Source organism: Acomys minous (assembly GCF_964271855.1).
Source record: "Acomys minous genome assembly, chromosome: 11".
Lineage (NCBI taxonomy): Eukaryota > Metazoa > Chordata > Mammalia > Rodentia > Muridae > Acomys > Acomys minous.
In genome coordinates, this window is record NC_140492.1 from 97,590,596 (window position 1) to 97,878,953 (window position 288,358).

Below are 288,358 nucleotides of genomic sequence, written 5' to 3' on the forward strand. Positions count from 1 at the left end.
CTGTTTAAATGTAAAGTATGTAACACTAAGGCGGTTTGAAAGTGCTGATATTTTATACATCATGGTGATGTGAGAGTAATTCTCACTGGCAACTCATCTTAGGAAATAGGACCACCTTCCAAGGACATTTAGAACACTGATACAGAGTAAATTTGTATAAAAAATTATCGGGCGGGGAAGGACAATTATTCGTGTCTATTCATTACCATCTTTACAACTCGGGTTTAAAAAAAAATGTCTACCTCTCCCATTTTAAAACATTTTCAGCTTGAAATCACAGTACTTTTCTCGTGGTGGCTGTATAAGGAGAGAAAAAGCTTTATCTATCGTCCACCTCAAGAAACTAGTTTTATATGAGAAACATACCTAGAGAGGTAAACTTAATTTTCTAAATAATTTCATTCGGTTTATACAGTAGTTTCGTGCTACACCGGCGCAGCTCGGTAAACCCGGCTGGTATCAAGCGGGCAGCGGTCCGCCCACACCCATCTGCCATGTTCCAGGGAAGCTGCAACCGTTCGACGGTGGGAATAAGCGGTGTCGCCAGGCTCTCGGGGCTCGACTGTCACCCCGGGGCTACAGCGAGGGGGACAGCGGTGTGACCGGGGCACGTCACCTACTGGAAGGGCCTCGCATCTAGCCATCCGCACTCACACGGGCCGCCGCCCCGCCGCGGGCAGTGACTGATCCCCAGGCTCGGGGTGGGGGTGCCGAAGCCGGCCCGAGGGCGTGCGGGGACGTGCGGGGGCGAAGCCCGGACCCCGGGGACCCCAGCTCGGGAAACCGCTGCCTTCCGCGCGCCGCCGGGCGCAGGCCCGCAGGCCCCAGGCCGCAGTCTTCCCAGCCCCGCCGCCGTTGCCAAGGCGACCGCCGCCGAAGATTTCCCGCGCCGGGCTCCGCCCCCCGGCCAATCGGACCGGCGCTCGCCCGAGCCTAGATTCTCTTTGTTCCGCAGCCATTTCAGGCCCCGGACGGGAGGCAGCGCCGCTTCGGCAGAAGGGCCCGAGCGCCGGAGGCCTCTGGGATGGTGTGGGACCGGGTAGGTGGCGTGAGGGGTGCGTGGCCGGGGCGGAAGCGGCCGAGCGGGCTCCCACCCGCCGCCGTCCCCGCAGCCGTGCCGAGGGCACTGCGCTCGGCTGCCCGCCCTCCGGGGGACCCGGCCCGGCCGTTTGGAGCTCGCCGGCGACGGCGCGGTTCTAAGCCCAACAGCTGCGGTCCCGGGCGACCTGGGGGGACCCGGACGGACGGGGCGGGCGGCGGCCCGGGGGTGGGAGGTCGGTCGTGGGTCGGGAGGGAGGCTGCTGGGGCGAGCAGGGGCGGTGTCTGTCGGGCCGCACCTTGCGAGGGCCCGAGGTCGCCGGTCTTTGTCCCGGAGCCTCGCACACACCCCAGTCTGTGCAGCCAGCTGATCCCGTCCCTCCCCCGCCCCCCCCCGCCGCCTCCCCCCCCTCCCCGCTTTTCCGTCCGACCCCCACCCCACCCCACCCCGAGGGTCAGCTGGCCTCGCGACGAGTTTACATCATTTTACTGTTTGTAACTATGGGTCTTGCGTAGGTTTGTGGGTTTTGCACGTCCTGCCTCTGTCCTGCCCGCACACGCCACGGGGAACGGCTGCCGAGGAACAGACCCGCCACCACACAATCAAACTGGTTTTTTTAGAAAGGCTTTCTTCCTCTTAGAGATGATCTCGCGGTGTTTTAATTTTTTTTTTTCTTTCTTAAATCACGTGGGTTATGCAGGGATTGTTTACAGTTTCACTTTGTTAGGCCAGTCGCAAATCTGCTGCTGTAACTGTAGAAAGGAAGTTGGAGGCTATCCACTAATTGGGGAGATTGTACTAAGAAGCTTAGTATGCCCTGCTCTAAAACAGCGGTGGCTTCAGTGAGTACGTAAGCAGTGCCTTTCCCCCTAAAGAAAAGACGCTTCTTAAATGCAAAATATTTAGTGAAGTCAGTATTTGGAACTGATTTGTCTTCAATACTCCCGTTCAGATGTGTTCATCTTTAGGATACCAGAAGTAGCTGCTGGGTTTTTAAGTCTCCCTGTCGACATATCACTTAGGAGTGGTAAGACCCTGTACCTAATGAGGTAGTGCAGGGTTTGGTATTTTGGGACAGGTAGTGGTTTCCACTGCCCCACTACCCTGCTTCTCAGTTGTTCTTGAGAATGGCTGTCCTAGGTGAAAAACTTGGGATGGCAAAAGAAAAATACTAGTTTTAGAGGTGGCAGATTTCTTTGAACATCCTTGATACTTGTAATGTGTGAGTAAATAGTGGTTTGGCAGTAGGGCGTTTTACTTGAGTCTGTGTAAGCCTGTTGCAGTATGAACGCTTCTTTTTCCTCTACTGAAAAGGGGCCTCTGCCTTCCATTAGCCCTGTTGTGCTTCCATCGTCACCCCGTCAGGAATTACTGAATTCCTCCCAGTGAAAGACCTATAAAAATATTTTTTGTACTTCTGCCTCCATTCCTAAAAGCCTTTTTGTCGTTACATAATATGAACAGAATAGACTGTTGGCTGAAAAAATATATTATCCTAGCTGTGACTGTTCCCAGTATCAATATTTGTTATAGTCATTGTTTCATGTCTGATTTTCCTTATTTATATAATGTTAAGGTGATGTGTGCATTCAGTTTCCTTAAAAACACAATGAATTGCTTTGAGATGTGAACATTGCTATGTTTAGAGGAATTTCTTGTGTGTGTTAACCATACTGGTAACTTTTTTTGTTTGTTTAATTTTTTAGGAAAAGAAATCAGGTTATAAGGAAGCCAAATCAGGTTACACATGAAGTAAATTTAAAAGCAGTATAAATGGAAGAGGGGAATGCAGCAGTAGTGGGTGGGGTTTGGTTTTCTTTGCAGCAGGGCTGTGGTGGAACGCACCTTTAATTCCCAGCTCTTGAGACAGGGAGGCAGAAGCAGGCAGATCTCTGTGAGTTCGAGGCCAGCCTGGTCTACAGAGGGAGTTCCAGGACAGCCAGGGCTACACAGAGAAACCCTGTCACCAAAAGACAAAACAAAACAAAAAGGAAGAAAAGAATGGTATATGGGTGACAGACTTGCCTCTCTCCCAATGCCCCTACCCGCCCCACACACACTCCCCAAACTTGCAGAGAAAGCTGAACTAGAGTCTAACTGATGATGTTTTTAGAGTCATGGCGGGTGATGCCCCTTCAAAAAAAGAAGAGTTGGAGTGAAATTTCTCAGAAGATGGGGTCCTACTCGGCTAGGGTTCGTTAGTAAGGATCTGGCAGGTTAGAGAGAGCGTGAATTCACGTTGGACATATGTTTGTGAAAGTGGGTGGCTTGTGGTTAAGAAGGTAGATGCTAGGGAAGAGAGGTTCTAAAAGCAGGTTTCATTGGGTGGTCCTGAGACCCCTGTGCTCAGCAGTGTTCTTGGAAGTGCTAACAGGAGGTATAGTCAGGCTGTTACCTTTCAAGCATGTCCGTGCTCAAATGAAACATTAAAACTGGAGCTAAGGATGGAGCTTTGTCTTGGAATTTTGATTTGTTTTGGGTTTTTTGTTTTTTGTTTTGTTGTTGTTGTTATTATTGTTGTTTTTTCAGATAAGGGCTCTCAACTTGGCTGGCCTGGAACTTACCTTGTGGACCAGGCTGACCTCAAACCCATAGAGACCCAGGGCCACCACCACCAGCACCAGCACCTTCCCCACTCCAGGTGCTGGGTTAAAAGCATGCCCCACCCCATGTGGCTATCTTGGAATTTTTCTGAGATAAAAATCCATACAAGAATGATGACCACATGGTCTCTCCAAAAGACAGTCAGTGACAACGGGGCTTATTTGAAGTCAGTACTAAGAGCACACAGCTTTTGCTGTGAAGACTGTCCAGTGTGAATCCCAGGTGCCACTCTAGTGGCTTACTTTAGGACCCGAGGTAGAGCTGCCTTGTGAGGGATGGACAGTCGCAGGCGAGCCCTCTGTAATTGTCAGTGTACCCTGAAGCAAGTTACTGTGTCTCAGTTTCATGTCTGATTGTTCTGAGAACGAGACGAGCTTCTACAATGAGCACTCAGAACCAGGCCTGCGTGTAGTGAGCGCTGCACAGGTCACTGCTGTTCTCATGTTTGTCCTTATGGGGTTGGTTGTTTTAGAATCATAAGAAATAAAGTTGACATTTCAGGACTGTATAGTCATTTCTATAAGCCCTTTGGTGTTACTTATCTATCTACCTATTTATCACAGTTGAGATTTTATTACATAAGTAATTTTCTGCTTTAAAAAACTGGTATAGGCATTTTCTGAAGCTTTTTTAATTTGCTTTTTTATGACTATGTAATGTTTGTGTGACTTTCTCCTAATTAAAGAATTTCTAAAATTATAGTTATATTAAAAACACTGCAACGAGTTGGGCAGTGGTGGCACACACCTTTAATCCCAGCACTTGGGGAGCAGAGGCAGGTGGATTTCTGTGAGTTCGAGGCCAGCCTGGTCTATTAAGTGAGTCTAGGACAGTCAAGGCTACACAAGGAGACCCTGTCTTGAAAAACCAAAACAACAACAGAAAAACCCACTGCAATGACTATCTTTGTACGTAAAACACTTAACTGCATTTTAGATGTTTCCTTCTGATGCTGGGCATCATTCTGAGTTCTGGCTTCATATTGCCTGGCTGCTTTTGCTTGAGGAAGGCAAGTTTTTTTTTCATGGTGGTGGTTTGAGATCGGGATCCTCTGTGTAGCCCTGGCTATCCCTGAATGTTCTACGTAGATGAGGCTGGCTTCAAACTCACAGAGAAGGGCCTGCCTCTGTCTTCTGAGTGCTGGGATGAACGCTGTGGGCCACTATGCCGTGCGCCGGGTAGTGTTTTGGTTTTATTACTGTTGCTGATTGAACTCATGGCCTCATGCAGGCTACACATGTTGAGAAGGGACTCACTAAATTACAGAGTCTGGCCTTCAACTCACTCTAATCCAGGCAGCCCTTAAACTACTTAGCATATGCTTACAAGCCTCTGCTGTTAGGCATTTTTTTTTAATTTATTTATTTTATTTTATTTTTATTTTTTGGCGAGACAAGGTCTCTCTGTATAGCCTTGGCTGTCCTGGACTCACTTTGTAGACCAACCTGGCCTCGAACTCACAGCGATCCACCTGCCTCTGCCTCCCGAGTGCTGGGATTAAAGGTGTGTGCCACTATGCCTTCTACCGTTAGACTTGCTGGTTTGTTTGTTTTAAGACAGTGCGTCCTTTGCTCAGGTTTAGCCTCAGGGTCTAGCCTTCTGCCTCTACCATCCCAGTGCTGAGGTAATAGATGTTCACTACCATGCTAGGCTTGCCTGAGGGAGTGTAGTAATGGTCCTGCAATAAACAGAAGCAGCATAACATTAATGTAGCTACTGATGGGCGATAAAGGGGAAGAGAGACAAACAGTCATCTCCTATGTATTATCTCTCGTACATAATTCTCATCATCATAGCCCTGTGTTATACTGGGAAATTATTTCCCTTTAATTGCTAGGAAAAGGTGGATATGCATTTTGTACAAGTACTAGGTGTAGAAGGCTGACTCTAAATTTAGGTCTGTCTAGACAAAAGATATTCCTTGTACATTCCTATGTAGTACATATTTTCAAAATGTTATATATGTAATGACCTATGAACTGTAAGCCACACTGTTAAAATAGTTGATCGGGTGTGGTAGTTCATGCCTTTAGTCCCAGCACTCGGGAGGCAGAGGCAGGCGGATCACTTTTAAGTTTGAGGCCAGCCTGGTCTACAAAGTGAGTCTAGGACAGCCAAGAGTACACAGAGAAACCCTGTCTAGAAAAACCAAAAAATTAAATAAAGAAAATAAAATCGTTGAGTTGGAAGTAACAAATAGGTAAGTTACAAAATTAAACCAGACAGAGCTTAACATTCCACATTTTAGAAAATGAAAAAAAAAAAAAAGCTTTACCTGGATGAAATATACTTGGATATATATTTCTTATGCATATATTTCATGTGGATATAATATTTCATGTACATATATATATATATATGTGGATTCTAAAATGAATACAGCAAGCAAATTTGGGCTCAGCATTCTTAGTAATGCTCTCAAACAAATGGGAAAGGGGAAAACCAAAGAAACCACAAATTTGATTAAATTTGGTGACTAAGAGATGTTTAAAGGCCCATTAAGTAATTGAATTGGAAAAATACACTTGATGAAGCCCATTACTGTTGAAAGTCTTAATGGAAAAATAAGCCAAAATGACTAGAGCTGTTTAACAGGAAAAGAATAGGAGATTTTATGCTGAAAATAAGAGGAAAGAGAACCCCACATACAAGCCCTTGAGTTGCATCTTTACAGCTGACTAAAACATTAGTAAGATAGTGACATTTCATCCCCTTTGTTCTAGGTGCACAGATCACTCCCACGGGAAGTACTTACCTCAGAAAGGACACACACACGCGTTCCTTCTATCACTTTTGTCTTTACTAGCAAAAGAAATTATAAAAGAGAAATAATTGACTACAAATGCTTAGTAATAGATGGTGCCAACCAAACCGGAAAAAGTGAACAGAAGTGTACAGAGCCACTATCACTTGTGTTTCCACTAGGAGCTAATGTTTCTGGAAAACAGCTGAGCTGAGGAGACGGTTCGGTGAGTCAGGGGCCTGCCACCAAAGTGTGAGGACCTGAGCTGGGGTCCCAGAACACAGGGAGGCCTGGAATCCCTTCTCCACAGAGACAGGAGCACAGGAGACTGTCCAGGAGTCTTTGGGTTAGCTAGCCTAATGTACTCAGCCGTGAACAAGGGTGTCCTCTGAGCCTCACACAAACACCCCAGTATTTAAAAAGAAGAAAAAAATATTTAATAAGCTGTTTTTGACTAGGACATAGGAGAACACACGTTTCGAAAAGTCAATACAATAAGCTCTTAGAAGTAGGCTCTCTCAGCAGGAAAAGACTGCATTGCTCAGTTCAGGACTGCTGTGGTCTGTAGTCTGGTGAGCTATGTAAGCAGAGGAGTGCTGTGAGCACGGTTACATGCCAGTAATACCGTGTCACTGAGTAGGCAAGAGGTGGTCTTACTGTGTTCTTGGAGCACTATACAGGCCAAGGGTCTACATGGTATAGAGTCAGGTTCATACCTTTTCTTTCTTTTCTTTTCTTTTTTTTTTTTTTTTTTTGAGACAGGGTTTTTCTATGTAGCCCTAGCTGTCCTGGACTCACTTTGTAGACCAGGCTGGCCTGGAACTCACAGGGATCCACCTGCCTCTGCCTCCTGAGTGCTGGGATTACAGGTGTGCGCCACCACTGCCCAGCTTCAGCCTAGGTGTTTTCAAGTAAAGCCATTTTTGTTTGTTTGTTTGTTATAGTAGCTTCCATTTTTTAACAGGACGGTGAGTAACTGTGGAGCCTCCGGGTTCCTTGCTGCCCTTCGTTGCCTGCATATCATTCATAAAATATGTAACGTGTCTGATACAGTCTCATCCCCCACCCATCTCCCTGTTTAACCCTTTTTACCCTGTATTGTGCCCCCAGGAAGTTACTATCCATCTACCTTAAAAAAAAAAAAAAAAAAGGTTTTAGCATATTTTTATTTTTTTAAAGGGTTATTTATTTTAGTGCATGTGCGTGAGTGTTTTGCTTGCATGTATGTATGTGCACTGTGCAAGCCTGGAGCCGAGGAAATCAGAAGAGAACCCCGGATCCCCTAGAACGGGAGTTACAGATCATTGTGAGTGACCATGTGGGTGCTGAAATTGGGTCCAACAAGTGCTCTTAATCACGGAGCCATCTTTCCACCTCCCTCGTAACATAACTCTTGTTAAAATTTTTTTCTTAAAGTTTAAAGTTTTATGTATATGAGCATTTTCCCTGTATGTGTGTATGTGCACCACGTGCCAGCCTGGTACCAAGGAAGGTCAGGAAGCGCTTCCAAATCCTCTGAGACTAGAATAGCAGAAGAGTGTAAACTGCCGTGTGGGTGCTGGGAATTGAACCCGGATCCTCTGCAGGAGCAAGTACTCTTAGGTGCTGTGACAAGTCTCCAGCCCCCAATATATTCATAAATGTTCCTGTCTTTCCTTTTCCCCACCGATATCTCCTCCTACCACCCACCTACTTTCTCCCTGTTGTTTGGGGTTCTCTTTGTACCTCAGAATCCTACTTCCTGCCTCTCATGTGCCACCATGCCTGGTCCTCCTTTCTTGCCTTGCTGGGAACCTGGCTTGCTTTGTTTGTTTCGTTGGTTGGTTTTTCAAGACAGGGTTTCTCTGTGTAGTCCTGGCTGTCCTGGACTCACTTTGTAGACCAGGCTGGCCTCGAACTCACAGTGATTCGCGAGTGCTGGGATTAAAGGCGTGTGCCACCACTGGCTGGAACCTGGCTTTTTTATTGTACAGTTGTGGCTGAGTAAGTTGGTTGGGTTTTCCATAATTTTTCCTAGAAGAGAGAACAAACATCTTGAAGTCTCTTTCCTGCTTGTAGGCTGTCCATCCCCATCCTTAGCCGTGGTTAGCTCACAGAGCCCACATACCTGTTTCTAGTACCACCTGTTCTTGTAGACTGAAGTCAACAAAAGCGGAATGGCTTGTTTTAACACCCTGGAGTCTCTTCTGGAATAATTTCTTTACCTACATAAGACCAGGCAGTTTGCACTTCTGTAGTTATTACTCCATGTTGTTGTGTCCTGGCTTTGCCCCCTGCCCGCCTCTGGCCCCAGTGGACTAGCCAATGCCTAGTTCTGCCTCCCTGCCACTTGCTGTCTTGTTTTCACTCTGTTTTACATGGCGTTTGCTCAGCTTAAAATCTTTGCATCTCTTTTCTTGTTCTGTTCTTGTTTCTGTTGTTTGGTAGAACCAGGGTCCTTGTTAAATCCAGTTCTCCGTGTGGCTGTGTGGACATCATGTGCAGCCACACAGCCTCACTAGACCACAGCTCTCAGGTCCTGCCTGGTGCCTGGCGTTCCTCCTCCATTTCCTGTCTGCTACTAAATGACTATTTCATGATTTTGTTTTGTTTTGTTTTGTTTTACCACCCCCACTTCGAGCTTTGTACTCTCCTAAGAAAACTGCAGTAATGTGAAGAGAATTTCCACAGACCCTGCGGCTGCCCCAGAAACCTGCAAGCACCTGTGTTAGCATGTCTTGTCTTCCTGCCTGTGACCTTAGAGTCCCCATTCCTGTTGTCCAGTTGGGTACTAGATCTATCTTCTTTCAACTGCTTTAGAACATTGCTTTAGTTTTTTTCCTGTGTTATGTTTGTTGTTGTTTTTTGAGACAGGGTTTCTCTGTGTAATAGCCCTGGCTATTCCGGAACTCTCTTTGTAGACCAGGCTGGCCTCGAACTCCCAGAGATCCACCTGTCTCTGCCTCCCGAATGCCGGGCTACCACACCCAGGCCTGTTTTTCTCCTGGGTTAAGTAAGTCTCAAACCCTGGGACAAGTGGCTGAGGGGCCTATTTAACATTATCAGAGCAGACCTGGCCTCCAGGCTCCCAGCAGCCCTCAGTCCCAGCCTGTCCAGCCGCTCTGGTTACCTGCCCCCTTTGTCCCTTTACCCTCTTGGCTGCTACATCTGCTTCCCCTCTCTCCTCTCTTCTCCTCACATGACTCAAGGTCATGTCCACTCTGGACTCTCCCAGATGTGTCTGCCTCTGGCTATGCTCTCCTTTTTTTATCAACAATGAACTTTGTCCTCCACCATACCTAGGAGCAGTGATAGCCTGTCCTTTTTATTTTATTTTATTTATTTATTAATTTATTTATTTATTGTTTTTTGGGACAGGGTTTGCCTGTGTAGTCTTGGTTGTCCTGGACTCCCCTTTGCAGACCAGGCTGGCCTGGAATTCATACAGAGCAGCTTGCCTCTGCCTTCCCGAGTGCTGGGATTACAGGCATGCTGACCATATATAAATATCTTATCAAATCCTTTTCAGCAGAGACATTTCAGTTCTATTAAAATTCCTAGAGAATCCTCTTCAAGCCCTCGCCTCTTACTCCTCTGCAGACAAGACGCGTCTGTACTGTTAGTTAGCTTCCCTGTGCCACCTCCCCCAAGACAGGGTTTCTCTGTGTAGTCCTGGCTGTCCTGGACTCACTTTGTAGACCAGACTGTCCTCAAACTCACAGTGATCCACCTGTCTCTGCCTTCCTGAGTGCTGGTATCAAAGGTGTCTGCCACCTCACCTTACTTTTTTTCCCCATTCATCTTATAGCATATATATTGTTCTTTTTTTGGAGACACAGTTTCACCATGTAGTTCCCTAACTAGCTCAGAACTCACTGTGTAGAACAGGTTGACCCTGAACTCACAGAGATATGCCTGCCTCTGCCTCCCAACTGCTGATATTAAAAAATATATACCTTATATGTCTGACTCCTTTTGATCACATGGACTTCCCAATCCTCAGATGGGGAGAGACTACTACTATTTTTAGGTTAGTGAGTTCCCGATATTTTGTTACAGCAGCCTGTACATACTGAAACATTCCTAACTGATGCTCACAGGAAAGCAAAGCCTTACCCTGACCTGTGAAGTTCTACCTGATCTGCTCAACCAGCTCATTTTCCTTTGCCATAGGCCCTCGTTCCTACAGCCCTCTTTCCCGCCTTGCTGTCTCTACCATCTGCAGTGTCCGTAGCCTCTCAAATGCCTGGTTGGCTCCGTGACTTCGCTTCCAAGTGTTTGTTCTGATCCTACTTTCTAAGGGCTTATAAAACAGAGCGTGCAAGGCATCTGTGGCCTGTAGAGCCTGAAGTTTCTTTGTCTTCTTTGGTGTTGGCAGCAGTGCTGAGTTTTACTGTTTTCTTTTGGTATGCTGTAAAGTGCACCCAGGGTCTGGCACTCGGTCGGTAAGGTCCGTCACAGAGTCCCAGCGCTTTCTAATTCCTCTGTTCCTTGTTTGTCTCAGTCCACGAGCTCTACTTTCACTCCGTGTGCAATGACTAGGGAAGCCAGGGCACATTGCGAATGGTTTGTTAGGAGGCAGAAATCAAATGTTGTTTCCACATATTTAGATGCACAGAAAAGAGCTCTCCGCAGATGACACAAAAGCACGTCCAGAGCACTTCTGGGAAGGGAACCAGAATTACAAGACATGGTTGGATTTCATACCGTTTTCTTTTCTTAACAACAAACGGTCATATTAATTTTTCATTCCAGGCTTTTTAAATGAAGTATAAGGGGAATGATGAAATAGATACTTTAAAAAAAAAAAAGAAGAAGAAGCAGTGAGAAGGAATAGATCAGTAGGGTGGAGAGGGAGACAGGAGGACGTTGGACGCTGCCTTTCTAAAATGGCAGAGTGATCAGAAATCTGATCCAGGGAAGGAGGAGCCAGTGTGAAAATTCTGGGAGAGAGATGGCAAAAGTAAAGGCTGGTGGTGGAGACAGTTGAGCATAGCCAGGGAACCACCAGAAAGTAGATGTGACAGAAACACGGTGAGCAAGCGAGAGAGTACCGCACTTGGAGAAGCACGGGCCCAGGTGCGATAGCACCGTGCAGGCTGGGATAGGACTATACGCGCCATTCCAGGCTAATTACAGGGCTCACCAGGCCATCTTTGCGGCTTTATTTCAAGCAGCTGGCTTGTAAGGGAACAAAACAGAGGTCTAGAAATTGCTGTACAAGGTCGTGTTCTTAGAAAGCGTGGTGTCTGCACTTCCCTGAACTGAGCGGTCTGATTCAGGTCACATTTGAAGGTATATTTGGACAGCACTGCGGGTATTTTAGATGTGGACAAACAGAAAATCGAGGATGACCTTTTAATAATTTGATCTGAACAACTGGGTGAAAACCAGTGATCTTTAGTGTTAACAGGCAGGGGCTGGGGGCAGGTTTGAGTGTGTTGGAGAGGGGGATCAAGAGTTCTTTTTCAGTGCTAGTTTGGAGTGGTAGGTCTTGTAAGTAGGTTGCAAGTTCCAAGTCATCAGAGCTATAATAAGACTATCCAAAAAAACAGGAGAGCTCTCTGTTTCACCCACCTGAATATGAGACGGCCATCTAGCAGAAAAATGGATGTGTCTTATGTTGGGTATCTGCGTCTAGGATTCAGGGTCCTGTTCAGAAATTACAGACATGGAGAAAAGAAGAGGGCGTAAAATGTTTAGGGGTAGTGAGTCTTCAAAGGAGACGTACAGTGACCCATAAGGTCAAATGGAAACCATGGCCAAGGGAGAAGTGGTCTCCCTGTTCAGCGCTGTGCTGGCAGTGAGGCCAGGAAGCCCCAAGGTTTGGCAGCAAGGAACTCCGCCTCTGTGGAGAGGAGGAAGACGACTGTGAGTGGTCACCCTGGAGCGTCTCTGCAAACAGGGCCATAGAGAACCCTGAGCGGGGGCAGGAGGGGCAGTCTTTTGTGGTCCTTAGATATTGTATGAAGGACTTTTAAATGCACAGCAGAGTTTGCTGCTTATTTCAGTAGTATCCTGTGTGGGGATCAGGAGCAGGGGTGGGGAAGGGAGGGGCAGGGCAGGGGATGAGTGGTGACAGAGCCCACACAGAATCCCGGAAACCTGGCTCGGGAAACCAGACTCAGGTGTAGATCTAACTTTATCATCAGTGTGTAAGCCTTTAAAAGGTTGAAGTAGGGTGTGTGTGGCGTCTAAAGAGATGATGGCTTAGTGGTTAAGAGCACTGGCTGCTCTTCCAGAGGTCCTGAGTTCAATTCCCAGCAACCACATGGTGGCTCACAACCATCTGAAATGGAATACGATTCCTCTGGTGTGCATGAAAAACAGAGCACTGATATACATAAGTAAACCTTTTTTTTTAAAGCGGGGGGGGGGGGGAGGGTGGGGGGCGGCAAAGGGCCAATCAGACCACCCCACCAATAGCACCAATAGCAGTCAATCAAGTTGGTGTAGCTATGAGGAAACATGGAGGGCGTGGCACAGGCCTTTAATCCCAGCACTTGGGAGGCAGAGGCAGGCAGATCTGTGAGTTCAAGGCCAGCCTGGTCTACAAAGTGAGTCCAGGACAGTCAAGACTACATAGAGATCTGCCTGCCTCTGCCTCCCAAGTGCTGGGATTACAGGCATTTGCCACCGCCGCCTGGCTTGCTGCTTTCTTAAATTAAAAAAAATTTTTTTCAATGTTCTATGAACTTTTTTTTTGCCAAGTACGACGTTAGCTCTTTCAGTGTAGCATAGGCCACAATTTGTTATTTGAAGATGAGCCCATTTAGTGTCCTGTAATGCATCACTATGTAAGTTTTCTTTAGATATTTGTAGTTATTATTTTTAATCGGTTGTACTTACTGTTACAGAAGTCTTAAACCATTGTAAAATTAGAGGCTTTCTTTTCTGAGTAGTTTTTGTTTTGTTTTTGGCTTTCACATTTTAGGATTTTGTCTAGTTCTGGCCCTATTGTTTGAGTTATTTGTTGTTTTCCTTCATGGCATTTTCACATTATGTACCAGTGTCCTGAAAACTTAGAGAATTACTGGAAGACGTGCACAATGTTATTTTCTTTGAAATTCAGTAAGATTGTAGTGTTGGCTCTTAAGTTTTGAGGAGCGATGCTGCTTCTCTGTGACTTTCCTTGTGTTTCAGATTTAAGTCAGTCTGAACAGTAATCACTTCCTGTGAGGACACTGTTAAAATAGGTTCCACACAGAGTTAGAATGATTGTCACAGTGAGCTTCTGGTAAGTTCTGTTCTCTAAGGAAAAATCGTTTCTGTCCTCTGATACTTGGGGCAGCCCCTCTCTGTGGCCAGGACTCCGGAACCGTAACCAGAAAAGATATAATCCCAGCAGCTTGCAGAAGCTGAACCAGTGTTTGCTTTTTGTTTTTTCATTCCTAAAGGAGGTGCTTTATTTTATGTGTATGAGTGTTTTGCATGCATGTGTGCCTGGTGCCTGTAGAGGTCAGAAGAAGGTGCCATGCCTCAAGAACTGCACTTAGGATGCTTGTGAGGTACACGGTGGTGGAAACTAGGAATCAAAACCCAGGTCCTCTGCGAGAGCAACAGTGGACTTGTCAAATGTGATAACTTTCAATTTTTTTGCCTATATTTAGACTATATTTTATGCTTTTTTGCCTTTTAATCAGTTTTATGTTGTCTTTTAAAAATTATTTTTAATTTTCATTCTTTTTTTTTTCTGTCTGAATGTCTTACATGTGTACCATGTGCGTGCCTGGTGTTGGTGGAGGGCGGAAGAGGGCGTCGGCCTCTGCAGCTGGGCTCACACTCATGGCTGTGAGCAGCCGTTTGAGTGCTGGGACTCAAGCCCTGGTCCTTGTTCTCGGTGGCTGGCAGCTCTCCAGCTCCACTAAGGTGTCTTAACGCAGTTTCTAAATTGGTGTTTTTCTTGCATGTATATCCTCTCTGAGGAGGGAGTTGAATGCCCTGAGCTGGAGTTACAGACAGTTGTGAGCTGCCATGTGGGTGCTGGGAATTGAACCAGCCGGCTGGTCTCAGCTGCCGAGCCATCTCTCCAGCCCCGCTTAACACATTTTCAAAGTGTAATTTAAGCTCCGTGATTTAAATCACAGCTTTGAATGGCCACATTGTATTAAGAACTAGATTTCTGAGGGTGGGGTTGTTGGGTGGCCTCTGTGCCCTTGCTCCGTATGCTTCCAACAACCACACTGCGGGAAGATCAATGTTCTCATTACAAGCATTATAAACCCACAGTATTGAAAAGTTTTAAGGAGAAATAAATACTTTATGACACCAACACTTGGATAATCTGCTTTTTGTTGTTTCTATCTAGTCCTTTTCATTTAGTTACTTTTTCTTTTTTCTTTCTTTTTTGTTGTTGTTTTTGGTTTGTTTTTGAGACAGGGTTTCTCTGTGTAGCTTTGGCTGTCCTAGACTCCCTTTGTAGACCAGGCTGGCCTGGAACTCAGAGAGATCCACCTGCCTCTGCCTCCTGAGTGCTGGGATTACAGGTCTGCGCCACCAAGTCCAGCTTAATTTTCTTTTTCTGTCTGTCTCACCTTCTCCCTTCCTTCCCCTCCCACCTCTGTGTGTGTAATGCCAGAGTTTTTCTTGTGACTTTTTTTTTTTTCAAGACAGGCTTTCTCTGTGTAGCCTTGACTGTCCTGGACTCACTTTGTAGACCAGGCTGGCCTCACGCTCACAATAATCTGTCTGCCTCTGTCTCTGAGTGCTGGGATTAAAGGCATGCACCACCACGCCTGGTTTTCCTGTGATTTAAAAAAAAAAAAATGTATTTTTGCTCTAAATTAGTTTTCCAGATAAAGTTATTTAATTAATATTGCCATGAGAACATCTCAGCTCATACAACTATGGTTATGTAGACTTATGGTTATGTAGACTCTGGGTAGATGGTTGTGAGCCACCATGTGGCTGCTGGGAACTGAACTCAGGACCTCTGGAAGAGCAGTCAGTGCTCTTAACCTCTGAGCCACCTCTCCAGCCCTTCTTTTTACTTCTTAGGCACAAACACTTTTCATGTCATTACAGAAATTAGTACCTATTTGATGGCTGTGCTGTAGCTCATCAGTTATATGTTATGCTACGTACCCATAGGTTAACTGAGAGCAGGAGTAATCCTGGAGTGAAATAAACCTAAGTTAACCCTATTCTGTATTTAATACCCTCAGAATACAGACTCAGAATAATAACCACGAGGGGAGAGAGAGTAAGGATGTCTAAGGCGCATACGCATTGAGTTTATTTCTGGCAGGTCATGGTAGTTTTATCCTACCATGGCTATCATAGATTTACCACACCCCTGGCTCCCTAGGACTTTACTGGGAAGCTATTTCAGTGCTGCACAAAGATAAAGTTATTTATGTATTTCTCTTATGAGACCATCAGTTTGTAGTGATACACCGTTCTGAAGTCCTTTTCACATGTCACATAAACCCTGTGTTTGTGTACGAACTTACACATGGTGCTACCCCAGGAAATGCAGGGGTGTGAAGGATCTTGGGAAACATCATAGCAGGGAGAAGTGCCACTGTCCCACATGGCTAACATGACATAAAGCGAATGTGGTGAGGTTGCCCTTCCTCAGAATGGGCATGGGAGGTAGCCACGGAGAGGATATCCCAGTCAGTGACGTGCGTGTCTTCAGAGGGCTTTGTGATCTTAGCCATAATGGCGTATGCGCCATGCCAGCCCCGTGGAGGCGAGGGCGGGAGGAGCCCTAGCTGACCTGGCAAGTTCTAGGTCATTGAGAGTCTGTTTTTAAAAAAATATACAACAAAGGTGGATGGTTCATGAGGAATGTGTGCTGGCCTAGGTCTTCGTGTGTACTTGCAAACATGCATTACACAGACATGAAAGTCCACATACCCTCACTCACACATGCACACAAAAGGAGGGAAGAAAAGTGGATAACAAGAATTTAATAAAAGGGGTGCATGTCTTTTTGTTTTGTTTTTTGAGACAGGGTTTCTCTGTGTGGCCTTGGCTGTCCTAGATTTGGCTTATTAGACCAGGCTGGCCTCGAACTCACAGAGGTCCTCCTGCCTCTGCCTTCTGAGTGTTGCGATTATAGGCATGCGCCACTGCGCCCGGCTAAGGGTGCATGTCTTTATTGGCTGATACTGTTCTCCTACTCAGTTTCCTTTCTACCTTCTGGATTGATTCATACCCATTGTCTCTTAGAGACTTTGATGTTCACTTTGACTGGAGTGGAAGCTAAGGAAATGCATTCCCAAAATGCTGAGGATCCATCTTCATCCCAGCTCTACAGTTCCCAGAGACCTGCAAGTGTTCAGATGAAGCAGGGACATTTGGGGAAATTTGTTGCTCATATTGTTATATAATCATAGTATAGAATTACTTGATAGATATTTGAATAGTTTGATATTTGATATCTTTTTTGGCTAAGCTTCTTTCTTCTTCTCCTCCTCCTTGTTTTTTGTTTTTTGTGATTTAAAACAGTCCCCATGTAGTCTCCTAGCTTGCAATGTAGACCAGGTTGGCTTTCAACTCAGAGATCCACCTGTCTCTGCGTCCAGTGTGCTGGCATTAAAGACGCCACCACGCCCAGCTCTGGCCAGACTTTTTTCAGGCAAAGGTGAGGTCCATTGAAGTCATTCATGGATTAGAATTACAAAACAATCTGGAAGCTAGGCAGTGCACATGACCTTGTTTAGCACTTCCCCGGTTCTGCTTAGAATTTCTGATCTCTATAAGTTTGTGATGGGTGTGGCTGGCTGCCTGCCTGCCCACTTGCCTGCCTGCCAGTGGTGACCTTTTAGCTTAAGCTTTTAGAACTGGCAAAAGTCTCCCCAAAAGGCAAGTCAATAGAGCTCATCTTTTCATACTAGGATTCATCACAGGGAAGGTCAATTGTGTTTATGGGCTATGAGCTACCAGTCCTTAGGGAAGGGCCCTGGCTTTCCCTGGGGTGTTTTATCAGATGCCAGTGTACCAGGCAAGCATGGAGGTAGGTAGAGGGTTTCATTAAGCTAGATGCTCTGTTTTTAAAGTCAGAAATAAAATTCATTCTCTTAATCTGTAATTTTGATTTCTGAATCTAATTTTTTAAAAATAAAACAATTGGCTAGCTGCTCTCTAGTACTCTTCAGATTCTTCATTGTTAAGAGTTCTTCAGTCCGCCTACCTGTGATGTCATTGCTTACCTGCCATGGGGGTGTGGCCCTGCCCAGGGCTATATAAAAGGACAGTCCTAGCTCTCCCCTCTTACTTTCTCTCCTCTCTCTTTTTCTCTCATTTACTTTCTCTACACTCTATTCCTCTCTCTCTCTCTCTCTCTCTCTCTCTCTCTCTCTGAGGTACCCCTGCCCCTTTTCCTTCTGCCCGCATGCTCATTTAATAAACTCCTCTACAACATAATACCTGAAGCTTGTATCTTTAATCGTAACACTCATGGTTAAAGCAGCTGTTACTCTGTAACTACAGTTACAGTTTAGTTGATGAGCTCTGGTTCTGCGGGATAAAGGAGAGAGTCAGAGTCCCTGGCTGTTAATTAGCCTCCGCTTGTGAAAGAAGTGTCGGGAGGTTTATGACTTTTGTATTTTCTCTAGGCTTCATTATTCTTGTTACATTAAAAGGAAAGCAGGCTATCTAGCGCTGTTCATGGTTCCAAGTCGTGCTCAATGACCTTAGCCAAAGTTGGGCGAACTCTCCATGCCCTAGCTACGGTAGGTTGTGTGAGGTTTTCTGCTCTCCTCCACCCCGTTCAGGTGTGCTCCAAGTCAGTCTAAGAGCAATTAGGAGAAAATGTCTTCAGAGAATGGAAGAAAGAGGGAAAATAGTCAACAAAACCAAAAACTTTTTTTTTTCCAAACCAAGTATTTAGGTAGGGATGCAAAGTATTGGCACGTCATAAAAATGGAGTTGAATCACTGCATTACAGTGATGGACGCCTGTGCATTTTACTTTGTCAAATTAATGATGATAAGGTGTTGAATATAAATTTTTGTTTGGTTTTGTTTTTTAGTTTTCCAAGACACGGTTTCCCTGGCTGTTCTGGACTTGGTTTATAGACCAGGCTAGCCTTGAACTCACAAGAGATCTGCCTGCCTCTGCCTCCCCGAATGCTGGGATCAAAGGTGTGCACCACCACACCTGACTTATTTTTTTTTAAAGATTTATTAATTATACAATATTCTGCGCACATGTGCACCTCCTGGCCACAAGAAGGCACCAGATCTCATTACAGGTGGTTGTGAACCACCATGGGGTTGCTGGCAGTTGAACTCAGGACCTTTGGGAGAGTAAACAGTGCTCTTAACTTCTGAGCCATCTCTCTAAGCCTCCCTCCTCAAGAAAAAAGAAAAAAAAGAGCAGATTTATAGACTATATAGTATTGCTTTTTAATATTATAACTTATAGTTATGTGGTAGCATCTTTCATTTGACATTTCCTGCAGTTTCTCCAATTTTTTTTTTTTTTTAAGTTTTTTTGAGACAAGGCTTCTCTGTGTAACAGTCCTGGCTATCCTGGACTTGCTTTTGTAGACCAGGCTGGCCTTGAACTCACAGTGATCACCTGCCTCTGCCTCCTGAGTGCAGTTTGACTGTCTTTAAGGCTTTCTTGTGACATATTTTATCTCACTCTGAGGACTGTGCAGATTACCATCAACCAAATGCTGTGTTTTCTCTTATATAATATTTTGCAGGCTTATTAAATTCATATTTAATATTCACCACTTGATTTCCCTGTCTTCTGTTTGCTTCTCATATTCCTCTAACATTTTTTTCAGGTTTTCTGGTCCTAAAGTATCACCTGCCCAGGCTGTTCATGCCACTGAAATAAAATACTTTAAGCTGGGTAGATCCCTTCCTGGATTTGCTGTGTCTTCACCTGGGTATAGCATGTGGCCAAATAAGAGTGGAAGGACCAACGTTCCACCTCACCCCTTCTCAAAGGACGTTTTTTCACCTTCCAGAGACCCCACTTTTTACTGTCCTCTGGAAAATGTGTTTCAGTGTGACATGCAAACCACAGCGACATCCGTCCCTCTATTGAAATGACAGGCTGCACAGCCCATTTTTATTGAATGTTCTTTATATACACAGCTAGCGCATATATTCTTCATTCTGCTGTAGTCTGATGGTGCACACTGCTGGAGGTGACTCTGTTTGCTAACGGTTTTAACGGGGAGGGTAGTGTGACGGAGTGAACACTGGTGGCACTTTATGTCACCAGCTAATCTTTGCCTTGGCTCCATGTTACAGATACTAAACTGTTGCTCAGAAAAATAGCTGAAAGAGTAAAATCAAGATAACTGGGATTGTGCTTGACAGCTGTAAGGGGTACAGGACAGTATTCAGCCTAGACACCAAAACTGTCAAAATTGAATTCGGGGCTGAGCTGGGACGGCTCAGCAAGCAGCTAACCGCACTCGCTGCTCTCACAGAGGACCTGGCTTCAGCTCCCAGACCCACAGGGGCCTCATACGTCTATCTCCAGTTTCAGGGCATTTGACACCCTCTTATGATCTCCCTGGGCTCCAGGCACTCATGTGGTGTGTGTACAAAGGTAAAAACACTGTATACAAACAATTTAAAATGTAAACAAACAAACAAAAAAACTTTAGAAATAATTTTCCATGCTGTGTTTTTCTTCTGTGCCTGTCCTGTAGCTGAGCGGTTACTGAGCTGTGCCCCTGTTACGTGTGAAAAGTGGAAGATTAGGTAAACACCACTGCTAATTGCATTTCTAACTGCTCATTACCATTTTTACTCTAGAAACTGCTCTGACCATTTTCTAATCTAGTCCTTGAGAGTGATGTGCTCCTTTTTCTGTTTTCCTTGAAATGCTAAGATGCAGAATCAATCAATACATTGTACATGAGGGTAGTTTGGTATGTACGTGAGAAATAACAGGGCTGTTTCAGTTAGAACTTAGAGCAGTCTCACAGCGAGATGGCGTGCTTGTCATCACAGTGGTGTGCAGGCGTCGTCCCCTTGTGCTGTACAGTTGCTTTCTTATAAATCAGCTTGATTTCCTATTGACTGTACTAGCGCGGCTCACTTTATAAAGACGTACAACAGAGTCTAAAGTGCTGGGCCATTCCTTTTATTGAGTTAACAATTTATTTTATTTATTTATTTATTTATTTATTTTGGTTTTTCGAGACAGGGTTTCTCTGTGTAGCCTTGGCTATCCTGAACTCACTTTGTAGACCAGGCTGGCCTCAAACTATCAGTGATCCGCCTGCCTCTGCCTCCTGAGTGCTGGGATTAAAGGCGTGCGCCACCACGCCCGGCAAGTTAACAATTTTAGCTGTTTCCCAGGAAGGATATTTGGCTGTTTTCATCCTCCTCCTAGTGTCCCAGTTCCTTACATTCAGTAGGAGCAGCAGCTTGCCTGATGCTGCCGTGTTACTAATCACACAGCACCAGTGCTCTCCTGAAGCACAGCAATCCTGTGAGACAAGGTGTACACTAGTTCTCGTCACAGCCCCCGCCGTTCACCCATGCCAGCATTGACAGCAATGAGCTCAAAATCAAACAGTTTTTATCCTTTGTGTTTACATAATTATCTGTGAACCGAAGCAGTTTAGAGTAGTAAAAACATTGGGGCCAAAGTAAGAATACATTCATTCTAGCTCAATTCTTTGTTAATGTTTATTTTTACTTCTGTGCATGAGTGTTTTGACTGCATGTGCATATGTGCATGACGTGTGCCTTAAAGTCCAGAAGAGGGCGCTGGAGCCCCTGAAGTTAACAGTTCTGAGCCTCCATGTGGCTTCTGGCTACCAAACCCCAATCTTCAGCAAGAGCATAAGTGCTCTTGACTGCTGAGTCTCTCTCTAGCCTCCCAGCTCCCTTCACCTGAGTGGCTAAGTGACTTTTAGTGAGTTAGTTAACATCACTAAAACTAGCTCTTCAAGTGGGAGTTTTGAAAATAAAATACCAAAGCATTTAAAAATTATTAAATGCTTTATTAAAACCTCTTGGCAATGGCCAACCAATGTGCTGAAATAAAATTTATAATCATGGGGCTGGAGTGATGGCTCAAAGGTCTGCACTTCCAGAGGTCCTGAGTTCAAGTCCCGGCAAACACACACTGGATCATAACCATCTATGATGAAATTTGGTGCCCTCTTCTGGTCTGCAGGTAAATGTGCAGGCAGAACATAGCATACATAATAAAATCTTTAAAAAAAATTTTTTTATAAGCATGTTGTAATAGTTAGAGGAGACTTTAAAAGAGTTTTCCCTTAAATCCGTGTCCCAGAAATGAAAAGCACTGCAGTAAGCAGCAGCACTAATACACTTTAGACACATAGCCCCGTGATGCTGCCATGGATGTGTAGCCTACTGATGGAGGCGCTGTACTGTGCACGGGCCTGGGAGCTCACTGGTTTACTTCAGTGTGGGCACAGCAGCATAAAGGTTGGTGTGGTTTACAGGATGTCAAGGTAGCCCAGCTCATGCCTGTAATCCCAGCACTCAGGAGGCAGAGGCAGGCAGATCGCTGTGAGTTTGAGGCCAGCCTGGTCTACAAAGTAAGTCCAGGACAGTCAAGGCTACATTGAGAAACCCTGTCTCAAAAAAACAAAAAAACAAAAACAACACAAAAAAAACCCCCGAAGTCAAGGGCCATACTTTTTTGTTTGTTTGTTTGTATTTTGAGACAGGGTTTCTCTGTGTAGCCCTGGCTATGATGGAACTCGCTTTGTAGACCAGTCTGGCCTTCAACTCACAGAGATCCATCTGCCTCTGCCTCTGCCTCTGCCTCTGCCTCTGCCTCTGCCTCTGCCTCTGCCTCTCCCTCTCCCTCCCAGAGTGCTACCGAACCCAGCTCAAGGGCTATAATCTTACTTTTGTTTGTTGTACTTAAGTTTATTGGAAATCAGTACTCTTGTTCTTCCCAGATTGAGCTCTCCTGTGGTTCCCTTTCTGCTGTTGGGCTTATGTGTGACTCCTTACCCAGTCTCTGGCCCCATTAAGTGACAGAGCCTCTGGCCTGCCATTGCTGTGAAGTACAAATGACTTCTTAGCATTTACTCTCTCCGTCTGGCTCTCTTCTGTGTCTGTGTGTCTAGGTATGTCCACAAAAGTACAGGGGCCCCGGAGCCCAGGAGGCACGGGCTCCCTGAGCTGGAGTTACGCGTGCTTCTGAGCTCCTCTAACTGCAGGAATAGTGTCCACTGCTGACCAGCGCCGTTTCCAGCTCTGTAGTAAGATTACTAAGTAACTTTGAACACTTATGTTCTTTATTAGTTTGGTTTTGTTTTTCCAAGACAAGGTTTCTCTCTGTAACAGCCCTAGCTGTCCTGGAACTCACTTTGTAGACCAGGCTGGCCTCGAACTCACAGGGATGTGCCTGCCTCTGCCTCCCCGAGTGCTGGGATTACAGGCATGCACCACCACTCAAGCAAATAGAATGTTCTTAATTTTGATTTTCATCATATTCGCCAGCTAAGTCTACATTCTGCTCCTCACTTCGTGTGTGGTTTTTCAGTTGAGAAGTTGCTCGCTAAAGTAAGAAGCAGTAGTGCTGCCGGGAGCAGGTACAGTGCGTTAGTAGACGGCGCCTCATCAAGTCGCAAGTCTCTGGTGATTATAACATGTGCTTGGAGTTTGGGAACCAGTCGCGTACGTAAGTTGCTTCCAGACTCAGGGAGGTGGAGACCCACTGTGATGACTGAATTTGTTATAGAACCCAACAAGGAGTTGCTGTTCTGCAAGCGGCAAGTGTTACCAAAAGTTAGCTATAGAGAGACACCAGTCCTGTCAACCTGATGTTTTGATTAGAGGTGAAAAGGTTAAACTCTAAAAAACTGGGGCCAATGCAGTAGCTCTTTTGGCAAAGACCATAAAAACATGTTAGAGCTCCAACACCTATATTAAAAAAACAGAAACTGTCAAAAAATCAGGCATGATGGTCCATGCTAATAACCCAGCCCTGGGGAGACAGAGGGAGACAGCCTAGTCTAGTAGTAGCGAGTGCTAGGCCAGTGAGAGATCCTAACACCTGAGGAATGACACTTGAGTGAGGCTTCTGGCCTACACACACACGCACGCACACGCGCACACACACACACACACACACACACACACACACACACGTGCGCGCCTCACCCCAACCCCCACCCCAAGGAACAAGAGGGTGGCTGAGTTCTTGGTGATACATACGATAGGGAAAAAGAAGTGTAGGCGAGAGGGTTCATTGTTTACCCACTGGTTCCGTGAACACTTGTCACATGGATGGAGTGACAGGCAGGGGTAGGGTAGGGCGAGAGTGGGTTGGCCAGGCAGACCTGGGTTGCAATCCTGGCTTTTTGTTTATGCTGCCTATGACTCAGCTCCGTACAGATTTGGGGGTCATCCACTGGTGTTGAATAGCCCCTCGGCCACATGTAAGCTCAACACAGAATCTGCGTAACTGTTCCCCACGTCTGTCTACTGTAGTGCATCGATATCTGACTCATCGCACTGGGTGAGTGTTGACTAAGCTGACATCTAAGAAGTGCCTGGTTATAGATTGGGTGGAGTTTTGGGGTCAAGCCCTTATCAGTCAGTCCTAAGGTAACACACATTGCAACGTTGGTACATATGCTTTTACATTTGAGTAGCATAGTTGTCAAAGGTCTTCCTGCATGCTAAGAATATATTTATTTAACATTTCCTTGATTCATGTTCTGTTATCTCTGTTGTCTATCGTACAGCCCTTCGGCAGCAGTAAGTTCATAATGCTGGAAAATTGAAAACTTTATATATTTTTTTCAGGTGACTAATTGAACCACTTTACCCTAAGCAGACAACCAATCGTGAGGGTTTTAAGATCAGGTGTCTATTTCTCGGTGGCACAGAGCTTGCCTGGGGCGTCTGAAGCCTCAGCTTCAGCCTCTCCCCCTTCCAACACTGCTGTCTTTAGTGCCAAGCAGTCTAATTGCGCCGACTTCCTGAACCACGTGAGGTTCAAGTCTTAGTTTTGCTCCACACAAAATGCCCCACACCCACACCCCCATCTCACCCAAAGGATGTTCGTCTCTCAACTCAGAGGGAAAAACAGATGCTTTTTTTTTTTTCCCAGTGAAAAATCAAAGAGACATTTGCTATGGAAGTCTGTCTCAAGTTTCTATTCTGCAAATGATTCAGCACAATTCTTACACTTTGCTTATTAAATAAAAGTAATACATGACATGTATGTACAACAAGGGGGCTCAGTGAAAACTTAGAATGTTTTTAACTCAGTAGTGTCAAAATCTATGCCTCACTTCTGTATTTTCAGACTATACACTGATTTTCTCTTGTATGTGCTTTACAATTAGTTTCCCAGGGTGCAGATGATATTTCTGGAACATATCAGGGGCCTGGACTGTGGTTTGACACCAGAGAAGACTGGTGGGTGGTCTTTGGTTTGATATTTTTGTTTGCTTGCTTTTGGGGTTTTTCGAGACAGGGTTTCTCTGTGTAGCCTTGGCTGTCCTGGACTCACTTTGTAGACCAGGCTGGCCTCGAACTCACAGGGATCCACCTGCCTCTGCCTCCCTGAGTGCTGCGATTACAGGCGTGAGCCATTGTGCCCAGCTTGTTTGATATTTTGAGACAAGGTATTGAACCCTACTCAGTGCTGAGGTTACAGCACTGTCACTCTGGCAAGAGTGTCCTCCAGAGCCAGCTTAGTTTAGTGAGTCACAGTCTTGTCATATACTTGCTGAGTAACCACCAGCCAGTAACTTCCCTATGAGTCAGTCTGCTTATCCGTTGCATGTGATTACTGTCAATACCATGTCACAAAATTGTGACATTAGTTACCATGTATAAGCGCTCTAGAAGACTGCTTGACTCTGAAAAAAATATTAGCTGCCACTATTACTAATATAATAATATATTGGGTTTTTGTTATTTTATGTAGGGTCTTACCACACAGCCTTGGCTGTCTTTGAACTCACTATGTAGACTTCTGCCTCTGCCTCCCCTGGAGCTGGGAATAAAGACAAGCACCGCCATGCCCAGCGCATAGAGTGCAGTGTCGAAGTCTTTTCAAATGTAAGGACTAGAACCTTTGGTAGTATTTTTGTCTTCTGTAAAACGTGACTACCCTTCTGCTGACACTGGAACTCTACTTTAGATGACGTTTGGACAGTCACGTTTCCTGTGGATCCTCCTGCTGTCACTGTGGCCTGAGGGGTTTTCAACATCACTGGGAAAGTTAGCCGAACAGCATTGAAGTCTAGAGCAAAGATGGACATGTCCCTGTGCTCAGCTCTTTTTGTAGGGAGGTGATGCCTTTTAATCTGAAGTGATGATGTCTTTTGTCCCCCTTCATAGCCTGTCTGCCAGCTACTGGGTCTTAAAGGCGCCCCCACGCCCAGTCTGCCTTCCTCACATTTGTTTTGACTTTTGATTTGTTTGATCTCAGGTGAAAAGTCAGTTCTTCAAAGAAGTTTTTTCCCGACCTCCTAGCTGGGTTAGTCTTCTGTTACCTTACCTTACCTTGCTATAGCCGTTCTCCACTGAGGCAATGCTGCTGACTAGGAATGACGTCATGATTGAGGAGTACCGGATATATGTAATAGGCACACGTGTGCACGCACACACACTACATGCACGCCGTCTCTTTGCTGGGAGTGAAACTGCAGTGCTGCTGAGGGATGGTCCTGCCTTGTTTCCTTTGGAGCTCTAACACGTCGCACTTCCCTCTGGGGAGGCCTGTCACTGCGGGCAGCATCTGTCCTTGTCAGGGATGCAGCACGGCTGTGGGAGCTTCTGTTTGCCGAATAGTTACCTACTTTGTTTGTTTGTTTTTTGAGACAGGGTTTCTCTGTGTAGCCCTGGCTGTCCTAGACTCACTTTGTAGACCAAGCTGGCCTCGAATTCACACTGATCCACCTGCCACTATCTCCCAAGTGCTGGGATTAAAGGCCTGTGCCACCACGCCTGGCTAGTTATCTGGGGGAATTGCTTTGAAACAGATGATGGAAACGCTTTTCTTTCTTTCCTAGCAGAATATATTTGCCTTTTTTCCTTATCACTCCTCAGTGGACAGTGCATCCTTCTCTTTCACTAAGTGAGACCTGTATTTTACTCACCTTTGAATTTCCAGTGCTTACCAGTGATAATTGCTCAACTTTATTAACAGCAAAACAATAGTATTTAAGGAACATGTGTTGAATTGGGCTCCATGTACCACAATGTGTGCTTGGCTCCTGCAGAAGTCAGAAGAGGACCTGAAGCCCTTGGGGCTGATGGCCACAGGACTGCGAGCTGTCGTGTGGGTACTGGGATCCCAGTCTCGGTCCCCTAGAGGAGCAGCCGGGCTCAGGAAGCCAGCTGTCCAGCACTGTTTGTTAACTTTTGTTGTTCTTTTGGGGGGGTTGTTTTGTTTTGTTTTTTCTCTGTGTAGCCTTGGCTGTCCTGGACTTGCTTTGTAGACCAGGCTGGCCTTGAATTCACAGAGATCCACCTGTATCTGCCTCCCAAGTGCTGTGCCTGGCTTTGGGTTTTGTTTTGTTTGTTTGTTTGTTTTTTGTTTGTTTGTTTGTTTGTTTGAGACAAGGTCTCACTATGTAGCTCAGCCTCTCCTAAAACTCACTATGTAGACCAGGCTGACTTTGAACTCAGAGATCTGTCTGCCTCTGCCTCCTGAGCCGTGGCATCAAAGGTGTGCTACACCTGGCTTAAAAGGCTTTGCCTTCGTGTATATATACCTGTCCGTGCAGATGTGACTGTGCCTGTGGAGGCCGGTAGACACTGTCAGGCTTCCCTGGAACTGGGGTCATGTGCTTGTGAGCTGTGGGTGCTGGATTTGAACCTGGATCCTTTGGAAGAGCAGCTTGTAAACGCATGGTTTCCTCCAGAACCCCAACTCCTGAAGTAACAACTCTGAGGCTTAAATATATGTAAAACAGCCTAGGCCAATACAGCTAGGCCTGCTCCCTGGCCTGCTCATAACTAATTCCCCACTCATTCATTCCTTTGCCGCTCGGCTGGCTACCTCTGCTCAGTGTCCGAGTCCCAGGGCGAATCTGTCACCTCTGACTGTGTCCCAGAGTTCCTCTGTCTCTCTGCAACTCTCACTTCCTAATTTCCGGCCTTAGCTAACAGGCCATTAGCGTTTTATTGACAGGTGATGCTTCTATACAGACACAAGAGATTTCTTCTACAGCAGCTGGTGCTCTTAACTGCTGAGCCATCTTGTTTAACTCTGTGTGTAGCTTTGACTGTCCTGGAACTCTCTCTGTAGACCAGGCTGGCCCTGAATTCCCAGAGATTCGCCTGGCTCTGCCTCTGCACCGCTGCTGCCACACCCAGCTCCTTGGTTAATGCTTAAAACTACTTTTCTTTCTTTTTTTTTTTCCTTTTTCTTTTTTTTCTTTTTTGAGATAGGGTTTCTCTGTGTAGCCTTAACTGTCCTGGACTTGGTTTGTTGACCAGGCTAGCCTCGAACTCACAGAGATCCACTAGTGCCTCCTGAGTGGATTTAAAGGCATGAGCCACCATGCCCAGCAACAAAAATGTTCTTTAAATAAATGCTTTCTACCTCATATAAAGGCGCCATGCTTTGTCATTTTGTCTAATTGACTCTGAAATGGTTCTGTCTACTCTGAGCTACGGCTTTTCCTCATTTGAATCACTATTAAACTGTGGTAAGTGCTGGAGACGACAGCGGCAAATGGTTGTGCAAATGGAGGATGCACTTAATGCTGCTGAAGAGTACATTAAAAATGGTCAAAGTGGTAAACTTTACATACTTATAATTACAGCATTATGCTTTGTTACCTTATGGCAAGTCCTAGCTATCGTAGCCAAAGATGGCTTTGGACTTAATCCTCTTGACTTATCCAACACCATGCCTTGCTTTTCCACAGTTTTTAATCCCAGGATTTGGGAGGCAGAGGCAGGTGGATCGCTGTCAGTTTGAGGCCAGCCTGGTCCTCAAAGCGAGTCCAGGACAGCCAAGGTTACACAGAGAAACCTTGTCTGGAAAAACAAAGGAAAAAAAGAAAGAAAGAAAAAGAGAAAGAAACAGTAGTTCAGAGTGACAATTGCCAATCAAATATATTTGTGTTTGATTTTTTTGAGACAAGGTTTCTCTGTGTGTCCCTGGGTGTCCTAGGCTGGCCTGGAACTCAGAGATCTGCCTACATATCTCTCCTGGCTCAATCAAATATTTTTTGAGAACCTTTTGTTACAGTTAACTTTAATAAAGTATCAAGGAGCACTTATTAGCGTTGTCTGATCAAGGTAGATTTAAATTTAGATCTAGTGATCAAATTATATTTAGTCCTGGAACTTAATCTGTAGACTAGGGTGGCCTGAAACTCACCTCTCAGCTCGAGTTATTCTTTTTTAAAAAATATTTATTTATTTAATGTATATTAGTGCTCCATCTGCATGTACACCTGCATGCAGAGGAGGGCATCAAATCCTCTCATAGATGGTTATGAGCCATCATGTGGTTGCTGTGAATTGAACTCAGGACCTCTGGAAAATATTCTTTAAAAAAAGAAAAAAAGATTGATGTATTAGGTATACAGTGCTCTGCCTGCATGTACACCTGCAGGCCAGAAGAGGGCATCATATCACATTACAGATGGTTGTGAACCACCATGTGGGTGCTGGGAATTGAACTCAGGACCTCTGGAAGAGCAGTCACTGCTCTTAACCTCTGAGACATCTCTCCAGCCCCTGGAAAATACTCTTTTTTGTTGTTGTTTTGTTTTTTGAGACAGGGTTTCTCTGTGTAGCCTAGGCTGTCCTGGACTCAATTTGTAGACCAGGCTGGCCTCGAACTCAAAGCAATCCTTCTGCCTCTGCCTCCTGAGTGCTGGGATTAAAGGCGTGTACCACCATGTCTTGCTTGGAAAATATTCTAGAAAAAATAGAGCAGGGTATAACGGAGCATATCTTTGATCTCATCACTCAGGCAATCTTTGAGTTTGAGGCTAGCATGGTTTGTAGTGAGACCTTGTCTAGAAATCCATATATATATTCCTTTTGTGGTTTGCTTTATTTTGTTTTTCGAGACAGGGTTTCTCTGTGTAGCCCTCAATGTTCTGGACACTTTGTAGACCAGACTGGCCTTAACTCACAGCGGTAGGCCTCCCTCTGCCTCCCGCGGGCTGGGATTAAAGGTGTGCAGCACCACATCTGGCTAGATAGATAGATAAATAAATGCTGTCTGTTTGGCTTCAGGTCTGGAGAAGGAAGTGTGATATATTCTGATGATATATTGCGTCTTTTGGCAGCCGCCTTTAGAATGAGTGTGATGACCGTGCTGTCTGACTGGGCACTGTTCGCCCTGCTTTAGTTTCTATGTCCAAGAGCCCTCAGGGCAGGGGTGGGCTAGTCCAGCAGGGGTGGCCGCCTTGGCCTGGGCTGATAGCCGTGAGATATAGATATATGAAAGGTTGTAGAGTTAATATAAGTATAGTGTCGAGTGTTATCTAACAAAGAAAAACTGTATGCATTAGCTATTTTTCATTGCTGTTAAAGGATTTTTTTGAAAGCAGCACTGTAAAGGAGCATAGTTGATTTTAGCTCACAGTTTGGGGTGGATACAGGCTGTTATGGCAGGAAAGCTGCCCAACACGGTGTCTTGTGGCTTCCTAGTCCTAGAAATGTGTGGCTGGGACTTGTCTCTTCCTCACATCTCAAAGGAACAGGAAGCAGAGACCAGACACAAGTCAATAGAGGTGTAAAACCTCAAGGCCCACTCCAGGGATCTGTGTCCTCCATGAGGTGCCGGTAGTGCCACTGCCTAAACATGAAGGGTCACACACATGGGCCTGTGCAGGCCGTTTTATAGGCTAGCCACAATACTCTATGTCTATGTAATTTCAGTTAGAAAGCAGTGTAAAAATATGTCACATTTAATATAACCTCAGAGATAAGCTTGGTGGTAGAAGTGGATCAACTTTACTTGTATAACCATGTTGTTTTAGTATAATGTAGTTCTTGCAATTTAAAAAAAAACTTGTGAAATTAGACCAAGACAGGAATAATGTACTGTAAGATAGAAACCCACCCAGGAGCGTCTCCATCTTGGACTGGGCGTGGTCAGACAGCGCGCTCACCTGCCACAGCCCTTCCGGTTATGCGCTTCTACCCTGTGCAGTTTTGTGACTCTGCCAATCAAAGGTTTAAAAATTACAGCACAGCACCAGAATACTGTATGTTTTAAACTATGTAGTATATAAAGCCAGGGAAGAAATGAGAATTCTCACGGTTATATAATACTAATACTCTATGTAAGTCATTACGGTACCAATAGATACCAGGAAAACTGGAATAAAAACATTACTGTAGCAATATTTGTTATAAGAGTAGCAGTAATGTCCAGATGAGTTGTGGGTTTGGTGTGGCTGTTGGGTGGTTATTTGTTTGTTTGTGAGAACAGTTGGCTGTGTTTGCCCTGTGTAGGGAGACAATAGAAGACGTTAAAGCACAGTCATGTTACAGATATGAAGCAGAAGACAGTGAAGAAGAGGAGGTGAAAACATTTCTTTTAATCGAGAGGACAAGGTCAACTGGAGGATTGTAATAAGATCGGGGAGAATTAACCTGCTAGGAAGGGCTTTTACTAATTAAAACTGTTAAACCATTATATAGTGGTAGAGTCGATTAAAAAAATCTTCTCCTTCACCAAGCCTCTCATAGGTTTGGTTATTAAAAATAATTCACAGTTAATACTCGAGTTTTATTAGTTTTGTTCAAGAATTTGGTTTTAATGAAACTGCCATTAATATAGTCGCCTCACTTTGGTTTAGCAGATACAACCCACACTTGAGTTCCCTGTCCCCCCGGATTCCATTACCCTTTGCAGTAATGTGCCCAACGCTGCGTGGTTTGGTGAGGACAAATAATGTACTTCTAATACACCTTCCTAGGTTTTAGAACCAGATGGGGGAGGGGAAGAGATACACTAACAGAATTAAACACCACCACATAAATTGCATGATTTTTCTTGTTTTTCATTCCACAGTACTTTGTGGAAGGCAGTTATTTCATGATGGGATTTATTTCACTTACTGAGTTCATAAGTTGAAGTTTTATGAAAGGATAATTTTTTTCCATTTAAGTTCTACAAAGGTTGCACTTAATGCTTTTGAGGTGTGGTTATGATTGCAACGCGCCCCTTTAATATTTTATTTGAACGACTAATATAGCTTGTATATTAAATTGAGGTGCAAGTGTTTTTATTTTCACTATTGTGCTGTCAAGGGAGTTACCAGTTTCCCCCCATCCCTGAGGTCGCTGTCGTTATTCCACCACGCTAATTTAAAATAATGACCTGAATCTGATTTCTACCCGGGCTTCTCAACGGCTTGCTTTTGAGTAGTCTTGTGTGTAAGGAGCCTGCCTGCAGGAGCTGGGTTGGTCTGCGAGTGCTCCGTGGCACTAGGACCCAGGGGGCTCCCGTGAGCGGATCTTGGGGCCAGATTGCAAATTCGCGGTGACTCAGTCTGGTCGGCTCCTGGCGCTCGGGGCGGCCGCGGCGGCACAGGCTCGGCGGACGTTGGCGCGGAGCTGCGGAGCGGTCCGACCGGGCTTCGGGTCCGATCCTGGGTTGGGGCCGCGGCCGGGGCCGGGGCCGGGGCTGGGGCTGGGCGGCGGCGGGCGGGTGCGCGGCCGCGCGGCGGGCCTGTGCGCGGGACTAACATCTGCTCGTCTCTTCCTGTGTCTGGCTTTATTTGCAGCAAACCAAGATGGAGTATGAGTGGAAACCTGACGAGCAAGGGCTTCAGCAGATCCTGCAGCTGCTCAAGGAGTCCCAGTCCCCAGACACCACCATCCAGAGGACCGTGCAACAAGTATCCTTGCCGGCCCGGGCCTCGCGCCGCCGCCCGCCTCCCAGCCCGGCCGCGGCCCCCGCCCGGCCTCGCGCACGCGGCCGCAGCCCGCCAGGCCCGCCGCCTCCGCCGCCGCCGCGTGGGGCTCGGCTGCCGCTTCCGGGCCGCCGCCGCCGGGGAGGCCGCACGTGCCGGGCCGCCACGTCCTCGCCGCCGAGCGGGAGCGGCGGGGCCAACACAATACAATGCTCGGCGGGGCGGGGGCGGCGGGCCTAGGAGCGGGGCTGAGCGGAGGGAAGCGGCGGGGCGCCGCCGGGGGTGGAGCCGGCGCGGGGTTTGAACCGGCGGGAGGGCCCGGGGCTCTCTCCCGCCGCGCCAAAGGCCGGCGCCTCGGTGGAGCTCACGGCACCACCTGTTGCCGGCTCCCCTGGCGCTCCGGTAAGGTCTGCGTGCTAAAGCGTTGGCCCAAGGCCGGGCCACAGTTACCCAAGGGAGGCTGGTTAGCGGTCCTCTCGCCTCAGTGGGAGAGAATGGAATTTGCAGGGAGCCGGAATGGAAAGCTGCAGGCTCCAGAAGAACGCAGGGAACGAACGCACAGATCGCAGCCAGTTAGCCTTGTTAAGTCCAAGCAAGTTAATTCTTTAAGAACTTAGGTCTGCTGTGTTCACAGCAAACTCTCTTGTTAATGTTTCCAGTAAGCAGCAAGGGAATTCAGTAAATCAGCTCCTAGCATTTGAGCTGCTTTCATCTTAAAACACCACTTACTAGAGGCTTTCATTTTAAAACACCCTTTCTAGAGGCTTTCAGAGAAGTACTGCATTGCTGTAACCTCAGCTCTCCAATAGGTGACTGAATATGACACTGCCCTCTCTAAAAGTGGGGTCACTTAGATCTACTTGGATTGTTTAAAAAGCCATTTTGTTTGAATACCTTTGATACTAAGGAGAACAGTAGTTTTACATATAGGGTAGCTTTTTATCTGAACTGTGCCGTAGATCAGTTTTGTTGTTGTTGTTTTGTTTGGTTTTTGGTTTTGTGCTGTCATAGTTCTGTGGGTGGTAGAATTTGAAAAGTGTAGGTATTATTTTACAAAATAGTTTTTAAAATTAGCCAAGTCTTGAATTGCATTGTACTTTCTATAGCACTAAATAGTTTAATTTCTTGTTTTAAGTACCTATTGTATATATCAAGTATGATGCTTGGACCAGCCCAGTAGTCAGTGTCCAGTTTACTGTGGGTATTAAGAGCATATTATGTTCTCTGAGAAAGAACAAATTAATCAAGCATGACTGTGCTACCCCAGTAATCACAGCACTCGGGCACCTGGAAGGGTTAGTGATGGCCTGTTATTTTGTATTTCCTTAGCATAGAGCAAATTTGTTCTATATAGGCTTGAGCCCTTTTTGAAAGACTGATGCAGATTGTGTGCATTGTATGGGAGTATGCTTTGTCAGAAAATAATGTTTATTAACATCAGCATGCTAAAACTAATATTTGTTGAGCTTTTCTTTGAAAAAGTAGTTACATTTTGAAGTTCTACTAAAGTATATTTTGCTAGAATTTACATTCTGACCCTAGGTATTTTGAGGGCATTTCCAGTATGTAAAAAGCTTATTTAGTGTGCCTAGTGTATTTAATAATTTAGATTTCTTTAGTAAAAACATTATAATCTCTGTGCAGGTAAAATACACTTGACAAGCATATTACAGATTGAGAATCAAGCCTTGAAAGATTGACAGCATCATGTCCCTGTCACCACCAGTTTGTGTCCTCACCCGTCATGTCTTGGGATGATGGGGTGAGGATTGATTTGACTGACACTATATCTGGGAAAGAATTGGTGTGGGTGGAGTCACAGGCATCAATGGCATCTTGTCCTTTTTAAATTCTAAAGAATGAATGAGCCAAAGGAGAACATCTTGCTAATTTCCCCTTGAGCTTGAAAAGCTTGAATTTATTTCTTAGGCTGCTTTTATTTTTTTGTCATTTGTACAGAATTTTTAAAGCTCTTTTTTTTTTTTTAATGCATTGCTTAATTCAGCATACAGACGCTTAGTTTTTTGAGACAGGATTTCCCTATGTAGCCTTGGTTGACCTGGACTCGCTTTGTAGACCAGGCTGGCCTCAAACTCACAGCGATCCACCTGCCTCTGCCTCCCCAGTGCTGGGATTAAAGGCGTGCGCCACCACGCCTGGCTCATCTCTTATGTCTTAATAAAGACACTTGATGCAATAGTTCAGCCAGAAAGAACTGGAAGTTTTTAACAAGTACTAACTAGTGAGTTGTAAATAACATCAGGTTTGATTTAATAAGCAAATATTATTTTTAGATTATGCAGAGAAGTTTCCTTAACTACTGTTTGTTCTAGAAACTGGAACAGCTTAATCAATATCCAGACTTCAACAACTACTTGATTTTTGTTCTTACAAAACTAAAATCTGAAGGTAAGTAGAGGTTGTGCGGATAATTAACTAAAATGTCGTTAGCACTATTAAGGTCTGCTAGTTTCCGAGGGTTCCATTTTGCCGTCTGAAGGATGAGTGTCAGCTGTGCTGCCAAGGTTGCTGCCGCTGCCATGCTTGAGTGGGTGAGAGTAACAAGTGTTCTCCTGCTGACTGGATGCTAATAGAGGTTCCCCAGTTATGTGAACAGGACAAATGTGTTTTACAGCCCGGTGTTTTGCTTCAGTGTTAGTACATGAGTATAGTAAAGACTGACCTTTAAAACAGTGTACAGATTGAACGCAAGGTTTAGTGTATTTATTGTAGAAAGGAACATGAAAAGTGCTATAGCCGAAATGAAAATGCTCACACCATCAGATAACTGTTGTCTCTGCACTTTATTCTAGCATGACTATGTACTATTTCAAAGTCATTAACAACTGATGGAGTCCTTAACTATTATAGTTCTGTTTTAAATTACTCCTTCAGTACTACAACACTAACCAGTCTGTGTTTACAAATGACATGGTCTGTGCTGGTTTTAATACTTGTCGTAGGTCCTTCTGGACTTCACTTCACACATTACTTATTCGTTAGCACTGCTTCTTTGTCAGACAATTTGCAGGTCATGGAAAATAAATACCAAAAAAACCCAAATAATGATGCTTGCCCTCACTGAGCTCACAGCACTTGAACGTTGTTAAATGTCTCTTCCCAGAGCTTCAGACACTGACACGCACTGGCAGTTTTCTGGCCTCTGTGTAAGAGTGCTAGCTTTTGTTTGGCCATGGATGGTTTCGAAGCCATAGTAAGAACACTGCTTGGAGTTGTGGAGTAGCTCCGGGTGGACTCTGACACTAAGGCACCTGTCCTGTCTGGCTTTTTTCAGCTGGAAAATGCCTGCTAGACACTCAGATGCTGTAAGGTCTCAGCTCCCGCCCCTAGCGCGTTACAGAAGTAAAGATTTGCGTGTGTGCGCGCGCGCGTGCGCGCAGACACACACTCTAGCAGTTGCTTTGACTTGTTCTCAGATGATTTCCTAGTGCATTCCTAGTGAATTTGTGATTAGTAAAAAAATTTAAAACTGAAACAAGGCTTTAAGCCAGTAATTCTTTAGTATATCTTTTAAAATGTGGTTATTATTCTGCTTTGCTGAATGCTTAGGATTATACTGTCTTTCTTAGTATAGAAAAACCTTATAGACCAGTAATCACTTGGCTGGGGGTGGAGCTCACTTTTAGAGTAGCACATGAAACCTGAGCACTGCAAAGCCCCCTACACACACACTTTTTTTTTTTTTTTTTTTTTTTTTTGTCATGAGGAGAGGGTGGAGGTAAGAGTTTTTCTGTGTAGTCCTGCCTGTCCTAGAACTCACTCTGTAGACCAGGCTGGCCTCAAACTCAGATCTGCCTGCCTCTGCCTCCTGAGGACTAGGATTAAAGGTGAGTGCCACCAGGCCTAGGTGTGTGTGTGTGTGTGTGTTTTAAGTTCTCATATATTACACCCCGACTACAGTTTCCCTCCTACCACTCCTCTTAGAAGAGCAGGCCTCCCAGGGACATCAAACACAGTGTAACAAGCTATGATAAGACCAGGCGCACACCATTACATCAAGGCTGGACAAGGCAACCCAGTAGGAGGAAAAGAGTCCCACAAGTAGGCAAAAGAGTCAGTGACAGCCCCCATTCCCACTGTCAGAATTTCCACAAGAACACCAAGTACTCATCATAACATAATTGCAGAGGGCCTAGGGCAGACCCCTGCAGGCTCCCTGCTCTGTGAGTTCCCATGAGTCCATTCTCCTCATGTGTTCTTGACTGTTCTGGTCCCTCCAGTCCTTCCCTCCTCTGCAGGACTCCCCAAGCTCCCAGGCTTGGCATGTAAAGATACTTTAAAATAATAATAATAATAATAATAATAATAATAATTCAAATAGAGATTGCTAACCCCCCCCCTCCCACATAGACCTGTTAAATTATAAACTACAAGATAATCACGTTTACTTGACCTAAAGTCTATTTTGTTTATTTTTTAGGCACTCTTCAAAGGATATAGTGGGAATTTTATGTTTGTGTAAAACCTTTATTTCTTCTTATGCCAGTGATAAACTTATTTCTCTTCAGCCCAGAAAAGTGCCATATCAAGCCAGCTCTTACAGTCAGCATTATGGCCACCCACAATAGAGAATGTACATGACTTTGTCTTTTAATGAAAATGCTTGCCAGGCACTTGGCACTCAGGAGGCAGAGGCAGGTGGGTTGCAGTGAGTTCAAGGCCAGCCTGGTCTACAAAGCGAGTCCAGAACAGCCAAGATAGCATAAAGAAAACCTGTCCTGAAACATGGAGTAAGAGCCCCCAGTGGGTGCTGGGAAACCAGCCCAGGTCCTTTTAAAAGAGCAGCAAGTGCTCTTAAGTGTTGTGCCATCTATCTAACTATCTTGTTTGTTTATTTGCTTATTTATTTATTTTGGAGGCCGGGTCTCACTGTGTAGCTCTGGCTGCCCTTGAACTCAGAAGAGATGCCTCTGCCTCCCAAGTGGTGCCATTACAGGTGTGCATTTCCCTGACCTGAGTAGGACTTTTAGGTTCTGAAGAAGCCTCAGATGAGCTGGTCTGTTCCTTTACAGATGAGCAGTCATGGTCTCCTGTGCTGTAAAGCCTTATTATAATAGGTGCAAAACAGCTTATTGGTCGCTTTTTAATGGAGTTTGGACACAGAAAATGTACTTTAAATTGTTTGCCTTGTGCTGCAGTTTATTAAAACTCTCCACTATGTAATATTAAGTTTAAAAAATTTTCTATGAATAAATGCATACCACTTAAAATAATTATTACTAAATTATTTAGCTAACAGGATGTTTTCTTGAGAAAGTTAGGTACTCATTCACCTATTTCATAGCAACTTTATTTTGAGATAGGATTTGACTATAGATCTATAGAAAGCCTTCTTAAAGGGCTGTTTGTTTGTTTTTGATCCCTCTGCCAACAGATAGGGTTTCTCTAACTGTCTGGACCTCATTCTGTAGACCCTGTAGACCAGGCTGGCCTCCAACTCAGACCATCCTGCCTCTGCCACCTCAGTCTAGGATTAAAAGAGTGTGCCACCACCCCCACCTCCCAGCCCTTTCATGGAGTTTTGAACTTAAGATTTAGTTTAATGCTTTATTTTGAGCCACTCTTTGAAACACATTCTTTTGTGGGTGTGGGTGTGTCAAGACAAGGTTTCTCTGTGTAGCCTTGCCTGTCCTGGACAGAGATCCACCTGCCTCTCTGCCTCCCCAGTACTTGGACTACAGGTGTGCCTGTGCCCTGCCCCTGCCCCCCCACCCCCCATTGAAATGCATTCTAGTTAGAGATGGAAAAGTGATTTTAGATGTTGCCGTGAATGCTCTTAGCCTACATTGCTGTGGTGACGTGAATAGGGTGTTTGTGCTGAGAAACTCTTCTTTTTTTTCCCCCTCTTGGAGGTTATGCCAGTAGTATGCACATGCTAACTAGAACGCGCCCAAGTAATTACCTGTTGATGTGGTGGGTCAGGCAGTTGGATCACAGTGACATTTAATTCCTCGGTTTTTACACTTTTTCTTAGTTGTGTTTTTTTTGTCTTGCCTGTCAGTGTATTCTGTGTGGGGGTGGCATGGAGATCCCTTCAGTGGGTCCCATGGAGGTGCAGGTGGTTGTGAGCCACCCAGTTTGGGTGCTGGGAACCAAACTTGGGCCTTCTGTCTTCTAATAGTCGCAGCTGCTTCTCCCCACTCAGGTCTCCGGCCCCTCGTGGTGGCTCCTGCGGCCTGTTGGGAGGAGGGCTGTACCTAGAGTGATGCAGAACGTGCTTTGGGAGCTAGATGTGCCAAATGGGGCGTTGGCTTTTCACTTAGTGGACCTGTGTAACTTTGCTTTGAGACAGGTCTCTCTGTAGCCCTGGCTCTACTATCTAGACCAAGCTGACCTACCCACATCTGGCTGATAACCTCAGATAATTTAAAAGTCTGAAATTGTAACTAGATAAAACAAAGCCATCCACAGGAAATAAAGGTACGTGTTAGCACGGTAGACCTGTGTTACATCTTTTTGACTCAGGTTCTAATTTTTCTTTCTTCTTACGGGTTTTTGTTTTGTTTTGTTTTTGAAATAGGGTTTCTCTGTGTAGCCTTGGCTGTCCTGGACTCACTTTGTAGACCAGGCTGGCCTCATTCACAGAGATCTGCCTGCCTTGCCTCCCTGGGTGCTCTGATCACAGACATGTGCCACCACGCCTGGCTAGGTTCTAATTTCTTAACGTGTATATTGGGTTATTACCTACCTTGACAGGGTGTGAGGATTAAATGCAATATTTGTGTTAGTGTTAGTGCATAACAGGCATTTAGATGACGCCATCTAATGACTCTGGTGCCATTAGCGCTAGCAGTGAACTAAGTGTCTTCCAGAAGACAGCCTTGAAGAACTTCAAAGTCAATTTCCTTTTAGTGCTTTAGGAGGGTTTTGCTGTACTGCCCTCTCCCCAAGTGAAAAGCATAGCAGCCATGCTGTATGAGAAGTAGCCCCGTGTACTTGCTTGGGTTTTGGTTTTCTTACCTGGAAGAACTGTTTGGATTCTCAGGAGCAGTTCTCTTTCACGGATACACTTAGCGTTGTATAAAAATATTTTAGATGGCCCTGGTCTGAATGGCTGCAGCTACTGTCTATGACCAATAGAGCTGACTTTTGATACTTTGTGATTTTTTTTTTTTTAAATCAACTGTAGCAAAAAGAAATTGGAATGTTGGAATCATCTCTTGAACATAAATTGTTTTAAAATTACTCTTGTTGGATCCAGGTGATAGTGGAACTACCCAGAGGTAGAAGCAGGTGGATCTCTGAATTCGAGGCCAGCCTCGTCTACCTAGTGAGTTCCAGACAGCCAGGGTTACATAGAGAAACCCTGTCTCAAAAGGCAAACAACCAAAGGGACTATTGTTAGTAGATTTTGAAGCAGAATTACTTTCAAACTCACTGCTATTGCTGCTTTTTTACAGATGAGCCCACAAGATCATTGAGTGGTCTGATCTTGAAGAATAATGTGAAAGCTCATTTTCAGAACTTCCCAAACGGTGTGACAGACTTTATCAAAAGTGAATGTCTAAATAACATTGGTGACTCCTCGCCTCTGATCAGAGCCACTGTTGGTAAGTTATGTTGCAGGAACTTTGCGTATCCTTTTGTAATCCTTTTGTAATTTTTAGAAATGAGATGCTATTTTCCTGAGTTTTTGTTTATCCATTTTAAGTTGTGATGGACAACATCGCCCTTTAAATCCTTATTTATAGCATTTGCAGTTACAGTAAAAGCTTCATAGTCCAGTGAAGCCAAGCTCCCTGGTTGCTAATTAATCAGATGGTTGCAACCGGGTCTTGAGGCTTGACATTAGGATCCCTGCCTTTCCTGTGAGAGCCTGTGCGTCTGTCTGTAATGCCTTGACATTAGGATCCCTGCCTTTCCTATGAGAGCCTGTGTGTCTGTCTGTAATGCCTTGCATCATTGTTGGTGTCAACTCTTACAGGTACAGAAAGTCTTATTTCATACCATCAATCTTTTTTATTTGGTTGTTGAGACAGGGTATCTCTATGTAGCTTTGGCTATCCTGGACTCACTTTGTAGACCAGGCTGGCCTCGAACTCGCAGAGATCCTCCTGTCTTTGCCTTCCAGTGCTAGGATTATAGGTGTGCGCCACCATGCGTGGCCGTAGCATCAATAGGATTCTTAATCTGTGTACTATCTACCTCTTCCAGTACTAGCCTTCTTTATATCTGCTTCAACGGCAGGGTTTGGTTTCTTTGTTTAAGTCTTTTCAGTGTACAGCTTGTTTTCAGGGATTGAAAGTTTACTTTCAAACTTACGGCTGGAGAGATGGTTCAGAGATTAAGAGCGCCACCTGCTCTTCCAGAGGACCTGAGTTCAATTCCCAGAAACCACAGGGTGGCTCACAACCATCTATAATAAGATCTGATGCCCTCTTCTGGCGAGCAGGTGTACATGCAGGCAGAAGACTATACACATACTAAATAAATAAATATTTTTTTTTAAAAAAAAGAAAGTTTATGTAATAGTGAATTAAAAATAATTACCGTAGCTGGCATAAGTCACTTTGGGAGCACACAGCTGGAGTATATGTCAGCAGCTCACCACAGAAGCAGGCAGTTGTATTCAGACAACCCACCACTATCAGTGTGCCATGGCTTTAAGAAGCTATCTTTTACCAAGACCTGGAAAGCTATATCTAACAGGTTGCTTAAATGAATCAGCGTCTTATTAATTGTTGCTTGTTCAGGGAGTTTTATACAGTGTTTCTTTTAGGTTGAGAAGTACTGTTTGTGTCTCTGAGACTCTGGCTCTCCTCGGCATTTCCATAGGAAAGAGTGCTGTTATGCAGAGTGCCGTTATGCTCACTTGAGGTTTGAGGACTGTGGTACAGACTCAGACTCCACAGATTATTCTCGTGTGCTTATGTATCCTCTTAAAGGTATCTCCACCTATTGGCAGTGGTAAAAAGAATAGAGTATGGAAACAATTTTCTATTTAAAACCACCAACAACAACAAAACCACATAGATGTAAAATGAAAAGAAAAAGAATAGTTTCCTCAGATAAAAAGTCAGTTCAACTGAAAGGAAAGGAATGAGTGAGATACAGAAATTAAATGAGATTGTTGGCTCCCTAAGCTCAAGTTGTATTATAAACCTGCCTCTCAGGCCGGGCGTGGTGGCGCAGGCCTTTAATCCCAGCACTTGGGAGGCAGAGGCAGGCGGATCGCTGTGAGTTCGAGGCCAGCCTGGTCTACAAAGTGAGTCCAGGACAGCCAAGGCTGCACAGAGAGACTCTGTCTCGAAAAACTAAAAAAATAAATAAATAAATAAATAAATAAACAAACAAACAAACCAGCCTGCCTCTCCTGTATAGTCCAAACTATACTACATAGTGTCTTAACTGTGGAAAGTTGGAGGGACTGTGAGAAAGGACTCAGTGTTCCCTTTCTGTGAGTGGAGACTGGGTCTCCTTGGCCAACAGTCTGTGAAAGTGTTTGGGAGCTGGGTTTATTTTAGGGTTGTTCCCTGTGGTTCTAGGAATTGAACCTACGGCCTCAGGCACAGTAAGCACACATTGTCCTGAGCCTTATCAAGCTTGGAACTAATTAAATATTCTCTTCTGGGTTTTGTTTTGTTTTTTGTTTTTTTCAAAATAGAAATGCTGTTGGTAGCTATAACTTAACATTTCTTGATATCATTTCATAAAGTCTGTATGGTTCTTGGGTTTTAAGTCTTGTTTTTATTATGTACTCTGGTATTCTGGTTGTGAGAGGTCACTAATGTGTTTCAGTATGACCAACAGTTTTTAATTTATCTTCAGATGTAAGTGCAGTATGTTTCTAAGTGCTGTCTGGAATATGATAAAAATAATTATGAATTCAAAGGTGGATAGAATAGCTAAAACAATTTGGCATATGTTAAAGACTGTAGCTGACATTGTAGTGAGTGCATTTAATTTAGTTCATCCTATTTCTTCACTTTTATATACAAATTAAATATCCTTTGAGGTCTTGGGATGTTTATATATGTTTTGCCAGTTGGGCAACTTTTACCAGAATTCACGTTGCTGTAAAATCTGAATGTTCTGAGACGGTCTCACTGTTGTATCTCTGGATGGCCTGAAACTCACTATGTAAACCAGGCTGGTATGGAACCCAGGAGATTTCCTTGCTTCTGCCCCAAGTGCTGGAATTAAGGATATGGGCCTGTCTACCTGGCTATTAATCTCTGGTAATTTAAGTCTGAAATATTAACTACAGAAAGCTACCCACTTTATTGGCCAGTTAAATTATTTGCTTAGTGTTGTTAATTGAAAATAGAAGACCAGTTTCACTCTAAGACAATAAAACAAAAGCTTAAAAATAAACAGATTTGCTGCTGCTCAGGGTGCTGAGGAGGAGAGGCAGTGCAGTGCTCAGCCCAGACACCCTCTCTGAGAGGTCAGGAAACGCCACAGGAGAGCAGGCAGGAAGAATGCAAGCAAGCGCTGGAGGCTAGTGGGTTTGTAGGAAGAAAAGGGGTGTTAAGAATGAGAGACAAAGGAGGGTGAAGGTGAAAATAACTAGAGTGTATGAAATTGTCAAAGGACAACTTTAATAATAATATATAAAAAAGGTAAAAGTAAAGCCTTTAAGATCCCGTCATTCCCCCGTATTCTCGTGTTTTGGTGCAGAGTGCAGAAGGGAACCGTGTGAGGGGAGCGATGACTGGACACATGCAGGGTTGCAGTAGTTATTTCCTAAATTAGTTGACGAGAGAAAAGATCTAACGCGTTTTTATATTTATGTGTTGTAGAGTGGGTTATCTGAAAGGCATTTCTCAGACTTGAAGACCAGCTCTTCCTTCACACACCAACCCTCACCGAAAGTTGTTGAGACGCATATAATGATATAGCACATTGTTAGAGCATAGGACTTGTATCTAGACCAGCATTTACAACCTCAACTTTTGACATTTTAGGTTAGTTTGGTTTTTTTTTTTTTTTTTTTTTTTTGGTTTTTTTGTTTTGTTTTGTTTTTGTTTGTTTGTTTTTTGTGGTTCTTCTATGCACTGTAGGGTATTAGTCAGCATCTCCAGCTTCCCTTAGGATGCTGTAGCTGCTACATTTGCTGTTGTGCCAATCAAATGTGCCACATTGCCAAATGAATGAGCTTCCTACAGGCAAGGACCACTTGCTAATTTTAGCTTTCTTATCATTCACCATAATGCTTGTACCAGACTAAGAACTTAGTAAATATTTTAATTAAAGTAAACTTGTAACTTCAGGTTTTAATTTTTGTTTGTTTACTTGTGTTTGGTATTTGGTTTTTCGAGACAGGGTTTCTGTGTGTAGACGTGGCTGTCCTGGAACTCACTCTGTAGACCAGGCTGGCCTGGAACTCAGAGACCCACCCGCCTCTGCTCCCAGAGTGCTGGGATTAAAGGTGTGTGCCACCATGCCCGGCTAGGTTTTAAAATTTTAAGATTTATTTTGAGATGGGATCTTGCTTTCTATTCATTCCCCTGGGCTGTAGCTACAGGCATGTGCCCTGTGCACCCACGTTTCATTGAATCGTCCTCTTTCTGTTTCTCATAAAGTATGTTGTGAATCTTGTCAAAAATGTTTATTTGTACAGGGTGAGGAGGTCCCCTCAGTCATAGTCATAGGAGAGGGGAGTAAAGGGAAAATGGGAGGGAGGGAGGAATGGGAGGATACAAAGGAAGGGATAACAATTGAGATATAATATAAATAAATTAATAAAATATATTAAAAATATTTATTTGGAAGGTGCTTCATTTTAATCGTGTACTAAATCATTGGATAAATTTGTTGCTTGTCTTATAAAATAATACATGGCTTGTTTGTAATTTTACTATTCCAATAACACACCTGTGGAAAAGTTTCATAGAACTAACCTTATTAGGGCCAAAGTATTATTTTAAATTGTATACAGTGCTCTGCCTACATGCACACCTGCAGGCCAGAAGAGGGAATCAGGTCTCATTGTAGATGGTTGTGAGCCACCATGTGGTTGCTGGGAATTGAACTCAGGACCTCTGGAAGAGCCCCAGTGCTCTTAACTGCTGAGCCGTCTCTCTGACCACCTTAGGATTTTAATAAGCATTAGCAAACACAATTATGCTTCTCATGTTTGTTCCTTTTGGTTTTGTGCGATAAGATCTGGAGCAGTCCAGGCTGACGACTGCCTGATCTCCTCCTTCCTGGAGTTAGCCACATGTAACAACACTACAGCCAGCTCTCATAGCTCCAAACACTGAAGACTCTGTCTCCTCATTCTTTCAACTCTTCTTAGTACTAGGAGGCTTTTTCAGGAGGGGATGGGATTATGGGGCTACGTAAATTTAGGGTTTGTCAATCTGTCAACCTTCTTTCATGTTTCTCTAACAAAAGAAATGTCATTCAAATTGTGGGTTGTCTGTTTTTGTACAGTAGGTTTTTGTTGAAGTTTTGTTTGGGTTTTGTTCTTGGTTGGCTTCTTTGAAGACAGTTTTTCTGTGTGGTTCTGGAAGACTTTTAGAGCGGGCTCTCCTCAAACACAGATGTTCTGCTGCTGCCCAAAGTGCTGGAGTTAAATAAAGGTGTGCACACGGAGCCTGGCTCAGCTGGGAGTGCTCGTCTTCCTGCTTACGATTTCCAAGTCTGGGATTACAGTTTCGGTAACCACAGAGTCCCAGCGTTCTTTTATATTTTAACTTTAGGAAATAGTAATGACACAAAAAACAAGACCTTGGTACCCAATTGACTCTTGCCTAAAGGCTAGTAAGAGTGATATCTTTAAAAGGCTTTCAAGTGCATCTGGGTTTTGTTGTTTTGTTTTGTTTTCTACTTGGTTTCCCTTTTCTTGAAAAGTAAATCTTTTATTTGTTTCTTTGTTTGAAACAGGTAGGGTCTCATTATGTAGTTCTGGCTGATCTAGAACTCACTTTGTAGACTGATGGCCTCTAACTCAGAGAGATCTGCCTCCTGAGTGCTGGGGTTAGAGACCTGCATCAGTAACTGCACTGGGTGAAAAGTTCATCTTTGCAGATAGTTTTGCTTATTGCTGGGAACAATCTTGTTAAAACAAAAGGTGGAAAGTTAAAGAAAGCTTGTCTTCACACTGTAGTTTGTTTGGCAGTAACTGGATCTCTGTTAGATGCTAGAAAGTTTTGTGTGAGATTTCCTGAGTTTTCAGAATAGCCCTACGGAAGAAAATATTTTTCTATTTTACCACTTAGATTATACATTTACCTACTGTCAAAGTTTATATCTTCATGGTATGAAAAGATCCCTAGCTACCAATTACTATGCAACTAATAATACATGTATTAAGTTGGAGGAAGATGTTAACACAAAACTTCTTTAGTCTTATGTATTGAATGGTGCACAGCACAGTTTAGCCAGTCTAATCAGAAGGAGGTGGTCTGTTGCAGGATTATATAGCCCTCTACGTGAGGGGGCCCTTAGGCAGCATGTGGGCATCCTGCAGAAAGCCCTTGCTTTCCCCTCCTGCGGTCCTTGGCTGTAATTCACATATAAGTTGGAAGGCTATTCTTAGCTTCTTTTGTTTGGTTGGTTTTGTTTTTCTGAAACTGGGTTTCTTTATGTAGCTCTGGCTATCCTGAAACTCACTCTGTGGACCAGGCGTGCCCTCATAACTCAAGAGATATGCCTGCCTCTGCCTCCGCCTCCCAAGTGCTGGGATTAAAGGTGTGCACCATCACCACCACCACCTGGGTTAAATTTAGCTTCTTGATGGATCTTTGATTTGAAGTTTATAGATTTATAAGCTTATCGCCCAATGGTAAGAGCTTTTTGTATTTTCTTTCTGTTCATTTTTCAGTCGTTTTCATGAAATTTTGGTTAACTTTAATTAGAAGTATCTTTGATAATTGTAGACAAGCAAATTGTAGGTGTTTTGTACAAATGTTTGGTGAAGTTTTAAAAAATCAGAGGAATCATTGACCAACAAGATGAGAAACATTTGATTTGTGCTGTGGTTCCCACCCACCACCTCCAGTGCTAGAGAAATGCTGGCTGAGATTGTAGTTTGGATCTCTTGCTATATTGTGAAGTGTGTGTTGTGCACGTACCTCACGCCGTGCAGTAAGCTCCAAATGTGCGTTGTTCTTCTAGGTATTTTAATTACAACCATAGCCTCCAAGGGAGAACTGCAGAATTGGCCTGATCTCTTACCAAAACTCTGTAGTCTGCTGGATTCTGAGGACTACAACACCTGTGAGGTAAAGCTTTCGCTTCTTTGTCTTCTCATAGCATATGCTAGCCTTTGGGGAAATGCTTTTGAGGCAGACAGCTTCAGAACCCAGAAGCCTAAAGCTACCCTTGTGTTTTATATTTGTTACCTTTTACTGATTTTCTGGACATGAAATGACAAAATTCTCCTCACTGTGCTTCCTGTAAAGAAGTACTTTGTCTTTAACGTTACTCTTAAATGCTCCGTGCATGTGATTAACAGCTGATTCTACTACATTTAATCAGTTTTTATTTTATGGGTGGGAATGTTTTTGCCTGCATCTATATGTGTGTACTGCATGTGTGCCTAGTGCTCTCAAGGTCAGAAGAGACCATCAAATTCACCTAAAACTGGGGCTAGCGGTAGTTTTGAATTACTGTGTGGGTGCTGGGACCAAGCCTGGCTCATCTGCAGGAGTAACAAGCACTCCTGCCTTTCCAGTGAGCCATCTCTCCAGCCCCTAGTTGGTGTCTCACATACTTAAAAGTAAACTGAAATGTATCAAAGCACCAGACTGTAAATTGTTTCTAGCTTCTCTGAATTAATGACATACAATAAAAGGGACAAGCATTTTTAATCATACATTAATTCTGATCTCTTGATTTTGGGTTTTGGATTTTTGTTGTTGTTATTGTTGTTTTGGTGTGGATTGCTTCTCCCTCCCTCCCCATCCCCTTTCTTTTTTGCCGCTGATAAAATCTATAAAATGTTACTTTTGTTTTGTTTTGTTTTGGTTTTGTTTTTGGGTTTTTTGTTTGGTTTGGTTTTTGTTTGTTTGAGACAGGGTTTTAGTATGTAGCCTTGGCTGGCTGGACTTGCTTTGTAGCCCATACTGGCCTAGAGCTCAAAAGTAGTCCTCCTGCCTCTTCCTCCCCAAGTGCTGGGATTACAGGCAAGTTGCACCATGCCCAGCTCAACTATTATGTTTAGAGTGTTTGGATTTTTTGTATTTTGGTTTTGTTTGGTTTGGTTTTTTGAGACAAGATTTCCCTGTGTAGCCTTGACTGTCCTGGACTCGCTTTGGAGACCAGGCTGACCTCAAACTCACAGCAATCCACCTGCCTCTGCCTCCCAAGTACTGGGATTAAAGGCGTGTGCCACCACGCCCAGCTGGATATTTTTGATTTTAAAGACAGTCTCATGTCCTTGAACTCTTCTGGTCCACTAACTACCTCCCCATGCTGGGATTACAGACGTGGGCCACCATGCCCAGTCAGAGTAAAGTTTCTCCATGTTGATAAGCAGTAGCATATTTGATTTACTAACTAACAGAATCTGTCTTATCTTTCTATTCATTTCATTTATTCATTCATGTATTTATTTATTTTGGAGATAGGGTCTCACAATGTAGCTCTGGGTAGCCTACAGCTCCTAGAGATCTGACTACTTTTACTTCTGAGTGATGTTTGTTTATAGTGGAAATGTGGGGTTTTTTTGTTTGTTTGTTTTTGTTTTTTGTTGTTGTTGTTGTTTCTTTGGCTTGTTTTTGTCTTCTTGTCTTTTTAAACGTTTATTCTTCTGCCAGGCAGTGGTGGTGTGCACCTTTAATCCCAGCGCTTGGGAGGCAGAAGCAGGCGGATCTCTGGGTTTGGGGCCAGTGTGGTCTACAGAGTGAGTTTCAGGCCACCAGGGGTATACAGAGAAACCCTGTCTTGCAAAACCAAAACAAAAAACAAAAAACAAAAACATAATAAGGCCTTCCTTATTATTATTTGGTAGCCAGTTAGTTGGAATTTTATTGCCAGAACAATAAACAAATGAACATTTGACTTTAGTCATTGGCTTTTAGAAATACAACTTGGCGGGACCTGGTGGTACACACCTTGAATCCCAGCACTTGGAGGCAGAGGCAGGTGGATCTCTGTGAGTTCGAGGCCAGCCTGGTCTACAAAGCAAGTCTAGAACAACCAAGGATACACAGAAACCCTGTCTCAAAAAACCAAAAAGAAAAGAGAAGAAATACTTGTTTGCAAAAACCTTAACATTTAACAAGTTATGTATCTCAAAATGAATCCATGTTACAGTGGTTACATAGATTTCTATGAAAAGGTAGTTTTGAATTTGTTTAGATAATTTTATTGTGTTCTTAAAATTGATAAGAACATTTCAGTGGAATTAGGTATTGGGATTAGAAGATACTTATAACTAACCAAAATATTTTCCAATTTTATCTTATTTAATGCTACAATTTAAGTGTATCATTAGGATGATATTTTGATACTCTGGATTAATTTGTTTTTAACTAACTACATCTAAATGAGTAAATTTAGTATTCCATACCTTTTGGGTTTTGCATTGCATTTGTTCCTTTGAGATGCAGTCTTGCTGTGTTGACTAGAGTGGTCTCAGCCTCCCAAGTCCTGCGGTGACAGACGATGTGCTCTCACCTGACCGTCGTGCCCGTTTTCAGTGACTGCTAATATTGTAAATCTGTCTTTCACAGGGAGCATTCGGTGCCCTGCAGAAGATCTGTGAAGATTCTGCAGAGATTCTAGATAGTGATGTTTTAGATCGCCCTCTCAACATCATGATTCCCAAGTTTTTACAGTTCTTCAAGCACAGTAGTCCCAAAATAAGGTGTGTGTCAAACATTACACTGTTTTGTTTAAGAGCAAGATTACTTTGGGGAAAGTGGTTTGTTAATCCGTTTTGTCACATCCAGGTACCTTCCTCAGTACCTGAAATTACCATCTTCCAGGCCTACCCTCGTCCATTCAGGTGACAAGGGTATATGATGCCCTTTGACATTTTACACAAGGTAGCTTCTTCCCTGCCGAGCCTGTTGCTAGGTTCCGTTCTGTCCTCCTCTTTTGCTTTTCCTTATTCTGTGATAGGTAAACACAATTATAATGAAAACATGTTTTCGTTGAGTTTTTAACTGTTGATACTCTAAAGCCTTTACATCTGATTTAAACATATAGGCACCAAAGCTTTTTAGCAGTCCCTGAAATGACGTAGCACGTTTATGTGGAAGCTCCTCAAGTCTAGACTAACTTGAGAAAGGAAGACGTATCTTGACTACGCCTGTTGCCGCCATTTCCCTAGCAAGTGATGACTACAGCGTGCTAGTGCAAGTGCGTGACTGTTGCCGCCATTTTCCCAGCAAGTGATGACTACAGCGTGCTAGTGCAAGTGCGTGACCCTGTAGTGTGTCTCGTACTTCCCTGAGCTGCTGTTCTGCTTGTTGCCTTTTGCTGTGGATGTGGTTGGTTGATATTTTTTTTTCCTATTTTGTTATTAAGGAAGCCTTTTCCGCTAATTGTCAGTTCCGTTGATATTTTCGTTGTCAGTGCTTCGTATATTTCCATAGAATAACAGATGTATTGACATATAAACAGGAATCATTGGCTAGAAGTGATCCGATCCCTCAGTTATAAATGAATGTGAGTGCAGGCTATAGCTGTTAGTTGGGCCTCGGTATTTTATCCCATGGACTTGTTTCAACCCTGACGAGAGAGCTGACCTGAATTGATTTCTTGGCTTCTCTTTCATACCTGCCTCTCCCCTTCTCTAGTCCCCTTTGGGCTTTCATGTGTTTAACGTGTGTGTGTGTGTGTGTGTGTGTGTGTGTGTGTGTGTGTGTGTGTGTATGTGTAAACTTATATCTAGGTTCTACAGATCAGAGAAAGCGTGGTAGTGCCTTTCTGGATAAGGCCTACTTCACTCACGGATCTCCAGCTGTCTCCATTTCTGAAATGTCATAAGCTCATTGCTCACAGCTCTGTGAATAAAATTCCATTTTGTAATGTTCAGGACCAGAGTCAAGTTCCTAGGACCTAAACTATGGCTCACAACCACCTCTTAGGATGTGACAACTTAACTGTTGTGGTGACACATGCTAATTGCCAGCACTAGGGAGGCAGAGGCAGGTGGATTGCTGTGTGTTCGAGGCCAGCCTGGTCTACATAGTCCAGCACGGCCAGGCTAAGGCAGGAAACCCTGTCTCGGAAATAAAAAAAAAGAAGCAAGCAGCAGCCAAGAATGGCCTTCCAACTTACATGGGAATTACAGCCAAGGACCTGCCTGAAAAACAAACAAACAAACAAAAAAGCTGTGTCAACTCCGAGGGCCCTTGCGGTCATCTGCACATAACCACACACAGACACAGACACATGGTTTAAAAATAACTGGGGTAGAGAGACGGCTAAGGGACTCAGTGCTGTTGCTCAGGAGAGGACCAGGTTTGCTTCCCAGCACCCACATAGCTGCTCAGCGCTATGCTTCAGATGCTTTGATGCCCTCTTCTGACCTGCAGACCTGCACACACATAGTACAGATGTACCTGCAGGCAAAGTACCACATGCCTAAGACAGAAATAAAACTTTAAATCTTTAAAAAATACACAATTCTACCAGAAGTTTTATGCTACAATAGAAAAGGAAGAATTAGAGGGCGTTAAAACAAAATAAAACAAACTGCCTGATGGAAATATAAACTAATACATGGAAGGCAGTAAAATATGAAAGTAAAAATACTAAATACAAAAGGAAAAAGGAAAGACAATAGTGGTACACTGGTGTGGAGTCTGGCATGCCAGGAGTGTGCAGGCTGTGAGAAGTCAGTTGTGCTTGAGGGCTCTTGACTCAAACCTGGAGTTTTGAGGCTAGGATCCTCTGATGACAGAGCATGCGTTGTTGTCTCTGGGTATGCACTGTATCTGGATGTCTGAGTCCTTTGGGCAGATGTCAAGGGTAACGTGGTAGGCTCATTTTTAGCTTTTTGGTCATTTTCCCAACTGTTTCAATAGTGCTGTACCAGTTTGCAGTCCATCTAGAGTGAATGAGGGTTCTCTCTCCCCACATTGCCCTGTCATCTGTTGTAGGGATTTTTGTTGATCTTTGCCATTCTGACTGGGTAAGATGAAATCTCAATGTTGTTTGATTTACATTTTCTATTTGTTTTTTGTTTTTGCTTTTTTCCCGAGACAGGGCTTCTCTGTGTTATCTTGGCTGTCCTGAACTCATTTTGTTTTTTGTTGGTTTTTGGGGGGTTCTTGGGTTGTTTGGGGGGGTGGGTTGAGACAGGGTTTCTCTGTGCATCCTTTGCTGTCCTAGACTCACTTTGTAGACTAGACTGACTTTGAACTCACAGTGATCAGCCTGCCTCTGATCTTCTTCTTCTTCTTCTTCTTCTTCTTCTTCTTCTCCTCCTCCTCCTCCTCCTCCTCCTCCTCCTCCTCCTCCTTCTTTTTTCTTTTTTCTTTTTCTTTTCGAGACAGGGTTTCTCTGTGTAATAGCCCTGGCTGTCCTGGACTTGCTTTGTAGACCAGGCTGGCCTTGATCTCACAGCGATTTCTCCTGAGTGCTGGGATTAAAGGCGTGGGCCACCATACCCAGCTCCTAAAAGGGAGCTTTTAGTTGGGGGTTTACTTATAGTTTCAGAAGTTTAGTTCTTACCATCATGGCCAGAGGAAGCAAGGCAGCATGCAGGCAGGTAGTGGAGCAGCCGCTGAGAGAGCTATGTCCTGGTGCGTAAGCAGAGAGAGAGGAACTAAGTTAGGCATGGACTTTTGAAACCTCAAAGCCTGCCCCTCAGTGTCCTCCCTTAAGGCCACACTGCACTCCTAAAGCTTCCTTCACAGAGCTCCACCCCCTGATGACCAAGCATCAGCTAGAAGAGCTTATGGAGACCGTTCTCAGTACAAAGCACCAGGTTAGCACATTCATTACGGCACTAGAGTGATGGTGCAAGCCTTTTATCCCGGCTCTTGGGAGGCCTAGGCAAGTAGATCTCTAGAGTTTGATGCTGACTAGGGCTGCATACTGAGATCTTGTCTTACAAAAAGAAAAAAGAATAATAAAACTCCACACCTTTAATCCCAGCACTCAGGGAGGCGGAGGCAGGCAGATCTCTGTGAGTTGGAGGACAGCCTGGTCTACACAGAGAAACCCTGTCTCAGGGGGAAAAAAGGGAAAACAAAAGTGTGGATTGAAAGAAAGACTAAATATTATTTGGTGTAAACTATGCAAACATTCCAAAATGGAAATTGGAATTGAAATCTGCTTTGCTTAAGTTTGTTTTGCACTTAATAATAATCAGATGCTTCTAAAGCAACCGCTTTTATTTTTTCTTTAATTTAAAAATATTTTGTTCTATGGCAAAGAAACTTCATTTTAAAAAATAATTATTTGGGTAAGTGCCGTTTACCTAATATCAAGCAGATCTTATTCAAAAATTCAAAGTATATTAGCTATATGCCAAAAGTATTTTTCTGTTGTATTTTTATTGCAGGTGTTGCTTCAGCTTTGATTTGTGCTTACTGCATCATTGATAGTCTTTGTTGATACACAGATTATTCTGACTTACACTTTTTTAAAAGATTATTATTTATACAGTATTTTGCCCTACATGTACACCTGCACACTAGAAGAGGGTACCAGGTCTCATATAGATGGTTGTGAGCCACCACGTGGTTGCTGGGAATGGAACTCAGGATCTTTGGGAAAACAGTCAGTGCCCTTAACCTCTGAGCCACCTCTCTAGCACCCTGACTTATACTCTTAATGGATACATACACCATATTTCTAGAGCTGCACGTGGAAGTTCTTGACTGTGATGAGCATATGTTAATGTGTACATTTGGCTTCTAGGTCTCACGCTGTTGCATGTGTCAATCAGTTCATCATCAGTCGGACACAAGCACTGATGCTGCACATTGATTCTTTCATTGAGGTAAGACTCATCCCTGTCCATGAGAACTACCCTGTAGCGAGTAATTTATAATACAGAAATAGTTATTACTGTTGAAGTATTAAAATTGGATACAGGACAACTAATTTTTTCCTAGCCAAAAATAAAAGTATTCTTTATGTGACAGAAGGTTGGCGACGTGCTATAGATAACTGGTTATAGAGTGAATACATATGGTTCTGCCCACTAACTTGACTACTTAGAAGAAATCTCCCTTAGTACACCATTCAATTTTTACATGAAAATTGATTTTCCTTGTTCATGAGTAATAATTGAAGAAAGCAAACACAAAACATTTAGTAAGATTGAACAAAGGTGACTCATAACAATCCAAAGATACACTTTAAAAGAATAGCTTCTTTGTCTTTTGTTATTGTTGTTTTTGTTTTATCAAGACAGGTTTTTCTGTGTAGCCTTGGCTGACCTAGACACGTTGTAGACTAGGCTGGCCTCGAACTCACAGTGATCCACCTGCCTCTGCCTCCTGAGTGCTGGGATTAAAGGCGTGCACCACCACGCCACTTCTGAACAGTTGAGGTTGCTATGCACTGTGCATTGCATAAAATGGCCTCCGTCCCCAAGCTTATTTCAGCACTGCTCCCCCCAGCTCCCCCTCCCCCCGTGCTTCCTACACCTGGTTACGTGGCTATGTTTTTATTTTGTTTTGTTTTTAGTAAAAAACCTGCTTTAGAAGCAGTGGTGGTGCATGCCTTTAATCCCAGCACTCAGGAGGCAGAGGCAGGCAGACCACTGTGAGTTCAAGGCCACCTTGGTCTACAGAGTGAGTCCAGGAAGGCCAGGACTTCACAGAGAAACCATGTCCCAAAATAATAAAAGAAAAAAAGAAGGAAAGAAGGAAGGAAGGAAAAAAGAAGCTCACTTTAGAAATAGACCAGTGTCAAAGTTTGGCTCCCAAGTCCAGACTGTGTCCCAGGCTTTGTCCATCATTCAGTAAATTTCCATCAGCCTGAGTCTGGTGTGTGGTCAGTATTCAGCAATTTCTGAACCTATAACAACAGCTTCTTTCTGATCTCTCTCTCTGTAGACCAGGATGGCCTTGAACTCGGATCCGCCTGGCTCTGCACCACCGTGCCCTGCTGTGTATAAGACTTTGTAAGCAGCAGCACATGTGCAGATTACAGGACTTTTCGTTCTCTCCCACCCTGTTGAGACAGTCTTGGTTCTGCTACTGTGCTGCGGACTCCAGGCTTCCTGGCCATTCTCCTGGCATTGCCTCCCAGTTCATCACTGTAGGACTGCTGGGGTTAAAAATGACTTCTCTGTTTTATCATTATTTGTTTGTATGGCAATTCTGGGGTCGAAGGGAATGCTCATTCATTTTGGTTTGGTTTTTTGAAACAAAATCTCGGGCGTCCCATTCTGGCCTTGAGTGTTAGGCCTTTTGCGGTCACCTGTCACGTGCTCTGTGTCAAGCTTCCAATTCAGTCTTTCTATACCTTGTTACCTTAGCTTTTCTATTAGGTAGAAACCTTTTTAATACGTTGGAAAATTTAAACTAGGGGGGAATGTGTTTCTTCTACAACAGAACCTCTTTGCACTGGCTGGGGATGAGGAAGCAGAGGTGCGGAAAAACGTGTGCCGGGCACTTGTGATGCTGCTCGAAGTCCGGATGGATCGCCTGCTTCCTCATATGCATAACATAGTTGAGGTAAGCAGAGCAATGAATCCAACGCAAAATGTATACTGTGAAGATACAGTTTTCTGATATTCTATAACATGTTTTAGGGTAAGGACATAAAATAGATATGGTTGTTTTTAACATATAAACCCTTGTGGTCTTTTTTTTTTCCCTCTCTGTCTCTTGTGTGATTTAAAATACTATTGGAGCAGTTATTTAGGCATACAGAGAAGGAGCTGGGCACTGTGACCCAGCACTCAGGGAGGCAGAAGCAGGCAGATCTCTGTAAGAAAGACATTGGCCAGGCAGCGGTGGGGCAAACCTTTTATTCCAGTACTGGGATGCAGAGGCAGGCCAGCCTGGCACCAGAGCAAGTTCCATGACAGCCAGGGCTACACAGAGAAATCCTGACTGGAAAAAAAAAAAAGACATTGACCATTACAGCTTCAACAAACCATGTAGATTTTTAAAGGCCATATTTCAGTTCTTGTATAGTTAAAGTAAGTTTACTAGAGAACTTATCAATTGCACTTATTTGAGCGGTGGCCTGCGTAGGATAGCAGGAGCAGTTGTTTAGGCTGGGCTCTGTACCGCTAGAGTTGCAGACATTCTGCTGAGTGTTTTTAGCAATATGTTATCCAGAGCCTCACTTGTGCATCCAGTTTAAAATTGTGTGATGAGAGAAGATCTCTTGGGAATGGAGTTACTGTGTGTTAGACTCTGGAGAGATGGCTCAGGAGGTACCGTGCTTGTTACTCTTGAAGAGGTCAGGGTTCCATCTCCAGTGCAAAGAGACCCGCTCCCTCTTCTGCCTTCAGTGGGCACTTCACACTAAGGTACACACACTTACAGACGAGCAGGCACCCACAATACACATAAATACTAAATTAATAAGTACATTTTTTTATTTAATTTTAATTTTTTACCATTTTTAAAATTAATTTATTCATATTATATCTAAGTAAATATTTTTTAATATGTTAGAAAAAGTGCTGGTGAGGGCTAGAGAGATGGCTCAGAGGTTAAGCGCAGTGGCTGCTCTTCCAAAGGTCCTGAGTTCAATTCCTGGTAACCACATGGTGGCTCACAACCATCCATAATGAGATCTGGTGCTCTCTTCTGACCTGCAGGAGTTACATGCAGGTAGATCACTATATACATAATAAATAAATATTTTTTTTAAGAGAAAAGGTGCGAGCATCCACTTAGGTAGCATCTTCTGCCAGCAGAAGTACAGAAGTCATGTCTTTGAATCTGTTTTGTCTATGAAGTTAGTTATAATAGTTTGTATCACTAGGTGTAGCTCATACCTGGGGAACCTAACTCTGTGGTGTTACATAGTACTTGATGTAGTGGTACCCCGAAGCCTGATATTTGGCATGTTGAGCAGGCCTGTGATAGTTGCCATATTTTGCCATGCAGTGTGTTGCAGTCTAGAAAAGAGAGTATAGCGTACTACAAATGTATCGATTGACCTTGATTCCAGTCCCAGGTGTACTGGGAAATCACATGAGTAAATTCAGCTTGGTATGTCACAAGTCATGCTAAAATACCTTGTTGAAACTACAAATTATAATTAAGCTTGGTGTGGTGGTACATACATACCTGTAGTCCTAGCACTTAGGAGTCTTAAGTGTGAGGCCAGATGGGCCACAAGGTGAACTTCAGGCCAGCCTTGGATCCATGCTTAGAACTTGTCTCCAGAAGATAAAGACAAAAAAGGGGATGTGGGGGGGGGGGTGGCTTACAACCCCCCCCCCCCCAATTTTAGGTTTGTTTGTTTTCAAGACAGGATTTCTCTGTGTAGCCTTGGCTGTCCTGGACTCAGCTAGGCTGGCTTTGAACTCACAACAGTCCACCTGCCTCTGCCTCCCAAGTGCTGGGATTAAAGGTGTGCACCACCATTGCCTGGCTGCAAATTTTTTAAAGGGGGGGGGGGGTCTGTTTACAAGAGATTTTTTTTTCTATTTAAAAAATTTTCATTTTATGGAGTCTTTTTGTTTTTCTCTGATAAACATTGACATGTCAAAAAATAAAATGGTTTCCTAGTATACCCTGCACAGAAGTAGATCAGTAAGGCACACAAATGAGTACTTCATTCTTAAGCAGTGGTTCTTAAGTTCTAGCCTTGTTTTAAAGGCACATAGAGAGCTTTAAAAAAGAGGAGTGCAGGTTGGAGAGCGTGCCTTGCAGTGCACAGGAGGTCAGGACTAAGGTACTGTTCACTGTGCAGGTCAAGCTGATGAGCAATATGGATTCTCTTTACAGTACATGCTGCAGAGGACCCAAGACCAAGATGAGAACGTGGCTTTGGAGGCCTGTGAATTCTGGCTGACTTTGGCTGAACAGCCAATATGCAAAGATGTTCTTGTAAGGCATCTGCCTAAGTGAGTGTCCTGCTTATGTGCGCTGCTCGCCCTCTCACCACAGAGAGGCCTCCCAAGAAGTCACCTCATGGCTGGCCTGAATAGATTTTCAGGATTGCCTCTTTAAAAACAGCATGAGAACAGTTGGTTAGTGTTGGGGGACGGGGCAGAACAGGCGTGTGGAGGCCAGAGGACAGCGTACCCTTAAGCTCCACCTAGACAGTGTCTAGTTACTGTTTGCCTTCTGTTCTGGAACTTTCGGAGCTTTGAGGTTGGGCTGGCCCATGTTTCCTAAGCCTAGCCTGCTCCGATTCCGTGGGTTAATGGGGGCAGCAATGTAGCACTGGATATGCTCAAAGACCACAATGCCACTGTTGCTGCCATGGCTTAGTGTACTAAGGTTGTTAGGACAACTTGAAACGCTGTCAGTCCTTCCATCCTTGTCTCCTGAATTCTCTCTAGGTTGGTTCCTGTGTTAGTGCATGGCATGAAGTACTCAGATATAGACATCATCCTGCTTAAGGTGAGGAAGCTGCTCGCTGACTAGGGAGGTAGCACACAGAACACACGGTGGGTTTAATGGCAGTAAGTCATACCTGAATGGATGACGCTGGGTTCCCCTAATTTACTTTGACCAAAGCTATTTGGAGATTGTTTTATTTTTTATTTTGTCATTTGTTCTATTTAAGTCTGTGCTGTCTGGGGTTTATTTTAAATACGTTGATCGGAATTTGATTCAGGTTACTCTTACTGCACTTACCAGTCATTGAAAGGGCTGAATAACCTAGCAATTGTCATGTGCCCTATTGTCTCTTTCACGGGGACCTATTTCCTGGAGAAGAGAGTAATTCTCACTCAGGAAATACGCTCTAGAGTCCTGTACGTGACCCATATGATGTGCTGATGGTGTTCTGGTTTCTTTACTCATGTTAATGTTAGTAGCTTAAAGTGGAATAGCCACTGAAGTTTCTCTCTAAAATAACACCAGGGTGATGTGGAGGAAGATGAGACAATTCCTGACAGTGAGCAGGACATCAGGCCACGCTTTCATCGCTCAAGGACGGTGGCTCAGCAGCATGAAGAGGATGGGATTGAAGAAGAAGATGATGACGACGATGAGATTGATGATGATGATACAATTTCTGACTGGAATCTGAGTAAGTCAGATGGGTAAAAGCACAGTTGCTTACTTGGAATAATTCTTAGGAAGCTGAAGGGGGGAGGTCACAAGTTTAATATCAGCCTTTGTCAAAGAAGAAAAAATATTAATTCAGTGAGTTTTATTTGTAAATCTGTCCCGCCATCACCATGACCATTCACGTGGGATATTTTGTTACCTCCATTCCCACAAGCCGTCAGTCTCTATGTCTGTGTAAGCATTTGCTGCTTGTAAGTAGTCTTTCCTAGCCAGCTTTACTCAGCATGATGCTCTTAGTGTTCGTCCTTGTTGAGCACGTGTCCTTAGTTCTTTCCTGTATCCCATTTTTTCCTTTCATTAGTTTGTGGCTATTTGCATTATGTTTCGCATTTTGGTGTGGAGAGTAATGATCCATGAAGAATAATGTGCTGGTTTTATGTGGACATGTTTTCAGGTCTGTTGGCAAATGTCGTCAGTGTGAGGTTGCTGGGTCATGGTGCTCTGGCCACCAGCGTGCCCTCCACACTGGCTACACTGATGTACTTTCCCACCGCCAGCATCAGTGTTTGTTTCTCATGTTTATGTCTCTTGTCCTGTTGCCACTCTAATGACTGTGACTAGGGACCTGCTCTTGGATTTAAGAATCATTTATCTTGTTTGCTGGATTTTCACCTCTCTTCAGAGTCTCACTTGGTAGCCCTGGCTGGTCCAGATCTCACTGTCTAGACCAGGCTGACCTTGAAATTGTATCAGTCCGTCTGCCTCTGCTTCCTGAGTGCACATACTGCAGGCATGCACCATCACTATACCCTGCACATCACTACATTCCTGTTTTCCCAGCAAGGTTTTATACATTTGCTTTAATTGGCATTAAGAATAGGGAGGTTACAGCCAGGTGTGGTGGCTCACACCTGTAATCCCAGCACTTGGGAGACAGAGGCAGGCGGATCGCTGTGAATTCGAGGCCAGCCTGGTCTACAGAGCGAGTCCAGGACAGCCAAGGCTACACAGAGAAACCCTGTCTCAAAAGACACACACACACACAGGCAAAAAAAGAATAGGGAGGTTACAGCCAGGTGTGGTGGCTCACACCTGTAATCACAGCACTCGGAAGGCAGAGGCAGGCAAATTGCTGTGAGTTTGAGGCCAACCTGGTCTACAAAGTGAGTCCAGGCCAGCCAAGGAAGCAGAGAAGCCCTGTCTTGAAACCCAGACCCCCACCCCCACCCCAAAAGGTGGAGGGGTTCTCTATTTTGTTATATTCAAAACTTTAAAAACATATAAAGTATGTTGATTTTTTTTTTCCTTCTCTTACCACCACCCCCATCCCCACCCCGCCCCCAAACGTGGAAACTCATCACTTGTGGAACTGGCATTCTGACCTACATTCTTTTTTTTCTTTTTAAGTTTTTGTTGTTATTTGGTTTGGTGTTTTGCCTGCATATATATGTGTCCTTATATCAAGTGACTGGTGCCTGAGGAAGCCAGAAGAAGGCATCAGATCCCCTGAAACTATAGCCATAGGTGGTTGTGAGTTATCCTGTGAGTGCTGGGAATTGAACCCCAGTCCTCTGCAAGAGCAGCAAACTTTCTTAAATGTTGAGCCATTTCTCCAGCCCCTGCTCCACACCCTTGTTGAAGAGTACCAGCTTGCTTCTTACCTGGCTTGCACTGAAGCCTTGGAATTCATTACCTTGCAGGCCCACATCACACCCCCTCTAGCCATGACTACACAATGGGCATGTCTTCTGGAAAGTGGTTCTGATTTCACAAAGTAATTGGGTCTACATGTCAAAGAAGGCTGCATGCTACTACACTCAGCTTAGGATACCAGTGTGCCATTTCTTTCATTGGTTAACAGATGTCCTTAGCTCCACACTGTGGTTCCTGACAGCAAGAACCCCAGCACTTGGCGCTCCTGTTCTGCTTTTGCTCGCTAGCTGCTTTTTAAAAACCCTGATGCTCTAGCTCAGGATTCCCCCCCCCCCCCCCCCCCCCCCCCCCGTGACATTAGTGTCATTTGGGTTCAGGTAATTTCATTCTTGTGAGGATTGTCTTGTGACATTGTACCTACAAGTTAGGACAGTCAGCAGTGTCTCCATGCGCTGTTAGATGCCACTGTAACAGAAACACTGGTAAGGAAGGACTTGCTCCTTATTTTCAAAGGGTTGAGGTTTCTAATGATGCTGTCTTGTGATGTGTGTCATCCAGGAGCAAGTAATTCCTATTCTGCCTGTTTAATTTTTTATGTCTAACTTGTATAGTTTAAAATGTCTAATTTGCTTGAGCTATGCAGAAAACTTTGTGTGCTCCCCTAGGTGGGTAAGGGAATACTGAAGGTTGCATAGATAAATACCTGGGACTGACCTTCAGCAAGTGCTCACACTCCACTTACCTTTATCACCCTGCCAGAAGCTCTCTGCATGGAAAATCCTATTGACCTTTTAGGAATAAAACCAGATTTCTAAAATTGACACCAAGTTATGTACTCTGCTGCTCATCTGTGTATCTTCAGTACACAAATTTTATTTTGTTTGCCCATGTTATACAAAATCTACTGTGTGTATAATAAGTAAGGCCTTTTCTAACAGATGAAGTGTTTCTTGTAGTCAGTGTAACAACTTTTACTGTTACATGTAAAAATATGTGCTTTCTATCCCCACCCTAACCCCCCAAGTAATGACATGGAGACCTGTTATTAACAGCTTCAGGCACTACAGCTGGGTAGTTACTGACCTGTTCTAACCTGACTGTGCTGGCCTGGCCTGCTTCCCAGATACGTGGCCCGGTCCCTGCCACCTTAGTCCCTGCCACCTTAGTTTCGCCCTGGCTGCTTATCCTGCATCTGTGTCCTTAGAGCGACTCCTCCTCTCTCTGGTCCCCACCTGAGACCCCATCACTGGGATTGGAAGTCCTGCTTTATCCTCTTCTGCCCAACTATTGGCTGTTCAGCTTCAATCAGAGGGTGATGAAACCAGTTTTTACACAACATTGAGGCAGGAGATAAAAATAATGCTGAAGTCCAGATTGTAACCAGATCTCTAGGTACAGAAATCAGCATTGAATACACAATGCACAAAAATATCTCCAACACTTGTACAAAATGTTTTTCATTGACCAAAATTTGTTCCCAACTATTTGCTATATCTAGTTCACATTGAAAAAATTTATACTTTATAGAAATTTCAGCTGGTTTATAGTCCCATAGTTAATCCTTTGTAAAGAATTTTTCGTAGCCAGGCATGGTGGCACATGCCTTTAATCCCAGCACTCCGGAGACAGAGAGGCAGGTGGATCGCTGTGAGTTCGAGGCCAGCCTGGTCTACAAAGTGACTCTGGGACAGCCAAGGCTACACCAAGACCCTGTCTCAAACACCCCGCCACACACACACACACACACACACACACACACACACACACACACACAAGAATTTTTCTAGCATATTTTATATGACAATGATTTTTGTTCCTATTAACTTGGTTAACTTCTAAATAAATGATATGCTTGATTCTAAATTATCTACTACTGGAAATGTTAAATAGAACTAGCTTGGTGTTTTGTTTGTTTTGTTTTTGAGACAGGATCCCTCAATGGCCTGGAACTCAGAGCCAAGCAGGCTGGCTTTTGAGAGATCTTCCCCCTGAGTGCTTAGATTAAAAACTTGTGTCACTCTAGTTGTGGCCCTGAGTAGAACTCAGTTTTAAGTGTGATGTTTGTGTGTTTGCTTAAAGTGAGCACATTTGCCATACAATTTTAACATTAACCATGACCTTTTGGAGGCATTGGGTTGAGTAGAACATTTGGTTTTTCCACAAAGGTAGAAGAATTCTGTAGTCAAGTACAAATTAAAGTATCTTAATAAATAAAGTATCTTCAATAAATAAAATTCTATCACAAAATTTATTTCCTCAGGAAAGTGTTCTGCTGCTGCTCTTGATGTTCTTGCGAATGTGTACCGCGATGAACTCTTGCCGCACATTTTGCCCCTTTTGAAAGAATTGCTTTTCCATCATGAATGGGTTGTTAAAGAATCAGGCATCTTGGTTTTAGGAGCAATTGCTGAAGGTAAGTACAGCTTGAATTACAGAAGTTGTTGATAGATACTAACAAGGCTAGGCTGCTATAAGTATTGCTAACTGAGGAGGAAGCTGAGACTTGGCCCTGAATTCACAAAGCTACCTGGCTCGGCTTGCAATGCCAGTATGTACGTGGTAGACCAGACTGTGGCCCACACCGGTTCAAGATGACTGAACTTAGAAGCTACCCTAAGGTAAGTTGCTTCTAGGTACCACGTTCTTCTTATAAACAATCCCAGGCTTGCTTCTGATCCAGATTTCTGCTGGTGTTTTTGTTACAGTAAATAAAAAAAGAAATTTGATGTCTGAGAGCTGTTCTCAGGAAGTAGCTTTATTCCTCTGTTAAATCTAGAAACTTGATAAGAAGAGTGTCATTGTGCCCTATAAAGTTTTTGGGGTTTTGTTTGTTTGTTTTTTGTGTGGGTTTTGTTTTTTATCCTGTCTTTACTGTGAACATCTATCTCAAAGAAAACATTTTATAGGTGCTTTTAAAAACAAGCGCTTTCATGACCAAAAAAGGAGAGTGTAATCTCAACCTCCTATAAGACACTTGGGAACAATGAGCTCTGATTTGTTGTTTTTAAATAATTTGCTATCCGCTTTTCCTACGCCCTGGAAGTCTTTATGGATGCTTGTGTTCTTTCTGTATACAGTTGAGTTTAGCAGTTTTTGAAAGATACCTCTTCTCTCCTAGGTTGCATGCAGGGCATGATTCCATACCTGCCCGAGCTTATTCCTCACCTTATTCAGTGCCTCTCTGATAAAAAGGCTCTTGTGCGTTCCATCACTTGCTGGACTCTTAGCCGCTATGCACACTGGGTAGTCAGCCAGCCGCCAGATACATACCTGAAGCCATTAATGACAGAACTGCTGAAGCGTATCCTGGATAGCAACAAGCGAGTACAAGAAGCCGCTTGCAGGTGGGACAGAGTCATAAGTGTCCATTATGAAAGTGAGAGCCTGGTTTCAAACCAATAGGAGAATGTTAATAGAGTTTTATAACACAAAATGTTCCAGTTATGATGGGAAATTTAGTTTTCATTGGTTAAGTTTTAATGGGACTGATTTGTAGCTCTGGAGTATTTGCACATTACCATATTTTATCCTTTTGGGGGGCTAGGAAATATTTTTGCTAATGGTTTTGTTAAATAAAATGTGGCTATTAACTAGAGATATAAGCCTTTGCTTTCTTCCTTATTCTGTCAACTAAGTGTTGGTGGATTCTCAAAGAAATAACAAAATTCTAGATACTTCCTCAGTCTGCAGATCACTGCCATCACTTGAATACAGAATGTCCTGCAGACTTTCATTGTATCTACAATGTTGCTATGTACTTGATGAATCTGTAGCAGCTCTTTAAATTGCTTTTACCATTGACCCTTTTATGGGTTTAGGAATCAAAACACCAGATACTTACACAGGCTCGGAAAGTGCTGGGCCATTTAGCGGCCATCCCAGCGCGCTATTGACTGTGTGTTCCTGCATGTGTGCTTGACACAGGAGCTCTCATTAGCCGAGGTTTTGCCTAGTAGGCTAAATTGTCTTACTTAGCCTGCCCCGCTCTGGAGTTATAAGCAGTCACTAACACCTCTGGTTTCTCTTTTTAAGTCTGCGTTCTAGAGCTCACACTTCAGATTGCTGCATTCCCAGCACTTTCACTGTGTGAATAGTAAGCACCAAATAAATTTGTTGAATGAGTAAACACAAGGACCAGAGCCTTAATAGCTTTAGGTCTCACTACTGTAGCATATTAAGAAGGGAGGAGCCAGTTGGTGGGGAGACACACCTTTGTAAGTGGATCTTTTGAGTTCCAGGTTCAGTGGTTAAGAGCATTGCTTGCTTTTCAAAAGCACCTGATTTCGATTCCCAGCACCCACATGACAACTTACAACTGTCCTTAACTCCAGTTCCAGGGGATCTGATACCCTCACACCATTGTACATAAAATACAATTAAATAAGTTATTTGCTGGTGGTGGTGGTGCATGCCTTCATTCCCAGCACTCGGGAGACAGAGACAGGAGGATCTTTGAGTTCGTGGCCACCCTGGTCTACAGGATATGTTCCAGGACACCCAGGGCTACACAGAGAAACCCTGTCTCAAAACAAACGCGAAAGGAGGAAAACTGGGGCCAAAATGTGGTTCCATTTGTAGAATGATTGCATAATGCACAAAGTCCTGGGCTTCATCTTCATTGTCATGTTATTGGACATGGTGGTGCATGCCTGTTATGTCAGGACTCAGGGTGAGGATCAGCCCAGGTCATTGTGGGCTACAGCGCACTGAGTTCAGGGCCAGACTGCATGCAGAGTGTTCTAGGCCAACCAGAGCTACATAGTGAGACCCTGTCTTTAAAACTTTAAGGGAAAAGGCAAACTGGAGAGATGGCTTAGCGCCTAACTTCTCTCGCAGAGGTCTGGGTTCAGTTCCCGACAACACATGGCAGCTCCCCACCATCCTTAACTCCATTTTAGGAAGTTAGATGCTAACTCTGCTCTGAGACTCCTGCATGCTTCTGGTGCCACATACACAGACTCAGACATATAAAATAAATAATGTTTAAGAGAAATAAAAAATATCTAAAGCCAAAGCAAGCATGTAGAGTGAGGCATTGATGTAAAGTATATGTATGATGTAAAGTATGGTCTTCTGTGAACAGGAAACTTCATTTCCTGTGCGTTTCTTTTTTCGTTGCAGTGCCTTCGCTACGTTAGAAGAGGAGGCTTGTACAGAGCTTGTCCCGTACCTTGCTTATATACTCGATACCCTCGTCTTTGCATTCAGTAAATACCAGCATAAGAACCTGCTCATTCTGTACGATGCCATAGGGACGTTAGCAGATTCAGTGGGACATCATTTAAACAAGCCAGTAAGGACCTGAGGATGACTGCTTTGGGGACATTTTAATAAGCCGCTATAAATACAGTGTGTATTTCAAAGTAAAAAGACTGGGAAGTGTGAAGTTCGGTTGTGCGCCTTTGAGAATATAAATCTTAAGAAAGGTCGCAGTTGAAGTAAGTTTAGAAACTAGTAATAGTATACACTTTAAAGCGTCTGGAGGAAAGGGCATAAAAACAATTTTATACTCTGGGTTTCCGTGTTCACTTAGTTCCATGTGAGCACCGTTTCATTGCCATTGGCTTCAGAGCGTCTGCATCTTGACATTCTGTTTTCTCTTCAGACTGCTCCAGGCGTTAGGAGTCTGCTGTGTAGAAGTTAAGAGTGGGAATGGCAGATTGCAAATGCTAAGTAGCAGCCATGCCTGGTGGAGCACACCTTTCATCCCAGCACTCAGGGGGGCAGAGGCAGGCAGGTGGCTTTGCATTTGAGGCCAGCTTGGTCTACACAGGGAAACCCTGTTTGGAGGCGTGAGGAGAGAAGGCTAAACAGTGGTAGTAGTACAGACGCGTCTTGTGTGCAGAGGAGTAAGAGGCGAGGGCTTGAAGAGAATTCTCTAGGAATTTTAATAGAACTGAAATGTCTCTGCTGAAACGGATTTGATAACATATTTATATATGGTCAGCATGCCTGTAATCTGAGGGTGGGGGCAGCGGGGAGAGGAAAAAGAAAACCCAAGTAGTGGATTTTTGATGGAATACTTACTTACTGGTGACATATTTCCTTTCAGAAAAAAACATCAGGGTCATATGAATTTTAAAAAATGGAAATAGAGTAGAAAGAAATTGAGGGAATTGTAAAGTGAAGAATGGGTCCTAAAGTACTTTTTGTAAAAATTTAGCACACTTGCTCCACACGGGTTTCAGCCTTTATAGAGTCACATGAACTTGTATGCAGATGATAGTGACGTTCTTGTTCTTATTCCTCTAAACAGGAATACATCCAGATGCTCATGCCTCCTCTCATCCAGAAGTGGAACATGTTGAAGGATGAAGACAAGGATCTCTTCCCTTTACTTGAGGTATGCTGAGCTGGGGACGTTTGCTTATTTATTCTAACAGGATAATTTCATCACAAGCATGTTCTGGACCAAATTGTATGTATGTGATAAATGGCAATAAATTGTTTCTCAGAACAGTTTCTGTTGAAATGTTGAGTAGGCACATACCTTGCTTTTTGCAGAACTTTAAAGTTTGTTCTTTGTCAGGTTCATGTATAGACTGTGTCTTAGTCATACCTAAAACCCAGATCAGCTCCCCCACTCCTCCTGAAGCCCCCCCCCCTCTAAGTTCTTTGTTTTGTTTTAAGACAAGGTCTCACTCTGTAGCCCTGGCTGTCCTGAAATTCATTATGTAGACCAGGCTGGCCTTGAACTTCTAGAGATCCTCCCGCTTCTGTATCCCAGGTGCTGGAAGTAAAAGAGTACATCACCAGATCTAGGCTTCATTTCTGATTTTGTTTTGTTTTTAAATAATTTGTTGAGTGCAGTTACTGTTTGTATGTATGCTCAAGGGTATGGGGCCACCAGAGCTCGTGCTCCACCAGAGCACGAGCAAATTACCAGAGGCCAAACCCCTAAAGGAAAATGATTATTCTCTTGTCTAGCAGCCATCGCGTACCAACCAATAGCTGTTCAGCTAGGGGTGGCCTTCATGACCCCCTCTCCATCCAGCTTTGAATATTGACTAGCTTGATCTTGTGCCATTGTGAGATCATGAGTGAAATGGCCTTGTCAAACCCATAAGGTAGCATTCCAAGACATCCTCATCCTCGGAACACCTCTTCCATGACGTTCTCTGAGCTTGGGGGAGGGATAAATAGACACCTTATTTAGGCCAAGCATTCCAAAGTCACTTATTCCCAGCATTGGAGTGCTTCCCAGTTCAAAAAAGAAGCTTCTCTGACCAAGGTTAGAAGCATTACTAATCTCTTACTATAGGCATAAGCACTTAGAAGGCTCTTTCACAACATAGCCTCTTAGCAAAGGCAACAGTAGCACCTTCACTCCAGTAGTCTGTGACATCCTTAGCAGTGGACTTTGAGCAGGTTTATGTTACCAGTGTGAATTCTCTCCTGTGGAACAGGCCTTTGATTAAATTACAAAGTGATTGGTTACTCCATGACATGCATGCCACTACTGTACCATAGGCACAGTGGTCGGCCTGGCAGACTCCCTCCTTCACACTCCAAAGTCTGTTTCCGTGCTCATGTCATGTTTGTGTATAACATACGTATTCTGTATAGTTTAAATCATACCTAGATTATGTATGATACCTGTTGCAATATAAGTTTAATTTTTTTCTGATTGACAAAGTGACTGAGTGAAGTTTTACAAGATAAACTCACCATGATAGAGCAGGTGCAGAAATGACTAAGACTTTTTTGCTTAGTTTAAAGCATTTATACTCTCTACTGTGGTCTGAAAACTTAGTGTGTGTGCTTGATTCTTTCTAGTGCCTCTCCTCCGTTGCCACAGCCTTGCAGTCTGGCTTCCTTCCATATTGCGAACCTGTGTATCAGCGCTGTGTAAACCTAGTACAGAAGACTCTAGCACAAGCCATGGTAGATATATCTTTTTTTTTCCTAATATTTTCTCCTTCCTGACAATCATAAACTTTTTAAAGTTATACGTATGTGTACGTATTTTTTCACTGTGCAACAACAAAGACAGTGTTTTTAATTTCAGCTAAACAATGCTCAACCAGAACAATATGAAGCTCCAGATAAGGATTTTATGATTGTGGCTCTTGACTTACTCAGTGGCCTGGCTGAGGGACTGGGAGGCAGCATCGAGCAGCTGGTAGCCCGAAGTAACATCCTAACACTAATGTATCAGTGCATGCAGGTGAGATGTGTAAGAGCGAGCGGCATGTTACCTGCTTCTTTGTGTTACAATAAATTAATTTCTTCTTATTTCTTGTAGGATAAAATGCCTGAAGTTCGGCAGAGTTCTTTTGCATTACTAGGTGATCTGACTAAAGCTTGCTTTCAGCATGTCAAGCCTTGTATAGGTATGCTTTGGGTGTTAGATATTCTGTCTTAATTGTTTATTAAAAACAGTGCAATCATTAAGCCGTGTTTCCCATGTGTTGCTGTCCATAGACACAAAGGTCATGGATATTTCAAAACTTGTCTCTAAATCACTTTCTTGTAATGGGTTTCCACTGCTAAGAGGAATCCAGGGTTTTGTCCTGAGTTCACAGCTAGTTTAGTGTACTGATCCCGTGTCTGGTGTTTTTAACACATACTCTCTTCCTCGGTATTTGCCATAAACTAGCAGCAGTTAGGTCTGGTCGCTAAGCTTCGGTTCCATCCAAGGCTTTAGAGTGGAGGTGTGTGGGTTTGATGTTTGTTTGTTTGTTTGTTTGTTTGTTTTTCCTAAAGGTTTCATAGATGGCTTTGTATGCTTTTTTTTATTAAAGATAATTTGTATTTATGTTCATGTGTGTATGCCAGCATGTGTTACGTGCACTGTATGCACACACATATCCAGGGAGGCTAGAGGGCATCAGGTCTACTGTAGCTAGAGTTACAGACAGTTTGAGCCGTCTAATGTGGCTGCTGGGACCTGAGTCTTATTCCTTGTGCTTTTAGCCACAGAGCAGTCCACCTCGGCCCCGGCTTTGTACACTGCAGAAGGCATTTGGAGTCTAGTTGTCCCTCTTTGTGGTAATGACGGTCATTAGACAGACAGTAGGTCTCAGCCTGCATCAGGTCTCTGTATAGAGACATTCTGTTAGTGTTAGTGGCATTTTACGGGTAAGGTAAAAATCAATGTAATGGAGAGCTGTTGCCTGAACCTCATATGCTACCTTAGGCCTCAGGGAAATTCAGTGGCCGTTTATTACCTCATATCCGCTCCTTTATAAATATTTATTTAAATATTTTTGTTAGTTTCAAAATTGACACTATAATGTTTGTTTTATGATGAAACTGGTTTTTGCTTGGATTTCAGTTTCTATCTAGTAGATTTCCTTTAAAGTAAGAAATCTGCTGTTGACAAGTGTGCTACATAGCTTTATCATTTTGTTCTTGTTTTTTAATTTCCTAGCTGAATTCATGCCAATATTGGGAACCAATCTAAATCCAGAGTTTATTTCAGTCTGCAACAATGCTACCTGGGCGATTGGAGAGATATCAATTCAAATGGGTAAGACAATTTTCCCTTGAACTCTGTGCACTTTTATGTGCCTTAATCATTTTTATCGCTTTCTGTTTTAGTTTTTTAACATTCTAAGAGAGAGGGGGAGGGGAAGAGACTGACTAGCTTGTGTCACAGTTATAAGGGAATCAGAATGTTTCGTGATGATATTGTGACAGTTTTCTTCTTGTTCTCTCTTCCTGTGGTATGACCTAGGTATAGAGATGCAGCCTTATATTCCTATGGTGTTACACCAGCTTGTAGAGATCATTAACAGACCCAACACACCAAAGACGCTGTTAGAGAACACAGGTACCACATGACTGAAACGTTGCGGTGAAGGGAGAATGATTTACGTCTTAACTTTAAATCAAGATGCGTAGAGAAACGAAAGCAATGCCAGCTTTGAAAACCCAGCTGCTTGTTGTTGTGATGTGTGTGAGCTCTTGATTACAGTGTCTTAGTTTATGGAAACACTGGAAATTTTTTCTACTAATTATCAAGTTTACTACTCTAAAATGTATTCTTGTTAAGATATAACAATATAAGAAATAGATTGTTGTCATATGGATTTTGTATTTTAAATTTAGAAAGTAACTAGGAAAAGTAATGACTTTAAATATATATATTTACATATGGCCAAAAAGATTTTGATTAGCTAAAAACGTCATATGTATTTTGTATTTCATCACAAAATCTTTTAAAACCAGGAACTCAAGCAGTCCCTGTTGGGGTTTTTATCCAGAGGCTTGTTTCTCCTGTGCATTTATAGGAAGCATGTTGGTGTTAGAGAATGCCTTCCATACAGTAGCAGCACATGCAGGCTGGCCACTCCTTTTCCTTCCACCCTCCCCGACTGTTGCTAGTCAGGAGTTAAGCTTTGTTTTTGTCCAGGCTCATCTCCTCCTTTATATATTGAGGTAATAATTGTAGTAGTTTCTTCATAGTCAATGTGAGTCTTACCGCTATAACTGGATGCCGATTAAAATAGGGTTTCCAAATATGAAAGTTTTCAGGCATTTTATTTTGGTATTTTTAAATTACAGAGTTTCCCCTCAAGTACCTAAAGTTTGTAATGTTTATTGGTATGGAAGGAAATCTTGTAATTATGGACATTATTTGACTGATTATCTGTATGGGTACTGTTTGCTTCAATGTGAATTAGACTTTCTTTTTGAAAAGTATTAACAGTCTATTTGTAGGATGGTTTTGAAATCTTGGCAGAATTTTATCTTCTTAGAATGCAGTACCTATATATGACATTCAGAATGGAATACTTGGCTATTATAGAAATATTGTTGAGCCAAAAAAAAAAGGTTCTCTTTATTTTTAAATGTGAATGCATAACTGCAAATAAATGTTGAGTGTAATGTATACTGAAGTTTCTTGTGGGATATCAGCTGGTGGATGTCTTACACGTCCTGTAACAAATTGGCTTTGTCAGATTGTACCCCTGGCACGATCACACCTAAGGAGTATTAAAACAGTTGATAATGCCATACAAGCTGACGGGCTGAATCAGTACGAGGAACACAAGAGTCACTGTTACTTTTGCCACAAGTGGCTACGTCAATTATTGACTTCTTCATTCCTTACCAAAAAGAATGGGATTTAAGCTATTAAAATCACCATATATTTTTAACAATTTAATTACCATATCCTCAATATTTCCTGAGATCAATTCCTTAGTGTGTTATATTTGCTTTTTTTTCCAACTAGTATATCCTACACTGAACTTTTTCAATGGACCATCATCTGCTTTCTCGCATGTTTCATTGGATTGTTCATACTTGCCTGTTTAATGAGAATGTTGCATAGTTTGTGTCTTTTGAACATAGGTTTTCTTTCTCTTGCTTCATATGAATCTGCTGAATTTTAGTATTATCTGTGTAGTTTGCTTCAAGTAATCCTTAAACATTTTTCTTTACCCCCCTCAACCCCACCCTTTTTTTATAAAAGGTTAACCTGTAAGTTTTTGAGAGAACACCATTAAAGCACCTCATGGTTTGTTTTCTGTCTGTATTTTACCCGTTGTGTATAAGTGTATTTATATGTTTGCACCTTTGAATTGCAAGATGCTGTTCTGAGTTGCAGCTGTTTTAGCTCTTTGTACATTTCAGGAATTCTTAAATTTTGATGGAGAATGTTTGCCCACTTCAACTTTTTTAATCAAATAATGTACTATGCTCTTATCTATGTTGTGTTAGGCCTTTTAATAGCAAAGATTATTTTTTTTCTGTAGTCCCTATCACCTGTCATTACAGTGGACCATCTAAATTTCCCTTACTTGAATTTTATCTCATAAATGGTTAGAAATTAGTGTACTGAATTATCAAAGATTTCTCAGAATGGAATTTGATATACTAGAGCGATTTTTCAGTCTTTTCCTTCCGTGGACACCATGATACTTAATGTCTGACAATTGGTCTTGACACAAGTAACAAAGTTCCACTAGTTTGAGAAAAATTAATTTTAAAGCTACCAAATTTGGGTTAATTAACCCTAGATGATTTTTTTTTTTAATTTACACTTTGAAAAATTGAAATTTTGAATTAAATACGGCTACCAAAATTGATGCTTGAATAAACTATTCATAAATGTAATCACATTTGCTGATAATTCTTGGGGAAAGATTTCATACTTTAACATTTTGAGTAGCTTTGAATGAAGATTTGTAAACCCACTCACTTTAATCGCTCATCTTTTTACCAATACTTGACATTTGGGTGAGCAAGAAAAACATTTGATGGTTTTTGGTGTTCTCTCAATCTTTAGTTACTTTAATTCCTTTTGTTTCCTTTTTCCAAGAGTATGCCATATGTGTTGCTGCCCCTTTCATCACGGGGTGGTAATAAACAGCACTGGTGAGATCTTATGTTTATTATCATACACAAATTCTGTTGGTTTCTGTTTCTGAGTTATTTGTTGTTTTTTCTTTATTTTTTCTCCTTCCCCCTCATTTGCTCATGTCTTGGTTGGCGTTTGGTGGTGTATAACCGTGATTGCGTTACCTTAGCAATAACAATTGGTCGTCTTGGTTACGTTTGTCCTCAAGAGGTGGCCCCCATGCTACAGCAGTTTATAAGACCCTGGTGTGTATTATTCAATCTTTTTTTTTTAATTCATTTTTCTTCACTCTTTCTTTCTCTATCTCACTTTTAGATATATTTTCAGTTGGTTACAAAAATCACAATCCTTAATCATTGCCAACCATGTGACTAATCTTGTCCTATCAGGTTTGTGAGGTTTTTCAGTAGCATCGTCATGTATATTTATTTTATGTTGTGGCTAACGACTAATTGATGCATGGGATAAGATTGTCACATGCTTGCTGTGTTTAAAAGCTTGATTATACATAAAAGCATTTAAATATCCACCAGAAAAAATTATATGCATGCAAATTTTTATAAATTTAGGTTCTTGCATTACATTTCTTTTTTAGAATTAATTTGGAAACTTGGATTGCATTAAATACATGTTTAAATTTGTTATGTATAAAAATCTTATTTGCTTGTTAATGTCAGAGTTAAACATCTACACCTAAGTGTATAGTAATAGTTTATATTGTGACAGTATAGCCTGTGTTCTGCTTCTTTCAATTGATAATCTTTCAACTCAAATCATTTTTAGTAGTGTTTAATGGAATACAAGTCATAAAAAGAATTTCAAAAATTAATTTGGTAATATACCCTCTTTGGCTCAGGCTGATTAATAGTTTAAGTAAGAAAGACCAGTTGTCTATTTTTATGGATTCAGAATATTAAGACAATGTGAATTTCACTGTTAATACCATCAAGGTGAGATGGGTCAGACATACAGGAATATGAGAAGCTGAAAGTCAAGCTTTCTGAAAATGTAGCATAACCACTATCTCTATCGTGGTGCCTATTCCATTAAATACTGTCTATTAGCATTGTGTTGAATCTGCTTTTTACTTTAAATACTAAACTCAGTTCTGTAATTCAATAGGTGTACCTCTCTGAGAAACATAAGAGACAATGAAGAGAAAGATTCAGCATTCCGTGGGATTTGTACCATGATCAGTGTGAATCCCAGTGGCGTAATCCAAGTAAGGTGTTCACAGGGCATTTTTCCTCCAGTGTATTGTGTACTAACTAATACATTTTTAAAGGGAAAACCTTTTTAAGGCTTTAATTTCATTTGTGTGGACACACACATGCCGTGTCACACATGGCAAAGTCAGGGACAACCTGTAGAAGCCAGTTCTTTCTCCCTTTAACAAGTGGGTTCTAGGGACTGACCTGGGGTCTTTTTAGTTTTGTTTTGTTTTTGTTTTTCTGAGACAGAGTTTCTCTGCGTGGCCTTGGTTGTCCTGAGTAGACCCGTCTGGCCTCATTCACGGCCATTTGCTTGCCTTCGCCTCCCTGAGTGCTGAGATTAAAGGCGTGGCGGCACACCTGCTGAGTTTCTCAAGTCCTGCTTCCTTAACTAAGATAGTAATAGCAGATTGGGAGAACAACAAAAAGCAAATAAAACGTAATATTGAGTTATTCTTTGGAATTGTTTTGAAAGATTATTTACTCTATTTTACTTCCTCGGTTCATGTTATCTTTAAGCATTTTTAAAATTACAGTTACTTTTTTGTTTGTTTTTTCCAAGACAGAGTTTTTCTATGTTATTTTGGCTGTTCTAGACTTGCTCTGTAGACCAGGCTGGCCTCGAACTCACATCAATCACACCTGGGCTTATAGTTACTATTTTTAATGTGTATGAAAGTTTTGTCTGCATTTATTTCTGTGTACTTTGTTTGTGACTAGAGTTCTTGGAGGTCAGTGGTGGGTGTCAGATCCCCTGGAGCTAGAGTCCCATATGCTTACAAGCCATTTGGGTGCTGGGAATCAAACCTAGGTTCTCTGGAAGAGCACCCAGTGCTCTCATAACTGCTGAGCCCTCTCTCCAGTCCCTTTGTAGACATTTAATTATTTAATGGTAGGTTTTATATATGGGAGTTCCATCAAACATTCCAACTTCCATACAAGATAAAAACATTATGGAACCATAAATTAAATAAATACTCAGCATTTGTTTGTTTGTTGATTGATTGGTTGAGGTTTAGGGTATTTAGTTACTCCTTTCCAAGAAACTATGTTCTTGACCCTGAGACATCCCTCCAGGTTGGTTCTTTAGAAATAGGGTCTCACTCGCTTTGTGTGGTCCATGATGCCGACATGTGAATCGAGGTCCTCTGCGAAAGCAGCCAGTGCTCTTAGCTGACAAGCCATCTCTTCAGCTCTGTGTTTAAAGTCTTAACATCATGACATGAAGACTCCTAAATTGAGTAGAATGAGCCGCATGCAGAAGGCATTTTATTTGTTTACTATCTAAAGATGGTTGTTACATTTGATCTCCCTCTGCTTCAGGCTTAGTCACATGTCATGTGAAGTCAGGTGGTTTCAGGTTGTTTACAATCTCATCAGAACTGTGTTATGAATTTATCTGGTACTTTCAAGCAATTCTAATGTTAAATATTTTCTAGACTGGGTTTGACTGTGTGTGTGTGTGTGTGTGTGTGTGTGTGTGTGTGTGTGTGTGTATGTGCATGTAGAATATAGCAGAACATTAAATTCTGATACTAGAAAGATACTGAGTTCGTAGGCATGCTGAGTAGTTACTTCTCATGCATCAATGAGCCTACTTGATTTTAAACATTTTCCGTTTTAGCTAAATCTGTTGTGACAAGCTCTGAAGTTGCATGTGTTTTACTGGATTTTGTAAATATAGTAGCAACCTAAGATGCCTCTTGCTTATTACAGGATTTTATATTTTTTTGTGATGCTGTTGCATCGTGGATTAACCCAAAAGATGACCTCAGAGACATGTTCTGTAAGGTAACTGTTAAGAATTTATGACTGTTATCTCCAAGTTAAACACTTGAGTTCCTTGGGGTTTTTTGTTTGCTTGGTTGGTTAGTTGGTTGGGTTTTTTGTTTGTTTGTCTGTTTGTTTGTTTTGTTGTTGTTGTTGTTCATTTGTTTGTTTGTTTTCTTTTGATTTTTCGAGACAAGGTTTCTCTGTGTAGCCTTGGCTGTCCTGGACTCACTTTGTAGACCAGGCTCAGGCTGGCCTCGAACGCACAGTGATCCGTCTGCCTCTGCCTCCCAAGTGTTGGGATTAAAAGTGTGCGTCACCACATCACAGAGCAGCATTGACTAACTGTGTGACCTAAATTCTTAGCAAAGAGCCTGGCTTGATGGAACGGACTCTTGCCAGTATTTTCCCAATTAGTAACAGTCATTTATGTTGTCTTCCTATTGCAATAGTGGAAAATGACTTGAAGTTAAGTGAGCGAATTTAGAATGTAAATTGACAGTGCAAGTGCCCTTCACAGGGATTGACCTTGCTTCGTCAGTACTCTCTTCTGAGAAGTTATGGTCGCAGACTCAGCTGTAACAGTTGGAACTCAAATCACTTAATACTGGAATTAGTAACTTTATTTACCGTCAAGACCCCAAAGCTTGTATATTTAGTTAGAAATAACATAAACCTATATATATGTGTAGGTTTTGTGTTTGTTTGGTTTGACTTTTTTGCTTTTTTAGTTATGTTACTAAGGACATTTCCTAAATTTTAAACTCAAAACATGGAGACTATTTTGGTCAAGTCATAGGGTGTAGAGAGCTTAATTAACAAAGTTTGAGAATTACAACTTTGAAATGGATAAAAGTCATAATATCAATACTGTTTGATTTATAAAGCTATATAGATCTGAGTTTTTGTCTTTATTGATAAGTTAATAGTTTTTTACTCTTTGCAGATCCTTCATGGATTTAAAAACCAAGTTGGGGATGAAAATTGGAGGCGATTCTCTGACCAGTTTCCTCTTCCCTTAAAAGAGCGTCTTGCAGCTTTTTATGGTGTTTAATCTAATACACTTAAGCTGCAATCCCAAATTAGGGGTAAGTTGCAAGTTTTAGCAGTTTTCAGATTGAAGGACTAATACTGCAGTCAAATAGTGCTCCCACTGTGAGTTTTAGATAAACAGACCCTGGTTGGTACACTGCTTTGATTTCTATACATTATTTCGTCGTCCCCCCCTTTTTTTTTTTCCCTGTCCTCAAGAGACTTCACTCTGGGGGTGGTTCCGTTTTGAATTCTTACTCTATAATCCTATATGTGGCAAGGATAGGAGGCTTTATGTTGTGACCATTAGGAAACAAATGTAGATTCGAACTGGATTCCGGAAGTAGACACTGTTTAACATCTGTTTATTAAGCTCTTGATAGCCTCTTGCTCAGCTTGAGATCAACAGCTGTGTTCATGTGTGTCCACTGAGTTATGCTGGGGATTAAATTCATAGTAACAGAACTTCATATGTTTGCTTTGGACACAAGGCTGCCTTGCTGTTTGATCAAGTGCAGTGAACTAGTAAAAATTCTTATTTTTTTAAAAATGATTTATTTATTTATTATTATGTATACAGTGCTCTGCCTGCATGTACACCTGCAGGCCAGAAGAGGGCATTAGATCACATTATAGATGGCTGGGAGCCACCATGTGGTTGCTGGGAATTGAACTCAGGACCTCTGGAAGAGCAGTCAGTGCTCTTAACCTCTGAGCCATCTCTCCAGCCTCAAATAAAAATTCTTGAGATTTTGAACATAACTTGAGACCTACCTATCTGACTGTACCATAGGACACACTAAATGTGTAGAAATGTGTGTTATACCAAATTGAAATACGCTTTACATCATGAGTGTTGGAGAATTGTTCCATTTGGGTTTTTTGCTAGCTGCTTATTTAATCTGAACTAGAAAGATTTCATTATCCAAGTGACCTAACCTAGAAGAGAATAGACATGAATGTATAGCCTCAGACTCTGTAGGCCTCTGTGTCTTGTTGCACTTTAGTTAGGAATCCTCAGCTTCAGCATTTTGAAAAGTGATTTCCTTTCTTAGGTTATAAGAGTGCAATAGAAGGGGTGACTTTGCTCTAAAGATTCAACATTGAGCTAGTCTTTTTTTTTTTTTTTTTTTTTAAGATTTATTACTTATTACATATACAATGTTCTGCCTGCATGTGTGTCTGCATGCCTGAAGAAGGCATCAGATCTCATTATAGATGGTTGTGAGCCACCATGTGCTTGCTGGGAATTGAACTCAGGACTTCTGGAAGAGCAGTCAGTGCTCTTAACCTCTGAGCCATCTCTCCAGCCCATTATTATTATGATGATGATGATGATGTATACAGTGCTCTGCCTGCATTTATACATGCAGGCCAGAAAAGGGCACCAGGTCTCATTATAGATGGTTGTGAGCCATCATGTGGTTGCTGGGAGTTGAACTCGGGACCTTTGGGAGAACAGCCAGTGCTCTTAACCTGTGAGCCATCTCTCCAGCCCAAGCTAGTAGTCTTAAGTAGTTTGTCATTTGGTTTCATCACCAAGTAACAGTTAACTGATGATCCTGCTCTGGGATAGGTAGGAAATAATGGTTTCCTAGTTAGATTTAAAGGAGTCAGTGCCATGTGTTCTTGCTTCTTTGTGTCCATGCAGAAGCAGGAGGAGAGGGGTGGGGTGTGCTTCACTGATAGACTGATTAACCACTGTGAATTCACATGTACGTTTACAAGGGGCCAAAATTTGACATGAGTACAAAATTTGACATGAGTAGTTAATAGTGTTTTTGTAAAAGGGGCGCTGTCAGACATTGGTTTAATTAGCTCAGTACTGTGTCTGTCTTAACACTAAATTGTTAACAGTTTTTAAAGTTCTCAGCAGCAGCATGAAATTGCCTGAGACTACAGGAAATAACCAAATGAAATAGGGTTGGAAGGATAGCTAATTAAGTGCATCAAGAAAGATGGCTGTTAAATTTTATTTTGGGGCCTGGTGTGGTGGCCTATGCCTTTAATCCCAGCACTTTGGAGGCAGAGACAGGTGGATTGATGTGAGTTGGAAGCCAGTCTGGTCTGCAATGTGAGTTCAGGACAGCCAACGCTACACAGAGAAACCCTGTCTTTAAAAATTAGATATGTTGTAATCCTCTATAAGGAAAATGACTGTCTTAAATTGTGGTTTTATTTCGAAGAAAGTAAAGTGACATTATGCAGGAAATACTCGATTTGCATTGAGACACATCTGGTAAAACAGGTGAAGAGGAGTAGCATTGTGTAAGGCAGGAGGAGTTATTATTATGAAGCGTTACACTGTCTGTGCCCGGCTCGCCTTCACAGCTGATGCAGGTGACTGGTGAGACTCTCAGGAGAGCAATACATGACCTTAGGCAGTTTGTCCAATTTCTTACTTTATTAGCTAAAGATAGAATTGTTGTTTGACTGTGTTTTTTTTTCCCCCATGGGCTCTGAAAGAGAGGCAGGTATTAAAGATAAAATTGGTTTTATTTTTTTTGCAGGTCCGTCAGTCTTGGAGACTATATGGGAGCCTCTGCACCCAGGGAAAATGTTACCCTTTACAGGGGGGAAGGGTAAACCAGTAGGGAATACAGTACAATCCCAACCCTACTGGGAGGGGCGGGAGGGAGGTGTTGCCGTCACTGTATTAAGTCGATGTTGGGAAATGTTTTAACATCTGGAGCCTTGTGGGTGGATGTCTGTCTCCAATTACAACTCTGCACTGGATGTGAAGAAGCAAAGACTATCCGTCTCCTCACACAACAGTACTTTCTGAAATATTATGGGGCATTGTACCAAACAAGAACCGCCTAAGCAGTGTGCAGGGATAAGGAGGAGGAAAACCCCATGGTCCTCAGAGTGGGAAGGAAGCTACAACAGTGAGGAAGCTTTTTTTAATTAAAGGTTTTCTATCATTTTCCCACGTTAACGGGGGCCTTGTTTTGCATGCTGATGAAGAACTACACAAAACTAACAGTTAAAATCAGCTTGCCTCCCCCTAGTAGAAGCAGGTTCTTGGAAGTTACAATTTAAGGTACCCCCAAAAAGTTGGAAATAAAACAAAACAAATTTGAACAATGAAGCACCCTGTGAGATGCCAACGAGTCACTCCTTTTACCTTTGCGGGCTGGGCAGGGGGGGAGGAATAAGTGGGGTCGGGTATCAAAGTAAAGGTGACATCTAATTTTACATTAAAACGTTAGTGGGTATTATTTCATGGTTGTACTTCTTAGATTTAATTTCTAGGCCAACACGTTATCTTAAGGTGCAGTTTAAGGTTCAGGCATGCGCTCTGGCTCATAGTGATTGAAAGTGATGTAATTAGTGGGACCGAAGCATGCTTGCATCACATAGAGTGCGGTTGGTATTCATTTACCTATGTTGCGCCAGTTTGGGTTGCAGTTTACCAATTCAATATAGCCCTGCATTTAAAATTCCTTTAAGATTTTGTGGATTTTATTTTTATTAAGGATATAGATATATAAAGTACTGTAGTTTACAGCTAGGCCTTGAAATACCTTTTTAGGATCTGTTAGGAATAAGATTGATACTGTATTGTGTGTAACCTGCACAATGTGGAAAGCTGATAAACCTGTGCAAAATCTTTGCCTCTGTGCTGTCAGTGTGATGTGCTTTCTGCATGGTTATATACTATTAGTGATTTTATCAAATTTCAAATTTCATGGTAAAAGATCTGTAAAAGGCTACATAAATGTTAGTTGGCACATAAAGACAATTGTAGAAGTTGAAACATGATCGCTATATTTCAATGTTTATTCCCACTCAACATATTGCCTTCTAAGCTTTCCTGTTTTTTGTTTTTTGTTTTGTTTTTGTTTTCCTTTTTTGTTTTCGAAGCATGATCTTAAAGATAAGTTTAAGTTAATGGATGTAATGCAGGGTTCCTACACTGTATTGGCGCATGTTGGTGGCCCTTTGTGCCCTAAGTATATGCACATAGGGCACATTCAAAGCTACAGAGTGAGAGTTGGTTTGGATCCTCTTCATTTCATTTGTTTGGCTTTTCTGTTATTTTTTTCCTCTACTTACATGTATTTCTGTGAATAAATCCGTGTTCAGTTAACCCTTTACTTTTCCTCCCATGTGTGTTTTCTTATATACTGTGAATGTGAAGACCCTAACTGGTACACTTGATCTTCTGTCCACATGAAAGTGCAAGTCCTTATTGATTTGGATGCCTGAGCAGTGCATATCCCATGATGACGAAGGAAAATGGAGAGATTTTTCTTTTTAGCTCTGCTGGTCAGAGATGAAGCCACACCTTTCCATTTTTCAATGCTGCATATTTAATCTGCAACAAAATGTTAAGCCATAACAGCCTTTTTATATTTTGATTTGTCACCTTTGCATTGCAGAATAAATACCGAATAACCGTTTTTATAAGCAGTTGCACCTCTTTGCATGGTTCTGTTCTCTTAAGTGTTGACTGATAAGGCCATTGCACTCAAGTGTGAGCTGTGTGCGTGTGACTTACCAGTGCAGTTTGAAAACATTTCACATGCATGGTAGCATGCAAGCAGGTTTTTGTTGTTGTGTATATGTTTGTTTAACATGTTTTACCTTCTTTTCTTCTATCTTGGCTTTGCAAATTTCAGTCTGTGGGGCCTGAAATAAAACCATATGCAGTGCCCAATCTTTTATTTATTCTTTTTCTTTTCAAGCTAGATTCCAGGGTGTGTGGCATTTCACTTTTTAGTACAGTTATTTTACCAGGAGTTCAAATTTTGCTTCTGAGTTGGCCTTTAAAGCTGGAGCAGAGTAGCTGTTTTCATCTTCAGGTGGTAGTAAGCCCTGTAGTGCTTCAGATGCTGGGGACAACTTCATATAGGAAATGCTGTAGTAGTCTTGCATACGTAGTAAATAAACAGCCAGATTCAGATTCGTCCCTATGTAATAAACCAAATGCATAAAAACTTTCAGTAAAGCTATCCAGGCCTATGGTAAACAATTCTCTATTAAGTAAAAGCAATGTTGTCACCTGTCTGATTAAGAATTTATCTCCAATTTGGCAGTTGTGCAGCACAAAAACAATATTTGGTTTAATAGTAAGTTAATTTTTTGTTTCTAATTTTAATAACTTTATACTAGAAAACTAAGTAAGACTGACAACCTAAGATTAGGGTGATTTTTCTTTTCTAATGTAGTTTTCCCTATTGAGGCTATTGTTTTTTCTTAATTTATATTATATTTCAGACAGCATAGTATATAGCACAAGAATTTGCAGAAGCCATTTACGTTTCTTGAGGTAAGCGCTGAGTTAGCATTTATTGTTTTGATAAAACATAACACATCATGGGATATATATATATATATAAAGCAACTCAATTCTTGTGGTGCAGTCTTGATAGTTTTGAATGTTGACTGAGTGTGAGGTTGTCATTGTTACATTCCAGTGTTTCTGCCTCTTGGCATGCTTACAGCACGGCTTGCTTCATCTGCTCCTTACACACTGAAATGCTGTTAGTGTGCTCAGCTACAGAGATAGCCGCTGCTGAGCGATGTAGATTTTCTACTTGAATACTTTATGTTGTAGGAACCTCAGGAGGTCAGTGTTTACTGTTTTATCTATGCCTTCTTTTCCTGTTTGAGCTTCTCTCTCTGAAGGATTTTAACAGAACAAAAGCTGCTGATCAACCGAAGTTGGAAACAGAAAGTATGTAGTGTAGTTTAAATGCATATTTGGCAGTTCCAGGTTACAGTCCATTAGCAAGCGAGCTTAGTGCCACAGGTGGTCATTTCTTCAGGAAATGGTTTTGCTTTTTGTACTGTCTAATATCTTTAATGACTTCATACTGTGTAAGAAAAATCACTTTTGTATTGTTTGTTGGTTATTTCCAAAATAATCAACTTGTAAATATCCTTAGAGCCAGTTCTGATGCTTTACATTATTGCTACTTGATTTTGTTATGCAACTTAGACTTGAGATCGAGAACACTTAACCAAGCCATTACATCCTAAAACAAGACAAGTAGCATACATTTTGTAATTAACATTGATAAACACTGTGATCTTTTTGGTTAAGACTTTTTCATTGATCTGAATTGCTTAAATTGCATATATTGTAAAATAGAGTCAGATGTATATTTCAAAATAATTTCAGCTGACTTTCCTCTGACTGCTTTGTCTACTCAGTTATGAAATATTCAGATACAAGTTTTTATCTCAGGTGAATATCCTTGTATCATTTTGCTTTGGTGACATGTTTATAAAGAAAGATCATCATACTTAATAGCCTTTGGAGGTTTGTGAGGTGTTTGTTTTGTTTTTATGTATTTTATTGATTATCTTTGCAGTTAGTCTGATATTTCCCCCTCCAGGTGTTCTATCAGACTGGAGAAATATTAAAAGCTCTCCTCACATTTGATATGGAGATTTGACTAAAAATGAGTTGTGTTTGGTTCTCCTTTTTCCAAACCCTCAAAATACGAAAGTGGAACCTTTTTTTCCTTACATAAAATTCTGCATAGTTGAGGTGCCAGAAATAAATTATGTATTAAACTCTTGTCTCCATTTAACACCTTTGCAGTGAGATTTTTTTTTCTTCATATAGTTAATTATATTCATATTGAATGTGTTAACAGATACCAGTGCAAAAGCATTCTTCCCAAGAGAAGAGTGTGTGTGCATAGCTACAGCCCTGAGTCCTTCCTCTGTCAGTACCTCAGGTGCACACAGCTTTCCTTATGGAGTTACTTTTGCAAACATCACAAGGCGGGGGACACTAATTGTTGCTGCTAGTACTATTTAATAAAATGGGCGTTGAACTCATAAGGAAACTAGGGTCTGTGGTTAACACCCTGGGATAGTTGAGATGGGAAGATGAGCAGTAGTGGCCTGTGTTGGTAACAATATAGTCTAGTGTCAATGCCATGCAGTAGCATTGTATATTAACTAGTGTACTTCGTACTGTATTAAATATGGCAATGCTTCTAAGCTTCTTTAAAGTTAAGTTTCACATGAAAGTTAGTTTCTTTTGCCTGTATGATTTCTAGGTAACTGGAAACTAACTTCAGGCTTGATACAGATCTTCTCCCTGTTGGTATTACAAATATGTAGATAATTCTCAATGCCTAATTACTGTACTTATACAATTGTAAGGTATAAGCTTAATTACACCGTTTTTGTGGTTTGTATCCCAGAGTATATTGTGTTGAAATAAAAAGATGCGTAGCAGCTGAATGTATGCATGACTTTGAGGGAAGTTAAAGCTGGTTTTCCTTTCCCCATCTGTACATCGAAAACCAAGCCGCATCTGTTTGCCAATAGTAGTTCGCTAAATACAGAGCTGGTAGCTCTCAAGAGTTTTGTTTGCCACGCATCATCCTTACTGTGGCTTGGTGTTGTGCAGAACCATCTACTTCCCAAGTCCAGTCACCTTGTTAAAATGCCTGCTCTAACATGGTTAGCCTGTAAGGCAGTGTTGTCCTTCCTAATGTCCACCTCATAAAGGGGTTCCACTCTATTTTCCTCATCTTGTTGTCACTGCTTCCCTATGTGGATATATAACCAAACTGAGCTTCATTGATTTGTTTTAATGGAGGTAATTAGATAATACTATGTAATTAATTAATTTTACTCGATAGATTATCATCTTAAAAGATGCTTAAACGTGGTAAATCACTTCATATTGTGAAAGTTTTACCCTTAGTATTCATGTTAACATCGGGTGCAATAACTTTAGTAGTACTTGCTTAGTGATAAAGAACTGGATCTTTCTGCTGACAACTTAGGTTGTATGAGTTATGCTTAAAAGCTTTAAATCTGATGTTTCCTGTACCTGCCACACTGTTAGAATGTGTCCTTCAAACATATCCTGCAACTTCTCAAACTGTACTAAATTGATATTTCTTGAAGTCTAACTCTGTGCTAACAGATCTTCATTTTAGATAGAATACGGTTTTAATTTTTGATAAGCTGCTGAATTTTAAAGAGAGTTTTTTGGGGCCACCAAATATTTTGGATCATGCAGAGAATATATATTGTACTGTAGTAATTTTGTATTTACATTTGTATGATGTGACATAATAGATGTGAATGTTAATCACTGCTTGACTATGTTAATAAAGTTGTTTAACTATAGTCGTTGCACTCTGATTTTTAATGGAAAGAAACAACCTTTGTCCTCCTTCATTTTGTATCCTAATAGGGTTGCTGGGTTGTTTGTTTTGGGGGTGGGATTAAAGGACTGTGTGATCTTTTTATTTCTTTTGATTTCCCTTCGGTTACACATCAGTGACCTGTTGTCTGAGCAACTTCTTTTTTCTTATTTATGTACTTACTACAGTGAAAAAAATTTTTACATACATTTTAAGTTAATGCTACTATTAATGCCTTTCAATTCAAGCTGAGGAGGATAGAGATGATTAACTGCTCTGCCAAAGGAAAGGATTGAAGGTGAGGCTGTGAGCATAATGTGTTGACGATAGAGCAAGACTGAGTGTGTGAGAGGGCGTGTCCTGCTGACGCTGTTGGCCTTCAGAAAATTAAGGCTTGTGATTTTGGAAATTAACACTTCCCAGTCATTTCCTCTTGAGGTGGTAACCAACCAATGTAGTTGCATGTTGCCAATTAAAATCTAAATATCCTGATACATTCCAGAGTGTATGTATACATAGCTGTAAAGTGGTCTTTCTTACTCAAGATACAGAACATTTTAGAACAAGAAAGGGCCTGAGATGAGTCATTGTGGCCCAAAAACTTAGGGAGTGAAGCTTGCGGGTTGGGGGGGGGGGGCGGAGCTTGTGTTAAAAATATTTGCGGTAACACAATTGGACTGACGAGCATGAGTTGGAGCTGAGATACCATGTTCTTTAAACCCCTTGAAGAGATTTAAGGTTCAGGGTATGGGCTTAGGGTGTAGAAGAAGTTCATTGAATCTGTCTGATCATTAGTTCAGGGTTCTAATGTGCTTCCTAAAACACTTGTTTCTGAAAACAAGATCTTGATAGTTTAGTGAAACTACAGTCTTACTGGTTTTGTTCAAATGATTTTTTTTCTTAGTTCATATGGCAGCCATATTGGTAAGTGAGAGAATGGGTTTATCTTTGTTCGTTCGTTTTTTTGAGACAGGTTTTCTCTGTGTAGCCTTGGCTGGCCTTGCTTTGTACACCAGGATGGCACAGAGAGCTGCCTGCCTCTACATACACTCCCCCAGCACCATCACGCCCACCCCCCACCCCCGGCAGGATCTATCCATTTCTGAACCAGTGTTTTTGCAGTGAGTTCATAGTCTGATATAAACAATTTTACATTTAATGTGATTACTTTTAGGGTTCATGGTTAAAGTGGCAATGGAAACCATACAAGTCTTAGATTTTTTTATTGTGCAGTTGACAGTGGGAGCTACTCACACTGTGACTGTCACTTGTGGTCCTTTTCTCTGCGTCTTCTGTTTGTAAAACTGTAATGGCTTCTTGGGATGTCTCTTATTACAGTTTGCAGATGATAGTTAGGAAGTTTAATAAGACTTTTAATCCATTGGCAGTGATGTGAAGATTGTTATAGCTGCCACTTTGAGATGTTTGTTCCAAACACGTACTTCATTTCTGTAAATGTTACACAGTCTTACATGACCATTGCAATATTCTTCAATTTATATATATATATTTTGAAGAAATTCATTAAATGGGTAAGAAGTGAACAACTGCACTCAGGGCAGAGGCAGGAGGATCTCTGAGTTCAAGGCCAGCCTAGTCTACATAGCAAGTTCCAAGATGTCCAGGACTAAATAGAAAGGATCTTTCTTAAAAACTAAATGATTTTTTTAAAATCAGGAATACGTTGTTAGTTTCTGCATTGTTTCTAGGCAGTGTTATATCTAGATTTGTCAGTTGATGAGTACACATAGGTAGGTACAGCTACTTAATACTTGATTTATGTTTCTACAACTGTCTTGGTTTTGCTCATTCAACAATTTCTGAGTGAAATATGGGTATACGGATGCACAAACACTTGGCATACATTTACAGTCACCTTTTTGGTGGAATGATCAGGCCAAAAGTAATAGAACAAGGTTATCTTCACTTATGGTCTGCAGATTTTCGTAGCTAACAGCTCCTTGTTTACTGTACCTTGTGGTCCAATGGTTTCTAACATAAATTTTGTGTGTGAAGCATGTTTGTTACCTGAGTCATGTGTTGCAGACACTATTGCTGGTCACATGTGGTTTAGTCTGTTGTAGAGAACAAGCTATGTAAAGTAGTTTGTTACACACTAGAGAGTGCTAGTATAAGGAAGAGGGCAGGGGTGAGAGATCAGAGTGGGCCTTGAGGGGATGTCATATGAGCAAAAGTCTGACAGCGTGAAGCTCTCAGTTAAGGGAGAGCAGGTAAAGGAGCAACGCAAGAGGCAGGTTTAGGGCATGCTGTTGTGGTCAAGGCGAGTTTGATGAGTAGCGGGGAAAGGGGGAAAGTGATTGTATATGTGAGCATGTCTTAAGGAGTAACTGGGATTTGACAATATACTTGTATGTGTTGTGAGGGGGAAATGCACAAACTGCCCTTCACACCTTGGGCATGACAAGCACCTGCAAGGAATAGGTTTGAGGTATCCATGAGAAGTAGATACCTGGCTGAAGATGAAAAATACCTGAGAATGGCAAAGAAGAGGAAGAAAGAAAGTCAGGGACCAGACTTGGGGCATTCCAACATCAGAGCTCACAGGTAAGTAAAGAAAGCCGGAGTTGGGACTAGAGATGGAGAAATGGCTCAGCGCTCACTGCTCTTCAGAACTCCTAAGTTCAGTTCCCAGCGACCACATGGCAGCTCACAATGGGATCTTATGCCATCTTCTGGTGTGCAGGTATATGCGTAGACAAAACTTAAATACATAAAATGCATAAATAAGTTTTTTGAAAAAGAAAAAACCAGAAAAGTATGGCATGCCTAAAGTGTGCGTATGTGAAGTAAGTACACTGAAGAAGACATTCTGCGTGTGCGTGCGTGCGTGCGTGCGTGTGTGTGTGTGTGTGTGTGTGTGTGTGTGTGTGTGTGTGTGTATACACTGAAGAATACATTAAGTATGTGGAAGGCATTAGTTTCCGGGGGGTTTTGTTTGTTTTGACAGGGTTTCTCTGCATCACCCTAGCGGTCCTGGACTCACTTTGTAGATCAGGCTGGCCTTGAACTCACAGCAATCCTCCTGCCTCTGCCTCCTGAGTGCTGAAATTACAGCCGTGCACCACCATGCCCAGCCTTTAGCAAGTTTGTTTGTTTTTAAGATTTATTTGTTGATTATTTATACAGTATTCTGCCTGCATGTATGCCTGCCCCACCACAAGAAGCCACCAGATCTCATTACAGGTGGTTGTGAGCCACCATATGGTTGCTGGGAATTGAACTTGGGACCTTTGGAAGAGCAGTCTTCTTAACCCCTGAGCCATCTCAGCAAGCCTTTAGCAGGTTTCTTAATCACTATAGAAAAAGATGCTACTATCTCTCCCCAGTGATTTCTAGGGAACTTAGTTTTCCATTTCTCAAGGTCAAATTGGCATATGAAGTCTTTGATTTTTTTTAACTAAATTTAAATTTTTAGGAGCTTGAAAAAAGCAAGTTGAAGTAGCCTCAGATAGTTGTAACACCATCATCAGAAAGTTGGTTGGTTTTTGTTTGTTTGTTTTTGTTTTTGTTTTTTTGTTTGTTCGTTTGTTTTTTTGTTTTTTGTCTTTTTTTGAGACAGGGTTTCTCTGGTTAGCCTTGGCTCTCCTGGACTGTACGTAGACCAGGCTGGCCTCAAACTCACAAAGATCCGCCTGCCTCTGCCTCCTGAGTGCTGGGATTAAAGGCATGCGTGACCACACCTGGCAAGATTTGTAATTTTTATAGCTAGATTTAAAGTGATTAGGTTTTATAAAGGCAGGCAGCAAATAAAAGTTACAGGGTAAAAGCAGCTTTGCACTTTCAGATCCTTGATACGAAAAACACAGAAGAATTGAAAATATACTAAATTTAAAATGTTTCTTTTTTAAAAGGTGTATTTCATGTTATGTGTTACACGAATTTTCCCTATGTGTCTACACCATGTGGGAGAAGTGCCCTCTGAGGCCTGAAGAGGGCATCAGTCCCCCTGGAGTGGGAGTTAAGGTGGCTGTGAGCTGCTGTGTCAGTGCTGGGAACTGAACTCTTGGCCTCAGCAAAGAACAACCAGTGCTCTTAACCACTACACTGAGCTATCTGATCAACCCATGATGTTTCTTCCAAAAGTAATCCATAATGTGGCATCCATAACAACCTTCCCCCAAATAGTTGATTTTTCAAAATGTCAACTGTATGATGTCGGAATTATGAGGCATCTGAGAAACAGCTCTCATATCAGGTAGCCGCCTTTGCAGGCCAGTGTCTATATAGATGCTGAGTTCAGACACAGTACCCACCTTTGACCTTCCACATTCTTTGATAATTCCCTTTTCCATCTCATGAACCGTTTTTTCCAGTTCCCTGGCCTCTGTTCACACTTTCCCCCCACTAAATACTGCATACTTTACATTAGAAGCTGGGGGCCACAGAGAGAAATGATGCAGTGCATCTTTCTGAGCCTGGGTTGCCTCACCAATTATTATTTTCCACTTTCATCTGTTTTTCTTTGCAACTTTTCATTATCCATCCCAGAGATACTATTCATGTTTCTTGCTTTTACCACACTATTAAAGAAACGGAATCAGTGTTACAGGTGTCCCATTGAGTGAGTTGATACCCAACTCCAGTTTGGTCACCTAAATACTGTCAAGTATTCTTCCAAACACCAGAACCTGAGCCATCCATTGGTAGGGCAGTGTGAGAGGGCTGCCTGGAAAGGCCCCAAACCACATAGGTGTTTATGTGGAATAGACATGCTTGAGCTTCATGGAGTGTTCACAGTGCTCCAGGCATGTAAACATGTAACATGTGAACATTTTATGGACTGAGTGGCACCATCGCTTCTGCAAAAGACCACACTGCTACTTGTTTTTAAGTAACCTGCCACCCAAAATGTTCAAGATCGAGTGACAAAGGCAGTTATTGACCAAAGGCCTAATGTGCTTTAACCATTTCTGCTCTGAGAAGCCTGTCAAATAGGCTTGTGACCCAACAGAAGGACTGCACACAACATGGAGATCACTCTTAACTTCCTGGCTTGATACTCAGACTGGGGATCAGAAAGATCTTAAGTGTGAAGAGACTTAGAGTGTTACCTGCCAGGCTTCCGCACTGTGCAGTAAGCCAGAGGAATGAATGGCATGGTCTTAATTGGTGGGAGCTGCTTGGATGCATCCTGGCAATTAGCCAAGTGGAGTCTGCCCATCTTCCTTTCAGGTGTTTTGTGGGGCCAAGGATAGTCTGCACCTTTCCATTGGTGTTGCCGTCCCCGTTATACCGCCATGTTGTGTTTTAAGGGGTTTTGTTGTTGTTGTTTTAATTTCTTTATTACATATACAGTGTTCTGCCTGCTTGTACACCTGAATACCAGAAGAGGGCATTAGATCACATTGTAGATGGTTGTGAGCCACCATGTGGTGGCTGGGAATTGAACTCAGGGCCTCTGGAAGAGCAGCCAGTGCTTTTAACCTCTTAGCTGTCTCTCCAGCCCTACTTTTCTAGTCTTAAAGCCACCATTTTGACTCATTTATGAATCTGCTACAGAGGAGATAGTTATTTGAAATTTTCCAACGTACTGGAAGTTCATATATAATTTAAGAGCAATGTTAATAAAGTTTATTTGCTACTTTTTAGTTACCACAGATTGTTTTATGTGCTTTGTGGTTACAGTTTTGGAAGTGTGGTTGTAGCTTAGTGTTAAAGTTAGTGTGTGGTGCACAGAAGGCCCATAGCTCTGTATTGACACCACATCTTTTGTTTTCCTCCCTACCACTAGAATCAGCTGTTTCACCAAGAGGCCTAGGTTTTTGTTTTGTTGTTTGTTTTTACCTCAACAATTTCAGTAAATTCTATTTATAAAGAGAAAACAGTAGCCAAGCAGTGGTGGTACACACTTTCCCGTGACTACAAAGTGAGTTCCAGGACAGCCAGGGCTATACAGAGAAACCCTGTCTTGAAAAACCAAAAAGGATAGAGGGGAAAAAACAATGCGGTCATGTTATTTGCAGTGGAAGCTGACAAGCGTGAAAAGGCGAAATGTGGGGACAACGTGGTAGGCCTCTGGCCAGTCCTAGAAAAGGAAAAAAAATGTACCAGCTGCTTTACTTAGAGCAAGCTGCTGCATGGCAGAATGTCACCGGCTGCCTGGAAAAGTGTATGCACTGAGAGCAGCCTCTCCCCACTTTCACTTTCAGAAAATCAGCATTTAGAAACCAAAATGTGGTGGTGAGTGTGTTGACTGTTACTTATTGCCACAGTAGTTTCTCAGTTGAGAGGAAATCATTGCATGTGCATTGTCTCCTCCCAGTGAACATCTGCATCTGATTATGTGCCACTCAACAAAAATAAACATAGCTCAGCATTGGTGTCTTCAACTGTGATCCCGTCTGATCTCCCCTTCTGCGTACTGATAACATTTCTCTGCAGATAATAAAACTGGCTCATTATCTTTAGTGTGTTGTGTTATTTATATAACCCTAACAAGAATCTAGTTTTCTACTTATTTAGTTACTGTGATGAGCAAACTTACGAACTAGATCCCAGTGTTTTTAGACAGTACCTTCTGGATTGAGCCGCCGAGCGTCCAGCTGGAGTACCAAGGCCCCTTAGGCTACTCAGCTGCTTGTCTCAACATTCCCACTTATGACGTGCATTTTGAGTCGCATTTCATATGTGAATCCCACTTCTCTTGGTTTCCTGGTTATAGACGCCTATACAGTAAAAGTTCTGACTTGAGTAGCTAATCTAACTACACCAGAACCTTCCAAAATAGTTCCTTTACTCAAAATATTCCTTCCATATAAGCATTCTGCCCTTAACCATTGATAACCATGGACTGTTTTCCATCCCTAAAGGTTTGCCCTTGCTTATTATGACCAGAATCACATAATAATAAATAGCCTTTTGAGACCAGCCTTCCCTTAACAAAAGCATTTACAATTTCTCCATGCTGATTCCTGGAGTCAGTGAATCATTCCTGTACTGCTAAGTAGTATTCCATTGTATCAATACACTTTGACACAATAAAGTACATCATGGTTGTTCTGCTTGGCAAAATGGATCGTGGGGGGGGCTATAAGGCTCACCTTAGTAAATATTAGTGTGTAATACTGTCTTTTAAATCTTTTTGGTGGACAAATAGATAAAGCTTCCTCAACCACCTGAGAGTAAGTTGCAAGTGCCAGTTTAACAGTAAATACCTCGGGCTAGAGAGATGGCTCAGTGGTTATGAGCGCTGCTTGCTCTTCCAGAGGTCCCGAGTTCAAATCCCAGCAACCACATGGTGGCTCACAACCATCTATAATGCAATCTGATGCCCTCTGCTAAAGATAAAGCACTCATGCAATTAAAAAAAACAAAACAAAACAGTAAATACCTCAACATGTATGTCTTGAAATAGTCTTCCTAAAGACAGAAAATTATATATAAAATATAATCTGATCTGGTATGCCATTTGGAAGACTAAGGCAGGAGGATTCCAAATTCTAAGCCAGCATTGGCTGTACAGTAAGTAACCACAGAAATCAAAAGATCTCATTTACAACATTTTAAATTTGACTAACTATCCTAGTATCACAGCAGAAGAAAGTCCGGGTTGGGATTGGTGGCTCTGTCTTGCTTTCATCTGGACAGGTTTCTCCGCCTTGCCTGGCACTGGCAGTTTTAGCCCACTACTGTCTACATTGTATTGCTACTTGACTTCATTCTTTCCTTACCAGGTCCAGAAATGTGCATTCGGAGTAAAAATAGCATCTCATGAGGAGAACTCTGCCAGGGGGCCTGCTAGTTGCCAGCTTGTGCTGCTGACCACATTTCTCAGCTTTGGGATTCGCGAGTAACTTGGGAGCAGTATTTTGAATTTTTATTTTTTAAAGATTTATGTTGTACACAGTGCTCTGCCTGCATGTACCCCTGCAGGCCAGAAGAGGGCATCAGATCATGTTATAGATGGCTGTGAGCCACCATGTGGTTGCTGGGAATTGAACTCAGGACCTCTGGGAGAGCAGTCAGTGCTCTTAACCTCTGAGCCATCTCTCCAGCCCCCCACCCCCTCTTCACCCCGTATTTTGAATTTTAAAGATGTCCCACTTCTTGTCACATTTCCACAAGTTTTCAGAATTTTTGCTTCTCATTGCCTGGGATGATTATACCAAAACTTGCTTTTCTACCTATTTTTTTTTTTAGTTGATAGTTTGTTAGCACTCTGCCATCTTACTATTTAGTTTTATCAATATAGATACGTACAGATTATTCTGACTTGGTATGGGGTGTGTGTGAAGTCTAGAGCTCAGGAGGAAGTGTGGCACACATCTGTAATCCTAGCCCTTCAGTTGTGGGAAGATGGTAGCTAGGGAAAGCAGCTCAGATGAGCAGCACAGGTGCCAAGAGCAAAAGCACCCAATTCAATCTGAATCAATTTTTTTTTAATTAAAAACAAAAAACAAAAAAAACTTGGCATTGCCCGGCAGTGGTGGTACGTTGATCTTTATGACTGCAAGGCCAGCCCGGTCTACAGAGTGAATGCCAGAACAGCCAGGGCTACACAGAGAAACTCTGTCTTAAAAACAAAAGAAAAAAAACCTGACATAAACCACACTTGACATTTTGTATCCTCAGGATTAAGTTAAGAAAATTCTACTAAATTATTTATATAAATTAACATAAAAGGAAGAGAAAACTTGTTAAGATATATGTTAATAAGGCAAGAAAGAGTCATAAGTGGCTGCCATAGTGTTGGGGGAAGCAGGTTTTCTTTTTTTGAGACAGAATCTCTACAGCCCTAGGCCTCACTGGCCTCAAAACTCAAAGGGATCTGGATCGCTGCCTGCTTCTGCTTCCTGCACTCTGATTAGTATGTGCCACCACTCCCAGCCTAGTTTGCCCTGGCGAGGGAGGGCTTCCAAAGTGTTAGATTCAAACATTGAGAGATCATATGGAGGGCTGGAGAGATGGCTCAGAAGTTAAGGAGCACTGGCTGCTCTTCCAAAGATCCTGAATTCAATTCCCAGCAACCACATGGTGGCTCACAACCATCTATAATAAGATCTGGTTCCCTCTGCTGGCTTGCAGGAGTACGTGCAGGCAGAACATTGTATATATAATACTTTTTCTTTAAAAGGTCATATGGAGACCTAAGGCTGTGCACCTCCATGGGCCTTCTAAATGAGCCTAGGACGAGAGCATGCCCTTTCGGATCCTTTTTCTGCTGACCACCTTAGAGGGGCACTTGCTTCCCAGAACCCTAGCTGGTCTCTAGCCCAGGCACCTGTGAGGTAGCCCTGACCAGCGTGCGTGAGCTGAGCAGTGTGGTTCCCCAGCTGGGGCTCAGGAGGAACATTCAACAACCTCAAGCTATCAGCTTTTCCTGGGAGAGAAGTGACCTGCATGACAAAAGAGGAAGTGACTTCTGAAGAAAACAAGGCATGAGCAGGACCCCCTTTGCCCGTCTCTGAACTCACTGAAATCACAAATAGAGGTAGATAGACAGAAAATGATAGCAGAGAGGAATTTAAGCTGTGGAACAGAACAGGGTATTCTGTGAACTAGCCAGAGTGCTAAATTGCTGAGTCAATCCCGTAAGACCCGCCAGCTCCTGGAGCTGCAGAAACTAGCTCCCCTGTCAGGCACAGAAAGTAGCTGCTGCCGCAGATCTGCCCGGAGAGGAAGTGAGGCCAAGGCTCTTCCCGTCCGTGTCAGATCTCATCAGGGGGAAAGAGTGTGGCCAGGCCCTTCCCATGCATGCTGTTCAGTGATCTGGACCGCTCCTGTTGGAGTTCACTCTGCATGAAAAGTAGGAAACACTGCCAATCAGGATGAACTCTCACCTCCACGCTGGCTATTAAACATTTACCAAATACCACAGCTCCAGAGCAAGCTAAGATTGGAGATCAGGGGCAATGCCCTGCAGGGTGAGGGAGAACAGACCCAAAAGTCAGGTCACCTACAACCTAGTCCTACCCTAGCCAAAGCTTGTATTCACTACCAGCTAAACAGTTCCCGTTTGAAGGGAGGATTTCCTGTACCTACAAACAGGGACAGGAAGTAAGGAATCAACATTCTGGGGGAAAACAAGAGCTTAACAAAGAGCACTGAATTTAGGAGCAGAGCAAGGCTACTCTAAAAAAAGAAAAAAAAAGCCGGGCGTGGTGGCTCACGCCTTTAATCTCAGCACTTCGGGAGGCAGAGGCAAGTGGATCGCTGTGAGTTCGAGGCCACCCTGGTCTACAAAGTGAGTCCAGGACAGCCAAGGCTACACAGAGAGACCCTGTCTCGAAAAACCAAAAAAAAAAAAAAAAAAAAAAAAAAAAGTTAATGGGAACTAGTAGAGATGGCTCAGAGGTTAAGAGCACTGACTGTTCTGCTGTTTTTCCAAAGGCCCTGAGTTCAATTACCAGCAACCACATGGTGGCTCACAACCATCTATAATGTGATCTGATGCCCTCTTCTGGCCTGCGAGCACTGCATACATAATAAATAAATAAAATATTTTTTTAAAATTTGCATTAAGTATAGCTAATATCCTCAGGACAAAAGAAACACTTGCACATTGATGTTCCACAACAGCCAAGTCATGGATCTTAGCCTTGACACCCGTCAGCCACTGATGGAGAAAGAAAATGTGCTATGTATACCCAAGGGAGTTTTATTTCGCCATAAGGAAGAATTAAACTTATGTCATCTGGAGGGAAATGGATGGAGAACATGATGTTAAGGGGCTCAGATGAATATTTTCTCATGAGGAATCTATATCTAATTACGCACATGTTGGCATACATTTTATCTATTTTATTGTTTTAGTTTCTTTAAAAACTCAGTTATGCCCAAGCATAGTGGCCCATGCCTGTAATTCCAGCACTTGGGAGGCAGAGGCAGGCAGATCATGAGTTCGAGCCCAGCCTGGTCTACAAAGTGAGTCCAAGACAGCCAAACCCTGTCTCGAAAAACAAACAACAACAACAACAAACCAAAAGAATGAAAGAAAATAGAAGAAAAATAAACCAAAACTTCCACTATGTATCTGTATGCATGTGATATGACATGAAAGCATCTGAGGGCCAATTGGGAGGAAAGGGAAAGGAGAAGAGAGGGGAGAGAGAGAAAGACAAATGGTGCATGGTTTCTTATATGCAGAAGTTACGCAGATAAATGCATATTACACAAAAGCAGAGAGGAAACATTTGCCAGGGAGGGAGGGCACCAGCGGGAGTGGGGAGGGGCCAAGTGTACTGTAGGGACAGATGGGAGCAACTTGTGATGTTACAATGGAAATGTAACAATAAAATCCCTTCATTTGTACTTAGCTAAAAACATTTTTAATAGGGCAAAATGAATATAAATGGAACAAATGAAAACAAAGCTCTCCAAGTATTAACGTGACAAAGAAACAAAGAGAAACCGAAATGCCAATTCCACACCTCCAGAATGTTTCTAATGGCCAGACTGAAGTAGGAGGGAGGCCTGCCAGCTGAAGGAAGGTCACAGCCCCTGGAAGACCCAAGCCAGCTGTGGGACTGAAGGCACCAGAGCTCATCGCTGAAGCAGAGTGCAGAGCCAGAGATGAAAATAGGCATGTGACTTTAATCCCAGCCCTCTGGAGGTGGAGGCTGGCAGATCTCTGTGGGTTCGAGCCCAGCCTGGTCTACAGAGTGAGTTACAGAACACCAGGACTAAATAGAAAGACCCTGTCTCCAAACACAAATGAATGTCCCATTTTTTTTTTCTTTTTCTTTTAAATGTACCATTCTTGCACTAGTGGTTAGAGGTGTTAGTGGTAAAGATTGTTGGGAACTGACCAAAAAGCGGAGGGATTTGGGTAAGAAATAATGCGGATTAATCCTGATTTTCCAGGAAGTAGCATGCTGCTGAAGAAAATGAGGAAGTCTGTACTGTGACACCCTTTGGTGTTAACCGCAGAGGTCTGCAGAGATGACAATCTAAGGGAGATGACTCACATGCAGAAACGCTGTTAGAAGGAGAATTTCTGCTGACTGGAATCCAACCCCGCTTCTCTCACAGAACTCCAGAAAACAAATAAGAATTCACCTTTAGCTGGGCGTGGTGGCACACCTCTTTAACCCCAGCAGAGGCAGGCGGATCGATGTGAGTTCGAGGCCAGCCTGGTCTACAAAGCGAGTCCAGGACAAAAAAAAAAAAAAATATTTAGCTGGATATGGTGGTGCACACCTGTAATCCCAGCACTTAGGAGGCAGAGGCAGGTGGATTGCTCTGAGTTCAAGGCCAACCTGGTCTACAAACTAAGTCCAGAACAGCCAGGGCTACATAGAGAAACCCTGTCTCAAAAAAACAACAAATTCACCTTCACTTTAATTATTTAGGAACTATGAAACAATATATTTTTTTAAATGTGTTTTGAGGGGTGAAAACAAAAGTTCAGGCCAAGTGAAAGGCAGACAAAACAGTCTCAGTGTGTAACAGGTAAAAAAGGAGCCAGACAAATTGTTATGAATTCTTTTCACTTGTTTTTGCTTTTGTTGTTGTTTTTGTTTGTTTGTTTTTGTTTTTTCAAGACAGGGTTTCTCTGTGTAGCCTTGGCTGTCCTGGACTCACTTTGTAGACCAGGCTGGAGAACTCACAGTCTGTGATTATAGGCATGTGCCACCATGCCTGCCTGTTTGTGCAAATGTTAAAAGCTTAAAAGAAATGATCATGAAAGATAAGTTCATGAATTCATAATTGGTACCTTTTTTAAAAAATACAATTAGAGGCTGGAGAAATGGCTCAGAGGTTAAGAGGTTAAGGGATGGCTCACAACCATCATATACATAATAAATAAACAAACAAATAAATAAACAAATATCTTTAACTCTATTTTTAAAAAATATTTATTATTATATATACAGTGCTCTGTCTGCATGTACCCCTGCAGGCCAGAAGAGGGCATCAGATCACATTATAGATGGTTGCAAGCCACATGTGGTTGCTGGGGATTGAACTCAGTACTTTTGGAAGAGCAGGCAGTGCTCTTACCCTCTGAGCCATCTCTCCATCCCCCACCATTTTTATTTTTAATATCTGGGTAAAATTTCTTTTCTTTTCGGTTTTTCGAGACAAGGTTTCTCTCTGTAGCCCTGGCTGTCCTGGATCTTCCTCTGGAGACCAGGCTGGCCTCAAACTCACAGAGATCCACCTGTCTTTCTGCCTTCTAAATGCTGGGATTAAAGGCGTGCACTGACACTACCACCCTGCAGAAAGACAGGGTTTCTCTGTGCAGCCCTGGCTGTCATGGATTCCTTTTGTAGACTAGAATGGTCTCGAACTCACAGAGATCCACCTGCCTCTGCCTCCCCAAGTGCTAGAATTACAGGCATGCGCCACCACACTGTTGTGAGTAAACTTTTATCTTTCTGTCAGAACACACTCTTAACCACTGAGCCACCTCTCCAGCCCATCCGTCTCCTTTGTAATGCTGTCACCTAGTCCCCCTCTTCAAAGGATCACTGTCACTACTTGCTTACAGATCCCTCCTTCCAGAGATAGGATATTTACATCCAAGAAAATAGGTGTTAAAGCGTACACATACTGTGAATACACACGTGTGGATATACACATACAACATCTATATTCACAGACCTCTCAGAGCCTGTGGTAGTGTGTTGCACACTCTTTCTACTTAAGATGTGTGTATCCGGAATCTAGTGGTGTGCTGGAGATGTTTAATAAGCTGCCATCACGTGCTTCTATAACCTATTTTTCATATCACAGGAAGAATGGACCTCTAAGCATTTGGCCATGGCGCTCCTTTCCTGAGAGCCCTCGGATGTCTCCCAGAGCTGTCAGAACCCTGTCAGACATGTTCTCCAGGCCAAGATCATCGCCCTGGCTTCATCTTTCACCTCATTTGCTTTTCTGGCTGGTAGGTTCCTTCCTGCAGACACTGCAAGCTTCTGTTCTTGCTTCTCTTCCTATAGGTCTACACTGCAGATGCTCTAGGTAACGTCCTGTTCCCTGGTCGTGATCATAGTAAGTGCCTTTCGTTGGTGTGTTTCTTACAGTGCAGGTACTACTCTCAGGGTTATGTGCGCTTGGATTCATTATAGCAACTCTTTGAAGTAGGTACTATTTCCCCTACTTTACAGTTGTGCAACGTGAGTCACACACGTGGCTGAGGTAATATCGCTAAGGACAAAAGCGCTCATAAATCACAGCCTGCATAAAACCCAGGCTGCTTCATTTTAGAGTTTACAGTCATTCTCTACATGGTCCCTCATTTGTTATTAAAAAGCAAGAAAACTATATGTCAGTGGTGGGGACTGTGCGTGTGCTCTACCCTTGACCCCGCCACGCAGCCCCCAGCCCCCAGCGTCCTTTTGGAGAGAGGTCTTTTTGGGAGCACAGGCTGACCTCAAATTTGTGATCTTTCTATCTCAGCCTCCTGAGTACTGGGACTAGAAGTGGGCACAACAGGGATGGCCATAGCCTTGCTGCCTTTAATCCCTGGCAGAAGCAGGTGGATCTCCATGAGTTCAAGGCCAGCCTGGTCTACAGAGTGAGTTCCAGGACAGCCAGGGCTATATAGAAAGAAACCCTGTTTTAAAAAAGAAAAGAAAGAAAGAAAGGAGATAAAGAAAAGAAAGAGAAAGAAAAGAAAGAAAGAAAGAAAAAGAAAGAAAGAAAGAAAAGAAAAAAGAAATGTTCATACCATTCTTGGTTTACATTACTTTTTATTTCAAAAAAAATTTTTTTTCCAGGTATGGTGGTGCAGGACTTTAATCCCAGCACTCGAGAGGCAGAGGCAAGCAGACCTCTTGTGAGTTCGAGGCCAGCCTGGTCTACAAAGTGAGTTTAGGACTGCCAAGATAACACAGAGAAACCCTGTCTTGAAAAATTAATATATAAAAAATCATATTACATAAAGTAAAAAAATTAATATATATTTATATGTATATATTTATATATTTACATTGTGGAAAGACTAACATGCATTACCTCACACACTTATTTTCACATGTGTAGTGGGAGCAATTAAACTCTCTTCCTTGGGGGTTGGAGAGATGGTTCAGCGTTTAAGAGCAGTGGCTGCTCTTCCAGAGGACTCAGCTTCTATTCCCAGCACGTACATGGCAGCCCACAGCTGTCTATAACACCCTCACACATACATGCAGTCAAAACACCAATGTACATAAAATAAAAACAATAGGAAAAATTTTTAAAAAATCTCTTCCTGGGCCCAGGCATTATAGTACACTTTCATACTATGACCTAGGCTCTGAGCTAGATCCTCAGCACTAAAAACAAAAGGTGTTCAGGTGAGCCAGGCATGGTGGTGCACACCTGTAATCCTAGCACTTAGGAGGCAGAGGCAGGCAGTTCTCTGTGAGTTCGAGGCCAGCCTAGTCTACAAAGTGCGTCCAGGACAGCCAGGGCTACACAGAGAAACATTGTCTTAAAAAGAACTCTGAGAACAAGGACAAGACCTGTTCTCTTCACACACCTAGGCTAGGCCAACACACGACAGGGATGTAAGAAGCGTCTGTGGATTTAAATGGGTACCTGGATCTCTAAGTTAAATATAGTCCTTCCCCCAAATATGGAAGCCATGCACAAGGTGGAAGTAGGAAATGGTGTCTTCTGTTTGCTTGTTTTTGTGTTTCCAAGACAGGGTTCCTCTGTGTAGCCCTGGCTGTCCTGGAACTTGCTTTGTAAACCAGACTGGCCTTGAACCCACAGAGGCCTGCCTGCCTCTGTTTCCCCAGCGAGATGTTGCATCGTTCAAGAGTAAAGAATCAAGGCATACATACAGAAATGCGAGGTCAAGTGCATACACCTGCAAAGGGAGAGCAAAGAAGATACCATAAGCAGACGCTATGGCTTTGTCCCAGCTCTAGATGACTCCAGTGAAGGGCTGTGCCTATCAGTGAACATGCAGAGAAAAGAAATATAAGGGGCATTATAGCAAGAATAATGTACCAAGAACATCCTTTTTTTAGAAGACATATTTGAAGACAATTTTGAATAACGGAAAGAAGTGGTTTTAGCTGGCATGTGGGAGGTGGAAGGAAGAAAAAAAAAAACCCCAACCTGTATTTTAGGTGCCTAAATAGGCAGCAAGAGAAAAAGCTGGCAACACTTTATGTTCTTGAAACACAGTAAAGAAAAAAATAGAAAGGCAGATGTCATCCAATAGGATTTTAAAGCTAGGACCAAAAATGTCATTTCCTTACATGTGTGGACATACACATGTGTGTACATGTGGTGTGTGTGTGTGTGTGTGTGTGTGTGTGTGTGTGTGTGTGTGCATGCACTTGATAGGTGCTCTTGACACTAAGGTATACTGCAGCCTTGCTTCCTTCATTGGAATCTATGGTTGACTTTTCACTGTGCTCCCTCCAAAGGGTTGTGCAAAGAATGTGGTTGGGTTTTGTTGTTGTTGTTGGTGGTGGTGGTGGTAGTTTTTTGTTTTTGTTTTTGTTTTTGTTTTGTCTTTTGAGATAGGGTTTCTCTGTGTAGCCCTGGCTATCCTGGAACTTACTCTGTAGACCAGGCTGGCCTCGAACTAACAGAGATCTGCCTGCCTCTGCCTTCTGAGTGCTGCGGCTAAAGGCATGCGCCACCATGCCTGGCCACAGTGGTTGTTCTTAAGGGTTCTGTCGGAGGGCAGTAGACACCTCCACAGGCTGATCAGATTTTCTGTGTCCTTCTACCTATAAACAAGGATCTTTTTCTCCTTCCTTTTTCAGTGCTTTTGACTGAGCCTCCCCAACCCCCAGCCTCACACATGGGAAGCATATGCTTTACCATGGAACTGCACCCTCAACCCACAGGGACCAGCTTTTAATACAATACCCAGATGTCCTGTTTAGGGTGGGTCAGCCCTACGTTTTTTATTAGACTTTGAGTTTTTGAACAATTACACTTTAGAGCTGACTGTAAAGGAGACAAAAGGGTTTTTAAACAGGATGTTGTAAATAAATGTCTTTAAATTTTTATGGGATCTTTATTAGCATTCATACCCATGATATCAAATCTGATCTGATACCTAGGCTCAGGGAGAAGGAAAGCAAGGAAAAGACTGACTTACAGAGATACGTGAAGACTGTTGCACACCAGGCCCCACCAGCTTAAAACCAATCTGTATGAAATCCGGAAATGAAAGCCCTGAGTATATGCTTAACTTTTCCCTTAATGCTCCTTCTTCCCATCTGTCTGGTGCTCAAGGTCTCACTTCCCTCGGGAACATTCTGCCCCTGCCTTGTTGTGTGTCTCTGTGGGGGAAGTGGGAGGTGGGCCAGAGGTCAGCCCCAGCTGTCCTTCCTTGGGCTACTCCAGTGCTGGGGTTGTAAACTCACGGCGTTCTACGAGGCTCTTTCTATGTGGGTTCTGGGGATCAAACTCTGGTCCTATGTTTGGTCAGCAAGCGCTTAGAGACAGAGCCACCTTCCCAGGCCCTAGTCCACTCCTCTTTCGCGTGGCTACGTTTACAGTAGTGCCCCCCCCCTCCCCCCCCCCCATTTACTTGTTATGAGACTGTACGCAACTCATTTAATTTCCTGGAGGGTATTTTTTTTTTTCAGCACAGGAAGCATATGAAGCTACACACCAATATGAATTCTTGCCTCTCTCATGGAAGGACATGCGTTTAAAGTTACCCCCAGAAAGAAGCACACATTTATAGATAGTGTTCTAGTGGAGTTTTCCTCAAGCAAATCATTAAAAGACAGATACACTTAATTTTCATACCGAAGCTCAAGTTGTATGCCAAAGATCCTTTTCTTTTGTGACTCACAAGGTAAGGATTGTGGGTAGAAATTTGGATTATAATATTGAGGAACATGGGTCTATGGTGTTCAAGGCAAAGATAACTCCAGGAGAGGTAGGGAGGCAGGGAGAGAGAGGGAGCAGCTGAGCACATTTCTTCCTAAATTGTTTGCTTCCTAATTCAAAAGGCCAGACAGGAATAAGTCAAGGAAACAGGACATCAATACCACTACTTTCAAGAAGTGGTGCTGGGAATAAGGTAAGATAAGGAGAAGGGCCCTGAAATGCTGTCTTCTGCACAGTAACAGAGTCTAGCCCACAGCAGCTGTGCGTGTCTGCCATGGGCTCAGAGGCCCCACCCTTCCCACTGAGCTAGTGGCTACTGACAGATCTTAGGGGAAGGAGCGGTCCCTGTGTTCAGTTGTGTATCCTCCTGAGGACTCTAGGGATAGTGGTGACCTCACAGAATTCACGTGGTTTTAATGAAGAATGCCTTTAATATGCAGAACTGAAATAACACAAAAAGCTGTTGTTTCTCTAATTGTCAAGAGCCCGAGGCTCCAGTGGCTAGCTCCAAACCCATAGTCATGCACATAATCCTGGCTAAATTCAGTGAATTAAAAAAAAAAAAAAAAAAAAAAGACTTGAGCAGGCGTGCTGGTGCACACCTTTAATCCCCGCTTTAGGGAGGTAGAGGCAGGTGGATCTGTGAGTTTGAGGCTAGCCTGGTCTACAGAGCGGGTTCCATGGTAGCCAGGACTACACGGAGGAACCCTGTTTTGAGGGTAGACCATATCTAGAGCGTCCATCACAAGCATTTACAAAAACAAGTTGGGGAGAAGAGTATCCAGAAAATCTGAGTGGAAGAGGAAAAAAGAATAAAGCTAAAACAACTCTCAGAATCTGGCAGGCGAGAGCGTGTGTCCCATGTGTGTTTGTCTCCATGTGTCTATCCCAATGTGTGTGTGTCCCCATGTGCATGTGTCTCACTGTTTAATTTGGGTTGCTTGCATAAACACAAGTTAGGGGCTGTTTAGAAGCAAAGGCAACTTACTGATGGCTGGCTACACCAGGGAGGAAAGTGAGTGTCCTCCCTTAGCAACCACTAACTGGCAACAGCAGTTTCTAAGGACCGGATAGTGGCTCATGAGCCCCTCTCCCATCTATTAGGGAATGCTGGCAGGCCCTGTCTCCTGCAGGGGACCACAACTGCTGTGACTTCATGCCTGCGTGATCCTGGTTAGACTCAGTGGATATACTGGCTGCTTTTGTGTCAACTTGACACAAGTGTTTTTTTTTTTTTTTTTTCCTAGACAGGGTCTCTCTGTGTAGCCTTGGCTGTCCTGGACTCACTTTGTAGACCAGGCTGGCCTCGAACTCACAGCAATCCACCTGCCTCTGCCTCCCAAGTGCTGGGATTAAAGGCGTGCGACACAAATGTTTTTTAAATTATATTTTATTTGGGGTATTGAAGTTTCTACCTCCTTCCCACCAACCCCTTAGTCCTGGGTAAGAGAGAAAGAAGGTTAGTGGGGAGAGCAGACACGGGCCCCTTTACTTCTCCTGGCTGTTTAGGGTCAGTTGGGTTCTTTGGGGCTAATACCAAACTCCGTCATCAGCAAAGCAGCAAGCAGTCTCCTCCAAGTGGCTGGGTTGAAACTTCTCTCTCTGTCCACCGCACGGTCTCTGGTCTCTCTGAACTGCAACACGCCACAGGCCACTACTGCAAGCCACCCTTTCTCTCTCTCTGGGCTCTCCTATTTATCTTCCTCAAAGTCCTAGACCAACCGTGCCCCTCTCCATGTCACCTAGGCAGGCTGTTACCAGCTGGCGAAGACCACGCCCCACATGCCCCACACTCCCCGAGCTCACATGCCCACATTTCCCACACAAAACAATTATAAGCTATGGACAAACTAAAGCCCAAACTAAGATCCCACACTTAGGATTAAAACAAAAACATATTTACATAACTGAGTTTACAAAGAACCCAAAAACTTCTGTTTTACACACACACACACACACACACACACACACACACACACACACGAGTCATCAGAGAGGAAGGAGCATGAGACGTCTCCATGAGATCCAGCTACGAGGCCTTGTCTCAGTGACCAATGGAGGAGGTCTCAGCCCATGGTGGGTGGTGCCATCCTTGGGCTGTAGTCTTGGGTTCTATAAGAAAGCAGGCTGAAAGCCAGGTGTGGTGGTGCACACCTTAAATCCCAGCACTCAGGAAGCAGAGGCAGGTGGCATGCTGTGAGTTCGAGGCCAGCCTGGTCTACAAAGCTAGTCCAGGACAGCCAAGGCTACACAGAGAGACCCTGTCTCGAACTGCCCCCCCTCCCCCACCAAAAGTAGGCTGAGCAAGCTGGGAGGAAAAAGCCAGTAAGCAGCACCCCTCCATGGCCTCCGCATCAGCTCCTGCCTCCAGGTTCCTGCCCTGTTTGAGTTCCTGTCCTGACCTCCTTCAATGCTGAACAGGGATATGGAAATGTAAGCTGAATAATCTGTTTCCTCCGCAGTTCGCTTTCTGGTCCTGGTGTTTCATCACAGCAATAGAAACTCTGACTAAGGCAGTGGAGCCCTTGGGGAAATACATCTCATTCTAGAGGGAAGGATGGTACCGCGTCTAATGGCTGCCAGTTCCAAGAACACCTAAGAGATAAGTGTTCCTGGCTGCATGGCCAGAACAGAGGCCGCCGTGCAGAGGGCTCCATTCAGTTCTCTTCTGCCATTTCATCAGCTTGTTTCTACCTCTCAGCCCTCACAGTGAAGCCGGCCTGGCTACCAGCTGCTAAACCTTTGCTTTTCTTTCTGTTTTACATAAAGCATTTGCTTTCAATATGCTTGTTTTTAAGTAAGTAGGAAAAGAAGAAGAAGAAGAAGAAGAAGAAGAAGAAGAAGAAGAAGAAGAAGAAGGAGAAGAAGAAGAAAATTCCAGACTTCTGAAACCTTGTTTCTTGCTTGCCCGAGGCTTAGCTCTTTTCCCATTGCTATTGGAGAGTACTAGAACCAAGAGAGATTACTGCACCTGCCACAGGATGCTGCCTCGGGAGGGAAACAGCAGGGAACAGGTCTACCTGAGCTTCCCCCCCCCCCCAAGGCTCTCATTTGCCGGCTTAGTGAAGTACATTTACAAAATCACATTGAAAAAAAAAATGGGGAAATGTGCTTTCCTTTATAGCCACTCCTCTGAAATGAAACAAGCAGTTATGAGGAAATAGGCCTTCCAACTAAATGTTGACTAATGCGCTTTGAGCTGTAAACCCGGATCAGAAGGTCATATTCATCCTAAGGAATGCACAAGTGGACGCGCTCTGTTGCCTAATGGATTAGGGCCTTTGAACTTGGACATAAGCCATATTTTATAACCTTGAGTATCTAGGCTTATTTTATGTAATTTTCCCCTTCTATCATTTACTACCATCCGTTGAGTTATGACTTAACAGCCCAGGAATGCGTTGGGCTGTAATGTCCATGCTTGGGTAAGAATTTAATGGGAGAACAACAGCCTCTCCTGAGAAGCCAGCGTGTTGACAGCAGGTATGACGAAAAGTCTTAAGTGGAAGGTAAATCTGATGAAGGCATCTCAAGATGGAGGCTCGAAAGTCAAGCCCCTTCCGCAAAGGAGACTTCCCAATAAAGCATATCTGGAAGACTTTGTTCAATTTCACTGAAACTGGGACTTTATCAGAAGCGTGCACAAGCCCATAAAAAAAAAATGTTTGAAAATATTTAAACTAAGGTGAAAAGTTCACCTAAGCAGAACTTCCTATTTTTATAAGCTATAGGGATTAGTATCCATTAAGGAGCATGTGTAAAAGAATGGAGTGACTGCATAGCCAAGGACTGAGCCACCTTGACATGGTCACGAAAGGCTTAATGACCCATTCAGTCACCAAACATTAACTGAGCAGCTGTCAGGTGACTGCCATTAGGTGGCAGGAAGGGTTGGATGCTGTTGTTAGACATGTCAGCTTTTAATAATCTCAGAATCTATTTGGATGAGAAAAGGAGAGGTGTGTGGGGGCGGGGCAGTCACCCTCTCCACACAGGGCCTTCCCTGCGCTCTCCTGGATCAGCTGTGCATCCCTGGAAACATCTCCTGTAAGGACAGAAGACGGCTGGTACCACCCACATTCTTCTCACATTATATACCATCTCATCTGAAAGCCCCGTCACCTTAATCACTGTTTATAAAGGTCTACAACTTAACTACCGGGTAATTACAAAACAAAGAACCCCACGAGCACCCGCACCCCACAGAATATTTATCCTCATGGCAGACAGCCTGGCTATCTATGAGGCCAGTAAGAACCAAACGGTGGCCGGTGTAGCAGCTACGGCTACTGTGAACAACACTGCTCAACGGTCTGTGTTGTAACCACAAGTTAGAACCTGTTCTTGACACTACTAGGGGGAAAACTTTTTTTTTTGTTCTGTGAGAACCAATTGCATTCAACCCGAGAGAAGGATTTGACAAATTAACCTCCCTTCAGATGCTCAGATTTGCCTCAACTCCGCAGCTGCCTGCTTCTGATGTGGGTAGCCTTTCCACATTTCCCACAGATTCTCACTGCCATGTGTAGTTTACCTTTTACTTTGAGGATACAGGGGAGAAGACATTAGCAGGGGTTTTGTTGGGACTTGACTAATGTTGGGAGAGGAGATTTGTGGTTAGGGGCCAGTGTTTAACATTAGATCATGATTAACAGTGTCTCTGGTGTACGTTTTCTTTTAAAAGGAAGTGTGTGTGTGTGTGTGTGTGTGTGTGTGTGTGTGTGTGTGTCTGTGTGTGTGTGTGTGTAAGACAGCGACCGAGACAGACAGACAGAGAGAGAGAGACATATGGCATCGTAGTGATACTAGGAATTCGTCAGCCTCTTTTGCAGGGTGAACTTTCTTCCTCCTTTTGGCAGAATTTTCCATCTTCAGCATCAAGGATAATCTAACTACATTGATGGTTTACAAAACAAAAGGAAATGATTTATTTAAAAGAAACAGAAGAGTATCATATACCAAAATGATGATGATGATGACGATGATGGAGAGATCGCTAAATGGTTAGGAGCAACACTGCTCTTGCAGAGGACCCAGATTCAATTCCAACCTGCACATAGGGTTCGGAACTTTCTGTATCTTCAGTTCCAAGGGATCCCACGCCCTCTTCTGACCTCACCGGGCACCGGCACACACATGGAGTACATACACAGCGTGCAGGCAAATACTCATACAGAATCTTTGAAAACAGTGTATCAAGCCTGCATTTTTCCACCATCCAACACCAAATATTAACTCATGGCCAATCTTGTTTTGCCTATACTCTAGTCCTCTGCCTCACTCCCGTGAAATACTTTTGAGCAGATCCTAGATGTCATACTTTTAAGTAAATATTTCTGAAAGATATTCTTATAAAGGTGCAACGGTTACCAAGTTACCTTTCACATTTCATCTACATGAAAGACATACAGAAGATTTTACACACATCCATATGAAAGTTTGTACTTTTGGGGAGGAAAATAATTTCCCACGAAGAAAGTGTTGTATTTTTCATGTTTGAAAACAAGATCTTAGGAGATGCGGTATACATATTGTAGTTAAAACTACACTGCATTATTTGTGGAGCGGGGCTTCTTACTTGAAGGTTTTGACCTAGCTTAACGAATTTGGGACCTCTATAAAGTTTCTGTCTTAAACTTTTGGAAAGTAAGGCGTGGAAAGGGATTTAGTTTCTCCATTAGGCCGAGGCATGTTAAAACTTGTGTTTTTTTTTTTTTCCTGAGTGTACAAGCTGGTAAGATTACCGTGGGCTTTGTGACCAGGCCTGGAAGGGTCGCGTTTCAGGTCACGCCTCCTCTCAGCAGGCGGTCCAGGCCGGCTGGCTCCCTTGTGACCCTGTGCGGTGCCTTGAGTCTTGCAGGCGACACTTGGGCGTTCCCTCCCTTTCCGGGCTCGGACAGTTTTGTTTTGGATCTTACTTCCCAGTTAAGGCAAGGCTCCCTGTTGACCAAAGGTTTCCCAGTCTCCTCGGGGTGGCTAGCGGCCAAGTTTCCCTAGTCCCAGCTTGCCAAGACCTGAGACTGCTGGAGCTCCTCGGAGACCCGGACGCGGGACTCGCGAGTGGGCGTGGCCCTTCTTCGCCCCGCCCCCTCCCGTCTCCCGCCAGCCTCGGCGACTGCGGGAGACAAACTTCGCAACCATTCCCTGCGAACGCTCGGACCCGGCCAGGCCGCGCGCACGCGCACTCGAGGAGCGGCGTCCAGGCGCTCGGCCCGCGACGGAGGCAGCCGCTAGGTGGCGCATGCGCCCTGGAGGGCGCGGGCGGTCTCTGGGAAGAAGGCGGCGGCGGCGGCGGCGGCGGCGAGAGGCGGGGGCGCCGTGGGGGCCGGTCCGTGTTTACACAGCGGCGGGCGGGTGCGGACGCGGAACCCGGCGCGGCGGCGGCGGCGGCGGCAGCGGCGGCGGCACGATGGTCATGGCGCATTTCGTGGAGAATTTCTGGGTGAGCCGAAGGTCTTGGGGACGCCGCGGGCTTCGGCGTCTCTCCGCGGCCTGCGTGCGCGGCGGGCGGCGGCTCCTTAGGCTGCCGAGCGAGTGTCCGCGGCCCCGGGGCTGCCCGGCCGAGTTCCCGAGGGCCACGGCTCTGCGGCCACCGTGTCCTCCGGGCTGGCAGCGCGGCCGGGGGGGTCGGGGGGGGGGATAGCCGCGCCGGGGTCTCCAAGGGACCGGCGGCGCCCGGCGGGGACAAAGCGCCGACGGGGCGTGCGCGGCGTCGGGCGCGGGGAGCCGGGCTCCCGGCGGGTCTGTTCCCGCGGCGCAGGCCCGGGGCTCGGCACTTCCTCTCGGCCGCGCGGCTGGGCTCGCGGCGCTGCGCCCAGGACTTTGCCTCCAGGCCTTCTCACAAAGCCTGTGGGTAGTTGGATTTCTTGAACCTTCCCGATTTCTCTTCGCACCCTTCTGGTCGGCTCGCGGAGTGCCCTTCGGGTAGTTAGTTACTGTTGACCGAGGTTAGCGAGAACCCTTCGGCCATAAACGGGTAAGGTGTGTTTACTCAGGTATCTTGGCCGAACTTGGCTTTTATGGCTCGACAGTTGCAAATACTGCAGTTTTCATTTGGGTAAAGGTGTAGACGTGTTGAAAGGAGTCAGTTTTCAGTCACGCCAGCCGCTGCTATCTCAAGATTCTTAATTCTGTCTCAAGCACGGGTTTGCTCAATGAGAAAATCAGTTCATGGTTATTTGTTTCGAGTGTTACTCGTTTTCCACGAACATCTGTACGCTGTGTTGTTTTTTAAAGAGCGGTTTTATCGAGGTTCCCTTTTCCATGTATACAGTGCATGCAGTTAAAGTGCATATTGTGAAGAGTTCCTCATTGTTTTCTGCATACATCACCGCAGTCAATTTTAGAACAATTTCATAACCTCAGAAAGAATCCTGTGCCGGTTAGCAGTCACTCCCAGTTTGCCCCTTGCCTCAGCCTCTGTGTGTACAGATCTGTCTTTTCTGGACCCGGTATATATATATACGACTCTTTATGACTGGCTTATTTATAACACTTATGATAGTATTTTCAAGGGTAATCCACGAGATAATACATAAATACATGTTAGTATTTAATTCCTTTTTATGACCAAATAATATTCCATTTCATATTTTACTTATCCATTCACTGGTGATGGATATTTGGTACCTGTCATAACTACTCTGTTTATTATGAGCAATACTGCGATGAGCACTTCTGTACATGTTTGTCAGAGCATGTGTTTTCATTTCTTTGGGGAATGGAATTTACTGGATCATATGGTTCGCTCTGTAGTTGCACTTGATTAGCCAGAGGGCCAAGAAGCAGATGCTTACTGGATTATTAGTTAAGCGAACTGCTAGACTGGTCGTCAGGTCAGAGCGGTGACAGCATCGTACAAATGCTCTGTGGTGTCTCAGGGTATGTACTCGCCAACAGTTGCTGTCTTCTGCATCATAGTGTTATGAAGGTGGACATGAGTAGCATCTTGTGCTTTTGCCTTGTATTTATCTGTGGCTAATGACATTGAACCTGTTTTCTTGTTCTTATGGCCCATTTTAAGTATTTTTATTTGGAGACCTGTGTAGACTCATTGCCATTTTTTAAAAAAGACTTATTTATTTATAATTAGTTACACAATATTTTGCCCACGTGTATGCCAGAAGAGGGCGCCAGATCTCATTATAGATGGTTGTGAGCCACCATGTAGTTGCTGGGAATTGAACTCAGGACCTTTGGAAGTGCTCTTAACCTCTGAGCCATCTGTAAAGCCCCTCTCATTGCCAGTTTTAAGTTTTGGTAATCTTTATGGCCTTTTTGTTGTAATTGAATTCTTTGTATATTCTGGATAACCCACCCTGTGGGTTACATGCTTTTTAAAGGCAGTTTCCTGGCCATCTGATCCTTCTACCTCTCTCTGGCTACTGAGTGCTGGGAATACAGGTGTGTGCCATTTCAATCAGCCCTGGGTGAACATTTCTTTTCTTTTCTTTTTTCTTTCTCTTGTTTTTATTTTTTGTGAGTTAAGTTCTATTTACGTAGAACCTGGCTGCCTGGGAACTCACTATGCAGAGCAGGTTTGGCCTTGAACTCCGATTGCCTGCCTCTGCCTCCAAGGTGTACCATGCCCAACCCTTAGATATTTTCCGGGTGTAGCCTTGGCTGTCCTGGACTCTCTTTGTAGACCAGGCTGGCCTCCAACTCACAGTGATCAACCTGCCTCCCAAGTGCTGGGATTACAGGCGTGCGCCACCACACTTGGCTTTGTTTTTGTGTTGTTGTTTTTAGCCAGTGTTTCTCTGTGTATCCCTGGCTGTCCTGGATTCACTTTGTAGACCAGGCTGGCCTCGAACTCACACAGAGTTTGCTTCCTGTGCTTCCTGAGTGCTGGGATTACAGTCATGCACCACAATGTCCAGATCAACATCTTTTTAAAAAAAGTCTTCTTTCCTCATTGGGGTTTGGTGGCACCTTTTTCAAATATCACTCACCAATGAATGTATGAGTTTATTTTTGAATTTTCAATTTTATTCCATTGTCTGTTTTATGTCAGCTGCTACTGTACTGTTTAATGCAGGTTTGTATAATAAGTCAGGAAGCAGTAAATATACAAGTCCTACAAGTTTTTTCTTTTTTAAAAAAAGATTGCGGCCATTCTTGGAGCCCCTTCTGTTTCCAAATGCCTTTAGGATTACTCGATACACTGTAGACTTAAGTGGAAGCATAGAGCACTGTTATGAAGATTGCATAGGGATTGATGCTCTTAAGCCAGGAGCCAACTGCTCGGCTGGTTAAGACCTCCGACTGCAAGCCTGATCCCCAGGGCTCCTGAGGTGGTAGTTGTAGGAGTCCTGTAGTTGCCCTCTGTTTGCCTTGCCAGATAGGCCTACCCTACACCCACAGATAAGCAATTGTAATTTAAAAAGCTTTCTTCAGAATGTTTTGCATATTTTGACATGCTAATATTTATGTTTATTAACAATTCCAAAGTGTATCTCCCTGTTCCAAAGTTGTTTTCTATCAGTTGAAAATTCAGTGTAGCCTTGTTTTTGCCTGTTTTAGAGCATGCCTTTCTGGATATTTTTGTACATATTTGTCATGCCTCTTGTTTGACTGCATTAATGGAGGAACAAGAAAATTTGAATATCTGAAATCTAATTTATGTTTCAGTCCTTGCCTTCATTTTCACTATTAGGAACAAATAGGAAAACAGTAAAAATAGATTGAATTTTATTTCCTACTCTGAATTGGGCCTGAGAATTCTAACTTAGAGTATGAAAGGCTCCCAGAGGAGACAAAAAGGAGTTAGGAGAGCCTAGGGACTAACTGAGCAACCAGCTTATAAGGGTCTCACAGTCTTACAGTGTTGTACAGTTCGGGGCCAATTATGAAGTAATTTCTTAAAGTAGAGAATTGAATATTCATTCCCTCCAGTATGTAGAGTGGTAAAAACTTATCAAAGTTCAAAACGTTGTATGTGGTAAGATAGACATGTGTGCGTGCGCGCGCGCACGTGTGCACACACACATTTTGTCAATTAAAAAAACTGGTCAAAGTAAGGTAATGGAAAAACATTGAAGTTTAAGTCTCTAAGCAAACAACGTGTGAATGTTATGGATGGTGTTCTCTCTGCATCTATAAAGACAGGCCTTTTATTGTGGCATTTCGTTAGAGGAACGCTTGAATCATTAAAACACATTTCAAGCTGTTTTGAAAGTAGCACATCCTCCCTCTTTATAGTTTTTCCTGAGAAACTGCTAAATTAAAAATTCCTTAATACTGTACTTTAAAGAAAAAAAAAACCATGTTCAAGACTTCCTGCGGACAGATGTTCTGTTGCTGATAAGTCTGTTGCCATGAAGCATAGTGCTAGTGATAATCAAGCTGGAAACACTTTTCTGTCAAAAGTCATCCACACCTTTATTCTTAATATATAAAAATAAATGTTAGCTGTTTAACAGATTATATAACTTTAAAAGGATATTGCCTAGTATTTTATTGTCTCTTATGCTGAATCTTGCTCAGAGGAAGAGTTAAGTACTAGTTTATAAAACTGAGATTATCTGTAAAAACACTGCACTGTAAAATCAAAATGACTTTTTATATAGACCTAGCTTATTCATCAGTAAAAACAGAAAAGGAGCAGTTCCACAGACAATAATTACTTAAGAGGAAAATAAGCACGATAGACTTGTGTTTAATATTTCACAAATATCATTTTCACAGTAAACCTAGTCTATGTAACATGCCACGTATTCCTTAGTGTATGTCACATTATAATAAGCTGATGTTTTGAGTTAGGTAACTTTCTCCAGAAGGTGTCTCAGTCAACATCAAAAATGAGCAAACAGACGGCTTTAGGTATTTTGATCTTGAAGCCTTCCCTTTTAATCTTACCGTGTAGCCTGTATCATCTCATGTCATTTACGGCCTCACTGGTATCAATCGTATTTTAGTTTCAAATTAAGTTGAAGCACTTGGTTATCCACTATGATCTGCAGTTATATGAGTAAATCTGGGAGGATTAAAGTGCTTTTAGAAAATCTACTATTTTATTAATAGGTCTTTTGAGTATAAACCTTTATTACTTTTTTGTTTGATTGTCAATTTTAAATCTAGTATCTTAGATGAGAGATTAATAATACATTTGGGATTTATTTTGTTTTTGTTTTTTGTTTTTTGTTTTCTGAGACAAGGTTTCTCTGTGAAAGCCTTGGTTGTCCTGGACTTACTTTGTAGACCAGGCTTGCCTCAAACTCGCAGGGTTGCCCACCACCACCTGGCTCTTTTTGGATTTTTTTTTATTGAGGTAAAAAACTTAAAACTATTTATCTTTAGAAAAGTATTTGATATGACTGTGGAAACCCAAAATAGAAGCTTGTTGTCTTCTTCTTCATCGTTGTCGTCTTCTTCTTCTTCTTCCTCCTCCTCCTCCTCCTTCTCCTCCTCTTCTTCCTCCTCCTCCTCCTCCTTCTTCTTTTGAGACAGGGTTTCTCTGTGCAGCCTTGGCTGTCCTGGACTCACTTTGTAGACCAGGCTGGCTTCGAACCTAACAGCGATCCGCCTGCCTCTGCCTCCCAAGTGCTGGGATGCTTAGAATATAATTCTATCAGATGATTTATTAAAGTTAAATATGTGTATACATATGTGGACATATATGTAGAAATATTTACAGCGTACTAGCAGATTTGCAAATTATTTCATATTTATTGGTACTCTAAAGGTACAGAAAAGACTAAAGTTAAAAAATCTCTATTTTTCTTCTGCCAGATGTTAAGATCTCCCTACAGGCAGGCAATCTCTTTTTAGCATTCCAAAGAACCTGTGTTTATTCAAGCATAAGCATTCAAAGTGAAATGTGTCAGGGTATAACTGTTAGGAAGTTATCCATACACAAGTTATTTTTACTGCAACAGAATATCCAGCTATAGATTCAATTAACTTAGTTCAATTAAGCTTGATTAGTAGACATTCTAAAATTACAGTTTTGTTTTTTTTTTTAGTTTTTTAAGTTTTTTGTTTTTTTTAAATGGTTTTTCAAGATAGGGCTTTTCTGTGTAGCGCTAGCTGTTCTGGAACTTGTTCTGTAGATTGGGCTGGCCTCAAGCTCAGAAATCCACCTTCCTCTGCCTTCCAATTACTGGGACTAAAGGTGTGCACCACCACAGCTGGCTAATTACAGTATTTTTAATAAAGACTTTTTAATATTTATTTTATGTGTTTTGCCTTCTGTATACCATATGTGTGCAGTGCCCACAGAGATCAGAAGAAAGTGTTAGTTAACCAGCCTGTGGGTATTGGAATTTTAAAAATATATTTCCTCTCCAAAGACCTGTAGAGAATTCAAGTTTAACTTTGCCTTGACTGTCCTGGACTCGCTTTGTAGACCAGGCTGACCTCGAACTCCCAGCGATCCGCCTGCCTCTGCCTCCCAAGTGCTGGGATTAAAGGTGTGCGCCACCATGCCCAGCCCCAATTTACTCTTAATAAATCCTTGCCATGGTTAAAAAATAAAAAATAAAAGAAAGAAAAGAAAAGACAATAACAACAACAAAGAAAGAAAAAAAGGAAGGGGGGGAAAACTTGGCCTGGTGGCACCAGGAAGGCAGAGGCAGGAAGAAACCAGTCTGTCTACATACAGTATTATTTGGACTGGTGCACCCAGTTTTTAGAGAAGCAAAACAAGAAAAACAGTAAAAACACCAATCGGACCATAAGGCGCACCCTACTTTCCTCCCCACTTTTGGAGGGAAAAGTGTGTCTTATGGTCTGGAAAATACGGTAGCAAGTTCCAGGACAGTTAGGTCTGTATAAAGACAAATCCTTGATAGACACTGTCATTAATCGAGAAAAGCTTTTAATGTCACTCTTAGTCTGAGAAAGACAGTTTTGATGAAGATTAAGTTTTTTGTACTATGCAGACCAGGCAAGTTTTATACTGGGATCATAGATGGAATCTTTTATATACTGCTGATCTCAAAGCATTTCCTAGAGGTAGCATTCTCCTCGTTCAGTGTTCACCGATCATGTCCTGGAGAAAATCACGTTTGTTAAAATCCTACTTAAAGGCTGAGAGAGCAATGCCTTTAATTCCATCACTCTAATTTATCCTTTAAATATGCACACACAAGGGTGTGGTGGCGCATGCCTTTAATCCCAGCATTTGGGGACAGAGATAAGTAGATCACTCTGAGTTTGAGGCTAGCTTGGTCTACAAAGTGAGTGCAGGACAGCCAAGGCTACTCAGAGAAACCCTGTCTTGAAATCCCCCCCCCCCCAAAAAGTGCACACAGACACACATGTTTTGAGTGGGGGCTAAGATTGGAACACTGGTCTTGTGCCTTCACTGACCTAATTAATACTTACAATGCACATTTAGGACTCAGACATCTTAACTTGTATTATGTTTGCGTAAGAACCCTGGGGCATGAGATCCTCAGACTTGGGTTTTTGTGGTTTTGTATTTCAGCATTTTTATTTCTGTTTATTTAAAGGTTTACAGCTCAGTTATAAACTCGTTTTATAAGCAAGTAATTTTACCGAACACATGTAGTTTGTGTGTTACATTCAAGTCATGGAATCCCTTTGCTTTTTATCTATTGCTTCTATTTTCATTTATATCTGCTCATTTATTTTTGGGTTTTTGAGATAGGGTTTCTGTTCATAGCCCCAGCTGTCCTGCAACTCACTCTGTAGATCAGGCTGGTCTCAGTCTCATAGATACTACTTGGCTCTGAGTGCTGGGATTAAAGGCATGTGCCACCACTGCCTGGCTTGTCTGTTGCTTCTAAGTCTACATAAAGATAGTATTTTTGTTTGTGCAGACTAATGATGATGGTTAGCTGTAAAAAATATATATATATTTTTTGGATTTTTGAGACAAGATTTCTCTGTGTAGCCTTGGCTCTCCTGGACTCCCTTTGTGTAGACCAAGTTGGCTTTGAATTTACAGCCATCCACCTGCCTCTGACTCCCAAGTGCTGGGATTAAAAGTGTGCGCCACGTCTGGCCTTGGAAAAATAATTTTATTTTGACAGAAAAATGGCTTGAAAAACAGCATAAGTTAAAACCCCACAAAAATCTCAAGTTAGATCATACATTCTTAAATATGAAAACGTGTTAAAGCACAGTGAAAATGTTTGATTCATAGGAGGCAATAATTTTATATTTTTTTCATAGATAAATGTGGATGTTCAAAATATAAAAGGTAGTGCTTATAGTATTACAAATGTACCGTTTTTATTTGTTATATGTGTGGCAAAGTACTTGATGTTTATAAGCCAAGAGTTAATTAGAGATTAATTCAGCTTGATTTGAAGTTCCTGTTTCCTGTTTTTGGTGAGCTGCTGAAAACTTAGATTTCCGATCTTGTGATACTTGCTTACAGTGTTGCTTTCATAGCCAACAGTTTTGTTTTGTTTTGTTTTTTTTTTTTTTTAAATAGGGTTTCTTTGTGTAGCCTTGGCTGTCCTGGACTTGCACTCACAAAGATCTGCCTGCCTCTGCCTCCCGAGTGCTGGGATTAAAGGCATGGGCCACCACGCCTGGCTCCAACAGATATATTTAATTTCTCATTTTGTTTTCATTTAAGAAAAATTTAAATGTAAGGCATAGGCTTAGTTTATTGGTCTTTATTTTACAGGTTAAGTGAACATTTTTTGGTATTTCCTTTGTGATGGTTTAATAACGTAGACCCTATACGGTTAATTAGTATAAGGACTTTAAAGAATTATATATTTGTATGAGTCTTTTAATTCCATCAGTTGGAGTTAAAACAATAGCCTGTTTTCCCTTAACTTTTTATTTAAGGAAATAAAAATCTTGGGGTTGGAGAAATGGCTCAGTGGTTAAGAGCACTGGCAGCTCTTCCAGAGGTCCCAGGTCAATTCCCAGTACCGACGTGGCTGCTCACAACTGTCTGTTACTTCAGTTCCAGGGGATCTGACACTCTAACACAGACATACATGAAGGCAAAACACCAGTGCACCCAATAAAAATAAATAAATAATTTAAAAATGTTATGTTTTTTTTCACCTTTTTAAAAAACTTGAATAGCAATTAGAAAATATTTTGTGATATTCAGAATTTATGTTGTTTGTAGTATGCTGTTTTGCTTCAAAAGTCAAGATGTAGTTATTTTTCATCCATCTGTCCATCCGTCCATCCATCCATCCATTTGTGGCAAGGTCTCATTATATTCCTGGGTATCCTAGTATGTAAACCAGGCTGGCCTTGAACCCACAGAGATCCTCTTCCCTAGTACATAACCATACTGAGCTAGGATTTAATTATTTTAAAGCATGAACTCTGAATAAATAATTCAGATTCATTTTATGTATAATGGGGTTTTATAATGTATTTTAAAAGTCCATGTTTATATTTCCTAAATATAACAGACTTAATTTCATTGATTGTATATTTTTATTGTTTATAGAATATGTGTATGTGGTAAACTATAAATGTTATCAAAAGATTTGGAATTGCTTTGAAAGTATGTAGTCATTTAACAGTTTTTAACTTAAGGAAAATTTGCTAACCAGAACATAAGAATTATGTAATAATTAATGTAGCATTATTATATTTTCACATTTTTATGTCTGTTTTTGTTTATATTTTGAATTTTAGGGGGAAAAAAATAATGGCTTTGATGTTCTCTACCATAATATGAAACATGGACAGATAACAACTAAAGAACTAGCAGATTTTGTAAGAGAAAGGTATGCATTTTTATATAACATTTAAGGACTTACCAATTTAAGTTTTAGAATATAAAAATTATAAAATATTAGCTGTATTTGAATAATCAAGATTCACTTTTAAAAACAATATAATTATTATATATATCTTCAAATGATTTTGTAAAAATTTTATGTACATTTGTGTTTTGTCTGTCTGTTTGTATGAGGGTGTTGGATCTTATGGAAATGAGTTACAGACAGTTGCGAGCTGCCACATAGGTGCTAGAATTGAACTTGGGTTCTCTGGAAGAGCAGGCAGTGTTCTTTGCCACTCAACCATCTCCCCAGCCCCAATATAATTATATTTTAAAAGAGTGTCTTATAAACTATTATCTCTACATCGAGACCTGATAAATGGCTCAAAGTGGCATTGTTGAAGCCCTGGTTTGCAAATTACTGCTTTATAATATCTATTTGTTTTGCATTAAATGTGTTAGCAAAATGATATAAATAAAACAAGAATTTCATAAAATGAAACATTGCCATTTCTTTTGTTGTTGTTTTTGTTTCTCAAGACAGGGCCTCCCTGTGTAACCCGTGCTATCCTGAAACTTGCTCTGTAGACCAGGCTGACCTCAAACTCAGAGATCCACTTGCCTCTGCCTCTTGAGTGTTGGGATTAAAAGCCTGTGCCACCATCCTTACTAGAATGGAGGTGGAAGTGCTCATTGGTGGGGCTTTTGTTTTGTTTTGTTTTATTTGTGTGTACTCTGGTTACTGTGTTTATTGGAGCATTTGTCACTGAATAAGCCCTTAGTAAAGGATGAACCTGCAATTTAATTATTTTTATTCTATTTGTATTTTTGCCTGAATGTCAGCAATTGGTCCTACCTGGTTTATCTTCATTGATTCTTGTTCTGTAACTCGTTTTCTGTGTTGTAGTTAGAGGGACTTTTTGTTTGTTTTTATTTTTATTTTTGAGCTATAGACCAGCTTGTTGATTCCTTGTTTAAATGATTTCCTGGGGTTTCCATTTCTGTTAAGATAAGCCTGCATTGTCTTAGCTCACACCAGGTTCCTTCTTATTTCCATCCCGAGATACCAATCTTGAACAGATTTCCTCCACTCTAGGCATTGTATTTGCATGCTAGTTAATGCTTCTTTATTTTTCAGAGTTTATTTATTATCATCTTAGTTTGTTTTCATGTTTTTTTTCTTCAATTTGTTGTCTGTTTTTGGCTTTTTAAAGTTTAAGTCTGTTTTCTTGTTCGTTTAGAAGTAATGCCTGCACTATACCTTTCAGTTTGTGATTATCTTAGGTATTACAACATGAGGTCCTTGTCCTATTAATATCAAATGCCGCTTGTTACTTTGACTGTTTCCTGAAGATGTACAGACCTCAGAACATCACATCCTCTTGGCTTGTTTGGAGGTCAGAGGAAAACCTGCAGGACTGGCTATCTTTCCACATCCTGTGGGTCTGAGGGATTACACTTAAGTTGTTAGCCTTGGTGGGGAGGCCTTTACTCACTAAGATATCTTTTTTATTTGTTTGTTTTGAGACAGAGTTTTTCTGTGTAGCCTTGGCTGTCCTAGACTAGCTTTGTAGACCAGGCTGGCCTCGAGCTCACAGCAATCTGCCTGCCTCTGCCTCCTGAGTGCTGGGATTTAAGGTGTGCGCCACCATGCCCAGCTACAGCAGTATTTTCTAGCCTGCTAGCAGTCAATCAAGACACAGACACCTGTTGTTGTTGTTATTTGGTTTTCCGAAACAGGGTTTCTCTGTGTAGCCTTGGCTGTCCTGGACTTGCTTTGTAGACCAGGCTGGCCTTGAACTCACAGTGATCCGCCTGCCTCTGCCTCCCGAGTATCCAGCACCTGTTATATTTTAAAATAGCCTTAGTTAACCTGGGGCAGGGCAGATATTAATCCCCTAAACTACTTCCCATAGTGGGGCAGGTATTCTATGCCCCAATCCTATACCATCTGTTTTTAATAATTTCTATTATGCTACCTCCCATCCATAATCCCAAATACTTGCTAATGTTCTTCATCTGGGCCAGATCTCCATCCACAATTGTTGGGTCTGATGTATTTTGATGCTAATTAATAAAAGGCCATCATACCTGGGCAGGGCAAATGAGATAGGCATGGCTAAGGTTTCCAGGCTTGGGGAGAAGAGAGACCGGAGGAGAAGAGGAAGAAGGAGGTCATGGGTTAAGTGGGGGAGAAGCACATGGCTGGCGTGAATGGAGACTTGGCCCAGATGGTGGTAATTAACAAGTATTTGGGATTATAGATGGGAAGGTAGCTTGACAGAAATTACTAGAACCAGATGGCATGGGATTGGGGCAGGGATCCCATACCTGCCTCAGTATGAGAAGCCCCAGGTTAACTAAGGCTATTTTAAAATATGACAGGTGTCTGTGTCTTGATTGATTGCTAGCGGATTATACTGCTGTAATAATAATTATAGGCCTAATAGTAAACATTATTAGGCCATATCACAACAAGTGGCACTTGGCGGGGTCAGTTATTAGGCAATATTGGTAAATTAACAACAACACTGGAGACATGGCTCAGAGGTTGAGAGCACTGGCTGTTCTTCCAAAGGCCCTGAGTTCAATTCCCAGCAACCACATGGTGGCTCACAACTATCTATAATGAGATCTGGTGCCCTCTTTTGGCCTGCTGGCTCACATGCAGGCTGAATATGATATAGATAATAAATAAATAAATCTTTAAGAAAAAAAAAACAACCCTTTTTTCTTGAGTCAAGGTCTTTTTTGTCCAGGTCCTTACTATATAGCTGAGGCTGGCTTTCAACTCATGGCATTCCTCTTCCTCTGGCCTTCTAAGTGTTCAGATTACATATATGTGCTACCACACCTGACTAGTTTTTCTTTTTTCTTTTTTTGGGGGGGAGGAGGCAGGATTTGAAACAGGGTTTCTCTGTGTAATAGGTGTCCTGGAACTCACTCTGTAGACTAGGCTGGCCTTGAACTCAGAGATCTGCCTGCTTCTGCCTCCCAAGTGCTGGGATTAAGGTGTGCACCACCACCACCTGGCATGTCCAGTTTTTCACTCTTCAGAAACTTTATTATGGGAATCCATGTTTGTCTGTCTGTCTGTGTTTGTTTGTTTGTTTATTTTTGATTTTTCGAGATAGGATTTCTCTGTGTGACAGCCCTGGCTGTCCTGGACTCATAGACCCTGCTTGCCTTAAACTCCCAGAGATCTGCTTACCTCTGCCTCCTGAGTGCTAGGATTAAAGGTGTGTGCCATAATGCCTGGCTCTTTAACATTTTTCTGAAAATATTTATTTATTACATATACAGTGTTGTGCTTGCATGTATGCATGCCCACCAGATCTTGTTTTAGATGGTTATGAGCCACTATGTGATTGTGGGAATTGAACTCAAGACATCTGGAAGAGCAGTCAGCGCTCTTAATACTGAGCTATCTCTTTTGCCCCCTTTACCTTTCTTGTTTTGTTTTGTTTTGTAGACTAGGCTTGCCTGACTTACAGCGATCGCCTGCCTCCGCCTCCCAGCTGGCACACACCTTTATTCCCAGTACTTCAGAGGCAGAGGCAGGTGGATCTGTGAGTTTGAGGCCAGCCTGGTCTACAGAGCAAGTTGCAAAAAGAACAGCCAGGGCTACACAAAGAAATCTTGACTTGAAAACCAAAAGAAAAGAACAAAAGAGATGCCAATATTTATTTCTGAATTAACTTCTTAGAGATTATCAAAGTACTACTCATAGCATTATTTAAAAAATAGAGCTTTTTTTTTGTTGTTGTTAATGTCCATTTGTTTGAGGTATTGTCTTGCTGTGTTTCCCAAGCTGAATAATTTATGGTCTGACTTGGCCTACTGAATAAATGAGATTGTAGGTATGTGCCCTCATCGCTCACACATAAATGACTAAGAAGCAGAAGAAGATCATAGTGCCTCAAGAAGAGTTTCAAGACCAGTGTAGAGATTTGGAGTTGAGATGCTGTAGATGCTGTAGATGTCTAACTATAGTTACACTGGGAGAGTTGGACATTAGTGCAAGAGCAGTGTGGAACTTGTCAAAAGAAATAGACAGACAGGGATGGTGTTAGAATATTCCACTATTAAAGTCAGCACACAGCTAAGGGCTAGGAAAATTATGAACAGGTAAAGGTGTAGCATGTAGAGCTTTATATATATATGGCGCATATTCATATATATATGTATATATGTGACAGTTTTTGTTTTTACACAAATACCGGTATTTATTTTATATGTAGCAGTATTAATTTGTATTTTTATAATTTTGAATATAATGGCTTTGATTGTTTCTTAGCCTAAAATCTTCATGCTCTTAGTAGTTAGATCAGTGTTTTCTAGTAGGAAATACTTAATGTTTTAGACCTGTTTGCAAAATAAACTCTGAAGTTCAGGACCTCAGAATTGCTTGCTGGTGATTCATATTTAGTCTTGTGCAAATAGTTGTCATAAGGCTCATTATTTTAAAATTGTTTTAATTACATCTTTATTTTGTTGGCATGGGCTGTTCATATGTCAAGGTGGAGGTTAGAGAGCCTCTTGTGGAGTTTAATTCTCTTTTACCACATGAGTTCCAGGGATTGAGTTAGGTTGCTAGACTTAGTGGCAGATATATTTACCCAAGAAGCATCTTCACCAGTCCAGGTTTATTATTTTAAATATATATCACACTATAGAACAACAATAAAACCCTGTTGAGTACACATAAGTGCAGGGGCTTATCCTATAGCTCAGGCTGGGATTAGTAAACTCAGCTTGTGTGAATTTGTGATTTTCCTGCCTCAGCCTCCCCAGTGCAGGGATTATAGGTATGTGTCACCATTCTTGGACTTAATGGTTTTGTTGTTGTTACAGTAATTATTTTATTAGTTATTATAAATTTCTTGGTGTGCCTAACTTATAAATTAAAATTTTATCATAGATGTATGTATAGGGCAAGTATATACTATATGTAGATTTGCTATTCATACTTGTCATTGCTATGACAAAATACTTGAAAAAGCAACATTAAAAAAGGAAAGATTTATTTGGCTCACTCTTTCAGAGGTGGTAACCCATGGTGGGTCATTTGTATTGCTTTGAGCCGGAGGCAAGGCCAACCAGAGAGAGAGTCTAGCAGGGGCTGCTTACCTCATGACTGCCAGAAGCTCAGATCCAGATAAAGAAAAAGAGGGCTGGGAGCCAGGGTTATCTTCCCAGGATATCCTCCAAGTTGGTCCCACCACTTTTATTTCACCACCTCCCAATAATGTAAACAGATAGGAATCCACCAAAGGATTAGTCCATTACTTAGGGCAGAGGCCTCATGACTTCATGTCTTTTCAGTGATTGGGTTAACCAACTGGAGACCAAACCTTTAACAGGAGCTTTTCTGGGGACACTACATATCCAAACCATAAGGACAGCCCTAACACTGTATGTAATTTCAAATATCCACCAGAGTCCCCTGACGATTTTTCAACATGTATATCGAGGCATGCTCTCAATTTTGCTGTTTAATTAAATTTTTGTAACTTTGCTATGTTTGGATCACTAAACAGTAGATATTATAATACAGCAATTTGATTTAACAGAGCTACAATAGAAGAGGCATATTCCAGATCAATGACAAAACTAGCAAAATCTGCAAGCAATTATTCACAACTTGGGTGAGTTAATTTCTGGCTGTTTTTCAAATGTTTATCTAGACAAAGTTCTTGAGACTTTTCAGTTTCTGCTAAGAATTTGATAGTTTGTAAGTATATTGATATTCAGTAATATATCTCCTAGAGGTTATACATTTTAGAAGTATGTTAGACAATTTCCCATTTGTATATAACATAGAGCGTATTTACACAATCTAAAACGCCTATGAGAACACTCAGTGATAAGGTTGTGGTGCCATTGATATCTGTTGTTGCACAAATGAATAGTCATTGAAAACAACGTCTCTATGAGCATGTGACTGTCTGTATTATGAACTTACTTAAAATGTTTATTTTATGTCAATGTATTCCTGGTAGAAAAATGGCATTGAAGTTACTCAATCAATCAGAACAAAGGTAATGAGATGTTTTTCTTTGCTTTCTTTTTTTAAAAAATTGAGCTGGGGGTTGGTGGTGGCGCACGCCTTTATTCCTAGCACTCGGGGAGGCAGGGGCAGGCGCATCTCTGTGAGTTTGAGGCCAGCCTGGTCTACAGAGTGAGTTTAGGACAGCCATGGCTGCACAGAGTGTCTCGAAAAACAAGCAAAAGGTTGAAATTAAAATACAATCAATTTATTTTCTTCCTTCTCTTTCTCCTTCCTCCTTCTCATCTACACCCATTTGCGCTCTCTCCAGTTTGTAGCCTCTGGTTCCCTAATTGTCATTGCAGATATTTATATGTTCATGTGCACATAAATCTATAAATACAACCTCCTCAGTACTTACAATATTTTATGTTATTGCAAGGCTGACCACTTGTTATTGGTAACCAAGTGAGGAGCTCTTCCATGGGAAAGACTTTCTCATGCTCGCAGCCTCTCTGACTTGCCTGTAATTCTTTGTCTAGAATTAAGGCCTCATGAAACTTACTCCTTCAATGTAATCACTTAATATTGTTAAGTTCTTAAGATTGCAGTTATACGTGTAAAGTAGTATTCTAGTTTTTGGAAGTCCAATTATAGTTGGTTGTACTTTTGCAGTGATCTTTGGAAATTCACTTAACTTACCAAGGGTAGTGTGACACTAAGGAGGCTAAGACAGGAAGATGTCAAGCGTGAGGCCAGCCTAGACTACACAGTGAGACCATGTCTTAAAATTAAAACAGCAGCAACAGCAGCATCAATTCACCTAGAAGATGAACTTCATTTAAATAATTAAAAACATTTTAAATTTTCTTCTGTTGTTTAATAGACTTACTGTATCCTCTTTTGAAATTTTTATATTCTTTATAAAATGAAAATAACACTTTACTTGCAGTGAAAACATACAGTTGTAACACCTGTGGAAAAATAATTTCATAATATAAACTCTATCAAATCCAGAAGGAATGGTTAATTTTATTATCTTTTTCTTTTGTTTTTTTGAGACAGATGTCTCTGTGTTAGCCTTGGATGTCCTGGACTTGCTTTGTAGACCAGGCTAGCCTAGAACTCATATATCCACCTGCCTCTGCCTCCGAAGTGCTGGGATTAAAGGCATGTGCTACTACCACCTGGTGTCTTACTTAATTTTATGTGAATGAATGTATTTTCCCTGCATGCGTATATGTATGTCATGCATTTGCCTGTTGTCCATGAAGGTCAGAAGAGAGCGTTGGATCTCCTGGAACTGCAGTTAGGACAGTGGGTGCTGGTTGCTTCCAGGTCTTTGTTAGAGCAACAAATGCTTAAAACCAGGGAGCCATCTTTCCAGCCTCCCATTATTACGTTTTTGTTCATCTCTTAAGAGCACAGAGATTTTAAATACTGTTTTTGTATATTTTGTATATTTTTTCAAGAAGTTTAATTTTCTATGTGTTCAGTTGCATTTAGGTATATTTTGAATTTCTCAGTTTGTCTATTAATATGATGTATATTACTTGCCCAGAAAAAAAGTTGTGCTATCAAATGAACATGTGTGAACACAATAACATGTAGAAAAGAAGACAAGAAAGACTAACTTGGGGCTGGAGAGATGGCTCAGAGGTTAAGAGCACTGGCTGCTCTTCCAGAGGTCCTGAGTTCAATTCCCAGCTGCCACATGGTGGCTCACAACCATCTGTAATAGGATCCGATGCCCTTTTCTGGTGTGCATGAAGACAGTGTACTCATATACATAATAAATAAAAACATTTTAAAAAATTAAAAAAAAAAAAAGAAAGGCTAACTTTTAGGAGATGACACAGGGCCAAATGCAAACACTGAAAATTAGTTATTAAAGAGAACATAAAGCTAATTTATTGTTTTACTTTTGAATTTTTTTTAGGTGCTTTTGAGACAGAGTTTCTCTGTGTAACCACTCTCGCTGTTCTAGACTCAATTTGTAGATTAGGCTGGCCTCGAACTCACGAGATCCACCTGCCTCTGCCTCCCAGAGTGCTGGGATTAAAGGGGTGCACCTCCACAGCCAGTGTTTTTATTTTTGTTTTTGTGTTAGCTTTAACTGTCATGGATTTATTTATTTATTTATTTATTTATTTATTTATTTTGGTTTTAATGGTAGATAAGTACATAAAAATATATTCAGTAGTGAAAGTATAAAATCCAATGTGAAGCTTCACAGCTTCCATTCCAACTAGCTACTTAACTGTATAGAGATTTCAGCGAGTTATGTCTTTGGTTCTGCTTAATTTTGTGTATGATGGTTTTTCCTTTTAGTTTGATTTTTTTTATTTTTTTATTTTTATTTTTTATTTTTTGGTTTTTTGAGACAGGGTTTCTCTGTGTAGCCTTGGCTGTCCTGGACTCCCTTTGTAGACCAGGCTGGCTTCGAACTCACAGCGATCCGCCTGCCTCTGCCTCCCGAGGACTGGGATTAAAGGTGTGCGCCACCACACCCGGCTTTGAAATTTTTTTATAATGAAGTTTAAAATAAAATTTAAAATATATGTGTGTTTTTGAATTTGTGGAACCAGAGAGATGGCCCAGTGGTTGCAGCAGCTTTTGCTGCTCTTCCAGAGGACCCTGCTTCAATTCTTAGCCCCCCATGGTGGCTCACAGCCTTCTCTGACTCTAGTTCCAGGGGCTCAGGGCCTTTCTGGCCTCCTTGTGCGCCAGTCACCCATGCATGGCATGCATGCACGCAGGTGCGCCCATATACACAAAGGAACAGACAGTTCTTTGATGCAAGGTTTCTCTGTGTAGCCTTGACTGTCCTAGACTCGCTCTATAGACCAGGCTGACCTCAATCTCACAGCAATCCGCCTGCCTCTGCTTCTGAGTGCTGGGATTAAAGGCGTGCGCCACCACGTTTCATTATCTTAATTTCATCTTTTACCTAGAGAAAATTGCTGAGTATAGCATTATTGATTGCGTTGGGTTCAGTTTAGAACCTTAGACTTTACTTTTTTTTTTTTTAAACCAGTTACTACTTCTTTTAGTAAATTAATCCCCATATTGTGCTTTTTCCTTAGGACATTTGCACCAGTGTGGGATGTGTTCAAAACATCTACAGAAAAATTAGCAAATTGTCATTTGGATCTTGTTAGAAAATTACAAGAACTGATAAAAGAAGTTCAGAAGTACGGCGAGGAACAAGTAAAATCTCATAAAAAGGTAATTATTTACTTGTTAAATGATTGAGAGGTCACATGCTGAGTGCCTTACAGCTCACTTTATTGAACCTTTTCTTATCACACAGACTAAAGAAGAGGTTGCAGGGACTCTGGAAGCCGTCCAGGCCATTCAGAACATAACGCAGGCCCTCCAGAAGTCTAAGGAAAATTACAATGCCAAGTGTGTGGAACAGGAACGTCTGAAAAAAGAGGGAGCAACACAAAGAGAAATAGAAAAGGTAATTATAATAAAAATATTTTTATACTTCCAAAGTACTTTCTCTTTTGTGTGTGTTTATATGTGTATGGTGTATGTAGAGCACATGCGTGCACATGTGGTGACCAGAGATCACTCTGTCCTCTTCTGTCAGTTTCCCTTAGTTTTTGAGGCAGGGTCGACTCTTACTGAACCGGAAATAACTGAGCTAGATTGATTAGAGGCCATTGAGTCCCTGCAATCCAGAGTGGATTCCATCTCATGATTGGGTCTTAAATTGAAACAGCAAGTGGTTAGTTCCTTAACCGACATTTCTACCACTAATACATAAGTATATCTGTCAGTAGGTCTCTACTGGATGTCTCAAGGCTTGTAGCTGGGTGATATTAATGATAACTTTCTCCCTTGGAAGCACATAGAGAGCCTTCTAGTACCATGAACACTAGTCAATACAGGGGAAGTTTCTAGTTGGGGACTAGCTCTGCTACTCTGAGTTCAGCGATACAAGCAAGCGTTGTCTTCCACAATAGGGCCTTACATCAGGTTATGGAGAGCAACCAATAGCCGTGGCAATAGCCTGCCATGTTTGGGGATTTCCCTGGGGCCTCTTTTTGCCAATGACTCAGCAAGATACAGTCTATTCCTAGCACTGGAGGTTTTACTTGGTTTGCCTAGGATTTGTAAAGTCCTTTATTTGACTCTCTAGCATTGCAAAAAAAGAAGGAAAGAAAGTCTGTGAGGGGTTGGAGAGGTGGCTCAGTGGGATAAAGGTTAAGAGCATTTGCTACTCTTCCAGAGGACCCAGGTTCAGTTCCCAGCACCCATATTAGGTAGTTCATGACCATCTGTTGTGATCTCAACAGATTATTGTGATCTGTAAATTCCAGCGTTAGGAAACCTTATGCCTTTTTTCTTTACAAGCATCTGCACTCTTGTTCATAGACCCACCTGCAGACATACGCAGCTACACATACTTTTAAATAAAAAACAAACCGTCTGATGATCAGGAATATAGAGCTATTTCTATATTGACATCCAATACCTTGTCCTTCATCTTTGACTTCTTACTCTGGAGCTCATCTTCTTAGTCAAATTCATCAACCTTTAGACAGTAGGGATTTCTTCTTTTTCCTCCACCCCAAAGCCTGGCCTGCTACTCCCAGACCCCCCCGCCTTGGCCTGGTGCTCTTTGTTGCCTACATGCCAATGTCTACAGCAGTGAGACTGCAGCTGTGTGTCTACCCCAGGACAGAGCTGCCTAGGATATATTTTCCCCAGAATGTGTTTCACCCAAGGTTTATATTGAGCTCTGTGATGTTACTACTTTCTGATTTCTACTCATGTGTCGGTTATTTTACAGAGTCCTTGAGGAAGAGATGTCCTATATAACTTTATATTCTTCTTTTATTATATTTAGTATTTTCATTAAGTAACTGATAAAATAAAACTATATTATTACCATTGTGGTATTTTTATAAAAGAGATCTTGAAAATAGATAAAAATTAAAACATTTATTGGCTTACTGGAACATCTTAGAAACTGAGAACTATTACGGCAAACCAATCTTTTTAGTTTTGAGTTTGGTTTATAGACTTCAGTCAGACATTAAATGGAATATATGTGCATTAATGGGAGAGGAGAAAGACCCAGAATTACAGAAAAATGTGTCGGGTGCCTTCTGATTGTTGTACCTTTTACATGGTTTCTTTACAGTTTCTCAAAGCTATTGCTTAGGATTATACAATATTGTTCTGAGTTATAAAGTGTTTTACCCTTTTTTTTTTCTTTTTTAAGGTTTATTTATTACATGTAAAGTGTTGTGCCTGTATGTACACCTGTAGGCCAGAAGAGGGCACCAGATCACATAGAGGGTTGTAAGCCACCATCTGGTTGCTGGGAATTAAACTCAGGACCTCTGGAAGAGCAAGCAGTGTTTTTAACCTCTGAGCCATCTCTCCAGCCCCACATGTTTGAAACTTTTGAATTACATTCCATTAGACTGAAAAAAGAGTCCATGTTTAATTTTTTGTTTTGCTTGTTTTTGTTTTGGCTAACCTGGCTGTCCTTGAAATTACAGAGATCTGCCTGCCTCTGCCTTGTTAGTGCTGGGATCACAGGTATATTCCACCATGCCCAGCCATGTTTAATTCTTGAGTTATTGTCTACCTATAAAAAAAAAAAAAGAAAAATGATTTAGGCAAGCACTAAAGGATTAAAGTTTGTTGTTTATCAAACCAAACTCTTTGTTACTTCATATTACCTTATATTAAGAAAGAAAGATGGTTAACCTTAGTTTAATATGCTTCTGTGTGATGGGATAAAAAGATGCCTCTGAGGTTAAGAGTACCAGGTGGTCTTGCAGAGGACCCACGTCTGATTCCTAGCACTCATATTGTAGCTCACAGCTATCTGTAACTCTGGTTTTAGGAGAGCCGATGTCTTCATATGCCTTCCAAGGGCACTAGGCATGCACGTTGTTTACTAACACATACATGAAGGCAAACACTCAATACCCATAAAATTAAAACAAATACATCTTTTAAGAAATGATTTTGTTTTGTTACAGGCAGCTGCTAAATCTAAGAAAGCTACAGATGCTTATAAACTCTATGTGGAAAAATATGCGTTAACAAAAGCTGATTTTGAACAAAAGATGACAGAAACGGCTCAGGTTGGTAATTTCTTCTTATTTTTGAGACAGGGTTTTTCTGTGTAGCTTTGGTTGTTTTGGACTTGCTTTGTAGACCAGGCTGGTCTCAAACTCAGAGCAATCTGCCTTCCTCTGCCTCCTGAGTGCTGGGGTTAAAGGTGTGCGCCACCACACCTGGCTATCAGATTGATATTTTTAAGGCTTTAAATTTAAGAGAGGATGCTTATATTTGTGTACATGGATTAAATAATAGAATGTTTCTGTTTAATTTTCTTAGTGTTAAAAAACATTTCAGTGTTATAGTAATTTATATTGGCATCTTGTTTGGGAGATGTAAGGCCAGCATGCCGGAGTGCTAATGCTTGTATACCACTTACTTTTCACATGCTGTGACCGAACACCTGAGAGAGAGCTGCCTGTACCTTGGCTTGTGGTTTAGTCTGTCATGATAGAAGAAGACAGAGAATAGGAGGCTACTTTCTTATATCTTAGTGGATCTGGAAGCAAAAGTTTGGTCTGGAAGTGAGCCAGCCTAGACTCCTGAAGCCCTGGCCCTGTCTTCTACATCTACCAGCTAGGCACATTTGTCCAGCGGATTCCATGATCTCCCACAATAGTTTAACCAGCTGGGGACCAAGTGTTAAAACACATGAGCCTATGATGGACATTTCACTCTCAGACTATGACAGTATTATAAAAGCTTATTCAGTTTAGTAAGAAGAGCTGTTTAAAGATACGTGAGGAAAATGAAGGCTTTGGTAGATGGTGAAGACAGTGCTGCCTGTCAGGCTCGAATCTTGATTTTATTTTCTGTGTAAGAAGAATACTGGAAGATACTCAGTACTGAAGATACAACTGTAAACAAAACAATGAAAAAGCCTTGTTCTCAAAGGTCTTAAATTTTAGTGAATGGATGTAGGCAGGGAAATATTTGTGTTCTTTTAACTTTGGATAAATTATATGTAATTTGGTGTTCTTTTCAGTCCTAGTTGAAGGCCTTTTTAAAGGTAGATGCACTTTATGAATCCTACCTAGCAACATTTCTACTCTCAACTCATGTCTTGGCATAGTCTTAGCACCTAGCACCATTTAAGACATCAGGAATTTAGTTTCATCTAGTAGATAGCGGAGGACCCAGCAGATCACAGTGGCTTACCACATCATGCTGCATGTTTCTTACGGTGTGCTGCCTCTCCTGGCATGAGGCTAATGGTGGAACTTTTGGAACATTTTAGTCATCATATCTGAGACCGTGGTGAGGTACACTAGCTCCTCCGTTCCTATTTTGTGCTGTGTCTTTTCCACGTGTAAATTATATGAGGACAAGAATTGGATACTTCATTTAGTCTTCTCAGCAGTTAAAACAGTTTCTTTCTTTTGGTGGGCATATACTAGATATGAAGGAAGTCTTGATAATTCTGAAACTTCGATTCCTAGTTCTTACACCTCAGAAACCAAAAGGTTTATATACTTGCATGCGTGCAGGCACTCGCATCCATGTTTACCTATTACGCCAAATGCACTGTGCTAGATGCAGGTGTATTCGGTTGACAGTATGGAGGATGGGGGCAGACATGAAATACATGCTTATAAATTAACACATTTTAATAAATGTTGTGAAGGGAAGGACTAGGCTTCCAGGAGCTAGCATAGTAAGAGTGGCATAATTGGGAGACTTGTTTGAGAGAAGTGACATTTAAAACTGAGGCTTGAGGGGCTGCAGAGGCGGCTCAGAGGTAAAGAGCACTGCCTGCTCCTCTAGAGGTCCTGAGTTCAGCTCCCAGCAACCACATGGTGGCTCACAGCCATCTGTAAAGAGATCTGGCGCCCTCTTCTGGCCTGCAGGCACAACACTGTATACATAATAAATAAATAAATAAATGTTTTTTTAAAAAATGGGTGAAGACGAGGACAGGCTAGGGATTAGTTGTTCTCCTAAGAGCAGCTGGCAGCCTGGTAGCCCCTACATTTTGTTGTAACATGATTGGATCTGTATTTTAAGTTAGTTCTGGCAGTTTTGTGGACAGTGCATTATTCTAGCCCCAGAAGAGATGAGTAGTCAGTTTGGAAGTCAGGTGAGAAGGATGAGGGGCTCGTGGTTCCTTTTGGAGGAAGGCTGCAAATGTGGAAATATCAGGGATTAGGGAGGGAGAGAAATTCTCAAGGAGATGAGGTCACTTTCAAATTTTGACTTGTCTAGCTAGGTCTACAGGGAGAACGGCTGTCTCAAAAGAAAAAGAAAAAAAAAGGATTAAGAAAGTTACTTGAGGTGATTCCAGCTAACTAAGGAAGGGGTAATTTGTTACAACTTGAAAGGGACAGCAGCTTGCCCTCCTCACCCTCCCAGCCACACCTGCTTTTGATCACATGTGTCACAGGCCACATTTCCTGGAAGCGGCTGTTTTGGCCGACAGCCACCTCCTATCGTCCCTTGCTTCCTAGTCACGTGGGTCCTAGAGTCAGCCCCCTTTGAAGCTCTACATCATGATTAAAGGAGTTTCTCTAATAAAAACAAAAACAAAAAATCCCCAAGCAACAAAAATCCAAATTTGTCAAGTGCGTGGATAAAGAGAAGTAGGGGATGAGAGGTTCTCGAGTTGGCTGGAGGGAGGCAGGCAGATGTTCAGTTAGACAGTATGCTGACCGAGACGGTGGGGGCTGCCGTAGTGCTGGCTCTAATGTTCATTGTCATAGTTTTGAGTCCTCAAAGTTGTGAAAGTCCAACTTTTTTTGGGGGGGGGTGTTGAGACAGGGTTTCTCTGTGTAGCCTTGGCTGTTCTGGACTCACTTTGTAGACCAGGCTGGCCTGGAACTCACAGAGATCCACCTGCCTCTGTCTCCCGAGTGCTGGGATTAAAGGCGTGCGCCACCATGCCCAGCCTTTATTATAACTCTTTTGACAGCAAAACTTGGGCCTGAATCTGTGTGAAGCTGTTTATGATTTTACTTTAGACTCACTGTACATTAGTGTGATTGGTAAGCACCCAGTTGTACTAGTATTAGTATAAAATATGCCATATTTTATAGTACCACATGTATTTATTTTAAAAATCCACAAAACTTGAATTCTAAAACATATCTGGCCCTAAAGATTTTGGGTAAGAAATGACAAGCTGAGCCTTAATAAAATAGTGTGAGTTACAAAGCCATGATGACTCCATGTTTGTTTTGCGTGGGGTCATTGAGAACTCGATAGAGGAAGAGAAGCTGAAATCCAAGTAAAAGCTGGAGAAAAAACTGGGGCTTGCTGTGTCAGCACAGCTATAGATAATGTTTGCCGAAGGTTCCAGTACTGTGTTCTGGGGGAAAGGTGAAGGCTTTAGTTGTATTAAATGAGATTTTCTAAAAGTGGTGAAATTTCTTTTGCAAGGAAGGCTATTACAGACTGCAGCAAATGCTGTTTTGTCTTCTAAATCATAAAGATCATGTATTTATAAAGCAGTTACTATTGGATTTTTAATTTTGCATTTCTACTAATTAAAATAAATTAATCATTTAAACTAGAATAGAAATTAGAACCTGCTGTTCAGTATTTTTCTTTATTGTATTGATGTTACTTAACATTTTTTAAATTAAAAATTATTTTATGGGAGTTTTATTTTCATAGGCCAGAAGAGGGCATCAAACTCTCTGGGACTGGAGTTACAGACAGTTGTGAGCAGCCATGTGGGTGCTGAGAATTGAACACAGGTCCTCTGGAGTAGCAGCCAGTGTTCTTAACCACTGAGCCATCTTTCCGTTCCCTAATTTTTTCAAAAAAAGGTCTACTTATTTATTATGTAAAAAACGATCTGTCTATATGTATGTCTACATACCAGAAGAGGGCACCAGATCTCACTATAGCCATCATGTGGTTGCTGGGAATTGAACTCAGAACCTTTGGAAGATCAGCCAATGCTCCTAACCGCTGAGCCATCTCTCCAGCTGTCCCTACATTTTCTGAAATTTACATTTGTGTGTAGGGCAGAGAACGACTCTTATGGAGTGGGACATCTCCTTCCACGTTGTGGGATCCAGGGTTCAACTCAGACCTGTAATTTTATAAACACATACGCTGTTCTGTTTGTGTGTTTGACTTTTAGAGTCTGTGTAGGCCAAGCTGGCCTCCAATTTGTAATCTTGCCTCAGTCTATTGAGTGTTGGAATTACAAGCTGCTGCCACCTTGCCTCATCTTGATGTTACTTTTCCCTCTACCCTGAAGTAGAGTTTCACTATGTAGCCCTGGCTCACTGGGAACTCCACCATAGAGACCATTGAACTCATAAAAATCCCTTTGCCTCTGCCTCCCAAGTCCTAGGATTAATGGTGTATGCCAGCTCACACAGCTTTGAAAGAAATGTTATTTTAAAAGTACTTTTCAGCGTTCATCCTTCCATTTCCTTATCTTTTTTTTGCTCTCATTGCATTTTCTTCAGAATTGCATTTTAGTTATTTACGCTGCCATTTTTTTTTAATTTTTGGTTTTTTGGTTTTTTCGAGACAGGGTTTCCCTGTGTAACCTTGGCTGTCCTGGACTCGCTTTGTAGACCAGGCTGGCCTTGAACTCACAGGGATCTGCCTGCCTCTGCCTCCCAAGTGCTGGGATTAAAGGCGTGTGCCACCATGCCCAGCTACTCTGCCATTTGTAAATGAACATTAATTTACTTGAACAGATGAGAGAACAAACTACTTGGTGAAAAGAATATGTTTACATTGATTTAAATAATCCTTGCTAGTGTCTATCTTTCCTCTTATGTTTTTGTGTCTTTCTGATAGTTGTGTAGTGTGTACTTGCACACACACATACAAGTAACTAGTATTATTATTTTTTCTTAAGATTTATTTTTTTAATTAATTAATTTATTTATTTTATGTGTATGTATGTATGGACACCTGCATGTCAGAAGCGGGCATCAGATGACATTATAGATAGTTGTGAGCCACCATGTGGTTGCTGGGAATTGAACTCAGGACCTCTAGAAGAGTAGACAGTGCTCTCTTATCTGCTGGGCCATCTCTCCAGCCCCAAGATTTATTTTTTAAAGTAGCTTTCCAGCTGTAAGGGTAGCCACATACCACTAAAACAGATTGCTGTGGTGTCTGTCTATCTGTCTCTCTGAAACCTTTTTTTGTTTATGTATATATATGAATCTATGCTTGGTGGGTGTGTGCCATTTATGTTTGGGTTTCTCATGCCAGAACAGGGTTTAGATCCCCTGAAGTAGTAGTTACTAATTTTGAGTAATAGCATTAGTTAGTAGTGTGCTTTTTCTATCTTCAAAGAAAAATTCCACAATCTCAGATTGTATCTGAATTATGCATTGAGTTAAATGTGGATTCATGTTTCAAGATACTTCTGACTCGGACCAGGAGAGATGGCTCAGTGGTTTAAGAGGACCTGGGTTCAAGTCACAGCACCACATGGCAGCTCACAACTATCTGTAACTCCTGTTCCAGGGCATCCGACACCCTCGTCTGGCCTCTGCAGGCACAGCAGGCACAGATAGTCATGCAGGCAAAACACTCATACACATAAAAAACATGGAATGAAGACACACTTTCCTTGGAAATAGGGAATCATCCTTATGAAATTAATTACGAGTCAGTTTTACTATATTTGGTTGTATTTGTTTATGAGAAAATATTTTGTTAATACATTTCTGACATTTAACCTGAGGCCCATTTCTTTAAATTTTTTTTATTCGATGTATTTATTTTATGTATGTGTTTTGCCTCCATATATGTGTATGTATCATGTGCAGGGTGGCTGCAGAGATCAGAAAGAGGAACAGATCTGACGTTAGGCTGGTTGTGAACCACTATCTGTGTGCTGGGAACTGAACCTGGGTCCACTGCAAGAGGAGCCAGTGCTTATGCAGAGAGCATTCTCAAGTAGTGCTGAGCTATCTCTCAAGCCCCTGGGCCATTTCTTCTATTTTGAATGTAGAAGAATCAACCTCCCATTGGATGTTCTTCAATTATCTTCTTTTAAGATTTATTTTTATTTACGTGTGTCTCTTAGTGTACATGGGTGTCTGCTGCTGACATGAGAAGAGGGTTCAGATCCATTGGAGCTGGAATTACAGGATATTCTGAGTCATCTGACTTTAGTGCTGGCAACTAAAATTGGGCCCTCTGCAAAAGCTGTATGTGTCATTAAGCACTGAGCCATTTCTCAGTTCTTAAAGGTAGTTCGGGACCTTGAAATAGATATTTTATTAGTGTGACCAGGATGAATTACTCTATTATCTATCATCTTCATCAATAAGGTTGATTGATGTTTGGGAACTGTTAGTACAGTTCACACATAAATAAAATCATAGTTTTGCCTCTTTTGATATATTTTTAACTGATTCATAAAAATGTAGATAATCTGTATTAATAATTCTGATCAAGTAGCTCAGTACTGAATACATTTGGACATTAATGTGAGGAGAGATAATTTAATTTGATAGCTTAACTTGAGAAAATTAATTAGAAATTTAAGCCCGTTCTTTTTAAAAAGATTTATTTATTTACTTTTTTTCTTTTTTTGAGACAGGGCTTCTCTGTGTATCGCTGGCTATCCTGGACTCACTTTGTAGTCCAGGCTGGCCTTGAACTCACAGAGATTCACCTGCCTCTGCTGGGATTAGAGGCGTGTGCCACCACACCCAGAGATTTGTTTATTTTGTATACAGTGCTCTGCCTGCATGTACACCTACAGGCCAGAAGAGGGCATCAGATCACATTATAGATGGTTGTGAGCCATCATGTGGTTTCTGGGAATTGAACTCAGGACCTCTGGAAGAGCAGCCAGTGCTCTCAACTTAACCTCTGAGCCATCTCTCCAGCCCCCACTGAACCCTATTCTTTAGAATTGATTTAATTTGATAAAAAGGGAAAAGATACAGTAGAACTGACAATAGTGTTTTAGGGAAGGAGAAAACACTCTAAGGTTGTGAGGTTGGGCAAGTTTAGAAAATTCTGGGTTTAAACAAAGTGAAGTATTTCTCTGGGGTTTTGATCATGAGTTTTGCAAAGCAGAAGCTAGCAGTGGTATTCATTCTCTGGGGTATAGATGTTATAACTGGGAAGAGTCCTTCCTAACAGTATCCCCTCTTACCATCTCCCCAGGCGTCCTGGAGACCCATGTTCTGGGGTGACCCCTTTCCCCCTCCAGTGCACTCCCACCGTCCATGGAGAGCTGCTGAGACAGATCACTATGCTGTCCCAAGTTTCTTTGTTCACAGACTCTATAATTTTGTTAGCTTTTCAAAAGTTAGACAGGCATGTTGAGAATCTTTGGCCAGATTTTAGACTTTAGAGTTAAATGGTCAGGGTTTGCCCTGCCGGTATCAGGTTTTAGTTTTGGAAACTTTCCTCTGGTTTTTGTAATATTGCTATCTTATGGAACTACTAATTTTAAAAAGTCTTGATTATAAAGTTTAACTTGTAGCATTTTCAGATTCTGAAAAAAACCTTATATTTGCCTAAGAAAATGGAATAACAAAATTTAACTTTATTAGATGTGTTTGTCTAGAAGCATTTTAAACATAGTGCTAATTTAATTTAGGTACCTATATTGAAGTGGTTTCTAAAACTTGTCTTGATTCCAGAGTATATGATTTTATGTATCTGTATATATTTTCATAATCAAAACTTATATTTCAAACCCAGAAATTTCAAGATATTGAAGAAACTCATCTTATTCACATAAAGGAAATTATAGGATCCTTGTCAAATGCTATAAAGGAAATTCATCTACAGATAGGCCAGGTAAATTTTTTGCTTTACGTTGAAGTGGTTTATGAAAATTTTATGTTCATTTATAGCTCTTTAGTAAGTCTTTTATTACATTGTTTGGAAATCATCATATCATATATCCTATGATCATACTGAATTATTTCAGATGAAGAGAAGAATATGTATTTATATGTATTTTTATTGATCACCAAGTATGATAATTCATTATTAGCATTGCTGCTGTTGTTATTTCTATTTATTTATTTATTTATTTAGTTTTTTGAGACAGGGTTTCTCTGTGTAACAGCTCTGGCTGTCCTGGGCTCGCTTTGTAGACCAGGCTGGCCTTGAACTCAGATATCTGCTTTCTTCTGCCTCCTTAGTGCTGGGATGAAAGGTGTGTGCCACCACACCTGGCTTTATTGTTTGTATTTAGTTTTTGAGACACTTCTTTGTATAGTACTGGCTGACCTAGAACTGATTCTGTAGACCAGGCTGGCCTCTAACTCAGAGATCTTCCTGCCTCTACCTCCTAAGTGCTGGGGTTAAAAGTGTGAGCTGACAATTTATTATGATGATGATGATGATTATGATGATGATGATGATGATGATGTTGTTGTTGTTGTTGTTTTGTATTTTGTTTTTGTTTTTTTATACCAGGCTGGCCTCAAACTCAGAGATTCACCTGTCTCTGCCTCCTGAGTGCTGGGATTAAAGCTATGTACCACTACCACCCAATTTATTATTGTTGTTGTTTTTGTTTTTTGTTTTTTCAAGACAGGGTTTCTCTGTGTAGTCTTGGCTGTCCTAGACTCAGTTTGTAGACCAGGCTGGCCTCTAACTCGCAGTGATCCGCCTGCCTCTGCCTCCCAAGTGCTGGGATTAAAGGTGTGTGCCAACATGCCCGGCTTCAATTTATTATTTTTTAAGATTTATTTTTATTGCTTTTAAATTGTGTGTGGATATGTACACATGACTGAATGTGCTTGTATCAGAGGTGTTGGATTCTGCTGGCAATGGAGCTGCTAGTGTCTATGAACCTCTTCAGTGGGTGATGGGGATTGAACTTGGGCCCTCGGGAAGAGCAAACACTAAGCCATCTCTCTAGCCTCATATGAATTGTTTTAAAGTAACTAAGTACTATATAATTATATAGTTACTATATAGCTATACATATCAGTATTACTATATAACTAGACAAATAGTATTTACTAAACACCTGTTTATTTTAAATCGTTGTATACTTCTAAGAATTAACTGTATAGTCTTTTTAATTAATTGGACATTACTGAATTTTGAGTATTTCTTTTTTCAAGTTTTACTACTTTAAGTTAGAGAAACAACTTGAGTAATTAGAAAATTTAAATGTGGTAGTGTTCAGAATGTCTTTGATGATAATTTGGGGTGTATTGCAATAAGGAGAGGTCTTTTCCTTTGCTTTAAAATTTTAAACACTGTCTTTATAAGTTTTATTTATCATAATTCTGTTTATGAAATAATCAAAAGTAGGGATAATAAACTGCCTATAGGCAGTGTCTTAGTGGAGAAGGTAAGCAGAAGATTTCCAGACGTCTGCCAGCAGAGTTAGGAAATAACATGGGAGGCTTAAAAAAAATCTGGTGTAATTTTTTAAATTGCTTTGTAGTAGTTTTCTGAATTAAATAAGAATGTTAAAAAAGAAAGAAAACTCTTTATTCTTTTTTAATAGGTTCATGAAGAATTTATAAATAATATGGCTAATACTACAATTGAAAGTTTGATACAAAAATTTGCTGAGTCAAAAGGCACAGGGAAAGAAAGACCTGGTAAGATGACAAACTGAAAGGAAATAAATATATGTCTTATTATTTTTCTTTTAAGGCAGAATCTTGCTATGTAGCATAGACTAGCTCATGATCTCCTTGCCTTAGTGTCATAGCATTCTTTAAATATTTGTATTTGAATACCTATCTGGTGTGAATAACATTTTTAAACTGTAAAATAGTGTCAAGCTTAAAAATGAGACTTCTGTTTGTTTGTTTTAGATTTATTTATTTTATATTTATTAGCGTTTTGCCTACATGTTTATGTATATCATGTGCATGCCTGGTACCCAAGGAGGCCAAAGAGGATGTTAATCTTCTGAAATTGGAGTTACGGATGGTTGTGAGCCATCATGTGGGTTCTGGGAATTGAAGGAGGGTCCTTGGCACCAGCAACCAGTGCTCTAATCACGGAGCATCTCTCCAGACCCTAAATTAAGGCCTTTGTCACAGTCTTTTAGTTAATAATTTCATTACTTAAAATGATTGTGTAGCCTTTACTAAATGAATTTATCTGCAGTTTGTTTAGATTTCTGAAAGAGAGTTAGCTACAGATACAGGAAACCTGTTCAATAAAGAAAGATTGGAAGGAAATATTGACCTTTCAGCACTGAGACCAATATAGAAACTTCCTTAACATTTAATGGCTTTTCTTTTTTTTTTTTTTTTTTTTGGTTTTTCGAGCCAGGGTTTCTCTGTGTAGCCTTGGCTGTCCTAGACTCACTTTGTAGACCAGGCTGGCCTCGAACTCACAGCGATCCGCCCGCCTCTGCCTCCCGAGTGCTGGGATTAAAGGCGTGCGCCACCACGCCCGGCTTAATGGCTTTTCTTAATCTTATACATTTTTAAGGTATGTTTTTTATTGAGTATTAACTGTGCTAAGCATTAGGAATACACCAATGAACAAATGTTGGAGTCCTGGTTTTAGTTTTTGTGAGTAAATGACCCCAGATTGTAAATTCTGCTTTTTCTTTTCTTTCTTTCTTTCTTTTTTTTTTTTTTAAATAGGGTTGTCTTATATGGCCCTGGTTGCCTGGTACTCAGTATGTAGATCATGCTGGCTTTAAACTCACAGAGATTCTCTTGTCTCTGCCTCCTAAGTACTGGGATGAAAGGCATGTGCTACCATGCCTGCCTTCAACCATTCTACTTTTTAAAAAGCAGTATTTTATATTTTAATGTTGTTGATGATGATTATTGTTGTTGTTGACAGAGGCTTTCTTTCATGTAGCTTTAGCTATGCTGGAACTCTGTGTAGAACAGGTTCGCCTTTAGCCCTGCCTCTGCCTCCCAAGTGCTGGGATTATAGGCATCTGCCATAGCGCCCGGCCCATATCTTACTGTTAATGAGCATATTATGACATTCAATCTAATAAGTAGCCGCTGTCTCTTTTTATTTAGCATACTTACACTCTTCCAGATTTTTTGGCTTTGTTTATTGCTTATTGTAGCATATAAAAATGTATTTCATTCTACAGGTAAAAATCAGTCAACTTAAACTATAGCATGGAATTCAGAAAAATAAGTGAATGATAGTAGAAAAGTTTGAGAATCAGTTTTCCTCAGTATATCACAAAAGCAAGACTTGAAGCCTGAGTCATCTACGTTCTTTCCTTCTCAAATCTCATTAATTTTTAAATGTTATTAATTGAATTATATTGGTATTTCTCCCTCAGACCTTTCTGGTTTTTTTCAAACTGCCTGATTAATTTGCAGTTTTCTTTTGTTTTGTTTTTGTTTTTGTTTTTCGAGACGGGGTCTCTCTGTGTTAGCCTTGGCTGTCCTGGACTCTCTTTGTAGACTAGGCTGGCCTTGAACTCATAGCTATCCACCTGCCTCTGCCTCCCAAGTACTGGGATTAAAGATGTGCACCACCATGCCTGGCTTAATCTGCAGTTTTCTTACTTCTTACCAGGTCCCTTTCAAACATTTTAGCACGTGTGTGTCTGAGCATGTAAGTAACAATTAGCTGGGCAGTGGTGGTGCAGGCACTTGGCAAGAAGAGGCAGTTAGGCTAGCCTGGTCTACAGAGGGAGTTCCAGGATAGCCAAGGCTACACAGAAACCCTTTCTCAAAAAGCAAAACACTAACCCACCAAAAACCTTGCAAATACTCATAAATCTTTGAAATTTTATTATAGACAGTAAGTTAATATAAGTTTAAATCTGTACTTGAACTCAAAGCCCTTAAGACTTTGGGGTGGCCCAGTACCTGTACTCTGGCTAACTTGACCTGCTTTTCAGGCTCTGCACGTGCCTCTCTTTTTCTTTGATGCCTTAGTTGTGTCTATTCTCCTATTCTAGAGAATAGTGTCTTCCACGTCTTTCCACTTATGTGCGAAGTAAGTGCCCTCTTGCAGAGTCAGGTGATAGATCACTCCTTTCAAAAAAAATGCCCCTAAACTTCACAGCTTTCCTTTTTGTGTACTTATGAAAATATTCCATCCTCTGTTCATCTTTTATTTCTATATTTATAAATAGTATGCTTTTGTTGAATGATGAATAAATGAATAAAGAATGGTAAGATTAGACTGAAATGGGTGAATTTACTTGTAGAAAAATCTTCATTTCATGTTCATAATCTTCAGAGTTGCTAAAGACCAAAGTGTGTCTGCAAAGTGACGACAGCTGTACAGGGCACCGAGTCCCGTGTTCACTGAGCATTAAGTGCAGCTCACACTGGGGAGATGGAGAAAAACCATAAAGAAGAAGAGGGAAATGAGATCCCTCTGATCAGACTTCCTAAATGAGAAGAATATTTCAGCTACTGTGTACTAGGCATATTACCACAAATTATAAAGTAAAACAGACACTTTTTGAAAAATACAATCTATTGGTTGTATTTCTAGGCCAATACCTAGAAAGAAAATACCAAACCTAGAGAACTTACTATCCTTTCAATCCTGTCTCCCCACCTAGACCTTTTTTAAATTTTATAAATTTATTTTTTTTAAACCTTGCAAATAAATAAAAATTTCACACACCAAAAATTATTTGTAATTCTGATCTTCTGTATAGTTAGAATAAGTGTTTGGAATGAAAGCTGTGGAGCTTGATATTAAATTTTATACTTTTAGTATTGAATATATTTTATACACTTAGCTACGACCAAACCCAAAAGATCTATGACAGAATTAGAACTAGAAAAACAATTACCTTTATATATTTTATGACCCAGATCCCTCCCCCCGAGACAGGTTTCTTTGTGTAACAGAAACCTGACTATCCTGGATTCATTTTGTAGACTAGGCTGGCCTCCACCCGCCTGCTTCTGCCTTCCTTAGTGCTGAGATTAAAGGTATATGCCACCACACCCGGCTTATGACCCAGATTTTTAAAAATTGCCTTTAAAATAAGAGAAACAAAATTTAAAGCTTTTTTTTTTTTTAAATAAATAAAAACGGTTTCTCTGGATAGCCTTGGCTATCTTGGAATGTGCTCTGTAGATGAGGCTAGCTTTGAACACAGATTGCGTGCCTCTGCCTCCTCAGTGTTAGAATTACAGCCAGGCACCACCACTGCCTGGCGATTTGTTTTCCCCCTTTTCCTTTTTTTTTGAGGTGGGGCAGGGTGGGAAGGAGGGAGTGTCTCAGAGTTTGTTAGTTTTGTGTGACTTGCACCACTGCACACGGCTCAATTAAAAGTTGTGTGTATAGTAACAAGAATAAGGCTCTAGTTTTATAATCTATAAAAGAGGGTAACCCAAGCCAGCTTGAATTAATTAATTAATTTATTTATTAAAGAATTATTGATTAATGTTTATAGTGTCAACTATAAGTATAAGGCCAGAAGAAGGCACCAGATCTCATTACAGATGGTTGTGAGCCACCATGTGGGTACTAGGAATTGAACTCAGGACCACTGGAAGAGCAGCCAGTGCTCTTAACCGCTGAGCCGTCTCTCCAGCCCTGCCAGTTTGAATTTAAAAGGTAGTTTGTTGGAAGGAAACGGAGGTACATCAATGATTCAGACTCAGGCATGTGGCAAGGCTTCAGAAGGAAACACGTAACAGGAGTTAGAAAATGAGATGTCCTATCTTGATGGCTTCTTATTTTGTTTGCTTCCAAAGTAGACGAAATAAAGTGATCTCAGCAATGCCTTCTTAGTGATTTTCCTTGTTTTCTTTGTTGTGCCCATAGGTTAGAGCTAGTAAATTCAAGGGTTTTTTGTTTTTTTGTTTTTCTTTTCCAATTTTTTTTTTTATAGAAATACTATGATTGATATTGGGTTGGCTAATCTATTAGACTAGTCATTTCTGGCTAGGTCCTGTGTTGTAAACATGAATATGCTACCACTGCGAAGAAGGGGCCTATCCAGAAAAAGATGACTATGCTGAGGTTAGCCTAATCCTCCCTCAGTCTCGCATTATTCTTCCCTCAGAGACCCTTACCGTAGCTGGAGATGGGACTTGAGGCAGAGAGAGAAGTTGCCTGAAAATGTATGTTGAGCATAAGTTTTCTCTCTAAAAATGTGCTTGTAACTTTTGATATATGTTCAGTAATCCGGAGTATTTTACAGTGAGGCACATATAGTCCACTTCATCAGACTTTGTGTCTGCAGCAGTGTGGCATGGGTTCTACTTGGTTGTTATTTCTGTTAGGGCTGGCGTTTATGCTGGATTTGAATAGAAGCATTGTAGTTTTGTAGTACACAAAACTAGAAATGTGCACAAACTACTCGAGCATCGATTTAAGTGAGATACTGATGGTATATTGAGTGAGTGAACACCCCAAGAGAAGGCTGATCGCAGTCAGGGCTACAGAACAGACTTGGCATCCTAACTGTGACACTGGCCTGTTTCTAAGGGAGGCCTTTGTTTTGTTTTTTGAGACAGGGTTTCTCTGTGTAGACTTAGCTGTCCTGGACTTACTTTTTAGACCAGACTGGCCTCAAACTCACAGAGAACCTCCTGCTTCTGCCTCCCAGAGTCCTGGCATTATAGACATGTAGCCAATAAGGCAGGCCTTTTATAAGAACAACTGTAACCACATGGGAAGCAAGGGGAAGGCAGCATTACATCATTTTGACTAGCTAAACACAAGAAGACTGTCGCAAGTACACTGTATCCAGGTGGTTAGACAAAACATTTTAAGCTGATTGGTAGAATATAGGTTTGGGGACTTTCCAGTTTCTCACCGTTCCTTTCTGGGAGAAAGGAACATAGCAGGGTATTGTGGTTTTTATTTAAATAGAACCTATGTCATTAATTCAGGCAGAATGTTCAACAAGTATTGAATTATAAGTAAAAGGCTATTCAAGCTCCCAGGCAGGTAGATCCTGAAAACCTGGATTTAATTTCACCTTATAATCAAAATGAAGACCTAAAAAAAAAAATGGCTTCTGTTATGCTAAACACAAAACCAAGTGTTAACAGAGGAGCTACAGTTTTAAGCAAGTTACAACACTAGCAGGAGTTTTGATCTGCATTTTCCAAAGAACTAACATAGTACATCTTTTTATGTTTTGACCATTGATAATTTTCTTGTCAAAGAATTTTAGACCTTTTGATAATTCCAAAAATTGGACTGGATGTTTTATTAATACTGAATATATAAGCTGTATATCAGATTCATTTTTGTGAAATATTTTCTCTTAGTTTGGGGTTGTTATTTTTTATTTATCTCTGTGTGTGTCCATGCATCATGATGTCTGCATGGTACTCTATGGATTCCTTGGGACTTGAGTTACAGACAGTTTTGAGCTGCCATTTGGGTACTGAGAATTGAACCCATGTTCATTGGAAATGCAGCTAGTACTCTTAATTTCTTTCTTTCTTTCTTTTCTTTTCTTTCTTTTTTTTTTTTTTTTTTAAGATTTATTTATTATGTTTACTGTGTTCTGCCTGCATGTATGCTTGCAGGCCAGAAGAGGGTACTAGATCTCGTTTCAGATGGTTATGAGCCTCCATGTGGTTGCTGGGAATTGAACTCAGGACCTTTGGAAGAGCAGCCAGTGCTCATAACCTCTGAGCCATCTCTCCAGCCTGCAGCTAGTGCTCTTAACCATTGAACCATATGTCTAGCCCCTGGGTTTTCATTTTGAAAAATAAAAGTTAATTTTGATCAAGTCCAATTTACCAGATTTTTTTTTAATGTTTTATTCTCTAATGTTATTTTAAAAAAAATTTGTGTGTGCGCGCGCACACGCTAGGTGAGGTGGTACACACCTGTAATTCTAGCACTCGGGAGGCAGAGGCTGGTGGATCTTTGTGACTTTGGAGCCAGCCTGGTCTACAAAGCAGGTCCAGGACAGTCAAGGCTATACAGAGAAACTCTGTCTTGGACACCCCCCCCCCCCCAAAGTACGTGTGTGTTATGGGGGTGGAGTCCAGAGCCTGTCACATACTAGGCAAGCTGCTCTATCACTGAGCTATATTGCTTAGCCTGTTTTTACTAGAATTCACTGTGTGGCCCAGATAGGCATTGAACTCAATCCTCTTGCTTTAGCCTTCCAGGTAGCTGGAATTTAGGCTTGATTCACCAGTGAAACTTGGTGTAATAGTTAAGAAATATTTGTCTCCCCTACCTATGCATGCTTTTAATACCAGCACTTGGGAAAGACAGCTAGGCTACACAGAGAATGTCTGTCTCAGCAACCTGAAAAAAGAAAAAGAAGTATTTGTCTAATTTAGTATCACAAAATATTTACTTTTCTACTTTTCTAGTTTTATAGTTTTAGAAGGACAAAGGGACAGCCTAGAATGCTCCCACTGGTCATGGCTGGAGTGACTTGAGCAACTGATAAGTAATGAGTAGATTGGATTGTATTATAATGCAAAGAGGAAACGCAATTGCCAGGAGTTCATACAGGTATTGAAAATGTTTGAATAATTAATTAAAAACATTTTCATCATGATGATGATGATGTGTACACGTACACACACACACACACACACACACACACACACACACACAAACAGCCAAAACAAAAACAACAGTAAAACATTTAAATCTTTGAATACTTCAAAGAAAATACATGAGTGGCATAAAATAAAAAGAAAAGAAAAACACATGAAAAGATGCAGAACTTCATTAATTATTAAGGATGTTCAAATTAAGACTATACTGAGATCTGTTTATTTTTTTATTTTAATTTATTTTTTGTTTTTCAAGACAGGGTTTCTCTTGTAGCCTTGGCTGTCCTCGACACTCACTTTGTAGACGAGGCTGGCCTTGAACTCACAGTGATCCACCTGCCTCTGCCTCCCGAGGGCTGGGATTAAAGGCATGCACCACCATGCCTGGCCTGAGATCTTTTTAAAATTACAATTGTGTCACTTAAAAACTTTGTTTTTATTATCTAGTTTGAGGACTATTTTTTTAACCATTACATTTTAATTATTACTCCTTGTCTGCTTGAGCTGTAATTGATTGTTGAGAAACTGTAGTGTTAAGTCAGGTGGATACTTGTTAAGAATACAGAATCGCTAACCTGGCAGCCTTTAATCCCATTTTGGGAGGCAGAGGCAGCTGAAACTCTTTAGTTCAAGGCCAGTCTGGTTTACACAGTGAGTTCCAGAACCGCCAAAACCTCAGAGAAACTATCTTGAAAAACACAAATCCTCTCCATACCAAATCAGAATATGTATTTTAACATGATCCCTGGGTGGTTACAGGATAGCTCGGGAAGCCTTGTCTAGACTTACTGATTCATAACAACTCGAGAGTCCTCCAGAACTGTTCTTCTCTAATGTGATTCTTGGACCATCAAAATGCCGATTCCCAGATGGCATCCCAGGCTGGAGTAGGGTTCTCTGAGGTTGGAGTCTGGAGATAGATGTTTTGACAAACCCTCCAGGTGTCAATAACCTTGAGATAGTTGGTTGAAAAGTGTTGCAGTAGCGTTTTCTGATAGCCAGATGGAATTTGAAACCACCTAATTAGAGAAAAAATTTCCACAGGTCCTTTACTAAAATAGATATCTTTGATAACTGTAGTTTTCAAATGTTTAACAAAAGGGAAAAAGAAAAATATGTATAGAGAAACCATACATGACAAAAGGTACTCCTAAGCATTCCCCTTTCATATGTGATACAGATGAATGACACTACAAAGTAAGCAACTAACTAGCTAGAAACCATGGGGTAAACTAGAACCCACAGCAGTTGCTTACCCACAGGCTAATGTTCTCTTACTGTTAGCTTGCCTGCCTCCTCATCCTAGACATCTAGTAAGCCCAGGAGCAAGCTTGAAAATCAGTGTCAGATACATCTCTGTTCTCCCTGCCCAGGTGGTTGTGAGCCACCATGAGGGTGCTAGGAACTGAACCCAGGTCCTCCACAAGAATAGTAAGTGCTCTTAATCACTGAACTGTCTCCAGCTCCTTAAGGCAGGTTTTTATGGAACAGTGTAAATTTGCTCTGTTGCTGGCGTGAGATACAGGATTAATTCCACATACTTTGTATTCAGCGTCACTCAACAAAAAACTTTTAGTGATTCAAGATTAATAAGTTTTTTTTCTTTTATAATATATTTTTAAAGTTCTGATCCAAGCTGGATGTGGTGGCACACAACTTTAATCCCACCACCCGGGAGGCAGAGGCAGGCTGATTGTTGAGAGTTCGAGGCCAGCATGGTCTATAAAGTGAGTCCAGGACAGCCAAGGCTACACAGAGAAACCCTGTCTTGAAAAACCAAATAAATAAATAAATAAACAAAAAGTTCTGATCCAAATTAGCTTGGGTAAATTCATTCGGTCAATGGCTTTTGAAACAATTTCTACTTTCCACTAAAGCATAATATTTAAGATATTTTGCTTTGCATTACTCACCTTTTGGGATTTTTCTTTCATGAGTAGAACATACAGTGGGTTTTTCTTAGAAAATGTGTGTTGAGAGCATCAGGAGACAGAAGCAAATGGTTTTGTAAAATTGCCCTGTGACCACATATAAAACTAAGTGCTAAGAACAGTTATTTATCTTAACATCAGAATTAATTGGGTCTAAAGCCATTGAAATTCCATTTGTAACAAACCAGTAATTATGACTCTTACTCTGGCTGTAGTACTGTCAAAAAAATAACTTGTCTTATGCTTAAATAGCAGAATGACAGGCAGGAAACTGCGTTTGAAGGAAATGCTGAATAACCTCTCTCTTGTGAAGAGTTCAGAAGTGACATGTCACCAGGGGGTCAGAATGTGCAGTGCTACCCAGCTGAGCTGGCAGCTGGCGTCGAGCCAGGCACGCGAAACCAGTCATGTCAAGGAGCACATGCCACTTGAAACAAGAAAATCTGTGCACGATTTAATTTTTTCTGAGGTGTCTGTCAGTTGCATTGTGCTAGGAACTGTTGGCGTTTCTATTTGGAAAAGTATGTGTGGATGGTGCTCAATGTAAATAAACTCTTGCATATATTCTATGGTTTAATATTTTATATTGCAAAATGTCATTTTTAATAATTTCATTGGAAACTATCTTATTTTGAATTGATTTTTGGGATGTGTATATAGAAAAGATAAAGAGGAGGATTGATCAAGGTGTGTCTAGTAAAAGTTTGTGAAAAAAGTAGCGTTTGTTTAAAGTAATTGATTTTAAAAGGATGCCTTTGTTATTTTCACATATGAAATCATACAGAGATCTTAAAATAACTTTTTTCTATACATTGCATTTTTACTTTTTTTGGGGTGTGGGGGTGGTGGTGAAGGTGGTGGTGCTGTTCTTTCTTCCTTTGGTCTAGATTAAGCTGGTAGTCTAGAGATTCCTACGTAGTTCCTAAGTAAAATGAGGTACCCTTAGCTTTTCAAGTACTTAAGAAAGCCTGTAACATGTGGGATGCTGATGTTGAGATAGGCTTCATTCTCTGCAGTTTCTGCTGGTTTCTGTGATGTGAATACATTTACCTTTGTTGTGTGTCTTCATCTCATTGTAGTGTTGTCAGATCTCTACGTGAGTCTAAGGACAAGTTCTAAGCTTTTTGTATTAAGTGATTTCTCAGTTTTCCATATCTGTACTGTGGGTTTATATAATCTTACTTTTAAAAAAAAACCTTTTTAAGACTATTTGAGTATAAGTGATAAATGTTTTTTAGTTACATGCCATAGAATAATGTTGTAGAAATGAAGGTGTTGATAAGTAATTTGTTAGAACTTTATCAGCTCCTTTCGTGTTCTATTTTAGTTATTCTGGGAATAAACAGTGATGCTCTTGATTTGAACAGAAACAAGAACCAAAGGAAAGGAAACTTTAGATTTGTGGTAAGGGAGAGGGAACATCTAGTCTTACAGAGTAATATCTCTTACAGAGAAATATTTTGTATATAATCAAGTAATCAACAGGAGCTCAGGTCATAAATTAGCACATAGTTATAGTTACATGTAACATCTGAAAAGAATAAGCAAGGAACCCTATCGTTCTCTCTTTAAGCCAGTTTCTGTTTGTAAATGTCTTAATAATGAAGGTTATATCAGTTGCCATTCAGGAGTTAAGTATTTCATAAAAGATGCTGGACTTTTATAAACTTAAGTATTACAAATGACAGCTAACACAACATTTTAGGGAGAGAAATTATGTGATAATCAAACTGTGATGTGTCACTATGGAGTATTTTAGAAGAATAATAATTCAGGTCTTTTGTTGCTTTTACTATCACCCAAACAGTTTACTTCTCATGTATGAAACATTCCCTTTTCTATGACATGTCAAGCTAGTGTGCCGCTCTGTCATTTTAGGGCTAGTTTAATTACTTTCTGTCCAAGTTCTGCTTTATCATTTGTTTTGTTTTGTTTTGGGTTTTTTTTGTTGTTGTTGTTTTGTTTTTTGAGACAGATTTCTCTGTGTTGCTTTGGTTGTCTTGGACTCGCTTCGTAGACCAGGCTGGCCTCGAAGTCACTGTGATCCGCCTGCGTCTGCCTCCCGAGTGCTGGGATTAAAGGTGTGCCTACCACGCCCGGCCATGCTTTATCGTTTCTCATTCTGCAGTGTATCCATCCCTCCTAGTAGTACCAAATTAATTTTTCTATAAGACCACCTTGCCAGGTTGTTGTTCATTAAAAAGTTATAAAATATTTACTTAATCAAATTCTCTTTTCTCTTGGTAAATACTCCCTTTGTAATTTCAAATAAAATAAGCAGGTCCTTTTCACATTAAAAATATTTCCATTAGGTAAGGTGTGGTGGGACACTCCTTCAATCCCATCATTTGGGAGGCAGAAGCAGGTGGCTTTCGTGAGTTCAAGGCCGGCCTGGGCTTCATAGTGAGTTTCAGCTCCGCCAGAGCCACACAGTGAGTGAGACTGCAATCAAAATTTCTTGGCCTTCTAATACAATTAGAGAGAGAGCTGTATTTGATCCTAAGGTGACCACCTGATGAGGATGTAATTATTTATGCACTGGGTGTTTACTGAAGCACCTGCATCTTCCTGCTGAGTTTTCCCACTAACTGTGCTACAAGGTCCTTGAAAGCAGAAGCTACGTCTGATCAGTGGTGTGGCATAGTAGAAGTTTCCAATAAGCTATTGAGGTATTATTTGAGTAGTCTCAGTTTTAAAATTTTAATTTCTGTTCATTTATGTGTGAGGGGGCCACACACCCCATGGGGTACTTGCGGAGGTCAGAGAAGAACGTAGAAATGAGTTGTTTCCATCTGTCGTAGGTTCCAGGGTCAGACTCAGGTGGCAAGGCTCTTCACTTGATGAACCGTCTTTCCAGCCCCTGGGTTTTGCTTCACTTGGCTTTTTCAGTTAGGCTTATTTAATTAAGAATCACTACTAAGGGGCTGAGCGAGGAGGATCAACAGTTAAAGGCACTTGCTGCTCTTTCAGATGACCTGCATTTGGTTTCCAGCACTCCTGGCACTTCACAACTGTCTGTAACTCCAATTCTAGGCCACCCTCTTCAGTCAGTTTCCTCAGTCACCAGACATGTATGTGATTCATGTCTACACATGCAGGTATTCACACAAAATAAAAATAAATATTTTTAAAAATTATTAGATCCAGTAAGATGGCTCAGCAGGTAGAAACATTGCTATGCCTGAGTTTGATCCTGGAACCCAGGTGGAAGAAGCAATTCCTGAAGGCTGTATGTGCCCACTGCATGTGCCTGCCAAGTCTCTTGCTCGTCACACACATCTGTACAGCAAAACACTTTGTCACTGTGAGCACTGTCACATACGTGGCATGGCTTTAAAAGGTGTCTTGTTAGGCGGACGAGATGGCTCAACAGCTAGAAACACTTGCAGCTCAAGCCTGACAACTCAAGTTCTATTCTTGAAATCCGTGTAAGAAACCTTACACGGTGGTGGCGCACGCCTTTAATCCCAGCACTCGGGAGGCAGAGGCAGGCCGATTGCTGTGAGTTCGAGGCCAGCCTGATCTACAAAGCAAGTCCAGGACAGCCAAGGCTACACAGAGAGACCCTGTCTCAAAAAACCAAGAACCAAAAATAAAATAAAATAAAATAAAGGCTTATGCAGTGGCCTTCATCAGTCTGCTCTCACGCCAGCCTGGAGTACAAAGCACAGCAGATATATGAAACCTGCCTCAGCAAAATGGAAAGAAAGAAGTCCTGAATTTCACATGTGTGCTATGCCTGCACTCAACATACCATGTAGACACATATAGTATTAATAAATTAAAAAATTAAATATTTCCAGTTAAATTAAAAAAGTTAAAAACAGTTTTTCTTCTCCAACCCAGGCCCTATTGAATTTGAAGAGTGTGACCCTGCTAGTGCAGTTGAAGGTAAGCTGACCAATACACTGACTCATGTGAGAACTAGTGTCTTCTGCTTGTTGGGCAAGTAAGCAGGGACTGCTATCCATTGGTGCTAACACTGTTGAAAATTCAGATTTAATGATCTTAGATACTGAACCCAGGTCCTAACGTTTATTCTACTAGTGAGCCACAGCTGTATCCCAAGATAATAATTCTAAAAATACATATAATGAATTATGTAGTTTTTCCAGGTTTTAATGTCTTCATATGCTTATTTTACCTGAAGTTAAAAAGAGTATTTACCAGAAGAAAGGAGAATTTCATTAAGTGAATAGTCTATAATTTTTTAATGAACCATATTGTATTAACATGTGTTAATAAACTGTGATTGATTTAAGTCGTAGGCTTTACTAATTGATACTTTTTATTGTTGTTTGATCATTTGCTCACTCATTTATTAATTTGTTAGGCCTTTTTTGGGGGAGAAAGGTTTTGCCATGTGTCATAGGCTGGTAACATTTAAAATTCTCCTGCCTCAGCTTGTGTAGTGTTAGTACTACAGGTGTGAATCACTACTCTCGAAGATGCTTTCATTTCTTTCATCCAAAGTTTGTTGGACACTTAAGTAAAAATTTGAGTTTTTATGTTTTATATTTTTATAAAGAGTAGTTACATTTCTATTACTGTACATTTATATTAAAGGCATAAAACCAAGGAAAAGAAAGCCTTTTGCTTTGCCTGGAATAATTAAAAAGGAAAAGGATGCCGAATCTGTGTAAGTATTTTAAATTTTGCTCGAATTCTTTTTATTATTTATAAGTGATTAAGAATCTGATTTTGAAAAGAAAACATTGTTTTTTGAAAGTATTCAAAGTATATATTTAAACTGGGAGGGGAAAAAAACCTTTCTGAATGACTAGATCTGTCAGTTTCTCTGGTTTTACTTCATAGCATTAACTTTTCTGATTTATTACATTATAATTTGAAGGCATGAGAGACAGAGCTGATGTGCCTGGGACCTGCATGTAGAAAAAACAGAAGCAAGTCCTGCAAGTTGTTATATGACTCCCCCTTTAAAGTATAAAAATGTAAACACAGCTAGAAAGCCCTGTAGACAGCTTCACTGATCACACCAACGAATACATTCCTAGAAAGGAAGTACAGTTACAAGCACTTCAGAGGATGTGTGAGCTCTTTATGTTTTAACATTTATTATTGAGATGAGACGGTTCACTTTTGAATTTTAAAATTAATTGATATTATTTTAATCTTTATGACATGATTTCTGAAATATTTTTGTAGAGTTCAAACAAAAGCTATATTTAAATACCAAGATAGTTATTCTAAACATGATATAATTAGCAGATAGTTCTAATAATTGAATCACAAGACACTTCATTTTTTTTTAAACAGGGAATGTCCTGATGCAGATTCACTTGTAAGTAGTTTTATTTTCATTACAGATTTTCTCTGCCTTTCTTTCTTTCTTTTTTAAAGTTTTCTTTTGAGACAGACAGGGTTTCTTTGTATATCCTTGGCTGTCCTTGAACTAGCTCTATAGACCAGGCTGGCCTCAGACTCACAAAGATCTGCCTGCTTCTGTTTCCCAAGGGATGGGATTAAAGGCATGTGCCAACTTCAGTTAGCATCATTACAGACTATTTAAAATAGATATTTTTGTTAGAAAAAAATCATTTTTTAAAATCATTCTTCAAAGAAAAAAACTAACCATGCATTAATTTGATACTAAAATAATTTTAAAGATGCATCTCAGTTTTACATTGCAGTATACTTTTCTGCTAAATTGAAATACTTCTCATTCTCTTTGAGAAATGGATAATTTTACTTTTAAAATTGTAGTGGTACCATGTCAATAAAATTTTCTTTGGAAATGAGAGATTTAAAAAAATCTGCATCCCTTAAAAATGGAGGACCTTTTTAAATTCAGGTTTTGTTTACTTGTTTTTCGTTTTTCAAGATTTTTTCTGTGTAGCCCTGGCTGTTCTGGAAGTCACTCTGCAGAACAAGATCCAGCTCAGATCAGCCTGCCTCTGTCTCCAGAGTGCCGGGATTAAAGGCCTGTGCCACACTCCCTGCTTAAAAGATACTCTCTCTTTATGCATTTGGCTTTCATTTAAGACATCATTTTAGAATTTATAGCAACAAGGTATGGTCACCGTTTTTCTGTATTCCTTTTTTTTTTCTTTTTTTTTTTTCTTTTTTGGTAAATGTGATTATGAAGAATTGAAGAAGATAACAAATTGAACTCCCATGGGTATAGTGTAAGAGTAGATTTATCAGATGCTTTAGATAATGTGTAAACAGATCTATTTTTTTTTATTGGATACTGATTGTGCTTATTAGTGTAGGAGTTTGATTGGGGGGGGGGGCGGTTTCTAGACAGGGTTTCTCTGTGTAGCCTTGGCTGTCCTAGACTCGCTCTGTAGACCAGGCTGGCCTCGAACTCACAGAGATCCACCTGCCTCTGCCTCTCGAGTGCTGGAATTAAAGGCACGCGCCACCACACCTGTTTAGTGTAGGAGTTTGAATACTCTTGGGTTTTTTGTTTATTTTGTTTTTTGCTTTGAGACATTTTAATCTTAAATGATTTAGCATTGTAACAAAATTAAGAAGTGAAAGTACTTTGTAAAACGCTGTCTTACATAAGCTAGATAAGCTGGTATTTTTGTTTTCTATTTTAGCTTCCAAGTAAGAAAGTTGTGGTTTATTAATACATTTATTTTAAAATTGAGGCTGGAGAGATGGCTCAGTGGTTCAGAGCAGGTACTGCTCCAGTATTTGACTCTCAGCCCCTACTCATCAGGTAGCTCACAACAGTCTAGCTCTACTTCCAGGAGATCAGACACCCTCAAACTTCCTCCTGCACCTTTGAGTACATCATGCACATAAATTCATGCAGGCACACACAGATATACACAAATAAAAACAGAAAGCAAATCTTTAAAAAAGAGTATGAAAGTTAAGAGTGAACAGTTATCAGAGAAGCTTAGCTAATTGGCAGTTAGTAGATGTAGTTGATAGTTATTGTAGTTCTCCTTGTGTGTTTATAACATCTGATGGTTGCAGGATTCAGTTAAACCTTTTATTATTTCAAATATTTTATCTGTATATGTATTCTCTTTTTAATTCTTTCAGCTAAATGATACAATGATTGTTATCTCATTTTACACTTTACATATAACTATCAGGCTTTAGGAAAGGGCTAAAGAGAACATGATGTTCTAGTTTTTTGGAAGAAGAAATAAGTAAATTTTACTGTGGAAATGAAAAATTCAGCCAGGCACCGTGTCGCACGCCTGTAATCCCAGCACCCTAGGGAGGCAGAGGCAGGTGGATCTCTGAGTTTGAGGCCAGCCTGGACTATAAAGTGAGTCCAGGACAGCCAAGGCTACACAGAGAAACCCTGTCTCAAAAACCAAAAAGAAAAAGAAATTAAAAATTTGTTAAGTTAGAAAAAGAAACCATAGTTTTCTATCACCATATTGGCAGTACATTTTAAAAGGTATCAATAAAGGGACTTTTTTTAAGGCAAGTCAGTTTAGAAATCAAGTAGTTGGCTAGCAAGAAAAGGATATAAGATTGAAACAAACAAGTTTCTTTTAAAAAAATATAAGTAATGAATAATCATAATGAATGCTATTCAGAGAAGATGCAAAATGAAACAGACACACAGTAGTCATAACATTGGCAGAAATGTTGATACACATATACCATTGCATGTACGTTAATATAAATTGGAGCAACCTGTTTTCTGTTTAGTTTGGCAATATTTCCCCAAATAAGAAGCACACATTATTTTAAAGCCAATAACCTTCTGCTCGGTGTTTACAATTATGATTATATTTATATAACATCTGTATCTTCTGCATTCTCTTCATTGAGGTACATACATATGTAGAAACCTAAAAGGGGGAAATACTTGTCTTTATTTTTCAAACTTCATATCAATAAAACATATTAGCAATATACTAGAATGCCAAAATACTCATCAAATGAGGACTGTTTAAATTATTGATATAGGCAGATTTTATAAGGAATTAGTTTGATCTATACCTGTTCATATTGGAAAGAACATTCTGAGTAAAAGAATGTGATCTCTATCTCAAAAACAAAATATGTCAAAAAGTGATTGTGGTGACTTTAGGCAGAATGATTATGGTGATTAGCAGGAAAGGAGACTGATTTTCTTGTTGCTTCATTTTGCTTATGGCCAGTTATTATTTACATACAAGCTTTTCATGACCTTATCTTCTGTTTATTTTATTTATTTAAGACAGGGTCTCACCAGATAGTAGTGCACATGCCTTTAGTTTCATTACTCAGGAGGCAGAGGCGATCTCTTGAGTTTGAGGCCAGCCTGGTCTACAAAGTGAGTCCAGGACAGGCAAGGCTACACAGAGAAACCCTGTGTGTGAAATAAATAAATAAATAAATAAATAAATAAATAAATAAATAAATAGACAGAGTCTCTATAAATAGCTCTGAGTGTCCCAAAACTCACTTTGTAATACAGGCTGTCCTTGGAGTCACAGAGGTCCACTGGCTCTGCCTTCTAAGTGCACCATCACACCTGGCTCTTCTGTTTTTTGTTTTTTTTTAAAACATCAATAAGTTGTTCTATAGGTAAAATATTGTTCATTTCCTTTTTCTTTTTAAAAATACACATTTTGAAAACTAATTTGATGCACTAAATTTTTGGAGGTTGCTCAAGAGAGTATAGATTGTTTTCTTTGGAGGGGCGGCAGGCATTTCTCCAAGCAGAGATTATGAAACTTTGCATTAGTTTGGTTGCATTGGTTGGTTGGTTGAATTCACAATTCTGCCTCAGTTTCCCTAGTGGTGTGGTGGGATTACAAGTCTGTGCAATGCATATAGTATGGTTTTTTAATGTTTTTTTTTCTTTTTCTTTTTTTTTTTTTTCCTTTTTTTGAGACAGTGTTTCTTTATAAAACTCTGTCTTGGAGCTCACTGAAGGCTGGCCTTGAAACTCAGAGATCTGCCTACCTCTGCCTCCCAAGAACTGGCATTAAAGGTCTATGCCACCGTGCCTAACTACAGTGTGTTTTTTTGAAGAAACCACTGCTACAACTGAATTTAAAATGCTTAGAATGGTCTCTTCTGTTCTTCATATTGTTATTGACATGATCTTCTGTACAATAGTGAGAGTCCTGATATAGAAACTATGGGTTAAACGTATGGAGATACGTAGTGTAATCTGTGTGTTTATATTAGTATTAGAGTTCCTCAAATAGTTACAGCATTTGGAAACTTAGGTAACTCACTCATTTTGTTGTTGTTTTTATTCTTATTTTTTAAAATTTGTGTGTACCTGTCTGTGTTTGCCTTCTGTGTGCGGATGTCCGCAGAGGTCAGAAGAAAGTATCTGATTTTTTCACCCGCCCACCCTTGGAGGGGGACTTAGAGATTGGTGGTGAGCCACTGGACGGGGCGCTGGACGCCCAGCTTGGCTCTTCTGGAAGAGCAGTAGATGCTCTTAGCTGCCAACTGTTTTCTCCAACCCCATGCCTTAAAAAAAGAAAAAAAAATGTAAGCAGTACAGTTCAGATTGGCTTGTTTGACTTTTCACAATCTCAGGTGATTCTTCCAGGTTGTTGTAGATATGATAAATTTATTTCTTTCTGTTGCTGGGATTAAAGGTATGGCCAACATACCTGGCTCTCAGTAATATTTTATGCTATGATTGTTAATCTTTAGTGTCTTTGTATATTTGTGTTGCCATTAAAGTAATTCTTTACTGTTTTTCCCTAGAATATTCCTGATGTAGATGAAGAAGGTTATAGTATTAAACCAGAAGCAAATCAGAATGATATCCTTTTATGATCTGGGTATACTTACTGGATTGTGTTGGCATATGCATAGCTATAAAAATAATGTCCTTCTTAAAGCCTCTTCTATATTCTTAATTGACTGTGTGGGTGCTCTGTTTGTACATCTGCATGCCACAAGAGGGCATCAGATCCCTTTATAGATGGTCGGGAGCCACCATGTGGTTGCTGGGATTTGAACTCAGGACCTCTGGAAGAACAGCCAGAGTTCTTAACTGCTGAGCCATCTCACCAACCCTGCCTCTTCTATTTTTAATTAGCTAAAATATGACTGTTCTTCATTTTACATGTTTTACTAATTAAAGCTAGTAGTTTTATTCCTGCCCATATATATTACTCTTAGAAGGCTCTCTTCCTTTTTATGCATGTGTGGAAAACCAGTTATTCAAGTTAAGTTAGAAACTGAATTTTTTTTAACTCATACTCACATACCAAAGAGAACCACTTCTACTCATCCAGTGACTCTGACTCTGAAGATGAAGAACCAAAGAAGTACCGGATAGAGATCAAGCCTGTGCACCCAAATAACCTGCATCACACAATGGCTTCTTTGGATGAGTTAAAAGTATCCATAGGGAATATAACACTGTCTCCAGCAGTATCTGTGAGTATCTGAATGTAAGCCAATTTGACCTGTACATAAAAGCCTTTTTATTTTACTTCATCTACCTACAACTGGCTATTTTTTAAAAACAGTACTTTTTTATTAATGTGTGCTTGTGTACAACGCGTGAAGAAAGGAATATGTACATGTGGCATAGGGTATGTGTGGAAGTCAGGACAGCCTTGTGGAGTCAGACTTTACCTTACATGGGTTTTGGAAATCAAACTTAAGTTGTAATGCTTGCTTGTGTGCCTGATACTTTTTTTTTTACCTGCTGAGGTATTATACCATTAATAGTTAAATTTAAGAATAATAAATAAATAAAAACTAAATCATTGAGCAATAGTTAAATATACTTGTTGGGAAAAATTTTACTTTGTGATTCTTAAAAGGATTTGCTTGTTTGTGTGAATGATATTTTGTGTATCTGTGTTGCCCCCGCCCTCCTCCATTGAGGACTTGTGCTTGTTAGGCAAGTGCTGTACCACTGAGCTAAATCACCCTTTTTTATTTTCTTTTGTTATTTTATCTTATTTTTCACCAGAGCTGTTAGGTATGTGGATATTTGCTTTTGTGTATATCTGTGGACCGTGGTATGAAGTGCCTAAGGAAGGCAGAAGAACAGGAGTCAGACCCCTTGGAACTGGAGTTTTAGATAGGTTACAGACAGTTACTGTTTTAGTCCAGAAATAGCCGCACAAACCACTCAGACACTGATCTCAGTCAGATATGATGATTTGCTGAACACACACTCCAAGACTGATCATGATCAGGAATGCAGCCCAGACTTGGGGCTGAACTGTGACGCTGACCTGCTCTCAGGATGGGCTTTTTATAGGAAAACCACACGCAGAAGGCAAGGAAGGGCAGTGTTACATTTTAATTCATTTTGGCTTCCTAGACCAGCTGACCTTTAAGCTGATTGGTCCCAAGTGAGGTAAGAGAGGTGGTGATTAGGGGTCTTCCAGAGTGCAAAGATAACAACATGAGTAATGCAGCCGTTGAGTCAGGTAAGATACGAGGTTAATCTGACCTTTTATTTGTTGTTAGCAGTGTTAATAACTTTTGGCAGGCAGATACTAAGAATTTGAACTTATTTTCACCTCATGGTCAAGATGGAGACAAAGACAAAATGGCTATAGTAACACTAAAGGCCAAAGCAGATCTCAACAGGTGCCACATGCCATAGTGTGCTGGGAACTGAGTCTGGGTCCTTTAGAAGAACATCCAGTGCGTACAATTTTTGATCCATCTCTCTAGTTCAGTTTATAACTCTTAGAAAGACAAATAAGGTTTTTTGAGGTAGAGTTTCTCAGTGTAACCTTGGCTGTCTTTGAACTTGCTCAGTAGACCAGGCTGGTCTTGAATTCAGAGATCTGCCTCCTCATTCCTCCCTAGAGCTGGAGTTAAAGGTGTACACTACCACCACCTGGTGGAAATATTTTTAAGAAAACAAAAATGTAGAACATTTATTATTTGTTTTAGTCTATAAGCAATACTGTTTGTCTCTGGCAAAAGATTATGAACTGACATAGTTAATGTTTTCCTTGTCTAATTTCAAAGTTTTTTCTCTTTACGTTTTCAAGTCTAATATAAAAATATGTCATGAAAATTAACTTAAAGATTAAATTCAATCTTTGTTCCTTTTCCCTCTGTAAATGCTGGATATTGAATCTGGGCCTTTGCTTACACTATGCAACAACTATTACTGAATGACATTCCTAGCTATTTTTTGCATTTTTTGTTTTTTGTTTTCCGAGACAGGGTTTGTCTGTGTAGCCTCAGCTGTCCTAGACTTGCTTTGTAGACCAGGCTGGCCTTGAACTCACATTAATCCATCTGTCTCTGCCTCCCAAGTGCTGAGATTAAAGGCATGTACCACCACACCCAGCCTCTTTTTCTTTTTGAGTTTTTATATTGTCTTTCATTGTAACATTTGCATTTGAGGAAGAAATAACATACTAATGTAGCCAGTAATTTGTCTCAGCTGTTGAGAGCTATGTTGGCCCAGGTTCTATTCTCGGATACCACTGTGGAGGAAGTTGTCTCTGCTCTTCACATGTGTATTATACACACACAATAATGATAAAATTAAAAATAGTATGGTAATAAATCCACTGATAATGTCATACGATGAATTCAGAAGTATTACAGGAGAAAGGCATGTCTTAGAATATTATCATTAATTAAAAGCTGTTTAGCTTAGTAATTTTTCTCACCAGTTTATGTTACCTAATTTGTATATGTATTTTATTTTTTTAACTTGTTGAGCCAATGAACTTTATTAGAGTTACTTACAAGACTACTGAGAAGGAATTGCTTACCAGAGCACAAGAGACTCAAAGACAGTGGCTAATAGGAAACTCAAAGCTCATACGATACAGGTTATGAACACTGGAAACCTGGAGAATGGTGCACACCTGGGGGCTTTTCGACAGGTTAAGGAGCATCCTATCTTGGTGGCTCAGTTTATCAAACCTTTTTTAAAGAACTATAATTTATCAAAGTTTCATTAGAGTTAAACATACACAATGCTGTCAGTTTTAGAAGCTAGTTTGAGGGTTGTGTCTCCACTTTAAATGTGTCTTAATTAAAATTTTAATATATCATTTTTGAGACAGGCTGACCTAGTTTATGCTGCATAGACCAGGCTGGCCTTGAACTCACAGAATTCTGACTGCTTGGATTAAAAGTGTGCTACCACATCTGGCCCTAATTACACATTCTATTTATTCTGCAAATACATTTGTTTTGGAGGTATTTTTCTCTTAGACGTGCACTTGTGTTCTTGGATATCAAACCATGGGAGGAACATTTGCCAAGCAAGCAAGCAAGATTCCCTTGGTTCGATGCCCAGTAACACAGGCAGGGGACTGGAGGAAGAAATGATTTTTGATTGGGAGAAGAAGGTTCTATAATTAAATATTCAAAGATTTGCCTCAAAGGTTTCTGAAGTGGTGTTTTATCACATCATGATTATTTTAACATTGATGAGTATTTAGTTGTAAAGGAATTTGTATATGTGAAGTGGAGAGTTGTGAACCACTGAAAATTTTTATTGTGTAATAGCATAGCTAATTAAAAATACACATAAACAAAAGCTTAGAGGATGGATAAATATTGTTATGAACCTCTTGCTGAGCAGTTGAAGTCATAAGTATTTTTAAAAGCTTTGTGTCTCATCTGTTTTGTCTGTGTGTGTGTTTTAATGAATGTATATTAACTTTATACCCAGGAAATAGTCAAAGAAAAATTTTAATAGTCAACATTGGATTTAAAAGGAAGACATCTTTGCATATGTTTCGTTTTGTTGCCTATTTGGGTAACTTGCATAATATCCCTCATAACCATGTATTTTAAGATGTGTATGTTTTAAGTAGGATTTAGGAGGAAAGAGACAAATTAAAGAATTCAATTTTATACTGAACATTGTCTTTCTTTTTCTTTCCATGCACTGCCAGAGACACAGTCCAGTAAGTGTCAGATTTTATATTTTGCCTATTGACTTTTAAAAGTCAAATTAAAATAAATCACAAACTTGATTTTCAGAAATATGTTAAATTTATATTATTAATACATTTTGTAGTATTTTGCTGTAGATACTGTCTTAATATTTTAGGTACATGTATTTTGCTTTCTGAATTCAATTACTACACTATAGAAGTTATGCTTATATTTAAAGGTTCATTTATAACTACTGAATTTTTATATATTTTCATAAATGCCATTTACGATTAAGTAGATTTAGTAAAGTCAACATAAACTACATTCTTATTAGTAACATTTTGCCAAATATTTTGTTACCAAATAAAACTATTTGTTTAATAATACTTAATTTTGCATTTCTGTTTTAGGTGCAGATGAATCGGAATTCATCTAGTAAGTTTGATTTAGGAATTGGTTATTTTATCTTGTTTTTTTTTGTTTTGTTTTGATTTTTCGAGACAGGATTTGTCTGTGTAGCCTTGGCTGTCCTGGACTTGCTTTGTAGACCAGGCTGGTGTCCAACTCACTGCCCGGCGATTTGGTTATTTTATGTCTATAAAAATATCACGCATGCCTTTAATCCCAGCACTCAGGAGGCAGAGATAGGTGGATCATTGAGAGGCCAGCCTGGTCTACAAAGTCTTCAAAGCAAATTCCAGGACAGCCAGGGCTCTGTTATATAGAGAAATTTCTTTTTGAAAATTAAAAATACAAAAAGGAATATTAAAATGGACTGGGGATCTAGCTCACTTGTTAACATACACCTTGGGTTCAAACCCCAACACTTTGGCGGAGGGGGATATGAAAATGTTTTATAAAATAGTAATCCGTAAGCGATGGTGGCACACCCCTGTAATCCCAGCACTTGAGAGTTCGAGGCCACCCTCGTCTACAAAATGAGTCCAGAACAGCCAAGGCTATACATGGAGAAACTCTGTCTTGTAAAACAAAACACAACAAAACAAAATCAATCAATCAATCAGTCTTGAATACAGTTTTAGCACAAATGAAAACAGGCATTGAATTAATGTTAAATACCAAATTTAAAGTAAAGATTTTACCATTAAAAAGAAATACGTGATGATAAATGTTATAGAGAGAATGAGGTTAAGTGGGATTAATGCAGAGTGGAAGATAGTGCAGCAAACCAGAAGGAACATCCAGAATAAGTGAGGGGAAAGTCAGGGCAAACAGGCATAGCTTTCAGTGTGGTGCTGCTCTGATGTGCTGCAATGCCTGTTTTGAATAATTATATATTTTTATTTTATGTGCATTGGTGTTTTGCAATGCATATATATAATCCCAAATTTGTATATCGTTAGCTTTGGAATATGTAAGCATATAGAGGATCTTTTAATTAAAATATTTTTCTTCTCAGATTATTAGTTTCATATAATACTTTAATTTTTTTAATTAGATGAAGAGCTAACAAAATCAAAGCCGTCTTCTGTACCCATTGAGTAAGTTCACTGTTTACTTTTTTAATTGACTTTGTTATAGACTTTATTATTTCAAGCAAGTTTGGCTTAAGATCAAAACTGGGTGAAAGGTACAAAGATGGTCCTTATATATTCCCTACCCTTACATCTGCCAAGCTTCCTTCTCAAAAATCCCTCACCATACTAGAACATTGGTTAAGCTGATGAACTTGCATCTTGACACAGATCATCCAAAATTCGTAGTCCATAGGGGTCACTTCAGTTTTGTACCTTCTCTGGGTTTGAGCCACTTCCTCCTTTTTCCCTCTTCTCCTTCACCCCACCAAGCCCCTCTTTAAAAGACTGGCATCGTAGCATTTTTAGCCAGGATTTTTGCTGTACAGAAATCTCATGCTTGTTTATTCAGTCCTTTTTTTTTTCTTTTTTTTAAACCACATTTAGGTTTTAAGTATTTTCCTTTTTCTTTTTTTCCCTAGAATTTTGAAGTTACATGTTAGTCGTGTTGTTTTCTGAACTATGAAATTTATGTTGGAGCTTTTAGATATTTTAATTTTTTTCATGTGAAACTTCTTTTTATGATGGTTTTCTAAAAAGCACATATAACGCATTTGGCCTTGGTAGCCTCACAGCTTCCTAATAAATGCTGATTATCTTAGGTTCATACGTGTCTGTTTTCAGTTTTTTATGGAAATTTTCTTACTTCTATTTTTCATTTTCTCCCTCACTTTTGATTGTAACTTTATAGAATGGGCCATTTGCCATGAGCTTCAATATGAAGCATCTCAGTTATGATGAGAAGGCAAGAAGCCAGATAGCCATCTTGCTGCATCTTTAAAAAGGAGAAGGGGGGAAAAGTAAAACCAGTGCTCCCTGAGTTCCTTCTCACTTCTCTGCCAGCAAGAGGACTTTCTTTGTTTAATGCTTTTACATGAGTGAACGTTCAGTTTCGTGGAGTGGATAGTTACTATTATTGATATTGAAGTGGATAGTTACGATTATATGGTACCTGTCAGGTACCAAATGTGCATCGTGCTGGTATTTATTGTATTTACTACTTTAAAAGATGTTGTTTAGGGCCTGGAGAGATGGCTCAGCTTTTCCAAAGGTCCTAAGTTCAATTCCCAGCAACCACATGGTGACTTACAACCATCTATAATGTGATCTAATATGCATTGTATACATAATAAATGTATCTTTTTCTAAAAAAGCTTAATCTCTAAAAGTCACGTAGATAGCTATGATAGTAGACATGTTGTACAAGATATGACATGTTTGCGTTGGTGCATGTTGAAATAGTAGATATGTAGTTTTAGGTCATTGTAATACTTTTGACAGAATAAACACACATTCAAAATTTCTTACAGATTTCACTATTTAAATTTTATATCCTAGATTATGCTAGACCTCAAGGACTGTTTAGAATCTATTAGCTGTGTCTGTTGGGTAGCTCTTCTAGAGTGTTGCTTTTCTTCATTTGTAAATCTGAGATTATTGTTCTTCATACTCAATTTGTGTTTAGCAAGGTATGATCAAAGGGGATTAATCTTTACCATTTTTCCTGCCAACAAGATGTTATATTGTATATTCTGCTTAATGCAGTTTGCTAAGTCTGTTGTCTAAATTTCTCAATGTGTCCAACTATTTACTCACATTAATTGAACTGTCATAATTCTGTGGAGCAAAAACAAATGGCTTCCTGCTAATAATAATCTTGCTAATCCTTACTTTTAAAACGGCATGCTAGGAAAGGGACCAATGACTTACTTGCTTGGGACCCCCTGTTTGGATCATCTCTTGATTCATCTTCTTCAGCGTCACTAACTTCGTCATCATCAGGTAAAAACAACAACCTAATAAAATAAAATATATGTATATGAGAGATGTTTTATTTTTGGGAAAATAGTAGCTGTACTTTTTCTTAATTGGTTCATTTATGTATTATGTTTAATCATCTAAAGCTTTTCTTTTTAAGTTTGTATTTAATTGTGTGTTCCACCATCACTAGTGAAAAACAAAGCACACCAGAACACTTAAGAATGGAGACACTTGTAATCATCTCTTCAGTGGCTTCTAAAAGCACTGTCTGAGGGATATGTATGCAGATAAAGTATTCATTTATAAAAACTAGTGTTAGTAAGTATTGTTACTAGTTTTCCTTATAGAGTAAATTCTGATTATTCAAAGGAGTTGATGTCACACTTATATATGGATTGGCTTAAGTCCACTTGAAATGTCACTTGAACAGGCCTCCTGAAAAGTAATTTATGTATAAATGCCTCTGCTGTGGTAAGCTCATTCACAAGCTTAAATATTGAGTCTAGTTCAGTGCTAGACAACTATATCTTTAATAGCTACTAGGGACATGTTGTAGTCACTCAGGTTGGTGTATATTTCTTCAGAATATACCTTCAAGTACAAGGACAGCATGGAAAGACTGGTGTCATTTGAAAAGAAAGGCAGCAGCCTCTGAATCTAAACTTGCTATCTTGCCAGCTTTTGGCTGCCTTCCTTAAGCATGAATACATACTTTCATGTGATGTGCTTTCTAATGATAGTTCCTTCCTGTGAGTTTATTTTCCATCCTGTGGCTGCCTTTTCTTTTGGTTTCTTCCTACTGCCTCCTGTCACGTCTCCACTCCTTCACTGATGACCAAGGACTTTATTTTTATTGTATTTTATTTTCTCAAGTATTTGCTTAGGCTGGTTCTTAATGTGTTTGTAATTTTCCACATTTGTAAATGTGGAGAAATTGCTAATTATATTTTCTTCTCCTCACTATTTTTTTTCAGTGTTTGAATTTTTGAACAAAGGCTTGGAAATAATTTAAGGGGTAGTATGACGACTGAGCAGGTGATGCTGTGGCTAACCTAAGGCCCTGAGTTCCGTCCCTGGAGCCCACGTGTAGAAAAGAGCTCATTCCCACAGCCGTCCTCTGACCTCCATGCACTTCTCTCTGTTTTACTTTGGGTCTTATTCCTGTGAGGAGACACCGTGACCATGGCAACTCTTATAAAGGAAAGCATTTAATGGGGGCTGGCTCACAGTTTCAGAAGTTTAGTCCATTATCATGGTGGGAAGCATGACAGTGTGCAGGCAGACACGGTGCTGGAGGAGCGAGTTCTACATCTTCACCTGCAGGCAGCAGAAGGAGACTGTACCACAAGAAAGCCTGCCCCTACAGTGACACACCTCCTCCAACAAGGCCACACCTCTAATATGGCCCAAGCAGTCAAACACATGAGTCTATGGGGCCAGTCCTGTTCAAACCACCACATTCACACACTCAAAACTAAATTTTATAAAGATAATTTAAATATTTGCCTCTGTAATTCATTTTTGCTTTGATTATACCAATGGATATATTTTAATTTTGATGATATACATTTGAATATCATTTAATATGATAAAGGTATTTAAGTATGGATAATTAGATATTTAATACTGATTTTTAAAATTAAAAAACATTGCAAATGGCATTGACAAACTACCAAATTAATAAAGGATTTAAGAAGAATTAAAGTATTACGACTATTTAAAAATAAATTATACTGGTTTGGAGTAAACAGCAGATTAATAAATTCTTTAACATTTTTAATTATTCTGAAGAATATTACAGTGTGGTTCTACTTAAATGAGATCATAAGGTTTAATTAAAGTTAAATGTGCTATTTGGCATTCATATTATTCTGAAGGCTCAGCTGCAAAACCTTGATCTTACATTAATTACACATGCTGATAGTAAACCTAGTTCAGTTTTACTAACTGACCTGCTAGATTTAATTTATATATATGCATATATATATAATTGAAACAGGAGTAACAATTTTGTGTTAGTTTTGTTAGTAGGTTTAATGATTGTTTTGAGGAATTGTGAATATTAGCAGTAGCTTTGATAAAAGAGTATTTGATGGACACATTATCAGTATTTTAACAAATACTCTTTATTAAGACTACTGGAAAATGATCTTTGAATCCTAAAAGCTCTTCTGTCTTTATTTAAGGATTGCTACATACTAATGCTTTTCTTCACATTCTCTTTTCTCTCCCCTCAGCCAGACCCACAACTCCTCTTTCTATAGGCACCATTGTTCCTCCTCCAAGGCCTGCCTCCAGACCCAAGCTTGCTCCAGGCAAACTGAGTGGCATTAATGAAATAGTATGTACTGAAGATTTTTTAAAGATTCTGTAACGGATTGTGGTTTTTTATTTGTTTTTGAGACAGCGTCCCAATGTGCAGCCCTGGGTATTCTAGAACTCACCAGGTAGACCAGGTTGGCTTCAAAAATGATGTAATTATTCTGACTTAAGATACAGTTGTTTTTCTATGTTCCCTGCATGGCTAAATGCCTTCTTCTAAAGTCCTTCAACAATAAGAAGATTTTCCCAGTCATACTTCTCTCTCACATATAATCTAAAAATCTACTAGCAAAGTAACAACTGCCTAAGAGGAGAGACTTCCTTTTAAAAAGTTGGATGTTTTATACAAGTCAGTATCCAGTGACTTAAAACAAACAAGTTCATGTAATTTTGCCTAAAGCTTAATGTTTAAGGAATGTTTAAGGGGTGTATTTTAGGCCTTACTGCCAGGAGATTCCCAGGGGGCATGTGTCTGTTATACATGGTAGCCTGGAGTCCACAGCAGTCAGGTGACAGAAGAGTACAAAAGAAGAGCTAGCACTGGTTTTCAAAAGTATCAGTAATGGCAGAAATACCTGTGGTCTCTATCAGTGAGTCCCAGGGTAGTCTTTTTGCCTCCTGTGTGCTGTTATATCTTTCCCCCAAATTGCTATTTAATTACCACAATTGCATTTCTGAAAGCCAAGCTTATTTTATTTTTTCATTCTTACCAATCTCCAGCAGTATAATTATTGTGGTTGTGTATTTTAGCGGAATGTAGAAGGTACTTTATTAAGTTGTCTCAGCAGCCCGCATCACCCTTTCCTGTCTTTCCAGCCATTCAAAACTTTCTGGTGTTCTTCAAACACAATATGTTCTTTGTTGTTTTCTTTTTTTGTGTGGGGGACTGTAAGGAGATAGGCTTGAACTTCAAACAGGAACTGTACTGTGCATGGTAAGCACACACACAACCATTCAGCTGGTTCATGCTGTTTTACACATCCGAGTTTTCTTATTGTATCCCTCTGTTGGAAGTGACACTTCATTAGCTGCCTTTGGTCACTTCTCCAGCCGACCGATTGTTTCAGTCTCTGCATATTCCCATATATTTGGCTTGTGTTTCAATTAGCGTGCATGTCACATTGTGTAGCCTTAATATCTGTTCCCTTTACTGCATTATGTGTTAGCCAGTTTCGTGTCTACAGTAGTTTGCATACAGTAGTTTCCATTAACACATGGTACATAGATAGGAAATGTACTCTGAATGGAGGCTCATGTGTGGAATTGGCCCCTGTTTAGTGTCTTAGCCCAGTGGAAGTGAGATAAAACACTAGCTCCTAGTGCAAAGGAGAAGGTTAATTTAATAGAAAAATCACTAAGTTTAAAAACTTTATGTATTTTATGAATGAATGCTCTTGTCTGCAAACCAGAAGAGGGCATCAGAACCCATTATAGATGATTGTGAGGCACCATATGGGTGCTGGGAATTGAACTCAGGACCTCTGGAAGAGCAGCCGGTGCTCTAGAACTGTCTTTCCAGCCCAAATCACAAATCACCTTTCCCCCCTCATTACAAAACTTGTTTCCCCACTAAATCATGTTGGAAAATACAGAAACACACACAAACACACACACACATGGGGGGGGGAGCGGGTGGGCGGGAGAATCTCTTCTATATATCACCAAGAATAACTTTGATAATCATTGTTTTCCTACTGCATAAATATTTGACCAGAGACAATAAATTAACAGTTACTATAAGAACAGACATATTAGCTGTTCTGTATTTGAAAAGTTTTATTAAGAGCACTGGCTGTTCTTCCAAAAGGTCCTGAGTTCAATGTGATCTGGTTCTCTTTTCTGGCATGCAGGTGTACATGCAGGCAGAACACTGTAAACATAGTAAATAAATCAATCTTTTTTTTTTTTAAATAGAGTTTCTGGGGAGATGGAACCTGTTTTTTTGGCAGGTTTAAATGACTTAATGTATATAAACTGTAAGGACATTGTTGAGTACAGATGATAACTTAAAAAGTTGTTATGAAGCATATTTTAATGAATATTTTACATATTTTTTACTTGGAACTGTTTTAGAAATGTTTTTATCTATTGTGAATTACTCTTATTTTATAGTTTTCAAGTTTCTTTAAAAGTAGTAGAATCCTGCCGGGCGGTGGTGGCACACGCCTTTAATCCCAGCTCTCGGAAGGCAGAGGCAGGTGGATTGCTGTGAGTTCGAGGCCAGCCTAGTCTACAAAGCAAGTCCAGGACAGTCAAGGCTAACAGAGAAACCCTGTCTCAAACAAACAAACAAACAAAGAAACAAACAAACAAACAAAGAAACAAACAAAAAGAAAGAAAGAAAGAAAGAAAAAGTAGTAGAATCCTTTGTCAAGTAAAATCATGAAAAGTGGAGTCTATAGTTGAATGCTTCCATCAACCTCCCCCTCTTCTTCCTTGCCATCCTCCTAGACACTACTTCAGGGGCTTCAGGAAGCAACAGTTCAAGTGGCTGTAGACTATGCCATTGTATAAATTTTCTACTTTAAAAGATGTTAGAAATTAGATAATTATTTCTAAGTTCTCATTATGATAGTAACAGTAGAGCTGTGCTTTGTAGACATTCAATATTTCTTTCTTAAGTGATTTTAAAATGAAATCCATGGACTAAATGATATGCACATTTATTTTAGACCAGTAGTTCTCAACTTTCCTGAAGCTACAACCCTTTAATACAATTCTTCATGTTGTGATGACTCCAGTCATAAAATTATTTTTTGTTGCAACTTCTTAGCTGTAATTCTGCTACTGTTATGAATCGTAATATGCAGGACATCTGATGTGTGACCCCAGTAAAAGAGTATTTCAGTGTGGTTGCTAAGCACAGGTTGAGAACCACCAGTTTATTCTTTTGAGGATGATTGCATTATTGATCACTAAACAGTTGGTGCCCTCCTTGTCTGTCCCAAGAAAGCCCTTACTGTCTTATAGTAGTAGCCTCAAATGGAGTCTTAGACTAGCAGCATTAGTATAATATGGAAACTCAGTAGAAATAGTCTCTGACTGTACCCAGACAAACGGCGAATCCAGGAGAGTGGTCCGGCAGTTTTGAGTATTAGCAAGTCCTCCATTAGCGTGCAGTAATATTTGACAGCCACTATTTTAAAGCAGTTCTATCCTATAGATATATGTACAACAACATATAAACATTTAAATTTTGGTAGTAAAAGCACTGAAATCCATTTTATTATATTTTACTTAACATATCAAAAACATTTTAATGTATATTTACAAAAGCTTTTGAGATTTTTGCACTTTTTTTACAAGTACATTGTTTTCAAAGTTCGCTTTTATACTTACAACCCATCTCAATTTGCACTAGCAATATATATAAAGCAAGTTCTATTGGTGACATTACTGGATAGTTATATTCTAAAAGCAAGAAAAGAGCCATTTCCCCCTTTCCATTAAGTATTATAAAATGCACTGTAAAAATGCAGCCACATCACAGTAGCTGTGAGGTCATCTTGCTACTGGAAAATTTTCCCCAAAGTAGTTGAGCTGAAGACTTTTTTAAATTTTTAAGTTTTAGACAGTTTGTGCACTTCTCTGCATAAATACACAGATGTGTGTTTAGTCGTTTGTTCTGTTTTTCAACCCATTAATCATAGTGATTGATGAATCACTAGAAAGCTGTATTCAAGGAAAATTTTGTTTAAAAAATTATGAGTGAGGGAGAGTTACAGATTGTAAATAGTGAAGTCTTATGCCTGTAAGTTTTTGTTAATATAGCAAAAATTTGATTAATTTAGTAAGTAAATGTTTATATATTTTTAATGTCTTGCAGGTGAGAACAGTATTTTGTTTGTTTACTATTTCTGTAATCAGGAAAAGGCTATTTTTAGTTAAGCTAAGTATGTCTTCAGAAGCAAGTAGCATGCCGTAGGAAGTACTGCTAGTGTGTTATTGGAACAGTTGTTTTTGAAGGAAAAAGTCCACTTACCAATGTGAAAGATAAAAGAATTGGGGATAATATTTTTCCTGTTCGTTTTTATATGTTACTTTCTAGTTACCTTTTCTAGATTAAAAAAACAAAAGAATTAAGATTTTTCTCAAACCTTTGCTTAGTGTAAGCTTTCTGATAAGGAAGTATTTCAAGAACTGCAAAGAAAAATGTGAGCACATTTGTAAACATAAAGGCCAAGTAGCATTTAAGGAGGAAAGTATTTGCAACAAATAATATTAAGGGTTAGTAAAATTCAAATAATAACACTTTTCAAAGCCTTTCTTCAAAATGAAAATACAGGGGCTGGAGAGATGGCTCAGTTGTTAAGAGTACTTGTCGCTCTGGCAGAGGCACAAACATTGGGTTCTTAGCGCCCTGCTTTGGTCATCTGTACCTCCAGCCCAGGGGATACAATGCCTGTATCTGGCCACATGTAAACTGCACATAAACACAGGTACACAAATATACAATAAAACTTTAAACATCATAAAAATATACTTTAAAAAATTATATTAACTAGAACATGTAAAAATTGTCTTTTCTTATTCCATGACTCATCTGTTATGGTTGACAGGCTAGTGGGGAGTGGGACTTTAGCTACCACTGCCAGCAGTATAAATAAGACACGGAGACTTACATAGTTAAAGGTTAGGGTTTTAGCTGGGAGACTGCTGCTATCTAGACCTGACCCAGCTGTTCTGCCTGGGACCCTCTTGTGTGGCTAGCTCTTCTACTTCTCTCTCATGGTCATGTCTCTCTGTTCCCTCTCATGTCTGCCTCCAAAATGCCTACCTTTGCTTTCTTCTCTCCAGTCCTCTCTCTCTCTCCTCCACTTTCTGCTCCAGCTATTGGCTGTCAGCTCTTAATTGTAACCAATCAAAAGCTAGACAACACCTGATGCATCTCTTTGGTTGCCTAAGACATTGAGGGGTGCTGTAAATAGGAAGCCTGCAATGGACCATAGAAATGACAGGACCAAAATCCTGCCAATACTTAGCTCTCTGCAAGTATGTAATTAACAGTAGATATACAGAGACATTTCTTCTTACTATGAGAAGGAAATTATCCCAATAGACAGGATACAGAGAAGCAATCTCATGTTTATAGAAATAGTGTACATATCTTTCTGGGAACTGGTTTGGTAGTATATGAAGAATTTTTATTGCACTTCTGAGTACCATAGTAAGTATACTTTTTGAAATACAGAGAATATTTTGTGTACAAACCTTCTTGATAGCATTGTTTTAAAATAGCCTTTTCATGTTTCAGTATTTTCTTGGAAGTGATTTGACATATCCAATACTTAGTTAAAAGACACTCATGGAAAAGTTGTTCGGATTGTTATGACTTAAAATATTTCTCTGACAAGGAAAGACTTTTTAGCATTTTGATAAATAACTTTCTGTTTTTAAGCCCAGGCCATTTAGCCCACCTGTAACTGTCAACACCAGCCCACCTCCTACTGCTCCCTTAGCCCGGGCAGAGAGCAGTTCTTCTATCTCTTCTGCTGCCTCGTTGAGTGCTGCCAACACTCCAACAGTAGGTAAGTGCTTATTGCTGGCTATGAGAGTTACATACAAGGCACAATCAGCTTTACAATTACACATGTACAAAATATGCATGTATACATACACACCTTCTCCCCCTGCCCATTCTAGTGAAGCAAGTTGTTTGTTTTTTTTTTTTTTAAATATCTATAGCCCTGGCTGGCCTGGAACTCACAGAGCTTTGCCCGCCTCTGCTGGGATTTAAAGGCTTATGCCACTGCACCTAATACCACATAAAGTTGTTTTTTTTTTTTAAGTTTTATGTACAAAGACCAGTGTCAGCTCTTTTACTGAGTAGATGGCCTTGAATAATTAATTTTCAAAAATTTTCTTAGTTCAATGTAATGAAGCTTATTATGTCCTTTGCGTAATGATGGAAACATTGCCAGCACATGATTAGTCTGTATTTATGGATGCCACTCCAGTAGTTTGAATAGATACACACACACTTTTTTTTTCTTTTTCCCTAGTAAAAAGTGAAAAAGTTATCATCAGAATTTTTGTTTTTCTGGACATATACTTGACACTTGTAAAACTGACCACATTTCCTAGACTAGGCTTTTTTTTTTCCTTTTGGGGTATTTTTGTTTTTGTTTTTTCAAGACAGGGTTTCCTTTTGTAGCCCGGGCTTTCCCGGTCTCACTTTGTAGTTCAGGCTGGCCTTGAACTCACAATGATCCGTCTGCCTCTGCCTCCCGAGTGCTGGGATTAAAGGCATGCGCCACCACGCCTGGCCTAGACTAGGAATATTTAACTGTTATTGAAAGCTATTATGGATTAGTCAATGTATAAACTGTTTAAGAGAATAACATTCAGTGCAGTCAGTTCTAACAGTTGCATTTGTAAGAAGGTTTGTGTTTTGGGGACACAAGAGCTAGTTGAGTGGGTACGAGTGTTTCCTCTTCTTGTAGAGGACCTAGGCTTGATTCCCAGCACAAACATGTCAGCTCGCAACTGCCTGTAAACTCCGTTTCTGGAGGATTCTGACATAGGTTAATTTACCAATGTTGTGCACATATATAACACTCAGACACAAAAAAGGAGAAGAAAGTTTGTGTGAAAATCATTTTCTTGAAACATTTTATTCAATGAAAGAATGTGTGTTTGTAGTGAATTATTTATTTCTGTAGAAATTTAACCACAAATACTAAAAAATAGTTATTGGGCTGAAATTATTTACATAATCTAAACCTTAGCAAACAAAACCAATGTTTTACTGTATCAAGGTTTTACTCAGGGATCTTTTTTATTCAGGCTTCTTAAAAGTTCTCATTATTTTTCTAACTTACTGTCACTGTGGAAACAAACACAAAGCTGCTGAAGCGTTCCAGCAGTGTTTGAGGTGCAGCCATGTCTAGTCCAGTTACAGCTGCCCTTCTTGGTCCTACAAGCATCTGTGTCCGTGGGCCTTAATAGAAATGCAGACACTTAAAGTCAATTTGTTTTCCAGGTGATTGTGATGCATGCTGTTTATGAATGACCTATAATTAATCTAATTTAATTAAAATCTGTTTAATTTGTCAAAGCTGACTTACAAGAAGTGCATCTTGTTGGTGTGATGATTGTAAAAATAGCATGAGTACTATAGGCTAGAAGGAAGTGTGGGTGGCTTGACTTCTAAATGTTCAAACCCCATAATTCTACGTGACTTTTACATAGTATTTTCACATTTAAAACTTATATAGAGTATAACTAATAAGTGTGTTTTAATGAACAGCCCTATTTTCGTTTGTGTATGTGGTTTTCTTATATTTCTACAAAATTTATACTTTAGTCATAAGACTAGGTGGATTGGCCCTACTGGAAATTCAGCAGGTGGTCTGAGCAACCAGAATAAGCGTTAGCTTTCCATTGTATATGGGGATGTTCAGCTTTTTGATATGTAGTTCATGGTAATGCGATTTGTAAGTGTTGAGCTGCATTCACTTCTATCCTGGGATGCGCACAGTCCATTAGATACGCCTGTTTCAGAAGCCTTTCTTTTGCGATGGAAACACTTAAGTTGATTTTGACTGAGATGGTATCTATTTGTTTATTGTTTCAGTCTGTAATGTTGACAATAGGAGATCCAGTAGCATTTAACAGAGATGAGGCAGGCAAGGCAAATGGATAACCAGATTTTTGCACCAGAGGGTCTTCAGTTTATCTAGAAAGTTCTTTCTTTGCTGTGATTATTTGGCTCTGTTTAGATTTGAAGTTGTTGACTTTTCTTGTTTCTTGAAAATGTTTTCTTTCCCTGCAATATTTTATCTTATTTAAATGTGGTAGAAGATGATAATTTGATTGGGACACTCTCTGAAATTGAAAAGCACTGTGAGACATCACCAGGTATTGTATCAGAAGCAAATATATGTGTGACTAATGCTCCTAAAGCTGTCTGAAATATTTTACTCATATTTTTCCTTTTTCAGCAATGTATGGTGTGTCTGCAGTCAAGAATAACCCTAAAATTAACTGTCTCAATTTTGTGCTAATTATGTCCAGTCACTGTACAAGACCAGATCTCTAGTTATAAAAATGCATACTGATTTTGCATTTTCTTCCATCTTGCCTAAGCATTTAAAATCAATAGATTGGAGCTGTCAAAATAGAGTGGTTAGAAAAGAGACAAAGTATATCAGCTTTAAAAATGTGATTAAAAGGGTTGGAGACTTGGTTCAGCAGTCAAGAGCACTGGCTGCTCTTCCGAGGCCCAGGTTTCAGTTCTGAGAACCCATATGGTAACTAATAGCTGTCTGTAACTCCAGTTCCAGGTATTGCATGATCTCAGCACACAGGGAAACATGCAGGCAAGAGATCAGTGCATACACATAAAGTAAAAATAAATAATAGTTGAACATTGAGAGCAAAGGCCACATGGGTTCTGTGCTGAAGGAATTAGGTGTGAACACCCAGTGTTGAAGGAAGGCCCTCTGTATCTGTTTTGTTCTAGATGCTCACACTCTGTAGTTTTAGAAATTAAAGCTATCTAGATACGTAGCAGTTAAACTAAAACTGGAAATGAAAATAATCCTTATTAAGAACACAGATTGTTTTCACTTCTAAAAATGCTTAAATAAAAATAAAGAATAAGCTTATTATTTAACACAGTAATTATTTCTTTTGTAAGTTCATTATTTTGAAGTCTACATGCACAATATGGTTTTGAAAACAAAATTAGAAAACATAAATGTGAATATACGAAATGGTAAGTAGTTTTGAGCTCTCCCCCCCCCCCCAAATCTTCTAACGCTTTGCTTGCCTGTATTTCATAAGAAGCATGGCAGTTTGAGGGGAAATTAGTTAAAGAATTATCATCATATAGCCAAGTTGGAAAATTTAAATAAATAACTTGACTTGGTAAAATATTTTTCTTTTTTTAGTTTAGTTTTTATATCAAACCTGGGACTTTGTAACAGCTTGTCAGTTGCTCTGTCATTGAGCACCGGTTTGGCTGTGTGTGTATACAGAGGCCTGAGGTGAACAGCAGGTGTCTTCCTTGATTGTAGCCCACCTTAATTTTTTGAAACAGGGTCTCTTCACTAATTTTACTAGATTGGCTGGCCAGAGAGATCTGAGGATCTACCTGTCAGCCCCTCTCTAGTTTATAACTGGGTTATAGAACATGCCCTGCCGTGCCCTGCTCTGTGTGGGTGCTGCAGTGTACAGTCAGCTGTGTGTGGGTGCTGGCAGTGTACGTTCAGCTCTGTGTGGGCGCTATAGTGTACAGTCAGCTCTGTGTGGGCGCTGCAGTGTACGTTCAGCTCTGTGTGGGTGCTGCAGTGTACGTTCAGCTCTGTGTGGGCGCTGCAGTGTACGTTCAGCTCTGTGTGGGCGCTGCAGTGTACGTTCAGCTCTGTGTGGGCGCTGCAGTGTACAGTCAGCTCTGTGTGGGTGCTGGCAGTGTACAGTCAGCTCTGTGTGGGTGCTGTAGTGTACAGTCAGCTCTGTGTGGGCGCTGCAGTGTACAGTCAGCTCTGTGTGGGTGCTGGCAGTGTACAGTCAGCTCTGTGTGGGTGCTGTAGTGTACAGTCAGCTCTGTGTGGGCGCTGCAGTGTAAGTTCAGCTCTGTGTGGGCGCTGCAGTGTAAGTTCAGCTCTGTGTGGGCGTTGCAGTGTAAGTTCAGCTCTGTGTGGGCGCTGCAGTGTACAGTCAGCTCTGTGTGGGCGCTGCAGTGTACGTTCAGCTCTATGTGGGTGCTGGCAGTGTACGTTCAGCTCTGTGTGGGTGCTGGCAGTGTACGTTCAGCTCTGTGTGGGTGCTATAGTGTACAGTCAGCTCTGTGTGGGTGCTGCAGTGTAAGTTCAGCTCTGTGTGAGGGCTGCAGTGTAAGTTCAGCTCTGTGTGGGCGCTGGCAGTGTAAGTTCAGGGCCTTGTGCTTCTGTGGTCAGCACTTCATTAACTGAGCATCTCCCCAAGCTTGTTTGTTTCAATTTTTATAGTCAAAGGAGTAGCAAGTGCTAATTTTATCTATCTGTGTGTTTATATTTATTCGTGGGCTTTTCAAAGGAAAATATGAATTTCATATTTAATAAAAAGCCTTGGTACCATTGATGACTAGTTTTTACAACCTTCTAGTGATATAAAAATAAATAAATCCATGAATGCACAATTCCTATATCTATGTATGGCATTCTGTTTTTATGTGGCCTATGTACATCCTTTATTTTTTTAAAAAAGATTTATTTTTATTTTATTATTACATATGCAGTGTTCTTCCTGCGGGCCAGAAGAAGGCATCAGATCTCACTATAGGTGGTTGTGGACCACCATGTGGTTGCTGGGAATTGAACTCAGGACTTCTGGGTGCAACACCCCAGTGCTCTTAACCACTGAGCCATCTCTCCAGCCCTACACATCCTTTAACTCATCTTCAGACTACCTAGACTGTGTAGTACATGATGAATGCGCCGTAGATGGGTGTTACACTGTGTTGTTTAGGGAATGAAGACAAGAAAAAGTGTTTCCTCACATATGCTGTCTGCTGAACCTACAAATACAGACCCTTCAGGTTCAGAGGAGCAGCCGTGTAATTCTCCTTATTGAGAAAACCAGTGGACTGGGATATAGTTCACAAGTAGAAAGAAACCTTGCTTCTTATGCATGAGTTTGGTTCTCAGGACTGCCAAATAAAACAAATCACAAAAAGTGTGTGTTGATGAAAACTGAGAATCTCTGTGCAGTGTTGGTAGGACTGTAAACTTTATAGCCACTGGGGAGAACAGTAGGGCAGCTCATCAGGAAATTAATAAGATTAAGTGTGTAATCTAGCAGTTTGACTTCTAGGTACACATCCAAAAGAATGAAAGCAGGATCTCAAAGAGGTAGTTTTTACACCTACTTGTAGCACTACCATTTACCATAGCATTTACAGTAGCAAGAAATTGGAGACATGGGAAAAATGTAACCTGTGAATGCTATAGAATATTATTTAGCCTTAGAAAGGGAGAGAATTCTGACATACTCCTTCACTATAAATAAACATCCAGTACATTGTGCTATTAAGTATTATTTGATCCAATCTCTATGAGGTACTTTAGAGTCAGGCTCATGGAGACAGAAAGTACAGTGGTGGTTGCCAGATGCTGGGTAAAGTGGGGCTGTGGGCATGGAGGGTAGTTGTTTAGTGGGTATAGAGTTTCAGTGCTGTGTGATTTAAAGAGCTAAGGAAATAGATGGTAGTGATGGCTGTACAGTATTATTTGTATTTATTTCTTTGTATTTTAACTATGCACCTAAAAGTTGGTAAGACCAATGAGACTCTGCCTTAAAAAAAAAAAAAGATGGGAGGTAAGGCCACAAATTTTGTTATGTTTTACCACAGTTTAAAAAAAAGAAGAAGAAGAAGAAGAAAAGACCCTCCACAGTTGAGTGGAGAGTGGGGTATGACTTTCACACGAACTCTGGTGCCTCACATTTGACCATGTCCCCTGGAGGGGGAGACCTGGTGGCACTCAGAGGAAGGATAGCAGGTTACCAAGAAGAGACTTGATACCCTATGAGCATATACAGGGGGAGGTAATCCCCCTCAGGAACAGTCATAGGGGAGGGGAATAAGGGGAAAATGGGAGGGAGGGAAGAATGGGAGGATACAAGGGATGGGATAACCATTGAGATGTAACAAGAATAAATTAATAAAAAATTAAAAAGAAGAAGAAGAAAAGACCCATCTTTCCCTAAAAATGTGCTGTCATTAAATTCTGATGCTCTTCTACTTAAAATGTTAGAAAAAAGTCGGTGGATTCAAACTTAGGTTCTATAGAGATTTTTGCATGTCTATAACCATGCATTTATAGTTGAAATTGGTGAACTCATACTAAGTTGGCCTTTTTAAAAAACAGATCTCTTGAGTTTGAGGCCTGCCTGGTCTACAAAGCTGTCCAGGACAGCCAGGGCTACACAGAGAAACCCTGTCTAAAGAACTAACAACAACAACAACAAAAAAGTTTTTCTCACTTGCATGCTCAAATCCATACCTTTTGATTAATTCCTTGTCTTTTACCTAATCACTTAAATACACACACACACACACACATAATGTATACAGTGTTCTGCCTGCATGTATGCCTGCAGGCCAGAGGAGGGCATCAAATCACATTATAGATGGTTGTGAGCCACCATGTGGTTGCTGGGAATTGAACTCAGGACCTCTGGAAGAACAGTCGGTGTTCTTAACCTGTGAGCCATCTCTTCAGCCTGACTTGATCATTTTTAAATACAGGTTCAAACCTGCATTTGATTCCTTTCAGGTCAGGATCACTTGGTATTCAGAAGTTATGTCTCTTGAATTTTGACAGTGGTGGTATTTTTAAAAATTTACTTTTAAGTTAACATGTAAATTTCCTTGTGCTGTTTTTCTATATTTCTGTCATCCTCCCCTGCTGTCCTCACCACCTCTCTCTTGTATGCCCCTTTATTTCTTCTCTGATAGCCCCGTTTCTGCTATCCTCTTTCCCCCTCAGTGTTCCTTAAGGTCTCTTCCCCTTTTACTGTCCCCTTCCTAAGTTTCATGACCTACAAACACACATGCTTTTGTGCACATAGGCACGCGCGCTCATTTGCACGCATGCACACACAGACCATACAAACAAATGTAAATAGGTATTATATATGAAAGAGAACATATAGTATTTGTCTTTGAATCTTGCTCTTTTTTTTTTTTAAACAAAATGAGTTCCCTTTCTACTCATTTTCTACAAATGTCATAATTTTATTTTTCTTTATGGATGAATAAAATTCCACTGTGTATATTATCCTATTTTTTTAATCCAATCTTCTCTTGGTGGCTATCAGGCTGTTTCCATTTTCTACCTAGTGCTCGTAGTCCAGTGAACATGCCTCTGCTCAGGGAACATGCCTCTGCTCAGGATCACGGAAGCTGCTCTGTCCTTGTCTTCGTAGTAGTCCATCTATCCACCCATGTGTTTCTGCTCTGCAAAACTGTGACTTGTTACCAAAAGCTACCTCTTTTATTTTCTATGCCACTTTAGCAAAGTGTTTGGCACCTGTTAGTAGTTATCCTTTATTCAAAATGGTTTGAAATCTGAAGATTCTCAACAAAGTTTCAGATTCCAGAGCTTTTTAGATAGCAGATATTTTGAAGTTAGGTTGCTTAATTGGTAGAGTTTATGTAAATATTCTCAAATTGAAAAAAACTAAATGAAGACTTTTCTGGTCCCAGTTTACTTAACCTATAGTGGCTGCTGTTGTTTTGTGAATGAATTTTGATGTCATTGAATTCTTACTTTCGCGTGGGATTATTTATTACTCATTTTAGAGAACATATCTTTCCCAGTGTTTTTGGTCTCCATGTAGTTTTCATCACTAAAGCTATTTTTGTAACAATAAAGAACCTTCTAAATCAAAATTCCTTCGAAGTCTAGAACAACAGCAGATCTTCCTGGCCTTTTGCACGTATGAAGTACCTGTTGACACCATTGGTAAAATTGGTTACAAGGCATTAAACACCATGGTTAAATGAATGCCAGTGTTGGGATGTCACTGCAGCAGTAGTGTAGCGTGCTCTGGAAGAGTGCATCTGTGCAGACAGACAAACAAACAAGTGTACTGTGACAGTTGCGAGGTAGTTAGTTTAAATTAAAAAGCACTCTGGAATGTGCTCTGCCGCTCATGTGTTGAATGCTTTGCTCCCAAACTGGTGATACTATTTGGAAGATTGTATGTGTTAGTATAAAGTGTCTAGGATCCACATAGACGGAGGAAAGTCCCAGCCTCCGACAGTTAGACCTGGTCTTGTCCCTTTCTCCTCACTTCCTGTTATCCCCCACCATATTTGTCACCATGATACTCTGCTGAAGCATGTGAAGCCCTGTGAGACCATGAGCCAATATAAGTAATTGTTTTTTGAGTTGTGTCAGGTGTTTGGCCCCAGTGACCATAAAGCTAGCTTAACATTTAAATTAGTTCACAGATATGTTCAGTATTTTATTATGCTTTTAAAAATCACAATATAATTTTAAACCTTTATATGATACAGTTCTAAAGGTGTTTTGTGTGAATATTAAATCAGCTTTTAAAATGATGTTAAATGTCAAACATTTATTCAGGCAAAAAATATGAGACTAATACAAGATGAGCACCTGCAATCTAGAAATTAAAAATCTGAAATTCAAAACTTTGTATGGTGATAATTCTCAAAAAACCTTGACTTTGGAACATTTTAGATTTGGACCTTTTAGGTTAGGGATGATGGTGGTAGGGGACGATCATGCAAATACTGTGATATATGAAACACTCCAAAATCTGAAAGATGCCTGACACCAAGCATTTCAAATGAGGTATACTCAGGCTATATAGGCATCAAAGAAGAGTTTAAGGAGAATTGGAGTAATAATAAGTAGTGTATGAGCTACTGTTAAATCATAACAAACAGAAATCTAGTACAATGCCCTAAAGTCTGTGATTGATAAACCTTAAAAAATTGGATATTTAAAGGTATTTGGAAGCCACAGTAGTTATTTTAGCTTTTCACATCAGTGGCCTTTACTATTTGACATTTCTTAACCATCCCATGTGTTTTCATGTAGAAGTCAGTTTGAAAGCCTTCCAGACTTGTGCGTGTATGCTTCACATTATGTTCTCGTTTGTTTTATGATGTCTTTCTTAACCTTTAGGTTTATACTTGCGGAATCATTGAAACCAATAATAGGTTCTTTTGTGACACCCTAACATGAATCCATCTTGCTATTTATGGTATGAATCTTAGTATTTGGCATGTGTCTTGTAGAATGATTTAACAAATAAATTATATCTATTCTAGGTGTATCACGAGGTCCCAGCCCAGTCAGCCTTGGAAACCAGGACACCTTGCCTGTGGCAATTGCCCTTACAGAATCTGTCAATGCCTACTTTAAAGGAGCAGATCCTACCAAGTTAGTTTTGAATATACACAAGCCCTTCTGTGGCGGGGAGGTGGGCCTTAGTGGTAAATGTTAAGTTACACTTTGGTTCTTTGTAGGTTAAGAATTTCTTTTAAGCATTTGTTGGCTTCATACTAGGTAATCATTCAGGAATTCCTGTACACACACGTGTACACACACATACACAGACACACACACACTGTAATAAACAATGCTTCCCTCCAGTGTATTTATACTCTTGGCCAAGCTTTTTAACCAGTATGGCATATCTGATGGGATATCTTTTGTAGTGTGTGCCATTTCCTAAGCTTTAGGACCTAAAGAGATGTAGACTAGGTGTTTGGGTTCTTGAAAAATTAGTTTAGCATCTTGCTTTTGAGAAAAGTTAAATCTACTTTAAGATTTTGGTTTTTTAATGTGTATGTATGTTCCCCGGAGGCCATGTGTGTGCTCCTAGAACTGGCGTGAGCTGCCTGATGTGGGTGCTAGGAGCTGAGCGAGGCATCACTATTAGAGTAACAAGATTCTTACCTGTCAGGTTATTTCTAACCTCCATTTCTATTATCTTAAATAATATTAGTCATCATACATTCATTCACCAAGTACTTGAGTACTCACTGTTGTGTAAGACTCTTTTTAGGTTATTTATGAGATGGGGGTCTCACTGTTTATCCCTGGCTGGCTTGGAACTCAGAGATCTACCTGCTCTGCCTCCCAAATGCTGGGATCAGAGGTTTGCACCATCATACCCAGTAAAACTCTTGAAAAGTACTAAGGCTACTAAAGAAAACTGAGGTCTCTTGAGCTTGCATTAATAGTAAAGAAAACATCAGAGAAGCAGATAGAATGTGTATTGAGATGTGTTACTAAGGGAGAGGGGGGCCAGAGAGTGGGAAATTACAGTAGGGAAAAAACTTTTCAGAAGTTTTAAGTGGATATTTGAAAAATATGGTGGAGCAAACCACCCATACATCGGAGATAATAACAGTCCAGGACAAGCCATCATGGGAGGATCGAGGGTAAACGCATACTTTGTATTCAGGAAACTTTGGATGAGACATGTCACAGAATAGGGAAAAGTAGGAGTGTGGTTAAGGATGCATCCAGAGAGGTCTCAGACCAGATTGGGTGTTGTAGGCCATGGTAAGGAGTTAGAAATTCATTTGTAATAAGGCAAGAAGCCAAGTGGACACTTTGAGAGGTGATAAAGTAATTCATGGTTGTGTAGCATTCTGGCTGTTCTTTAGAGAATAAACAAAAGAGAAAAGATTAGCTGTAAAAACCCAAGTAAGAGAGGATGGTGACTTGAAAAGGAACTGTGGTAAACACTGATGATATTCTAAATATAATTTGAAAACAGTTATCAAAATTTGTTGAGAATGGAATGCCAAGTTTGAAGTGCTTGTGCTATTAATGTAGACAAGTTGGTAGCTGCGTGCATGATTCTGGAGCTCACTTGAGTAAGTGTCGGCTTGAGAAATACAAGTCATGAGGTGGCACAAGAGGAAGCAGATAGACAAGACATGCCTACTGGGTCATGCTAAAGGAGCAGGTGGGAGGTTTGGCCGTGTGATTTTTTTTCTCTAGTCACATCCAGCTGTGTATGTGTGGAGAGGACTGTAGACTAGCCAAGACTGTTCAGCTAAGCAGTTAGTAAAAGTTTAAGGAGGCAAAGGAGATTGTCTAATAAAGAACTGAGAAATTCAAAGATGGGTGGTGTATAAATATTTGAATCTTTAAAGATTAATGAAAAATGGGGTAGGATGATAAGGAATTAAGCTGTGCTGTTAGATTGGATGAGAGGGGACCGTGGCTGAGGTGAGCTAAGGGACAGAGCTGCTAGAACAAGGAGATTGAAGAGCTAGGTGGCTAAGGATATTGGAAGGGCCGTCTGGATGGATACTGAACGTTACAAAAACTGAAGCTGGAAATAGTGGTGCAGTGATAGATTCGCAGTGAGCCAGGAACTCAGGGTTTCAGGAAATGAAAAGGGACTGCTGAAGATGATCTGAGGGGCTAGGTTTCACCCTGAGCAATGCAGTGTGGGAGCAGTAAACAAGAGCAGCCATCACCAAGCCCAGGCTTTCAGAGGGTCTAAGAGGAGAAAGTAACTGCAGCTGGTTAGTGATGCTGTTGCCAGGGAAGCACTCCCATACAGGCCTTCCAAGCACAGAGCTGGCCTAGGTTTAATAGGAGGAGTATGCCGTTGTAGTTCTCCGTGATGATAAGGGATATCAACATATGTATGCATACACATACACATACATACAACTTATTAAAGCCAAGCATACTGTTTGGGAAGAGATTAGAGTATCTTATTAAGCACTTGCCAATGTCCTCCCTCCCGTGTCAGGTGTATTGTGAAGATCACTGGCGACGTGACAATATCATTTCCAAGTGGAATTATTAAAGTCTTCACAAGCAACCCCTCTCCAGCTGTGCTGTGCTTTAGGGTGAAAAACATCAGCAGACTCGAGCAAATTCTTCCAAACTCACAGCTTGTATTCAGGTGTGTGTGCTTTTAAGATTTAGGTTGAAGTTTCTTTTTAAGAAATGTTTTCTTTGTGAATTAATATTGAATTTGAAGACAATGCCAAAGTTATTTATTATACTTAAACAACTTTGTGCTGTCCTTTTATTTTGTTTTGATGTTAGTGCTAGCTATTTTTCAGGAAAACTGGCTATTTTCTTGAGTAGGTTTCGGTTCATTTCTAATAACAACCTACTAAATATAGGAAGGAAAAAGATAAGTAAAATGAAATAACAAAAGTGTTTCTTACAGTGATCCATCACAATGTGATTCCAACACAAAAGATTTTTGGATGAACATGCAAGCAGTTACTGTCTACCTCAAGAAGCTATCAGAGCAAAATCCAGCTGCTTCTTACTATAATGTAGATGTATTAAAGTATCAGGTCAGTATCCTATCACTGTGACAACCTTACATTTACATATAAACAAATGGACTCTGGCAAAAGACTAAGGAATAAATTGTCATAGCCAAATGAGGTCCATTCCAAGAGTGCAAAATTGTTTAAGAAATTGAAACTAAGCTGGGCATGGTGGCACATGTCTTTAATCCCAGCACTCAGGAGGCAGAGGCAGGCAGATTGCTGTGAGTTCGAGGCCAGCCTGGTCTACAAAATTGAGTCCAGGACAGCCAAGGCTACACAGAGAAACCTTGTCTCGAAAAACAAAACAAAACAAAACAAAACAAAAAATTGAAACTATGTTAGTAAGGTAATGACTGTTTCAGCTAAAATGGTAAAGTGTTTACCATGTGTTCATGACTAACCAACTGAGTGAATATTAATACATAAATTAATATTTAACCTGGAAACTCCAATATCGTCATTCTTCATAAAGACATGCCAAAGCAACCAGTTAAGCTTTGGTGTGGGAGACTCTTATTGTTTATATTAATAGTACAATATTCAAGTGCTTCTGGATTTGTTAGAACTTGTTAGGTAAGAGACTAAAATAAGAATAAGTATTGGAAAAGATGAATCAAAGTTACTATTCAGGTGATAGATAATATTCCTGGCAAAGTCAAGAGAATCAGTTGAAAATCACCAATAGAGAAGTTGGTGAAATGACCAGTTTTCAAATGAGTATTTTAAAAGTATATTTTACTATTTAAAGGAAAATTTGTGGTACAAAGGGTGTAGTTTCTAAATTGACTGTGAAGTTACTGCAGCCTCAATAGAAACCCCATGGAGCTGTTTATATCTGTGTTTTTGTTAGAAACTTGATAATCACTTCTGTATTTCCTAGAAAAACAACCCTGGAATAATTTTTAAAAGTGTTTCCAATAGACTTGGAGCAGTACTATAGATTTAATGGGAAGACATATGTTGTGATACAGTATTTAATAGTTCAGAGGTCGTAAGGCAACAGAGGCCAAATGAGTGAAACAGATTATATACAGTTAAGGGTAAGTGCAAAGTGGTTTATGTGATGAGTAACTGGTATGGGAACAATAAGACACTGGGGAGAATTAATCTGAAGCCAGAGCTAGAAAGTCGGCTCATCAGCTAAGAGTGCTTGCTGCTCTTCCTGAGGACCTAGTCTGTTTGAGTTTGCTTTCAGTTGCTATTTATACACTACAATCAAAAGCAAGTTGGAGAGCAAAGGGTCTGTTTGCCTTACACTTCCATGTCACACTCCATCACTGAGGGAAATCAGGGCAGGAATGGAACACCTTTACTCATTTGCCTCCGTGTTTGCTCTACCTACTTTCCTATACAACCCAGGACTGTGTGTCTTTAGGAGTGGCACTGCCCACGTCAGTCACTATAAACAGGAAAATGCCCTACACACTTGCCTACAGGCGCTCTGATGAAGGCATTTTCTCTGTTAAAGTTTTCTTTTGAAGCTGAACCTCGCTTGTGTCAACTTGACAAAAAATGAACCAGTACAAGTTTCCAGCATTCACATGGCAGCTTACAGCTAATTTCAGTTTCAGGAGAGCCTTTAATGGCCTCTGTGGGCTGTTTGCACATGGTGCACATAAAATACATATAGGCATGTACAAAAAAATGTTAAACCTTAAAAACAATCTGAAGCCCTAAGCCACATGTATGAAATACTTAATTTTAGCCCTCATTATTAATTATGAGCAAACATATTTATTATATAACCTTAATGTTGAGCTATGAAAGCCATTTCAAATACAATTTTAACCTAGAAGAGGGGCTGATGAGATGGCTTTGTGGTGAAAAGTGCTTGTCATGCAATCCTCACAACCTGAGTTGGAACCCGATGACTCAAGTTCAGTTCCTAGAGCTCACATAAACTCACTCCACAGTATGACCTCTAACCTTCATGCACACACATAATAGATTTAAAACTCAGAAGTTTGTCAGAAAAGGTAATCGACACAAAACCAAATAATGAGTATGTATTTAAAGTGTTGCAATGCATAGGATAGACTAAAGGGATTGGTCCAGGAACCTTTATAAATTAGTAAGTCCAGGTGGGAATCTCTGGGGAGCGTACTCAACTTCAGTGATACTCAGAACAGTGGTCTGTAAGCACAAGACTGCTCCATTCAATGTTAAAAAGGATATGGTCACTTATTCTTATGAATATAAGTTAATAGAAGTTGTAATTTAATTAGATACAATGTTTAATTTCCTTCTGAAATAGTAACTCAAAAATTTTATAACAGGCAAAGAAAAGGTACAAAATACATTTCCGCAGCATTGTTTTCAGGCCATATAAGTATACACTGCTTCATTCATGTCTTATAAAAAATCATTTCAAGGAATGAGGTAGATTCACGTTTCGTGTTCCTCAAGTTCTGGAAGGATATGCAGTATGAGGTTATACAGTATGAGGTTAACAGTGGGGAATGAAAATACCGAGGGGTGGGCTTGCTTATAGCTGAGTGGTAGAGCACTTATCCTGCACGTCTTAAGCCTTGGATTTAGTCCCCAGCAACATGCATGCATGCATGCACATGCTGGAGATAAATTCTCTATTTAACGTTTATGTTTGAAGTTTTAATGGTGTAGCGATACTCTGAGTACTTTTAATTGCTGGGAATAGGACAAGATGATTAGTAAATAATATTGTTAGTTAGAAAATAGATGGCATGAACAAAAGGAAATGGCTTCAAGGAGCCCTTGGAGTAAGAGTTGGGAGATTATGCCATTCAGTATGATAAAAGTTATTAAATATTTGAAGTTAGAAGTGTATTAATTCTAGGCTTTGGGAACCACATGGTGAACTTTTTTTTCTTACAGATGTATAATCTGATTTCTTTGTAATTTCATAAATACTTAATGAAGAATTTTAGAATCTTTCTTTGAAAGGTTTTAGACAAATAAATAATAATAAAAAGATTAGCTAATAGAATGCTGATTTCTGGACTCTGTCCGTAATCTGTAAAGTCAGATTTTCTGAAGTTAGGTCTAGGGGAATTGCACCATGGCAGTCTGCAGACAGGCTGTCCCAGGTCAACATGCCTGTGCAACTGCGTGAGCTGAGTGCTTACTCTGCCTAGCAACAGCCACTTTCCTTGCTGCTTAGTTGTGATTCTTCAGATTCTTAGGCTTAAATGTTTGTGCCTTAATTGCCTTGTTTACTCTCCAGGCAAAGACAGTTAGTGTTTGATTCTCCTGTTTAAAGGTATCATCAAATGGCATTCAGTCCACTCCTCTAAATCTTGCCACATACTGGAAATGCAGTGCCAGCACCACAGATGTGAGAGTGGATTATAAGTACAACCCAGAAGCTATGGTCGCACCTAGTGTGCTTTCCAACATTCAGGTGGTGGTGCCAGTGGATGGCGGAGTCACAAATATGCAGTCTCTTCCCCCTGCAATATGGTAAGCTATTTTTGCATTCCAGTTGCATTTCTTTTTTTTTTTTTTTTCAGCTACAACGGTTCTAACCTCTAACAATAATTGGGCTGCTGAGATGGCATAGTGGGTTAAGTGTTTGCCATGCAAACCTTGACAACCTTAGTAAATTTGAGAATCTTGTAAAGGTTCCTGAGAACCCATGTAAAGGAGATCCTCTGACCCCTACATGTGCCAGAGGCAAGCACATTCCTATACATGCATAGAATTTAAAGAACATTAATTACTATTTAATAAGATTGAGTGTAGCACTTTGCCTATCTACAGGAATATCTGCTTAGTGTTTAATAGTACTAGGTACTGCCATTATTTAACCATCTCTTGTACCCTTCCTACCCTCTGTTAGTACTAATATAGATCCTGACAGCTCGTCATAGTTACCATTAAGAACATTGTTTCCCAGCTGGTGGCACACGCCTTTAATCCCAGCACTCAGGAGGCAGAGGCAGGTGGATCTCTGTGAGTTCGAGGCCAGCCTGGTCTACAAAGCAAGCCCAGGACAGCCAGGGCTACACAGAGAAATTCTGTCTCAAAAAACCAAACCAAAACAAAACAAAAGAATATTGTTTCCCTTGACTGAGATACTGAGCCACATAAACACAGGTTTGTTTCCTTTCACCATTGGAAATGAAAGAAATTCTGTAATTTGGTAACCTTTCATTACTCAAGAAAGCTACAGCATTACATTTATGTATATGATACTATTAACCCATTTTCACTAGGTAATGCCATTTAGAGCCCACACTATAGTTTTTATAATAAAAATACTTTGGTGTATTAGAGACTGTAAGAGACTGAATTTGAAGATACTTGTTCTTATTACAGGAATGCAGAACAAATGAAAGCCTTTTGGAAATTATCTGGGATTTCAGAGAAATCAGACAGTGGGGGTAAGGCTGTACACCCTCTTATTCTCTGTGCTGAGGATCAAATACAGGCCCTGATGGGTGCTGCTCGGCTGCCCCTGGCCTTGCTTGTTTTCTGTTACTGTTACTACCTTTATTTATTCTGTGTGAGTGTATGCAGTGTGGTCACAGGACAGCTTGCAGCACTCAGTTTCTTCCTTCTACCCACTGTGTCCTGAGGATAAAACTCAGGTTCTGAGGCCTGGGGGCAAGAGCCTTTACACACTGAGCCATCTTGCCTTTGGTTGGTTTTTGAAAGGCATAGTCATTGAAGTTTCCTCCTGGAATTTCATGTCTTCAGTTCTAGAACTGACCACTAGGTGGAAGTTAATACCCTACATAAAAATGTACATGCTGAGATTCAGAATAGTTTTTTATTCTTCTCTTGGATATGCTTTCTCTGTAAGAAAAATAACTATCAGAATTTTATAACTTCAAGATGAATGCTTTCTGTGTTTACATAAGAGATATGCCTAGTAATGGATTTTTAAAAATAGACCTATCCTCGGGTAGAAACTCAAAATAATTGCAAATGATTGAGCTTACTCTGTTCATGGCGTGTCCCTGCTTTCTCCTCACCAGTTACATAGAAAATAGCTTTGAAATACATAGAAGAACAGCTTTGACAAAATCTTTGTTCATCTTCCTGAGAGAAACTTTTCATTCCTGTTGGTATTAACCAGTGGTCTTCTGTTCTGTGTGGCAGTTGTAAGGAGAAGTAAGTTAATGTCTCCTACTGACTGTGTCCATGTGTGTTCACTATATGGCTAGCTATCACTCCAATATTGCCTCTGGCTCAGATTATGTCTTTAAAATGAGCATACAGTTCCCATGACAATCAAATCCTAAAATAAGATAACTCAGTCTCTCTTAGTTAACAGAGGCCCTTCCTAATTAGCCTCCACTAATTTTTCTTACTGATGAGCAAATACTTTAGCTCTTCCAATTTTGTTTAACTTTTCCTTTTTGAGTGTTTTGAACCTAGCGGTGGGTTTCTCCTCTAGTGTGTATGTATGTGTGTGTATGAGTATGTATGTTTATGACCATCAGCAAATCTAGATTGTCGGCTTATTTGTATCTGCTATGCAGGATCACACTTATGGTAAGATAACTGAGCTGGCCTGTAGTTTCTTCTAGTTGTTTAGTCTCATAGGTAGCATTTTTAGTCAATAGTCTCACTGACTTTTCTTCTAGCCATAGAGCTTTTTGTGAACCACACTGAAATTTCTAACTTAAACTGGAAGTTAATCAGAAGTCCTATGTATTAGGCTTACAGCCAGCCAGCAAGGAAGAGAGAATATCTTGTTCCCTACTTAATAATTGTCAGTATACCAGAAGAGGAATTTGTTCTCTCAAAAAGAAGATCTCACTTTTTTTTTAAATCTATGTACTTAGTACTTTCCTTCTGTTATTCAGGTATGAAAGTGTCCTATGTGAGGAAATGGGAGAATTCTATGAAAGTGGTTTTGATGTGGTCAGTCAGACCTTTACAAAGAGACAACCAGATCCAAATACTGTAAAGTAGTAATCTGTTTTCTATTCTATTATGGACCCAGAAAAGGAGCAGGAAACAGTTGCAAAGCTTACAGGTTGCTGGGTGATTGCTTCTCACTGGTGCTGGCAGTGGGACTTTCACAGAGCTGAGTTGTTGAACAAGGATGTACAGGTTTCAGGGTGGACAGTAGTTAGGAGTTAGGCTACAGTTGCCCACTATGGTATGCATCAACAGGCATGCTAGTGTAGGGGAGACTAGTTACAACATCTGGTGCCATAGTTCTCTGTAATGTTAAGCTTACATAATACAGGGGAATTAAAATGTCTTCTTGCTGCTACTGTACAAGTGTGTCCACTCCCCTCAACCCTCCTAATGCTGCAACCCTTTAATACAGTTCCTCATGTTGTGGTGATCCCCCAACCATAAAACTATTTTTGTTGTTACTTTACAACTGTAATGTTGCTACTGTTGTGAATCGTGATGTAATATCTGATATGCAGGGTATCTGATAGATGACATCTGTGAAAGAGTCATTTGACCTCCAAAGGGGTCACAACATTCAGCCTAAGAAACTTTAACCAGAAAGCAAGGTTAAATCAGGTTAGAAGTCCTTCTAGACTTGTCTTTCCTTTTAAATATTGTGTTCTTTGCTTCTGCCTTGGCCTTCTACAGATCCCCTTTTCCTGGCCCCTGGAGCCTGATAAACTGTTCTGTTGTCTTGTACTCGGTCTCCTTACTTTGCAGTCGTCCCTCCCCCTCATGTAGGACACTAATCCGAGATATTCTTGCCTTTCTTACCTTGGGTGTTTCTTCATGGTCATATCATAAACTTTATTGTGGCCTGGTCCTTATTAGCTTTCCTGGTCTCTGCTGCTGCCCTCCACTTGTGCCCTGGTCTCTAGATATTGTGGTGTAGATGTGGTTCACTTAAGCCTGTTCTCACCAGGCTCCTGTTTCCATCCCAGGACCTAGTGGTGCCTAGCAGAGTGTGTAATGTTCAACACAAGTGTGTGTTTTTAGGCAGGATTTATCAGATTCACGAGTTGTCCCTGGTGCCCTAGTTCTGCTGCAGTCAGACTGCAAATGACTACATCTCAAAGAAAAGACTTATAAAATTTCTAAGGGGCAGTATTGTGGAGTAAAATTTTAAAAATAAGGGTGATGCAGCTAGCCTTTAGCTCAGTTGATTAGAGCATGGTGCTAGTAAGATGAGTAGGAAGTGGTGAGGCCGACGCCCTCCTCCCAGCAAGAATAGCTGCCTCCTTTTCTTAGATCTCTTTGGACTGCATGGTTTTGGTGCTCAGCACTCACTTCTGTGTGTTTTCCATGTCCCTGTGTGCTGCCCTCCATTCCTTCCTTTATCCTTGTTGACTCACTTCAACACACACGTATCCCAGGCATCTATCTAAGAAGTATTTTACATCTCTGAACATTACTGTTAAGTAAAAGGGTAGATGAAGATTCCTTGCCGGGCGTGGTGGCACACTCCTTTAATCCCAGCCCTTGGGAGGCAGAGGCAGGTGGATCGCTGTGAGTTCGAGGCCAGCCTGGACGACAAAGCGATTCCAGGACAGTCAAGGCTACACAGAGAAACCCGTCGCAAATAAACAAAACAAAACAAAAAAACCTAACCAAATAAACAAAAAAAAGATTCCTTAGTGGAAATTCAGGCTCACTGAGTAAGATTTGATTTGAAAACACGACAGTGGTTTGTTTACTATGTGCATGAATTTACCATTGGCTGAGGTAGTTTAGCTTAGATCAGCAGTTCTCAACCTGTGTGTGGTTACCCCTCTGGGGGTCGCATATATATCTTACATATAGATATTTATGTTATGATTCATAACAGTAGCAAAAATAAAGTTATGAAGTAGCAACAAAAATACTATGGTTGCTTCACAACAACATGAGGAACTGTTCAAGGGTTGCAGCATTAAGAAGGTTGAGAAATACTGGCTTAGATGCTCATTTAGTTTTATTTGGTGTGCAATGTATATTATCCTTTATAAAGTCTTTATTCTTTGCAGGTTCTGGATCTCTCAGAGCAAAATTTGATCTTTCGGAAGGACCCAGCAAACCCACAACACTTGCAGTGCAATTCCTTAGTGAGGGGAATACCCTCTCGGGAGTAGATATTGAGCTTGTCGGCACTGGCTATAGACTTTCTTTAGTCAAGAAGCGTTTTGCCACTGGTAAGTTGGGGATGTTTTTGTACTCCAGCAGTTTATAATTTAAAAGCATAGAGTTTCTATTAATTTATTTACTTTTTCCCCCCTTGCTACAAGCTGCCAGGTAGAGACAGTCTTAGTAGAGTTCCCATGGTGAATATAGATGTGTTTCTAATGTGTTGTAAGCAGCAGATGGGAACTAGAGTTCTGTGTCTGTAACCACAAAGAGGATTGTGGCCATTTGAGTGTATTTGAAACTGTAACTGCAAGTCCTGCTTGCTGTTTTTCAGGACGATACTTGGCGGATTGTTGATGGACCTAGAAAATGGTTTCTCGAGGGAATAGTGCGAACCTGCCACTCTGCATCACCTGTTCTTTCCAAACACTATTTTTGCTTGTATGATGTCTTTCAAACTTTGTCTTTGAAAGCCGACTACAAACATTAAATTGCACTTTCAAAATGAGTCATTGAAAGAAATAGCACTGATATGACCTTGTACACAGTAAATGATCAAATGCAATATTCAGGAAGCACATGTATTCAAATTGTCACTAAAATGAAGTTTATTGCCTTCAGTGTCTGTGTTCTTAAAAAGGTTAGAATGTAGCAACAAGCTTAAAATTTCAGGAGAGCAAGCACAAAATTATTTAGCTTTCCTTAAAGTATTTAGACTGAGAAATAGCTTTGAAGTTCCATAAGTTTGATGTTGAATGAATATAAACAGAACATGAAATTTAAGTTTTGAATGTTAACTCAGAACTCAATCTAATTGAGTTATGTGCCATAAGGTAATCAGACCAGAGTCTAAGTTGGATGCAAACAGAAAACAAAGAAACAACCCTATAATCTGAATCTCATAAGCATATTAATAAAGTGTAAATGGTGTTTTATATGATTTTTAAAAAATTCTCAAGTGCAATGTGTTTTAAAATAAGCTTGCAAAGGACAGCAGAAAAACTTACTTCTGCAGTTAATTAACTTTATAGAGTTGTGATTGTTTTGATGAATTAATGCTGTAGATTTAATTTATTTTTATATGGATTACATAATGTGTGCCTTTTAAAACAATAACAAAAACCAGAAATGTGCCTCTCTAGTTTGTGTTAATGTGCCTCACTTTTTCTCACTCTGGATCTTATATTCAGAATCATACAGTGGTCAAGCATATTTAAAAGATACTTGGAATATTTTTAAAATACTGTTATCCTATAAATGAGAAAATTCAAAATAACTAAAAGATAATTTATACTTAAAAATCCTGGCTCATTTCTTTAGTGATACACTGTAGCCATTAGAAAAACAAATCAGCCTAATGGAATATGTTTACTGGGAATAAAGTTACCTTTAGATATTCAACATTGACCTCATTATAAGTATGTGAAGTGGACAAGCTCTGAACTATGGTGATACATTGGTTACTGGTATTTTAACTCTAATTTAGCATTTCCTTTGACCCAATTTATCAAGGAAAATTTACACACTTAGTTCTATTATGTTGTGAACATGTGTTTTCTACAATTTTATGAATAATTTTTAAAAAGATTCCTTTTGGCAGTAAGAGAAGTACTGTCACATGTTTTCATTTTGGCAACTAGAAAATTGTCAGATTCCCATATGGTAAGACTAGGTAAAGTATTTGAAGTGAAGGATTGGGTTGAGTGCTTCTTACAGCGAACTGCTCACACTGAGGAGTGACTTCATAGCAAACTCTGATTAATGAAAGAAAAATATCTTTTAGACAAAGTTTCATATTTTATAAATGGGAATTTATGATAAATGCCAATGTTCTTTATTCATAGAAGTAATAGTTTGTGTTGTATCTGATAATTTATATAAAACCACTGATTATTTTGTTAAGCTTTACAGAACATAAAATCCCTGTTACTAGCCACTAATATAGCATCTTGCTATAGTAAACACAGCAGAAAATCTACTCTTTCACAGTATGTAATACAAAATGAGCATTTTTATATATTCAGTGTTACTCTAATTCTAAATTTAGGATTGACTTAGGTAAACGAGACAACTTAGCCCTTACTAACCAGCAAAATTAGAATTTTTAAGTCTTTTATATTTTTAAAATGCCAGTTACAATTACCCTTACTAAAATAGTGATGAAGCCTGCTTTTATTGGCCAGTTAATGCTTTACTATTTGAATTCTGACACTACTACAATGTCTGTCTTTAATCAAGTATTACCTTAAAATGCTGAACTGAATGGTTAACCTTGTGCACTTTCTTAATCCCCATAGCCTTCATACCGAGTGTTGACATGCAAGTTCATATTGGGTACAGGTTACAGTTTTAAAGCCATATGAGTTTATAGCGATCTTTTTCCATGTAAAAATTCACTAATGTTGTTTAAAATATTAAAAAAAAAAAAAGGCCAAGTAGATTCAGTGGGAGACTATCTTATCTAGCAAGCTGGTTCTTGCTTGTGTACAGTGATAACTTTGTAACTTTGTAGCTGCTTCTTTAACCAAGAATTTGTAAACACAGAACTCCTAACAAGTGTGAGCTTTTAAGGATCGTTATTTACTACTTTGGGTTGTAATTAGAGCATATCTATCTTCCAAAATTTTGTAAATATTTTTGATTTTTTTTCATAAAGTGTAAATTTTACATAAAAGTTGTATCCCTAATAAACATGTAATATATAATTTAGCAGTTGATTTTATGTGTCTTTGTATCCCTACTAATAGATATGTTATAGATACTAGGACAGTCAAGCTGAGGAAGGAGTGAGTAATTGACTTTGAACTTTATTAGAATTGTTTTTCCTTTGTGGTAATGGGGGTTGATGCAGGGTGTGGTGGGTGCTAGGCACACATTCTGGAGCGACACTCATGCTTGAGCTACAGCACTAGCAGGGTTTGAACTTTAGTGCTGGAACTACTGAGGTCTTATTGGTTATGGAGAAAACTTGATGGTATGTGTCTCTAAATATAAAAAATGTTAAACAATTTTTTAACATTTATAAACACATTTAAATTGATTGTGAAATCATGATGGGGCATGAGAGGTGGCTCAGCTGGGAAAGGTGCTTGTCACCAAGCCTGATGACCTGAGTTCAGTTCCCCAGACTCACATAATGGAAGGAGGGAGCTGACTCCCTCAAGTCATTCTCTGACCTACATAGTCACAAAATAAGATAAAGTAAATGAGTATAATTTTAAAATCATTTTTTAAAATGTCAGAAGTTAGGAATACCAAATCTGGAAAATAAAACTAAAAACAAAACAAAAAACCAGTGGATTTAGGAAGGAACAAAAGGATAAAATGAGAAAAAAATTATTTTAAATAATGACATTTTCATCATAAAAACAGTTGGTATAATTATTTAGGTTTAGTTTGGAAACCTCTTAGCATTCACACCACACATCTGATGGAGGTCCTCTCTCCTCATGTCCACTCTCAAATCTACCAGGCAAGGCAAGAGTTGCTGTGGTACCCTGTCATCTGAGGTAGAGCGCAGACCAGAACGGCACACCCCACACTCCTAAGTAGAGGGATTTTCTTTGCTCATACAATAAGTGAGGAATTTGGGCCCCTTCTGTTTCATGATTCTGTTAAAAAACCCTCATTTGGCCATCAGATGGAGAGAAAGCAGTGTTCATTAGTGTTGTGTGAGTCAGGCCTAGATAAGGAATCATCCGTTCTGCTCATGCCCCATGAGCTAGGCTCACAGCCTTAGTTGACTGCGGGAAAATGAGAAAGGAAGACCTGTATATGACAAGAAAAACATCAAAGTGGGTTCAGATAAGCAATAGTTCTGTGCTACCAACCATGTCCCTTCTTTGATTAATTTTCTTGACCCTTCTTCAAACATGCATTTGATATAGTCTGTGGTGTTCCATAAACTCCACATATATATTGATATGCTATCCTTGTTTTTAATATATCTGATTTTTCCTTATACTTCCTCTTTTAAAATTACACTTACTATTTGTGTGTGTGCTGTCCTGTATGTGTGGAGGCCAGAAGACAACTTGAATTCTGTTAGTTATTCACACCAGTTCAAGTAGCTTTCCCTGCCCTGGGCTCCCTTTGTAAACTAAGTAAACTTGTAAACCCTCAAGGCAGGAAAGTGGCCAGGCACCCCAGACCTTCCTAATGGCCCTAACTGTTGCTTTCTAATGTCTGTAACAGGTCATTCCTACCCTACAAGGAAAAAAAAAAAACCTCACCAATCCTTGAGATTGCCACAGAAACCCACCAATCCCTGAGCTCCCCCAAGTTCAGGATTTGAAATCCCACCAATCCTAACCCTGGAAAGCTCTGCACCCCCTAAGAAATCCAGTGTCACCTTGCCTTCTGCTCAGTTTGCTACTGTTAGTCATCTGAGCATAGGCAGCCACCGCCCTGGGCTTTTTCCCTCCCAGTAAATCTTTGGTGTGAGGCTTGTTGTACAGTGTGACTTTATGGTATTCCTTAGCTCCCGACTGCCAGGATACTTTCCTCTTTAGCGCTGCAACACATAGGGTCACTTCTCTTTATCCCTCCATATGGGTCCCATTGATTAAACTTGTGTTGACCAGCTTGACTTTCCCAGCCCAGTCATCTCACGGACTCCTCCATTCATCCTTCTAAGGGCTGCTCCTAAATGATCATTCGTGATAACTCAAAAACAGCTGCTTATCTTTGGAGTCAGTTTTGTCTGTCAAAAATAAGGGCTGACAAGATGGCTTAGGAGCTAAAAGCCGGATGGTCACAGAATGTGAAGTTATTATAAATGAGAAAGATCAACTTGAGTGTGGATACCTACTGTTTTATCTTTAGAATAATAAATTCCCACTGCCATTCTACATAGTAATTTGAACCCAGTACTCACCCCCACCCCCACCCCCCGCCAAATATATGTATCATTTAGTAATCACTGGGGGATTTTCCCTGGGAAAACATGATGAACAAGGAGATGCATACAAAAGATAATTATTGTAGTATTGTTTCTACTGTGACAAACTTGGGAGGGTTGGCCAAAAAAAGTTGATAATTCCCATGTCATGAAATTCTATGTAGCTACTAAAAATACTGATTAGGAGGCAAAAGCAAGTAGATCTTTGTGAGTTAGTTTTGTCTGTATAGCGAACTCCAGGCCTGCCAAGGCTATAGAGTGAGATTTTGACTCAAAAAACAAACAAACAAACAAAACAAACAAAAGAAAAAACCTGTTCTGTTGGCTGTGAAGAGACACCGTGACCACGGCAACTCCTATAAAAGAAGCATTTCATTGAGGCTGACTTACAGTTTCAGAAATTCAGTCTGTTCTCATCGTGGCAGGACACTGGCCGTCGTGGTGCTGGGGAAGTAGCTGAGGGTTCTATAGCCAGATCTGAAAGTAGCAGGAAGAAGAGAAAGCCACAGAACAAGACCATACTTAATCCTTCTCAAGTAGTGCCACTCCCTGGTGACTAGGCATTCAAATATATCAGTCTGTGCTGGCCATGCTTACTCAACCCACCACATTCCATCCCCTTGCCCCCATACGTTGGTAGCCTATCATAATGGAAAAACCATTCAGTTCAACTTCAAAAGCCCTCACATAGTCTGTAACAGTCTCAACACTGTTTATAAGGTCAAACTCTCTTCTGAGAATCAAGACAAATGACAATCTCTTAACTGTGACCCCCAGTAAAATAAAAAAAGCAGATCACATACTTCGAACATACAGTGGCACAGAATATACATAACCATTTGAAAAGGGAAGAAGGGAACATAGTGAGGAAATACTGGGCCAAAACAAGATGGAAAGCCACCTGGGCAGACACCACATTCTGCATCTTCATGTCCAATGTCAAAGCAGTCTTCAGAGCTCCAACTCCATTCAGCTCTGTTGACTGCAGCACACTTTTCTCTCTTGAGCGGGTTCCACACCTGGGCTGAAGCTTCTTTTGGCGGGTATCCGTCAGCTCTGACGTCTCTGACATCTTGCCTCCAGGACAATCCAGGCTTCACCTTCACAGCTTCATCCGTGGGCTCCATGCAGGCACACCCCTGACACATACCTGGTGTCAATGGCTTTCTTTAGTTGCCGAGGGAGATTCCACAAGTCTTGTATTCTTATCGCTAAAGCCAGAACCACATGGCCAAAGTTACCAGATTCTGCTGCTTGCTTGGTCTGCAACATGTCCCCCTCTTTGAAATACTCAGTTTTCTGGTTTTGAGGATTTCCTTCATTACTGTTGCAAGTTGGAAGCTTAACTGGGTGGGGTCTTGCCCTGAGGTCACTACTCCCTTTATTCCATTTAACATCAGGGTTTTCTTTAAGCTTTTTATTTTCTAGAAAACTGGGCTTGGCTCTATTACATTTCTTGATGCTTCTTTTTGCCTCAAATTCAACACTATTTTCCTTGCTCGGCTTGCTCATTTTCAGAATAGCTCTGTGTAAGAGTGACCACTAATAGCCACACCAGAGTCAATATTAGGCTGTCTAGAAATCTCCACCAGTGCCAGACGTTTTCAGTTTAGCCTCAGGCAGACTTTTAGGACAGAGCAGAAAGCTGCCACAGTCGGCCAAAATATCACAAGAGTGAGCTCTAAGCCACTTACTAATGTTCTTTCTCTCTGAAGCTTCTTGAGCTGGGCCCCCACAGTTCAAGTCACCCTCAGCAATGTCTTCCCATGCTCCAACCATTATGGCCCACTAAGCTCTGCTTAAAAGTGTTCAACTGCTTTCCTAATCCAAAGTCTGCATCCTGCCAATGGCCAGCATGGTCAGGCCTGTCACAGCAATATCCCACTTCTGGTACCAGCTTCTGCCTCGGCCACTCTGCTGCTGCTGCGAAGACACCGTAACCATGACAACTCGTAAATGAAAGCATTTAATTGGAGCTTGCTTATAGTTTCAGAAGCTCCGTCTATTATGGCAGGGACCATGGTGGCAGTGGGCAGACATGGTGCTGGAGATTAGCTGAGAGTTCTACATTCAGATCTGTAGACAGAAGGAAAAAGAAAGCCACTGGGCCTGGCTCCCTGGGGACCGTGGCCATCATTCCCCAGGGACAAGGACTCAGATGGTGTGAGCAGGACAGAATGACTTCTGGGATCTGCTGCGGGTAGGCAGATCAATTTTATTCAGGGTAAAGGCGGGTTAGATAGGACTTTGGAGAGTGGGTAGATGGTTTCAGGGTGGGCGAATGTCTTTTGCTGGAGGGCTCAGGTCCTGAGATACCTCATGAGCATAGGGTGACAAGCCAGTAATCCCAGGTGCTTGCTGAACAGGTTCTTCCGCAAGGAAGGGAGTTGAGCCTGTAATTTCCCTTAGGACTACATGACATTCCTCAGGTAGAGGATGTGGGGATTAGGGCTCCCCACAACATGCAAAGAAGAGGAAGCCCTGCTGACAAAGGGAGTTTGTCATTTTACAGAGAGCTCAGAGGGCTTCCCAGTAATGCCAGGCTTACACTTTATAGCAGCAGCCCCGCCCCGCCAACCTCAAAGACCACAACTTGTGAAGCACATCCTCAAACAAAGGCCACGCCTCCACATCCTTCTCAATTAGTGCCACTCCCTGATGACTAAACACTCAAATACATGAGCCTGTGGGGACCTTATTTAAAACAGCAGTTGCTGACACTGAAACAGGGCCACAATATTAACAAGTGGTTAGTGGGAAAGTGCCATTTTATATTTTATTTTTGAGACAGCTGGCCTGGAACTCATTAAATTCCCAGGCTGCCCTTGGACTTGTAATCCTCCTCCTTCAACCTCCCAAGTGTTGAAGTTACAAGTATCCACTGTCACACCTCTGTTATTTTTGTAAGTGTGCACACAGAGAGCAGATATCTTCATGGTACCCTCACCAAGCTGTTAACTTCTGCATCGCAGGATTTATATTTTCTACAAGTGTTTGCTGTTGTCCACATTGCATTTTCTTTTTCATGTGACTACATTTACAGTATCTCTAGAAAATACTTTTAGAAATAGACTGCAGGTTGAACTGCCTGCTGACCCGAACTGTGAAAGCTTTTCTACAGAAGCCTCCCTCAGGTAACCATCTGCTTCCCACTTGATCCTTCCAGGATACTGAGGTTTTTTTGGACGTCATATATTTAGATGCAGTTTTCTTCTACTTTTTTTTTTCTTCCGGTTTCTTGTTCTCTAAGCTAAAGGCCACAATTCAAGTAATAACAGAGACTTGAAGACAGCAACCTGTAATAAGATGGTTAGTGCTCCTTACAAAAATGTGAGCTTCAGTTTTCACCAAGTATGAAAAGAGAATGTGGCACACACCTTCCATCCCAGCACTCGGGAGGCAGAGGTGGGCGACCTCTGTGAGTTCAAGTCCAGGACAGCTAAGGCTAAATGGTAAGACCCTGTCTCGAAAAAACCAAATAAGTAAGAAAGAAAAGAAAAGAAAAATGAACTTTGGTCCAGGCCATCTCCATGTCAGTTTGCATGTAAACCTCACAGGCATATTGTTAACCTGCCCGTGTGAGCAGAGCACCAGATGGCAGTTCCTTTCGCAGTGAGATTGGCCTTTCAGCTTGCTAGGTTAGACTTCAGAATCCTGGCTCCACACAAGCGCGGCTGCTGGCTTTGCTTCCTTAGGCACACACTGTTCTCAGTGAAAAGCCCCAGTCAGTTCTTCAGCTGGGGGACAGGAAGCATCATCTCAGGGTGCCATTCTGAGGACAGGTGGGTGAGCCCTGGAGACTTGCACACTCACCACTGGCTTCTTTCTAATCTCTTTTTGTAGTTTGTGTGTGGAATATATATTGTGTGTATATATTCCCTTAGAGAAAGAATGAGAGAGTGTACTTAGAGAAAAACCTCAGATCCTTAGATACCGAGTCACACAGTTGTGAGCTGCCTGACATGGGTGCTGGGAATCAAACTCAAGTCTTCTACAAGAGCAGAACAAACTCCTAACCACTGAGCCATCCCTGTAGTCTCTGTGTGTGCTTTTGAGATTGCATTTCACTGTGTAGTTTTGACTGCCTTTGAGTTTACTATGTAGCCCAGGTTGACCATAACCGTACTATGTAGTCTAGCCTGACCTCAAACCCATTGCATAGTGGAGGCTGGCATTGAACTCAGGATTCAGCTGCCTTAATCTCTTCAGTGCGGGCTTTACAAATATGTGCCACTACACAAATTTCCAAACCAGAAGCTGGAAGTTGTGTACTGAAAACCCAGCTTCTGCAAGAGGGCATGTCCACTGACTCACATACATGAACAGATTTTTCTTTCTCCTGAAGGAAGAGGCATTGTATGAAATATCTAAAACACACTGTTGCAAATAACCTCTGAAAGCAGGTGTTTTATTGGTGGGCAAACAATGAGGAAGAGAAAAGGACAACCCTGTATGCTTCCTGAAGTCTTTGGGTTTAAAAAAAAAAAGGAATTTTTAAAGTACAAATATTTCCAAGTTCAGTAATTAACCAGAGGTAATGTAGCCTGTCAAACATTCCAAGGCATGCAGATTTTATATGGCTCCAATAAATTTTCCAGATATTATCTACTTTGCCATAAAAGTCCTAGAAATAACAATCTCTTGTTTGACTTTTCATGTGAATAACTGCAAACCATATCACTTGGAGTTTCTTAGAGCACTCAAGGAAAAAATACCTAGATATCATCAATGGCTCTGAAGTCAGTTTTCCAGAAGAAACTAGGAGGGGACTTATCCCATACATAAGCTGCCACTTTGTAAGCATCAGTCGGTTTTTATTTTGGGGTGTGTGATGCTGGCAAGGATTGAACCTAGGGCTTCTGGCACTTTACCACCGACATAGATCTCTGGCTCTCCCTGGAAATTTTTAACTGGGAATACTTAATGAAGATGTGCTCTGCCTTCATAACAGTTTTAAACCCAACACTGGTTCTTACTTCTCTTAATTAAAAAAAAAAAAAGCCACTTTCTGGTCCTGTAGCCAAGGTGACTTGAAGTCTCCAAAGTTTGGCTCCCTTGTTTGAAGTTCTAGAAATGTAACCTTGTTGATCCGATGAAGCATGGTTCTCTCTGATTCACGTGGCACAGGCAGAGCCTGTTAGTGCTAGGTATGCTGAAGGGCATCTTTTAAAAGTGAGCCAACGTCTTGGCAGTGGCCGCTAGGTGGAGCGTGGCAGCCCTTCCCCCTGTGGTGAGTGGTAATATTAAGCACATGGTCAGCTCTAATGACAGCCTACTTGTGCCATTCCCAATTTGATTAGGAACACTCTAGCTTGCCTTCTGCTGCATGCAAATTTAGTACTAAAGTGCAAACTGTATAGACATACCTATGGAAATAATCTAAAGACCGTGTCAGGAAACAAACTGCCTTGCAGCTCAGCTCAGCAGAAGCCTGTTGGGCCTAAAAGTTCAACTACTGAATCTCTAGCCCTTTACCTGGCGAGGGAACCCATGTCATGCACACACACTTTCTCTTAAGGCATATATGAGTATTTAATACATTTAGGACTTGTGCTTTAAATGGGTGCTTTTCTCTTTGTCAATTTTTAACTTTCAAAGGAGAACTAAGTCTGATGATGAAATCTATAGGAACTAAGGATACATTTTTAAATGACGAAGGAGCGATGAAAATAAAACTCGGATCACTGCTCCATGGTTTGTAGTAGGAAGTCAGGTTTGCTAATGAACTGTGAAGTTGCATAATTATTTCCAAGAACTCCTCTTCTTTTGTCCTCCTAGTTGCCTTCGTGAACTGCACTGCTAGCCAGGCAGAAATATCAGAAGCATAAGCTGGTTATTTTCTGTCTCCATACCAGTGACCTAGCAGCATCTGATAAACACATACCCAGCCAGTACCCAGAAAACTGAACCCGGTCCTGTGCAGGAGCAACAAGTCCCTTAAACCGCTGAGCCATCCCTGCAGATCTTACACACATTTTTAAATAACAGTCTAGCATCTTAAAAAAAAAAAAAAGAATTATATAGGTTATGTGTGACTGAATCAGTTGGACTCTATGAGTGGAATATGTATGTGTTGGAGGGATGGTGATCGTGTTGGTCACTTCCCACTTTGATTCAGAGTGTTAGCGACGCCCTCCTACAGCTCTCTTTGTTGCTAGATCCTCCTTCTATTTTCAGCCCTTCCTAGAAACTATCAATTTGATGATTCCCTCCATGAAAACCTCTAACGGCTTCTCTTGCCTTGCAGCGTTGAGAAAACCCCACAGGCTGGCATGGTTAGATGTTCTTCGACTCTTCCAAATACCATTTTTTTTCTTTTTTATACTATTTTTTAAATTGAAAAATAAAATCATTCATATTACATCTCAATTGCTATCCCATCCCGTGCATCCTCCCATTCCTCCCTCCCTCCCGCTTTCACCCCATTCCCTTTCCCTATGACTGTGACTGAAAGGGACCTCCTCCCCTTGAATATGATGCTAGGGTATCAAGTGTCTTCTTGGTAGTCTGCTATTCTTCCTCCGAGTGCCATCGGGCCTCCCCATCAAGCCAAGTACCATTCTTGTGTACCCTTCGATCTCCAGTATTTTTTTCTTTTTTGCTGTTGTTGTTGTTGTTGTCCTTTTGTTTTATTTTGTTTTGTTTTTGAGACAAGGTTTCTTTGTGTGCTGCTGGCTGTCTTGGAACCCTCTCTGTAGACCAGTTTAGCCTCAAACTCACAGATCCTCCTGCCTTTGCCTCCTGACTTCTGGGGAGAAGGTGTGGGCCACCACCACTGCCTGGCTTGGTTCCCAGTGCATTAGCCTAACAACAGACTCACCATTAATTCCACTGCCCTTTTTAAAGCCCTGGGTCCTGCCCACCATGATCTCTCCTACCCTACCCAGAGTGCTCGTCTCTACTCCTTGATCACTCACACTCAAAATCGTACTGAAAAAGGCTTTGTGTGTACGCAAACTTGCAAACCCGTGTGCCCACATGTGGAGGCCAGAGGTCGATAGTGGGCATCTTGTGTCTTCCCCCCATTGCTCTTAACCTTATTTTTGAGACAGGGTCTCTCAGCGAACCTGAAGCTTAAATAATTGGACCAGATGGTTGACCGTCAAGCCCCAGAGATGCTGCAGTCTCTGCCCCCTCAAAGCTGGGATCCTAATGTTCCTAATGCCTGTGCCGCAGACACTTTATCAACTGAGCCATTTTGACCTCTCAAAAGACTTAAAAAAAAAAAAGATTTTATTTATTTATTTATATGAATGTTCTATATGCATATACACCTCCACGCCAGAGGAGGGCAGTAGAGGATATAGGTGGTTGTGAGCCACCATGTGGTTGTTGGGAATTGAACTCAAGACCTCTGGAAGAACAGACAGTGCTCTTAACTGCTGAGCCATCTCTCCAGCCCCTCAAAAGACTTTTAAAGGATAGGAAAAACAAAACAAAACAAAACAAAACAAAAAACCAATCCTGTTGTGCCCTGGTTAGTTTTTGTTGTCAACTCGACAGAAACTAGAGTCACCTGGACAGAGGGAGCCTCACCCTGAGGACTTCCCCTGGGTCACCACCTGTGGGTGTATCTCGAGGCATTTTTTACTGGTTGCTAACTGACGTAGGAGGGCTCACCCCACTCAGGAAGCACACCCAGGTGAGGCTTCTGGGCTGCGTGAGAAGCTACAGAGAGCAAGCAGTAAGCACTAACTCTCTGTGGTTTCTTCTTCAGGCTCTCCTGCCTTGGCCTCCCTCCCTGATGGAATATAACCTTAAGGTCTTTCCTTCCCAAATTTCTTTCGCTCATGGACATTTATCACAGCAACAGAAAGTAGACTAGAACAGTGGTAGTAATGAGAAACACGTGCAAACTCTCTCCCTTCACATAATTGGGGGACATTTGTAATTCAAAATCACCAAGTGCGGTCAAGGATTGTCAGGGCAGTAAGAGTCAAGCAGAGTAGGAGTTGGTTGAGGTCAAGGAGCGGATGGTAGCTATGCAGGGCCGTTTGCCTAACGGCTGACAGCAGCTGGGTCAAACAGGAAGGATGCCTTTTGGATCGTAAGTGCACGGTAGGAACAAAGCCACTCTGAGGAACCAAACTAAACAGCAGCGAAAAGAAACACGGCTAACCCAGAGGGGAGCACAGAGAAGACGTGACACAGCTCCCAACAGGGGCAGCGAGACGGCGGGCTATAATCGGTGGGCGATCCGGGTGATGACCAGAGTGGAGTGGGAGTGCTGCTTTGCTGGGAGAACATAAGCCGTGAGTGGGCAGCTAGGGACAAGTAGAATCAGTCGTTCATGGCAAGAGCCAAACATATATATTCATTTCTAGACTTAGTGTTTGGCATTTCCAGGACCAATGACCTATTTGGATCGAGCCATACCTGGCCTGTCTTCTTAATATTTATCAGGGCCGCTAGACTGGTTGGTTGACCTGGGAGAATAAATTCTCCTTTGGCTTCAGCCTTGAATCAGGGCATCTCGTGGTTCTGTTTAGTTTTCATTTTTTTTTTATCTCATTAATAGAATTTTAATTATCTTCAATGCAGAAAATGTTCTCTGAGTGCCTAGATGACCAGCCAGGTACTCTGTTGTGTGCAAAGGACATTGTGGTTAGCAAATCAGACGTGTCTCTGCCTCATGGAGCACACTGATTTTCTAACTGAAAGAAGAATTGTGTTGGGGCGAGTGGGCTGGGGGAGGCTGGTAAGATTAAAAAAAAAAAAGTTTAAAAAAAGAATCCACTAGCCAGGCATAGTGGCTCACCCCTTTAATCCCAGCATTGGGAGGCAGAGGCAGGCAGATTGCTGTGAATTCGAGGCCAGCCTAGTCTACCAAGTGAAGACAGCCAAGGCTACACAGAGAAACCCTGTCTCAAAAAAAAAAAACAAAACAAAACAGAATCCACTATTTAATCACCAGTTCCCAGCTTTAGTGAGACCACCAGGTCACCAAGGAGCAGGTCTGTGTTCTGGAAGAGTCCCCTCTCAGCTAGAGAAATTACAAGGCTCATCATGGGAGCTCGGCTGCTTGAAAGGGCAGCTGCTGTGGACCCCCCTGGAATTCGGAGTGCTCCCACGAGAGGTGCTCCCCCCCCAAGACAGTCCTGCTGAACAGTTGTCCAGCCTTTTAGGTTACCTCTAAAGTGGGTTTTAAAAAGTATATACCTCTGCTCATGTCAAAGATGACATATTTTTATCATCAGTGCAAACAAAAGCATTTATACTACATGCTGCATATGCCCTATGTGGTAATGTGCTATGGTGTTTTATATTTTATTTTAACTAATTAATTAATTTTTTTGTGGTTTTTTTTTTTTTTTTTCATTTTCAAGACAGGGTTTTTCTGTGTAGCCTTGGCTGTCCTAGACTTGCTTTGTAGACCAGGCTGGCCTCGAACTCACAAAGATCTGCCTGCTGTGCTTCCCTGAGCAGTGGGATTAAAGGTGTGCACCATCGTGTCCCATTTGTTTTAGGTGTTTTATTATCCAGTGTTCCTGCTTTAAAAGATGCCAAGGAGGATAAGCATTCCTCAGTGATTTTTTTTCTTTTTTCTTTTTCTTTCTTCCTTTGTTTCTTTCTTTCTTTCTTTTTTTTTTCTGAGACAAGATTTCTCTGTCCTGGACTCGCTTTGTAGACCAGGCTGGCCTCGAACTCACAGGGATCCACCTGCCGAGTGCTGGGATTAAAGGTATGAGCCACCACACCTGGCTTCAGTGATTTTTTTGATGCTGTTAAAAATGCTCATACTTTACTTAAAGATTCTGTGGTCTGTGATTTTATGTAAGTGTTAATTAGATGAAACTGTCACCCAGGTGACAAAGGACATCATTGAGGAAGTCAGCGAACACAGCCTGGAGGCAGATCTACAGGTGCTCGAGCTAGCCGGAGACTCAGATGATTGCCAGAACATCTGGGACTCTGCTAACCACCATCTTTATTGGTGAAAACTGGCCTATTTAAGTGGTGTGATGGATGCCAACAGTGAGCTTTCCCGGGGGGCATCCCAGGTATCAAGACATGCATCGGCTTTAGAAATATTCCCTACCCTGGAATGAAGGTGTGGCCTTCATTTTCCCATGGGCTGACTGAAAAGGGAGAGCTGGTGTGTGTGATAGCATGCTACTGTAGTGCGAGTTCCTATGGATACGATGGTGATGACAGAAGGATGACACAGGAGTTTGAGGCCAGCCTGGGCATCATAGCTAGAGACCTTGTCAAACAAACCAAACCAAAACTAAAATATTCAGACAGGTCTCTCTCTCTCTCTCTCTCTCTCTCTCTCTCTCTCTCTCTCTCTCTCTCTCTCTCTCTCTGTGTGTGTGTGTGTGTGTGCTGGTGGTGGTGATGGTGGAGGGTCTGATGGCCCTAAGCACAGGGATGGTGAGCGAACTCAGTCCTGGAATGTTCGGTTAGCTGCCTCCAGACAATTGTTGGCAAACTTGTGGGACACAGCTGCTGTATAAACTGCTTTGTAATCATTTGTTACTGTTTCATAAAGGTCTGTATGCTTAACAGGGCTTGATCTCTTTGAGGAGTTTGCTCACACCCATCAGTGAGATTGTGGACAGCAGGTAGGGTTTAGATACTGAAAAGCAACCTGACATGTGGACACAGTTAAGCTATATTATTTCATGGCAATCATGATCTATTTTTAAGCAGTCAGATATTTAAAATAATATTTTATGTTTTCAGCACGGTAAATTTTTATTTCTATGTATTTCCTTGGCATGGAATTTTATCCTGATGCACTATCTTTTTAGGATTTCCTAGCTATGTACACAAGTACAATAGGAAATTTTATTACAGTGAGAATTTTTTATTCTTTGGATTTTTCCACAAGTTCACTTTTTTCTTTTTTGCCAAAAAAAAATCATGATTTTTTTCATAAACAAATTATTTGTAATGACTTATCAGCTGACCGCCCCATCTATTTATTGTGCAGAACAATATTTGGAAAGCCCTTGGCTCTTATGATTGGGTAATACTCAGCGCTCTCTCTCTCTCTCTCTCTCTCTCTCTCTCTCTCTCTCTCTCTCTGTGTGTGTGTGTGTGTCTCATACACACACTACACATACACACACACACATCACTTAAAACTTCTGGTGATGTGGACCAAGTGGAGTCAGGAGGGTAGAACTGGTGGTTCAGAGAAGAGTTCTCTGGGGAGAGGAGAGTGTAACAGACCCTTTAGAATCACCTGTGTGGTGGGCCCTGGGGAAGCCTTCAGTCCCGTGGGATTCTTTAGTGGCTGGTGGTTTGCTTAGCTCTGGGATGCATCTGGCAGAGAGATGTTTTCGGCCTGGTGGGAGAGGGCAGGGAGAATGAATTGGAGCCCTTTGAGCACTGAGAAGGTAGCAACCCATCTGTGGGTGTTTAGAACAAGATGGCCTGTGCCGGAGCCTTCCCAAGGGGCCTCCTCAGATTCTACTCCGCATTGTTGTCTAGGGTAACTGGATACACACTCCAGGAAGAGAGCATTGTTGTCCCAGAGTTGATAATCTCAACCATTTCCATTGCAGAGAATTTTGTTGTGGTGTTGGCAAAATACATAATATAAAATATACTGTCTTATTTTTTTTTCATTCATAGTTCATAACCGAACATTCCAGGACTGAGTTCGCTCACCGTCCCTGTGCTTAGGGCCATCAGACCCTCCACCATCACCACCACCAGCACACACACACACACACACACACACACACCTGTTCATAGTGCTGTAGAGCTGTCACCACTATCTCTATTCCTAATCATATAGTCTAGGAAACTGTGCCTATGAAGTAAAAAATTCCTATTTTCTTTGGTCCTGACAAGCACTATGCTGCACTCTGGGTTTGATTATGCAAAGCCTCCCTTGGGTAGAATCGGACAGTATTTACCTTTTTGCGACTGGTTTATTTTTACTTTGCATCACATCCTCAAAGCTCATCCTTGCTGTGGCACGTGTCCAAATTCCTTTCAGTGCTGACTGCCATTCCCTTGTATGTGTGAAAGCTGTCCACCAAAATGGAAGTTAAACTCTGATAAAACAGAGCTGTGAAGAAGAGCCTTTGTAAGCGTGCTCCTTAACAAGAGCTGCCAAAGATGCTTTCCTAAGGAGAGCGTCCCAGACAACGCATTTCTGTTCCACAGCCTCTCCTACGTTCTTGCCAACGTGATAAGACACCCAGTTCCCACACGTCCTCACCAACACTGCATCCTCACCAACACTTACTTCCTGGGAGTTTGAGAGGAGCCATTCTAATGGTGTTAGGTGGCACTGTACTTTTTGTTTGTTTGGTTTTGTTTTTCGAGACAGGGTTTCTCTGTGTAGCCCTGACTGTCCTGGAACTCCCTCTGTAGACCAGGCTGGCCTCCAACTCAGAGATCTGCCTGTCTCCCTAGTGCTGGGATTAAAGGCGTCTGCTGCCGCCACCAGGCACATCCTTGTACTTTTGATTTGCATATCTCCTAATAAGTAGTGATGTCGAACAGCTCTTCACATGCTTATTGCAAGCCTACAAAAATCCTTTGTCCATCTTTGAACAGAGTTGCTTTTGATGTTACCACAGTACCAACTTTTATAGTAGATTTTATCATGGACTTGGCTCTACTGAGATCTCTACTTTTCTTTTCTTTTTTCTATGTGTATGTATGAGGGCAGTGTGTGTGTGTGTGTGTGTGTGTGTGTGTATGTGTGTGTGTGTGTGTGTGTGACTTTATATGTGTGGGTGCACATGTGTGTACATGCAGAGGCCTAAAATTGACAGGTATCTTTCTTTTTTAAAGATGTATTTATTTTATTATTATCTTTTTATATGTATAAGTGTTTTGCCTACATTTGTGTGTGCACCATGTACATGCCCCCAGGCCCTTTGCAAGAGCAATACTCACTTTTTATTTTTATTTTTTGGTTTTTCAAGACAGGGTTTCTCTGTATAGCCTTGGCTGTCCTGGAACTAGCTCTGTAGACCAGGCTGGCCTGAAACTCAAGGAGATCCACCTGACTCTGCCTTCCACGTGCTGGGATTAAAGGGCAACACTCACTCTTAACCTGAGCCACCTTTCCAGCCCACTAGGACTCTTTCGTGACCACTCTCCACTTTGTTCATGGAGGCAAGGTCTCTCTGTGAATCCAGAGCTCTCCAATACAGTGTCTAGTTAGTCAGTGTGTGCTGGGAATCCTGGAATGTGGGGGGGGGAATGATGGGGGGGCACCACATGCCTGGCTTCTTTATTTGCATCCTGTTCATTTAAACTCTGATCTTTATTCTCATGAAGCAAGTGATCCACTCACTGAGCCATCCCCACAGTCCAGAGATTTCTAATTTCCCTATAGCTTTTTTTTTTTTAAAGGTGAGGCCTCATAATAAAGCCCTGGCTGGCCTATGACTCATAACTCAGAGGTACACTTGTCTCTGCCCACTGATGGCCGTGTGACTGAGTGTCTGTCAGGCCTCTTTTTGGTTAACCCGCCAGGGCCTGTTGGTCACTTCTTGCAGAGCAAGCCAAGCAACAAGCTCCAGCCATGGTTGTCTGATGGTGTCTCCATCTGTCCCAGTGACACATGGCGGGGCTTTCGGATGTGGGTATCTTTCTCTTGTTGTTAGGGAGGGTCTCACTGTGCAGCCCTGGCTGGCTGGGAACTCACTCTGTAGATCTTGCTGGCCTCAAAATCACTGAGACTTTTCTGCCTCTGCTTCCTGAGTGTTGGGATTGCAGGCGTCTGCCCACCATGCTGGCTGGATGAAGGATTCTTGGTTGGCTTTTAAAAAATTCATTGTGGGCCATTGCTTTCTGGCCTCCAGTTTCTAATGAGAAATCTAACAGTGGCTACCTCACTTATCTCTTGCTGCCTTCAAGATGTTCTTTGTCTTCTTAAAGTTTGGTTATGGGTCTGCCTTGCAGGGGACCGATGGCCTCAGTTGGCTTGACCCCGAGCTTCTGAGCTGCAGGACTGTTACTCCTAGTCTGCACTGGACTCTGTAGTCTGCATTGGTCCCAGCCAGCAGCGGATCCTTGGGCCCCCCAAGCCTGGTGCATGCCAGCCACCACCAAAGCTGGCTGTAGCGGATAAGCCCTCCCAGAGAGGAAAGTGCTTCTGCCATCCTAAGTTTAGTCCTCCAAAGGGAAGAACAAAGGCCCTGGAAATCCAAGTAGAAAGAAAAGAGAACTGCACATTCTGGAGTGCGGCACTGAGAAACCCCCACATTACCTCAGCCCACCCAGTTTCTGGGGATTGGCAGCAGATCCCCCAGAGGAGGAGCTTAGGCCATTTGTACCCTTAGCCATACTGTTGAGGGAAGAGGGGTTGTGATTTGCTTTGCAAGGCATAATCCTCAAGCCCACTAGATTCACCGGGTCAAAGTCCAGAAACATCTGGACAGTGGCTCATGATGCAGACAAGATTCCCGTCCCGAGTACAGAAATGTTGTTGTGAACACGAAGCCACAGGCAGGAGACGGTGGCCAGGCGGTTCCTGTTAGCCAAAGCCTGGTCCAAACCCTAGCAACGTCCAAATTCTAACAGTAAACAAGTCAGGTTTAATCTTGCTTGAACCCATGAACAAATGGAAGTAGGTCGGAGGTGACGTCAGCCGTGCCTTGACCAGCAGCATACAGAGAGGGGAGTATATGGCAAACACTGAAGCTACAATGTGTAGCCAAAAAGTCATGATTTCGAGAATGCATTTGGTTACTTGGAAAAGATGTGTTGGTTCTCAGGATTTGTTTTGAAACCAACTTAATCTTGCTTATATAGAAGTGTTTATTAAGAATATGATCAAGAGGCTAGAGAGAAAGCTCGATGGTTAAGAGGACACACTACATAGCCGGGCGTCGTGGTGCACGCCTTCAATCCCAGCACTCAGGAGGCAGAGGAAGGTGGATCACTGTGAGTTCAAGGCCAGCCTGGTCTACAAAGCTAGTCCAGGACAGCCAAGGCTACACAGAAAAACCCTGTCTCGAAAAACCAGCCAACCAACCAACCAAAGAGTGCACACTACTCTGGAAGAGAACCCAAGTTGGGTTTGACTTTCTTTGCAAGAAATGCTCAGTAAAACCTGGCAAGGTAAATGCATGGGTGCTAGACAGGGACTCAAAGTTACATGTCGACCATGTAGGTGAAAACAGGTGTGTCTGTGAGTTCCAGGCCAGCCCCAGATTCATACTGAGACCCTATCTTTAAAAAAAAAAAACAAAAAACTAATGGTGTGTGCATTCAATAGTAAGTAGGAAAAAAGAGGCCATGGATTTGAAGGAGCAGGTTATATGGGAGGGTTTTGAGAGAGGAAAGGAAAGGGAGAAATACTGTAATTAAGTTATAATCTCAAAAAGCGTCATGGCTGATTAACGCACCCTTGTCAAGCATCCCTGAACCACCTGCAGCTCCACCTGTAGGGGATCCAGTGTCTTCTTCTGGCCTCCTCAGAGACCTTTACATATGTGGCACACACACACATATGTGCACATATACACATAAAACATCTTTAAAGAAGAGACTGATAAAAATTGTGTACATACATAAAATTCTCAAAAAAGAAAAAGAAAAATTTCATTAAACACACATCATTGCTTTATTTGCACTTTTTATTATTAAAGAAAATTAAAACTTTATTCAAAAGTAGAATTTACAGGTTATAGAGCTAAATTTAAGTAAGCACATTTTTAATTTTTTTCCTTTTTGGGTTTTTTTTTGTTTCTGTTTTTGTTTTTGTTTTTGTTTTTTCGAGACAAGTTTTCTCTGTGTAGCCTTGGCTGTCCTGGACTCGCTTTGTAGACCAGGCTGGCCTTGAACTCACAGTGATCCGACTGCCTCTGCCTCCCAAGTGCTGGGATTAAAGCCATGTGCCACCACTGCCCGGCTAATTTTTCATATGATATATTCAGATCATACTTTCCCCTTCCCCAGCCCTTTCCAGATTCTTCCCACCTCCCCACGCACCCATCCCCGCCTGCCAACCTGTCTTTCTCTCCCTCTCTCTTTAGAAAACAGGCAAACAGACAAATAAACACACACCCAAAACAAAAACAAAACCACCAAAGAAACGCAAGCGAGAGGTTTGCCTCCTTGCCACATATAGCAGGTAAAAGAACTGTCCCTGAGGTCATCAGAGCGGGAGAACTGACCCTGCCCCTCACTTGCAGCACCTGGGAGACTGGGTGCTGTACCTCACCCGGGCAGCACAACAGAGCTGGCTCTGGTGACGTGGGTGTGGATGAGCCAGCCCTTGGGCCATGAGAGTGGGAGGGCTGGCTCTGTCCCTTGCTTCCTAGAACACTGGATGAGGCAGCCAGTGCAGGAGAGCTAGCCCCAGTAGGGTGGGAAAGCTGTTGGGCTGACCCTCTCAACTACCACCTAGGCCCAGATCCAAGCCTTCGAGTTGGCCTACCCCAACACGTACTCCATTGATGAACCGCTGGAGTTCCTGAAGGGGCCTGGTTCCACAGATCCAAAACCACAGCATCCCCGTGACACAGGGAGACGACAGGTTATCTGAGAGGGGTCCTGGCAAGGTTTAAGTATTGATAAGAGGAGCGGAAGGCAGAGGCCTCAAAACCAAACCGACAAGTCACTTGCAATAAACATTTACAAAGAAGTGTGGACAGAAGGGTACACTGCGACACACCACAGCTTCCACAGTGAGATTTTTTTTTTCTCCTTTTGTGGGTGGAAAGTGGGTATGGGGGAGGGGATGAGTGGGATGGGGTGCGTGATGTCAAATTTGCAAAGAACCAGCAAAAAGTTTTGTTTTGTTTTTTTTAATTAAGCAAAACCAGGCGGTGGTGGCGCACGCCTTTAATCCCAGCACTTGGGAGGCAGAGGCAGGCGGATCTCTGTGAGTTTGGGGCCAGCCTGGCCTACAAAGCGAGTCCAGGATAGTCAAGGCTACACAGAGAAACCTTGTCTCAAAAAAAAAATAAAAAATAAAAAAATTTAAAAAAACTCAAAAAATAAAAAATAAACAAAAGTCACTCCCAAGTATGCCCTTCCATTCTTGGGTTTAGCTAATCTGAGATGTAGTCAAGGTGACAACCAAGAATGGCCGGTTCCACTTCTCCATGGCCAATGAGATACGCAAGTGCTGTCTTCAGCAATAGAGCAGCAGCAGCAGTTTGTGGAGAGCGATCAGTAGCTTCGCCAATAGCCTGGATTTGGGGGATGTTTCAGTCAGGTACCTGTGGCCAAGGGCTCCACTAGATGTAACCCACCCTGGTGCTGGGGGTTTCACTTGGTGGCTGTACTGGCTGGTCTTGTGTCAACTTGACACACAAACAAGTTACGCAAAAGGAGGAAACCACAACTGAGAAAACACCTCCGTAAGATCCATCTTGGAGGCACTTCCTTAATTAGTTATTGGTGGGGAAGGGCCCAGCTCATTGTCGGTGGCACCATACCTGGGTGGTCCGGGGTTCTATCAGGAAGCAGGCTGAACAAGCCACGGGGAGCAAGCCAGTAAGCACCGCCCCCCATGGCCTCTGCATCAGCTCCTGCCCCCAGGTTCCTGCCCTCCTTGAGTTCCTGTCCTGACCTCCTTCAATAACAGACTTCAATGTGAAACCCTTTCCTCTCCAACTTGCTTTTTGGTCATGGTGTTTCATCACAGCCATAGAAACCCTAAATAAGACAGCGGTGTAAGACAGCTAGTTGGGTTGCTTTTTTTTTTTTAATTTTTAATTTCCCATTATGAAGTGACTCCATTTAGATTTCGTTCATGTATGTACATATTTTTAATAGCTTCTATAGTAATAGGGTTCCATATGGCCCCTCAAATGGCCCTTGCTGTTAGTCGTCCCCCCATGTCCCCTCTCTTACCACCTGTTTTCCCTCCCCCCATTCACTCCAGTTCCCCCCACCATCTATTCATAACTATGTATTCTATTTTCCCTTCTTCGGGAGATCCTCCCCCGTGCCCCACCCAGTCCCTGCTTGATAGCTAACCACTGTGGTTACATGGATTGTAGCAGGCATATCAAAGATTTAAAAGCTAATATCAGCCGGGCGTGGTGGTGCACGCCTTTAATCCCAGCACTCGGGAGGCAGAGGCAGGCAGATCGCTGTGAGTTCGAGGCCAGCCTGGTCTACAAAGTGAATCCAGGACAGCCAAGGCTACACAGAGAGACCCTGTCTCGAAAAACCAAAAAAATAAAATAAATAAATAAATAAATAAAAGCTAATATCTGCATATATGAAGAAATATTTGTCTTTTGGGGTCTGGGTTAAAAATCTTTCACTCAGGATGATTTTCCCCCCTAGCGCCATCCATTTACCTGCAAAGTTAGTAATTTAATTTTTTAGCAGTATTTCAGTAATATCCTAATAATATGCAAAATCAGTATGCTATAGTTTCAGGGGAAGACACTATCTTAAAAAAAAAGGAGAGCAATCTATGGATGACATGTAAACACACACCTACAGAATGAAAACTACATATTTAAAAATAGTAATATGGATCCTCACGCTTAGAAAAAGAAATTGAGCTGCCATGAGGTAGGCTCGTGGAACAGCCAAGCCCAGCACCTGCTAGCTCACCGGGTGAGCCAGCCAGGCCGGTGACAGACCGGGATGGTGTCTGTGGCACTTGTTACCACTGAGGGCCACACAGATGTCCGTGGCCTGCGCCGCCACCGCCAGCGGCATACTGATCCGAGTGACTTATGCTGCCGCTTCAGGCCATGGTGAAGTCTGGGTGCGAGCTGCCGCCGAGGGGCCATGTCTGGATCCAGGAACCTTCTTCAGCCAGTGCCTGTGTGGATGGCTGTGGCCCGAGTTACCACCTGGAGCCATGTGAGTGTCCGGGGTCTGTGCTGTAACTTGAACCCACGTCAATGTCTGTAGGTCGTGCTGTCCCCAGGGGACATGTTGATGTGGGTGGCCTCTGCTGGGCAGCTTCCGAGGAACTTGTCTGCATCCGTGGCTGTAGCGGGGTCTCTGCTGTTGGCGGAAACCGTGTTGAGGCCTGTGATCTGTACATCTGCTGACTGTGGAGGGTAAGGAGGCCACTTTCGCTGGGATGTTGCTGACTGCAGATGCACAGTTGAGAGGGAGGGACTTAGAAAGGCTCCACCCCTTTCTAGACAGGAAGCAGCTGACTGGAACTCTTAAGTGTGATGGGGATGAGGGCAGTATAGCTCTTCCTCCATAACTGATGGTTTCCTGCGAGGATGCAGAAGAGGAAGGACCCGGTTCTTTTTAAGGGGGCCAGGCCACTGAGAGTTTGACCATGCTCCAGTGAGTATATAGAGAACACAAAGTGAAGTGGGTCTTATTTATTTTATTATTTTATTTTTATTTTTTACTTCTTTTTGTGGAGGGAGGTCAGAAGGGGGCTGGGGGTCGGCAGACGTGCAGAGACTTAGAAGGTATTGTGATAGGGGCGCATGATATGAAACTTCCAGAGAGCCAATCAATAAAAGCGTTATGTGGACAAAAGAAAATGAGAAGAGAGTTTGATTGTAATGACTCCCAATGGGATCTTTTGGATTCTTCTGACTTAAAAGTTTGCCAAGCTTGAAAGTCTTTATTCATCAAATTGACAGTGTTTCAGGCATCACCTTTCCCGCCTATTATCTCTGCTCCTATGATGTGCATGGTAAACTGTGCTTCCCCCCTCCCGCCTTTCAGGACTATGTCCCGTCGTCCTATTTTCCAGCTCACCAGGCTTTATTTCCCTGCTCAAATCTGGCTCGGCATCCCTCTGGAGAAGCGCTGATTCTGGTCACTGCGTTTTTCCTATCCCGGGTTTCTTTTTGTCTTCTTGTCTTGTTCTTACACTGTTTCTCTGGACTTTCTCTGCATCTTTCTTGAAGATGAAGGCCTGTGAGCATCTGCATCCAGGACAGTGGTTCTCAACCTTCCCAGTGCTGCCAGCCTCCACTCCAGCTCCTCATGCCGTGCTGCTACTCCCTAGCTGTAATTTTGCTGCTGTTATAAATCATAATGTAAATATCTGTGTTTTCCGATGGTCTTAGGCGGCCCCTGTGATAGGGTTGTGTGACACCCCCAAAGGGGTCACGACACACAGGTTGACAACAACTGACCTAGGAGTTTTTGACTTAGGTGTTTTCCAGAGACAGTTTCTGTTGACTTTAGTTTTCTTTTGAATTGCCTGTACTCTGCTCTTTGTACGCCCTGGGATCTTTGTTGTTGATAACTGGACATTGAACCTCATGGCGTGGCAGTTACAGAAGCTGGTCCTGGGATTTGCTGGGTTTCTTTCTTTCTTTCTTTCTTTCTTTCTTTCTTTCTTTCTTTCTTTTTCTTTTTTTTTTTTTTACGATTTATTTATTATTATGTATACGGTCTGCTTGTACCCCTGCAGGCCAGAAGAGGGCATCAGATCACATTTTAAATGGTTGTGAACCACCATGCCATTGCTGGGAATTGAACTCAGGACCTCTGGAACGGCAGTCAGTGCTCTTAAGCCTCTGAGCCATCTCTGCAGCCCTTGCTGGGTTTTCTTTACTATTTTTGTTCTGTTTTTGTTTTTCTCTACTAGGGAGCAAGTCCAAGTTCTCATGCATGGTAGACAAGCACTCTCCCACTGAGCTGCACCCCGAGGCCCGTGGCTGTTTCTTCCTAGTGACTGTTTTGATTGTACAAGGCTGCTGTCTCTGTGCTAAGGAGCTGTAGGATTAAGGATTTCTTGGGAATTTTATTGGACATGCATGACCAATTTCTAACTTTCCCTGCATAGGCATTCCCTTTTTCGTGGCTTAGTCTTTACTGTCCTGTTCTCCATAGGGAAGGGACAAGAATGGAAGAGGGGAGAAAGAGCACTGTCTCTTTAAATCGGGGGTGAGGCAGCAACAGAGGTCGCTCCACCTTGATCAGACACAGATGCACACTTTTTGGAGTCCCGCGGCCTTTTGGTCACTGTGCTTTCCCCAATCTGTGTGTGAATACTTACTGCATTAGGGACTAGCATAGATACTTGGCATGTATCTATGCAAGCAATGGGTGCTGCTTTGCTAAAGCCTGGAATTGATAACAAATAACTGCAACGTACCGTCTAAGCCTTCTTTTGCTGGAAGTTATGAGCCTTCACAGTTCTGAGTTCTGAGCTGTTGAGTTGGACAAGTTACATCAGTGTAGCTGCTGACTAAGTGGAAGGTAGGTCTTTGGCGTTTTTTAATACTACCATCTTCTTGGAACCACCCCTTGCCCTTTTAAATGTGTGTGTGTGTGTGTGTGTGTTTTGCAGATACCCTCAGAGGAACAGAAAAGGGCATTGGCTCCTTCGGAGATGGTTGCAAGCCACCCGTTATGGTACTGGCAACTGAACTGAGGTCCTCTGAAAGAACAGCAAGTGCTCTTAACTACTGTTGCATCTCTCTGGCACTTCCGCCTTCCCTTTTAAAGTCTAACAGATGAGTGCAGGCGTGAGCCAACCCCAGCCCAAGGGTCAAATCTGGGATGCCAAAGACAACTATGCACATAAAAAAAAAAAATTCTGGGATGGGGAATTCCAGCTTCGGTGCCCATGACTACAGGCTGTACAGGCCTAAGGCCTTGCTTGTCTGTTGACACGCTGACTGTGACTGGGGTTTCTCTCCAGTTATGGCAGCAGAGTGGGATAGTTATGGCAGAAGCCAGATGTTCAGATGCCTACAGAACCTGGACCGTTTACTATCCGCCCCTTCCACAAAAAGATTGCTAACCCGCTTTGTGTCCTGTGGATAGAGAGAGGCAGTTCCCGCTTAGGCCACCTGCAAAAAGTATCAAATGCCCTTGAGGCAGAACTCATGACCGAAGATTAAAAACAAGACTGTGGACATGCTGACGTCTGTCTGGCCACCATGCCAGGAAAACCAGCACTTCCGCAACAGGAGGTTAAGGTGTGAAGTCACCAACTTGACTTGGCAGCCATTATACCTCGGGAGCCAAGCAGGTGATAGCAAACTGAAGAGTTAAACCTGGGACCCAGGCCAGGGCATGGCAGCTAAGGTGTGCTTGGCTAAGGTTCACCTGCTTGCTGTCTGGCTTGAAGAGCCTTGCTGCCTGAGCCACGGGGTCATCTGGGCACAGGAAAGGGCTTGGTAGGTTTTGCAACTTTCTGGGAGTCCAGGAGTAACCTGGGGGTTGTGTGGCCAGACACGGTTGAAACTCCACTTCAGCTGAGAAGATGCTGACTCACAGGTCACAGTTGACTTTTGAGTTGCTTTTTTTTTTTTGGAGGCAGCAGAACCCAGCTACTGAGGCAGAGGCCTGGGTATCAGGGTTTGGATCTTACTATTTTTTGTTTTTTCGAGATAGGGTTTCTCTGTGTAGCCTTGGCTGTCCTGGATTCACTTTGTATACCATGCTGGCCTCGAACTCAAAGTGATCCGCCTACCTCTTTCCCTAGAGGCAGAATTAAAGGCATGCACCACCACACCCAGTTTGGCCCAGACTTTTTTTTTTTTTTAAGATTTTTAAAAAAGATTTATTAGTATGTATACAGTGCTCTGCCTGCACATACACCTGCATACCAGAAGAGGGCAACAGATCACATTATAGGTGGTTGTGAGCCACCATGTGGTTGCTGGGAATTGAACTCAGGACCTCTGGAAGAGCAGTCAGTGCTCTTAACCTCTGAGCCATCTTTCAAGCCCCAGGTTTGGATCTTAAATGCCCTCCAAAGACCATACCCTAAAGCTTGGTGGCCAGCCAAGCTTATTAGAAAGTGGTACAACTCTTAGGAGGTGGTGCCCAAAAGAAGGAAGTAAGGTCCTAGAGATGTGTCCTTCAAAGCAATACTGAGGCCATGGCCCCTCCTTTTTCCTTTCTTTGCTTTACTTCTTGGCTGCTATGAGGGGAGCAACTTTGCTCCACACTGCACTTCCCACAGAGATATTCAGCTTTGCCTCAGGCTCAGGCCAAAGAGACAGGGTCAAAGTGATCAGGGATGCACTGTTGAGCCCAAATGAATCAATTTTTCTTTCTTTCTTTCTTTCTTTCTTTCTTTTTTTTTTTTTGTTTTTTGTTTTTGTTTTTGTTTTTGTTTTTTTTTTTTGGTTTTTCAAGACAGGGTTTCTCTGTGTAGCCTTGACTGTCCTGGACTCACTTTGTAGACCAGGCTGTCCTCAAACTCACAGCGATCTACCTGCCTCTGCCTCCTGAGTGCTGAGATTAAAGGCGTGCACCACCATGCCCAGCCCCAAACCAATCTTTGCTGTTTTGTCTATTTCAGGTTTTTTGTTTTTTGTTTTTTGTTTTAAAATCATAGCATCAGGAAGCTAACCAACACAGCAAGCAATGACTAAACAGATAGATGGGAACCAGGAGACACAGACCAAAAATGAGAGTATCAGACTGTTCCCGAAACTGGTAGGTCACAGAGCCGACACTACCCACGAGGAAAGAGCTTGAGCTGATGGGTCACAGAACAGGTTATGAAGGAGAAGCAATGTAACAGTGAACGTGAACGAAGGGCAGCGGAGGCAGCAGGAACAGCTGGATCTGACAGGCGGGGTGGGGGTGGGGGGGGCAGGAGCGGGGCGGGGCAGGTAGATACTGCAACCTCTGTTTGGCTGGAGAGGCTGTTTCAGCATCACTGGTCCTGGCTGAGCAGGTAGATGGTAGCAGCTGAGGCATATGGAGGAGGAGGAAGAACTCAGGTGACAATGCTTGGGTTCCTGCTGGGGGCCACCACATAGAGGCTAAAAAGGAGCAGGATTTGGTTTTGGTTTTGGTTTTGGTTTTGGTTTTTGAGACAGGGTTTCTCTGTGTAGCCTTGGCTGTCCTGGACTCACTCTGTAGACCAGCCTGGCTACAAACTCACAGCGATCCAACTGCCTCTGCCTCCCGAGTGCAGGAGCAGGATTTTAAAGGTGAGATTTGGAACAACAGAGACCAGCAGATGCTAAACACCAAGAAGGACAGGAGCCCCAGAGCACCAGTGGTGATGGTGACTGGGAGGGCAGGAGGTGACCCCACGGGTTGGTGCGGGTAGCTCTGAACGAGGTAATAAATGACCATAGCTCTGATAAGGGCCCGGAGTGCAAAAACAGATGTTCTGTAAACACACACAGGGGCTCATCTAGATTAGCAGGTCAAGGGGAGGCCTCGAAAGAACACCCAGCTGGAATTCTACAGGATGAATGGGAGTCTGTTAGTTTGTCCTTGGCTGACTCGAAACTGACAATAGCCGCGGCTGCTTTCAGGTGAGCTCCCATGACAGTTCAGGTTAATGATTTCTCCAGGATCACACCCAGCACACAGGATGGCTGGTCCTTTTCTGCGCACTCTTCCTGCAAACTTAGGAGTGAGGTTAAGAAACAACTCTAACCAGTGGCTCTCTTTCCCTTCTTTCTGAAACGATGCGGTCTCCAGCCCTACCTCTACCTGAGGTCTGTGGCTTCTACAAAAAGCCTTTTGTTCAAATGTGGGGCACCGGGGTTGGGGCTGGCTTTCTGCCAAGCTCTCTTTTTTATTTACCAAACCCTCCCAGCTCTCAGGTGTTAGACTCTTATTACTTAAGGAAAAAAAATTTTTTTTAGGCCAAAAGTCACTGTGGGAGAAGTTGCGGGTTTCCAATGTCATTGAGGTGATCAGCCACACCTGGGAAGAGCCTTTACCTACCAGACCTCTGGCCTTTGTCATGCAGCACTTTGGGACAGTCAGGGAGTCCCACTTGCATCTCTGGGCCAGGCCATGCTTCCCTGGCTGATTCTAAAATAGGTAAGTTACCTAGATGGGTGACATCAGGTAACATCTGCCCAGCACTTTGTCCGCAGTCTCTCTAAAGGGGATGGGAGCCAGGGTAAGACTTTCCTTTCCTTCCTTTCCTTCACCATCCATTTCCTGGTTTTGCTTCATTGGGCTGTAGTGTCAGAGCACAGTAAACTGGTTTGGCGCCATCTGGGAGTCAGCAGTAGCCACCAGGAAGTGGAGAGGCTAGCCAGAGACTCTGGAGACAGGGAAGGATCCGCGGGAACTGGGACAGGCAGAATCCGAGCCTTGGCCAGGGACTGGCTGTCGGAGCGCCTTTGGAAGGTCATGTGTCCCTCTGGGGAAACCAGCAACCACTGGGTAACTTTCACAAGCACTGTAAGTGTGGATACAAGAAGGCTGAAACACAGGACACATGGGGTGACTGGGCAGACATGCTGGTGCCTGCAACCATCTGAGGCTCACTTCTCGACCCCATAAGGGACAAGGGAGGGCTTCTGTAGGAGTCAGCTCAAACCACTGCTACGTGGCCATTAGAATCACCTGATGATGGGGTTAGGGATTTAGCTCAGTGGTAGAGCGTTTGCCTAGCAAGCGCAAGGCCCTGGGTTCAGTCCTCAGCTCTGGGGGAAAAAAAAAATCACCGTGATGTCATCTGATCGTAGAGTGGGGTGGGTGGGTGGGGGTTTCCTCACCTCTCCTGAGGAACCACAGAGGTTAAAAAGAAATGCGTTTGTTGGCGTCTTCCACCTGCCATACACTTAACCTTTCTGGTAGGTCTTGTTATTCCCCCTAAGATGGCGGAGGAGTGAGAGGCATGGAAAACCTGTTACTTGCCCAAGGCTATGCAATTAGTAAAGTAGCAAAGACAATATGAGAGTTCAGCCTATCTAATCCTTCTTTATATACACTGAGAGGAAATCATTCTTTCTCTGGGGTCCAGTAGGCAGCAGAGAACTAAACGGGTGGCACAAGATACCAGGAAGCCACCATTTTTTTCCTTCAGACTTTTTCAACACATCGTTTTCTTCCAACCCTCAGAGAGGAAGCTGCGGCCACTACGTGTATGTTGAGGGTGCCTCTCCCCTGACAAAGTGCACAGATGTTGTCCTCCAGGCAGAACTCTCTCTTCCTGAAACAAACGCATGCATTCCACGCTCCTGGAGCGGCTACCAGGCACTCAGGTGGAGCTGTTATCAGCCACGTGAGATCAAGGGCACCATCCAGGCTATAAAATGACTGCAAGGCTCGCCTTTGTGTGTGGGTCAGCTGAGGTACTCAGCCTGAACCTGAAAGTCTAACTTGCTGGTCAGTCAACCTCTACCCATGTTTCTGACTCCTGGGTTGTGGAGAAAAAAAAAAAAAAAAAAAGAAAGAAAGAAAAGAAGAGAAAAAACCGCCACCATAGTGGTTGGATCGGGCAAGGCAGCTTCAGAGAAAAATCTGGGCGTCTTGGGGCCAGTGTTGAAACACCATTCCCAGTACCCAGGTAGGGTGGCTCACAACCACCTGTAACTGGTGACTCCAACACGTCAGGCCACTGTGGGCACTGCACTCACATGTGCACATAGCCATACAAGTGCATGCACAAACACACACACACACACACACACACACACACACACACACACACACACGAGAGTGCGCACAATTTTAAAAGTATAAAAATAAATATATGTATTTTTTAAATCTCAAAAAAAGTTAAAGAAACAAACAAGCATTGAGGATGTGGTTTGGTTGCTAGGACTTGCCTGTTTTAGAGAACCTGCCGACTATAAGCAAGACCCTGAGATTGGTATCTAGCATTGCAAAAGAAATAAAATATCAAGTAACTGAATTAATGAATCGGCAACCCTAGCTTCTTAGAAGACTAAGAGAGGGTGGCTCAAGCCTATAGACTATAGACTATAGACTCCAGACCTGCTCCTCATGAGAGCCCAACTAAAAATAAACAAACAAATAAAACAAAATCACACCATATATTAAGCGCAAAAGCCCACAGTGATCTTCAAGGCCCCCTAGGATGACAGCCGCTTTCACTCCTCTGCTCCTGGTGTTCCTTGAGACCCGACTGCGCCTGATTTGTAGGAATTTGCTCTCCAGGGATGTTTGCCCCTTGCCTCCTGCTCTACTCAGAACCTGCAAACACCCATCTCAGAGTGTTGGTGCATGTGCTGTGTTTTGTTTTGTTTTGTTTTTCCAGACAGAGTTTCACTGTGTAGCCCTGGCTGTTCCTGGACTCACTTTGTAGACCAGGCTGGCCTCAAACTCACAGAGATCCGCCCGCCTCTGCCTCCCGAGTGCTGGGATTAAAGGCATGTGCTGACATTGCCCGACACTCTGTGCTGTTTTTAAGGCTTATTTTTATTTTATGTGACCATGTCTGTGTGCATGCTTGTGCATGCGTGCGTGCGTGCATGTGTGTGTGTGTGTGTGTGTGTCTAGCTGTGTCTGGTGCGTACAGAGGCCAGAAGAGAGTGTCAGATTCCCAGGACCTGGAGTTACAGGTAGTTGAGCTGTCCACTGTGAGTACTAGGGAACTGAACTCCACTTGGGTCCTTAGGAAGAGCTAAGCCAGTTTTCCAGTCCGCCTACAGTCTTCTCTCCTTCTTCTCCAGGTATTTAAAAACCTGCCCACAGATTCTTGCATGCGCAACCTAACTCTCCCATTGATTTAATGGCTCAATCCGGAGAACTGAATGAAGCAGAGATCCTGAGGTGGAGTCTTAAAGGCTGCCTTCCCGAAGGCCCTGCGCTTCCCTCTCCTTTAGCTCCCTTTGAGATGGCTCCCACAGGGAAAGCCAGCTGCCCCATCCCTAAGACGGCTCTTGGCAGCAGCAATGAGAGCCACCCTGAAGCTACTGCTCCAGCCCCAGGCACACCTACACAGACCTGCCACTCTGGCCCACAGCGTGACTGCAGCCTTGCCTTGGGAGAGACCCCAAACCAGAACCACCCAGCTAAGCCACTCCTAGAAACTGACCTCCTTCCTGACCCTCAGAAACTGCCCGAGACAGTAAATCTATTGTTTTCAGCATCTGTGTTTGGGGGCTGTTTGTTATATAATAATAGACAGTGCATAGCTTCCTCATTCCCATCAGGGCTGTGCTGCGCTGCCACCTGTGAAGACACCTCCATCACTCACACCGTTAAGAACAGCACCCTCAGTTCCCCCCTCCCCCCCACCCCGCATGTGTTGTTCTTCCTAGCTTTCTAAATCATTGTCTCCCCATTGAATTCTCTAAGCGCTCAGTAAATATTTGCTGGCTGAATGAATGACTGCTCCCCCCCCTCCCTCCGCCCCCCCCCCCACTTTAGCCTCCTGTGTTCAGGGGCTGGATGGATCTGGGGATCTATCCGTGTTTTGTTTTGTATTGTTTTGTTTCCGAGATAGAGCCTCCCTACATAGACCAGGTTAACCTGGAACTTGTTATGTAGCCCAGGCTATCCTTGACCTCAGGAGCCTCAGCTTCCACAGTGCTAGGATGGTAGGCCACCTTCTCCGTTGTGCCTGGCTGCATCCTGCTTTAAAATCTTGCTTTGCTGCTGTCTTCCTAAGGGTTCTGCCTGGGTGTATCTTCGCTCACACCGCCTGAGGGCTGGGGAGGGATACCAGCCTTGGCTCAGGCAGCATCTCCCCCCAAGACCAAGCCTGACCTAAGGACAGGCACCTCGAAGTCATACGTGACAGATGATCAGTTTCCAAGGCTTTGATCCAGTCAATTGGGCCCCAAAAGACACAAACAGTGGAGATCCCAAGGGGGAGGCTAATCTGATCGTCCTTGGTGCCAGGACATTCAAGGCTGTCATGGGTGGCGAGCCCGCAGTCATGTGGCACCAGAGGGCAGCTGTATCAACAGGCCCCTCGTGGGCTCATACAGGACTCAGCCAGTGATTGACTTTCAAATAAGCGAGAAGGGAAGAGTGCGTGGGCAATGGGTACGGAACCATCTTTTAGGGTGAAGAGCTGTTGGCAGGCCTGGGTCAGAGGAGGCTAATGCTGTGAGGGCCTGAGTTCTTAGAAAGCCCAGGGCTCTCCACTGTTATGCAATAGCAGTGGCTAGTCCTCTGCCCATTAACTAACAGGGCATACCTTGGTGCCCTTCCAGAGGTTGACTGGTATATCTTGACACTTTGACCAAGATATATCCCCACCCAAGGCATGGATGACTGCAATATCCTTGGGATAGTCCCTTTATTGACCTGTACAAGTCCCTCCCCGGCCTCACAAGACCATGCAATAAAAGCATTTTTCCTTTCCAAGCCCACGGCATACGTGCACGTTCTCTGGGTGACAGGTGAACCTGAGGGCATAACAGTAGCTTTCAGCACACAAGCAAGCGGTCACTTCACCTCCTGGCTTCAGTTCCTTTGTTGAATCAATTGGTTGGCTAGGTCCCCATCCACTTAGGACCCCGATTTTCCCAGGGAGCTGGAGACACACAGTAGGGAAGCAGGGGCTGCAGGTGAAGAAGGCAGGAGGAACTCCAGAGCCAGCTGGGGGGGTGCTGAACGATGGTGTTAGCCATTGGCTAAGTACCTTGTTAGAGCCTTGTCCCCCCCTCCCCCTCCCCCACTCCCATGGCTGTGTGCCTCCCTGGCGAGCCCCCATCTCAACTCTCCCCACTCCACCCGCCCCAAAGCTCAGGTAACTCTCCATCCCATTCCTCCACCCCCACCTCATCTTACAGAGCCTAGCTCACCCATCAGGAAGCTAACAAGAATAGATTGGCTTTCAAGAAGACAGGAAGCTAGGGAGAAAAGGTAAGGGCGGGGGAAGTCCCCAGAACTCTGGGTGCCTCTGTGTTTGGGCTGGGAGCACACTTGACTCACCTCTCACAGTGGCCTGACTTCTGGTGTGGAAGCCAGCACAGTTGGATACTCGTCAAGTGTCACGGGGGCAGGTTGCAAATAGCACCAGGATTAGCAAGCCCATCAGAAACTCCGGTCAAGGGCAGGGAAAGTTAACAGTTTAATCCCCGAAACAGCAGGAAGGGCGTTTTATGGCAAAGGAAGGCTGCGCGTACATAAATGACCAGGAAGGGACATGGGTTTTTGGGGGTTCGCTTCAGTATAGGAGCTAGACCCTCAGGTAGAAGGCTAGAAAACAAGGTCCCCGGTATCGCTATAGAAAGTTCTCTGCTAGGCTGTAGCTCCTGTGACCCTGTCAAGGTCTCAGAGCAGTAGAAAGGCCACCTGCCCTCTGACTGGCAGTGGAGGCAGACGACGGTGAATCTCCGCTCAGTCGCGCGGGCTGGGGCACTTAACTTTCCCTGTTGTTCTGCCCCGGGCTCAGATATCCTGCAGCCCTAAGCTGCAAAGGGACCAACTCCTCTCTCAGCTGCCCGTCTCCTTATCGCTTCCGCCGCAAGCACCAGTAGGACAATCTCAACTCGCTGGTGCCCCCAGCTTGGTGGAACGTGCTCGTCTGCCTCCACGGCCAGCCAGTCCCTCGCGTGCATCGCCAAGTCCTACTGTACCAGGGCCCCGAAGCTGCCCCTTAGTTCTGCGCTCCGGAGAGGCGCGCCCGGGCCCCAGGAGGGCAGCACCCGGCGGCGGCCAGCTCCGGCCAGTCAGCCCTGCCCTGCCCCGCCTGGCTGCCGAGCCCGCGAGCCGGGCACCGCCTGGTCCTCTGCACACGGAGGCGGCCCGCCCTCCGCGCCCGGACGCGCAGAGGGTGTGCGTGGAGCCAGGAGGGCGGCGGAGAGTCCCGGGATCAGCTCAGGTAAGCGGCGCCCCGGGAACCGCAGCGGCTCTCGACTACCTGCAAACGTTCCCCTCTCCTGGTCTGCCTTTGCCAACTCTCTTGAGCTTTGGAGCTTTGGAAGCTGAGAGATGCTGTTGATTTGTGTCTAGCTGTTGGAAAAGCCAAAGGAGTGTTTAGGGGGCGCATTTGGTTTTGTGAGGAAACCGGGTTTAAAGTAGAAAAGGTTCAATTTCTTTTGTAATTTTCCATCTATTTGGATGTCCCTGGGTGATCGGTTTTTTTGAGCGCACCTGGTGCGGGCGGGAGGCGGGGGGGGGGGGGGCGGTGGGTTGGGCGGGGAGCGGGGTAGCCGACATGTGCTAGGTGTCCTGGGGGAAAGAAACTACAAATCAAGTTTGGCGCTTCTTCTATTTGTATTGTTGGTGTTTGGGAATATGGCCTAAGAAAGCTGAAGCCCACAACTGGCCGCAAAGCTGGCGAGACCAAGAACACAGTGAGTTCCTAACAGAACTCAGGCGGTCCTTATCTGGGAAAGCAACAGGGAGCTTGTGTGATTCATGGGAAGATGTGTTTTTTAAGTTAACGGGATGCTTTAAGTCTTCCACCTTAAGCGTCTTCATGGATGTGGCTTTTCTAAGTGAGAGAAAAATCTTACTTCGCTCTTTTGTTTCCTCCTTTTCTCTGCTTCCTTCTGGTTCTGTTGCACTTTTCCTTGGGAAAAGCACTTCCTAGGGTGGCAGCGTCAACTGTCTGTGTTCTTAACCCAAACTCAGTTTCCTAACACATGATTTTAGTTTGTCAAGATGATCTTGGACTTGGAGCTCTGGACTCCTTCATGTAATCATGAATGTGAGTGGCAAAGGATGTTTTAAAGCGTTCTCTGTTTGAATGTCCTTCCTGACTTTGGGTAGTGCTCGTGATGGTATAGCGGGGCTCTTACCCCGATTCACTGGCGAGAGATAAGATCACTGGTTTAAAGATCAGTGTTGGCTGTGCGTGGTGGTGCACGCCTTTAATCCTAGCACTTGGGAGGCAGAGGCAGGCCGATCTCTGTGAGTTCAAGGCCAGCCTGGTCCACAAAGCTAGTCCAGGATAGCCAGACCTACACAGAGAAACCCTGTCTCGGAAAAAAAAAAATCAGTGTTGTGTGAACCAGCACCCACTTTAACTACTGTTGGCGAAGTTAGTATATAACACTCTGTTTTGTTTTGAGGCAGGGCCTCTCTATTATGCAGCCCTGGCTGTCCTAGAACTCACTCTGTAGACCAGGCTGTCCTTGACCTCAGAGATCTGCCTACCTCTGTCTCTCCTTAAAGGCGTGTGCCACCATGTCAAGCCAGTATAAAACACTCTTGAAGAACTGACCTTGTGTGGTTTGGAGGAAAGGTGCTTTTCCACTAGGTCTCACTTCTGTTAGCCTTCTATGCTTTGTAGCTGCTTGCTTTTCACTGTGCCGAAGCCTCTGCGGAAGTGGATGGCACCGTGATAGCCACCTGCCTTGGCCTGTCCCCCTACACGAGGGCACTGTCTACCTTGGTGCTAGACTTTACCTGTTGTGCCAGATTCTCCCAGGTCACACCAGGGTCCCCGAAACTAAGCTGCCAGTGGGGGCAGGGTGCCCAGGCAGTCCCAGGGTTTGCTTCTTGAGAACTCCATTTTGACAGAATTACCTTGACAGTCTACAAGCCCACACTGTCTCTCCACCGCCTTTTCATTCTGTTGAAACTGCTGACCCTGAGCCGGGCGTGGTGGTGCACGCCTTTAATCCCAGCACTCGGGAGGCAGAGGCAGGCGGATCGCTGTGAGTTCGAGGCCAGCCTGGTCTACAAAGTGAGTCAGGACAGCCAAGGCTACAAAGAGACCCTGTCTCGAAAAACCAAAAAAAAAAAAAAAAAAAAAGAAACTGCTGACCCTGGATTGTGTGCGAACGTAGCCACAGGGTTCAGTGAGAAATGAAAAGTTGATGGAGTCTTAAGCAGAAAGTAGAAGGTTAGTTATCGGACAAAACCACACCAAAAGGCTCAGAGCAGTTCTGACACGATACGGGGCAGCTACATGCCAGAAATGATCACTGCTCTCTTCCCTTATCTGCCATCTTTTTTTTTTTTAATTCTGGAGAAATGAGTTTGTAAGATTCAGGACAGGAAAGGCCACACCCACTCATTTTATTTATTTTAGAAAAGATTTTCCTTATCTCAGAAGCATGCTAATTGAATTTCCTCTTTTATTTTTATTTATTCATGAAATTACACATTTGGGAGTCTTTGAATGCCAGTTCTCCTGACTCACAGGCCAAGTCATTGTTCTACGCAGTAGGACCAGTGGCGTGAAGTTCCACCTCCTGACAGCTCACCCTTCTGTGATTTCTGCAACGGCCAGCAAGAGATCACAGCTGGTCAGAGCTACCTGTACCCACTGTAATTTTACATTTATTTTCCCTCGTAGAGTCTGAAACTGCTGGAGAGAAGGAAAGGCCTTTTCCCTCCGGGTCGGGGAACATCAAGGAAGCTTTTTCTTTTCTGGCCATGTCTTCTGTAGGAACGGCAGAGCCAGATGCGGGCCAGAGGGACAGGCATGTCAGCAAGCTCATTTTCTTCCTCTTTGTCTTCGGCGCAGTCCTGTTGTGTGTGGGGATCCTGCTCTCCATCTTTGGGTACCAGGCATGCCAATATAAGCCCCTCTCACACTGCAGCATGGTGCTAAAGATTGCCGGGCCTTCGTGTGCCGTGATGGGGCTGGGGGCTGTGATTCTGGCCCGATCCCGGGCACGACTGCATCTGCGGGAGGGGCAGCGGCGAGGTCACCAGGATCCTGACCAATCCTTCTTCTGCGGAGAGAGCCGCCAGTTTGCCCAGTGCCTCATCTTTGGGTTTTTGTTTCTGACCAGTGGCATGCTTATCAGCATCCTGGGCATTTGGGTGCCTGGATGTGGCTCAGACTGGGCACAGGAGCCACTGAATGAGACAGACAGTGGAGAGACAGAGCCCCAGATCTGCGGCTTCCTTTCACTGCAGATCATGGGCCCCTTGATTGTGCTTGTGGGATTATGTTTCTTTGTGGTGGCCCACGTCAAGAAGAAAAACAACTTGAGTTCAAGCCGAGACACCTCTGAAATTGAAGGCGGACACACCCACAGTGCGGAGCCTGTCCACATCACTGTAGGTGAGTGTCTGACATTTGTGTGCTTGCTCAAGTCACAGTGGATGTTGCTTCAAGGCTTAACCAGGCTTCCCTAGGTCTGGTGTAGATTCCTTTCCTCAACTCCTGTCTCATACATATGTGCACACAGATACCCTACCACTACCACACACACACACACACACACACACACACACACTTACTCACTCACACAGTACACACACACACATACACACACACACACACTCACTCACACACACACACACACACTCACTCACACAGTACACACACACACACACACACACACACACACACACTCTCACTCACACAGTACACACTCACTCACCCAGTACACACACACACACACACACACACACACACACACACACACACTCACTCACTCACACAGTACACACACACACACACACACACACACCCATCCCTGTGGTACGCCCTATGGGAATTATTCTATCCCCAGCAACAGTGTTATTTAGCATAAGCTCTGAGGCAGTCAGTAATGACCTTGACTGGGCTACAGAACAACTTAAGAAGAAAAAGAGAACCAGGAAGTAGCCTTGGAGCCTTCTGTCACCCAAGGGACTAACCAAGCAACACCTACCATTCATTTCCCCAGTTCTTCCTGTGCTGGAATGGGACACTTTCAGTTTAGGGGCACTGTTGGGGTTCCCCTCACTGGCTATCCCCTGCAGACACAGGCTATCCTCAATGATGGGTTGGGCGTTGAGGCCTCAGAGCTGAAAGCAGGGAGTTACAGAGAAGAGACCATAGGCAAGATGTGCGGCTCATGTTTGCGACATCTGCTGGTCGCTGCTGTGGAGGGAGGGAATGAACTCACTGGGCCTCCTGAGGTAGCAGGCTTGGGGGTTGGGGGGAAGAGCATATGGGTTTGTAGAGTGTACCATCTTCCTAAACTAGAGAAACTCTTGGGCTCATTTATTCCTGTACATGAATGTTCATAGTGACAACACAAGAATCAGTACTAGCTAGCACTCACAGAAGGTCTAAGCCTGTGTTACTGACCTTGTTAACAAGCTTATTATCTGAGATTCAGTCACGCTTAAAGTGACCCATCAAGGCAGGTCTGCCATCTCCACTTGACATGTGTAGAGACAGAGGCCCAAGGTTACAGATGAGTAAGAGGCAGGAGCAGTTAGCCAGATGGGTAACCACATAGACTCTAGCTTGTGCACTGGGCCCTTCCCCAGCACAGTTAGGGATTGTCACATGTCACCAGTCACAGGTGTTCTCAGATGGCAGTCTAGGAGATATGAGGAGACGCCCCAGTGTCATGTGTGCTAGCCGTGATGTGTCAGATATGTGTGCTCCTCCACTGGGCTGGGGTGGGGGTATTTTGAGATGTGCTCTTGGGGTTTAACAGAAGGGGACGTCCCATCAGCAGGCGGCTGGAATCTGGGGTGAGCTGGGAGCAGAACTGGGGTGCCACTCCTGAAACACGTACTCCTGCCCCAGCACGCCACTGGAGTTGCAAATGTCAAAACTCACTTTTCCACTTCACTGCCCATCAAACCTGTGAGTCCATGGCCTCCCACACTCTCTTTTTTCCATGAGGTTGTGGGAGAGGGTTCACAGGGTTCAACACTGTCCCATTATGGACATGTTCAGTGATAGATCTTGGACATGTGAGCGTGTATCAATCAAGAGGCCTGTCTCCAGTGGAAATAGGCTACAAGATGGCCTGCCCTGTGGGCTTGCGTCACAGGCTCTTTATACTATAATATGTAGTTAAAGTGAACATTCAATTCTAGTCCCTAGACTTACCAAGATCTTTTTTTTTTTTTAAGTATTTATTTATTTATTTATGGTTTTTTTGAGACAAGGTTTCTCTGTGTAGCCTTGGCTGCCCTAGACTCTCTTTGTAGACCAGGCTGGCCTCGAACTCACAGAGATGTGCTTGCCTCTGCCTCCCCAAGTGCTGGGATTAAAGGCACGTGCTTCTTCTATTCCCAGATAAGATTTATTTTAATTGTAAGTGTGTGTGTGTGTGTGTGTGTGTGTGTGTGTGTGTGTGTATGTTTAGGGATATATACACATGGGTAGAGGTGTCTGAGGAGGTCAGAAGAGGGTGCTGAGCTCCGTAAAACTGGTGTTACAGCAGTTGTGAGCTGCCTGATGGTGGTGCTCAGAACCAAACTGGGAGCCTCTGAAAGAGCAGTGCCTGTTCCTTTAACCTGCTGAGCCATCCCCACAGCCCAGCCGTCAACACCCTGTAAAAAGTAGATGAATCTAAGAGAGCCTTTCCAGTGTTTCAGTCAGCGAGAAATAGGTCAGGGACCACATACCGTCCCCTCACAGAGGAAGACTTCATGGTCTCGTCCATTCTCTGGGCATCTGTGTGACCTGTGGGGGACGGCTGAGGCCAGGGGGACAGAGAAAGCGCCAGTTAGAAGTGTTTTTTCACCAGGTAAATAATCGCCCTTAGCTGGTGATAGAGATGAAGGTGCCCTCGCCAGGTGTTAGAGGCTTACCAGCTCTCCCTGTGTGAGGTGGTGTGCAACACTGGACACAAGTGGCCACATCCTGTCCTTTTTGTCCTCCAACACAGGTGCTGTTCAGCTGCAGCTGACAGCTGTGGGAGCTGAGGCCAGGGAATTCCGAGTTTGCTCGGGGCCACGAGGGCTTGGTTCCTGGCAAATGTTCTCTAAAAGTCCTGCCATTTGTGTGAACTGGAGTCCTTCCTACAAAGAAGCAGAGTGCTCTCTCACTTCCTGGCAGTGTCACCTGGTGGTGCCATCCCCCGCCCTCTTAGGTTGGCGGCACCCATGTAGCTGGGGCGAAGGTGAGGCACAGTGTGGCATATTGCCATGTGCCCAGAGTACTGTATTTGAGCAACTTTGCACCTTATCCAGCAACTGGCTCTTGGTGAATTAAGTCTCTCACGAGAAAGCAATAAAAGCTCTCTCAGCAGAGGACATCTGTGGAAAGCTGAGAGAGCATGTTATTAATTCTCACAGATACTTTACTTCAGACATGCTTGATAAAGACTGAGCCCATACTGCCGCAGGAGAACTCAGGGCTCTGAATTGTAGACCAGCTTTTTATGTGGTAAACTATATGTAGCACAAAACTTATTAGTAAAAATACCAGACATGGTATTTTTAATCCCATGTTTTAAATCCCACGTATCTTAATCCTAGCACTCAAGAGGCAAAGGTAGGTGGCTCTCTCCGGGTTTGAGACCAGCCTGGTCTACAGAGCAAGCTTGAGGTGAGCCAGGGGTACATGGTGAGATCCTGCCTCAAAGAAAGAAAGAAAACAGCTGGGCAGAGGCAGGCAGGTTTTTGTGAGTTTGAGGCTAGCCTGGTTCTACAGAATGAGTTCCAGGATAGCCAAGGCTACACAGAGAAACCCTGTCTCAAAAAGTCAAAAGAGGGAGAGAGAGAGACAGAGACAGAGAGACAGAGACAGAGAGAGAGACAGAGAGAAAGAGAGAGAGAGAGAGAGAGAGAGAGAGAGAGAGAGAGAGAGAGAGAGAAAAGAAGAAGAAGGAGGAGGAGGAGGAAGGAAGGAAAGGAGGGAAGGAAGAAAGGAAGGAAGAAAGAAAGAAAAAAGAAAGAAAGGAAAACCAATAAAAAGCAAAGCAACAAAAAATTTACCATTTTGACCATTTTTAATTTTCATTTCCTTTCATGTTCTGTGAGTGTGTGTGTCTGTCTGCACATGTGCACATGTGTGTGCAGATGGGGGCTAGAAGTCGATGTTAGGTGTTTTTCTCAGCCGCTGTGCACCTTTTGAGATGGGGATTCCAGCTGCAACTGAAGGTTTGCTGATTTGGCGAGGCGAGGAACCCTATGGCTCCTCCCATTTCTACTGCCCTGCAGCTAATATTACAGGCAAACTCCAGTCTGCCCAGTGTCTTACTTGGGTGCAGGGATAGGTTTGAACTCACATCCTTCTGCTTGTGAGGCTTACTGACTGAGCCATCTCCACCCCAATCACCCCCAGTCCTATTTTAACTGTTTAAAAAATAAACAATCTGCAGGGGCTGGAGTGGGTGGCACAAGCCTTTAATCCCAGCACTCAGGGAGGCAGAGGCAGGTGGAATCTGAGTTTATAGGTCAGCCTGGTCTACAGAGTAAGTTCTAGAACAGCCAGTGCTACACAGAGAAACCCTGTCTTGAAAAACAAAAACAAGCCGGGCGTGGTGGCGCACGCCTTTAATCCCAGCACTTGGGAGGCAGAGGCAGGCAGAGTGCTGTGAGTTTGAGGCCAGCCTGGTCTACAAAAGCGAGTTCAGGACAGCTACAGAGAGATCCTGTCTTGGGAAAAAAAAAAAAAACCCAAAACCAACCAACAAATCAAAACAACAAAAAAGAAAACCAAACCAAACCAGCAACAAAAATGCAATGTAATATTATTAAATATGGCCAAAATAGTGTAATACTGTTATCACCTCAGCTTTCAGAACCTTCCCATGATCCCATACAGAAACACCCGTTGGGCAGGAGTTCTCTCCGGAGCCTGTTCCATCTGACAGGGAAGTGACACAGCCCTACTTTTACATTCCAGGACGCTCAGGGGTGTTTTGACATTTTATGGCGTAGGGGGTAAAATAGAAGTCATTACTTTTGTTGCCTTTGTTTTTTTGTTTTTGTTTTCTAATTTGTTGCTATGTGATTCCCAAGGTGACTCGGTGATAATATTCCCGCCTCCTCCACCACCTTACTTCCCGGAATCTTCAGCAGGAACTCAATCTCCTGGGGCTAATGGCTTGCACCGGATTGAAAACCCACCTTCCTATTCCAGCCTTTTTAACTATGGGTAAGACTTCCTCTTGACCGTCACCCACCGGGGCATGTGTGTAGTCATTCCAAGCCAGTGTAGCTTTAAGGCTTGGGGGTAACGACAGACAGTAGAACAGCAAGCGTCTGGTGGCATGTCAGAGTTCTGGCCTCACTGCTCACACTTAGCAGCTGGTAAGCTGAGTGATGAAGGATTGCTAGGAAACCTGTAAGCATCTTAATTGCTCCTGTAGCTACCCATCTGATGCTGTGAGGCTGGAGGCCTCTGCTCTGTTAGCGTCGCCGCTTCCAATGGCAGAAAGGGTCAGAGCCCCAGGGGACCTTCAACATGTTCAGAAGGATTTCAGGAGTCTAATGAAGGAAGCTATGTTCAGCTGCCTCTGGGCCTCAGCGATTTGAAGAACCGTTGAGTAGTGAAGGTAGACGGTCCATGCCCTACTCCACATCAGAAGCAGCAAGGAGATGTCTGTGGGGCAGGCCTGAGGCAGCAAGAACCCAAGATGGTGTGAGGGGGTAAGAGGAAGGCTCTCCCGAGGAAGAGGGGGAGAGACACTGACTTCCAGAGTGAGTGAGGGGTTGGCAATGCAGGAGAGGGTCTGGGACAGCTGCTGGTAGAGGGGGACCATAAGAGCAGACCTTTGAGGTAGACTTCCGGGGCTGGGGTCCCAGGAGAGAGACGGTGCTGATGCGGAGCTGCTAAGCCATTGGTAGAAGGTATCCAGGCAGGAGTTTCGGCCAATGTGTAGCCCCCAGCTGCTTACGGTGTGAGGAGATCCAGATTGTGGGGAGGGAAGGGAAGTTTGTGGCAAAAATATCCCTAGGCAAAGGTAGATAGGCTACCTTGCCAGATGGGGAAATGTGTCCATTTTTTCAGAGGAGACAGTAGGCCCTAGGGACCTGGCACCCATGGCTGCCATCACTAAAAGTTTCCCTGGGGAGCTAAGAGAACCTCAACATTCAAATAGATTAGGCGTGCAGCCTGGTGAAGGGGCCAGAGGACACGTGCCCTTCATCAACGTACTAAAGAGCATGAGGTTGTCCCTGGTTGCTATGGAAGCAGGGGAGGGGTTCTCCAATGAGAGGGGGAAGGATATGGGCAGAGGACAGATCAAGCTCATGAGTGCCGCATAGAGCTGGGACCCGGGAGGCAAATGATTAAACTTCCCCTAAACCTAAAACCAACATCTAGGGTCTTCAGATCAGTCCTTGCTGTGGCTGCTGTGGTGATTTTGGTGCCTCCGGGTCTGGCTTCGCTTGCGTTACTTTCTGATTTCCACGGTCACCCCAGGTGGAAGGTGCTGCCGCCATCAGAGTGGTAACGGAGGCTCGCGGAGGGTGAATCTAAGATTGCTCGCAGGGAGAGGAGCAGAGTGGAACTGAAACTTCAGTGCCCTGCCTGCCGCAGGAGCCTCTCCAGGGACTCCCAGCAGGCTCTTGGCTTAGTGTTTTCATTATTCTATTGCAGATATTTAGATTCCTTCTCGTTGTTCCCTTCAGAAGGCGGTGACTGTAGGTGCCGGGGTGCTGGCACACCAGCTGTCTCTAAGTGATGTGTCCATCTTTAGGCATAGACCCTTGTCCCTGACAAAGGCAATGACATCAGGAACCAGGATGCCCTAAGGTTATAGCCAGTTCTAAGAAAGATAAAGGTTATAGGGCTTGCAAGATGGCTTATTGGGTGAAAGCGTTTGCTGCCAAGCCAACTACCTGAGTTCAATCGTGGTGACCCAAATGGTGTAAGAGGAGAACCAACTATTGAAAGTTGTCCTTTGACCTCCACACATGCATCATGGCACATATCACACACACACACACACACACACACACACTTTCTTAGAAAAAGTAAAGGGTAAGGAAAGAAAGCAGATCTATAAAACAGAATAAGCAAGGATGGTGGTGCACACTTTTAATCCCAGCACTCGGGAGGCAGAGGCAGGCGGATGTCTGTGAGTTCGAGGCCAGCCTGGTCAGCACAGAGAGAAACCGTCTCAACAACAGCAGCCACAAAGTAGGATACAGGAGAAACATGACACTCAGTGAAGCCCAGTGCTTGATGGCTGATATTGTTTTCACGATCTTGCTCTCTCTTTCCAGCAGGACCCCAACTCCTGAGAGCCAGGGCGCAGCCTCTGAGAGGGAACGGCAACTCATCTACACCATTTCTGGGTGGGATGCATCCTCCGAGAGCTCACACACTGGGCATCTGCCATTGGATCTGCCCCCTAGATACGAAGAGAAAGAAACTGCCCCAACCACATCCTCGGCTGCACCTTCTGAACCGTCCCCACCATGAACTATGAACTCAAACACACTTTTATATATGCCACGAATTGCTATTTTATTTAATTTGTTTTTTTAATAAAAAATACAATAACAATGGGTGTGTTCTCATTTTTCTGCTATAGCATCCAAAGGAAGCGACCGTTGTTTCAGATTAGACCCTGCTGCCTGGCTTCAGACCATGGGGGCGTGTAGCATGATCCTGTCAGGCACCAACAGGATTTGCCTGTTGAGACCTACAATGCTAGGGGCTGGTGGTGGCCTTGTTTGTACTGGTGGATAAGGAACCAGAGGCTCAGAGAGTGTAAAGAACGTCTTCAAGGTCACAGAACTTCTGATGAAGAATGTGTGTGTGTATGCGTGTGTGTGTGTGTATCTGTGTGTGTGTGACTGTGTGTGTGTACGTACACTTCCTTCGTTTCATCCTTTTGCTCTCTTTCTCCTTTCCCTATTTCCCTTCCCCTTTCCCTGCTTTAGGAGTCTCCAGGCCTCATAGCACAGTGAAGCCTCTGAATAAATGGCTCTGTTCTCTGTTTTTAAGATAGAATTGTTCCTATGTTGCCGAGGCTAGCTTTGAACCTGTGCTCTTTGTACTTCAGCCTTCAGAGTTCTGGGATTATAGGCATAAGCCACCATGCTTGCTCTCCCCTACCCCCACCCCCTACCTCCTGCCCCTGTTTGTGCATGTGTGTGTGTGTGTGTGTGTGTGCATGTGCGCGTGCAAGCTTGTGTATGTGTGTGGCTTTCTCTATACACTACAAACCTTGCAAGTCTCAATGTTATCTAGCAGTCAAGAGTCTGACAACAGAGCACGGGGGTGGGGGGGTGGGGGGGCCAGGGGGTGCTAGGGGAGCTGGGGGAGGCAGTCTGTCTGCCGTGATGACTGGTCACACGTGAATTGCCATTGTAAATCTGGGTGGCTGATTGGGCAAGAAGTTCTAATCTCTTTTTAAATTGGACATTCATTGGATTGGACTGCTCTTAAAAGTCTGGGTTATTTTTCCTCCTGGAAAGTTAATTATTCACATTTTAAAATTAGAACAAAGGGTGGATTGCCGCCACTTCCTTCTGTGGCTATTTGTTTAAAATGGCCAAGCTGAAACTTCCAGGGAGAATTACGAGTTATGAGTCTTCGTTTATAATCCAGAGCCTATTTAATGGCTCAGAGTCGGCTTTGTGACTAAGGGTTTTGCTTTTATGTGGTTGTAAAGCTAAGCAAACGGTTAGGAGTCGTCAGGAGTTAAGTCTGACCTTGTGGTCGTGGAGGTCTGCTGCCTCTGTGGCCTTCGATAGCTTGGAAAATGAAGCCAGAGGCTAAGGCCTCCCAGCAGAGGCCCGGAGTGTGTGAGCGTGTTACTGCAGGACTGCCATGGCAGGAGGAAGACTTGGGCAAGATCATGTGACACATGCTAGGTCTCAACCTCAGGACCTATATGTTAAACAGGTACCACATACGGAATTGGACCTAGCTGCCAGGTTCTCCCAGCATCCCTCAGTACCTACTTGTTACAGGGTATGGCTGGCACACCCTGCCCTCTGCCCTGAACTCTCCAGCCCAAGGGCTGGGCTGCCCTTCCCCCAGTTGCCCTTCTCTGTATAATCCAGCCATTTTGGTAATCCACTTTTTTGTCTACTCTTTACTTTCCTGGCTCTCCCCTCTCTCCTCACACGGCTCACGGTCATGTCCACTCTGGACTCTCCCAGATGTGTCTGCCTCTGGCTATGCTCTCCCTTTTATCTATAATAAACCTTCTCCTCCATCATACCTAGGAACAGTCACGTTCTTTCTTTCTTCTTTTTCTTTTTTGTCATCCAACAGGAAGCCACGTTTTTCTCCCCCCTGTCAGGGTCTGATCTGAGCGGCAGCTTCTGAAAGCCGACTTAGGGCTTCAGCTTTCCTTTCCTCTCGGTTTGAACTGGGTCAAAGTGTGCACTACAAACTAAGCCATTTGTTTATGGTGCTGAAGATTGAACCTTGGGCCTTGCGTGTGTTGTGCAAGTGCCCTGGCAGTGAACCACTTGCCCAGCTCAAATGAACCGCTTTAAAGTGAAAACTCATTAGCATTTAGTTCACGCCCTGCGGTCTAATCACCACTTCCAGCTCCCTAAAACAAAGGCCCGTGCTCACTAAGCAATCATTTCCCGTCATCCCCTTTCACATTGGCATTCCTATCTCCTCACAACACCCCATCTGCTTTCTGCCACTCTAGACTTACCTGCTCTGGATATTTCATCTAAGTCGGATCATACAACACAACCTTTTATGTTGGACTTCTTTTGTTTAGTATATTTTGAGGTTCATTCATGCTGTAGCATTTATCACTCCTCCATCCCCTTTTTTATGGCCGCGTAATATTCCATGGTATAGATATACCACAGTAATTTTATCCATTTATCCACTGACATACCACTTCACCTTACTACTAGCAAAATATGTGACTTCGAATTTTTCTACATCCTCACTAACACTTGTAATTGTCAACTCGGGCCGAATCTGGAGGCACCTGGAAAAGGAGTCTCAGTGAGGGACTGTCTAGATTAGCTTGGCCTGCCTTCAGGTCTGTGAAGTATTGTCTTAATTGGGCCAGCTGACATAAGAGAACTCACCCCGACGATGGATAGCATCAGTTCTTGGGCTGTACTCTGCATGGAATGAAACCGAGAAGGTGTCCCTTGCTCTCTGCTTTCTATCGTGCCGTAGCTGCCGCCTCCTGCTGTGGTGAGCAGAGCTCTAAGTCAAATGCGCCTTTTCTCCCTTAAACTGGTTTTGTGAGAATTTTTATCACAGGAAAAGAAACCATGATGCAAGTTGACACCGAGAAGTGGGGCTGTTGCTGCGAGGAACCCGGACGGGTGATTCTTTGGCCTTTCAAACTGTTTTGTGGCTGGAATGTGGAAGAGCTTGGTACTCTGGGCCAGAAAAGCGCCCCTCCCTGCTCCCCGCGCTGCGCTGCGCTAGAGCCCAGTTTAACAGCCTGTTCTGGTGGGAACTTGAAATAACAATGACAGAGGCCTGCCTGGCAACCCTTTGGAGATGACTGAGGACCCCCTCTCAGGAACTGGCCAGGGGCCAGTTGTGTAATTTCAGCCAAGAAGAATATGGCTTCATTTTGCTCCCGTCCTGAGAACCTGAGCGAAGCTGGATTTACAGATGAAGGCTTGAGTTGTCTGGACGTTTTGAGGCAGGACGGTTTTCGGGCTGGCGAGGGAGAAACAGCTATAACTTAGAAATGGATCAGCACAGTCACAGAGGAGTCTCTGGCACCACCGTGGTGGTGCGGGAGGGGGAACGCTGTCGACATGAGGAGTGGCTTACGGTAGAGCTTCCGCCAAATTCTGCCCGCAGAACTCCGCAGCACTGTCCATGTGCCGCTATTTTTGGAGGTGTGGAAGATACAGGATCGAGGGGAGAGGTGCAACCTGGGCCATTTTAGAGCTAGGACGATTCTGTCCAAAGAGGCAAGTACTTTTCTCTGTTTATTTGATTTTGAACACCGAGTATCACCAGCCACACAAGCTTACACAGTTCTACAGTTTGGTTTCCAAACTCAAGCAGGAGTTTACTTCCATTAAGTCATGGGTTACTGGCATTAGGAGTCAGGAACCGGGGCTGGCAAGATAGATTTAATCAAGACATTAGGATGGACACTCATAATTGAATTTTGTTGGTTTTTCTAAGAAGAGGGACAGAGGCCAGACACAGATACACAGAGAAAAACATAGGCAACCCCTGTCATGATGAAATTAGCAGGGACCCTCATTAGAGCCAGTGCTATGCTTAGTCTCCCAGACTGTGAGCTAAATAAACCTCTTTTCCTCTTAAGGTAGCCTGTTCTAGGTATGTCATTATATAATGAATAGTGACTAACACACAGATCTAACTCCAGACTCCATGCTTATGATGCAGGGACGTCACATTATAAAAAAAAAAGTACAATGAGGCCTGAAAATTCAGGCGAGGTGGCCCACTCATGGTGGGACGTGCCACCAGGCTGCCTCTGTAGAAACCTCTTGTGAGTTCATCGCTTTTCCCCGGGGACTGCCGAAGTGGACCCCAGCCAACCAGGTCTGCTAAAGTTAAAGCATATTTTAGCTAATAATTCCCTTTGATATTTCAACACTTGAGTGAGGAAGAATGAGAGAAAGTCAAGGGAAGCAGGTGTTCAAAAGATGAGAGTCATGGGGCAAGGCAAGTGCAGACTCAATTTCTATCTCAGAGTTTGGGGGTGGCGATGAGAGGGATGGGAAGAGTTCTGGGGCCCCTTGATGTCCTTCTGTGGGTGTGACTATTGGCTTGCTAGGTGGGTGTCACACAGGGGGCTCAGGCCATGGGGGTCTCTCTCTTATGAGGGGACTGTCATTTTAGAGTGGACCTCAGAGAGGGAGAACAGGAAACAGGACACTCTCAATACTAAAGCAGAGGCAGCCTGCACAGTGTGTCCCCACCTTCCAGGAGGGCAAGAACCATCTAGAACAGCTGCTGAGTGTAATCCGTCCTGCCATCCAGCAAATCCACAGCTGTAGGCAAGCCAAGTTCATCATCTAAGTGATGGAGTTGGGGCTCCACAGAGAGGCAGCAGACTCAACATCTCAAGAGCCTCCTCCTGCCTCCTCCGAGTCCTGCTTACATTTTCCAGCTGGTGCTGAGGGACCCTGAGGGGAAGTCTGTGGGGGTAAGAGCTGGCTCCCAGGGTTGTTGCAGCCTTCCCATTATTGCCTTGAGTCAGACACCCAGTAGGAAATCCCAGGCTCATTTACTAAGGAAGGTGTGGTTTTGTCTTTGCCTCTGTATCTCCAAGGAGGCTGGTCCAGTGGATACCCAGGACTTTCGTCAGGGCAGAGATGAAGGGCATCCACTGGATTAAAGTGAAAACCGCTTGAGGTTGCCGCCCAAGGGGGATGATCACGGAAAGGTCCCAGCCAGGGTTTCTTCCGGCCTGTCCCCCGCCAGCCCCTGGTGAGTCAGGTGGATGAGTTTCCCTGAGGAGCCCGGGCTGGGTTTTGCTGGCTGCACCCCTCCCGTAAGGCAGGGTGAAGTCATGAAGCACACTGCGGAGGTGGTGGGCATGAGGAGGTGAGCTGACTCGGAGGGGAACCATGCATGGTTGCCTAGAAGCCCTCCTGGGATTGATCTCGCATACCTGGCATTCCTGGAGTATCAAGCATGCTGCCACCAGCCCGAGTCCCCAGGGAGGAGCAACGTGAAGGAAGAAGAGGGAGGATGGATGAAGCTTTTCCTAACTAGGAGCACTCGGTGTGTGTGTGTGTGTGTGTGTGTGTGTGTGTGTGTGTGTGTGTGTGTGTTTGTGTGTGTGTGTGTGTGTGTGCGCGCGTGTGCGCGCGCGCGTGCGTGCGTGTGTGTGTGTGTGTGTTTGTGTGTCTGTGTGTGTGTGTGTGACAGAGAGAGAGAGAGAGAGAGAGAGACAGACAGACAGACAGACAGACAGACAGACAGACAGACAGAGACAGAGAGCTAATGGTTTGGCACTGGACTCTGATCCAGTCCACACTAGAACACCACTCTGGGCTGAGTTGGGGAGTGTAGTATGACTCCAAGGATGAAGGCAACAGACAGAAAACTAGGCTGGGCAGTAAGGACAGAGCTGTGGGAGGCCTAGATACCCACAATGGGTGGACGAGGCCCCTCAGCTGCCCTGTGCCATGTCAAAGTAATCACAGGACAGTTCCTCAAAGGTCTTATCACTGAGTCCTGCCTCCTGGCACTGGCAGAGCCAAATAGCATAGTTAGCAGTTTTCACCAAGGAGGACAGTACCTCTTTTCTGGGGAAACAGCTGAGGGACCCGGGTGGTGTTTAGGGCCTTTCCAGGTCAGGCTGTGCATGGCTGGTTCTTTCTCAAACTCAGCATCTTCCTGAGGCTCTGGACTCTGCCCCTGCAATAGCGCTTTCCCTCAGGAGCAGCCGTGGTGCTCGAGCCTTCACTTTGGCGCAAGGATGCTAAGTCACCTCACAGAGTCTGTTCCTTAGGCCTGAGGTCTCCTTTCTTCTTTTGAGTGCTGGGTACAGCAGAGTTGCCGGGGCCACCCTGCTGCTGTGTTGGCTTTTGCTGTCTAGGGATTCAGACCCCTGCTCCCATGGTATAGTCACACTGCTCTGAGGTGCTGCTCTGAAGCCTCTTTGTAAACGCTGTGTGTTTCTTTGCTGTGCTGAGACGCCCAGGCATGTAGAATCAATCGCAGGACGGCCTCCTGCCTGTCTGACTTGGAGGCCATGTTCTCACTGCTATGCAAGTTGCAGGTTTGTGTGAGCAGAAAAACCGCACCTCTCCCATCCGGCCCACACCTGTCTGCAGCACGCTTTGGCTCTGGAAGGGGACTAGAATTTCAGCCCAGACTTTAAAGAGGATCCCCTATTTCTTTCCACGCTAGGATACTGACTTTAGGAAGCTATCTGGAATCCTGTCAGGCTGGAGGCGGCTAGAACAGCGAGGGTTGATGTGGACACTGTGGCTTCAAAGGCAGAGTTCAGGTCCTGTGAGAGGACATGCTACTGAGACTCTAGGTAAGAGAAATATAGGAGATGGGGAAATAGAAGGACCCAGATGGTCCTAGAAACATACAAGAAGAACATCATGATGGGTGGATCAGGGCCCAGGGGGATCTGCTCAAACTATTGCACTAACCAAGGACAATACAATAGTAAACATCGAACCCCCTACTCTGATCTACCCAATGGACAGGACATTCTCCACAGTTATGTGGAGAACGGGGACTGACTTTGACATGAACTCTGGTGCTCCATATTTGACCACTTCCCCTTGGTGGGAAGGCCTGGTGGCACTCAGAGAAAGAATAAGCAGGCTACCAAGATGAGACTTGATAGCCTATGACCGTATAGTTGAGGAAGAGGTCCCCCTCAGTCATAGACCTAGGGGAGGGGAATAGGGTGAGAGTGGGAGGGAGGGAGGAATGGGAGGATACAAGTGATGGGATAACAATTGAGTTGTAATCTGAATAAATTAATAAAATTAAAATTAAAAAAAAAAAGAAGTGGTAGCAGAGGATGCCTTTGCTATTGGGCAGGCACTTTGGAGTCCCTGGCCTGAGAGGAAAGCTCACTACTCTAGTAAATCCTGGGAATGTCTTGAGCACCAGCCGCTGGTGAGCGAAGCCAAGAGCCAGCGTGCACTATGACCCCAGGATGTGGCCCCTCCTGCAGGGCAAGTGGGATGGCCTGTGGCTGTGGAGGTCTCTGTATGAAGGAAAAACCTTCCTGAAAGCTGTAGTTAGCTGGGAGATATTCAGTGACAGGTGAGATTTGGGAAGGTCCCAGCACGGCTGGCCCCAGAGCCTGCCTGACTATGCAGGGAAGGTTGGCGGGTGGAGCCCTGGTCAAAATCACTTTCTTCTTCAGGGTCACTCTGTGCTTGGTGGGGACTGGCTAGCAGCCAGTATGAAGAGGAACGTTTGTTTAAATGGCATCCAATTTTAAATATTTTCCCCCCAAATATTTCTGTGTTTTTTTAAACACAGTATACACATATGTTTGCGATATTTCAGCTTTAATAACATCTCTCCATTCTCTTATTCTGGGACATTTAGGTTGTTTTCTATAAATAAACAGCAGGAAGCAAGGGGAGAAACTGTGAGTTCTCCCTGCTGCCTGGCCATCCTGCCTCGGCGAGTCTTTGCATATGGGAGGTCAAGTGCCTGTCGCTCCAGCCTGACCTTCTCGCACACAGCTGTTCCTTATCAAGCACATTGGCCAACAGGGAGAGACGCCATTGAAGAGAGGCCAGGAAAGCTCCCTCAGTTGTTGGATTCCTCCCACCAAACAAAAGACTCATGAAGTCACAGAAAGTACAGGATCATGGACAGATGTCAGAAGGATCCCTGGCAAGTGGACCTGCTTCTCACGTCTCAGTTCCCTACAGGAAGGGCCAGTAACCATGGGCTGAGATCGGAAGCCAAAAATATACCTTCTCACTTATCAGGTTGATGAGCTCTGGTGTTTTGTTGCCGTCGCTACAAGCTAACCATCACAGTCTTTCTTCCCTGCCTCAGTATCTCCTAAGGTTTCTGTTTCTCTGGAGAACTGCTATTTTTGTTTGCTTTTGTTTTTCGAGACTGGGTTTCTCTGTGTAGCCTTGGCTGTCCTGGACTCACTTTGTAGACCAGGTTGGCCTCAAACTCACAGCGATCTGCCTGCCTCTACCTCCCAAGTGCTGGGATTAAAGATGTGCACCACCATGCCTGGTCCTGAAATTACTCTTTAAGTAAAGTCAGCTTGTTTTTTTTTGTTCTTTTGTTTTGTTTTGTTTTGTTTTTTTTGAAGGAGAGATAAACCTGTTTTGTAGGATCCCAAGTGCAGGATTGGAACAGTCTTGTGAGAGAACAGGTGAGGTTAATCCACTAGAAGAGCAACCACCTCGTGCAGGAGCTTAATTGTTGCCAGCTGAAAAGATCCCGTGAACCGACTCTGGGAGGAGATATATAAATGAGCCCAGAACTGGAGGCGGGGCCTTTGGAGACTTGGGATAGTTTTGGCTGTTCATTGCTACACTTCGAGACGCTCCTAGAGAGAACCGCTTGAGGGAAGGCTTCAGGGCTCCGGCTCCCACTGAGGTTCTGGGTTCTGGTTGTTCCAGGCTCCAGCAGAAGAAATCCTGCAGATTGTACCAGGAGAATCGTTCCTCGGAACTGATATCCTTACGGTTTTGTTATTGTGTCCATTAATCCTCATTTCCTATTGTTTTGGTTAGTTAGGTTATAAGTGACGTATGCTTGGTCACTAAGTTGTTAATAAAATATATTGGTTAAGAAAATTGAGCCTACATTTTTTTGTTTTTAAAATTAATGCTGACTTCTGCTTTGTCTCAAGGACTGTCCAGCAGTCTACTGTCTTTTATTCTCATGTATAGGTAACGTTAGTTAATATGGTCTACAGTTCCACGACTCCCTGCGTTCCTTGCTCTGCAAGAGCATCAAGTGCTTTTGACCACCGAACTATCTTTCCAGCTCAACTCTTGATTTTTACAAAAAAAATGTCACATAAGATACCCATTTCATTTTCCTACTGAGTTATCATACAATATACAAAAGAGTTTCACCATTATTATTTACTATTATTAATGCTAATAAAACTGTTGAATGGAACATGATTGTTTCGATTTAAAAAAAGATCTTTGGAATATCTCACTATGCTCATACAGTAAAAGTAGTGTGCCAAAAAGCATTTCAAATATTACTTCTGTGATTTTTAATTATTAAACATGCTATTTCTTTTGAGCACGCACACATATGTGTGTCTGTCTGTCTGTCATGTGTAGATGTGTGAGTGGGTGTGAATGTGCATATCCTGGCACACACGTAGAAGACAGTTTTCTCTCTTCCCACCTTGTGGATCTAGGGATTGTCCTCATGGTGACTTGGGGCTCCAACTCTGATTGTCAGATGTGGTAGCAAGCACCCACTGAGCCATTTTGTTGGCTCTTTATTGGCTTTTACGTTACTAAGATGACATATAATTAGAGCCATTTGGTGCCATTTATATTAAAATTTAAGGTTAATTTTGGGGCTTGGATCACTTTTACTTTGAACGTGTAAGGCATCTGCTACACAGAGGCGAGGATGCACTAAGTCTTTGTTCTGCTTCCTTCACAGACGCTGCTCCACACCTGCCCTCCAACAGGCCATTGTTATTTTATTATTTTCACATGGATTTCGCCCCCGCTGTGTTTCCTTTGGAAATGCGCACATGTATACATACACGTTGTTCTAATTTTTTTTAATTTAATAATATCTCCTGGCCACCATTCCACACACATCTCTGTTTCTTTTCTTTTCTTTTTTTCCAAGATATATATTATTTTATTAATTTGTTCTTGTTACATCTCAACACATCTCTGTTTCTTTCACTTAACAGTATCTCACCCCACGGTGTGGCTATGCCACATGATTTTTTTCCCCCATGGTACTTGACTGTAGGCACTGAGGTTGTTTCTAGCCCTTTAACACAACAAACAGCACCAGCACAAACAGTCTCACATGTATGTTGTTGTTTTCTGAAGCGTGGCGTCAGGGCAAACAAATCCCTAGACACACTGTTGCTATCTTAAAAGGCACATGCAATTATGTCAGATACCCACAACTTCTCCTTGAGAGCAGTTTAAAAATTTTTTTTTACTTAAAATTTATTTATTTAATGTGTGTGTGTGTGTGTGTGTGTGTGTGTGCACATGCCAGAATGTATGTGAGTGTGTGTACCCTGTGCACGCAGGTTCCTGTGGAGGCCAGAGGAGAGCGTCAGATCTCTCGGAGCTAGCGTTACAGTTTTAGAGCCACCATGAAGGCGCTGGAAACCTAACTCAGGTCCTCTGCAACAAACAGCATCCGTCGGGCCGTCTCTCCAGCCCCAAGGACCATTTTTATCTTTCTACCAGAAACATGGACAAGTGCCTACTTCCTCAAGCTTCAAGTTTCTGTCAGTGTTACGATCAAGAGTCCGCAGTTCATGGTAGCTCTAACTGCTGTGAAACCGGACGTCTTTTCTGTGTCAAAACCTCTCTGACTCTTCTACGAACTGCTTGTTGATAATCTACCTTTATTTACTAACTTATAGTTTGATTTGTCTTGTTTTGTTTTTCAAGACAGGGTTTCTCTGTGTAGGCCTGGCTGTTCTGGAACTTGACCTGTAGACCAGGCTGGCCTCAAATGAACAGAGAGATCCACCTGCCTCTGCCTCTGCCTCATGTATCACTACCACATGACAAGCAAAGCCCCTCTATCTGCTAGATACATAGAAATCAAATGCAAATCAAACCAATTGGGAAATATAGAGCCTTCCTTCTGAAGCTTTATCTAACAAGAAGTACTAGTGAGCTCCTAATACCTAATTTTTCTCCGTGGGTCCCATTGAATCAACTGGAGCATTTCTGGCAGCAACTCACCATTTTAGTATTTTTTTAGAATGTTGGCCAGTCCTCTGGTTTCATTGGAACATGGTGTTAATGAGAAAAAGATTGCAGTTTGCACAGCCACATGTGCTGTTGGCTACACGGGAGGGAAAGCTGTTCCCCAGCAAGGAGTGGGGCCACGCAGCTGCCTTGCATTCAGACAGAGGTCTCAAAAGAATACTCCGTGGGGAGGGGTGGGCTGTGGCGTCATCTCCAAATGTTGTTCGCCCAGGGGGTGGGTGTCCCAGGTTGCAGCTCTTTGGGGGCCCGGTGCTAAGTTTTGCATGGGAATTTCCCTATGAGGTCAGCAGCCATCAGAAAGACACATGCAGGGAACCGAGCTTTGCCTTGTGTTCCTCTCAAGCCAGATGCTGCGCAGAGGGAGGGAGGTGAGCCTTCCCATGTGATCCCAGCCGTAGCAGCTCTAACAGGGGCAAAGTCCCTGGTAGCTAGCTATCTGTTGTTGCATGAAGATTGCTCCCCAAAGGAGGGCTTAAGGAGGCAGACTCTGCTGTCTCTTGAATTTCAGGAATTCAGGAGCCGCTCGGGCTGGGTGGTGATTTCATGAGAGTGATGAGGGTGCGAGGGGCGTCAGGCAAGACTGTGGTTGTCTGAAGGTGTCAGTGGGGCCAGAGACCTGCTTCCAAGTTAGTCACTGCTCTGACTCAACAGGTTTCTCCAGGCTTTTTTGTTTCTGAGTTCTAGTCTACAACGTGATGATGCTTGGATCCAAATAGCACCTTCAAAAGCGGTCAAGTCATGACAGTGAAACTCCTGCTATGTGAAGACATAAAGTTATCCATCTGTAGCCCAGGGAAGGAAGTCCAACTAGAGGTTGAAGTTTCTAGCACCTCAGAAATGCAGAACTGGAAGAAAGTCACTGGCCTGGGATTGTGCCTTTGTCATAGCAGGCTGAAGGCACTCACACGGCTGGCATGTTGATGCTGGTTGGTGGTAGGGATCTACATTCCGTTCCGGGTCATTGGGGTGTCTTCAAATGATGTCTGATTTCATGCAGGGTGAGAGACTTGAGACAGAGCAAGGGCGGTGCTGCTGCGCTGCTTTTTAGTATATAGTTTTCCCATTGCAACCCTTGCTTGCCTCTATGGCCTGTCAGAAACTGGTAAAAATCCAGCTCAGGAGCTGTTAGCTGGATCTTTAGAAGGCAGATGTCACAAGGAATTTATGAACACATTTTTAAATCGCCATAGGCTCTGAAGCCTGATGCGTTCTGAGCAAAGGGCTTTCTGGCCCCCATGGTCTCTGAGGCAGGCCTACCTCGCTAGTAACCCTGACAGTAGAAGCAGTCCCCTGCCGGGTAGCTGGATCTCTGTTTACAATGTGCTTTCTAGCCCACAGATCTAGAAAACCTGGTCCTTGAAAACTGATCCAGATACAATGAGCACCATGATTTTGTGTCACCGAACCATCTCTGCCTCAATGTACCGAGGCTATAACAGGCCCCCAGACCTTAGCACAATGGATGCCATGCTGGAGGCACCAATTTGACCTTAAAGCCCAGCACATAGGTCCCACCACCTGCTAAAACAAGAAGAATAGACCTAATCCATCAAAGACCTGGCTTGTAGTTCCAGGAAGCCCCTAACTGTACTAACCTTGCCCTTTGACTTCTGTAATTCTGCTTCTTGGTAACTGAAATGTGACAACCAGGATGCATTTTTGTGCATAAAGAGACAAAGGGCTGTAAGGCTCTGGGTAGCACTGTTTGGACAAGTCCCCATGTAGTTCCTGGTCAGCAATAAAGGCTTTCTTTTTAGCTTTAAGATTATCTGAGTGGGTTGACCTCACTCCGAGGGCGAGGTGGGTCTCATGACATGCCTCTGAGAACATTCTCCAACATGCGTAGCAGAGGTTAGCGCAGCAATGTGAGTGGATGAGTGAGCAGTGAATGGAAGGTGGACAGGTGAAAGAGTGATCCATGTCCAAAGTTCAATCAACTTTAGTGATATTCCTTCAAAATTTAGTAGTCCTAATTTGCCCTTTATGCTTAATGTCTCAACACAGAGATAAAGAAATGTTATAAAAAACAAAAGAAATATGTTTTACTAGCTTGCATGCACACACACACACACACACACACACACACACACACACACACACACACGATATACTATGTCTTGCAAATATAGCTAATTTAATCCAGAGTTGGGGTGATTCAGTGAGATGCCTGGCTGAGTGTCCTGAAACAGTTAATCTGTAGAGAAAAATTGGGCAAAGGATTGATCCCAGGTAAGAGCTGGTGAACTATGGCTGGCAGGTTAAGTCGCTTGTCTCTACAAATAAAGCTTGCTGTTGCATGGGGCAGCACTGAGCTTTTGAGCTATAATGTTTGTGTGTGGTGTGTGGTGAGAAAGTCAACGAGGCTGGGTGTGTTAGTCAGGGCTCTCTAAAGGGATTTATTAGAGTGGCTTACAGACTGTGTTCTAGGTAGTCCAACAGTGGCTGGCTCACACTGGAAAGGCTGAGAAGCTGGTAGTTGTGTAGTCTACAAGGCTGGATGTCTCAGCAGTTCCAATCTGACACTAGAGTTCTAGAGGATTCCTGGAGAGCGGCTGGTCTTCAGTCTATGTTGGAACCCTGAAGAAGTCGGTTCTAATATCAGTGGAGGAATACTGAGACAACAAGGTAGATGAACTTGCCAGCAAGAGTGAGAGCAAGCAGGCAAAAAGCAGCTTCCTTCTTCCATGTCCTTTTATCTGGGCTGCCACCAGACAGTACTGCCCACATTTAGGGTGACTCTTCTTGATTAAGACAATCTTGAGCCGGGCGTGGTGGCACATGCCTTTAATCAAAGCATGAGGGAGGCAGAGGCAGGCAAATCTCTGTGAGTTCAAGGCCAGCCTGGCCTACAAAGCGAGTCCAGGACAGCCAAGGCTATACAGAGAGACCCTGTCTCAAAAAACCAAAAACAACAACAACAAAAACAAAACAAAACAAAACAAAAAACTCCAATCCTGTCAAGAAAATCTCTCACAGGAGTGTAGACAGCTTAAGTTGTAGCTAATTCCAGATGCAGCTCAATGACAACCAAGATTAGCTATCACACTGGACGAAAAGTATTTATTAGCTACCCTTTAAGACAAAATTTTGATGCCAGGCATGGTGGCACATGCCTTTAATCCCAGAACTTGGGAGGCAGAGGCAGGTGGATCTCTGTGAGTTCAAGACCAGCCTGGACTACATAGTGAGCTAGTTCTAGGACAGTCAGGGCAAAAAAAGAAAGGAAAAAAAAGAAAGAAAAGAAAAGAAGAAAAGAAAACATTTGCTATCCTTGTAGGAAAAAAAGAACGTTAAGAATCTCTTGCCTCCTTTTATGAATATTAACTAGTACTAGCTGCATCACCCTCTATGTAACCAGAAAGCTAACAGGATATTGATGTATTGAAGAACTGTTTTCAGACGTGGGCTACTCAGCAGCACAGGGATGAAGGCCACAGGTAAGGTGAGCCTTTCAGTCATCCAGACTTTCTGCCAGAGCCACCTACCTGTCCCACCACAAGGACAAGATACAAAGGACAGTGGTCTCACTGGACTGGAGACACAGATGCTGTCGTTTAGTGAGGTGGTGTCTGAGGGTTTCATTGCTGCGAAGAGACACCACGGCAACTCTTACCAAAGGAAACCATTTAATTGGGGCTGGCTTACAGTTCACAGGTTTAGTCCATCATCGTCAAGAGGTGGGAAGCATGCCAGCACGCAGGCAGACACGGTGCTGGAGAGGGAGCTGAGAGTTCTCCATCTTCATCCACAGAAGTCAGAAGAGGACTACGCCCCACACTGGGAGTAGCTTCAGTATAGGAGACCGCAAAGCCCACCCTCGCCATAAACAAGGTTACGCCCCCTCCAACAAGGCCACATCCCCTCCAACAAGGCCACACCCCTCCAACAAGACCGCACCTCCTAATAGTGCCACTCCCTATGCATTCAAACTCAAGAGTCTATGGGAACCATCCCATTCAACTCACTACAGGAGGCTTAAGGAAGCAAGACTCTGCAGATAGTACAGGCTTTGAGGGTTGTACCCTGGCTCTGGTTCCCACCTCGTCACCATCTGCTTCTGGCTTGGCCCTCCAATGAGTGAGGAGCCTGGGATGTAAGCCTTTACCAACACAGCCAGAGGCCAGCCCCTCCCTCCGTGCCTTCCCTCCCCTTCCCTCATGGGCTGTATCTCAACAAACTGTGAACCTCAGTAAATCCTTCCCTACTTACATTGCTTCTTGATAGGCAGTTGGCCACTGCAAGAAGCAAAGTAATTAACATATTCCCCCCAAAGACTCATGTGCTGGAGGCTTGGTCCCCAACGTAATAGTACTGGGTTAATGGGAGGTGATTAAGTTATTTGGCCATAATCATTGGGACAGGTCAGCCACTATTTGCTAATGTGGGTTAAGGAGCCCTTGGAGCTGAGTTGGTCACTGTCAGAGCAGGCTGAGTTTGGTGTTCTCAGCTTGCTCTCCTCCTGTGACTTCTCTCTCTCTCTCTCTCTCTCTCTCTCTCTCTCTCTCTCTCTCTCTCTCTCACACACACACACACACACATATGTTTCCAGCATATGATGTCATCTACCATAAGACCCTAACCAGAAGCCAATGCCAGTGCCTCCAGGATTGTCAGCCAAGTCAACTTTTGCTTTAGAAAGTATTTAGCATCAGGTGTTTTATTATAGTAGGAAAAAAAAAAAGGTAAGATAGTCAACCTGAAGAAGATACAGATTATAAAGCTGATACATGTGTCAAGTGTCTATTGGTACATTTGTTCACAAAATGAAATAAATAAAAATATCATTTGCAATGTTAAAGATTAACATGTTAAGCATATACATTATTTTTTAAAAAATCAATTTTAAAAAGATTTTATTTTTACTTTTAATTGTGTGTGTGTGTGTGTGTGTGTGTGTGTGTGTGTGTAGTGTAGGTGCCCCCAGAGGCCACCTGACATGGGTGCTGGGAATTATCTTTGGGTCTCCTGCAAGAGCAGCTCATGTTTTTTTTTTTTTTACTGCTGAGCCATCTCCCCAGCCTTCCCTTTTTAAAAATTAATTTTTAATTAGCTTTTCAAGTAATGAATTTCACTGTGGCATTTTATATGTACAGATCCTATAGGTAAATAACATACTTTTAAAAGATTTATTTGTTTATTATGTATACAATGTTCTGCCTGTAAGTGTATCTACGTGCCAGAAGAGGGCACTGGACCTCATTGTAGATGGGTGTGAGCCACCGTGTGGTTGCTGGGAATTGAACTCAGGACCTTTGGAAGAGCAGCCAGTGCTCTTAACCTCTGAGCCATCTCTCCAGCCCAAATACATATTTTTTTTTTTTTAACTCAGGCTGGATCTTGCTACACAGTCTGATGGTGACCTTGGAGAGCTCCTCCTGCCTCTGACTTTCCATCATGGTGACAGAAGAGCAAATCATGACACCTCTGGACAGTGGGATACAGAACTGCTTGCATTCAGTAGTGTCAGTGAATTGACAACTATGCTGAGGACAAAAGGCCCAGTAGAGGATCCCGGTGGCCAGGGATACAGCTCAGCTGGTAGAGTGATGCCCAGCATACAGCAAGCCTGGCAATCCCCAGCATCTGGAGGTGAAGGCAGGATGGCCAGAAATTCAGGGCTATCCTTGACTATTGGATACAAACAAAACAATGATATTTCAGGGTGCTTGGGAAAATTTAAAGAATCACTTTATCGCTTTTTAGGGTTATTTGCACTAGAGTGCCTGAGCCCTCAGGGGGCAGGGGAGAGAGATCTGGAGTTACAGGCTGTTGTGAGCTGCCTGAAGTGGGTGCTGGGAATCAAACTCGGGCTCTCTGAAAGAGCAGTATGAGTGCTGTCTTAGTCCCTTTTCAGTGGCTGTCATGCAGTTCCATGACCAAGGAAACGTATAAGACAAAGCGTATAACGTAGGGCTCGCAGTTCCAGAAAGTGAGTCCGTGACCACCAATGGCAGGTGGGCAGGCATGGTTCTGGAGCAGTAGCTAAGAGCTTATATCCATCCCCTTCACAGGCCTGAGGGAAAGAGGGGGAGACACTAACTTGGAATGACACGAGCCCCATCTCCACCCCTGAGTGGGGACAGGGTTTCTCTGTGTGACCCTGACTGTCCTGGAACTCACTCTGTAGACCAGGCTGGCCTTGAACTCAGAGCGCCACCTGCCTCCACCTCCCAAGTGGTGGGATTAGAAGTGTACACCACCACTGTCTGGCCTGACATAGGCTTTGAACTCTTTCAAACCTACTTTATTTGGGGTTCTTTAATGCTTATGCCTCCCTTCCAACCTCCCTACCCTAGATAGGAGAGAAAAGAGGTTAATGGGAACAGGAGACGTAGAACTAATTAGACTCAGTTCCTTGGAGCGATTCCACAGGTGTAATTGGTAGGATTCCAGCTGAACTGTTAAACAAGCAATTCAGCAAAGGTCACTGCAACTGAAGCCGCCAGAACCTGGAGCAGCAGCCAGGACCTCAAAGCATCCACTGGAGCCATTTTCTCCAGGAGCGTTTCAAAAGGAAGCCAAACAATAGGAAATGATGCCAAGACTAAAAAAGCCAAGCCCCTTGTTCTGGCTATATATATATATATATATATATATATCCTCTCAGGGTCTGTACTGGGATATTTATCAGTTGGCAGAGACCATGCCCCCACAAGAGTCTGTTGCTCTTCCAGGGAACAAACATCACCTGTTCTCTCACAAGTCTGTTTCCAGTGGAAAAACACCCTCACACAAGTCTGTTTCACATACCACACTTGGGATCAAAACAAAAATATATTTACATCCACTGCAGACATGAGCTTTTAAAACCTCAAATCCCTCTCCCAGTGACACACCTCCTCCAAGAAGACCACACCTCCTAATCCTTCCTAAACAGTTCCACCAACTTCTGATCAACCGTTCCAACATATGAGCCTAAGGGCTCTATTCTTTCAAACTGGATCATGCTCTTAACTACTAAGTTTCCTTTCTAGTCCCAACGGGGAGTGTTTTAATATGATACTGTTATTAATAATACAGGAAGGTTATTAACCTTTGTAAGTATGATAATGGCATTGGGTTAAGGAGAAGCATCTCCATTCTATTATCAATAGATCCATGCTGATATCTTAAGGAATAAAAATTTAAGATGTTTGCAACTTACTTTGAAATGGTTTGGTAAACAAAATGGCGTCATACCACGAAAGCTGTGTAGACACACACAGACATGAAACAAGTGTGACAAAAACAATTGTTGAAGATGGTAGGATATGGATTTTTATTATACTTTCAATGTTTTTTTATTTTTCAACATTTTTTCATAACTTTGCAAACTAATAGCAGTAAGTGGGGGAGGAAAATGTTGAGGTGTTACTGCTCACCATGAGTGTACAAATCTTTCCTCTGAAGGTGACTGAAGATGGGACTAAACTCAAAATGTCCTCTTAGTTACTGTCTTCCTCTTCCTTCTCCTTCCTCCTCCTCTTCCTCCTTATTCCTCCTTCTCCATTTCTGACTCTATCTCCTCCTCCTCCTCTTCCTCCTCTCCCTTCTCAGAACAGGAGGAACATATCATAGCAGGAACATGAGCAGGCAGGTTGGACTGTGATGCAAGCCCTGGCTGGAATGTGGTTGACCTCTTGGCTTCCTTGGAGGATCTTAAACACCCTCCAAAGGCCACGTGTTAAAGACATGATCATCAGCCTGTGGCACATTTTGCAGATGGCTGGGGGTGGTGATGGAAACTTTAGGCGGTGAAGGTCAGCGGAAGGAAGTCATTAGGGGTGCGCTTGCAAAGAATTTTAGGGTACCTGACCCCCACTCTTGTTTCTCAGCTATCTATGAGTAGGTCACTTTCACCATGCTCTGCAGTCAGCTCTATCATGTCCCTTTGCCTCAGGACCGAAAGCAGTCCGAACAAGTAACCGTAAACTGAAACAGTGACAGAAACTAAATCTTTCATCTTTTAAAAAAATCTTTAATTTATTTAATCACTTTACAGCCTGATCACAGCCCCCTCCCTCCTCTCCTCCCAATCCCACCCTCCCACTCTTTGCCCATTCCTGCTTCCCCTTGTCAGAGAAGGTGAGGCTTCCCACCGTGAGTCCCAACCCAACCTGACACATCAACTGCATCCTCTCCCACTGAGGCCAGACAAGGCAGCCCAGTTAGGGGAAAGGGATCCAAAGGCAGACAACAGAGTCAGAGTCAGCCCCTACTCCAATTGTTAGGGGACCCAAATGGTAACCAAACTACACATCTGCTACACATCTGTAGGGAGCCTACATTTTTTTTTTTTTTTATCATTTTAGTTGCTTATCTCATGTGTTTTGTCACAGTGATGGAAAACTAACTAAGACACCATACCCCACACTGCTTGTGCTCTAGACACCGTGACAGGATGCTCTAATGTGTGCCCTGGACCATGGCTTTACTATCTGGAAACAGAGCAGACCGAAAGCTGAAGGGACCCCATCGTTACTTCAGCCATGAGCCAATAGTAAGTTTCTTTGGTAGCTGCCGTGATTGACAGTTAATGGTTTTGTTACCAGTGTTTGGAGCTGTCAGAGACAGAACTGTCTTTTGTGAGCAAAGGCTTGAAAATATGCATATAACAGATGGAAAAGAGTTGATCACATTTCCTGTGGTTTAATATAACCCGTGGCCCCAGGTGTGCCAGAGATATGCGCCTCTCCACGGCCCCGCCTGTGAGGGACAGACAGCCTTCCACACAGCATGGCTGCTACACGGCAGTTGATTCACATGACCACCAAAGACTTACAAAATGATGCTCCGAGGTCACTCTTGGGTCTTTCAGTTCAAAGTCCATGAGGAAGTTGGACTTTGGTTCCTTGCCTTTTAGTTTGGAAAATAAGAAGCATCAGACAGCTTGGTTCCAGAAGAGACACGACTTCTATTGAGTCCTTTCTCTTGGCAACGAGAGAGAGAGAGAGAGAGACGGCGGCTGTGGCAAACGGAAGCATCTGGAGTGTGTCTGTGAGGATCTGAAATTGGCCACGGTGGCTTTAGAGGGAGAAGCTACCGAAAGTCAGTTTTCCTAAAATATAATCCCACTGCTCAGCCTCGCTCGGGCCAAAAGAACGCAAAAACAATGGCGGCATCTCTACGCATGTTCACTGTGAGAGGTGACGCTCAGGCCACAAAGGAGAGCTGAGGCCATCGTGCCAGGACAAAGACCGGAGAGACAGATGTAGCCTGCCAACAATGGCCTGCTCATTCACGGAGGCACACTGCTTGCCACCAAACCAAAATAGGCCTGTGCTTATCAGTGTCCTCTCCTTAAAGTTTCTGCCTTTGGGTTTTTAAAATTTTTATTAGCATGTATTAATTATACATCATAGTGGCTTTCATTATATTTTATACATGAATATAATGTCTTGATCATATTTATTCCCTAATGGGAAAGACAAATAAATACCTTCTCCCGTCCTTTCCCATTCTCAATGATCCTTTCCTCTTCTCAACTGGGACCCACCCACACGTGCAGTGTGTGTGTGTGTGCGCGCGCGCGCGAGCGCGAACCAATGAGTTTAATTAGGATGACTTACAGAAGCATGGACACATTACCCATGGCCACACCAGCTTCTGTTTTCACTGGACCAACACAGCCTCTCCCCGGCAACCCTTGCTTCTTTTCACACCATGGCACTTGAGATGCAGCCAACAGCTTCCAGCTGTTGCTCTTGTTTCTGAACACAGAGTTGACTCTCAGTTCCGTAGTTTTGAGCCGGGACACCCAGGCTTTACGTCTTCTCTGCCAGGGTGGCCAACGCGCGTGGTTGGCCAGCAACCGGGGGTCCCCTCTAGTCCTCAGCACCCCGGTGTACAAGATACACATCTCGGCCAGTCATGAGAAGAAGACACGACAAAGCCTTGCTTTCCAGTCTTTTTCCATCCCAGAAGTTTGGGTCTGGAGAACCGGATGCTTACACTCTTCCCGCCATGGTCTATCTCATCGTTGGCTTCTCTGATTCCTCTTTCCCTCCTTGCTCCCTTCCTTCTCTATTCCTAGCATGGAAGACCTTTCTTCCCCCAAAGCAATGACAGCAATATGGTTTACCATTGCGTGCACACGCGTGTACACAAGCGAGTGCACACACACACATTTGTGTAAAATGTGAGCACTATTTGCGTATGCATTTTCACTTACATGCCTCACGTTATACCTTTGCCTTCATGTCTGTACATTCTCCCTCATGCCTAAGCTTTTATTATGTATTTGATTTTGTTCAGAACCACATGAAAAGTACCTCCACAGTGCTGGCTACTGGTCTTCCAGGCTTCTCCTACAGTGGCATTTGACGAGCAATGTTTAGCACTGCAGGCTTCTTGGACATCCAGACTTCTTGCTCTCTGAATCTAATTATTCGTAGGCTTTCTGGAGCTCCTAAAGGACACTGCCCTTACAGTTGTCCAGCTGTGGTCTGCCTAAAAGGAACCAGCTGCATTCATATGTCAGACATGAGGAAGTTGCAAGGACACTTGTGAGTGCATCCCTGGACCTCTGCTTCTTGACTATAGGGAGGCTTCCAAAACTACCAGATCCACGTAAGACTACACGCTTGTGTGCTCTGCCCTCCTCATGGGGACTTCACTTGCTTGAAGCTGGTAACATTCTCCAAGGAAGAAGAATTCTTCTTGGCTCTCCCTCGTATTTCATCAGGCACAGAAAAGTCTGGCAGCTGTTTAAGACCCCAGCCAGCAACTGACCTCAAATCATGCACATGTCTGCAAGGCCTTGCTGCTCTCCCCAGGGCAGCCAGGATATGCGCCCTAGACCAGCCAAGAAGACCGGGCTGCATCCGCCCCAAGGGTTCCTGCGGTTGTTAGCTGAGCAGCGTCTTGGTGGCATGGGGAGCCTTGTGGAGCCTGGGAACAGACTGCGGGTGGAGAGCAGCTGTGAGGCGCAGTCCCTCTGTCACTGCCAACAGCTTGGAGAGTGGATTCCATTTCAGGCAGCAGCAGTTCGCACTGGGTGGCCTCATCAGTACCATAGGCCCAGCCTGGGAGGAGAGCCCAGCTCCCATTGGGAGAAATAGCCCTTCTCAGGAAGGCTTTTCTCCTGTCCTCAAGTCTAACCAAGCCTGACAGCAATTGGAGGCCAGGTCTCTTCTGGCCTGTGGTACCAGGGAAGGAGAGTGTCAGCGTCTTTCAAGTGGTGCACTCCCTCATTCAAAGGTCACAGAAGCCCACCTTAGCTCTGTTCTAGGTCATAGGTAGTTTATTTTTGCTTTGGTTTTTATTTGTTTGTTTGTTTTTGTTTTTGTTTTTTGTTTTTCTTTCTTTCTTTCTTTCTTTTTTTTTTTTTGAGACAGGGTTTCTCTGTGTAGCCTTGGCTGTCCTGGACTCCCTTTGTAGACCAGGCTGGCCTCAAACGCACAGCGATCCACCTGCCTCTGCTTCCTGAGTGCTGGGATTAAAGGCATGCGCCACCACACCCGGCTAGCAACAACCACAGGGCTCTCTCTGTGGTGAGGAGAACTTGCTGCTTTCGCAGGGGACTTAAGCTGGCTTCTCAGCGCCATTGTGTCCCTCATTCTCTACAGTGTGTTCTCTCTGCCACTGCACTCGATCTTCAGTTCCTTCTGAGGTGGGTACTGTTCTCCCCGAGTGAGGAAACTGAGGCTCAGAAGGCCTAAGCAACTGACACAGTTCCATATCTAGAAGTTGATGGGGCTGGGGTCGCACTGTAGACATTATACAGCCTGTGCTCCTAACTGTTGACTGCGTGTAAATTCACACACACGTGCACGCACACATGCTGTTGTATACGTGTACTCGGACTTAAACTGTACCATCACTTGTGGGATTCACAGAATCTGAAGTCGTTCCCCAAACTGTTTGTCAGGATCCTTGCCCACTTCTGACAATCACACATAAAGGATGAAAACCAAGATTTCCGGGACTGGAGAGGTGGCTCAGTGGTTTAAGAGCACTGGCTGCTCTTTCAGAGGCCATGAGTTCAATTCCCAGCAACCACATGGTGGTTCACAACCATCTACACTGAGATCTGATGCCCTCAGCGTTCATATACATAAAATAAATAAATAAATCTTAAAAACAAAACAAAACAAAACAAAAACCCACCCAGGATTTGCTTTAAACATCACTCTTAACTTGAGCAAGCATCATCGTCACCCCAGTCCTGGCTGGAGGATGGATCTCCAGGCCTTGATCGCTAGTTCAGTGTGTCTCAAAAAGGCCTGAAAACGTGTACTTCCTGATGCTGGCTCTGGGCCCCTACCACAGAAACTGTCTTAGTCTGTTTTTTTTTTTGAAGCTATAAACATATGCCTGAGGCTAGGTTCTTTTATAAAGAAAACGATTATTTGGCTCACAGTTTTGGAGGCTGGGAGTCCAAAAATCAGGCAGCTAGAGCCTTTTTGGCTTCTGTGAGGGCCTTAAGGCAGGTAGCATTTCAGTGACCAAAGCACACATAGAAGAGAACCAGGTGGAAGGACAGGCAGCCAAAGGGATTCAGGGACTTGTTTTGTGAGAATTAACTTACTCCATGGAACCCCTGTTAGTCTCCTGAAGGTGATGCTTCCCCAGTGACTTAAATACTTGCCGCCACCTTTCAACGTTGCCACCCCAAGGGACAAACCTGGCACATGAATCTTTGGGGCCACATTCAAACTATACCTAAGCCATAGCAGAGACATACTACACAAGAGTAAGTTGGACAGGGCAGGACCCATGAGCCACACTGCAGTGTTGCTCTTTAAATGGTCTAACGATGTTAATGAACCCTGGCCAAGCATGCTGAGCGGCATCAGCTTTAACAGGCATTTATCTTTCAGTAACTCTTTGGAGCTCAGCAGCAGCTGGAATGTGGCGGGTGGAATTCTAAATGACAAACACCCTCCCGAAGGAGAAAAAAAAATCATCTCTCTGTCTCTCCCCACCCCTCATGAGTGTGTGTGTGTGTGTGTGTGTGTGTGTGTGTGTATGAGTGTGTGTGAGTTTGTGTGTGTGAGAGTGTGTGTATGAGTGTATGTGTGGTATGTGTGAATGTTTGTGTATGTGTATGAGTGAGTGTGTGTGAGTGTGTATGAGTGTGTATAAGTGTGTGGTATGTGTATGAGTGAGTGTGTGTGAGTGTGTATAAGTGTGTATGTGGTATGTGTATGAGTGTGTATGTGTGAGAGTGTGTATGAGTGTGTGTGTGTGTGTGTGTGTGTGTGTGTGTGTGTGTGTGTGTGATGTTTAACCACATAGAAACCAGAGAACTTGAATAGCTCTTGAGGCAGAAGGACAAGGGTGACAGGGGAAGTATGTGTTAGCCTCTGGCTGCAGAGGGCTGTGTGAGGAAGTCTGGGTGCTTCTAGAATTAGAAAGGGGCCCAGTCCAACCTCTGCCGGGGAGTGAATTCTACCAATAGCCTGAAGAAGTTCAGACAAATACTTCCTTGAACCTCCAGAAAATACAGCCGGGTCTGACTCAGTCCGACTCGGGAGCTGAGAGCTAATGACTTACCATAGCTGTGAGTCTGTAACTGTGTAGCTGTCTTGCCACAGACATCTGATGTATGTGTAACGTGAATCCCTGAGAACATTGCTGGCTGCTGCTCAGTGCAGGCTCACCCCTTCTAGAACCTCCTCAGATCCTAAGCAGCAACCGTCCAGGCTGGCTGTGATCTGTATTCCAGTTCTATCGAGCCAATGTGGAGGTCCATAAGGGGGAAAAAACTAAAGATGGCGAGAACACGCTGGAAACCACCTGACCAGCCCACCCTAAGCAAACCCAGGCAGATAGACGCCCTGTGGCCGAGAGCCTGCCCTTCATGGAAGAGCAGTTCAAAAGCATGTGAGGGAAACAGGTCCCTGCCCTTTGTCTGCCATTAAGTCAAATACCTCCCTTCCTGCTTCTGAGATTAATTATCTAGCATGTGGAGATCCTGCACCTCACCAGGACCCCGGGAAGCCTGGGTCATGGAAAAGTCCAAACAGGCAGGATGCACACAAGGATGTTTCCACCTTATGGTTCACGCCATCCTTTAAAAACAAGGCAATGTTTTAAAACTGTAGGATGGTTTTCAAAGACAACAGGATAGCTAGAGCAGTATAGCCACAAGCCGACCAGCCTGTCTTTTTATATGGGGCTAATATTAACCATTTGCTGTCACAGTCAGACAGAGTTAAATAAATAAAACAGGTCACTTCATAATTCCTACTATCGTGACTCCCTTCAAATGGGTCCCTCCAAATGCCTTACACTGGGCATTCACAGACGTGAACTCTTCTCTGGGGTCAGGCACCAGCGTGGTGCTCTGCACCTTTTTAAAATGCATTCTTCTTTTTGTTGAAAGTCCTTGTAAAGATGTTGGCAAGTAGTAGAAGTTGCCTCATCTTTTACTTAGACTCCCTGGAAGTCTTCATCCTTGGCCCCCTGGAGGTGCAGAGCTGGCATACGGGGGTTTTCCGACCCCACACACGCCTCTCCTTGGCATCTGCCTGCTTCTGCCCTAGCCCTATGGAGCAGGCATGTCATGACGCCTAGCCTGGATGGGATATCAACGTAGCTAGTTCCTGGGTTTCTGAGCTCTTAACTCGGACCCTGTGCATCTCTCCACGTCAGTCTGGAGGCAGAGCTGAGCTCACAGGCCAATTTGCCTGAGGCCTGGCCAGGCCCTCTTCACATCTACATCTTTTTGACTTTGCTGTTGCCCAGTTTCCCAGGAGTGATGGCCACGGATAAGGTTCCAGCTCGTGGAGCAGTGGCTACCTCCGCTGCTTCTCTTTCTCCTCTCTTCACACCATGTGCTCGGGAGAGAGGAAGCCACATCGAGCCATTTTATGTTGGGGAAAGGTTTGTTTTCCATTTTTGACATTCTCCTTTTTTTCCCCCCATGTCCTTAAAGCTCATGAATATATTTTATTTTACTGTGCTATAAGTGATTTAAATATCAGACACTAAGGATTATCATAACCCCTCCCCTAAAGGCTCAGGGAACTCTGCAGGAGAGCAGGGAGAAGAACTATAAAAGTCGGTGGGGATAGAAACACTGGGTTCTGTCAACAATAGGACTGACGTACATATGAACCCACAGAGACAATGGCAGCATGCACAGAGCTTGCACAGCTCCATGGCAGATGGGGTCCCAGCACTGAGACGTGACATAAACATGTGATATGTGACATGTCTCATGTGACATAACCCTCATTCCTATCCCAGGAGTGAAGTTCAATTGACAAATGCTCACAGAAGGGAAAAAACAGTTTTCTCCAAGCGAGTCTCACTGGGTATACATACAACACCTAAGGGCAGCCCCATGCCAGCAGTAGGCGCCTGGCACATAGTAAAGATGGCGGTATTTTTGGGGATGTTTTGTCTCATAATGTTTTTTGTTTGGGCATTTTCTTTTTAACCTTCCTTGTCTTTTTGCTTATTTATTATGGTTTTCAATTTTGTGCTTTTATGGGTTTTGTGTGTGTATATTCATGTGCCTTTTCTTTTCTCTGTTTTATTTTATTCTGTTGGTGGTGGTGGTCTGTTTGTTTTCTAAATATACATAGAGAAAGAAGTCACAGTCTTGACTGAGGAAGGAGTTGGAAAGGAGACAAGGGAGCAGGGAGCACCACCAGAATATACCGTATGAAAAATTATTTTCAGTAAGTAAAAATTATCAGCGAGCTTCGTAGTTTTTCTCTGGTAGTCAGACTAGAGGGAGTGTGGCCACCCTGCTGAGAATATTCCACAAACTCAAGCCCTGAGCAGCTAAATTTGTCACATTACTAAACTCTCTTGTCGTTGTTTGTTTTTAAACAAGGTTCCATTATGTAACCCTGGCTAGTCTAACCCTCTGTGTACACCAGGATGGCCTATAGCCCACTGTGTAGACCAGGATGGCCTCAAACCAACAGATTTCCACCTGCCTCTGCCTCCTGAGTTCTAGGATTAAAGTTTTTTTGTTTGTTTTTTGCATTCAAACACACACACACACACACACACACACACACACACCACTTTCACTCCCACATGTCTCTGGTAGCCTTGAAAATCTTTTTATTCAAATACCATTGCCCATTTGTGTCATGGACGTATCACCATGTCAGCATTGCCGTTTTTAGCTGGGAATGTGGATTGGTGGTTATAGACAGGAAGTCTGATGGGTAAATTTGAAAAGCAGTGAAAACAAACAGGATACCCAGGAAGCTTCAGATTACGCTACTGTTAACAGTGGGCTGGTCACTCCTAGGGACACACCGAGAGCTTGAGTCAGTGAAGGAAGAGGAAGTTAGTGACCAAGCAGGATACAAATGAATACGGAAGATCTGAATTATCTTTGCATGTTCTTGGGTGCTCAAGTGGACAGGAGACCAAGCAACATCCCAGCGTGCAACAGAAGTGGGTATCCCTCTGTGGAAGGTATTTGCAAAGAGGGCAGCTGTAATAATCCCCTGCCCAACAGGTCTGTCTGCAGTGTGACCTTCACATTCCTCTCATAGCAAAGAGGAGTCACTTTCCCTTCCCCTCCAGTCTGGTTGGCTTAGTCACTGAACGAAACACAATGGAACGAAGTGGAAATGCTTTCCTGGGCTTCGCAAAGCTGCGCAGCTTGCTGTAAGGCAGTATACGAACGGAATATTTTTCCCAGTTCTCTTCCCCAGTTGTGTATCCCTTCAGCCATATTTTATACACGCACGCTAGAGGTCGAGTACGCGTCTTTCCCCTCGAAGAGGGCAGCACAGTAAACACCGGTCCCTTTGCTTCTGCTCCCTTTACGCAGCGGTGCATCCTGGGAGACTGTGCCGGACCTGTTCGTACAGAACTGGCTTAAACTTTTCACTAGCAGATCCCGTGATGGCTAGCTTGGATTGTCAACTTTGCTGGATTGAGGAACACTTAGAGTATGGGTAAAACCTTCTTTGGGGAAAGGGGCAGTGTCAGTGAGAGTGTTTCCAGAGTGGATTGTTGTGTGGGTCAGGGAATCGAGTGGGGGAAGATGTGGGTGGTGCCACCCAGTAGTCTGGGTTGGGGGTGGGGTGGGGGGTCCGATGGGACAAGAAAGAAGAAGGGGAGGTCTGTACACCCACTTCCCGTCCTTGAGCAGATACACTGGTGCTGCCACTTTTGCCCCTGGACGTGGTTTGAGGTGCTTCAGACTTGGAGAATGAATTTACAGCAGGCTTTCTCCCGGGGACCGCCAGGCATGCAGCCTCGAACTAGAACTGTGTCACTTGTTCCCCCGAGAGCTTCCTACTTCCTGAACAGAGTCAGCTTCTGTGGGTCTGCCATCTGTAGAGTGCCATTGTGGGCGCACTTGTGCAAGCCAATCTAATATCAATAAATATACTGTTTTATATATACACACATATGTATATATATCTAGATTATATATAACTCAAAGTTATATATATTTATTATTATATACTATATATATTCTACTGAAGAATCCAAACAGTATACCCCATTATCACTCTAATTTATTGAACCAGTCAACCGTTGACAGGCATTGTTAGGTTATTAAAAGGCAAGACAGAAGGTGGAAAGAGAGGCTTAGTCTGACCTTAGGCTGGGCCATGTTTAGTCACAGTGAGAGGGCGCTCTTGTAGCCCGCATGTGTGGATAGCCAAAATACCTACAGAAGATGATATGGGGGCCCCTTTTAGGGGCAGAAGTGACTTTCGTACTCTGCAAGAGAAGCTGGGAAGTCTTTGAGCAGGGGGAAAAAAATCATTCCTAATTCTGAGAGAGTATAAAAAAAAAAAGAAAGAAAGAAAGAAAAGGAAAGGAAAAAGGGCAGGGTGTTACAGTTGGAGCGGGTAGTTCTGGATCCACTGCAGAAGGGGTCCTCTGGTCACGTAGGACCCAACTTGATCAGCTGCACTAGATCAGGCATGTATACTCTAGATGTAGTCCTGTATTCTTGAAGAGACTTGAAAACAAGTATTAGAGGGCTGTAAGCTGTAAGCGGATAATTCGGTTACACAGCAGACTTGGAAGATTTCCCGGGAAGGCTGGTGTAGGAGGGGAGGGGGAAGAGACGATCAGTCCACGAGAGAAAGAGGGCGGAAGAGTTGGTTCAGATCAACAATGACAGCCCATTGCCAAGACTGTTGTACCAAAATGAGCCAGCAGGAGCAGCAGAGAGCCCAGAGCGTCTAAGGAAGGGAAGAGGCGAGAACAGAGGACTGACCTCGGGTGGGAGGGATGAGGGTCCTTCCCAGCCATCTAAAAGGTCTTTTTGTAGACGTATCAGAACGAAGCTACTGCAGTGTGAGAGCTATGGGGAGAGATTGCACGGAACATTTTGTGGGGTAAGTAAAACATCTAAAAGACATTTAAACACATAGGAATGAGGGTAATAAGGAGGAAAGAGCAATCAAGAAACAGACTAGAGTGGGAGGGAACCAGAAGTGATTTTTTTTGTCTCTTGTCTATAGGTTCATTTCAAACCAGTTAGGGTTTGTTGGCCTGGCAGCAGCGTGTCTGAGGAAGGCAGGAAGTCCCACCCTAGTAGATCTAGTCCTTTTTAACTGTGGAGTTCTGCAGCAGTCAAGGAGGCGAACTGGTCCTCAAGGATGCTAAGCTGATCTGAGCTGGTGAGACAGAGAGGTTAATTGATGCAAAGAAGGCTCCAGTCCCAACTGTTTCAGTTCTGAGTCCCAGAAACAACGCCCAAAGAAGATGGACGAGTTGGATGGCCCCTGGCCCAATAGCCTCCTTCAGAGGTCACTAGAGCTGCTTTTAGGGGGATGGGGGTGTCGATCTCTCTAACTGCTTTAAGGCTGACAGAAAGGCGATGAGGTGAGCAGCACCTACAGAGCCTCAGAAAAGCGTCTGTGATAGAACTTGACAGATCCAGGACACGAGCCGCGAGCCAATGACTGTGCGGCTTTGTGGGGGAGCGATAAGAGACAAAGTTACAGCTGGACAGGACTTTAGTCTCAGCACCTGGGAGGCAAAGGCAGGAGGATCTCTGTGAGTTCAAGGCCCGCTGTGTAGCAGGCTGGGCCATGTTAGCAGAGTTCTGTAGAACCATAAGCTAACTGTGCTGCTGGCGTTTGCTACCTTGTGGGTTGGTTTCTTTGTTTCTCTCCCACCCTTAGGAACCCCCTAACACTACATAGGAGAGAAAAAAGGATAGAAGGGAAAAGAGTGGCAAGACCATTAGACTACTACTTCCTGCAGATTCTGGGGGGCAAGTTCCTTGGGGGCAAGTTTGATCTCGTTTCTTTGCACACAACTACTTGGCAAACTGCAAGCAAGAGCATTCAGCCACCAGCCAGCCAACAACAGCAACCCTGCTTCTCTGGGCCCCAGCATTTTCATATCCTCTGAAAAGTTCCCAGAATTCCAAACTTCACACATTTGCAGAAACTATCTGCAGCTGGCAAAACAGCAGCCCCTGCTAGAGCAGGAGGCAAATCGCAGTCACCTGCTGTGAAGCAGCTCCCTACACCCCTCCCCGCCACACACACCTGGAATTAAAGCAAAAAACAGATTCTTATTACATGCCTGTGTTTTTAAGGAAACTAAAATTACACAATTCTCACAATGTAACTGTAACCAACTGTTTGTTAAATCAGACTCCAGCAGAAAAAGTCAGTTAAGGCTGGGCATGGTGGCGCACACCTTTAATCCCAGCACTCAGGAGGCAGAGGCAGGAGGATTGCCGTGAGTTTGAGGCCAGCCTGGTCTACAAAGCTAATCCAGGACAGTCAAGGCTACACAGAGAAACCCTGTCTTGAAACACAAAACAAAACAAAACAAAAAGAAGTCAGTTAAAAGCAGCATCTAAGGAATGAATCTGGTCAGAAAGTGTCGAAGTGATAGTTCCTTTTTCCAAGTCTGACAGACTCGGTATGCTTGTTTTTAAACATTAAAGATTGGGACTATTATGTTAAATGACCACATCTAGAATTTGAAAACATGACAGTACATATTTTTGTTAACACCAAATTGTTACAGTAAATATATTTTATATTGTCAGGCTATGTAAGGAGAAACTTGAATTCTAAGTTGTATTCCACTCAAAGGAAATGATTTTCAATTTCCAATTTAAAAGGTATATTCCAGAGACAGGACTGCCTTGTCAAGAGAGTAAATGATTTATTTTTACTAGGCTTTTAAAACTTAACCCTATTAACAGAACCTTTTAAAATTTCTCTATATGTTCATTGCATACACTCAACCAACAAATGAAAGATGAAAGCAGTCGGTTATGTCAAATCTGTAATAAATAATTTACATGCAGCACAAACTGGTTTCACAAAGAAGGCTGAGGCAAACTCTTGACTCCCAATGGATAAATGATAAATCTCTAGGTCACCACATGCTGACAGAAGTTAGTGTATTTCTTAACATCATTACATTTAAAAATAGACCGGTTGCTTGGAGGCATAATTTGCAAAGCAAGCCAACCAAATTAAATGAGTTTTAAACAAATACTGGCTTTTGGAATTTCTTAGAAAACATTTGCATGCATCACTCAGCTCCTGGAGACCAGCGATGCCTCTTTCACTCTGGCACTTTACTGCTGCCAGATACCGCTTGGGTACCCCCAGACATCAGGCAGAGAAAAGGCAGGCTTGGTCTGTCCTTAGGCTCAATAGTGTTAATTCACACGAGAGGCCACTTTTGTCATCCAAGTGTGAGGATGATCCAAATGCCTACAGAAGATGGCAAGTGACCCTTTATAGGGGTGGGGATCATTTCCGTAGTCTACGAGGGAGACTGAGAAGTTTAGTTTTTTAGCAGGAAACTCTCAGGCCTTCAGGCCTCTCTCTCTCCAACCCATATGTAGTTACTACAGTGATTTGTCCTATATTCTGGTAACACATTCATGGGAAACTGTCTAAAGAATATATGCTTTATATTTATGTTTATATTTATATTGTAGGGTTTCAGGACCCAGTGGATCCTTCTGTTTCCCCATTCTCCCTTACCTCTCTCACCTGGAGTCCCAATAGCAAGTCCCAGCATCTGTCCCAACCCCCCGCTGAGTGATGACTCTCAGAGGACATCCATGGTGGGCTAGCATCCAATCATAAGTGAGTATATGCCATGTGTATCTTTCTGGGTCTGGGTTACCTCACTCAGGATGATCCTTTCCAGTTCCATTTGCCTGCAAATTTCAAGATTTCATAAGACCATCAAGGCTGGTGGATCTGGACGCAGGTGGCATACACAAGCTACAGTATCAACCAAGGACAATGCATGCAGCAAACCTAGACCATCTATTCCGATCTAGCCAATGCAGAGTGCATTCTCCACAGTTGTGTGGAAAGTGGGGACTGACTCTGACATGAACTTTGGTGCCCCCTATTTGACCACTTCCCCTTGGTGTGGAGGTCTGGTAGCACTCAGAGGAAGGGGAAGCAGGCTACCCAAGTGAGACTTGGTAGGCCTTGATCATATGGTAGGGGAGGACGTCCCCTTCTGTCACAGGCCTGGGGGTGGGGGGGGGGGAAGAAAGGGTGAGAGACAGAGGGAGGGAAGGAGGGGGGAAAGGGAAGATACAAGTGAGGGTATGACGATCGAGATGCAATCTGAATAAATTATTTTAAAAAAGATTATATTCTATAAGGGCTGGAGAGATGGCTCACTGGTTGAAAGCATCCCTGCTTTGTCAGAAGACTCGGGTTTGTTTCCAACACCCAAATGGCACCTCACATCTGTCTGCAACTCTACTTGCAGAGTATCCAGTGCCTTCTTCCGGCTTCCACAGTCACCAGGCATACAGTGGTGCTCAGGCAAACGTGTATGCCAAGCACCCATGCATGTAAAAATGAAGTTAAAAAAAAAAAAAAAAGAACATGTGTAGCTGGGCAGTGGTGCTGCATGCCTTTGATCCCAGCACTAGGGAGGCAGAGGGGGGCGAATCTCTGTGAGTTCGAGACCAGCCTGGTCTACAGAGTGAGTTCCAGGACAGCCAGGCTTACACACAGAAACCCTGTTTCAAAAAAGCCAAAAAAAAAAAAAAGCCCAAAACAAACAAACATGCTCTATCTGCATGTACACCTGCAGGCCAGAAGAGGGCACCAGATCGCATTATAGATGGTTGATAAGCCACCATGTGGTTGCTGGGAACTGAACTCAGGACCTTTGGAAGAACAGCCCCCCTATATTGACTGTTTTCTCGAGCCTTAAGAGGCTGGAGGGCATGGCAGGCTGACCGAGCAGAAACATTTTGATTAAGGGGAGAAGATGGTTGGTGTTAGAAAGCTGTATTGTCCATGTTTGTAGACTGTGGGGATTTGTAAATGAGTGGGAAGGACATTCCCTCCAACAGGAAAATGGCTGCATCTTAGCTGTCTGGGGTCCCCTCACCATCTCCCCTGTGGGTTGGCAGTGAGGCAGGAGGTCCTAGGGCATGCCTTTTAGCAAGGAGAGGCGTTTGGACGGGAAGAAACAAATCTCTAGATGCCTAGAAACAGTCAGGATTAATCTGGCTTACATTTCCCTGACAGAGGCAACTTAAAAGAAGAAAGGTGTATTTTGCACCACAGTTTGAGGCTCACAGTCACCAAAGCAGGGATAGGTGTGGTCAGAGGAGCGTGAGCCATCTGATCACATGGCACTGACAGACAGGAAGCAGAGAGATGGACGCTGGTGCCCAGTTCACTTTTTCAAAAAAAAAAAATAGATTTATGCCCAGTGTGGGGGTGCATATCTTTAGCCTCAGCACTCAGGAGGCAGAGGCAGGTGGATTTCTGTGAGTTCGAGGCCAGCCTGGTCTACAAAGTGAGTCTAGGACAGCCAGGGCTATACAGAGAAACTCTGTCTCAAAAAACAATATGGTCCTCATAAGTCCTGAGACATCTCTCCCACCCTCTTCCTTCCTTTCTTTTCCTCCCTCCCTCCTTCCACCCCTTGTTTCTTTCTTTCTTTCTTTTTCTTTCCTTCTTGAATCTGTACCATCCACATTCCAGGTGGATTTTCCTTCTTTAGTTGAACCTTTCTGTACACACCCTCTCACACACACACACACACACACACGCGCGCGCACACACACACACACACACCACACACACACACAGAGGTGTGTCTGCATAGTGATTTTAAGTCTGGTCAAGTTGAGGGTGAAGATTATCCATCATAAGCACTTAGTACCCTCTTCCTCGGATATTTTGGATGTGTTGGTTTGTGCTGGAAGTTTCTATCTTCTTTTCAAAAGTAGTTGAGGGCTGGGGATGCAGCTCAGCACAAAGCCCTTCCCTAACTTCCTGTGGTGCCTGGCTTCCATCTCCAGAACGTGAGGGAAAGGAAATAGTGGCCCGCGTGAGCTTTAATATCAGAGGAAGTTGAGTGAGGCTGTCTTGGATAAAAGGGCAGCTCTCTCGCCTCTGCGAAAGGAAGCTGATGTAATATTTAACCACTGAAGAGAAGCAGCTGCCTGGACAAAGTCTGTCCAGGAAAAGAACAAGACCAGAGTTACTGTTCAGCGGAGGAAGAAGTTCACGGGTCTGCTTGGAAATTCTACAGTGAGTCAAAGCAGATAGGTAACACCACAGGGTGTCCTCTTGACACTAGCTTGGTGGCAAAACAGAATAGGTTCTAACAGACAGCTGTTTGCCTCCGCTTGGCGACCTGGAACTGCGTAGCCACCAGAGGCAGGGTCTGAAGCTTGTGTCTAGGCAACATCTCACCACATCTGATGTTCATGCCATCAGATGTGAGGCAGCAATGTGGCACACAGAAATGGCTCCTGGGGTGTCTTTCCTTTCCCACCGCTGGAGTATTCCCCAGATGCAGAGAGCTAGAAAAAACATGCCCCCTCCCCCAGCCCAGGCCCTAACAGGACCTCAGCACCTCATTGAGGGCCAATGTTAAGGATTAAGCGTTGTTGAGGTTTGAGTGTGATCCCAAGGCTTGCATGTTACTCACTTCTTGAATTTGTGCATTTATGGTATTTGGAGGTCCGGCCTTTGGGGCATAATCGGGGATAGATGAGGTAGTCAGGGAGGGGCCCCATGATGGTATTGGTGGCTTTCTGAGGGGAAGAGAGACGTGGCTGATGTACTGTAGTTTTCTCATAATGTGGATGGGGGCAGGGTGGGGGCGGGGCAGAAGGAAGGCCTTCACTAGATGCATATTGACATTGGCCTCAGAAACCTCTGAAACTGTAAAACAACAACAACAACAACAACAAAACAACAACAACAAAAACAACCAACTCTCCATTCTGTTGTTTCCTGTTAGCAAATGGCCTAAGAGAACCATCATCCGACGTGGAGATTCCTTAAGTGGTGAAGACTAGAAGTATGCATGGACTACGTATGGACCTGTTTCTGCTGAGCCATCCCAGCCCAAAGTTCAGCTGGGCTTCAAGCAGGTGATAGATACACAAAGGGCTCCCTCCACGTTAGGGGCGGCACTGCCACTTTCACAAACCTTGCTTTGGTGGGGCAGAAACAAGACTACAGTGCAGTGCCATGTGTGACTATAGAAAAGCACCTCTCTGCAATAATAACAGTGGTTTGAGTAGTTTTGTTACTGTTGTTCTTTCTTCACTTGATGATGATGATGATGATGATGGTGATGATGATGATGGTGATGATGGTGATGATGATGGATGGATGAATGTTAAGTATTTCTTCATAAAACAGAGACCGCTACTGTCTGGAAACCTGCAACAAAACTTCAGGCTTCATTTCTCAGACCTTTATTCTTCTAAACAAAGTTCAGCCCCGTGTATGTTATACTCTGTTAACCACAGAAGCCCAAAGGTCCTTCTCTAACTAACCTGAGCCTGCACTCCCACCTCTCACAGTCTCCGTTTCCTCTCATGTTGGACAGCGAGGAGCCATGGAACACAGCCGAAATCACCCAGAGGATTTCCCGCTTAACGTGTTCTCTGTCACTCCGTACACACCCAGTACCGCTGACATCCAGGTGTCCGACGATGACAAGGCGGGGGCCACCTTGCTTTTCTCGGGTATCTTTTTAGGACTGGTAGGGATCACTTTCACTGTCATGGGCTGGATCAAGTACCAGGGTGTCTCCCACTTTGAATGGACCCAGCTCCTTGGGCCCATCCTTCTGTCGGTCGGAGTGACGTTCATCCTCATCGCTGTGTGCAAATTCAAAATGCTGTCCTGCCAGGTGTGCACAGAAAACGAGGAAAGGGCTCTGGACTCGGACCAGACTTCCGGAGGACAGTCGTTCGTTTTCACCGGCATCAACCAGCCCATCACCTTCCACGGGGCCACTGTGGTCCAGTACATTCCTCCTCCTTACGCTTCTCAGGAGCCCTTGGGGATGAACGCTGCCTACCTGCCGCCCACCATGAACCCTTGCGGTCTTGGACCTTCCGGCGGAGCAGCGGCTGCCACACCAAGTCCCCCTCAGTACTATACCATCTACCCTCAAGACAACGCTGCGTTTGTGGAGAGCGAGGGCTACCCGCCTTTTGTGGGTGTTGGAAATAACAGGTACGCTGGGTCCTGGGATTGCCCCTCCCCCATTTAGCATCACAATCACTGTCTATGGCAGGTGCTGGGGACTGTAAATTTCTGTGCATCCTGCCATCCCGGGTTGTGGCAACGGATCTCTGCAGGTACACCTGTGTTTTGTGCTCATGTTTCAGGCTCAGCTCTGACGCTGACGAGCTAGAAGGGACGCAGACGGAAGAGGAGAACTGCGTGCGCTTCTCTCCTCCCCCTTATGAGGAGATATACTCCCTCCCTCGCTAGAGACTGCAGTGCTAAGGGGACGGACATTTCAGTCATTGTGACTTGAGACATGGGGAGCTTTTAATGTTCGTAATCTTAAGAAGTTAGATGCTGAAGCAGCTCCGGCAACCTTACAGATAGAAGCCAGTCAAGGTGGGAAGGAAGTGTCCCAAGATTGCTAAATTAAGCTGCCCTGGGTAAATGCCCTTGTGCCACAGCTTTGAATGCGCTCTCCCTAAGAAAGCCTCTGCAGCTGGAAGGCCACTCGAGCGGGCGGCAGAGTGATTGTGGAACAAGCTCAATATCTTGGGTTTAATCTCTAGGGCCAGAAAAACAAAAACAAGTGATAGAAAGTCCAGGAGGAAAAGGTCACCAGTTTCCTCACTCCCCTCCCTGTCTCCGTTTGAAGGCATTAGTGTCTTAGGAGTTTTAACTCCTGCAGCCATGGCAGCTTTCAGACTGCTGGGAGAGAAAGTGGGCTTGGGGAGAGAGTTCCCTGTACCATACTGGACCTTCCATCATGGAGTTACTTATCCCAAACAACTTGGTTGCCCTCTGGTCTCCCTTGAAGCCTTTGGATCTTGAACAGTCTGTAAAAGGAAAAAAAAAAAAGGGGGTGGGGTGGGGTAGGGTGGGGGGGTGGGGCAGGGTGGGGCGGGGCTGGGGAACCCATTAACAAATAAATAGTGGAGTGAAATAATGCCTCATGCTAGCATAGTATTGGGTAGCTGATGAGACACTGTGGAAGAGAGAATAGTAGGATATTGAATAAACTCATACGCTGCCCCCAAATTACACTCACTTCCTGCTGCTGTTGTTTTCTTCCGCAAGGTTGAAGTCCAAGGTGTATGTTCAAGGTACACAGTGAGCTCCTGGGCCCCCAGGGCTAGGATCTGCAGGTATGAACTAGTTCAGACCAGTGAGTTCAGAACACAGATACTTCTTCCTCCACAGAGTCAAGCTGGCATGTCACTGCACTGTCGTGAATCATGGGGGTGGTCTCCATGGGTATCAAGAGCTCACCTTCACCTCCATCAGAGCAGAGAAACCTTCATCTTCCTAAATCCAAACTGTGTCAGCAACAGCCAGAACAAAGCCAGAGACTTTGGGAGACATCTAAAGGTTTTTAAAGGAAAACAAATTTTCACAAAGATAAAGGACATTCAAGGTAAAGGTGGTTGTCCCCAAGAAAGACACGGGAATCAGCAGGTCTTTAAGGTTTTGGTACTGTAAAGTTACTTTTATTTTTATTTTTATTTTTTTTAATTAAAAAAAATTTTTTTTTTCCGAGACAGGGTTTCTCTGTGTAGCCTTGGCTGTCCTGAACTCACTTCGTAGACCAGGCTGGCCTCGAACTCACAGTGGCCCGCCTGCCTCTGCCTCCCGAGTGCTGGGATTAAAGGTGTGCACAACCACGCCTAGCCCTTGTAGTGTTATTTTTATTTTCTATCAGAAATATCTAGGTTTTCAAGGAGATCAGCAAAATGATCTTGGTTTATTATTGTGATTCATATTATGCCTTAGGGACAAAAGCCTTTATGATTAGCGTTCACACTGATGGTAACGAGGAACAGAAAATTAGAAGTCTCCGTACTCAGCATATTGACTCTGTGTACAACATGCTCATGCAACCCTGAGCATTCACTATATAGACTCCCTTTGAATTCCCTGGGTAACTATCTAGACCAGGCTGGGCTGGACCTCACAGAGATCTGCTTGCCTTTGCCTCCACGCGTGCTGAGATGACAGTGTGTGCCACCACAGCCAGCAAAACCCCCAGTTCTTAGTTAAGGGTTTCTTAGCTAAGGACCACTGACTTTAGGGAGAAAGTTAGGAAACAAGCACATTAGGGATGGAGCATCACTAACGGCATGCTGTCCCGGTGAGCAACGCAGCCCTGTCTCCCTCCCTTACCCCTTCTCTTCCCATTCTCGCCTCCTTTTATATTTGTGATTGCCTCATAATGAGCATCAGAAGGAAAATGTCAGAAAAGGGCATTTGTACAGAACTGCGTTGGACAAGGCCGACAGTTGTCTTGATCTTGCTGGAAGAGTCGTTTATCAGGAATGGGGACCCTTGGGGGGGATTTTTAGCTCCAGGCAGCATAGTCACTCAATACCACTGTTCCAGTCCCTGTGCCAACATAAATGTCACTTCTGCCTCTAACGATGAGCTATTGTCCTCAGGAGTTCAAGTGCATGTGAGGTTTGCAATAGTTGGGAGTGCTGTCATCCAAGCACTCTGGGGATCAGAAATTCAAGGTTATTCTCTGCCACAGACCAAGTCTGAGGCCAACCTGGCATTCACAAGACTCTATTTCAAAAGAAAGAAAGAAGGAATTTGTTTGTTTGTTTGTTTGTTTGTTTCAAGCCACGCTTACTTGTTGAGCATCTGCTTTGTGCTGGCATGACAGCCAAGGAGCCAGAAGATATTTGTGGAAAAAACCAGACCAAGAAAAAAACCAGGTACAGCTCTGCTCTCAGAGCGCTTCCAGGCTTGTAGGGAAATAGACACTGGTTACCTTGCTCTATTACATATTGATTATTGCCAGATTTCTACGAGGGTTCCTGGAGAAGCAAAGTCAAGGCCGCTGCCTTGTGTCTCCCCAAAGAGTGCTGTTGACAACATCAGTCGGACTACTGGTATTGCTCAGGAAATGAGGGGGATGGTGCAGGGACCTAAAGGAGCATTGATATTGACTAGAAAAGGAAGAGAGGACAGCATACAGAGAGCAGAGCCTGGCAAAGCATTGTGGGAAGCAACAGAAGAGGCATTGAGTGGGCAGGAGCTACTCTATCCCTGAAAAGATACTTCTTTGTTATGCAAAAGAGCGATCTCCCTAATTTTCTTGCGGTGAGATCATCCCAGCACTCTCTGTTTTTGTATGTGGGAGTGGCTGAAGCTGAAATATGGGAAACCAACTTAGGGACGCCTGGCCTGTGACTGCCAGGTCCCTGCTTGGACTCGTGGTCAGCAAGGATGCGTTCCCAACAGTTTCTGGTTGCGATTTAGAAGGCTGCCTTTGATCTTTCTTTCTAATCTTATCAGGGGTGAACGTGAGACTGATCTGGGGACAGAGGGCTGGAGCCAGCCTCCTCCTTAAATGATCTGTTGGGAGGCAGCCTGGCTCTGGGCAGACACTAAAGGAGTCCAGTGTCCAGCTTGCCAGGCATTTAAGCTTTGTGTGAAAGCATTTGGGAAGACAGAGAAATACTTCATTTTTGTCTTTTTGGAAGAAAACTACTCTATCCAAATTAACTCGCCAATAGTAACTTTATACGGTTTAAGGAGGCACACAATTGCTTGCCTAGCCCCCTCAGCTCTACACCATCCCAGGGACCTTCTACACAGTTAGAACAGTCTTTTGTGGCCATCCTGAGGCAGTGACACTGTGACTAGTAAGAGAGGTTTAGCTTGTTGCTTTGCACCCTATACTTTCATCATTGATTACCTTTTTTTTTTTTTTGAGGTGAAATAAATTGTTGATTGGGGCCAATTTTCTCTGTTTTCAATTTGATCTTTAAAAAAAATTCTCTTATCACCTTCCTTCTGTCCCACTGAATCTGTCCTTCCAACCAAATACCTTTTCTACATTGTGTGTGTGTGTGTGTGTGTGTGTGTGTGTGTGTGAGAGAGAGAGAGAGAGAGAGAGAGAGAGAGAGAGAGAGAGAGAGAGAGACGAGAGAGAGAGACAGAGAGAGAGAGAGAGAGACAGAGAGAGAGAGAGAGAACTTGATTGGACTAATCCATTTGCAATCTGACACAGACTCAGCACGTCACTGAAACTGTCACTGAATGTCACTCAAAAATTTGTCTTAGCGCATCAAAGCAAGGAAGACCAGGCTGCTGCCTCCCAAGGTTCCTGAGTGGGGACATCAGTGTTTGAAGTTTTGGTGTTTCTCCCTTAACCCCAGTGATTGCACTAGCGAGTGGGTGACCCTCTGGCCACATGAGCTGTCCTGGCTGTGATACAGGCTATGAGACCTGGTTCCTGGGTTCAGCATCAATGAGGCTGTGGGGGAGGGGTGGGGGTGTGCATGCTGGTGGTAGCAGAGCAGTAGGGGCTGCCTGAGGACAGCTGTCACCTGAGGGACTCTGATAGCATAAGGGGCCACGTGGGAAGCACATCTTTGTCTCCCATGGGCATCCTAAGGGTGTGGGTCACTCAGCAACTAGAAATGTAGAATTCTGTGGGAGTGTTTAAGAAAGAGAGAACTGTGACCTGTTAGGCCAAGACCCAGAGGCCTTTTCGGGTGTACTGACCTTTCTGGTGCAGTTTGAAGCTAAGTGACCAGAAACCGTGAGCCAGCCTTCCCTCCACCATCCACCCTGAGCTTCTAGTGGGGTCATGTAGGTGGGCCACCTCCAGAGAATTCAAGTATTACTGAAAAGGCTTTTGAATGACAGGAAACAAATGGGTTGTCTTTGTTGTTGTTGTTTTGTTTCGTTTTTAGAATACTTTATGAGTTGTAACCAAACCCAGATAAGACTTTTCAATTTAATACAGTGTGTTAGCTCTGTACAAATAGCAAAAAGTAAATTCAACGTTTTAAACAAAGCTGTTAATTCCTATACAACGCTAACTCAACCCGGTAAACTTTTTTTTTTCTCTAAAGCTGACAACACAGCTAGTTTCCAAAAATTTGATATATATCTAAATTTATATTTGCCTTAAAAGACCAATAACAGCAGTCACAGAAACATTCAGAGCCAGGCGTGGTGGTGCACACCATCCATCCTCCCAGCACTCGGGAGGCAGAGGGATGTGGATCCTTGTGACTTCGAGGCCAGCCTGGTCTACAAAGTGAGTCCAGGACAGCCGAGGCTACACAGAGGAACCCCTGTCTCAAAAAATAAAAATAAACAAACAGAAAAGTACACCATGCTCAAGGTGCAGACAGGTGGAAGATAACCCAGAGTGGCACCAGCCACATGGCGTGTTTACAGCAGGAGCCACCACAGTGAGCAGGTGTGTGGTGGACAGAGGGGAGAGAAAGAGAAGTGGAGCAGTTTAGCATTGTGAAGGGAGCAGACTCAAGGGTGGAGCGGAGTAGCCTGTGGTGAGTGGCCAGCCCAGCCACCTGAGGCCATGGTGAAGTCCCAACTGATGCTGCCGATGAGGGCTATGTCTGGGGCCATGGCCCGGGCAGCAGCAGGGGGTCTGTGTTGATGTCCGTGTCTCATGTTACCACTAAACACCATGAGGACATGCCTGGTCTGGACTGCCACCAGGCACCATGTAGATGTCCAAGGGCTGTGCAGAGTGGGCCCCACTCCTCATTGTCTGAGGCACTCTGGAGAGCTGTCCGCATCTCTCACCACAGCAACACACTCAGCAGAGAGGACCCTGCCCCTCACCTGGGCACCACAGTAGAGCTGGTCCTGGTGGCATGGGCACTCATGACCTGACCCCGAGGGCATGAGAGCAGCAGAGCTGATGCTGCCCTTTGCTGGCTGTGGCATTGGGTGAGCTAGCCTGGGCAATGCTGGAGAGCTTGCCCTGGTGGTGTGTGTGTGTGGGAGAGCTGACAGGCTGACCTATACAGCTATCAGTCAAGCCCAGATCCAGGGCTTTGAGTTGGGCCAATCCCCAAATCCACCTCATCTATGAACTGCTGGAGTGCCTGAAAGGACCTGTCCTGCAGATCCAAAGCTGCAGAATCTCCATGACAACAGGATATCTGAGAAGAGTCTGGGTAAGGATCCAGGATTGGTGGTGTAGCAGAAGCCAGTGACCTCAAACCAGACCAATAACTCATTGCAATGAACATTTGCAACGAAAGATGTGTGAACACTACAGTGTCCATGATGATGTTTCCTGTGCTTTGTTTTGTTTTATTTTTTATTTTTTATTTTTGTTTTTTGTTTTGCTTTTTTTGGGGGTGGGGAGGGAGGTTGCAAGGGTGGATTGAAGGGACAGGGAGCTGAGTGAGTTTGGGGTACATGATGTGAAATTCAGAATGAATCAATAAAAAAAATTATTTTTAAAGTAAAAGGCAAAATCCTAGAAACAAACACAGCTGTAAGAGAACAGTATCAACTCAGGACCCCCAAGACCACGCTCCCAGCACAAAGGAGAATTATTTGCACAAAAGGGACAGAGAACAGGGAATAAGTGACAAAGACAGGAGACAGAGGACAAGGGGGAAGGGCAGGGGAGGAAACAACACAGAGAGGAAAGGGGTATTTTCTTCTAGAGGGACAAAGGACTGCCTCTGGATAGAGAAGAGACAGATGTGGACCATAGGAAAACAGTGGTTTATAAAGGTAAAAGAGAAAACCCTGTGTTGGGATGAACTATTTAATTAATTAATTTGTTTAATTGTTTATATTTTGGTGTTTTGAGACAAGGTTTCTCTGTTTAGCCTTGGCTGTCCTGCACTCTCTGTGTAGACCAAGGGGGCCTCGAACTCACAGAGATACACCTGCCTCTGCCTCCCAAGTGCTGGGATTCAAGGCATGCACCACCACGCCCAGCCTGAAGTATTTCATTTTAATTGGGCATGTTAATTAGGTGAGCCAAAGGAAGCTTTTGATTGCTGGACTACAATACTCTGATAGCTGGGCCTTGGTGGTCAGCCTCAGGAGGAGGAATTGGCCAAAGAAGAGGACAGACCTTGGGGTGGCTGGCCTTAGGAATGTAACCTAATGTTTTTTGTTTTTTGGTTGTTTTTTTAGCAAGGCAGGGGATATGGGGGAGCAGGGCAAGGCCTGGCAGAGCCACCACGCTCAGGGTGGTAAGAACCCCTTTGACAGTTCTATTGATGCTGTGAGACCTGTGCTATCTCTTTTTTTTATTGCCTCTCAATCATGAGCTGGACGGAGCACGTCCTAAAAACACCACCGAAAACAGCGTTGATAAGGCACCAACACGACTCACTGCGCGTCATGGCACAAGTTCAAGCCGCTTTATGGCCACAGAAGTAAGGCGGCACAGGCCTATAGCCACAGCAGCAGGAGGCACAACTGAATGGGGACCTTTGGACACCTGAGCCTCCTTTTCCAGCACAGGGCCCCACGGATAGCATGGTGGAAAAGGCTTGTGAACGAAGGAAACAAGCTCCTTAAGAACTTTCTAGACGGGTATGGGGTTTCTCTCCTGTAACCTCAGCGCTTGGGGATAAAGGTAGGTGGGATCTTCATAAATTCAAAGCTAGCCTTGGGTGCCTAGGGAGTTTTAAGCCAGCCTAGGCTTGGTCTCAGAAGAACACAAAAAGAAGTTAACATTGTATCAGAGTGTCTGGGAGTAGATGTGGGCCGGGTCTTCCGGTGGCTAAACTGGTAGCTGTTGATGCCTTTGGTGAGGCAGGCCTGAGCTGCTTCTGGCTTGAGAGGCAAGGTCCATACCCCTATGGGAAGATCCGTAGGGCACATCCTTTCTGTCCTGAGCCTGGGTGGGGCAGATCCCTCCATCAGTGTGGGGCAGTACTTCTGCAGGTGTAGGGTCACAGGGCATTCCTGTCACTTCCCCTTCGCTCCACTGAGCCAGGTATGCAGCAGCTTTCCAGATTCACCCTGTGGCTTTTTGCCACAAAAAAACAGGCCTTTCAGTTAGCTGGCCCCTGACTTTTCTTCCTCTTGATACGGTAGAAAAAAAATAATAAAGCCTCTTGTTTGTGGAGTGCTGACCTTGGGTGTCGCTTTCAGCTTTCAGTCCTACTGGACTCCCTTTGGCCTTGTTTACTGTTTGATCAATGGAGTAAGATTTTACTGCACCTCAATACTGTGGGGTGGCTGTCTCCCCCAGACAGATGCCCCTCTCCAAAGCCATGACATGGACACCTTCTCTCAACCATGAGCTGAGAGGTTCCAGCATCCATCAGATATGATATGGTCTACATTCCAGCATTGTTCACACCTGTACAAACAACCCGAGTGCTATCTGAATGACTGTGTCACTATCAGCAGCCACAGGAACCTCACCAGCCCTGCACTGAGCCGATGCTCTATTCCTATGAAGTGGAAAACGTGAGGAGAATGAGGACTTTCAGATAAGCGGTCTACCTGTTTGGTTTTGGTTCTTTTGATTTTTGGCTTTTTGAGACAGGGTTTCTCTGTGTAGCCTTGGCTATCCTGCACTTGCTTTGTAGACCAGGCTGGCCTCGAACTCACAGCGATCTGCCTGCCTCTGCCTCCCAAGTGCTGGGATTAAAGGCATGTACCACCATGCCCGGCTGTTCTGGTGTTTGTTTGTTTGTTTTTTGCACAGTTTTGTTTGTTTGTTTTGAGATGGAGTCTGACCTTGAGATGGTCTCGAACTTGTGGACTCAAGTGACTTCCTTTACTTAGCATTGTATTAGATGTGACTACAGGCATACATCCTCACGTTGGACTTCTGTCTTGTGTACACGGGCACATGTGTGTGTATACATATGGAGGTCAGAGGTCTCTGATATTGTTCCTCATTTGGCATCCACCATATTTGTTTGTTTTGTTTTGTTTTGGTTTTGGCTTATTTTGATTTAAGCGAGGGATCTCTCACCAACCTGGAACTCATTAAGTAGACAAGGCTGGCTGGCCAAGCAAACCCCAGATGTGCACCTGTCCCTCCCTCTCTGGGATTACAAACACATATACAACCAACTCTGCCTTTAAAAACTGGTTCTGGGGGCTGGAGAGATGGCTCAGTGGTTAAGAACACTGACTGTTCTTCCAGAGGTCCTAAGTGTAATTCCCAGCAACCACATGGTGGCTCACAACCATCTATAATGTGATATGATGCCCTCTTCTGAATAAATAAGTAAATATTTTAAAAAATATAAAAATAAAAACTGGTCCTGGGCTTCAGGCTCCAGCCCAGGGCTTCATGTTTTTGTGGTAAGTGATTTCTCAACTGAGCTATCTTCTCAGGGCTTCCCTTCTTTTCTTTTCTTCTTTTCTTCCTCCCTCCTTTTCTTTCTTTCTTTCTTTTTTTTTTTTAAACAGGTTTTCTATGATGGCCTCAAATTCATGACCCCTCTGTTTCCAGAGTGTTGTTCTGTGGTTTTGTCATGAGGAGCCAGTAGCCTGCTCCCACAGACAGGCACTCTGGTGGATGGAGTGGAGCTAGAAAGATGGCAGCACCGGTCCATGCCGAACAGCAGAAGCTTGAGGTGACCTTCAGGGAGGAGGGGGACAGAATAAAGGACAAATCTCAGACGGTCATGGTGAAATAAATGATGCTGCCCCCCCCTTTATTTTGTGTGAAATAGGGAATTATAACCTTTGGGCAGTGGGAGGGGTTTTGAGGGTGAATGTGTCTGATTCGCTGGGGCTAGAGGTGCCAGGGATACTTAATCTACAAGTAACAAAACATCCCTGTCACAAGATGGGGAAGCAGTACTTAGTTATCCTATAGGTGGGAGAGAATCTCCTGGTACAGTTAAAGGTCATTGGTTGAAAGCCAAGACACCAGGATATCTTATTAGCATCGAGTGGGTATCTCCAGGAATCCCCCGGTGCTTGCTGGGCAGGTTTCTTCCCAGGAAAGGGTCGGGACTCTTCCCTGAGGGCCATGAGGACACTCCTTAGGGAATCTGGGTTTCCCCAGATCAGGCGAAGGGAGAACCCCTCGAACTCAGATGCTATTCAGAAACATGAGACTTCGACCTTAATTCCAGAGTTCCACACCAGAGTGCTAAGATTATGTGTATGCAGCACCATATCTGGTCTATTTGTTCGTCATATAATTAATATCTTCAAAAAATACAAAAGTGGTGATAATAGTCTATGAAATACATGTAACCTTCACCCAACTTCAATTTACAGCACCATGCACAGTCACCTGGATATTAAAAAGAATCTGTCAAATTATTTAGTCTAAAATATTTTATTAAACTGGGTGGTGGTGGTGCATGCCTTTAATCTCAGCACTCAGGAAGCAGAGACAAGTGGATCTCCGAGTTCAAGGCCAGCCTGATCTACAGAGTGAGTTCCTGGACAGCCAGGGCTACATAGAGAAACCAAAATATATATTTTTACATTGTGTATCTTTAAAAAACAAAGACTCATAAACAGTTGCAACACTGCAACAGCTATCATCACATTTAAAAATTTATAATTGCCTCATGGCATCAAATATCTAGTCCATATGCAATTGCCCCCTTATTTTCTTTTTAACACTTACACTTTCCTTAATTTGCATCAAGATCCCAATAAATTAGATGCTTTTACTCAATACCTAAATACCTAGATCTCTAGCCATTTTATACTCCATCTTGGGTGGCAGTAATGGTGAACACATTTTACTTTCCATACAAAAATGTTTTTCAAAGTTTTTCCACTTCACATCTCAATCTGTCAGCATCCCCAATCTGTAGGGTTCCTATGGAATTTGCAGATTTGGCCTCTACATTAAATAATTATTGCTGCACAGAGGTCTAAACACACACACACACACACACACACACACACACACACACACACACACACACGAAAGCATGACAGAAGAAGAAATTTGAGGTGTTTGGGAATCCTCTTCCTCAGAATAGTTTTGGGTCCATCAGAAACCCTTGACAAGCTTCAACACTTTTGACCTGGTTTATACAATTTTTTTTCTTTAACAAAAATCTGTCTAGGAACCACAAAACTCCTTTTTACACCTCAAAAGCAGGAACAAAGCCTCTCACTTGGTCTTTATTAAAAAATTGCCCTGTACGTTTCACTCTCAGAGGTGTGCACACATCCATCCACCTGTACTCTCTTATTATGCGGTCTGATTGATGGATCTCTTCCCCACTTACTGCTCGTAAATCATCAAATTTTTTATGTCCCGAGCAGTCAGCCGTTGGCTATAAAATCAACAGAAAGCTGCAGTAAATAAAGCTTCGCTGGGTCGCTGTGGAAGAATTGATGACAAATCAGAAGGCGGCAATGCCTTGGGAACCGTTCTCACCACCTCTGGAAGCCACAGAGGTCTCACACAGGGAATTTTGTTTGTCTCGAGCATTTAAGAAGATAAATGACCAGATGAACTGGTAAGGAAATCCATTCCCCGGGTTTCTGAAGTTTTCCTCTAACGTGGGATCTGCCCTGCATTGCAAAACCTACAAGGGTGTAAATCACGGACAAGAATGTGCTCTCCAGCCCACGTTCGTAAGCGAGGTAGGAGAGGACTGTTTTCCTGGTCCGACCTTCTCTCTCTCTCATGCCTTAGTTCAAAAGAATAACATTTTCAAAACGGACTCAAGACTGATGCTGCTGTTGGTCATCCTGGCTCTAACAAGGCACAGGCAAGGTCCAGGCCAGGCAAGCCAGTGCTATGCAGAGACACGCTGCCTCAAAGGTGAAGAAATAGCAGGTTGTAGCGGCACACTCTGGTAAATAAGTTGAGGATTTAGAGGCAGGAGGATCATGAGTTCTCGGCCAACCTGGGCTGTACATTTTCTCATCTGCCCTTGTGAGTAAAAAAAAAAAAAAAAAAAAAAAAAAAAAAAAAAAAAAAAGCAAAAACAAAAACAAAAACCCAAAGAAACCAGTACATAAATCAGTAAGTATGAAAATATACTTGTGTATGCATAATGTTTTTATACATGGAAAATTTCTTAGATTACACACAAGAACTGGTAATGGTTAATTCTGGGATGGGAAATGGAAGGCTCTTAAAGTCACATTTATAGATTATCTACTTACAGTTAATTTTAAGCTAGAAGAGGAGGGCCAGGGAACGGCTGCATGGCTAACAGTGCTTGCTGTGGAAGCCTGGTGACCTGCTGACCTGAGCTCAGTGCCCAGAGCCCACGTAAAGCTAGAAAGAGAGGACCAACTCCACAATGTTGTCCCCAGGTCCCCACATGCACACTCGGACATGCATGAATTCACATTCATCTAGTTAGGTTTCTATTGCCGTGATAAACACCGTGACCAAAGGCACCTTGGGGAGGAAAGGGTTTATTTGCCTTACTCGTCCATCACTGAGGGAAGTGAGGGAAGGAGCAGATGCAAGAGACATGGACAAAAGTTGCTCACTGGCTCGTTCTCGTGGCTTGCTCAGTTTGCTTTCTCTGATAACTCTAGGTTGTGTTGAGTTGGCAAAACAACAACAACAACAACAACAACAACAACAACAACAACAACAACAACTAACCAGAGGGCATACTCAATAAAATAACATTTTGAATAAAGATAGAGGAAGATAAAGAATAGCATCTCTCTGTGAACGTCCACTGTTGACTCGGTCTTCAGAGTTTTGCTATGAACAGTTTCTGTGTCTATGGAATAGAAACACAGACAGCGCAGACACAGGAGCAATGCACGCATACATGCACACACAGCACTGTACCCACAGTATGCACAGCTCCCTGTGTCAGGAGCGGCTTCCATCTGCTTTTCCCCATGTGCCTATGTTGCTGGGGTTCTCTGCTGCCGTGTCCAGGGCACCAGCTGCATGCACTGGCAAGGTCACATGGTTATATCATACATGGTTTCTTTCTTTGGAGAAGTCACATGGTTATATCATGCATGGTTTCTTTCTTTGGTGATATCCCAGCCCAGACCCACTGCGGAAACTGCGTGGTGCCAGCAGCAGTTTGGGTCTTTAGGGGGCACCACCTTGAGTCTCAGGAGGAGAGACTGGGAGGAGCCTAAGCACCTGGATTCCTCAGCAGGTTAGAAGCTGCTGGACAATTAACTACACGTAGGAGAAGAGGTGTGGTGGGGAAGCGGGCACTTGAGAGGCAGCCTGATCTAAGGCCCCCAAGATGGGGATACTACTTATCCTGGGCCCTCTAAGTGGGTCCTACCGCTAACTACAAGTATCTCTATACAAAACAGACAGAGGGCGATTTTATCAGCCAGAGAAAAGGCCAACTCATATTTCTGGCGGAGATTGGAATAATGTGGCCACCAGCCAGGGAATGCCAGCAGCCATCAGGAGTTGAAAGAGGCAGGGAACACACTGTTCCCTGAAATTTCCAGATGGAGAGGCCCTGACAGCATCTTGATTCCAGACTGTGAGAGAATACGTTTCTGTTGTTTTAAGTCTCCCAGTTTGTGGTGGTTTGTAATAGTAAGTGCCAGAAAGTAATAAGGATGCCCCCTTTGCCCAGAGTAGCTGTGTTCTTAGCCAAGCATGGTGGCTTACATCTGTAATCCCAGCACTTAATAGACAAAGGCAAAAGCCTACTAAGTTTAAGGCCA

The 288,358-nt window shown here is 42.8% G+C and overlaps 4 protein-coding genes and 1 long non-coding RNA gene across 14 annotated transcripts; all 5 read left to right on the forward strand.

Annotated features, from left to right (window-relative positions):
* Positions 1-884: 884 nt before the first annotated feature.
* TNPO1 (transportin 1) lies at positions 885-79,242 on the forward strand. 3 transcript variants are annotated; one of them, XM_084802680.1, is made up of 25 exons: positions 885-1,039; positions 32,011-32,124; positions 34,473-34,548; positions 39,561-39,710; positions 46,225-46,331; positions 48,786-48,919; positions 52,933-53,014; positions 54,579-54,701; positions 56,940-57,058; positions 57,500-57,560; positions 58,026-58,194; positions 62,089-62,241; positions 62,947-63,172; positions 64,950-65,121; positions 66,085-66,171; positions 67,605-67,712; positions 67,837-67,995; positions 68,074-68,161; positions 69,202-69,300; positions 69,508-69,603; positions 72,308-72,383; positions 73,261-73,360; positions 75,066-75,140; positions 76,066-76,207; positions 78,662-79,242. In XM_084802680.1, exons 1-24 carry the CDS (start codon positions 1,025-1,027, stop codon positions 76,171-76,173), a joined length of 2,697 nt encoding a protein of 898 aa, XP_084658806.1. In that variant the 5' UTR covers positions 885-1,024; the 3' UTR covers positions 76,174-76,207; positions 78,662-79,242. The 3 variants fall into 3 exon arrangements, with proteins under 3 accessions (XP_084658806.1, XP_084658808.1, XP_084658807.1); XM_084802682.1 differs by lacking the exon at positions 885-1,039 and adding an exon at positions 31,753-31,867; XM_084802681.1 differs by lacking the exon at positions 885-1,039 and adding an exon at positions 31,831-31,850.
* Positions 79,243-108,159: 28,917 nt separating this feature from the next.
* On the forward strand, positions 108,160-195,970 carry FCHO2 (FCH and mu domain containing endocytic adaptor 2). Of its 3 annotated transcripts, XM_084802683.1 has the most exons (26): positions 108,162-108,476; positions 117,620-117,711; positions 123,281-123,355; positions 126,783-126,924; positions 127,010-127,162; positions 129,708-129,812; positions 137,431-137,529; positions 139,205-139,301; positions 151,931-151,975; positions 152,651-152,723; positions 153,362-153,386; positions 157,739-157,796; positions 158,244-158,419; positions 161,881-161,892; positions 162,274-162,298; positions 163,323-163,365; positions 165,089-165,180; positions 167,397-167,500; positions 172,880-173,009; positions 182,273-182,384; positions 184,726-184,881; positions 185,155-185,287; positions 188,505-188,704; positions 189,563-189,627; positions 193,165-193,329; positions 193,596-195,970. In XM_084802683.1, exons 1-26 carry the CDS (start codon positions 108,276-108,278, stop codon positions 193,616-193,618), a joined length of 2,601 nt encoding a protein of 866 aa, XP_084658809.1. In that variant the 5' UTR covers positions 108,162-108,275; the 3' UTR covers positions 193,619-195,970. The 3 variants fall into 3 exon arrangements, with proteins under 3 accessions (XP_084658811.1, XP_084658809.1, XP_084658810.1); XM_084802685.1 differs by lacking the exon at positions 123,281-123,355 and having other exon boundaries at positions 108,160-108,476; XM_084802684.1 differs by lacking the exon at positions 161,881-161,892.
* Positions 195,971-219,019: 23,049 nt separating this feature from the next.
* TMEM171 (transmembrane protein 171) lies at positions 219,020-238,785 on the forward strand. Of its 6 annotated transcripts, none has more exons than XM_084802691.1 (4): positions 219,020-219,242; positions 230,935-231,651; positions 236,292-236,427; positions 238,503-238,785. In XM_084802691.1, the coding sequence occupies exons 2-4, from the start codon at positions 231,015-231,017 to the stop codon at positions 238,699-238,701; spliced, it is 972 nt and encodes a 323-aa protein (XP_084658817.1). In that variant the 5' UTR covers positions 219,020-219,242; positions 230,935-231,014; the 3' UTR covers positions 238,702-238,785. The 6 variants fall into 6 exon arrangements, with proteins under 6 accessions (XP_084658817.1, XP_084658815.1, XP_084658818.1 ...); XM_084802689.1 differs by lacking the exon at positions 219,020-219,242 and adding an exon at positions 227,502-227,546; XM_084802692.1 differs by lacking the exon at positions 219,020-219,242 and adding an exon at positions 227,626-228,507 and having other exon boundaries at positions 238,506-238,785.
* Positions 238,786-244,161: 5,376 nt separating this feature from the next.
* LOC311608028 lies at positions 244,162-247,429 on the forward strand. The gene is made up of 3 exons (XR_014782830.1): positions 244,162-244,945; positions 245,077-245,209; positions 246,250-247,429. It is a non-coding gene; the product is annotated as an uncharacterized lncRNA (long non-coding RNA).
* A 26,855-nt stretch (positions 247,430-274,284) lies between these two features.
* TMEM174 (transmembrane protein 174) lies at positions 274,285-275,828 on the forward strand. Its single transcript, XM_084802694.1, has 2 exons — positions 274,285-275,002; positions 275,158-275,828. The coding sequence occupies exons 1-2, from the start codon at positions 274,377-274,379 to the stop codon at positions 275,261-275,263; spliced, it is 732 nt and encodes a 243-aa protein (XP_084658820.1). The 5' UTR covers positions 274,285-274,376; the 3' UTR covers positions 275,264-275,828.
* The last annotated feature ends 12,530 nt before the right edge of the window (positions 275,829-288,358 follow it).

Excerpts from the sequence above, each read along its gene's own strand:
- TNPO1 (XM_084802680.1), top strand. Across the intron at positions 32,125-34,472 it reads TCCAGAGGACCGTGCAACAA|AAACTGGAACAGCTTAATCA; the intron begins GTATCCTTGCCG and ends TGTTTGTTCTAG. Across the intron at positions 57,561-58,025 it reads TAGACATCATCCTGCTTAAG|GGTGATGTGGAGGAAGATGA; the intron begins GTGAGGAAGCTG and ends AAATAACACCAG.
- FCHO2 (XM_084802683.1), top strand. The coding sequence starts at position 108,276 with ATGCGCCCTGGAGGGCGCGGGCGGTCTCTGGGAAGAAGGCGGCGGCGG. Across the intron at positions 126,925-127,009 it reads AAGTAAAATCTCATAAAAAG|ACTAAAGAAGAGGTTGCAGG; the intron begins GTAATTATTTAC and ends CTTATCACACAG. Across the intron at positions 127,163-129,707 it reads CACAAAGAGAAATAGAAAAG|GCAGCTGCTAAATCTAAGAA; the intron begins GTAATTATAATA and ends GTTTTGTTACAG.
- TMEM171 (XM_084802691.1), top strand. The coding sequence starts at position 231,015 with ATGTCTTCTGTAGGAACGGCAGAGCCAGATGCGGGCCAGAGGGACAGG. Across the intron at positions 231,652-236,291 it reads GCCTGTCCACATCACTGTAG|GTGACTCGGTGATAATATTC; the intron begins GTGAGTGTCTGA and ends GTGATTCCCAAG. Across the intron at positions 236,428-238,502 it reads TCCAGCCTTTTTAACTATGG|CAGGACCCCAACTCCTGAGA; the intron begins GTAAGACTTCCT and ends CTCTCTTTCCAG.
- TMEM174 (XM_084802694.1), top strand. The coding sequence starts at position 274,377 with ATGGAACACAGCCGAAATCACCCAGAGGATTTCCCGCTTAACGTGTTC. Across the intron at positions 275,003-275,157 it reads GTGGGTGTTGGAAATAACAG|GCTCAGCTCTGACGCTGACG; the intron begins GTACGCTGGGTC and ends CTCATGTTTCAG.